Raw genomic sequence first — 288,358 nt, 5'->3', positions numbered from 1 at the left:
TACCCCATAACCTGGGCAACACAGACAATTCCAGAAGAATTTTACCTGACCACATTGTGCTAACAGTAAAGTATAGTAGATGAAGGATAATGTTATGAGGAAAGTTTCCGGATTTAGCATAGTCCTCTCTATTAAAGTGCATGGAACTTAATACTTTAGCATACAAGACATTTTAGAAAGTTATGTAAAAGTGTAACTTTTTTAGAACGGTTTGGGGAAGGGCCATTTTTTTTCCCCATGACTGTGCCCCAATGCAGAAAGCAAAGTCTATCAAGGCATGACTGCGGGGGGAGAGTTTGGTGTTGAAGATCATGACCGGCCACGTAATTGACCTCAACCCCATCCGACACCTTTGGGATGAATTGAACTGGAGATTATGAGCCCAACCCTCTTGTCCTAAATCAATTTCTGACCTCACAAATGCTCTTTTGGATGAGTGGACAAACATTGCCACAAAGATACTCCAAAATCTTGTAGAAAATCTTCCCAAGAATATGGAAGTTGTTGTAGCTTCAAAGTGGAAATGAGCATATTAATGTCTATAGATATAGTGCAAATCAGAAATATTGCTGTCACGGGGTATGACATAACAGAACAGGGGCTCCTAGGCTGGCCCTCAGACTTGAGACCCTGCGCTGTCCCTTATCACAGAGGTAGGCTCAATGGTAGCCAGGTCTGAGACCTGATCTTACTTACCCTCTTCCCCTTCCTTGGGGCGACCTGGAAACACACTAACAAAACCCAACAGAAACAATATGGACAAGGGAGAACGAAAACTCGTATACACAGCACTCACACACAAAAGAGAGACTATACGTGTGCAGGGGAAAAAAGAAAAAGGAAAGAAGTAAACACACAAGAGGGGAACCTCCACACCATTCAAAATTGCAACTACAGATCACCATGAACTGGATGACCACAAAGACTGTAATTGCTGGAGATAAGCTGAAGCTATAATCGGCGCTGTGTAGCAAGGTCCAGAATCTTATATAGGGAGGTCCGGCTGTGATTGGTAACTAGCAACATGAGCTCCTAGCAGAGTTCCCCAGGTCTGCAGGAATTAACTCCTGCAGGACTAAGGAACAGGGCACATAAAACAGCCGACATCCAGCTCTGGCTGAACAACTAGGAGACATCAGGTTGCCTGTCAGGCTCTGTAGTGTGAACAGAGCCTGATGGGGCCGTGACACCTAATACAGTAAGTCTGGACCTGAACACCATTGGCAATTGCTATGGTGGCAGGTAGAGACCACAATAAGTGAAAAGTAGCTTCATAATAGAATTACATTACATCAATAGGGTCATAATAACAGTGAAGGCCTAAATTAATGTTTTTGTCGTGTGTGAAATATTGTGGTCGCCATTTGGATATGAGGACCTCATGGAGGCTAAAGTAGAGCTGCCACAGATATAAGTAATGAAATATACCAATGTAAAGAGTGCATAAAGATAATTCTTACCATTATTCCATGTGGTATGAAACTAGGACATATATTAATGATAAATCCGTATAAATATGGGGTTTATTATCATGCACGGCTCTGAGATGTGTTGACACAGCTGGAAGGATCATGCCATATTTGCTACATAAAATACATTACTAATGGGGTCATTAATATTGTTAGATCAGATTCTCTAATGTATTTTTTCCAAGTTGTATATTACAAGCAGACTAATGGGTGACTCCAGGGTGATTACATGCAAATAGATGAACCGGGGTCTCAAGATCTGGAAAATAAACTTGGTTTAATAATAAGTAACACAGAATATACGGCGCAGGATCATGCGGCAGCAAAAGGATGAAGTCATAATAGAAGACAAATAGTCCTGCCTCATGTTAGAATATTCGGTAGGGTCTAAGCTTTGTTCAGGTGTTGTATATTTATCTCCACCTTTCATCAGATTAGTCCATCAATGTTTAATTGAAAGAGGTTAAATATAACATTCAATATAACAAAATAATATTTGACATTTACAAAAATGAACCAGTGAAGTATTGTGATATTTATGTACAAAAGGTGAAATAAGTATTGAACACGTCAATTTTCGAAGTAAATATTTGTGTAAATTTGCTATTGACATGAATATCTCACCAGATGTCAGTAACAACCCATCCAATCCACACGGGAAGAAATCAAACCATAACCGCCCGTAGAAAATTGGTGAGGTGTTCAATACTTATTTCATCTGCTGTATACAGTTTGGTGCCACCTGGTGTTCAGCATCGTGTATATGCTAATAGACACACATGCTCAGTCAGTGTTAACATTGTCAACTGATTCACTGTACACTCCAGAGAAACAAATAAGGCTGGTTTCACACTACGTTTATTTAACATGCGTCAGGAACGTTTTTTTGCTGCAAAAGCGGATCCTGCTTTTACAGCAAAAAACGCATGCAAACGCATCTGTTATTTTGCAGGATCCTGTCACTGGATGTTTAGGGGCGGGCATTGGAGTCATGTGACCGGGAGTGAGGGGAACTAGACTGGGAGCCGGCTTCTGACAGCTGCAGACGCTGGTAACCAAGGTAAACATCGGGCTTGGATACCCGATATTTATCTTGGTTACGAGTGTCTGCAGCTGCTAGGAGCAGGGCTGTCTGCACACGTAACCAACGTAAACATCGGGTAACTAAGAGAAGTGGTTACCCGATATTTACCTTGGTTACGAGTGTCCGCAGCTCTCAGGTGGGAGAGAGAGGGAGGGGAGGAAGGGGGAAAGACAGAGATAGAGAGGGTGAGGGAGGGAGGAGGAGAGAGAGACAGATCACGCGAGACTGGTTCTGTGCATGCTCAGTAGAGCAAGCAGGATCCTGTCTATCAGCATGCCAGCGTTCACCTGCGTTTGCGTGCTGTTTAGTCAGGATCCGGTGACATGCAGTATTTGGACGCAGCTCAAAAACGCTACAAGTAGCGTTTTTGAAAGATGTTAAAAAACTGCAAGTCGCTGGATCCTCACTATAACGCACGCAAACGCAGGTGAACGCATGTTAACGCGAGTCCATTGCAAATGCATTGAAGTGAAAACGCATTTGCACTGGATCCGTTTTTCCGCTAAAAAAACGTTATGGACGGATGTTAAATAAACGTAGTGTGAAACCAGCCTAAAAAGGGTTTCTGTAGTACACGGCAGTATAGCTGCAAAGACTCTAACGTCTCATCCAGTGAGGGTTCTTATAGCTCTATAGTCTGAATGAGCACCTGTTGTGTAGCACATATAGATGACGCTGGTGCATTCAGTTATATAGGTGAAAGAAAGGGAGGCTGTAATGGCTGGACGGTGCCTAGCAAAAGGGAGGAATATAAAACTACAATGCCTAGGCAGGTTAAGGGAAATCCATGAAGCAGGGTCAGCACCATAGTTGAGAGGACCCGACGACATGTCAAGGCAGAGTGTGTCACTGAGGTAGCACTGGTCAGCAGCGTGCTAACATGCTATTAAATGCCCAGTGTCATCGGTGGTGACGGATGTACCTGTCTGTTATCACCGTCGGATTTAGGGTCAGCTCGCATGATCAGATGTCCCGACACTTCTGGTCATGCGCAGTAGACCACTCTGAAGCCAAGACACGTACAACCCAGCTTTATAGTGCGCAGGACCGGAAATGTCGGGACTTTAGATCATGCGCACTGAGCCTAAACAAGGCGCTTGAGGTGGTGACAACTGACAGGTATACGCATCATCGCTGATGATGCTGGACATTGAATAGCATATTAGTGACATGCCCGCACCAGGACCTGGGGGTTACTCGTTACCAGCTCTGTTTCTGCTCGGAGGATGTCACGGCGACAGGGCCCGACTGTGACCCCAGCAATGTTGTTAATAAAGATGACGTGGAGGGAATATTTATAAGGGGAGATAGTTTGTGACGCCACCTGTGGTATGTGGCAACATGGATGCTGCCGCTGCTATTCAGTTTCCCCTGGGGGCCGATGTTGGCTTGCAGCTGAGTTGGTATGGCTCTCCACAGGTAGAGCTAAGCCCCAGGGTTGAAGATGGAGTTGTGGGGTAATGGCAGGGTGCCAGACCGGAATGACTGGGCAACGCAGGAATGCAATCTGAAGATTTTACTCACTGTTGAAAGTTCCTGGTTTACATGATTGGTCAAATGTCGCCCCCGGAGTGCTGAGTTCTGCTGCGATGGGCTCCAGCCGATCTCTGGATAGTTTGAAGGCATAACCCGATGCACCCTTTTATGTTCCTTCCCTGACCGTCTTCCTGCGCTGACCTGCCTGTCCCGCGCCTACGCACACAGTGCCCTGAGCCGGTGTCCGCAGACCCTATAGGGTGGCTTGAAGCTCTGTCCATTGGCTCTATGTGGTCACCTTCCAGCGGATTTGTGTGCGGATGTGACTTTGTCACTTGCAGTAACCTTAGCCTCCGGTTTGCTAGCTGAGCCCTCTAGTTCTCCACTAGTTGAGGGGCCGGTCTCCTACTGCAGCCAAGTCTTTCCACTCCGGTATGTTGTTTGTGGAATGAGACCATGGATGTATGGCACACTTTCTGTGGACTCTAGGATTCCTTCTCTCCAATGCCTGGGCCGAGCTGCTCCAGCTCCAGACCACAGGTCTCCACTGCTCCGCGTCCACTTCCTGACTATCTCTCATTCTACAGTGTACTCCCACTAGCTAGACCCCACCTCCCAGCCGGCCGCTATTACTCTGGTTTGATGGAGTGTGCTAAATTAAAGTGTAGCTGTGTTTGTGTGCACCGATTTGTGACCTCCTCCTTACCCGGGAATGGGATACTACACCTCTGGATGAGGTGCACTACCTCTGTGTCGACTGAAGCCTCAGGAGCGTCACACTAGCACGCTCCTGTGGGCGTGCTAACAGGGCAGACTAGTCGGGGGAAATAACACCCTTGTGACTACTCCTTGTGCTCATTAGCATATCATAAAGGATCTTTAGAAATACTTTTTCTAAAGATCTTTTTATCTATGCGTGATGCCCTGGCCTAGCCAGGTGATCACAGTGTAATACTACTGTATGTTCTGAGGATTTCGATTGCGTTAGGGCAATGACAACAGAGACGAGTTCTTGGTACAAGATGTTATATAATATGTCACCACGGTAGATACACAACGGGAATAAACACAGTAAAACAACACACAAAACGGAGCGAAGGGGATTCCCGGGGCCACGCACCGGACTCCCCCAGGGAGACCACCAGAGCGAACCCCTGTACAGGGACTGTCCGGCAATCAACCCTGGAAGGCCTAAATGTGCGGCAGCCGGTACACAAGGGGCAAGTGGTATAGTCCAGGAGTGTCCGTACGGGATGATTGTCCAGAGTGGTTACGAACCGGGCAGAGTGCTGATCAAAGACGGCAGACGGAGTCCGGGCACAGCTTGAAGAAAACCGGGTATGGTCCAGAGTCGGTCGGTAGAGTTTCAGGAGAATCCAAGGCAATCAGGAAGTAGAAACAGCAAAGCAGGAGCACACAGCAAGCAGTATACTCAGGCACTGGACTGGGCTGAGAGGCGGCCTTTTAAGCAGCTGGACAGGAAGTAGGGCAACAGAACCTTAAACTCCATGTTAACTGAGGGCAAGCTCATTCAAAAGAGAACTGGAAAACCTGGAAACCTGACATTACTCCCCCCCCCCCAGAGACGGCCTCAGGACGGATCAGGGCCCGGCTTGTCCGGGAACCGTCGATGAAACTGAGCGATCTTCCGGGGTGCCCGAATGTTACCCACCGGTTCCCAGGAATCGTCCTCGGGGGCGTACCCCTGCCAACGTACCAGATATTGAAGCCGACGACGATGGAGCCGGGAGTCAATAATGTCCTCAACCACGAACTGCTCCTCGCCGTCGACCATCACAGGCGGAGGAGGAGGCACAACACGACCACGAAACGTATTAGGGGAGACAGGTTTGAGGAGAGACACATGAAAGACCGGGTGTACCTTTAGATGGTGCGGCAACCGTAGCCGACAGGCCACAGGGCTCACGATCCCGGTGATCTTAAACGGACCGATGAATTTTTGTCCCAGCTTCTGCGAAGGAACACCCAATCTCAGGTTTTTGGTGGATAACCATACAGAGTCCCCTACCTTATACATGGGTGCCGGTTTCCGGTGAGTGTCTGCCGACCTCTTGTAACGCTCCTGGGCCGTAGCCACAGTGTCCTTTAGAACCTCCAGATTCTGTCGAAGCTCTGTCAATCTGTCCTCCACCGCCGGCACCGAAACCGCAACCGGTGACCTAGGCAAAACATTCGGATGATAACCCAAGTTAGCAAAAAAGGGCGTTACCTTAGTGGAGCTGCTCTGAGTGTTGTTATAGGAGAACTCCGCCAACGGAAGCATCTTCAACCAATCGTCTTGGAGATGGCTGACATAACATCGAAGGTATTGTTCCAGGGTTTGATTCGTCCGTTCGGTTTGCCCATTTGTCTGAGGATGGTATGCAGAAGACAAACAGACATCAATCTGGAGTGCCGTACAAAAGCCCTTCCAGAACCTAGACGTGAACTGCACGCCCCGGTCAGAGATGATCTCGTCTGGTACCCCATGCAATCGGAATACGTTCTGGATAACCAAATCCACTGTCTCTGCGGCTGAGGGAAGACCGGTACACGGAATGAAGTGAGCAGCTTTAGTCAATCGATCCACCACCACTAAGATGGTATTGTGCCCGCCTGAGACTGGCAACTCCACAATAAAATCCATGGAGATAGACCCCCAAGGGCGAGATGGCACGGGTAACGGTTGGAGGAGTCCCGTAGGAGCCACACGAGGGACCTTGCACCGGGCACAAACCATGCATGAGTGGACATAGTCCTTTACATCCTTTAGACAGGTAGGCCACCAGAAAAAACGGCTCAGAAATTCCTGCGTCTTCTGTACCCCCCTATGACCAGCCAACACGGAGTCATGGACCAACTTGAGAACCCGAAGTCTTACGGCCTCCGGGACATAAATGCGTCGCTCTCTCAACCACACACCATTCCGAAGAACAAGAGTTACATCATTCGGGGGGGCAGCAAGAAATACGTCACCATCATAGGCCAGCTTGATGTCCTTCCACAAGTCCTGGTCCTGGATTACTCCAACGAAATTGGCATCCGATAACACGGTCTGAGACGGGGTTCCAGGCACGGAGTCCACGGCGTGGATTCGGGACAAGGCATCGGCTTTCCCATTACGTGAACCTGGACGGTATGTAACGACAAAATTGAATTGGTTAAGAAATAGGCTCCAACGGGCTTGCCGTGGAGACAGGCACCTGGCAGACTTAAGAAATTCCAGATTACGATGATCTGTGAGTACTATCACTTGCTGCGCGGCTCCCTGTAAGTGGTGTCTCCATTCCTTGAAAGCGGAAATAATCGCTAACAATTCCTTGTCCGCAATGTCATAGTTCCTTTCTGCAGGGGACAACCGGCGGGAAAAGAAAGCACACGGATGTAAGAGACTCTTGTCCCCAGTCCTTTGAGAAAGGATGGCCCCTAATGCGTAGTCGGAAGCGTCGACTTCCACGATAAAGGGAAGTGCGGGATTCGGATGTACCAATATAGGCGCTGAGGTAAAACAAACCTTGAGACGATGGAAGGCTTCCTGGGCCTGGGCGGACCACACAAACTTCTGTCCTTTCTTGGTTAACAGAGTGATGGGACGAACGATCTCTGAAAAATTACGGATAAAACGTCGGTAAAAGTTGGCAAAACCGACAAAGCGTTGTACCTCTTTGACGTTACCCGGTTCCGGCCAGTCCAGAATTGCTTGTATCTTGCCAGACTCCATGTTCAGTCCCTGAGGAGAGATGACATACCCTAAGAATTGTATCTGTGAGCAATGGAATTCGCATTTCTCCAGTTTAATGTACAGGTGATTTTCCCTCAGCCGGGTAAGTACGGTCTTGACGTGCTCCTGGTGTTCCTGTAAGGAATCAGAAAAGATTAGGATATCGTCCAGATAAATCACCATGAATTGGTCCATGATATCCCTAAAAATATCGTTAACTAGATGTTGGAAAGCCGCGGGAGCGTTACAAAGTCCAAAAGGCATCACTAGGTACTCAAAATGTCCATACCGACATCGGAACGCGGTCTTCCACTCGTCTCCGGGACGTATGCGAAGTAGATTATATGCCCCACGGAGATCCAATTTGGTGAATATTTTTGCCTGTTGGACCCTCTCCAATAGCTCAGGAATCAACGGTAACGGATACCGGTTCCGGATGGTTATTTTATTCAGTTCCCGGTAGTCAATACAGGGTCTCAGAGTCCCCTCTTTCTTTTTCACGAAAAAGATGGGTGCCCCTGCTGGTGAGGTAGACGGGCGAATAAATCCCTTGGCTAGGCTCTCATCAATGTATTCTTTTAGTGCTTCTAGCTCAGGTGCCGCCAACGGGTAGACATGGCCAAACGGAATCTCCGCCCCTGGAAGTAAGTCTATGGGGCAATCATACGGTCTATGCGGGGGAAGCCGATCGGCTTTTCTTTTGTCGCATATGTCAGCAAAGTCATCATAAACCGGGGGTAGAACAGGTACCTGTACAGTGCCCTCCGCATTCGGTGTTACTGGAACCGGAACAGTTGGACTAATGGTCGGACCACTCTGCGGTGGGAAGGTTATTTCCTTAGTTTCCCAATCGATGACCGGATTCGTAGACCGTAGCCACGGAATACCTAAAATAATCGGAAAATGAGGAGAAGAAATTATCATGAAAACAAGGGTCTCCTGCTGACCTGGCTTCATCACGCATTCTAGCGGTACTGTTTCCTGATCCACTGGTCCAGAGCTTAACGGAGATCCGTCTACCGTCTCCATGGTAACCGGTGAGGATCTTTGCTGAGTCCGGATACCGTGTTTCCTGGCAAAAGAGGAGTCCATGAAATTTCCCCCTGCCCCAGAATCTATCATTGCAGAGGTAGGTATTAGATGCCCCTCCCACCGGATCTGAATGGGGAGCGAGCAATGGGTATATTTCCCTTCTGAGTCCTTCGGTGAGGTTGACATTACAGTCAAGGGAAATACCGCATCCAAGTGCCCACTTGCCTCAGAGATATCGGACTCTGCGTCCGTGTTGTCACACTCTGCCATGGCTGCCAATACCTTATTTGGGCGATTCGGACGTTTCGGGCAGTCGATCAAGAAATGATCCGATTGACCGCAATAGAAACACAAACGCTCACGGAGCCGGTGTTCGCGACGTTCGTTGGTCTCTCGCTTTTGCAGAGAGTCCACTTGCATAGGAACGTCCTCGGCCTCCCGTGGTGTCCTGAGAGCGGGTTCTCTAGAAGGAAACGCAAAGTTGTTTACACGGTTTACAGCTGCCCATTTTTCCTGTCTACGCTCCGTCAAGCGGGTATCAATACGCACACAGTGCTGGAGAAACAGTTCAAAATCCCCTGGAGATTCGGAACGAGCTAACTCGTCCTTGATGGTACTGGACAAACCTTTTCTGAATACAGACAATAATGCATTGTTTCCCCAGTCGGTGTCTACCACTAACCTCTTGAACTCAGTGGCGTATTCAACGACAGAACGCTTTCCCTGACGTAAGGAAAGGAGAGCCGATTCAGCGGTAGCACGGCGATTCGGATCATCAAACATTTGCGCCATTGCGTTCAGAAAGTCATCCAGGTGATTTAAACGGATGTCCCGATTCTCTATCATAGGATTAGCCCAAGCCAGTGCTCGTGAGGTTAATAACATGATTATACATAACACTTTGGACCGGTCAGAACGGTAATAATCAGCATGTACATCAAAAAACAGTATACATTGGTTCACAAATCCACGAAACTGACTACGATCACCATTGAAACGGAATGGGGGTAACCTAGGCATACCGGCAGCTGATACGGACGTAGTGGGGACGGCTTCCTGAGCCTCCACTCTGACTTGCAAATCCTGAATAGCCGGACCCAGTACCTGGTGATCATGGCCCAGCTGTGCCTCCACATCTCTGAGTTTAGTTTGCACCGCCTCCATCTCCTGCTGCAAAGAGTTGATCATGGAAAAGAGCTGATCTACTCGTGTCTCAGTCATTGCCCCAGCGAAATCCTCTTATGGCCTGAGTATAATGTAATACTACTGTATGTTCTGAGGATTTCGATTGCGTTAGGGCAATGACAACAGAGACGAGTTCTTGGTACAAGATGTTATATAATATGTCACCACGGTAGATACACAACGGGAATAAACACAGTAAAACAACACACAAAACGGAGCGAAGGGGATTCCCGGGGCCACGCACCGGACTCCCCCAGGGAGACCACCAGAGCGAACCCCTGTACAGGGACTGTCCGGCAATCAACCCTGGAAGGCCTAAATGTGCGGCAGCCGGTACACAAGGGGCAAGTGGTATAGTCCAGGAGTGTCCGTACGGGATGATTGTCCAGAGTGGTTACGAACCGGGCAGAGTGCTGATCAAAGACGGCAGACGGAGTCCGGGCACAGCTTGAAGAAAACCGGGTATGGTCCAGAGTCGGTCGGTAGAGTTTCAGGAGAATCCAAGGCAATCAGGAAGTAGAAACAGCAAAGCAGGAGCACACAGCAAGCAGTATACTCAGGCACTGGACTGGGCTGAGAGGCGGCCTTTTAAGCAGCTGGACAGGAAGTAGGGCAACAGAACCTTAAACTCCATGTTAACTGAGGGCAAGCTCATTCAAAAGAGAACTGGAAAACCTGGAAACCTGACACACAGACACAACATCACACACACCCCCTTCCCTGGACGGGTCACACCAGTCACACATTAAACCTTTGTTGCCACCCTCCAGGGTTGATGTCCCCACCAGGTGGGGCGGAGCCAGGCAGTTTACCCCGCCCACCGAGGAGTAAACAGACCTAGAGGCGGGAAAACACAACAGTCTAGAGAGTAGACAGTAGTCAGTCAGAGAGTCCAGTTGTGGGCAGTGGAGTGTGAGGAGCGGAACTGTTGGTGTCTGGGTTGGAGCCCAGGCACTTCCAGCAAGGTCGGCAGATGGTGATGGCCGTCTGCAGGAGTTGGTGAAGGTCAGCGAAACCGTAGGACCGGGGTCGGGCGGTGGTCCGCCGGTACCGAACCGGGGAGCCGATTGGAGCCAAGCACCAGGCAGGGTACTCAGACCGCGACTAGGCTTGAAGCCAACCTTTAGTCAAATTTTCTGATTGCAGTCTGGACCTCAGGGGTTCATTCCCACCCAAGTCCTGATTGAAAGCAACAGCCCAACCATTCCGGATAAGTGCCACCGCCAAGGGCCAGAGATCCAAAGGGCCAGCGTCTGCGGGCAAACGGGCTCCTCCGGCACGTATACGTCGGGGAGCGGACTACCGGTGCCCAGGCATTGGAGTCAAGATACAAAACAAAGGTGCAGGGAAACGACAGCCACCATCAACCCGTCCAGGGAGAACACCGCAGCCGGCTGCGGGCCCCATCCATCCAGCCATTTGGTTTACCAGAGACTCTGTCCATCTGTGTCTGAGTGAGTACACCTGTGCCATCCGGCACCGCGCTGCGCTGCACCGCACCCCTGTACCCTGCCAAAACCCATCCTGCGGAACCCTCCCTCCTACCGGGCCCCGGGACCAACAGTCCCTACTCACCTAACACCTAGCTGCTTCCCACCATCGCTCCCGGGAACCCCGTCACCAGCAGCGGTGGTGCCCACCATCACCACAACCCGTGGGTGGCGTCACGAACTCTGTACATCCCAAAAGAAATCCAATTCCCCTTTTCACTCGAGGGTGAGGAGCTCTACTCGAGCCCCGGGTCCGGCCCACTCGAGCCACCGAGGAGAAGGCACCAGATCCGAGCGCGATCTCCCCGAGCAGCCACCGCGACGGGAAAAGACTGGCCCCCGCCCCCGACATATGCTACTAGACACAGGGACTGTTAGGGATTAGAAATATGCACCCAGAACTTCTCGTGGTTCTGGGTGCATATTGCACTGACAGGTTCACTTGAAAGGAGGTGCACTTTTTATTATATACAAACCAATTGTACCGCCCTGAGAGGGCTCGGCCGCTCCCTTCGCCGGGCCGAGCCGTTTGAGGTCCGGGGTCGGGTTGTCGGTTGCTCGAGCACCTCCGGACCGGGGGCCATGTAGCTCTGTTAAGGGGAGGCAGTGGGGTGGTGATGTGGGACGAGTTGCGCAGCCGGGGGCCGCATTGTCGTTGGACGGGTCGTGACGCCACCCATGGGTCGTGGTGACGGGATGCACCACCGCTGCTGCAGGAGTGAAGGGGGCTCCCGGGATCGGTGTTGAGAGCGCAGCCTGGATGTTAGCCCCTCCGTGCGTAGGGTCGGTGTGTCCCGGGGCCCGGTGGGACAGGAGATGGTGACGGGGTGCAAGGTGCCATGCCTGGATGGCACTGGTGTACTCACTATTAATTCACACTCAGAGTCACTGGAAACCAAAGTTCGGGTATGGTCGGGTCCCGCAGCCGACTGCTTGTGTCCCTTGTGAGGCTGATGGTGGCCCCTTTCCCTTGCACCTTTTGTTTTTACTGTTGGCTCCCCTGCCTGGGCAGTGGTAGCCCGCTCCCCGGCGTTTAGCTGCCGGAAGAGCCCTCGGTTGCCCGCAGGCGTTGGCCCGTCGGATGTTTGGCCCTTGGCGGTGGCTCTCACCCGGTATCGGTGGGCTGTTGCCTTCTTTCGGGACTTTGGGTGAGGATGAACCCGTGAGGTCCAGACTGCAATCAGTGAATTTGCCTAAACTCAGTGGCTTCTAAGCTAGGACGGGGTCTGAGTATCCGGTTACTGGTGCTCCGATTAGCTGTTGGTGGCTATACCAGCACTCTTGCAGGCGGCCACCACCGTCTGCCTGCCTGACATTTTCGGGGATCCCAGGCTCCAACCCGGGTCCCTGACAGCTTCTCTCCTTCCTCCTCCTGTCACTCTCCTCACTCACTGACTACTCAACTCAAACTCCAACCTAAAACAACTGTTTGTATTTCCTGCCTCAGGACAGTAGTCTCCTCGGTGGGCATGCCTTTCCGCCTGACTCCGCCCACCTGGTGTGCCCTACTGGCTCTGAGGGAGGCATCAGGTCTCCCTCTCGGGTGACGGGTGTGTCCTCACAAGGGATGGGGGTGTGTGTGTGGTCTGGTGGGTGTTGTTACCTGTGACCCCTGGGGTCCAGGGCGTCACACAATGTTCCTTAAAGTTATGAACTAGCGCATTATAAGATCTTCGGTCTTACAGTGCCTGAAGTCATGTATATTCTCAATACTAAAAAAAAAAAAGTAAAAGCAGAATCAAATCCTAGTAAGCCTCTCAGCATACATTTTTTAGAACCCAAAGAGATAACCAGAAATATATTCATAAAAATACTCCTATTTTATATTGGTTCTGGCATGGCGGGCTAACCTGATCCAGTTCTAATCATAAAAATGGATTTTTTGTCGTTTCTGTATACTCCGCTCCAGGATTTTCTGCACTTCATATATGAGATTAATACATAAGATGAATGCACTAGGTTTAGAGGGAAATGTATGTCAGATTAAAAATGGCTGAGATGTATGGAAAGCATAGGCTTGTTATTATGGGATGGATTAACTTTATCTGTGAAATGGTCAAAGGATCAGTACTGGTCAGTAATCTCTGTCTTTCACAGTCTTCGTGTATTTGTTCCATCATCTTGTGAATACAGTTGGGTCCTGACATATTCAGCAGAATATTCTCCTGCCATAAAATGTCATCCGATGTAGACTGGAATCAGAAAAATAAGCAAAGAGTTAAAAGTCTTCTCCTATCCCTCGGCTACAGTTTGTTTGAAAAAGAACACAAAACAGAAACATAAGTTTTGCTCACCCTCCCCGGGTCCAGCATTGAGTCTCCTCCACTGCTCCCCATGTCTGTTATAGTCTGCAGCTTTACTCACCTTCCCCAGGTCCAGCACTGTCTCTACCACTGCTTCCCATGTCTGTTATATTCTGCAGCTTTACTCACCCTCCCCAGGTCCAGCACTGTCTCCACCACTGCTCCCCATGTCTGTTAATAGTCTGCAGCTTTACTCACCCTCCCCAGGTCCAGCACTGTCTTCACCACTGCTCCCCATGTCTGTTATAGTCTGCAGCTTTACTCACCCTCCCCAGGTCCAGCACTGTCTCCACCACTGCTCCCCATGTCTGTTATAGTCTGCAGTGTTGACAATACTGCAGACAATCAGTGAGCTCAATGGCTCGTGCCATGAACTCTGGCAGAACCGTGGAGCTCATTTATTGGCTGTGTTAACATGTCATCTACGCTGCAAATAAAAACACACTGGGAAAGACCCAGCGCTGGACCCCGGGAGGGTGAAGAAAGAACATAAACACAAGCTGCTGCTGGGGGACTGGGGTTTTTCCATCCAAAACCGGGCAACCCCTCTAACTGCTTTCCGGCAAAAATAATGGACTGGACAAAATATGTGAAAATGGCAAAAAAAATAAAATGTATTTTAGCAAAATATGGCACTTTCTGGGCACTGTTTGGCATTATAGGTACACAGAACAGCACTATGTAGACACTGTATGGTATTTGTGATGCTTGACACCACGGAGTAGTAATACTAGTCACTAGGTGGCGCTGGATGGAACACTGGACCTTATGTGGTGTAGTATGAGGTTAGTCACTAGATGGCGCTGGAATTACTAGCGTAAAGAGTGAGCAGAGAGCAAGTCAGACAAGCCGGGATCAGAAATCAGGAGGACATGACAACACACAGGGAGCAGGCAGAAACAAGGTCAAGATAGAGGCCGAGGGTCAGAATCCCAGGAGAGTACGTATAGGATACAGGGAGCAGGCAGAGACGAGGTCAGGAGGAGGTCCGAGGTCAGAAGACAGGAGGTTAAAGGGGGTGGGCAAAGCAGAGTCAGTAACATTCCATGGTTGAGTAGCCAAGATCAGAAGCAAAGCTGAAAGCACTTACTGTAGAACCAGGCAATACGACTGGTGTCATTCCGGACAAGCATACTCCCTGATAAAGCAGAGCAATTACCCAGAACGAGGAGCATGTGAGCAAGTCCCTCTGGGCACCAGCGATGGACCCGGTTGTAACGCCTTGTCCCACCAGACCCCGGGGGGCCACGCCCCCTTTCTTAAAGTGGTATGCCCCATTTTCTGGAAGTGACCTCAGAGGTCACCTGTTGCCTAATAGGTATTTAGGTTCAACCCCCCCGGCAGCAGGCGCCCGAGCAACACTACTATTAGTGCATTGCCAGTGTCCAGACCCGTTTGTGCTATTCTTTTGATATCCATGCATTTGATACCTGGTACTAATCCTTGTCTCACCGTAGTGCCATCTATACCATTCCGGCAGTGGACGTCACCGCTTATACCTACCGTGGACGTCACCGTGCCATACCCGCAGTGGACAGAAATAGATAACCCCGGCACACAATGATGAAAAACTTTTAACTTGAAATTTTTATTTTATTTAATTTTTGACGTTTCGGCGAATGCCTTTTTCAAAACTAAATAAAGAGAAAATAAAGACATACACAATTGTCAGTACCATAAATACATGAGATATTATAAGTCATATCCATATAAGTATCATGGTAACATCATATATACCTAATTCAGCCTGAAAATTTGTTTTATCTTGTGAAGTATATCATTGGACTTCATAAAGAGTTTATCTAGAAAAAAGGCCCATATATTAGATACAAAAGATTACATAAATCCGCCAAAACGGAACATACACTTGAAACATACCTAATCAAAGTCTCCCCAAGGAAATATTTTGTATAACAGGGTATAATGTGATTTGTCTATGGGACAGAGATATAACTTTTGAGTCATATGTATATAAAAATGTAACAAAGGAATGCATCTGCATATAACAATGAACTTATTATATTACCTCAAATGGCAAAAAGTGGAAAATCCTAGTGAGGATATGTAGTACAATTATCGCTAATAAGATAGCTGAAAAGTAAAATAAAACAGCGGTCAAAAAGTGAATAGAAGGAAAAAAAGTCCCATAGAGAAACATAACCATAGCCTCTAAGAGCGCCATGACATTACCTGTGCCTTAGGAGATCAGTGGTGGAGTGGAATGAAACAGAGCCGCGGTGAGCTTTAAATACCTAATAGGGGCGGGCCAACTAATTGGATTTCCTGTAAGGAGGAACGCATAGTGGAACGCAAACGTGCGCGTGCGCAGTGAAATACGGAAGTGCACGCATGCGCAGTAGCAGAAAGAAGCGGTGAAACAGTGTAACCCAAATAAGGAGCTCCATGGAATCCGGGTAACCATCAACGTGTCTATGAAAGGAAGGAAAACAGGGAGATATGAGTAAAACTGGCAATATTAAGCTATAACCATATATAATGGATAGTATACACCATCCATATGTATATACCTATATAAATAAATATAAATATAAACGGATTGAATATCAACCAGCAGGATTACAATGACGTTTACAAAGCATTATATAGAATATGTGTGTACACATATATGCACACAATATATGCATATGTGGATATATATATATACATCCATACCCAAAAAAACCACAAAATAGGACGGACCCCATATCTCCGATTCAATAATAAGCGTTTTATAAACGATATATTGATGACATCTTTATTGTTTTCACCGGTTCTCAGTCGCTCTTTGACGAGTTTTTCCAGTATTTAAACACGAGGGTAGTTGGCCTCTCTTTCACTCAACATGTTGATGCATCTTGTATAAATTTTCTTGATACTCTCATTTATTTGGATCAGGGAGGCTGCATCCTTTCTGACATGTATGTGAAACCCACTGATCGTAATAGTCTTTTGCATTATACCAGCAACCACCCACGTCATTTGAAAAACTCTTTGCCAATCTCACAGCATAAAAGAGTATCACGTAATGTCACAATGTTGGATCAGCGTTCCCGTAGGCATGAGGAGATGTCACAAAAATTCTTACAGCGCGGTTATCCCGCATCAGTAGTTAAGTCTGCTTTTCAGGATAGTTTGAATCCCACTCGTAAACCTAGGAGAGAGGGTCCCCTTATTTCCTTTGTTAACACGTTTCACCCATTTCATCCGATTATTAAGAAAATTATTCTCAGACACTGGCAGGTTTTACAGAGATCCTATCCATATATCACTGAATTCTCCACTCCCCCTTTGTTTAGTTATAAATGCTCCCCAAATCTCCGTGACCTTTTGGTTAAGGCAGACATTGGATCATCAATTCTTCGGTCTCGACAGACTTTTCTCTCTACTCCTAAAAAGGGTAATTTTCCGTGTCTCCATTGTCCCCATTGTTCGAATATGATTAAGGGCAACCAATTTACACATCCCCGTACTGGGAAGGTCTTTCAAATAAAAGAATTTTTTACTTGCGACACATCATATGTCATTTACTTAATAAAGTGTCCGTGCGGTCTCGGATATGTTGGGGAGACTACCCAGCATGTCCGAGACCGCATAGGGAAACACAAATCCACCATTAGATGTAGGATGACCATGTTGCCAATACCTCACCACTTTATACAATGTGGACATACTGTGTCCCAACTTCGTTTTCAAGTTTTGGAGCACGTTCCCCCGCTGAGACGTGGAGGTGACAGGGTTCGAAAATTAAAAAACAGAGAATCCTATTGGATTCATATGCTTAATACCCTTTCCCCCAATGGTCTCAATAGGGAATATGATTATTATTGAATCGGAGATATGGGGTCCGTCCTATTTTGTGGTTTTTTTGGGTATGGATGTATATATATATATATCCACATATGCATATATTGTGTGCATATATGTGTACACACATATTCTATATAATGCTTTGTAAACGTCATTGTAATCCTGCTGGTTGATATTCACTCCGTTTATATTTATATTTATTTATATAGGTATACACATATGGATGGTGTATACTATCCATTATATATGGTTATAGCTTAATATTGCTAGTTTTACTCATATCTCCCTGTTTTCCTTCCTTTCATAGACACATTGATGGTTACCCCGGTTTCCATGGAGCTCCTTATCCGGGTTACACTGTTTCACCGCTTCTTTCTGCTACTGCGCATGCGCGCACTTCCGTATTTCACTGCGCACGTTTGCGTTCCACTATGCGTTCCTCCTTACAGGAAATCCAATTAGTTGGCCCGCCCCTATTAGGTATTTAAAGCTCACCGCGCTCTGTTTCATTCCACTCCACCACTGATCTCCTAAGGCACAGGTAATGTCATGGCGCTCTTAGAGGCTATTGTTATGTTTCTCTATGGGACTTTTTTCCCTTCTATTCACTTTTTGACCGCTGTTTTATTTTACTTTTCAGCTATCTTATTAGCGATAATTGTACTACATATCCTCACTAGGATTTTCCACTTTTTGCCATTTGAGGTAATATAATAAGTTCATTGTTATATGCAGATGCATTCCTTTGTTACATTTTTATATACATATGACTCAAAAGTTATATCTCTGTCCCATAGACAAATCACATTATACCCTGTTATACAAAATATTTCCTTGGGGAGACTTTGATTAGGTATGTTTCAAGTGTATGTTCCGTTTTGGCGGATTTATGTAATCTTTTGTATCTAATATATGGGCCTTTTTTCTAGGTAAACTCTTTATGAAGTCCAATGATATACTTCACAAGATAAAACAAATTTTCAGGCTGAATTAGGTATATATGATGTTACCATGATACTTATATGGATATGACTTATAATATCTCATGTATTTATGGTACTGACAATTGTGTATGTCTTTATTTTCTCTTTATTTAGTTTTGAAAAAGGCATTCGCCGAAACGTCAAATAAAAATTAAATAAAATAAAAATTTCAAGTTAAAAGTTTTTCATCATTGTGTGCCGGGGTTATCTATTTCTATGCAATTATTTTTCCCCTGAGCACCTTACTCAGTGAGCCGGGCTTTCACTCAGTTTTTTATACCCGCAGTGGACGTCACCGCTTATACCTACCGTGGACGTCACAGTACCATACCTGCAGTGGATGTCACCGTGCCATACCCGCAGTGGACGTCACCGCTTATACCTACCGTGGATGTCACCGTCCCATACCCGTGTCCTGCCTGCTGCGGACGTTGTACCCGAGCTACGCCTGGCAGTGCAGAGACTCCTACCACCTGTTCCTGGCTGCCGTGCATTTAGGCCTTCTGGGGAGGCGCCGCACAGTCCCTGTATAGGGGTTCGCTGCTGGTCGCCTTCTCAGGGGAGTCCGGTGCACGGTCCAGTGGGTCCACCTCCGGACTCTCGCCGCTCCTCGGTGAGCGTAACACCGGTGCAGAGAAGCAACCTGTCCACAGGAGTGTAAAATAGCTGAACATCTCAAGGCAAAAGGCTCTGCGCGGAGAAGCATAACAGCACGTCACAGTACACAAGATGCAGCGTAAATCGGAACCGTGACAGTAGTATATTGGTAAAATGCGGTATTTTTTATCAGTTTCACACCAGTATGGCACTACTTGGCTATGTATGAGCAAAGTATGTAATTCTCTGCACTAGTAATAAATACAGGGCTGTACTTGTATGGGTGAAACCCCTGCTCCACGACCCAATCCGGCATACCCTTTTGCCCATAGGAATACTAAAATAATAGGTTACTGTAGGAAAAATCAGCAGGAAGATAAGGAGACTACTATTCCCGAAAAAGTAAACTACTCCCAGAACGGGGGATCACGTCGCCAGACAGTACAATCCATCACAATATTATAGTATTATTAGACTATTTCTTTTAGACTGTCCTTGCGTGAGTGCCAGACACATTATCTACAAGGGTTAACAACGTGCTTCTGTAATTCGGGGGTAACACTAGGTTAAAGAGATTCTGTGAGAAAAAAAACTGCACAACAAATGAAAAATAGGAGAAGAAAACAAGAACTGTGGTTGAAAGGGGAACAAAGCACGTGGGAGACGGCTTACTCAGCGAGAATACGCGCCTCCTCCGTGAAATTGCAGCCTCAGAGAAATAGCATCACTTAGATTTGTAGGAACTAATATCTTGGGTGATGAATAAATGAAATGGCGCCAGTATTTTTACGTAAAACTCAAATTATCTGGAGGTAAAAAGTAAAATGAAGTAGCACTTTAATCTGAAGGAAAATCTGAAGTTCCAAGTGCAAATTCTGTATAAAATTACCATTTGCCACCTATAATACTAATGTCTTCTCTTGTGTCAATTGGGCTTTGGGCACCCAGTCACCTAGGCCCAAAAGTGATGCACCTAAGGTAGGTCTGCTGCCCCCTGCAGTTCTTAGGATATTATTACACATTACGGTTTAGTAACTGTATATGGATCACTGCTAATTGACTGACCTGACGTGTGCAACTTATAGAGATACAAATCCCTTCACTGTGGTCCGGAATGGTTTATTTTCACTTCATAAACCATTCAGGATACAAAACCAAAAACAGCTTTTTCTGGCACAAAGTGAAAATATGAAGCAAATAGTCCATACAATAGTGCTGGTTCACCTGCTCAGGTTAATGTTCAGCTCTTAGTCCTTAGCAAGGAAAAACCACACTGGAGATCTGCACACCTCCACACACAGACAGACTAATGAACCCACCTAGACTTTCTTATGTCCATCGTACCATGCCCCGGGGTGGGGATTTGTGATCAGCATGTCCATATCCTTCTCTCTGACTGCTTGTAAACAGTAACGCCGGCTTCCCTGCACTGTCCCACTTCCTTCACCCGGCATGGACCCTGACATACTCACCACCATGGCCGCCCTGCTCATTCCCTGGTTCTGGTATTGATGCTCCAGGGTCTGCACATATTGCAGAGGTCTCCTGGCAACGTCCATAGAGCACGCGCGCTCTCCACTTCTTAAAGCACCAATGCAGTCACTCTGCAAATGTTCACCAGGCTATGGCTTGCAGGCACTGGGTATTTAAGGCACCTTCACATGTAGGGAAGTGCCTGAGCAATGTAGTTCCTGGTTTGCCTGATCCTGTCAGAACACAAGTCTGTTTCCTGCCAGTTTTCAATACCAGAACCAATCCTGCCTTTATCCTGTGCCAAGCTTTCCTTCCTGAACCCATCTTGTCTGAACCAATACCTGAACCTGTACCCGTACTGAACCAGTACCTGAACCTGAACCCATCCTGTCAGAACCTGTACCTGAACCTAATCCAGTCCTAAACTTGTTCCTAAATCCATCCTATACCAGTACCTGAACCCATCCTGAACCTGAAACCATCCTACCTGTCTTTTTGCTCAAACTCGACTAACCTTTCTTCTATACATACTTCATCCTGTCATTCCCCCTTACCCGCCCCATCCTCCTTGCCCTCCATACCTGCATTCCTAACCTTTGAGGTCAGCTTCTTCAGTTCGGGGGACTGCTGTGGAGCGGTACCTGGTGCCTACCGGCAGCCCAGTCCATCCTCATCATCAGAGGTTCTGGTGAAAACCCGGCATACACTTTGTCATGCCCTCCAGGGTAAGTCCGATCCGTGGCTCAGTGGGTCCACACCCACTGGCATAGCACAAACCTGGCCCTTATCAGTCCTATTAACCCTCTCAGTACTAGCTTCCAGGCTTACATCACAGAGGATAACCACCTCTGTGTTACATATCTCCCTCCATGACTTGTTCGGCAACCATTTTACAAGCTGAAAACTAGGGAAAGTACCAGTAAAACAGCACAGTCAGCAGTAATCTACATGCATGAGGCTAACACTTCTCGGTGGCAATATGTAAGAGCAATCATCCTGCAATATTCTGCACACCACAGTAGTAATTGGGAACCAGAAAGAGTTCATGAACCGAGAAGATTTGGGAGGTTTGGGGTGCTGGACTGGGATGTCACTGGGATGTCACTGTGTGACAGAACATTTGCTGAATTGGAATGGTGGTCCAGAGGTTGAACGTGGTGATTTGTGACCTTTGGGACAACTTAGTCTGTTGGACACAGTTCTGACTTACATGGAAGATTATAAAGCCTAGTGTATGAATCAGAGTGTGGACGGTGAGCTTGCAAGTTGGCCATTTGTGGTTTTAGGGTGATTAATATGTGTGAACTAGGAGGTGGGCCTGGGTTACTTGTGGGCTGCCATCTGACTGCAGGTACTGAACCTGGACTAGTTTCAATAAACACCTTACTGGATTAGTCCAGCTTTATATGCAAGTGTGACGCCCTGGCCAGGCCAGGTAGTCACAAATAGGGCCCCGCATTACACCTGTCCCTCATAGGTAACATACAGCCAAACATTAAAACCCTAGTCATCCCCTCAGGGCTTGATGGATACGGGGACGGAACCAGGCGGTTGGAAGACGCCCACCAAGGAGTCTCAGACAACCTGGGGCGGGAAAGTAGGGAGTCTTGTCGAGAGCTCAAGTTGGAGAGGTGTGTGGGCTGGAGCTGGGTGCAGCTCCAGCAGAGGAGAGAAACCAATTTGAGCAGGTGTCGGGGTAGGAGCCCTGGTACCTTTGGCAAGGAGGCAGACGGCGGTCTCCGTCTGCAGGAGCTGGGAAGACGGCTCGGTGGAACCGAGGTAGACCAGGACAGGGTTGTAGCACGCTGGTACCGACCCGGGAACCGACTCGGAAACCGGAGCACAAAGGAGGGTACTCAGACCCTGAAGCTAGGTCCAGAAGCGACTGGGAGCTAGCTAATTAACTGATTGCGTTCAGAACTAGAGGTCCTATTCCACCCAAAGTCCCGACTGAAGGCAACAGCCCAACGAAGGGGATAAAAGGCCACCGCCACGGCTCAGAGATCCCATGGGCCACTGTCTGCGGGCAAAGGGCTCCCTAGGCGACAACAAGCCGGGAGCGGACTCCTGAAGCTGCAAGCACAGGCAGTCAACCATCCAAAACAGGTGCGGGAGAAAGACAGAGACCACCAGCCGGGTGGGGGACCAGACCACAGCCGGCTGCGGGCACCGACCACCATCACCTTGGTTTACCAGATACTCGTGTGTTTACTAATAGTGAGTACATCAGCACCCTCCGGTCGCCCATCTCCCTGCACCGCCAAACACCCGCAAGGGGTCCCGGGGCCACCATCCCTGCCCACGGAGGAGTTAACTTGCTGCATAACATCTCCCCTGGGTGCCCCGTAACTGCAGCGGTGGTGTCCACCTTCACCACATCCCGTGGGTGGCGTCACGAACTTAACACGGCTCCGGCTATACATCTACGTCCCCAAACCACAACCCCCCTTTTAGTTGAAGTGACCGTGAGACCCCCAGGTCCGGAGACCCTCGAGCCACCCACTGAAGGTCCGGATCCAAGCAGCTCAGCTGCCAAGCATGGGGCGATACACCTCAATTTCTGGCGTCAAGAACAGGATACTTACCCATCCACTTACCTTGTGGAAATGCGCCTTGTAGTGAAGTCAGCGGTGATCCGTTGCAAAATTTTCAGAATCCGCCATCTTGCCGCCATAATTTGGCGCGAAGCTTCCCACCAGAGTCTTCTTCCCAGCAAAAAAGAGCGCGAAAACTGAAGCCCCGCCCCCTGGGAACATGGCCGGAAAGCAAGGCCGGAAGTTGCAAAACGAAACTTACCGGCCGGCTAGAGGAGTTCCAGGAAAAGACCAAGGGGAAGAAGCGGGAAGAGCTGATGTAACCGCGGCTGATAAGTGCAGGGATGCCAGGACTCTGCAGACACACGTTCCTGGACCCAGCGGCAAGATGTGCAAGAAGTTCCAGGCCAAGGTCCGCTCCGTGTTTGCGGAGTGGACATCGGAGATGAAGGGCCTGGTCGCAACCATTCGGGTATGCGAAGTGGAGGTGGTCTCAGAGGAGCAGGTAAGCAGTGACCCACGCTCCTGTGTTCCCCAGAAACCGGCCTACCAGGCTGAGGGGCCCAGCCAGCTGCCATCCACCATGCCACCTCCCTCACTGCCCATGCCCGCGACCAACGCCCCGACCAACCCGTTACCCCTGTCACCAGTAGCGGAGCCCGCAGCGTCTGTGGGAGAGGGCCCAGATCTGGGGTCCCCGGGCCTTACCTTTGTCACCACCCTGGCACCGGTCTCGGCTTCCATCCCGGCCGCAACGCTGATGACATCTCACCCGGCCCCGAGCATGGCCGCGACGGAGATGACGACGGCTCCGGCAGTCCGCCCGGCCGCAACGGAGGCGATCCTCGCCCAGAAGTCGACCGCAGCAGTGACGCTAGTCGCTCCCAAGTACCCAGTCCCGGTTGTGGAGCAGCCGGAGTGCCCCTGCAGAGAGGAGGAGCAGGCCACTGAGCAGTGGGGCCCACGGCAGAATGTGAGTCCGGTCGTAGCCGGCGCTGGGGGCATCCGAGTGAGCCTGGCTCCTGGGCAGGAAGGGGAGCACGGAGCCCGTGCCCCATACTGGGAGCGGTAGCAACGGCAGCTGAGCCAAGAAATTGCTGTTTAAAGAAGAAAGTTAGGTAGCGGTTCCCGGCTACCTTTCTGCAAGTCCCCGTTGGGACCCTGTTCACATTCCTGTTTTAGAAGTTAAACAATGACATGGCTGAGAACTTGCAGGCCAACCCAAAAACTATTGGGCCTTGTAAATAGTCCCTGACCACCCTTTTCATAGTCCTGCAGTCTCCGGAGAGGCTGGTTGGAGGAAGGGCCTGTGGCAGAGTAGGCCGAGGTCCCGTCAGCATGGAAACCGGTGACCAACCTCCGGGTCAGGGGTCCCCTGGACGTGGGGCCTCTGAGAGAGACTGCCGGGTATGGAACTTATTACCCGGCCCGTGTGGGCAACACCTGGACCCGAACCTGTTTCCTGGACTGGGGAAAAGGGGTGCGCACCAGTGCTTAGCGGTGGCACCAGGGTTAGGTTTGCTTGGGTGGGAAAAGGTGAAAAGGACCCGTCCCATCTCATTCCCGGTTAATAAAAATGTTTTATTATGCAACGTTTAAGTAATATGCCTCCCAATATAGGGATGAAACAAAGCCTTCATGCATGTAAATATGTTAGTAAAACTGTAAACATGTTTTATCTCTTTTCAGTTAAAAAAGCAAATAAACCGGTGGTGGTCGGACAGCCAACGGACGGTCTGTGGTTAACCAAGGGGGAGTGTAACGCCTTGGCCGGGCCAGGTAGTCACAAATAGGGCCCCGCATTACACCTGTCCCTCATAGGTAACATACAGCCAAACATTAAAACCCTAGTCACCCCCTCAGGGCTTGATGGACACACCAGGGGGCGGAACCAGGCGGTTGGAGGACGCTCACCAAGGAGTCTCAGACAGCCTGGGGTGGGAAAGTAGGGAGTCTTGTCGAGATCTCAAGTTGGAGAGGTGTGTGGGCTGGAGCTGGGTGCAGCTCTAGCAGAAGAGAGAAACCAATTTGAGCAGGTGACGGGTTAGGAGCCCTGGTACCTTTGGCTACGAGGCAGACGGCGGTCTCCGTCTGCAGGAGCCGAGAAGATGGCTCGGTGGAACCGAGGTGGACCGGGACAGGGTTGTAGCCCGCCGGTACCGACCCGGGGAACCGACTCAGAAACCAGAGCACAAAGGGGGGTACTCAGACCCTGAAGCTAGGTCCAGAAGCGACTGGGAGCTAGCTAATTAACTGATTGTGGCCAGGACTAGAGGGTCCTGTCCCACCCAAAGTCCCGACTGAAGGCAACAGCCCAACGAGGGGGATAAAAGGCCACCGCCACGGCTCAGAGATCCCATGGGCCAGCGTCTGCGGGCAAAAGGCTCCTTAGGCGACAACAAGCCGGGAGTGGACTCCTGAAGTTGCAAGCACAGGCAGTCCACCATCCAAAACAGGTGCGGGAGAAAGACAGAGACCACCAGCCGTGTGGGGGACCAGACCACAGCCAGCTGCGGGCACCGACCACCATCACCTTGGTTTACCAGAGACTCGTGTGTTTACTAATAGTGAGTACATCAGCACCCTCCGGTCGCCCATATCCCTGCACCCTCAACGGGTCCCGGGGCCACCATCCCTGCCCACGGAGGGGTTAACAACTTGCTGCACAACATCTCCCCCGGGTGCCCGTAACTGCAGCGGTGGTGTCCACCTTCACCACATCCTGTGGGTGGCGTCACGAACTTAACACGGCTCCGGCCGTACATCTACATCCCCAATCCACAATCCCCCTTTTAGTTGACGTGACTGCGAGACCCCCAGGTCTGGAGACCCTCGAGCCACCCACTGAAGGTCCGGATCCAAGCGGCTCGGCTGCCGAGCACGAGGAGGTACACATATGGTTACCGGCAGTTTATAACTTCATTTTACACAAATATGTGCACATGTATATAACCTTGGGAGATATTTTTTGGTGATGACTCAGGTGTATCTTCAGGTAATATGGTTCTGTTCGGTTGTGGTAGCGATCAACTTTTTAGGTGGTAATTAGGCTCTTATAGCCCAAAAGTAGCCTGTTTTAGTTTAATCATGAAAAATAATAGTGTAGCACCCATGCGATACCAGGTACCACAAATGTAACTCGTGGAAAACCCAAACCCCGGAATATCCGTGCCAGTCAACACACCAGCACCTTCAGGCCACACACAACCCCAACATTAAACTGGGAGACTGCCTAGCAACAGGTAAAAGGGATGGGCACTGACTGGACAGTGGCCACCCAATCGGTAGGGAGAGACCCAGCAAGGGGAGGGGCCAGTGGTCAGTTGGGAGGTTGGTGGGAGGAAGTGTTTAGTTAGTCAATGAATGGAGTCAGAGGAGAGAGAAGGAAGTGAAGGAGAGAAGTAGTCGCAGGAGTGAAAGTACAGAAAGAAAGGAAAAGACCTGAAGTAACAACGGAGTGCTGTTGTGCCGCCCCCGTGGCAGCAGCCGAACTGCTCGGAACCGTGTTCTCAGTGGCTCGAGGATCTCCGGACCCGGGGGACGTGCGGCCACGCAAATGAAGGGGTATTTACAGGGGATTATAGAGTTTGTGATGCCACCTGTGGGGCGCGGTAACTGGAGTGAATACCGCCGTTGCCGTTGTGGAGTACCCGGGGTGATGACGGGGGGCTGCCAGGTGTTGTGACCCTCCACGGGTAGGGAGAATGCCCCGTGACTCGATGTGGGGATAAGGCCAGGGGATGCAGGGATCACTCTTGTACTCACTCAGTCCATTACGCAGACACCGACAACCGGGTAAACCAAGTCTCTGGACACCGCTGCCGCTGAGGGGAGCTAGTTCGGGTCTCGTCCCCAATGGTGCTTCCTGGTGATCCGTGACCTACCTCCTGGCACTAAGTATACTTCTCTGGTGGTCCCGGTAGTGTGAAACTTGCCGGGTCCCGCTCCCCACTGTGGCTAAATGTGGGAGCTTGCTCTCAGGGCTCACGGTTGAGATTTTTTTGGACCGCTTTGGATGGAAAGTCCTATCCCCCTCGTTGCGCTAGTGCCCCGATTTTGGAGTGATTGGGAATGAATTTTGAAGGCTCCGTTCTCCACGGGTAAATTATCGGGCTGCCTGCAGCTACTCTTCGACCTGTACCCAGTCGTGCCTCGGTCCCAGCCCGGTGATGGTGCAAGGACGCCGGCTGTCCTGCTCGACAGATCCGAGCCCCTTGCCATGATCCTCTGCAACCGGGGGTCCGACTCTTCTAGGCCCAGACCACCGTCTGCAACCTAGACAGTTTCCTTATGGGAGTCACCGCTCCTGACCTCCTCAGAGCTCCTCACAGTTTGAGGGCTACTCTCTCACCACCACTGACTAACTCACACTGACTACACTCCTCACCTCCCCTCCCTGACCCCCCAGGTGGGCGACTCTATTCCACTCAAACCGTCCACTTGTGTGCCTGGTGGGTTTGGTGCAGGGTGTATCTAGGATTTGATTTGCTGATGTAGGCAACACCATTTGGTTAGGGACCCATAACCAAGAGGGAGGTGGATACTGCACGAGAGGGTAGATTGTGCAATACCCTGTGACGACCTGATAGTCCAGGGGCGTCACACTGTGACAGGAGTGAGGGACTGTGGAGTAAGGAACCAGGACTCCAGAGACCGTGGGTTACCTGTGGAAGTGGAAAACTCCAGGGACCGCGGGACGCCAGTGGAAGTCTGGAACCTAGGCTCACAGGACTCAGCACGAGGCAGGGTGCAGACCCTAGGACAGCGGGACACTTTATATTCAATTGCTAAATATGCCAGGCGAGAAGATCTCTAGGGTCCATCGCTAACCAATGAGTCTTAAGCATTAGCAGCGAAGAGGGGACCAGTGATTGAACCCCTCAACTAGTCCAGGCTGCCTGCAATAGGACCAAGACAAAAAAGAGGGGTTCCCAAGCAGCTCTAGGCTACGGGAGCCCACTAACAACAAGAGGGCACGGAGGACAGCCAACCCAGGTCACAGCTGGCACAGAGAACAAGGGGAGCGGGAACACCTGGAACCGGCACCAGCGGGTCCAAACACTCAAGAAAAAACAAGGCAAGTTAAAACTGCAATACTGGTGTGGACTGTTTCCTTATTGCCTCCGTACACACACACTGACTTTCCTACTACAATCCCCATCATCCACTGCTGGGGTCCGGCCCTGCTTGCGGAGGGTCCAAAACACCTAAGCTGCCCTACTCTATCAGCCCCAGCAAGACCCTGCGGCGGCTTCAAATAACCTGGCTGCACACCGCAAGTGGCGTAGTCAACAACTCTTATTTTCTTTTGTTTTTACCCCCTTTTTATTCGGACCAACCCCCAGGGTCACGGAACCGGCCATCGGCCGTGACCGCGACTCCCCTGAGTGTCACACGTGCCCGGGAACGAGTACTCCACAGAACTGGGGCGTCACAATAGAGAGAATCCCTCTAAGCCAATTCGGACTATAGCAAATGTCTGGTTTTCTTGTAGGCTAGAAATTTAGCATGGAATCATAGACAGTGTGAGAATAACAGTGGAAGTGTGGCCTATTTAAAATATTTTTTAAAATCTCTGTGACGCATGTCACTACATGGGCAAGTCAAACTTTCTGGGGTCAGGTACCAGGAGATCACATCAAGATTAAGGGGATAGGCAAAAGTGTGGCGCCCTGGACTAGCCAGGTCGTCACAGGTACTACAACACACACCCCCACCCCGAGACAGGCACATCAGCCAGACACAAAATCCTTGTTGCCTCCATCCAGGGGCTGATGTCCACACCAGGTGGGGTGGAGCCAGGCGGTTGGCCCCACCCTCTGAGGAGTTCACAGTCCTGGAGGCGGGAAAAGGAAGTCAGTCGAGTTGAGTGAGGGAAGTGCAAGAGAGAGGAGTGAAGTGGTAGTGGAGGAGTAAACTGACCGTGTCCGGGTGTGTGGCCCGGGCACTAAGAGCAAGGTTGGCAGACGGTGGTGGCCGTCTGCAGGAGAGGCAGATCAACGCAGAATCGTAGGACCGGGGTTGGGAGGTGGCCCGCCGGTACCGAACCGGGGAGCGAAGTGAAGCCAGCACACACCGGCAGTGCCTGCGGACCCCGACCAGGCTTGGAGTCGCCGTTAAGAGGTCAAATCCGTTAGTGACCGGAACCCCAGGGGTTTCCTAACATCCAAGACCCGATAGAAGGCAACCGTCCGACCAGTAGGAGGAAATACAGCTACCGCCACAGCTAGAGTTCCAAGGGCCAGAGCCTGCGGGCAAAAGGGCTCCTCCGGCACATATACAGGCAGGGGAGCGGGTTATCGTTGGGAAGCCATCGGGACCGAACATACACAAAGGTGCAGGGAAAGGCAGCCACCACCAACTGTCCGGGAGAAACCACAGCAGCCGGCTGCGGGACCCGTCCATCCAGCCGTTTGGTTTACCAGAGACTTTGCGTACATTTGTGGCTGAGTGAGTACAATCGTGCCATCCGGCACCGCGCTGCGCAGTCCAGGCAACCCTGCACCTTGCCAGCCCTGCCTCCCCGTCACCTCACCGGGCCCCGGGACCACCAACCCCTACCCACGGAGGGGGAAAACAACATCCCAGCTGCTCCCTACCATCGCTCCCGGGATCCCCGTCACCAGCAGTGGTGGTGCCCAACCTCACCACAACCCGTGGGTGGCGTCACAGACTAAAATCCACCAAACCAACCACCCCTTTCACTCACGGGCGAGGAGCGCCGCTCGAGTCCACGGATCCGGCCCACCGCTCGAGCCACCGAGCAGCCACCGCAGCAGCGCCGGACCCGAGCGTTAGCGAGCGCAGCGCAGTGGCGTCCTCCCCGCCCGCGACAAAAGCATATTCAGGTCATGGTCCAGAGTCCAAATACCTGGAGGGTAGCAGATCAGAGCAGAGCAACAAGGCAAAAGGATAGTCAAGCTAAAGGCCGCTTTACACGCTGTGACATTGCTAGCCGATGCTAACGATGGCGAGCGTGATAGCACCCGCCCCCATCGTACGGCCGATATGTGGTGATCGCTGCCGTAGCGAACATTATCGCTACGGCAGCGTTACATGCACATACCTGCTCTGCGACGTCACTGTGACCGTCAAACCACCTCCTTTCTAAGGGGGCAGTTCGTTCAGCGTCACAGCGATGTCACTAAGCGTCCGCCCAATCAAAGCAGAGGGGCGGAGATGAGCAGGTCGAACATCCCGCCCACCTCCTTCCTTCCTCATTGCTGGCGGGACGCAGGTAAGGTGAGGTTCCTCGTTCCTGCGGTGTCACACGGAGTGATATGTGCTGCCGCAAAAACGAGGAACAACATCGTTACTGCAGCAGCAATGATATTTGGGAAGAGGGGGGCATGTCACCGATTAGCGATTTTAAACGTTTTTGCGACGATTAAAAATAGCTAAAAGGTGTCACACACAACGACATCGCTAAAGCGGCTGGATGTGCGTCACAAATTCCGTGACCCCAAAGAGATCGCTTTAGCAATCTCATAGCGTGCAAAGCCACCTTAAGTCACTGGTCAGGCAGCAAAAGATAATTTTCCAGATCCCAGATACAAGAGGCCAACTAACACAGATGAGCAGAAGACTAAAGGGGGCTTTACACGCTACGATATCGTTAATGTTTGGTCGTCGGGGTCAAGTTGTTAGTGACGCACATCCGGCGTCATTAACAATATCGCAGCGTGTGACACTGACCAGCGACCTTAAGCGACCTCAAAAATGGTGAAAATCGTTCACCATGGAGAGGTCGTCCCAAACTCAAAAATCGGTAAGGGTTGTTTATCCAGGTGGTTCATCGCTCATGAGGCAGCACACATCGCTATGTGTGACACCGCAGGAGTGAGGAACGTCTCCTTACCTGCCACCGGCCGCAATGCGGAAGGAAGGAGGTGGGCAGGATGTTACGTCCTGCTCATCTTCGCCCCTCCGCTTTGATTGGGCGGCCGCTTAGTGACGTTGCGGTGACGTCGCTGTGATGCCGAAGTCCCTCCCCCTTGAAGGAGGGATTGTTCGGCAGTCACAGCGACGACGCCGACCAGGTAAGTATGTGTGACGCTGCCGTAGCGATAATGTTCGCTACGGCAGCGATCACAAACAATCGCATGCGCGACGGGGCGGGTACTTACACGCTCGCTATCGCTACAAATTGCTAGCGATATCGCTACCGTGTAAAGCCCCCTTTAGACTGGCAGTGTTCTGGGACTGACTTCTCGGCTAAATAGCTGGGTAATCAAACCAAACAGGGCCTAGAACCTCCCAGTCTCCCAGATTGAACAGCTGAGCTGTCACTGAAGACATCATCAGCGCAGTATGTCCCTGTGCTAAATTGGGACAACTGAGCTGTCAATCAGCATACCAGTAGCTTAGCACACCCAGAAGCTATAGTACAGCCAACAGTCACCTATAGCATCCAAGATGCACAGGAATAATCATGAGAGTCTATTTTGTAATTTTGTTGTGCACATGTAAAGGTGTCTGAGTCCTTACGCTATTTTATGCGATATATTTCCTTAAGAAGAAAGATGGGGGTTTCCGACTTTGTTTAGATTTTTCAGTATTGAATCAGATTACCATCCGAGACCCATATCTTATTCCTCTGATTCTGGATTTATTCACGATAGTGGGGGACAGGTCAAGAAAGAGTACCCCAGAAATAGTAGAACCAGAATTGTAAGGAGTGAGGCCATGCCTGTCATAACGGTGTGAATAATAAACTGAACAAGTTTGGTTGCAGAGTGAACTCTGTCGTTGCATGGGTTACTTTTTCGTCTACAATGAGGACACAGAAGGGGGGTGATGGACACCAGCCTGAAGAAACCAGTAAGTGTTGCGTACTCTGCCTGAAGTCACAGCTGTGCACGTAGTCTCCTTGGCAAAGGAGAGTGGTGCCCGTACGGCCTGGTGTCAATGACTTCCTTCACAGACTTTAAATGTATAATGCCATAAATGACGATGACTTTGGGTTGTCCATGGATTTTTGGTGTGCTTATCTATCAAGATAGACAGTACATTTTCACATTTGAGCACCATATTTGAGGGTTGACTTCTGCTCTGGATCCACCACTTTAGGCCAGAAGGAAGAACAACATCAAAAAGAAGCTCTTGTTCGGATGGATATTTTTCATCCATGTATTACATTTTTCCTGTAGCTCTTACCAAGAGTTACTATAGTCAAGGAGATAGGCCCTTTAAGAGAATATATCAAAGGGGTAAAAAAATACCTTAAAAGCTTTAGTGGCAAAAGGTATTGTACAAAGCAAATAATTAGTAAGAGATATGAGAACATTGTTATGAGGACGAAGTGCTGAAACTTTTCCTCAGCACAAATCATCTAACCTGCTCTCGATCAAGCACATTGCTTCCATGACCTATGTAAAGACAATGACAAGCAGGAGCTTAGTGGGGGTGTGTGAATTATAATGAAATTGTCTCTCCAGTAAAGGAGACAAACTCTAGCACAGCGCCACCTATTGGAAGTAGCGATCCTAAAAGTCACAAGTGGATTTTTGACAATCCTTTGCAATATGACTCAGGATATATAAGCCAGATCGGAATCCCAATTTGCAGACACGGTGTTTCGGGGTGCTTGCCCCTCGTCAGTGCAAAGTATGGGGGTGTCTGATCTGGCTCATGAGAAAGCTATGTGGGGACCACGGGGGAACACTATTCTCCTTAAGGAGACTTTGCAAGCCAGTCTGGCTGCCAGGTAAGGGGACTTATAGCTGCAATGCCCCTAAAATTCCACGGGGGAACACTATTCTCCTTAAGGAGACTTTGCAAGCCAGTCTGGCTGCCAGGTAAGGGGACTTATAGCTGCAATGCCCCTCTGGGAAATATTCAAATTGTCTCTCCAGTAAAGGAGACAAACTCTAGCACAGCGCCACCTATTGGAAGTAGCGATCCTAAAAGTCACAAGTGGATTTTTGACAATCCTTTGCAATATGACTCAGGATATATAAGCCAGATCAGAATCCCAATTTGCAGACACGGTGTTTCGGGGTGCTTGCCCCTCGTCAGTGCAAAGTATGGGGGTGTCTGATCTGGCTCATGAGAAAGCTATGTGGGGACCACATATAATATCATATAATGATCATTTTCTAATCTCTTCTGACATCCATCATAATCATAGAATAGTGTTGGGTTGCAGAGTCTCTTAAGCTATATCAACGGGAGTTTGTCACCAGATCAGCAGGTAAATCATGTCTTATTTATCGGATGACTGTCAAACAAGGGGCATTGAAGTAAATCCTTCCCATTTATAAAGTATATGGGGCCAGGAGAAAAACCAGGAGACTCAAAGGGCAGAGGTTAGATGAAACGCTAGGAAACGTCTGTTGCCTGCTGAGTTGTGTTATTAACTACACTGAACAAAAATCTAAACACAACACTTTTTGTTTTTGCTCCATATTTCATGAGTTAAACTCTACGATCTAAGACTGAAGATGGGAAAACCCACAAATGTTCGGGTTCTGTGGGTCCGGCTGGACTTTAAAAAAATTCAGAACCGGAATAGACCCCGAACTTGACCCGGGACGCCAAACCCCATATACCGTAAGTCTATGGGACCCAAACTTGTGTTCTACAAAATGGTGTTAGTAAGGGCTAGAGTGCTGTAAAGGAAAGAAAATATGGAATAAGGCAGGACAGTAAGGGGTACTTTGCACGTTGCGACATCGCTACTGCGATCTCGTCGGGGTCAAATCGAAAGTGACGCACATCCGGCGCCGGTAACGACGTCGCAACGTGTAAAGCCTGGAAGCACCGATAAACGATCGCAAAAGCGTTAAAATTCGGTGATCTGTGTAGTGTCGGTCATTTCCATAATTTAGCTGCAGTGACAGGTACGATATTGTTCCTCGTTCCTGCGGCAGCACACATCGCTGTGTATGAAGCCGCAGGAGCGAGGAACATCTCCTTACCTGCGTCTCGCCTGCAATGAGGAAGGAAGGAGGTGGGCGGGATGTTTACATCCTGCTCATCTCCGCCCCTCCGCTTCTATTGGCCGTCTGCCGTGTGACGTCGCTGTGACGCCGCACGACCCGCCCCGTTAGGAAGGAGGTGGGTTGCCGGCCAGAGCGACGTCGCAGAGCAGGTAAGTGCGTGTGAAGCTGCTGTAGCGATAATGTTCGCTACAGCAGCTATCACAAGATATCGCATCCGCGACGGGGGCAGGGACTATCGCGCTCAGCATCGCTACAATCGGCTAGCGATGTCACAGCGTGTAAAGTACCCCTTATACTTGCCGACCTTCCCCATGGCTGTAACATTACCTCCATGTCTGATCATTAGCTCTCATACATATTCACTTCTTCCCCCTCCCACTACCAGTTCTGGTGTCTCTGATTGGTTGCAGTCAGACCACATCTGTGATTGGTCGGAATCACACAAGCTGCCTGTGTCCCTATACTGGTGTAAAAATAAAAAAAATTATAAAAATGATGTAGGGTCCCCCGTATATTGATACCCAGCACAGATAAAGCAGATTGCTAGCGGCTGCAGCTCCCAGCTGTGTGCGATATCTTGGCTGTGTATAAAATTAGGAGGGACACCATGAGGCTTTTAAAAAAAAATGTAAACAGCTTGCAGACCCTCCCAATTTTCATACATGGATCTATGCGTTTGGTTTTGTTAACCAGAAAATGCAGATTTGGTGCAGGTATTTGTTGTATAAATTACATCACCAAATCTGCATCTCTTGGCAATAAAAATCCCACACTTTTCTGCCAGGAGATGCAGGTCTCATTGAACTCAATGAGTTCACCTGAGATGAGGTCACTGAATTCTATGAGTTCACCTGAGGTGAGTTTACCTGCAGTCACAGCTGGGGTACCGTGGGAACCTCGAGCTGTGACCGGAGGTAAACTCAGTGATGTCACCGCTCACAGCTGTGGTTCATTCAGTGTCTGGTGGGCAGCGGTCAGTCATGTTCTCTAATGCACCCACGCACTGCGACTTCAGGTATCATCACGGGACCTTGTGTGGATTATGTCAGATCTTGGTGCATTGAGGGTTAATAAACTAATTATAGAGGGTGCTTTTTTGTATTTTATTTCAAATAAAGGATTTTTTTCAGTGCTTGGGTTTATTTCTTTTCAATTACAGTATTAATAATAGAGTGGTCTCATACATGAATGTGATTACTAATCTAGGGCTTAGTGGCAGCTGTGGGCTGTGATTAACCCCTTATTACCCCGATTGCCACTGCACCAAGCAATCGAGAAGAGCTTGGTAAAGTGCTGGGGTTGTCACATTAAATGGATGCGGCAATCCTGGGTGGCTGCAGGCTATTTTTAGGCTGGGGGGCTCCCAATAACCATGGGTCTCCCCAGTCTGAGAATACAAGCCCCACTGTTGGACCTTATCATGGCTGGGTATCAAAATTGGGGGGACCGCATGTTGTTTATTTAAAAAATATTTATTGAAATAATTAAAAAGAAAAAAGACGCATGCGGTTCCTCTAATTTTGATACCCAGTCAAGATAAGTGCGCGGCTGGGGGCTGCAGCCTGTAGCTGTATGCTTTATCTGTTCTAGGTATCATAATATGGGGGGACCCTATGCCAATTTATTTATGTCTACTGTACGATATAGACCTTCAACCGGGTCTGTGATTGGAACCGTTAGATACGCTGTCCCTCAGGGTGGGGCATATCTGATTGCAACCAATCACAGACGCTGATAGGTGGGGAAAGCAGTACACTTGCATGAGCCTAATTTTAAGCCAGAGAAACAAATGGTATAACTCCAATGTGATAAAAAATTAAATATACGTCCCCTGAGGAAGAGGGTGAAACGCGCGTTGGGACAGGCAGGTGTGACGGTGTCCTTCATACTGGTCAGTATATAGTTGGTTTCTCCATTCATTAGGACCATTGCATCCGTGAAGGTGATTTTTGTGGTTTAAACTCCAGCCAATGTGTGAGAGTACCCTAGCTTAATCAAAAGCAGGATTTAAATATTATCACCAACTACTGACCTATATAAGAATTGAAACACTTTACATTTATTTCATATGATGTTAGCATTCCGAGGGCTGTACCACCTCTGAGGGTGATTGACTGTTCTAACCCCAGAAGTGATTTGTGTACATTCTCCCCTAGGGAACTGTGTTGCTATATCAGTGTTTTATATATGCTAACGTATAATATGATTGTTTCATGTATTATATTTTTTCATGTATGATACCGGTCCACCTTCTATTGAGGATTTACTGCTGAGAATTTTGTTTGTTTTATTATGTCTTGATTTTATGATTTTTCAATAAAATTTAATTTTTTATCACATTGGAGTTATACCATTTGTTTCTCTGGCTTAAAATTGATATAATGGTTATCCAACCTATGTTGTCTTGCTTGATCTTGCATGAGCCTAATGCGCAGCCCCAGAAGTGATTTGGCTGCCTTGGGAGCAGTTACAGCCAAGCCAGAGGCTCGGTAAGCATAGTGCCGCTTGCTTTATTTTTTTTTCTTTATTTTTCCTTTTTTTATTATTACCCGGCTCATTAGTTGGAGTTCCCTGGGAACTCCGGGCCCAGGTCCGGCACCCGGATACTTTTGAAACCGCTCGGATCTGGACTTTTACAGTCGGGGTCTGCCCATCACTACTCCTGAATTTTGATAGATACCAATTATGACGGATACAATCAAAGAAATCAACAGACATTTTTTTGATAAACTTTGATACATAGAAATGTTATTTCATTGTACAGATTTTCCAGATAAAATATATGCTCTAATGTAGTTATAGCGCACTTGAACGAAAATTGTGGATTCACCTAGATTCACCTTTCCTTCAGCAAACATCTTCGTCTCTGCAAATCCCGTCTTCTTCGCCAGAAAATTGATACATTTTGTCCGAGCAATGCTTTCCTACATCTAGGTCTGTGAAATTACAAAAGAGGTTTTTAACAGCATTTTTACGCTTCTTGTTATCGAAAATGACTTTAAGCGCAAAGTACATTCTTGGTAGATGAAGGAAATTTTCAATTTTGGGCTTTGTTGGCCCCTTTTAAGAAGTAGAGAATTGCACAAGTCAAGAAGTGCACTAGAAAGCATCGAAGCATGAATGGTTATCAGGAGTGGTTATACTTATGACCCATAAAGAATTTTCTGCCTAGTCTCCAAAAACAGAAAAACTCTCATGGAAGAATTAGATGTTGTGAAGTATATCTCATATCATAAATGAAATTTGCACAGCCAGCTGTCTTCCTTCGGTTTACTATGACCTCTTATGCAAATAAACTATAATCTGTTATTTTTATCTTCATCATCAGATTTGCTGCTCAAAGTTCACAAATTCCTTAAACAAACTGTATTTTAGAGCTATGAATCAAAATGCTGTTATATAACATGTATCATCTGTCTCATGGGCGGTACTGAAGTTTTATTACTGAGGACCTCCGGTCTCCCAATCTGCATTATGTTCTGCATTCGTGGTGTCCTACATATGGTACTACAATCTCAAAAATCTCTGAAAATAAGTACCGTATATTTTCATCTAGAAAAACACAAGATGGGAATTTATCAAGGGTTTTGTAAAAAAAAAAAAATTCTTCATCAAAATGTCACTTGTTTGCGCAACAATTTGCTACTTTTTTCCATTTCAAATCACTTTTGCAACTTGTAAAAGTGTAAAAAGTGTCTGGGTGCGGTCAGCTATGCTTTGTAAAAAACATATAAAATGAAATATATCTAAAAAGTGCAAAATTGCACTCATTAAAAATAGTCTCTTCAGGAGCAGGTCAAGGATGGACATACAGTACCACTGATGCAAACTATGCAGCCACATAGGGGCTCAAGTGTTATGGGGGCCCATTTCCACTCCAAAGCCCATAAACTGTTTGTAATGCCCATAACGGCGTCCCAGCGCTGTAATGCCCCCCTCCCCCAGTAAGGACGTTTGTTTTCACACCTGCCTGACCATTCTCCAGTGGCGGTCCCATGCTTGGTTCATGCTGGTGTCTCACAGGGCCTGCACACACCACACAGGGAATGCCCGTAGGCTGTGCATGCTGGCACGCCCCTTTTATTAAAGGGCCAGTGCGCCCAGACCCGGAAGTGCCTCTCGGGTTAGCTGAGGGGTTTTCAGGTATTTAAGGCACCTTCTCCTTAGGGGAGGTGTCTGGGCAATGAGTTTCTACATTGCTAGTTCTCAGGTCCCATTGTGCTGCTGCTGTCATTGTGCTCTGTTCTGCTGCTGACTTGTATCTGTGTTTCATTGCGCTACCAGTTTGCTGACCTGCTGCTACTACGATACTCGCTGCTGCAAGAATCCACTCCGGTCACTGCTACCGCATCCTTTCATCTATCCATCCATACTGGACGAATCCACGACACAGGCTACCACTGTTGCTATTACAAGAGACTGTTTTGTATCCGCGGTGCCAGCTGCCGAGGTACCGCAGATCCCCGGTTGCTTACCAACGTGTGTACCTGTTGCCACCTTCGGTGGTAGTAATGAAGACTTGGCAGGCAATATAGTTTGCTCCTCCAGGCAACTGAACGGTACTTTCGGTCCAGTGGACCCACTAATACCATGCTCGCCTCACAAGCATAACACTGTTCATGCACAAGGGCCATCTACTGTCTGTTTCCATCCCTGGAGCAGGTACGCAACTACAAGGCTAAAAGGATTCAGTATCTTCTATAACCAGAGTATGTTGTTCTGTTAGTCCGTTCAGGGATCTCATACTATAGATGTCTCCATTGAAACCACCATATACTCTTGATAAAGCTGGAGGAGAGTAATGTTGAATTGGGTAAGATACAGCGGGTGAAATAAGTATTGAACACGTCACCAATTTTCTAAGTAAATAGGTGCTATTAACATTAATTTCTTACCAGATGTCAGTGTTGCGGGCAGGGGACAGACCACATCAAGGGAGGAGGGCTGCTCGGGACGCTCGGATCCGGGGTCGTTACGGTGGCTAGAGAGGGGAACCGGATCCGGGGCCTGATCACCCGTCTGTTGCCCGCAAGTGAAAAGGGAGAGATATATACAGGGGAGGTTGTGTCAGTGACGCCACCCGTGGGTTGCTGTGATTGTTGGTGACACCGTCGCTGCCTTGGTATGGGGTGCCTGGGGCTGATGGGGCGGGGCAGCAGGATGGTATCCCCTCCACAGGTAGGGGATGTGTAGTCCCGGGGCCCAGGTGTGGATGGAGTAGGGTGCTGGGACGCAGTCTGCAGGGCTCGACGATACCGGTGTACTAACTGTTTTTGAATAAATCACACAGAGTCCAGATAGTAAACCAATGGCCGGATACCGGTAGCCTCAGGAGGGGTGTGCTCGGGTTCCGCACACTGGTGGACAGAACAGGGGCCCTTCCTCCTGCACTTCAGTTTGGTGTCTTGTGTGTTGACTAGTCTGCATAAAACGGGAAAAGTCCACTCCCGGTGTCTTTGCTGTGGGAGCTGTGGCCCGCGAGATCTGACCCTTGGGATTTAAGCAGGCACTTGCAGATGCCCTATCCCCTGCATTGGGCTTTCGTCTCGCTCTATCTGGGCTGCTAGTGGGACCAGACTTGGAATCTTGTCCCCTGCTGGTCAATTGGAAAGGTACTTGAAGCGGTCCTCGCCCTAGGGTCCAGGTACCCCGACTGTGCACGGCCTCTGGACTGGATTCCCACTGTCGGCACCGGCGGGCTACAACCCTGCCCCGGTCCACATAAGTTCTCCCGCAACCGGATCTCCGTCGCCTGTCGCCCTGCTCTGCCATCTGCCACCTAGTCAGCTCAACTAGACCGGTAGTCCGGGAGCTACAACCCCCACCTACAGACTCCTACTGTCCTCTCTCTTCACTCCTCCAAACTGAACTCTGTCTCTGTTCACTCTGAACTCCTCCACCGACTGTCTTGCTCTGTCTGCACTCTGACTCAGACTGTCTTGTTCCCTCCCCTGACACCTCAGAACCCCTAGGTGGGCGTCACCATCTGCCTGGCCCCGTCCACTGGTGTGTCCTTGTTGTCCTTGAGGGGGGTGACTAGGCTTTGTAGCTGGGGTTGTGTACCTGTGTGAGGTTGTGATGGAGGGCCAAAGGGGAGAGAATCCTGCATCTGGAAGATGGATGCAGTCTTCTGTGACAACCTGATTTTGTCAGGGCGTCACATCGGTAACAGGGAAACAGTATTGAACACCTGAAGAAAGAAAGGTGCAACAAGCAATGGAAAGTCATGACACCAGCTGAAATCTATCAATAATTAGAAAGTAATTCTGACAGTTAGTGAAAACTAATATGAATTGGTTCAAATGATGGTCTATAAAAAGGTGTCTCATTACCAAGGTGACATACAAGAAACATCTCATTATGGGTAAAACCAGTGAGCTGTCTTAAGACTTTCGCAACCTTATTGTTGCAAAACCTTTAGTTATAGAATAATTTCTAAACTACTGAAAATTCCAGTATGCACAGTTGGGGAACTATTGGGGCTATAATCTGGAAGCTGAAATAACATAATTTCACCATAAACCAGCCACAACCTGGTTCTCCCCACCAGATTTCAGACAGAGGATTGAAAAGAATTATCAGAAGAGTTTTCCAAGAGACAATGACCACCTGTGGAGATCTACAGAAAGACCTAGAATCAGCAAATACAATTATGTAAAAAAAACAAACAAAAAAACAATAAGTAATGCACTCAACCTCCATGGCCTGTATGCATGCTCACCACGAAAGACTCCATTACTGAATAAAAAGCATGTTCAAGAGCATTTAAATGTTTGCTAAACAACATTTGGACAAGCCTGTGAAATACTGGGAGAATATAGTCTGGTCAGATGGGAGCAAAATTGAACTCTATGGATGCCATAATACACACCATGATTAAAGGCCAAAAGGCACTGCATATCACCCCACACTATACCAACAGTGAAGTTTGGAGGTGGGGACATCATGGTGTGGGGCTGTTTTTCAGCATACAGCACTGGTAAGCTTCATACAAGGGCACCTTATAGGACAGACACCTCAATGTAGCTACCAACAACTAAAGAGCATGGCTGCACCCTGTATATAATGAAAAATCTGCTTAAAATAAAATTAAAAAAAAAATTATATATATTATATATATATATATATATATATATATATATATATATATATATACGAGGTATTGGCCGATATCTTGGCAAAATACGCAAACTCGCAACCCACTTCAAGGGTTCCCACTGTTTTGCGAGTCCTTACGCTAAATTCAAGAGCACTTCAAGGGAGAGGACAAAAATGCAAAAAACATTGCAGAAAAAAGGCAGCATTCATTACCAATGCCAGATCACAATAGCAAAGAATTACAAGATGCAAAAGACCGCCATGATAAAGATGGGGGCAGCACTGGTGCAAAATACCGATGAGACATCCACTCACATCCTACCTTTCATGAAGGAGGTGCTTGCTTAGTATTATAGGGTTGCATTGGCAGCCCACCTAATCTAATAGTATGAGCATCACCAGTAGGCTGTATGCCAGACACTGTGCATCACACATATCTGTGTGACTGGTGCCCTGTGCAAACCTTATTTGTTGGTATTTCCGTGATTTTTTATTTATTTTTTGTGTGAATATTTCTGTGAATTGTTTCTAAAAAGTGAAAAATTAGTTTTAGACAATAGTGTCTAAAATCTGAAGATGCACCAAATATTTTAAACACTGTAGCTACATTTATAAGCGACAGATTCTGGTCCCCATAGACTTATATGGGGACCAGCATCCGGCCAGATATCCAGGATCAATTCCGGGCCCGAACCAATTTTTTTTTTTTTTTAAATTCCGGTTAGTCTCGCCGATCCCGGATATCTACACGTTCACCCATCACTATAGCAGAGACATATCTCTGTATAACCTTATCTTCCAATCATACATTCTCAGCTATACCGGAGACTCTTCACACCCATTGTTTTACCATGGGAATGGTTGATTGTTGACTCAGCTGGCTGACGCTGACTTTGAACTCCCCTACTTGGCCCCTCTAGCAAAATATTCTTTATCCTAGTGTGTGCTTTGAGGGTTTTTTTCTGCTGCTGCTAAGAAACTAGTAGCGACCGTGTTCATGTAGGGAACAGACAAATCCGCTGTCTTATCGGGCATAAACAAGTCACGATGTACAGTACAGTAAGTAACCACAACAAGTGAATAACCTTCCTATGTTTATGATGAAGAGTAAAAAAAATAAAATGGATGTGATAAGATTGGGGTTTTTTTTCATAAAAAATTGAAAATATAGATAGATGTGAAAAAGTGTAAATAATTAAAAAGAAAAAAAAAAGAATTTTTTAAATAAAAATTCAGCCAAAATATCGGAATGTATAATATTATACAGAGCAAAGGTCGGATCATGGAGTTCCTGAAATGTTTCCAACATTAGTTCAGCCAGAGATGTTTCATTCCTTCAGTTCCCCTTTGTAGGGTTCATTGATCTTGTATATGCTCGCGTAGTTTTAAGTTACGATCACATGTAGCAGTGGAGCAGCACTGAGCGTCACCTTTGCAGCACTGAGCGTCTGCATGTTAATATTTATGGCTTTGCTGTATTTTATTGCCTGTCATGTTTTTTAAAGAAACCTTTGAAACATTCTCCAAGAAGTGCCTGGAATGGAAAACCATATTACAGTTCTGAATCCTAATGAGCCATCTGTTTTACCGAAATGATAGAGAGGATGTAGGAAACCCCAGAGAATATATAGATTGGGAATGGATGAAGATGTAGAAGAACTCTGTATTGGCCCGCTCTTGTCCAACAGCTCAACATAAACTAGTTATTTTTTTCCTATACAGTGGAACCTTACTTAGGCTACTTTCACACATCAGTTTTCTGCATTCAGGCACAATCCTTTTTTTTTCCTGATCCAACGGATCCGGCAAAAAATGTAAAAACCGTATCCACACTTTTTGCATCCGTTTTGTCCGTTTTTTTTGCTAGATCCGTTTTTTTCAAAACATTGGAGCATGCGCAGTTTACAAAAACGAATCCGGCAGCCGCATCCGTTTTTTGCCGCATTGCGCCAGATACGGCGTCCATAGGCTTCCATTGTAAAACACGCCGTATCGCGCCGGATCAGGCGCAATGCGTTTTTTTTTGCCGGACAAAAAAAGTTGCAAGATACGTTGCCTCCGGCAGCTGCTTTAATTAATTTTGCCGCATCCGGAAAAAAACGGATGCAACGCAAAGCCATCAGGCACAATCCGGTAACAATGCAAATCTATGGGGATAAAACGGATGCGGTACCGGATCCGTTTTACCCGATTTTTCCGGATTGTGCCTGATCGAAAAAACCTGATGTGTGAAAGTAGCCTTAACGAGAACAATCCGTTCTGGGACTGTGCTTGTTAACCAAGTTACTCGTTCAGCAGAGCAAGATTTCCCATAGGAAATCATTGCAATGCAGACAATTTGTTCCACAACTAGTTAAATGTCCCATCCTGGTCCCCTATTCTGTCGTTCCACACATGCACAAACGCACACAAACACATACAAACACATACAAACACATACAAACTCACACAAACTCACACAAACTCACACAAACTCACACAAACTCACACAAACTCACACAAACACACAAGCACGCACGCAAACGCACATATTATATGCTCACCTTACCTTCCGTTCCATCGCCAGTCTTCTGGGACTTGTTGTTCTCCGATGCGGGCCGTGTATCGGGTTACCATAACGACAAGGGAGGAACTTCCTGCCAGAGCGCTGACGTCAAAGGCAGAGCTGCTTGCCTCTGATTGGCCAGTGCGCTGCCTTTGAGTAGCGGTGACAGGAACCAGGAAGTTCCTGCTTCGTCGCTATGGATGCCGATGCATAGCCTGGAGTGGAGAGGAGCGGCGAACTACAGGACCCAGGAGGCCGGCGTTGAAACGGAAGGTACACATATTATATGCTCACCTTATCTTCCGTTCCACCGCCGGACTCATGGTACTTGTAGTTCGCCGCAAGCACGTCGCGATGTACCTGGGAACTACAAGAACCATGAGACCAGCGGTGGAACGGAAAGTAAGGTGAGCATAATACTGTATGTGTGTGTGTGTGTGTGTGTGTGCGTGTGTGTTTGTGCGTACATGTGTGTGTTTGTGTGTACTGCAAGTGCGGGTCAGAGTACGGTGGATGGACGAAACCGGAAGAGTCTGAGATGAGGATTTTGCTCGCACAGCAAAGCTTTCTCGTAAACCGGGTTACAAATTTACAGAAAGCTTTACTTGTTAAGCTAAATTCTCGTTAAGTGGGTTACTCGTTAAGCGAGGTACCACTGTATAACAAATTATTATTATTTAGAATTATAGTGCCATTTATTCCATGGTGCTTTACATGTGAAAAAGGGGCATACGCAAGTACAATAATCATGAACATGTCAAGGCACAGACTGGTACAGGACCCTGCCCATGAGGGATCACAGTCTACAAGGGATGGTTGAGCATACAGTAGGTGAGGGTAGAGATGGTCTTGCATCAGTAATGAAGTTTATTAGCTCATCACCATAGGTACAATCTAATTGACAGTAGGAAATATTTTTAGGCTAAGTTCACACTTCCGTTGTTTTGCATCAGTCACAATCCGTCGCCTTGAGGAATTACGGTATCCTGCAAAATATTTTGCAGAAATCCGTTTTTTCCCCATAGGCTTCTATTAGCAACGGATTGTGACTGATGGCCTTGCATTGCATCCGCCGCGTGACTGATCAGTCGTTTACTGACTGACCGTCAGGCGGGAGATATGCTGAATGTAAAGTTTTTTGGAGTGTCAAAAAAACGCACTCCACAGGTGTTCGTCGCAATCCGTCAAGAAGTATAATGGATATCTATGATGCTGGATTCCGCCGTAATCCGTCACACGACAGAATCCAGTGCTGCATTCCATCATGCTCTACTGAGCGTGCCCAGCATGTTTGGCACAGCTATTGGCATACCTCCCAACCGTCCCGGATACAGCGGGACTGTACCGGATTTCAGCGGGTGTCCCGGTGTCACGATCATGAGGCTTTTGTCCCGTGGCTCCGCCCACCTGCTCTCTCCCCGTCTGACTTTCTCCCCCTCCTAATGCACATGAGCAGAGCCGAGCGCTGCTTCACTGCTCTGGCTCTGTGCTGCCGCTCTTATTAGTGGGCGGCAGCAGCATTTTCCTGGCTGCCGGCACTTTAATCGGCACCTGCAGCTCAGCGTGCACTCACTGCTCTCAGCTGGGCTGCTTGTGTACAGAAGGAAGTGCATCTGTGGGTGGAGCTACCGAGCAACATGCTGAGCTCTGTCCACAGATGAAGAGACTGGAGGAAGAGGAGCTGCAACACCAAGAAACCCTGTATGTTACCCCCCCACCTACCCAGAGCTGTATGCCCCAGCCCCCCCTCACCAGATCTGTATGCCCCAGCAGCCCTCTCCTCACCAGAGCTATATGCCTCCAGCCACCCCCCCCCCCTCACCAGATCTGTATGCCCCCCAGCCCCCACACCAGATTTGTATGCCCCATAGCCCCCACACCAGATTTGTATGCCCCCCAGCCCCCCCACCAGATCTATATGCCCCCCAGCACCACCCAGCTCTGTATGCCTCCAGCCCCCTCCCACCAGATATGTATCCCAGCCCCACCTCACCAGATCTGTATGCCCCAGCAGCCCTCTCCTCACCAGAGCTATATGCCTCCAGCCACCCCCTCCTCACCAGATCTGTATGCCCCCCAGCCTCCACACCAGATTTGTATACCCCCCAGCCCCCACACCAGATTTGTATGCCCCTTAGCCCCCACACCAGATTTGTATGCCCCCCAGACCCCTCACCAGATCTATATGCCCCCCCAGCGCCCCCCAGCTCTGTATGCCTCCAGCCCCCTCCCACCAGATATGTATCCCAGCCCCCCTCACCAGATCTGTATGCCCCAGCAGCCCTCTCCTCACCAGAGCTATATGCCTCCAGCCACCCCCCCTCACCAGATCTGTATGCCCCCCAGCCCCCACACCAGATTTTGCAGCTTAGGTATCCACGGTTATGTGACGCCCTGGCCTATCAGGTCATCATAGGGTATGGTGCAATCTGCCCTTCTACACAGTATCCACTCCTCCTTGGTTACGGATCCTGGTCATTTGGTGTTGCTAACAGCTTACCCAGTCAAAATCCTAGGAACACTTTACACTGAACCCACCAGACACACCATTGGGGGGCCTGAAGAGAATAGGGCCGCCCACATGGGGGGTTGGTAGGGGAAAGTGAGAAAGTGACAGAGAAGTGAAACAGGAGTGAAAGGAGTAGGAGGTAGAGAGTGACTCTCTAGGAGAGAGAGGTCACCGGTCCGGAGCAGGGCTCCTGGAGTCTACTAGGTGGCAGACGTTGGTCTGGGCCTGGTAGGAGCTGGAACCCCAGTTGCAGGGGATCGTGTCAAGGGGCACGGACTGCCGAGGAGGGCAGACGGCGGCCTTGAGCCATCACCGGGCAGGGGCCAGGTCATGACGGGGTACGTGGACCCAAGGCCGGGAAGTAGCTTCACGCGTCCCGGTAATTTACCCGACGGGGGTGAAGACTTCAAGATTCATCCCCAACCCGCTCCAAAATCGGGGTATTAGTGCACCGATGAGATAGGACTTTCCCAAATACAGTCCAAAGAAATCCTACACGTGAACCCTGAGAGCCAGCTCACTCCGTTAGCCATAAGAGTGAGCGGGACCCGAAATGTTTCATGCTTAAGGGTCCAACTAGTAAGAAGGTGCCACGGAAAAGGCCACAGGCTAACAGCAACGCCAAGGGCACGGATCCCAGCGTGCTCCCTCCAAGCTGCAGTGGTGCTTAGAATTCTGGTTTACAAGCTGTCGGTTCTGAATTCCTGGACTGAGTGAGTACGCTGAAAAGCCCCTTTTCCTCTACCCAACGGCACCCCAAACACCAATACCCAACAGGCCCCGGGGCACAACCCCACGGAGGGGTTAAACATCCTGATGCTACACCATCGCCACCGGGCTCCCCCAACAGCAGCGGTGGTATCCCACATTACCACACACTGTGGGTGGCGTCATGAACTTTCTAATCCCCTGTACATACTCCCCCTCTTCTTTTAATTCAAGTGTCCGCGTGGACCCCCCCCCGGGTCCGGAGACCCCTCGAGCCACCGCGGCTCCGGATCTGAGCGGCGCGGCCACTGGCACGGGGGCAGTACAGTTACATCTACTCATATAGTGATAATTAGTTAATTAGTTGCTTGTGATCGATACCTAAGCTGCAATGCCCTGCACATGAGGTAAGAGACATGGCTATATCAGGAGAACTATACTACATTTCTAATTGGAGGTATTTGCAAATATTATTATTATTATTATTATTATTATCATCACATCTACTACATATTGGGATAGGATCTTGGAAATGGGAATAACCCTTTAAATCCAGATTACTATACAACAGTTAAAAAGTGAAGGCCTTGCCTGAGATTTAGATGTAGTGGCTAGCGCAAAGTCTACCACTTAACAAAAAAATGGCCAAAGTATGTAATCTCCAAAAAACTAGATAAATACCCAAACCAAAAAACGGAGATTTGTTTTTAAATATATTTTATTTGTCAAAATTTTATAAAAACATATAAAAAAAGGTATATTGCAGATCAGGATAAATACATTAGATGCAGGGCTTATAAATGATATGCTAATTAATAGTATACATACAAAAATTAATCCAGCAGAGAGAAAAATATTTTACATAAAAACGCGTAAATGCCCAATTAATATATGAGTCCAAAAGCTATCCTAAGGATATACCGATTAGAAAATAATGATAAAGTGTCAAGTGCACATGTAATCAAACCAGTATATAATGAGTGAATGAATTCATATATATGGAAAGTCTCCTCTCATAGCAATAATGTGGGCATATATAATTCATATAAGACATGTAGAGTAGAAATATAGCTGCAAATATATTATAGATAAATTAGTTCATATACAAAATGTCTCCTCTCATAAGGGCTGAATGAGCAATATACATAACCAATTAATTAAAGGCATATAAAGTAGAAACATAATTACCAGTGTGAACACCGCCACTGCAAACACAGAGATCCCCTGACGTATGTTTCGCTATGGCTTCATCATGAGGAGCGCAAAGTCTTCCACAGACAGTGTTCCTTGACATTTGCCAAGTCAGTGCCCCCCTGAGAGCTGAGTACCACCCTGTAGGAAAGTGAAGATATCCAGGTCTGTGACTTTTCCTGCAGCCTAACCCTCAGTTGCAGGATAATGCCACCTAAGAAGACATTAGTACAATAAGTGCTACGCAGTAAGATGGAGCCCAGAATTGACAAATTTTGCACTGGAAGCCAGAATCTTCAAATTGCATTTCCTGCTAAAAAAAAGAAAAAGAAAAAGGATTGTTTGGTTTTTATAAGTATGGAACATTACAGAACAAATATCATCCAAATATCAGAATAAAATGTGGTGTTGTGTGAAATAACATGGGCCATAGTTAGAGAGAAGGTGCGGAGCTGACAGAGTGCAGCCGTGTACAGGAAGCACAGCAGATGTTGCTGCATAGACTGGAGATGTTTTATGTTCTGCTCCTTGGTCGCCTGCAGCTCTGTCTCTCAATGTGTCATTGGCGGGAACATAAGGATTGACAGTCTGTTACTATTTTACAAAATTAATCTTTATTATTCTTACTTTGTCAGGAGTATTTATGTTCACATACATTAAGTGTGACTGATCGGATCTGAGCTGTATGTGGCGAGTGACTATACATGTAAAGATACAAACACTCATTTTATATGTGATTATATCAATGTGCAGTTCTGCAAACAAGGGAAAAACTGACTGGTAGGTTACTTGGTTTTTTATTAAAGGGAACTTGTCAGGTGCAATATGCACCCAGAAAGACGAGCAGTTCTGGGTGTATATTGCTAATCCCTGCCTAACCGTCCTTTATCTAGTAGAATAGATAAAGGGATCTTTAGAAAAAGTATTTCTAAAGATCCTTTATGATATGCTAATGAGCGCGTAATTTCACGTGTATGAGGAAGTCAGAAGAGATAATTGTTAGCCGAACAAGAATTCGTCTGAGAATTAAAAGGAATCTGTCAGTAGGATCAACCCCTCCTAAGTCGTCTATTTGAGCATGTAGGTCATAGGAAGCAGAATAAATTATATACCTTCTCGACTCCTCTCTTATCTCCTCTTCCCACAATCGCGTACAAGATTTCTCCTGTGCCTCCCCCATACTCTCGAACGCTCTACCTCAGCATATCAGACTCTCCCCTACCGTGGAAAGCTTCAAGAGGAACCTCAAGACCCACCTCTTCCAACAAGCCTACAACCTACAATAGCCCTCAGTCCAGTAGACCACTGCGCAACCAGCTCTGTCCTCACCTATTGTACCATCACCCATTCCCTGTAGACTGTGAGCTCTCGCAGGCAGGGTCCTCTCTCCTCCTATACCAGTCTGTTTTGTACTGTTAATGATTGTTGTACGTATACCCTCTTTCACTTGTAAAGCGCCATGGAATAAATGGCTCTATAATAAAAATAATAATACCTTAAAGGGAACCTGTCACCATATTTGGCGGCTATAAGCTGCGGCCACCACCAGTGAGTTCTTATATACACCATTCCAGAATACTGTATATAGGAGCCCAGGTCGCGCTGTATAATGTAAAAACACTTATATAATACTCACCTAAGGGGGCGTCGCTGCTCTCGCAATCCTCCTCCTTCTGAGGCCTGTGTGCATGACGCATCCTACGTCATCCACACTAGCCAACATTGAGGTCCTGTGCAGGCGATTTTTGATGCATTTTTTGCCGTGGCTTTTTGACGCAATTTTTGCCGTGGTTTTCTGTCAGGAGGTGCGCATTTGGTTTTGAAATAATCTGCACCAAATTACAGCACCAAATTTGCACCACCTGGCAGAATAAAATATTTTTTTTGCAGTTTTCGGCCAAGATATGCAAATATGGTGCTGAAATTTTTACACCATATTCCTGCACCCAATCTACACCTCCTGGCAAAAAACCCCGGATCACTACTGCATTTGGTATGATGTCTGGGCAAGTCCACGATACAACCGCTGGTCCCGTTTTTTTGCGAGTTCACCCAGCTCTATGGGCCGGACATAGATCTCACTGAGAATCCACTGCCAGAGCTTATATTAAAAAAGGGGGCATCACCAGTATGAGACATGTAGCTCAGGAGAGCAGATTAGCAGCCTCTTGTATACACTGTAAATTGTGAGCAAGCTACCAGTAAGTGATGGGGCGGGGTTACACAGATTAGCTGGACTACCTGGCATGTGGCACCTAGTCCTGCAGTGATAATCTCCTGCAGATAATACAATGATTATATTAAAACTACATCAAGCTAATGAGCAAGGGACACATCACTGGAATCAGAGTCTCTGCCCCTACATTATGCTGCTCTCAGAGTCAATAACAGATTTCTTTTAACCTCTACCCTCACATTAAAGAGTCTCGGAAAAACATGGACTATAAGATAGATTTTTACAAAATTTGTTTCAGTGTTTTTAAAATAGTCGTACAGAACTGCCATGTTTTCTAGGTTTTGGTCTTTTCTTTTTTTTGTCTATGTCTGTGTTTAGTGTCCCTTTAACGTTACAGATGGCGGCTTAAACTTGACTTTGAAAGTTGTCCATTAGTTTATCTTTTTTTTTTTGTTCTTTAATAAAAGTTGCTCTACTATTCTTTCACAACCATTTATATTCAGGACAGTGATTTGTTAACCTATTTTCCCAGGTGGCGGTGATATTCCTTTTATTAGTTTGCTAAGAATCAAACATGTTTTCTGCTGCTCTGCAAATCTCTGACAGCTCCCAGAAAAATACAAAACACAAGATGCTTCCTAACTGAATAAAAAGGTGATGAAAGTCTAGAGATCCCCGGGGGTGAATCTACTTTATTTATTTCCCGGTATTTATATCGATAGCAAAGAACACAGCGCAATGCACAGAAAGCCCACACTAGACCCCGCATGAACCGGGCAAGAGAGCGACATACCAGACAGGGACACGGTTTACAGTCAACCAGACAAGGATGTCTGTAAACTTGAGGACACTCAACTTTTTTCTTCAGTGCAATAAATAATTCATTAGGTTGGTGATGTCTTCTGATGAGTCCTTTGTATGTGTCAACAAAATTCTATGCATTAGGCTGGGGCCACACGTGGCACTAGTGCGATCCTCGTATGACACTTGTCTCACGCTGGCAACACAGCGGGAGCCGAGTGTCATGCGAGTGTCACTGCGACTGAGATACGATCATGCGATCGGACCTTAGCTGCAGGGGGCGAGCCGGCACTGAGGAGCGGCGGGCCAGTGCTGAGAAGGAGAGGGAGGGATTTATCTCCCTCTCTCCTCCGTAGCCGGCTATTGCCATTCTCGCACAGGAACTCACGGTACACCAGTGTTCTGCGAGTGCAGTGCGATTTTTCTCTCGCCCCATAGACTTGAAAGGGTGCGAGAGAAAACAGGAACGCATTGCACCCGCAGCATGCTTCGATTGTTTTCTACGTCCGATTAGGGCTGAGAAAATAATAGCTCATGTGTGCTGACACAGGCTAATATTGGTCCGAGTGGAATGCGATGTTTTATCGCATTCCACTCAAGCCGATTTTCATGCCGTGTGTCTTAGGCCTTTATTGTGAAACTCTCAGTGTTCTGCAATTACCATTTAAATTAATGGGCGACCACATATACAGTCATGGACGAAAATGTTTGCACCCTTGAAATTGTTCAAGAAAATGAAGTATTTCTCCCAGAAAATGATAGCAGTTACACATATTTTGTTATACACATGTTTATTATTTCCTTGGTGTGTGTTGGAACAACACACAAAAAATAAAAACCTGAGAGAAAAGGCAACTTGGACGTAATTTCACACAAAACTCCAAGAATGGACCAGACAAAATTGTTGGCACCCTCAACTTAATATTTGGTTGCACACCCTTTGGAATAAAAAGCTGCAATCCTATAACCAGCCACAAGCTTCTTCCATCTCTCACCTGGAATTTTGGACTCTTCTTTTGCAAACTGCTCCAGGTTTCTCATATTTGAAGGCGTATTCTCTTCTCCCAACAGCAATTTTAACATCTCCCCACAGGTCTTCAATGGGATTTAAATCTGGACTCATTGCTGCCACTTTAGAATTCTCCAGCTCTTTGTTTCCATGCTTTACTGGGGGCTTCTTGAAGTATGTTTGAGGTCATTGTCCTGTTGGAAGACCCGTGATCTAGGAGGCAAACCCAGCTTTCTGACACTGAGCACTACATTGTTACCAAAATCCTTTGGTAATTTGGTAATTTTCCGAATTCATGATGTCTTGCAGACAGTCAAGTGCCAGAGGCAGCAAAACAACCCCAAAACATCTTTGAACCTCTACCATATTAACCTGTACGTACTGTGTTATTTACTTTGTAAGCCTTTTTGATAAACAGTAGAATCATGTGCTTTACCAAAAAGCTCTATCTTTGTTTCATCTGTCCACAAGACACTTTCCCAGAAGGATTTTGGCTCACGTACATTTTGGCGAATTCTAGTCTACCTTTTCTCTTCTCTCTGTGTCAGCAGTGGGGTCCTCTTGGGTCTCCTGTTATAGCGTTAATGGAGAGTTTGCACTGACACTGATGCACTCTGAATTTCTTTAAAACTTGATTGGGGCTGCTTATCCACAATCCGGACTATCCTGAATTCAAACCTTTCATCCAGTTTTCTCTGCCATCCACGTCCAGGGAGATTAGCTACAGTGCCATAGGTTGTAAACGTCTTGATAACATACTGTGGACAAAGGAACATCAAGATCTCTGGAAATAGACTGGTACCCTTCAGATTGTTGACATTTTTAAATAAGTTTGATTCTCAGGTCCTCAGACAGTTCTCTTCTCTTCTTTCTGTTCTCCATTCTAAGTGTGGCACACATAGACACACAATGCAAAGATTGGGTCAACTTCTCCCCCTTTTTTGGATCCAGGTGTAGTTTTCATATTGCCCACATCTGTTACTTGCCATAGGTGAATTTGAACGAACATCACATGCTTGAAATCAAGTTGTTTACCCACAGTTTTGGAAAGGTGTCAACAATTTTGTTTGGCCCATTTTTGGTGTGTTGTGTGAAATTATGTCCAATTTGCTTTTTTTCCCCTTTTTTTGTGTTGTTTCAAATACACACAAAGGAAATAATCTTAACAAAACGTGTAATTGCAATAATTTTCTGGGAGAACTACTTCCTTTTCTGGAACAATTTAATGAGTTCCAACAATTTGGGCTATGACTGTAGACACATATAGCATAAACAACTCTTGAAAAGTATCACAAAATTGTAATTCTGCCACCAGGGGGAGCAAGAGCTCTGCAGCAGACGACACTACACAGAGCAATGAGAACCAGGAAGGAAATGCACAGCGTTCTCATGCACTGCCTAATCAGCACAGCTGAGAGGCAGAACTGCAGGGTACAGTTAGGTCCAGAAATATTTGGACAGTGACACAAGTTTTGTTATTTTAGCTGTTTACAAAAACATGTTCAGAAATACAATTATATATATAATATGGGCTGAAAGTGCACACTCCCAGCTGCAATATGAGAGTTTTCACATCCAAATCGGAGAAAGGGTTTAGGAATCATAGGTCTGTAATGCATAGCCTCCTCTTTTTCAAGGGACCAAAAGTAATTGGACAAGTGATTCTAAGGGCTGCAATTAACTCTGAAGGCATCTCCCTCGTTAACCTGTAATCAATGAAGTAGTTAAAAGGTCTGGGGTTGATTACAGGTGTGTGGTATTGCATTTGGAAGCTGTTGCTGTGACCAGACAACATGCGGTCTAAGGAACTCTCAATTGAGGTGAAGCAGAACATCCTAAGGCTGAAAAACAAGAAAAAATCCATGAGAGAGATAGCAGACATGCTTGGAGTAGCAAAATCAACAGTCGGGTACATTCTGAGAAAGAAGGAATTGACTGGTGAGCTTGGGAACTCAAAAAGGCCTGGGCGTCCACGGATGACAACAGTGGTGGATGATCGCCGCATACTTTCTTTGGTGAAGAAGAACCCGTTCACAACATCAACTGAAGTCCAGAACACTCTCAGTGAAGTAGGTGTATCTGTCTCTAAGTCAACAGTAAAGAGAAGACTCCATGAAAGTAAATACAAAGGGTTCACATCTAGATGCAAACCATTCATCAATTCCAAAAATAGACAGGCCAGAGTTAAATTTGCTGAAAAACACCTCATGAAGCCAGCTCAGTTCTGGAAAAGTATTCTATGGACAGATGTGACAAAGATGAACCTGTACCAGAATGATGGGAAGAAAAAAGTTTGGAGAAGAAAGGGAACGGCACATGATCCAAGGCACACCACATCCTCTGTAAAACATGGTGGAGGCAACGTGATGCATGGGCATGCATGGCTTTCAATGGCACTGGGCCACTTGTGTTTATTGATGACATAACAGCAGACAAGAGTAGCCGGATGAATTCTGAAGTGTACCGGGATATACTTTCAGCCCAGATTCAGCCAAATGCCGCAAAGTTGATCGGACGGTGCTTCATAGTACAGATGGACAATGACCCCAAGCATACAGCCAAAGCTACCCAGGAGTTCATGAGTGCAAAAAAGTGGAACATTCTGCAATGGCCAAGTCAATCACCAGATCTTAACCCAATTGAGCATGCATTTCACTTGCTCAAATCCAGACTTAAGACGGAAAGACCCACAAACAAGCAAGACCTGAAGGCTGCGGCTGTAAAGGCCTGGCAAAGCATTAAGAAGGAGGAAACCCAGCGTTTGGTGATGTCCATGGGTTCCAGACTTAAGGCAGTGATTGCCTCCAAAGGATTCGCAACAAAATATTGAAAATAAAAATATTTTGTTTGGGTTTGGTTTATTTGTCCAATTACTTTTGACTTCAAATCCAATGTGGTGGCATGCAGAGCCCAACTCGCGAAAATTGTGTCACTGTCCAAATATTTCTTGACCTAACTGTATGTGAGGAATAGTCAGACAGGCTGGGTCAAACACCGTACGGGCAGAAGCAGGACCGGAGGAGCGAGCAGAAACGAAGTCAAAGTCAGGCTAAGGTCAGTACCGGAGGAAGCAACCGAGTGGGGAATAGGAGGGGGGACACAGGACAGGAGGGACGACCAGGGGACAGAACACAGACAAGGGCACGGGGGCACAGGAACAGACAGATCAGGATATCACTCACAGGACCAGCAATCACAGGCAAAGCAGAGCTAAGCTTATAGCCGGCACTGGTTCACTGAAAGTGTCAGCTTTTAAGGCATCCAGGGGCCGGAAGTGAGGCCCGAGAGAAGGCTCCGCCCCCTAGCCATGTGGATAGGGAGGCGAATCATGACAGTACCCCCTCCTCAAGGGGGGCCACTGGACCCCCAGGCTTCCCAGGATACTTACGGTGGAAAGCCGCAATTAACTGATCGGCCCGCACGGAGCGAGCCGGCACCCAGGACCGGTCTTCTGGACCATAACCCTTCCAATGAATCAGATACTGGAGGGAACTACGAACCCAACGAGATTCGATAATACACTGAATTTCGTACTCCCCCTCACCGTCAACCAGTATCGGAGCCGGAGGGGTTTGAGAATCCACCACCGAAGGGACAAATGGCTTATGCAAGGAGGTATGAAATACATTGGGAATACGCAAGGTCTGGGGCAGTTGCAACCGAACGGCCACCGGGTTGATCACTTCGATGATCTCATAGGGCCCTATAAACTTAGGACCCAACTTAGCAGACGAAATCCTGAGCCTGATATTCCGAGTGGACAGCCACACTTTGTTCCCCACCTGAAAGGGGGGTCCCAGAGAACGGCGTTTGTCCGCTTGGCGTTTCTGGGACTGTTGAGCCGTCACGATGCACCGCCGTACCTCCTTCCACACCTCCCCCAGATGCTGAACGATTGAGTCGGCCCCTGGACACCCCGAATCCACTCTAAAGAAGGTCCCGAAGTGAGGGTGAAACCCGTAATTACAGAAGAAGGGAGAAGTTCCCGTAGACTGATGAACTCTGCTATTGAATGCAAACTCCGCAAGGGGCAAAAACGTACACCAATCCTCCTGCTGAGCAGAAACCAAGCACCGCAGGATTTGCTCAAGGGTCTGATTCGTCCTTTCCGTCTGCCCATTACACTCGGGATGATAGGCGGACGAGAAGGACAACTCAATTCCCAATCGCCTGCACAAGGCCCTCCAAAACCGAGAAATGAATTGTACCCCCCTGTCAGACACAATATTCAGGGGCAACCCATGTAACCGAACCACCTGGTCAATAAAGTGGTTGGCAAGGGCCGCAGAAGAAGGTAGACCGGAGAGGGGAACAAAATGTGCCTGTTTACTAAAACGATCCACCACCACCCAGATCACAGTCATACCATTTGAGATAGGGAGGTCCGTAATGAAATCCATGGACAAGTGGGTCCATGGTCTTTCAGGAACAGGTAATGGAACCAGTTCCCCGGCCGGCCGGTTACGACATACCTTAGCACGGGCACATGTAGCACAGTCAGACACAAACCGAGCAACATCTGAGTGAAGAGACGGCCACCAAAACAGTCGAGCAACAGCCCTGTGAGTGGCTGTAACTCCAGGATGGCCACTAAGTACGGACTCATGGAACTCTTGAAGTACTTGTAACCGGAGGTGCAAAGGGACAAACAGTTTAGTGTCTGGAGCGGAAGATGGCGCTGAGGACTGGGCCTCCCTGACCTCAGCCTCTAACTCGGACGACAAGGCAGCGACCACCACCCCTCGCGGAAGAATGGAGGAAGGAGGCTCTGGAGGTGACACCGGGTCCAAACTACGAGACAGTGCATCTGCCCTCACGTTTTTAGACCCCGGCCGAAAAGTAATACAAAAATGAAATCTAGAAAAGAAAAGAGCCCACCTCGCTTGTTGAGGCGTCAATCTCTTGGCGGACTCGATATACGCGAGGTTTTTATGATCAGTGATGACAGTAATACGGTGAACAGCACCCTCCAAAAAATGCCTCCATTCTTCAAATGCCAACTTTACTGCCAATAATTCACGGTTACCCACATCATAGTTCCTCTCAGCTGGAGTGAATTTCTTGGAGAAGAACGCACATGGTTGCAGATTAGTCAGAGTAGCAGGGCCCTGAGAGAGAACAGCTCCCACCCCCACCTCTGAGGTGTCCACCTCAACAACAAACGGCGCCTCGAGGTCAGGCTGTACCAGGACTGGGGCGGACATGAACCGGTCCTTTAACTCAAGAAAGGCCTGGACAGCCATTTGCGACCAGTTCTGCAGATCCGCCCCTTTCCGTGTAAGGTCAGTCAATGGCTTGGCAATTTGAGAAAACCCCTTAATGAACCTTCGATAATAATTAGCGAAACCCAAAAAGCATTGTAGCGCCTTGATATCCCTGGGTTGCACCCACTCCACGATAGCCTGCACCTTTCCTGGGTCCATTTTAAACCCATCACGATAAAGGAGTAACCCAAGAAAGGCTATTTCCTGAACAGAGAAAACACATTTTTCAAGCTTGGCAAACAGATGGTTATCACGTAATCTCTGTAATACTGAGCGAACATGCATAATACGTGTATCTCTATCGGCAGAATAAATCAAAATGTCATCGAGATAGATGACCACAAAACGACCATGAAAATCAGAGAAGATATCGTTGATGAAATTTTGAAACACCGCAGGGGCATTTGTTAGACCAAAAGGCATCACCAAATTCTCGAATAACCCCTCTGACGTCAGAAAGGCCGTTTTCCACTCATCCCCTTCTCTAATACGGATAAGATTATAGGCCCCCCTGAGATCTAGTTTGGTAAACCACCGGGCTTCAGAGAGTTGGTTGTAGATGTGGCGCCCCTGACCTGGTCAGGCACCACAGAGTATCGCACCCATGCGGGAACAATGCTTCCAGGTAATCTCCAAAGGCCAGGATGAGGTGCACACACAAACATATAGTGACCAGGCCTCCCACATTACCAGAAGGGACCCTTGAGTAGCCAGAAGGAGTTAACGTTCAATTCCCAGCTGGGGGTGTGTTCAGGGGCCAGTTGCTAGGAAGCAGGGCAGAGAGAGAGAGGAAGGAGGAAAGTCTGGAGGAAGAAGTTGAAGTGTGTGGAAGGGAGCAGAGGAGCTCTAGTGTGTGAGACAGGTCCTGAGGAGTGCAGTAGCTGAAAGCGGGGGAGAAAGGAGTACCGTGGGTCGGCCTGAAAATCATCCAGAGAGAAGGGTGGCTGAGTACTGAGATCCCGGTATCCGAGCACACAAGGGGAACTAGGTCCCCAGTACAGGCAGCAGATCATCCAGAGCTGCTTAACCTACAGGTGGGGGGGGGTACTTCATGCCCTCACCACGACTACACAGAGCTTGAGCCAAGCAGCAATCACCAGGCCCATAAGGGGACAGGGCCAGAAGCCATCCCACCAAGGCCACGCTGCCGGCAGACGAGCCAGAGAGAGGGGAGCAGGGTGGTAACAGCTTCCCTGGAGGGGTCCTACCACGCTTCAAGCAAAGGATCCTCCTAAAACAGAAAGAGTGCAAGGAAGGCGAGTGGACAGCTACCCTCAGAACGGCCTCCTGGAATTCCTGGTTCCACCTGGTTATCACAGTGTCGCCCGGGCATCTCACCGTGACCTCCAAACAGTGAGTAAACACGTTGAAAGACTTCTTGGACTGTGTTTGAGTCATTCTGCGACCTGTGGTCCCACACACATACACCGGGGCCTGGGGCTTGCCTCACTCTCAGGGGGCTAATATACTGACTGCACCCACCATCAGCCCCAGGCATCCCTTAATCTGCAGTGGCGGTCCCCGCTGACCGCAATACTGAGAGTGGCGTCACGACAATCCTAAAAGAAGGTTCCCTACCTGTGACCAGACTGTTCCATCCACGTGGAGTCCCTGAAGGTACTGCACCGACACATACTAGCGGGGCTTCACATAGAGATCAGGGATGAGTGGAAGCGGATACGTGTTTTTCACAGTAATTTTGTTTAATTCTCAGAAATCGAGACATGGCCTTAATCCTCCGTCCTTCTTCTTTACAAAAAAGAACCCAGCAGCCACAGGGGAAGAAGAAGGACGGATATGCCCTTTATGTATACTCTCAGATATGTATGATTTCATAGCAGCCCTTTGTGGACCTGAGAGGTGATATAAACGGGCCTTGGGCAATTTGGTATTGGGAAGTAAATCAATGGCACAGTCATATGGGCGATGAGGCGGCAAAACCTCGGCCTCTGTTTCCGAGAATACGTCTCCGTAGTCCCTCAGGTATTCCGGAAGACCCTCAGGACTTACGGAGAACACAGGTACAGATTGTAAACACTTTTTATGACAAGCAGGACTCCATTTGACTATGGTACGACACTCCCAATCAATAACGGGATTATGTAACCTTAACCATGGATACCCCAACACTAATCCAGCAGGGAGATTGACCATTACAAAACAAGAAATAGTTTCAGAATGCAGAGACCCGATCACCAGAGTAAATTTTTCTGTAGCAAACCGAATGAGGTTTTGAGGCAGCGGTGTTTTATCAATTGCCAGGAGTTGAATGGGTCCTTCTAACCTCACAGTCCCTAACTCTAATCTTTGGACCAACTCAGAGTCAATGAAGTTCATAGCAGACCCACAGTCAACAAAGGCAGTAGCAGACCAGACCGACTCCTTGACCCGGAGGTCGACATTCAGAAGTATCTTTTTGGAGGAGAGGAAAGGTACCTGATAGTCTGGGCAACCTCCTTGACCGTTACACAGACTTAGAAGTTTCCCGACAACTGTTTAGCGTAGGGGCAAGCCGGGCAGTCTTTCCTCCAGTGTCCATGGTGTCCACAATAGAAGCACAGCTTGAGATCCCGGCGTCTTCTCCTCTCCTTCTCATCTGGACTGATGGCTCCAACTTCCATCTGTTCCATAGCCGGCAAAGAAGGTCCCTAGGTAGAGGGGGCAGAATCTCACGCATGGTTCCCCTTCTTTCCCGTAATCTGCGGTCCATACGAACTGCCTCCGTCATCGCATCATCCAAGGTGCTGGGAGAAGGGTGCAGAGCCAAAGCGTATTTCAGGGAGTCCGAAAGACCTCTCCGGAATTGGCACCTGAGTGCAGAATCATTCTACCGTACCTCAGTGGACCACTGCCAAAACTCAGAACAATATAGCTCAGCAGTGTGGTTTCCCTGAGTGAGACACATGATCCTGTCCTCAGCCACCCGTACACGGTCTGGTTCGTCATATATCACCCCGAGGGAGTCAAAGAAGAGGTCAACCGAATGCCGTTCCGGGGCCGAAGGGGGTAGGGAAAACGCCCAGGTCTGGGGACCCCCTCTAAGTAACGACATGATGATCCCCACCCGCTGGGTCTCATTCCCCGAGGACCGAGGCCGGAGAGTGAAAAGAAGCCTGCAACTCTCCCTAAATGTCCGAAATAGGATTTTCTCCCCCGAGAATTTATCGGGGAGCATCACCGTGGGTTCGGGGGAGGTCAGTTGGACATCAGTGGGACTATGCTGTCCTACGGTTTGTGAGGTAACTGCCACTGAGGTGGCCCTCGCAGAAGCAGAAACCTCACTCTGCAGAATGTTGTGTGAAGCTACCAGGGTGCGATGCTCTGCAGCCAAATCCTGCACCAGTTGCGTAAGGTTGGCTACTTGCTCGCACAAAGTACTGAGTGGATCCATTACAGTCTGTTATCCTGCAAAGTTGGATCCCACTACCAAGAATTAAATGGCTTTTTTTTTCTCCCCTATGGGAGATAAAGCCTATTGGGGCCGGCTATACTGTAATGCTGCCACCAGGGGGAGCCAGAGCTCTGCAGCAGATGACACTACACAGAGCAATGAGAACCAGGAAGGAAATGCACAGCGTTCTCATGCACTGCCTAATTAGCACAGCTGAGAGGCAGAACTGCAGGGTATGTGAGGAATAGTCAGACAGGCTGGGTCAAACACCGTACGTGCAGAAGCAGGACCGGAGGAGCAAGCAGAAGCAAAGTCAAAGTCAGGCTAAGGTCAGTACCGGAGGAAGCAACCGAGTGGGGAATAGGAGGGGGGACACAGGACAGGAGGGACGACCAGGGGACAGAACACAGACAAGGGCACGGGGGCACAGGAACAGACAGATCAGGATATCACTCACAGGACCAGCAATCACAGGCAAAGCAGAGCTAAGCTTATAGCCGGCACTGGTTCACTGAAAGTGTCAGCTTTTAAGGCATCCAGGGGCCGGAAGTGAGGCCCGAGAGAAGGCTCCGCCCCCTAGCCATGTGGCTAGGGAGGCGAATCATGACAAAAATCATGTTTTTTTACAAAGCTGCTCTGGCTTTTCACTTACCTTGGAATATTTCAACAATGAGCAAGACTCATCAGTATAGTGGGCTACATTAGAATGAGTCCACTAATTTACAGTCATCAGTCAGAAGGTCTAAGGGGGTGAGAAAATACCCTAAATTATGACTCATATCAGTGTTTTCTCAGCTCCAGTGGGCTCACTGATAGGTGCTAAAACCTGAAATAGCTCACTTCCCTTTAATGGACACTTTCAAAGACCATATAATGGATGAAATCATGTAGATTAGTGCTACTGTAAGGCTGGGGCCACACAGGGACTAATGCAATCCTCGTATGACACTCGGCTCACGCTGGCAGCACAGCGGGAGCCAAGTGTCATGCAAGTGTCACTGCGACTGAGGTCCGATCATGCGATCAGACCTCAGCTGCGGGGGGGGGGGGGGTGCGGGCCGTCACTCAGGAGGGGAGAGCTGGCTCTGAGGAGGGGAGGGAGGGGTTTATCTCCCTCTCTCCTCCGCAGCCGGCTATTGCCATTCTTGCTCTGCACTCGTGTTACACCGGTGTACTGCGAGTGCAGTGCGATCTTTCTCTCGCCCCATAGACTTGAATGGGTGCGAGAGAAAGAGACTCGCATTACAATCGCAGCATGCTGCGATTGTTTTCTCAGTCCGATTGGGGCAGAGAAAATAATCGCTCAAGGTGCGCTGGCACATAGTCTAATATTGGTCCGAGTGGAATGCAATGTTTTATCGCATTCCACTCAGTCCGACTTTCATGCTGTGTGTCTTAGGCCTTAATGTCCTACTTTGAAGATATATGTTGTTTTTTTTATCTTAATATTTTCATAATTGTCTGTTATTGGTCTCTAATTTTCAGTTGTCTCTCAGCTGGTGGGTTGAGACTAGTTGTTGTGATGTCTCCTATTCATAATACACACAGAGATTTCTGCTCTCTCTGCTCCATGCAACCCATGTTCAGAGGCAGCATTGGTATCAACAACATTAAACAGCTGTACTGAGCAGTGTATCTGTGAAACCAGCTCTGAGGTGAGATAAAACAATTACTAGAAAGCATCCACACAGTCTTTCTGTTTTTCTCTGTCACTCTGCTCCTTTCTCCTCAGGATACCTACAACCACTACTAATGGGAGCGAAATACTTTACAATATACTGTGTAATTTTTCAGCTCGATGTATAAATTGGATACAGAAAGCAAGAAAACTCCTACTAGTGGTTGCTCCAGGCAGTGCTATAATAAGGCAGAAGATAGGTGGAAAGAACACCTATCTCTGGAATGGGGCTTGCTTGATTATCCTTCCACCTGATGAACGGAAATGGTGTGGATCCCCAATCTATTTACGTCTTTCAGTCATTACTGACCTAACCTGTGGATATGTAAAGTGCCGGAGAGGGGCAGTCGTGGGCGAGGGTTGTGGACTCCAACCCACCCCGGCTCAGTACAGACATGGGGGGCAGAGTGGTGTGGGGGGTAGGTGTTGTGGAGGGGTACCTGCTGACTGCTCCTCTGCTTCATGTTCACTTCCATAGGCCTCTTGTCCCATGTGCTCAGTAAGGAGATGACCACAGAGTAAAGCTTTCAACACTTTACTACAAAACGTTCGACAGTTGTTTTCCACTTTATTAGCACAGAGATGTCATCATGATCATTCTTCATACACATTTACTTCTGTAACCGGCTCGGCTCTACAGGGATGGCCATACTGGGGTGACTTATCCTTCCGTTTTGGAACCACTCCCTCAACATGGTGGTGGATCGTGCGGCCTGGCACGTTGGACGGATGGACTCTCTTGATACCCTCTCGCTGCGACTGCGTTCCCTGAAGTACTAGTAGGTGCCAGGCAAAAGTAGGGGTGCCCAATTTCTCCTTTACGACTCCATGGCTTCACTGGACTTACACTCCACTGCAGAGCACCCTTGGAGTATCTATGCTTCTCTCTTCTTTCTTTCCTTTTCTGTCTTGTCTCTCCCTCCCCTCTCTACTCTACTCCACTCTGCTTCTTCTGAAACCTCCTGGTCCTCTCTTTGTTCTTCTCACTATCACAGCATTTCCTTATCTAATCTAATGTCTTATATCCCCTCCTGTCTTGGGAAACATCCCTCCCTGATTAACCCCTGCTGTGCTGTCACTCCCTATAGATCCCTTCCTTCTAAGGGACCCGGGAACCCATGACACCTAGTGGCAGCCGGCTGTATTACACAGAAGAGTTATCGTACATTAATACATTTCAATACAATTCACAAGTATCAACAATACAGAACTAATAGTTACCATAAGGAAGTGTGGGCGGTAGAACACTGGCCACCATATTACAGATATGCCATATAAAATGAGAATATAGGAAATTTATCAGATAAATATTCCGAACTCAAAAAGTTAAAATTTATATCTATGTATAAATGTGTACATCATTGGCCCCAGGAGCCCATTTCACCTCCCTGGCAGGTCAAGCTTTAATCACAGTAGATGCACTAATTATCATAACTGTAAAGTTAGCTGAGAAAAATAGCATTTTCTACCCTGTGACTGGAAGTTTCTCAAAACTCGAGGGAGCAGAAAAAGTTCTCTGAAGATATATTGACTTTGGGTGAATACCAAGTTGTGAATATATTAAGTAATCCAAGTTATCGTCTAGTAACAATTAACATTCTGCATTACAATTTGTGCATTTGTTACTTTATGGCCTGACATGTGCTGGATACTGATCACTACGCTCCGCAGATGTGGCACTGATCCACTATGATGCTTTGCTTTTGTAGAAGTCGCAATCAGCATTTTGTAGGGGTAGAGGTCTTGGAAAGAGTAAATGTGCAAATGTTCATAGCATCAAATATCTACGGTAGTATGGTACCATTAAAATTTAGGAGCATGGTGAAAATAATGAATATTCTATAGACTCTGTAATGCAGTCCAGAGATCATCTGCAGTAAAGTGATTGTCTATCTGAGAAAACTCATTATCATACAGTGGCATTTAAAAGTTTGGGCACCCCTGGTCAAAATTACTGTTATTGTGAACAGTTAAGCAAGTTCAAGATACAATGATCTCTAAAAAGCATAAAGTTATAGGTGACACATTTCCTTTTAGGCAAAAAATAAAAATTATTCATCTTTTACATTTTAAAAATTAAGAAAAAGCAAAATGGGATGATGCAAAAGTTTGGGCACCCTTGGAGGTTTGTGTGGTCAGATAACTTTGACCAAGGTTTCAGACCTTAAATTAGCATGTTAGGGTTATGAATTGTTCACTATAATCATCAGGAAAGGAGAGGTGATGCAAATTTCACAGCTTTATAAAAACCCAACCTCCTCTAACCTTGTGCCAAAATGCAGCAGCCATGAGTTCTTCTAAGCAGCTGCCTAGCACTCTGAAAATGAAAATGGCAGAGGCCCACAAAGCAGGAGAAGTCTATAAGAAAATAGCAAAGTGTTTTCAAGTTGCCCTTTCCTCAGTTCTAAATGTAATTAAGAAATGACAGTTATCGGCAACAGTTTGAGACCTGCTCTTAGGATTGCTAGAGAGGCAAATCAAAGACACCGCATGACTGCAAAAGACCTTCATGAAGATTGAGCAGACTCCAAAATTGTGTTACATTGTTTTACTGTTCAGAGACACCTGCACAAATATGGCCTTCATGGAAGAGTCATTAGAAGAAAACCTTTCCTGCGTCCTCACCATAAAATTCAGAAGTATGCATGGGGATATCTAAACAAGCTGATACCTTTTAGAAACATGTTCTGTGGACCGATTAGATTAAAATAGAACTCTTTGGCCACAATGATCAAAGCTATGTGTGGAGAAAAAAGGGCACAGAATTTTAGGAAAAGAATATCTCGCCAACCATTAAGCATGGGAGTGCAACAATCATGCTTTGGGGTAGTGTTGCAGCCAATGGCCCGTGGAATATTTCACGGGTAGAGGGAAGAATGGATTCTATGAAATTTTAACAAATTCTTGATGCAAACATAACACCATCTGTAAAAAAGCTGAAGTTGAAAAGAGAAAGTCTTCTACAAATGGATAATGATTCTAAACACACATCAAAATCCACAATAGATGACCTCAAAACATGCACGCTGAAGGTTTTACAGTGGCCCTCACAGTCACCTGATCTGAACTTCATTGAAAATCTGTGACTAGACCTCAAAAGAGCAGTGCATGCAAGACGAGCCAGGAATCTCACAGAACTGGAGGACTTTTCCCAGGAGGAATGGATGAAAATCCCTCAAATGAGAGTTGAAAGACTCTATTGCTAAGTACTAACCATGCAGGGTGTCATTGCATCAGCCCATTCTCATTTTTTTGTTAATTTTAAAATGTAACATGAGAAAAAAAAATTCTGCATAAGATCCCAAGGATATTTGTCATCTTTAACTTTATGGCTTTTAGAGATAATTTCATCCTCATCTTGCTTAACTACTCACAATAAGGGTAACATTGACCAGGGGCGCCTAAACTTCTATATGCCACTGTATGTCGTGTTAGGAAATTTTGAAGTTTTTGAGGGTTATTCTCAAACCTTGAGCAGAGTGGAAAGTGAATCCAAGAGCACCTCTTTCTCTGGAAGGCAACCCATTAATTTGAATGGGTACTTGCAATGCTTAATGACTGCATTTCAACTTCAAACCAGGAGCTAAAGGCCTAAAACTCATTTGCTTAACCTTCCTCTTCCTGAGGCCCCCTTCACACATCAGTGAAAAACACTGACGTTCTTCACCGACGTGTAAAACACACACATGTCCCTCCGTGATTCACGGCACATGTGGGTTGTCCATGTGCAATCCGTGATCCGTTATTGCAAATGGACATTACTCACCTGCCTTCGTTCCTGCTGTCCATGGTGCTGAACTCCTTGGCTCTGCAGCGTCCGCCCACCGCTCTCTGCAGCTACTTCCGGGTCGGCGGTTCCTGCTTTCATGAATATTTATGAGCCGGGCAGGAGCTGCAGAGAGAGGAGGCTGCACAGCGCGTCGCTGGAAAGGCGAGTTGAAAATGTTTATTATTTTATCTGTCCGTGTTTTTCTGGTACGTGTTTCACGGATCACACCATAGTGTGGTCCGTGGGTCATCAGTGATGCCAGAAAAAAAACGGACTTGTCTCCGTGCAGAATCACGGACACGCGTGTACGCTGCACTGAGACACGTTCAGTGAAAAATCACTGATGTGTGAGCAGACCCATTGATTATGATGTGTCTGCGTATGTCAGTGATTCTGGTACGTATGGAAAAAAAAAGCACAAACGTACCAGAATCACTGACGTGTGAAGGGGGCCTGAGAGTGAGGCCTTGAAAGAGTGTATCCAAAAGAGTCCGGCTCAGGCTATGATTCCACTTGCGCACAAATAATCACTCAGATTCTCGTTCCAAAAAGTGGGATCAGTGTCATATGTATGGTCTTGTGTATGTCATATAATGCCGTGCGATATTTTTCTCACACTTAAGACTAGACTTAAATTAGCAAGTCAGGTGCGATCTACGCAGAAAAAATAGCAGAAGGACACTGTCTGATTGATTAACACTGGTGCGAGAGCAATCCAATGTTTTATTGGATTGCACACATCTGTGAAAATTGCAAATGGAACCGTACTCTAAGGGTACGTCTCCACTTGCGTATAGCCTCCAATGTGAGAGCATCGGAAGCGATATGCTAATGACCTCTACTTCGAGCGTCAGCCGAGGGTCATGCAACTGTGATCCGATCCGATTACAGCTGCGGAGAAGAGGGAGGGAGCACTTTCTCCCCATCTCCTCTGCTGCCTGTCGCTGCGTATTTCGCACTGCACTCGGATGACATGCGAGTGCAGTGCGATGTTTTACATACTCCCATAGACTTGTATGGGGGGTGCATGAGCTGAGACTTGCTGCCAAACGCAGCATGCTGCGATTCATTCTGCATGCCGCGATTCATTCTGCATGCCGCTATGGCATGAGAAATCAATTGCAGATGGACACTGCCCCATAGTTTTGCACTAGAGTGAGAGAAATCCGATGTTTTATCAGATTGCATTCGCCCGTGCAAATCGCAAGTGGAACCGAGCCCTAAGAGTCATGTACAGCCACCCAACTCTCCAGTTGCTGTGGTTTTGTTTTGTTTTTTTTAAAAGATGGAGGGTTGCATTTGTGTTTGGATTTTAGAGATCAATAAAATCACAGATCGCAATCCTTACTCTTTGACCCTTATACCTGAAGACCCACCTCTTCCGACAAGCCTACAACATGCACTAACACCTCTCCGCCTGTACCACTGACTTGTATTGTTCATGAGTATTGTACTTGTTTTTTTTATTATGTACACTTTTTTTATATGTAAAGCACCATGGAATAATAGTGATTAATAATAATAATAATAATAATAATAATAATAATATTAATAATAATCTTCTTAACCAATTATCTGGAGCTAAATGGTTTTCCAACCTTGACTTCAAAAGGGCATATAAACTTATACGTGTTGATCAGGATGATAAATGGAAGACCGCATTCAATACAACTGAAGGTCATTTTGAAAATTTGGTGATGCCATTCGGGTTAACCAATGCTCCGGTAGTCTTTCAAAATTTCATAAATTACATTTTCCATTCTTTGGTGGGTAGATTAGTGGTAATTTACCTGGATGACATATTGATTTACCCACACAGTCAGGAGGAACATCGTAACCATGTCAGTCAGGTTCTATAGGTTCAACATGAAATTAATTATTCGATAAACTAGAGAAATGTCAATTTGAGGACAACAGGTCCAATTATTAGGATACTTTGTTTCTGCATCAGGGTTTCGGATGGACCCCGTTAAGGTGCAAACAGTTCTTGATTGGGTGCAACCAAGTAACCTGAATGCATTGCAGAGATTTTTTGGCTTTGAAAATTTCTCTTGGAAGTTCATTCAAGAACTTTTCTGTGATAGACAAACCTTTAACTGACATGACTAAGAAGGAAACAAACTATTTCGTCTTGATCATCCTAGCCGGTAAATGCTTTTTCAGGTCTTAAGACTGCCTTCTCTTATGCTCCAGTTCTCAGTCAACCAGAGGTCGATTTGCCTTTCTTTGTCAAGGTAGACGCTTCCTCTCTTGGGATGAAAGCTGTTCTTTCACAAAAAAAGTGGGCATCTACAGTCTTGTGCTTTTTACTCCCAGAAGTTTCATTAAATGGACTCTACTTACGATATAGGTGACTTGAGAACTTCTGGTACTTCAGAGCGTTTGAGGAATGGAGACATTGATTGGAGGGGTCAAGACATAATGTGACAGTCTTAACTGATTGTCACAAACCACCGGGGGGGTCACTCAGAAATCCCCCGCGCTGGCTACCAGTACGTCACAATCGGGGGGTAACAAGTGGGGGTCACCCCTACTTTATACCTCCCGACCGACAGACAGAGCACGTGACGCGCTCTCTAGCGCCCCTCTTATAGTCAGGCCAATTATGGAATTGCCCGACAATAAGCAAGGAGGCCGCTATACTACTTATGCCGATTATTGAAGGGTCCCCGGTGAGAGTAGGGTATATATTCCCCCGACCTCCGCGGGCGGAATATATAATATCTTCCCGAATCTCACTGGCCTCCCCACAATAATCCTGGGCACAACTCGCTGCCACCAACCGCTTCACGGTAACTATTAGCCGAACACACAGACGTGGGATTCAAGATCGAGATAACAGAACAGCCCAAGATTAATTATATAATTTAATCGCCTAAAGCACACTAGAAACTACAATATATACAACAGGGAATCTACAGAATATACAGTTATGTCAGAGTACAGTTACAATCAAAGCATGGGTTACAAACAGGCATACACAGTTCCAGCAGTTACCTTGTTGTGTCTGGCCACAGGGGGGCGCTGTACCCAGGTTTCTAGGATCCTTCCCACAGATGTTTCCTACACGTGCCCCCAGCGAAAAGAACCCTGGAAAATGGCCGAAGTAGGGTTATCAACCTGGGCAAATCCAGGTCCCCTCCTACCTTAGTGACCTCACGGGGAAGCACTGCCACTCCCCCTGCATGGATCAGAATTATCCAGAAAAGGGGATTTTGGCCATAACTTTGCCTGGGAGCGTCGTAGACGGACGTCAACGCTCTCACTGTGATAGTTATGAATTTAGCTACAGAACGAGGGGACTCATGACCTGTCTGCCAGTTCCCCATTGGCTGATATCACGCCTGGGGCATTTCCCAATGTCCTGCTCCCATAAAAAGGGGGTGCTAGCATCGTCTGCATGCGGGGACACCATTTTTATGGTTGCCATATTTATCGGAAATATGGCTTGCGAGATATGAACCATTTTTTACTGGAGTCGTTCTGTCTGGCTACTTCCATAGCCTTGCTAACTAGCTAGCAGCCCCCACTACAGGGTCACGGCAGGGAGTCATCCTGTGTCCATTGTCCTCACATCACCTAATTTCCATATCACAGGACATGGCCCTGGGGCCTTCACAGATGCTGGACATCTGAGGACAAGAAGGGGGGGGGGGGGCACTGCCAGGGAGTGATGAGAGCGATTATGACTCCCAGTCATAATTCCTCTTCATATCCCAGGATTTGCCTCACACCTCCCCCCTTTTGAGGGCGCTAGGGGGCAGCACACTCCGGTGTTCCCCCGTGCGCCCGTCCGCGACCTCTCCTTGTCGGGACAGCCCGTCTGCGTTACCGTGGTCACGGCCCCTTTTGTGGCGAATGGTGAAGTTGTATTGCTGGAGCGCAAGGCTCCATCGCAACAATCGCCCATTCGTCCCAGAGACGGTGTGCAACCAGCTGAGGGGATTGTGGTCCGTCTCCACGATGAAGTGGCGCCCGTATAGATAGGGTTGCAGACGCTGCAGGGCCCACACTATGGCCAGGCACTCCTTCTCCATCGTGGAATAGGCAACTTCCCTTGGTAACAGCTTCCTGCTCAGGTACAAGACTGGGTGCTCTTGGCTCGCAGAGTCCACCTGGCTGAGCACCGCACCGAGGCCGAAGTCACTGGCGTCGGTCTGTACTACAAACGGCCGCGTGAAGTCGGCTGCCTGTAGCACGGGCGGGCTGGACAGGGCGTCCTTTAGGGCCCGGAAGGCTGTCTCGCAGTCCATTGTCCAATCGACTGCAGAGGGCAGCTTCTTCTTGGTGAGGTCCGTCAAGGGCTTTGCCAGGCTACTATAGCATGGAACAAACCTCCTATAGTACCCAGCGGTCCCCAAGAAGGACATCACCTGCTTCTTGGTCCTGGGGGTGGGCCAGGATGCGATGGCCTCCACTTTCTCAGGCTCGGGCTTCAGTGTTCTCCCGCCTACCCGGTGACCGAGGTACTGGACCTCGCTCATGGCCAGCTGACACTTTCCCGGCTTGATGGTCAAACCTGCCCGGTGGATCCGCCTGAGCACCTGTGCTAGATGCTCTAGGTGGTCCTCCCAGGTGGGACTGAAGACGGCAATGTCATCTAGGTACGCGGCCGCGTACCCTTCAAGTCCCTTGAGCAGGGTGTTGACCATCCGCTGGAAAGTGGCAGGGGCATTCCTCATCCCGAATGGCATCACCGTGGACTCGTATAGTCCAAATGGGGTAATAAAGGCAGAGCGTTCCCTGGCCTTGCGAGTCAGGGGGATCTGCCAATATCCCCGGCTCAGATCCATGATGGTCAGGTACTGAGCCCCGGCCAACTGATCGAGCAGGTCATCGATGCGTGGCATTGGGTACGCATCGGCGACCGTGACCGCATTGAGCCCCCTGTAGTCCACGCAGAACCGAGTGGTTCGGTCCTTCTTAGGGACGAGGACTACAGGCGAGGCCCAAGCGCTGTTGGATGCCTGGATCACCCCCAGGTTCAGCATCTCGTCAATCTCCTGGCGCATGTGTTGCTGCACCTCCAGGGAGACCCGATATGCTGAACGCCGGATCGGGGGATGATCCCCAGTGTCCACGTGATGGACAGCCAAGTCAGTCCTTCCGGGCTGGTTGGTAAACAACCCCCGGAAGGGGTGTAGGGTGGCCCACAGCTGGGACCGTTGGTCCTCCAAGAGCTGGTGGCCAACCTCCACATCCTCAATGGATCCGCCTGCCCTAACCTGGGCTAGCATATCCAAGAGGGTTTCCGCTTCTCCCTCCTCGGGCAGGTTGCACACGGGGAGCGCACATGCCTCCCGCTCATGATGTGCCTTCATCATGTTCACATGGAAGGGCTTCCGCCTTCCACGGGCAGGGTCCAGGGTGACCAGGTACGTTACAGGGTTGAGCTGCTGGTACACGAGGTATGGGCCTTCCCAGGCTGCCTGACGCTTGTCCTGTGGTACGGGGACCAGTACCCACACCTCTTGACCCACTTGGTAGGTCCTCTCACAAGCGTTCTGGTCGTACCAACGCTTCTGATCGGCCTGGGCTTGAGCCATATTGTCGTGTACCAGTTGCGTCAAGGCCTGCATTTTGTCCCGGAAGCGCATGACATACTCGATAACCGACACTCCAGGGGTGGCCAAATCCCCTTCCCAAGCCTCTTTCACCAGAGCCAGGGGGCCCCGCACACGTCGCCCGTACAGGAGCTCAAACGGTGAGAATCCTGTTGAGGCCTGTGGAACCTCCCGGTAAGCAAATAACAGGTGGGGGAGATACCGCTCCCAGTCACGCCCATGGGAGTCGACCAACATCTTAAGCATCTGCTTTAAGGTGCCATTGAACCGCTCGCACAGGCCATTAGTCTGTGGATGGTACGGGCTGGCCACCAGATGTCGCACCTGGACTTGCTTACAGAGGGCCTCCATCAGCTGGGACATGAATTGGGTCCCCCGGTCAGTGAGCATTTCCTGGGGAAAACCCACTCGGGAGAAAATCTCCAGCAATGCGGTGGCCACCTTGTCAGCCCGAATGGACGACAAGGCCACTGCTTCTGGGTACCGGGTGGCATAGTCCACTACCGTCAGTATGAAGCGTTTCCCGGAGCTGCTGGGGATGGCCAGCGGGCCGACCAGATCCACAGCCACCCTCCTGAAAGGCTCATCGATGATTGGCAGAGATACCAGTGGGGCTTTGGGGCGTGGCCCCGCCTTCCCCACTCTCTGACAGGTTTCACACGAACGGCAGTAGGCAGCCACATCGGCCCCCATTTTTGGCCAGTAGAAATGCTGGTTTAACCTGGCCTTGGTCTTAGCGATCCCTAGGTGTCCGGCCATCGGAATCTCATGTGCGATCCGCAACAACTCCGTCCGGAACGGATAGGGTACCACCAACTGTCGGTCCCTGGGCCACGCCTCCGGTGAACCCTGCTGGACCGTGGCCCGGTACAGCCGTCCTTGGTCCCAGACCACTCGCTCCGGGTCCGAGTCCGAGGGAGGCTGTGCCGCCTGCTCCTTTAGAGCCTTCAGGCTGTCGTCAGCTTCTAACGCTGCCTGAAACTCCTGACTAGATGTGGCCAGAATCGACGAGACTGTCACATCTTCAGTCAGTACCCCGGGACCTGTGTCCTGGCCTCCACCTGACTCGGCTGCCACTTGGTCAGAAGGGGAAGAGCTATCGGACCTCCGGGAGGCCCCTTGGCTTCCAGCACTCCCACTGCGGGTGACAGCGGCCACAGCCGCTGCGACCGTGGGTCGTGCCTGCTCCTCCTCCGTTCCTGACCAAGTCGCCGGTTCAGGCAGACCTACCTGGCTTCCTGACACCCCGGTTGTGGGGGAACCATGCACCGAGATCTTACCTGGGAGCACTTCCGCTCCTGGACTGGCCCCAATCTCACCTGCCTGTTCCCCTCCTGCAGCAACAGAACCCCGCTGTGAAATCTCTGGGGACCCCACATTTGCTGTGGTAGCCCCCACCCCACACACTGGTCCTCCCCCTGCAGCACCCTGCTCTCTGCTTATCCCTGCAGAGGGCAGCAGATCCCAGCTCACAGGCTGATTACTTGTAGAGGCATTGTCACACCTTTCTCTGACCCCCTCCCCTGTCACAGCTGCAGCTGTGTGTGTGTCTATGGTGTCTGTGCAAGCAGAAATATCAGAGTTCACTCCCTCCTCCCTTACATCATTCATAGATAACACATTAACATTGTCAGGAGTCATGTCCGTACTGGCTGAAGGTTCAGCCCTTGGTGGGGGCCCAAACTGGGAGGTTATCTGCCCCAAATCTGTCCCAAGTAGCACGTTTGCGGGGATCCGATCAGTTACCCCCACCTCCCTCACCCCTCGCCCTGCGCCCCAGTCCACATAAATGTCAGCAACAGGCAGCGCCGGGTCAATGCCTCCAATCCCGGAGACAGCGAGGGTTTTTCCAGGGATCAAGTCTTGGGGGGACACCATCTCAGGCCGCACCAGAGTCACCTCCGAGGCGCTGTCTCGCAGTCCTATGGTCACAGACCGGCCGACGGTGACAGGTTGGAAGCTGTCCAGGGACCTACCACCACCCCCACCCACACAATACACTTTGGGCGGCCCTTGGGACGGGGACGGAGCCGGGGCCTTGGGACGCTGAGGGCACATGGCCTTGAAGTGTCCAGGTAGGTTGCACTGGTGGCACCGTCTTGGTTCTGCCACGGGCCTGGAGAGGGGAGTTGAGGGGGACACCCCCTGCAGTCTAGGGGCAGGTGGGGCAGTCGCAGAGTTCATCTTACCCCCTCTCCAGGTGCTGCTGGTGGCTGCTCTCCTGGCTTCAGGAGCCCGATTGTTGGTGTAGTCATCGGCCAGGGCAGCTGTAGCCGTGGACCCCTTTGGCTTCTGGTCTCGGATGAACTGGCGGAGATCCTCAGGGCAGTTCCACAAGAGTTGCTCCGTGATGAACAAGTCCAGGATCTCCGGTCCGGTGGAAAGCTGCAGGCCTTGGGTCCAGTGGTCGGCAGCTCGGGCAAGTGCCCGCCGGTGGTCAGCCCAGGAGTCCTTTGGTCCCTTCTGTAGGCTCCGGAACTTCTTGCGGTAGGACTCTGGAGTGAGGTTGTACTGTTGGATCAGGGCCCGCTTGATGGTGTCGTAGCCCTGATCTGCCTCAGCAGGCACGTCCCCAAGGATATCCAGGGCCTTACCCCTTAGACGGGGGGTCAGGTATTTGGCCCACTGGTCCTTGTTCAGATGGTGCTGCAAGCAAGTCCGCTCAAAAGCAGTCAAGAAAGAGTCCAAGTCTCCATCCTTCTCCAGCACTGGGAAGTCCTCAACACGGACCTTTGGAAGTTTGGTGTCTTGAAGGTCACGTGTGGCTGATGAGGGCCGGAGCTGAGCTAGCTGCAGCTGGTAGTCACGCTCTGCCTGGCGCTCTTCACGCGCTGCCTGCCGCTCTGCCCTGCGCTCTGCCATGAGTATCTCGTAGGTATCCCGGTCTCCAGCCTGGAGAAGGGCCATAGCCATTTGAAGAAGGCTATCCGAGCCTCCCAGGCTCGGTGGAATGGCACGTGGTGATCTGCGGCCCGCTGCGGAGCCTGGTGCTTCACTGTCCATTGCAGAGCGGAGGGCTGGCATCTGGCTCGTTGAGGAACCTTGGGTGAGCTGCTCCTCATCTTGTCCATAATTGCCAGCTTGTGCGCTGTCCTCTGCAGAACGGTTTTCTGGCGTCGAGCTCCTGGAGGGCTCGTGGACAACCTCCTCATCGTCTCTGGCCTGAGCATCGGCCATTCCTTTGGCTTTGCTCCTGGTGCTATCAGCCATTGTTGCAGACTTTGGTCACTGACACAGAACTGACACTTGATGCCTCCACACACCTTACAGTATCTGCACTCTGACACTCTAGTGTTGAGCTGGTCTGAAGACCCCAGCAGCCACAGCTGCTGCAGGCAGTCTTTAGTGTCTGGGAGTATGGGTCTCACACTCACACACACTATTATCTCGATCCCACTGCTGCCACCAATATGTCACAAACCACCGGGGGGGTCACTCAGAAATCCCCCGCGCTGGCTACCAGTACGTCACAATCGGGGGGTAACAAGTGGGGGTCACCCCTACTTTATACCTCCCGACCGACAGACAGAGCACGTGACGCGCTCTCTAGCGCCCCTCTTATAGTCAGGCCAATTATGGAATTGCCCGACAATAAGCAAGGAGGCCGCTATACTACTTATGCCGATTATTGAAGGGTCCCCGGTGAGAGTAGGGTATATATTCCCCCGACCTCCGCGGGCGGAATATATAATATCTTCCCGAATCTCACTGGCCTCCCCACAATAATCCTGGGCACAACTCGCTGCCACCAACCGCTTCACGGTAACTATTAGCCGAACACACAGACGTGGGATTCAAGATCGAGATAACAGAACAGCCCAAGATTAATTATATAATTTAATCGCCTAAAGCACACTAGAAACTACAATATATACAACAGGGAATCTACAGAATATACAGTTATGTCAGAGTACAGTTACAATCAAAGCATGGGTTACAAACAGGCATACACAGTTCCAGCAGTTACCTTGTTGTGTCTGGCCACAGGGGGGCGCTGTACCCAGGTTTCTAGGATCCTTCCCACAGATGTTTCCTACACGTGCCCCCAGCGAAAAGAACCCTGGAAAATGGCCGAAGTAGGGTTATCAACCTGGGCAAATCCAGGTCCCCTCCTACCTTAGTGACCTCACGGGGAAGCACTGCCACTCCCCCTGCATGGATCAGAATTATCCAGAAAAGGGGATTTTGGCCATAACTTTGCCTGGGAGCGTCGTAGACGGACGTCAACGCTCTCACTGTGATAGTTATGAATTTAGCTACAGAACGAGGGGACTCATGACCTGTCTGCCAGTTCCCCATTGGCTGATATCACGCCTGGGGCATTTCCCAATGTCCTGCTCCCATAAAAAGGGGGTGCTAGCATCGTCTGCATGCGGGGACACCATTTTTATGGTTGCCATATTTATCGGAAATATGGCTTGCGAGATATGAACCATTTTTTACTGGAGTCGTTCTGTCTGGCTACTTCCATAGCCTTGCTAACTAGCTAGCAGCCCCCACTACAGGGTCACGGCAGGGAGTCATCCTGTGTCCATTGTCCTCACATCACCTAATTTCCATATCACAGGACATGGCCCTGGGGCCTTCACAGATGCTGGACATCTGAGGACAAGAAGGGGGGGGGGGGCACTGCCAGGGAGTGATGAGAGCGATTATGACTCCCAGTCATAATTCCTCTTCATATCCCAGGATTTGCCTCACACTGATCATAAGAGCCTGTTGTATTGACACTGCTAAGTGTTTTAAACACAAAACAGGCTCTGTGGTCCTTTTTTTTGGGGCGTTTGGTTTTGTCATTACTCATCTCTTTGGATCTTAAAATGTAACAGTTGACGCCTTGTCCTGTACCTTTTTCCCGGACTTGAGAGATGAAAATCCAGTCAAGATTCTCAGTGACGGGGTGGTGGTTGGTGTTCAGTGGTAGAACATTCAGGATGCTCAGGACAGCGTTCTGGAAAGTTTACCTATAAACAAAATTTATATACTGCCCTCTTTATGAGTAGATTTGCTTAATGAAATCCATGATTCCATTTTAGCTGGGCATCCGGGTTCTTCTGCCAGTTGGCAATCTCTTTCTAGATCCCTTTGGTGGCAAAATGCTCGGAGGAACATTGAGGAGTATGTCCATAAATTCAGAGTTTGTGACAAGGCTAAAGTCTCTCTTGCCTAACGGTTTTCATGGCCTTTATCACCGACTTCTCTAGCCCTGACAGTAATACCGTAGTATGTGTGGTAGTGGACAGTTTTAGAAAAATGGTTAATTTGGTCTCACTTCAAAATTTGCCTACTGCTAAAAGCTTAATACGTTTGTTCATATCTCATATCGTTAAATTGTATGGTGTTCCCAAAAACATTATTTCTGAAACAGGGGCTCCATTTCTGGCTAGCTTTTACAATATCAAGATTGGATATCAAACTGTCTTTTACCCCAAGTTATCATTCCAAAACTAAAGGCAAGCAAAGAGGATGAACCAAGAGGTAGGACATTATTTAAGATGTTTTGCTTCCTGTAATAGGGAGAAATAGGAATTTCTGTAGAATTTGTGCTATGGGGGGTTTTTATCCAGTTTTTGGGAACTTTTCAGGATTACAGTCCTCTGTGCCAGAAGAGGAGATAATTTCTTCCTGATTAATTAGGGTCTGGAGGGAGGTCAAAAAGGATCTTTTGTTAGCTTGTGAATAGGCCAAAAGAGGTGCTAACCGCAGAAGTAGGAAAGCTCCTGTCTTTAAGGTGGGGGATTTTGTGTGGTTGTCCTAGAAGAATCTACTCTAAAGGTCACGTCTGGGAAGTTTGTATCTAAATTTCTTGGTCCTTACAAAATTATTCAAACTCATAATCCTATGACAATTAATTTGCAACTATCCATACTCTGCTGAACACGAATAGTTACGATTTGCCCATCACTATTCCTGTTATCTTTGTTCTCCCTCCTTGGTTCACTCCTTCCCAGGTGTCACTCTTTTCCCCATTGTGGTTTGCCCCATCATATCCTGGGAAGGTTACCTTTTGGCAAACACTGCTTGAGTGCCTGTTCTGAGTCGGCTTATTTCCCTTCACAGCTCTGATCCCTTTCACTTTTTATGAATGTTTTTAGCTCTCTCACTCTGGGTTTTTGTATCCTCCTGTGCACCTCCCTTCCCCATGTAGGCAGTGTGTGGTGGCGCTCCCCTCTGGTCCTTCAGGAGGTACAAGAAACACTTTAATGGCCTTTTAGGGAGGCAGGTCCATGGTGGCATTATTAGTTGTGAGGCTAGGATGTTACTAGTCTGTACAGGGATCAGTTGGGTGCGATTTTGTTTTCTCCCTGTAGAAGTTCTTTCAATTTTTCCACTTCCCATGTATGTGTGTTCATAACAGTAAGACAATGGGCTGTCACTCTAAATATTGATTTGATTTAGATTTATCTGTTCATTCATTTTGCATTTTGTTAATTGGTAAAAAATAAACTATTAACACTTCACTTTTGAAATCATTGTTATTCTACAACATTTTTTTCCTCAAACTTTAGCACAGTTCTGTACTTGTGAAAAATGAAAGTATAAACTGAAGTTCACCATATGCAAACAAAGACAGACTCCTGCAGTATGTTTACTTACCAAACACTATTCTGACCTTAGTAGCTGCAGTCTCGCCCCCTGGGAGTGAATGACATTCTTCCGTATATTCTCCTTAGTACTGGTGGGCACAGACAGAAGAGGCCCCTTGTGCAAAAACACTACATGGGCCCTTTGCAGTCCAATAACTCATCATAATGCACAATTACATCTGCTTTGGAGGTGGTAGTGGCCCTGTTACTTCTTAAGTCCATGTTATCACATCCCCACCGAAGTTCGCTCCTGCGACTTCTGCTATGATCACAAGGTGCCTCCGTATTTTCTCCATGGGTGGTGCTGGTGATAGGGGAGGAGTCAGCCCCAGTGACTCTGGTGGGCGCAGGCTCTGCCCATCCACTAAGCTGGGTTTCCCTGAGGCCTGCAGTACAACTGGCTGACGGTGGTGGCATGTGTCTTCCAGCTGAAGTTACCAACTTTCAGCTACAGCCAATGGGAAGACGCCACACCCTTCTTATTCCCCCTCCTGTCTGCTGGTGGCTGCCAGATATACTTTTGTATTCCTGCTTGTTACTGGTTCTCGATCTGTTCTGAATATTGATCCCTGTGTTTTGACCTCTGCCTGTTCTCTGACGACTCTCTTGCCTGCCATTTTTGTACCTCGCTGCCATCTTAGTTTGATCCTAGCCTGACTTCCTGACTACACTCTTCCTTGCCGTTTTTTTTTACCCTTTTTGTACCTCCTGGTTTGACCCTGCCTGACAACTACTCTTCTTGGAATTGCTGCCTTCCACAAGCAGCGATCTCCGAGGACCTGTAGTAATTCCAAATCCCTGTATAGGGGTTAAAGGGTTTTCTAGATCCTGCTTAGTGAGCGGCTTGCCTCTTGCCTGTTCGTGACAGCCACCTGAGACTGTGGTTCCAGACAGACATCACACATGGGTTGCACTAATGGTATATCCATCCCTGCTCCTCAGTACTAGGCGATGTGACTATATATGAGAAGACACGGACAGTCCGGGGACTTCCAATTACTCCCTCAGGGCCATAACTGTAGCTACTGAACCCAGAATAGTCTTGGTTAGTTAGCACCTCCCTGAGCAATGGTTATTAACTTCATTTTTCAAGTATTTAATAAAAAAAAAACAACAACACATTCTTGCAATGTCAACTAAAGGCTGTAATATGTAGTGGGGCCAGTTTAAAATTATTATGGGGCCCGATAAGTTCCCTTTAATTGTCATTTTCCATGAATTCTAAATATTTTTTCGTTTTCAATTTTTGAAATCAGAAGTAAAAGCTTATTTGGATAAAATATGTATATTTGCATCTCTGGCACTTTAGGGCATTCTGTGGAAATAAGTAAAACCTCTGCCATTACATGGGGTTGTAGCGCATGCACTTGTTCGGTGACAAGCGCCTACATGCTCAATTGTTTTCAGAAGAACATTTTAAGTCTGATGCTTGTCGTCCGCCCTTGTACCTGGGTTATAATGACCTGACAGAATCAGCAGCACTAGTATTTAATGTAAATATAGCAAAATAGCCTACCGCTCCGATAAAGCCGCCGAGGTCCGGGCTATCGTGTCCTAAAATTGCTTTTTGATTATTCCTTGCTTTTCTTTTATGTGACTGAGGCTGCGACTGTAAAAATAACCTTAGCAAAGAAAGAAGAAAAACAATTCTTCCTAAATCTTAATAATACTTTGTAATCTAACCATGAGAGCAGATCTGCAGTGCAGAGGGTTCACTTCTTACCAAGTAGAAGTATAACATATACTCAATGAACTATGGCTAAAAAAGGGATTGTCCCTATAGACAAGATAACTATGTAAGAGACATAAAAATATCTAATAAATGTCAGAAGAAGCAGCAAACAGCTCTGTATTATCAATATCTTATGCAGAGAGTGCATACGGGCAGAGCGCGCTCAGTATTATGTGCAGAGGGGATGTATGGGGGCAGGAAACTAATAGCTGCAGAACTAAAAGGCATGGCAGAATGGGGGTTAATTTGATCAATTTCCATTGTACAGGGCAAAGTTTAAAGTGTAGTCATCATGTACATTTTTATTTCACAAATGAATAGTAGACGTAAAAATGAGCAACTTTGTAATATATGTTATCAGAGAAATTTACGAGAATGATGTAACATAAGGGGGGTTACATATATTGCAAAGTTGCTTATTTTCATGTTATCAGATAAATCTACTTCTTCCTCCTCCAGGACTGATCATTCTCGATTCAAAGATAAAATCTATATTCTGTACAAACAGATGGTCACATTCCTAATATAGGAGATGACAATTGGTGCTTCAGTTTCTATGAAGATGGGAGGTGGGGAGGAGATGGGAGGAGCTAGAGGCAGACACAGACGTTCTGCTGCAAGTTCTCCTAAAATGACTTACATTTTTCAAGTTCCACTATCATTTCAGGAAAACTTGCAGCAGAATGTCTGGTGCATCTAGCTCCTCCATCGGCCCCTAGATCTTCTCTGCCTCTAGCTCTTCCCTCTACCTTTAGTGTCTCCCTCTGCCTCTAGCTCTTCCCTCTGCCTTTAGTGTCTCTCTCTGCCTCTAGCCCCTCCCTCTGCCTCTAGCTCCTCTGCCTCTAGATCTTCTCTCTGCCTCTAGCTCTTCCCTCTACCTTTAGTATCGCTCTCTGCCTCTAGCTCCTCCCTCTGCCTCTAGCTCCTCCCTCTGCCTCTAGCTCTTCCCTCTGCCTTTAGTGTCTCCCTCTGCCTCTAGCTCCTCCCTCTGCCTCTAGCTCTTCCCTCTGCCTTTAGTGTCTCTCTCTGCCTCTAGCCCCTCCCTCTAGCTCCTCTTTCTGCCTCTAGCTCCTCTCTGCCTCTAGCTCTTCCCTCTACCTTTAGTGTCTCTCTGCCTCTAGCCCCTCCCTCTGCCTCTAGCTCCTCTGCCTCTAGATCTTCTCTCTGCCTCTAGCTCTTCCCTCTACCTTTAGTGTCTCTCTCTGCCTCTAGCTCCTCTTTATGCCTCTAGCTCCTCTGCCTCTAGATCTTCCCTCTACCTTTAGTGTCTCTCTCTGCCTCTAACTCCTCTCTGCCTATAGTGCCTCTCTCTGCCCTTTGCTCCTCCCTCTGCCTCTAGCGCCTCCCTCCCTTTGGATTTACCAAATGGCTGGAATGAAACAAAGTGAAAAAATTGAAAGGGGTGTGAATACTTTCTGTACCCACTGTATATCTGCCCCTGGCTCAGCTGATGCTTCACCTATCACATAAAGAAGTGTATTCAGGTCGAATTACAGTACTGTAAACTCTAGTTACATAGATCCTTTCAAGTTGTGATCAGAAGAGCCATATTTAGCAGGAAAGGGCACAGGAGAGGCGGCAGACTAGGCCTGCGCAGCAGCATGCATGTCACATGCAATGTGCAAACACCAAGCTTTTGCAGGCATACAGAGCTTAGCAGACTTCCACTTGTAATTTACTATATTTCTATATTGTTACTATGTACATCCCAGGAGCAATTTGTCTAATATTTTATTATTTAGAAATGCTATCAGACATTGGGACTGGCGAGAATCCCCATCCCCCCGGTAGACTTTTTTTTTAGCAGAGTAGCCCTTTAATTTTGTAAATTTTGTTTCACTTGGTAAAGTTAAGCTTTAAATTGTATCGGGGTTATAAGGCAAAATTGTAAGGGCTGGGGTGTGTATGTGATGAGCTCTAAACTGCAGCTCCAGCAGATTAAGTTGCAAAACCTTCCCAGATTCATTAATTTTCCAATTTTGTACATTTCAAAGCAATGTTTTTCTATCCTCCCGCTTAACAAACAATTCCGTTTGGAGAATGACTCCCTTTAAATGAACTGCACACCAATTATATAAATGATTTATGAGCAAGAACTGGGAGCAGATAAGACTTTTTAATGGAAACATTGTAGCCTCCTGCTTCACAGAAATAGAACCATTGTCACCGTTGCATTGTCTCGCTGTGCCACCTTCTGGACATTTAAAGAGCCAAAGACATCATTAGAATCACTATGGCCAATCCCTTTGTAAGAAAGAAAAAAGAAAAAAAAAAGACTAAGACCGAAAATTGTTATAATGCTCCTTAGAAAGTGGCTTTGAAAAAAAAAGGAAAAAAAAAGGAAAAAAAAGAAAAGTTAATCTTTTTTTCTCTATTGATATCACTGATATTCAAGATCATAAAATGCAAAGGCTCCGAATAAGAAAGTGAAGAATAAAAGACATCTGGGGTCAGTTTGCAGTGTTTTGCAGCTTATTTTGATGCATATGCAAGTAATATGTAACCTCTGCCTCATCCGTACATTCCTTTCCCAAGAAGCTGCAAAAACCCTAGTACATGCCCTTATTATCTCCCGCCTGGTTTATTGCAACCTCCTGCTCTGTGGCCTTCCTACTAACAGTCTCGCACCCCTACAATCTATTCTAAACTATGCTGCCCGACTAATCCACCTGTCCCCCCGCTACTCCCCGACCTCTCCTCTCTGCCAATCCCTTCACTGGCTTCCCATTGCCCGACTCCAGTTCAAAACACTAACCATGACCTACAAAGACATCCACAACCTGTCTCCTCCCTACATCTGTGACCTAATCTCCCGTTACCTGCACGTAACCTCAGATCCTCACAAGATCTCCTTCTCTGCTCCCCTCTCATCTCCTCCTCCCACCATCGCATCCAAGATTTCTCCCGTGCCTCCCCCATACTCTGGAATGCTCTGCCACAACACATCAGACTCTCGCCTACCTTGGCAAGCTTCAAAAGGAACCTGAAGACCCACCTACAACCTGCCGTAACCCTCAGTCTGATACAGCGACGCACAATCGGCTCTACTGTATCCTCACCTATCCCTTGTAGACTGTGAGCCCTCGCGGGCAGGGACCTCTATCCTCCTGTAGCAGTCTGTGCCTTGTATTGTTTGATTATTGTACTTGTCCCTATTATGTACACCCCTTTCACATGTAAAGCGCCATGGAATTGATGGCGCTATAATAATAAATAATAATAATCTAGCTGTTAAACTACAACTCCCAGCATGCCACGATTGTAGTCAGTGCATGCTGGGAGTTCTAGTTATGTAACTGAGCCTCAGGTTACATGCATTACATTTAAAGGGGTTGTCCACTACGTTGACATTGATGGATAGGTCATCAATGTCTGATCGGCCAGGGTCCAATACACTGCACCCTCGCCGGTCAGCTGATCTCAGTCCCTGCAGCGGCCGGAAATGCTCGGTACCGGCACTGCTACATCTCCTGATAGCGGCCGCTGCCGGGTACTGCATATTTGTCTCCCATTTTAATCAATAGGAGGTGAATGTGCAGTATGGCCGCCAGGACCAAGAACAGCTGATCAGCGAGGGTGCGGCGTGTCAGACTCCGGCCAGACATTGATGACCTATCCTAAGCATAGGCAATCATTGTCAAAGTAGTGGACAACCCATTTCAGCCCCGATTTATCAAGATCTGCGATTTTCACACCAGTTTTCAAGATGGAAGGCAAATATAGGGTTTCAGCTCACCCACCGCAAAGTAGATCCCAGTTTCTCCTGCTGCTCGGACATTCAGGCGTAGCTACCTGGATCATAGCAGAAAAAAAAAAGAGGCTTGTCCAGCGCTTTGGAGAAAGATTGTTCAAAAACCGAATAGGATATCAAGGTAATTATATTAATCCATAAACCAAAAAGACTGAATTACCTAAAAAAACATTTTTATTCACATATATGCCACAAACAAGGTACACATATTAAAATAAGTGATGAGAAGAAAGGTGGGAATCAATACACTCTACTCCTCACCCTTCCTGTCATACAGGGGTCGGCGTCCTAAAGTTTACTGACGCCCCCGTTCCTCATTCGCATGTGTGATAGTAAATATGTCCACAGGAGACTATCCCTCAAATAAATCCTGATCCTGGAAGAAGCACAACACCTCCGTAATGCCTGGTCAGTTAGTATCACCTGGGTAGCGATGTGTATCCAGTGCGGGTGGCTGCTAGCAGACACCCGCACTGGATACACATCGCTACCCAGGATTTATTTGAGGGATACTGTCTCCTGTGGACATATTTACTATCACACATGCGAATGCGCCTGCACTGCGGGATGTGTCCTCAGATGTGCTGACATCTACCTTTACTTAGACCAGACTTCAGCTGCACATATGGCTGTGCTTGGACCTCGGGATAGCTCTCAGATATGTTGAGGGATATATATATACCCTTGGTCTTCTCTATCAGATGCATTGTCCTGGTCTAATCCCTGGAGGAGGAATTTATTAACAGTAAAATTCCTTGGTATTTATCCATTATTACTGGTTGTAGCTGTGATATAAATGTCAAGGATCTATGCTGCCATACCCCTGATGAGCCCTATTGACTTGATAAGAGGGCGAAACGCGTAGGGTACATCCTGGACAAATGCAACAACAGTTTTTATGATCCTTATTTCCTCTTGACTGATAGTCGACTGAGAACCTCCCCCATATAGAATTTATGACATCTATTGACAGAAATTTATTATCTTGACTAAACTAATGTCACACACTATCTTTATGGGTCTGATTTTGGGTGTTTCACCTTACCCACTTCTAAATTAGGACGCACGGTATTCTCCTAGTGTGAGTGGAGGGCTGTTATAGGACTCAAGCCGACGAGGAACGGGGGCGTCAGTAAACTTTAGGACGCCGACCCCTGTATGACAGGAAGGGTGAGGAGTAGAGTGTATTGATTCCCACCTTTCTTCTCATCACTTATTTTAATATGTGTACCTCGTTTGTGGCATATATGTGAATAAAATGTTTTTTTAGGTAATTCAGTCTTTTGGGTTTATGGAGAAAGATTGTTCAGGCAGGTAAAGTTTCCAATTTTTATTGCCGCATGGTATTCATTAAAAAAGCATTACAGCAAAGTCAGGCAAAACTCCACGGGTGGAGAAATAGGACAATGATGTGAAAGATATGACAATCTTTCTCCAGAGCGCTGGACAAGCCTCTTTTTTAGTCTTAAAGATGTGCACGTGCCGGAGTCAGATGTACGCCTCTTAAAGGGAACCTGTCACCACTTTTTTTGGCATATAAGCTGCAGCCACCACCACCGGGCTCTTATATATGGCATTCTAACATGCTAAAAACCTTTGAAAAATCGCAACATTTTTGTGCAACATGAGGCTTTGCTAAAATTCTGATTCTTGGTGTTTTTACACCTTTTTTGCCCAGCTCTGGGAATGTGCGTAGAGCTACGGTGAGAAGGGAGTATGCCACCCTCGCCCATCATGAGCGGGACACCCCACTTTTAACTTTTCAGACACTCCTGATTCATTAAAGGGAACCTGTCGACACTTTTTTGGCGTATAAGCTGCGGCCACCACCACCGGGCTTTTATATACAGCATTCTAACATGCTGTATATAAGAGCCCAGGCCAGAGGTATAACATAAAAAACACTTTATAATACTTACCTAACGGTCATGCGGTGGGCCATATGGACGTCTCTGTTCTCCGGTGCCGGCGCCGCCTCTTTCGGCCATCTTCGTCCTCTTTCTCAAGCTTGGGTGCATGATGCGGCTACGTCATACACACTCGCCGGTCCTGCGCAGGCGCACTACAATACTTTGATCTGCCCTGCTCACGACCTGAATGCCGGCGAGTGTGTATGACGTCGGACGCGTCATACACCGCGGCTAGAGAAGAAGGACGAATATGGCCGAAAGAGGCGGCGCCGGCACCGGAGAACGAAGACGCCCATATGGCCCACCGCATGACCGTTAGGGAAGTATTATAAAGTGTGTTTTATGTTATACCCCCGGCCTGGGCTCTTATATACAGCATGTTAGAATGCTGTATATAAAAGCCCGGTGGTGGTGGCTGCAGCTTATACGCCAAAAAAGTGGCGACAGGTTCCCTTTAATGAATCAGGAGTGTCTTAAAAGTTAAAAGTTGGGTGTCCCGTTCATGATGGGCGAGGGTGGCCATACTCCCTTCTCAACCTAGCTCTACGCACATTCCTAGAGCTGGGCAAAAAAGGTGTAAAAATACCAAGAATCAGAATTTTAGCAAAGCCTCATGTTGCACAAAAATGTTGCGATTTTTCAAAGGTTTTTACGACATAAATCTGGCATAGGAGCTTTGATGAATTGGGGCCATAATTGTATGGATGTTATTATGGATGGATGAATTTCTATCACTAGGTACCAGCACCAACTCATGCACATTTGCACATTATCCATCATTAGGCACCAGCACCACCTCATGCACATTATTCCTTTTCTAGACCTCCCCGAAGTTCCAATCCTCATGAATATTAGAATATGAATATTGAATGCTGGCTTCTGCTGACAGGTACAAGACGTACCCAGGTAAAGGTAATGGCCTAAATTTCATGTGAAATTTAGCAAGGTTGTTGGAGTTTTTTCCCATTCGCAATGAGATTTATATAAAAATGCTTATTTATTCCATTCTTTATCAAAATTTTTTTTAACTTCTTCATATTCTAAAATAATTTTTATCCTTTCATATGAAAAGCAAAATTCTGCATTTGAAAGATATTTTGGGGTGAATCCCTTTCAACCATTTTATTTTAATGACTTTATGTAATTAATACAGATCTCCATTGACACACACAGCATTTTTTATGCATGCTGAGGATTTGCAAACAAGCACCATGAGCATAATAATGTCAGGCCTCATTCACATGTCTGTGTGGTATCCATTTTTTTCATTATAATCTATGGTGCTATTCACGTCTGTATTTTTGCACAGACCATGAGTCTAGGCAAAACTAACGGAGACAGGTCATTTTTTTCTGACATACAAATCTATGGGTCCATCAAAAACACATACAGCACATGATGACATGGCACTAGACAGTGAGAGCAGTGATTAGAACTGTTCTGGAATCTGTGGATGATGGGGGCTGCTGATTTGTCAAAATTTGTAACAGTAACTTGTCAGGAGCAAAGAGGGAGGTAAAGCTGCTAGCTGCTGTATAGAAATCAATGGTCTGGAGTAATCTGTGTAACCCCAGCCAACCACTGACTGGCTGACCATGTAGAGTGTACTCAGGAAGCTGCCAATCAGTGATGTGGGTGAAGTAATACACAGCTCAGCATTCTGAGCACTGCTACATCTATGGCCCCCTTCACGCATCCGTGCAAAACACTGACTTTTGCACGACCGTATTGAAGGTGCATCTGGCCCTCCGTGTGCCGTGATTTTGGCACACGTGTGTTCTCTGTGTGCTATCCATGATAGCACTTGGAAATCAGGAACTTTTTTCTTGCTTGTCCCCAGCGCTGCGCTTTCGGGTGCACGGTGCAGTGAATATGCATGAGCATAATGAGCGGGCCCAGAAGCAAGTGACAGCGGCACTGGAGACAGGCGAGTCTAGATAACCATTTTATTTCAAAGACACTTGTTTTCTTCGGTACATGTCACACAGATCACATCAGTGTGCGGTCCTTGTTACATCAGTATTGCTGGAGAAAAACGGATGTCGCAGTGTGCAGCACACGGACACACGGTCCTTCATGCTGCTCCCCGGCACCTCACAGGGCAGGAAACTGCAGCCCATCGCATATTTTGTTCATTTTCCCAGTGATATGACAGTAATAGATGGAAATATCCCTTTAATTGAAACAATACAGAGTCAATGTGATTTTGTAAGAATTTATTGATAAACGTAGTAATTCCTTTCTCTTTGTTTCTTTTTTTGCTCAATGTACAGACATTAAGGTTTCATAACTGGAGGCAAATACTAATTATTTGTTTACAAGTAAACAGACCTTGAATGGAACAAAATTCTCCCTTTACGTCTCTGTTGTAGGTCACAGAGCAGAAAACAACGTAGTAATACAAGTCTCTTACAAAACAGAACGTACAATTACAGACAATTCATGTGTTTTGGAAATAAAGCCTGAAAAAAGTACAAAAGAAAAAACATATTAAAGCTGTAAAGTAGTAACGAAATAATATCAGATTTAAAAAATAAAAAAAGGAAAAATCAAAAAAAAGTGCAATTGTAAAAACTTTCAAAAAGGAGGTAAAACGATGAATTGGAAGTATTCTTTCTGTACGGTTGTTCCAAACTTTGCAGTCAGGTCACAGGTGTTGTCAGGACGTGGGGAAGGTTGACACATTTCATGTTTGGCGAGATCCTTTCGCAGACAGAAGGGATTCGGATTCACATATATCACAGGGATAAGGTGACGGCAGGACTCTGCAAAGACCGTTCTGCAGGGTGGATATAGCAGCAGCGTTATCTGCCCTCATCTGCGGCAACTATCGATTTTTGTTCTTCTTGGAATTTCCCTGCGGTCACAAAGAAAACAAAAAACGAAGAAACAAATTAAAAATGTACATTACACAGACATCCGCTACATTTATTAAGACGGTATTATTTCATTACACTTAGGAAAAGGAAGAAGTGAAGTTAGGCCGGTGTCGGAAGGTTTCTTCCATATTACCGTATTTTTCGCTTTATAAGACGCACCTGATTATAAGACGCACCCCCAAATTTGGTGAAGGAATAGAGAATTTTTTAATAAATTGGGTCCGTCTTATAATGCCAGTGTCCGTCTAACAAATCATATAGGGTATATGTCCCTCATAGCCCCCCATCCTAAAATTAGCCCCTTTAATCTGTATATGGCCACCTTATATTGAATATAGCCCCCTTGTGCTGGCACACGTCCCCCAGTGGTGCCACATGTCCCCTATGGCTGGCACACGGCCCACTGTGGCGGCACACATGGCCCACTGTCGCTGCACACACGGCCCCCCTGTGGCTGCACACACGGCCCCCCCCTGTGGCTGCACACACGGCCCCCCTGTGGCTGCACACACGGCCCCCCCCTGTGGCTGCACACACGGCCCCCCCCTGTGGCTGCACACACGGCCCCCCCCCTGTGGCTGCACACACGGCCCCCCCCTGTGGCTGCACACACGGCCCCCCCCCTGTGGCTGCACACACGGGCCTCCCCTGTGGCTGCACACACGGCCCCCCCCTGTGACTGCACACACTGCCCCCCCTGTGACTGCACACACGGCCCCCCCCTGTGGCTGCACACACGGCCCCCCCCTGTGGCTGCACACACGGCCCCCCCTGTGACTGCACACACGGCCCCCCCCTGTGACTGCACACACGGCCCCCCCCTGTGACTGCACACACGGCCCCCCCCTGTGACTGCACACACGGCCCCCCCCCTGTGACTGCACACACGGCCCCCCCCCCCCCCCTGTGGCTGCACACACGGCCCCCCCTGTGGCTGCACACACGCCCCCCCCCCGTGACTGCACACACGGCCCCCCCCTGTGACTGCACACACGGCCCCCCCCTGTGACTGCACACACGGCCCCCCCCCTGTGACTGCACACACGGCCCCCCCTGTGACTGCACACACGGCCCCCCCCCCCCCCTGTGGCTGCACACACGGCCCCCCCCTGTGACTGCACACACGGCCCCCCCCCTGTGACTGCACACACGGCCCCCCCCTGTGGCTGCACACACGGCCCCCCCTGTGGCTGCACACACGGCCCCCCCTGTGACTGCACACACGGCCCCCCCCCTGTGGCTGCACACACGGCCCCCCCCTGTGGCTGCACACACGGCCCCCCCCCTGTGGCTGCACACACGGCCCCCCCTGTGACTGCACACACGGCCCCCCCCCTGTGACTGCACACACGGCCCCCCCCTGTGACTGCACACACGGCCCCCCCCTGTGACTGCACACACGGCCCCCCCCTGTGACTGCACACACGGCCCCCCCCCTGTGGCTGCACACACGGCCCCCCCCTGTGGCTGCACACACGGCCCCCCCCCTGTGACTGCACACACGGCCCCCCCCTGTGGCTGCACACACGGCCCCCCCTGTGGCTGCACACACGGCCCCCCCCCCTGTGGCTGCACACACGGCCCCCCCTGTGGCTGCACACACGGCCCCCCCCCTGTGGCTGCACACACGGCCCCCCCCCTGTGGCTGCACACATGCTGCTGCTTTTAGTAAAATAAACTGTTTCCTTACCCTCTCCAGCACTGTGGTCTATCGTGTCCCCCTCCTCGGGGTTGAACTCCGGCCTCCTGCATTTCCTGGTTCTCGGCCGGTCATGTGATCGGCACGGCAGAGTGAAATCATCTCTGCTTGCCTTATCACAGACAGCAGCAGCAGGAGACCGGAGATCAGCGCTGGAGGAGGTGAGTAAAGAGTTTTTTATTTTACTATGGGTAGCAGCACGGGGGCCATAGCTAACACAGGGGGAGGGGGCATGTGCGATCACAGGGGGGCAGGCAGATATAATATGCACCGCTGCTCCAGCCCCTCAGCGTGATGCGGTTTCAGCACCACACTGCTGATGGACAGCGGCTGTGCATATTATATGAGCGGGAGCAGGAGAAGCTGTCACCTGCCCCACGGCACCGCTCAAGAGCTGCCACCACCTCCCCTGGACTCTGTAGTGTGTGTGTGTATATATATATGTACACCCCCCCCCCCCGTATATTCGGATTATAAGACGCACCCCCTACTTTCCCCCAAAATTTGGGGGAACAAAAGTGCGTCTTATAAAGCGAAAAATACGGTATTCTAATTTAATTAGCTCTTTTTATAATTCATTGCATTTAATTATTTATTTTACTCTAATATAGCACTATTAATTCCGCAGCGCTTTACAGACATCACTGTCCCCATTGGGGCTCACTATCTACATTCTCTATCAGTAGGTCTTTGGAGTGTGCAAGGAAACCGGAGAAAAAGTAACAAAAATCCACGACGGTCACTGAAATACACCGATTAAATGGAATCAAATTTGGCCCCTAAAGCTGTGGCCACTAACAGTGGGCTCTTATATACAGTATTCTGGAATACTGTATATAAGAGCCCAGGCAGCTCTGCAGAACGTAAAAAAAAAAATATCACTAATACTCATCTGCGGGGGCAGTTCGGTCCAATAGGTGTCGCTGATCTCCGGTCAGGCGCCTCCTCTCTCCGGCCTTCAACTGAGGGCAGATCAAAGTACAGTAATGCGGCGGGCGCAGGGACGAGGAAAGATGAAAGACAACCTGCGCAGGCGCAAGGAAAGGTGAAATACCGCCTCCACATGCGCACTACAATACGTTGATGTGCCCTAACCAGGGCAGATCAAAGCGGCCTGCGCAGGACCGCAATGCTGGCTTGTGTGGATGACGTAGGACACATCATCCATGCTGGGCTGGGTCGAGGGAGGATGGCAATCACAGCAAAGAAGAGGCGCCGGACCGGAAAGAAGTGATCACATTCGGACCGGAACGCCCCCGTAGGTGAGTATTATAAAAAAAATTTACGATCTACAGAGCGATTTGGGATCTTATATACAGTATTCTGGAATACTGTATATAAGAGACTAGTGGTGGTGGCCACAGCTTATAGTTGCCAAATCTGGTGACAAGTTCCCTTTAAAGTAATTTTCTACTTAAAATGTACTGTATGTCAAATAATGAAAATCTGACACTGCTTGTGAATTATGGTTCAACAGAAGAAAAAAAAAAAAAAACTAGACAACTAATCAAACCGGCCTGGACAAAAATAATGGTGTCCTTGACTTCATATTTTGTTGCTCAACCTTTTGAGGCAATCACTGCAAACGATTTCTGTAACTCTCAGTGAGACTTCTGCACATGTCCACAGCTATTTTGGCATACTCCTCATGAGCATAAGTCTCCGGCTGTCTCAGGTGTGAAGGCGCCTTCCCCAAACAGCAGCTTTCAGCTCCTTCCATAGATATGCAATAAGATTTAGATCAGGGCTCATAGAAGCCATTTCAGAATAGTCCAATGCTTTGCTCTTTGCCATTCTTGGATGTTTTTAGCTGTGTTTTGGGTCATCAGAATATTGGAAGACCCATGACCTTCGACTCAGACCAAGCTTTCTGACACAGGGCAGCACATTTTCACAACAGAATGCCTTGATAGTCTTGAGATTTCATTGCACCCTGCACAGATTCAAGACCCCCAGTGCCAGATGCAACAAACATCTGAAAATGGAGCGGATGCGACCTGCAAAAAAGCTCAAGTTTTGTCTTATCTGTCCAAAGGACATTCTCCCAGCACCTTTATGGCTTGACAATATACACTTTGGCGAATTCCATTCTTACCCTTATGATTTGCCTTCAACACTAGTTTCCTCATCGGTTGTTTTCCATGGAGTCCACTTGACCAAGACAACGATGGATGGTGCAATCTGACACTGATGTACCCTAACCTTGGAGTTCACCTCTAATCTCTTAAAATTGTCCTTGGCTGTTTGGTTACCAGTCTTATCAATCTCTGCAATTTGTTATCCTTTTTCCTCTTGCAGCCACATCCATGGAGGATGGCTATAGTAGCATAAACCTTAAACTTCTAAACATTATGTACAGCTGTAGTTATGGGAACTTGTTCGGAGATGGTCTTAAAGCCTTTACCTTTAACATGTTTATCTAAAAAGGACTTCCTAATCTCCAGAGACAAGTATCGCCTCAGTTTTGTTTGCTTCATGTTCAGTGTGGTACAAACTATGATACCAAACAGCACAGTGACTACTTTTCACCCTTCAAGGGGGATATCTGGAACTTTTTCTTTTCTTTACAATGAGCTTAAGCACTAACAAGAAATAGTTGATGAATATCTGCCTGTTGTGCTCAGCGCTGATCTCTGCCGGCACATAGAAGTCACAGACCGCTCCTGCAGGCGATTCAGTGGCTTCCGCTGATGTCACAACCACATACAAGTGGCTTTTTTTTTTGTTATGCTTTGTTGACGGCGTGACTGCAAACATCATGCTAATCGTCAGCCGGCCATTCGCTGCCTAACTGTTGAAAAGCAGCCGTCAATCAGTATGACATCAGCAGTCATGCACAGTCGACAGAGCAGCCCAGAAGAAGTAGAGCCGGTTCGTTAACAGAGCTCCACCCAGTGCCCTATACAACAGGCAGATAATTGCCCTCAGTTAGCAACTATCTGGTTGTTAGCAGCAATCTCGTTATGTGAGAAGTATCCCTGAGTCACAGGTTTTGTGACATACCAGTGACCTCATCAGCGATCTCGTTATGTGTGATACTAAGCAGCGACCTGGCCCCTGCTGTGAAATCGCTGATCGTTACACACTGCTCTGGTTCATTTTTTGCTCGTTGGTCTCCCGCTGTGCCACACGCATCGACGAGTTTGACTGCGGGAGACCAACGAGCACAGACTATGTAAGCAGCGTACGCTGGTAACCAGGGAAAATATTGGGTAACTAAGCAAAGCGCTTTGCTTGGTTACCAAATATTTACCCTGGTTACCAGTGTACACCGCTTACAAGCTGCCAGCGCTGGCTCCCTGCACACGTAGCCAGGGTAAATATCGGGTAACTAAGCAAAGCGCTTTGCTTAGTTACCCGATATTTACCCTGGTTACTAAGCGCAGCATCGTTACACGAGTCGCTGGTGGCTGATGATATCTGACTGATTGACAGTGTGACGCCCCTGATTAGGGTATGGACACAAACACGTAGTAACCAGGACACACGCACAGCTTAGAGGGGACCCCTGGGCAGACCCAGGGAGGGGGGTAGCCCTCGCATCCCAGCTAGTGGTGGGTAATGGAACTGGAAGCTAGAGAGTGTGCAGTGGCAGTCAGAGGAGAAGGTGGTGAGCAGCCGCGTCTGAGGTGTAGAGCAGAAGAGCAGGACACCGTCAGACCCTGCACCTGTAGTGGCTGCTAGCGGGGGAGAGCGACTACCCAGTGGGGCTGCCTGAAAACCACCTAGTGAAGACTTGGCCGAGTAAGGAGACTACCGGTACACCAGGCCCGCACGGGGAAACAGGTCCCTAGAGCAGGAACCCATTTACTCGGCCTGCTAAACCTGCTGGTGAGGGTGCTGGATGTACCTCACCGAACCACACAGAGCCCGCAGCATCAACAACAACGAGGGGGCCCATAAGTAAAAGAAGGCAAGCAGCCAGCATTACTTGGTCCACGCTGTCAGCAAACGGGCCAGAGAGGGGAGAACGGCCATTGCGACTTCCCTGGGTGATTCCCGCATTACTACAAATAAGGAGTCACCCCAAACAAGAAGGGCTAGGAAGGAGAGTCAGCAGTCACCCCTGGATCAGCCTGAAGGATACCTGGTTCCACCTGGTCCGTCATAGCATCGCCTGGGTTGTCTCACGTTACCATCAGAAAAGGGAGTAAAAACCCTGAAAGACATTGCTGCCTGTGTGTGAGTTCTTCTGCGACTTGTGGTACTACACACTACACCTGAGCCCCTGGGGCCAGCCTCACTCTCGGGAGGCCATAACACCAGACTGCATTTACCATCAGCCCCAGACGCTCTCTAAACTGCAGTGGCGGTCACCCCTGACCGCAATTACCGAGAGTGGCGTCACGATTCCCATTGAAGTTAACCTGACTAACCTGTGGCCAGAAGATTCCCAACACGTGAAGACCCTGAGGCGACCTGAAGGTGAGACGGGGCTTCACAACAGCTCACCAGCGACCATGTAGCGATGCACCAACGATCCCTGCCAGGTCGGATCGCTGGTGTGATCGATGGTGCGCTACGTGAGACGGTACCCTTAGCGTTTAGGCACTTAAAAATAAATAAATAATCCTGGCTAACTTTTAATAGGTGGACTGATTACAACTTTGTAGATACCAGTGATGCTAATTACAGGACACACCTTAGTTTCACATGTCCCTATGGTCACATTATTTTCAATCATTTTTGTCCAAGCCATTTCAATTAGTTTATTTTTTTGTTATTTTTTTTTATTGAACACTTCACAATCAATGTCTGATTCTCATTAGTTGAAATTCAGTAAATTTAAATTGGTAATTACTTTTGTCACTTTCAAGCTATTTCAGTGACCACTCTGGGTTTTTCTTACTTTAACGGAAGAGTGCCAACTATTTTGTCCACGTGAACACTTCATAGTTAGACATGGAACTTGAAATTGTTCCAAATTCTGGATATGAAGTAACTGTCCACCTTTCCACAATGTGTTAATTTTGCTTCCTAATATGCAGTGTCTTTGTTGTGGTCAGAGTTTTACTTTTATGATGCAGATCCTCAAATCTTCTGCAAAAATCATACTTAAAATCTGCAAATCACTTTAATTATGTTATTAGGACTATGCTGTTCTACAGGCGATCTGTGAAAAGACAGGTAAGCTTTAACGGATAAAATTCTGTGTGCAGCCACACGTTCCAGTTCCAAACCTGATGTATTCGTACAGGACATGTCCGACTCCTGTGCACAGAGTGGGCTCAGCAGCAAAGCCGGCTCCATACTTGCTGCATTATACCCCCGTGCCCGCTAATATCCACAGCAAATCAGAACCACCTCTTCTGGAGCATTATATGGTAAATTAAATAGTGGGCATTCAATCATACCACTTGTCTTGCACAAAAAAAAAAATAAAAAAAAGTGGAGGTGGAAAAACGACATTGATGTACTAGTGTGTACAGTGTTGGAGGTGCATCAATTCCAGCAGATGACGACTGTGTGACACAGCCGACATCTGCCTTTATCAGCAGCGAGCGGAATTAACCCTCTAAATGCCTCAGTTTAAAATGTGAGCACCAGTTTTACAAGGCCATTGCTGCCTACATGAGCGCAGGCTGCCAATGAGATACCAGAGGAGCCAGTGAGCATGCCATCATGGTGCTCCTGTGAAGACCAGCCTGTGGCTTGTGTTTATAGGAACCCACCATTGTTAACTATATAGGGCAACATATTGCTTCTACTAAATAAAACTATGGCCATCACAATTACAGGTGCAAGATGCCATAAGGGACTAACAAAATATAGCAAAATATTAAAAAATATAAAAAAAAACAAAAACAAACTTATGAAGACTCAAATCTCCCCCTTTTGCACAATTAAAAATAAAAAAAAATTAAAGGGTTATTCCCATCTCAAAGATCCTATCCCAATATGCTGTAGGTGTATATTATGTTAGCAAATACCTCCAACTAGAAATGTAATATAGTTCTCCTGATTAGCTATGTCTCTTACCTCATGTGCAGGGCATTGCAGCAGCTTATATATTCATGAATTTGATCACTCATAGTGAGTTGATTAGTTGCTTGTGGTCGCAGCCATGGCTAACTAAGCTGCTGCAATGCCCTGCACATGAGGTAAGCGACATAGCTAAATCAGGAGAATTATACTACATTTCTAATTGGAGGTATTTGCTAAAATTATTACACCTACTACATAAACAAGCAATATAACTGCATTTGTAAAGCTGGGGCCACACGGGGACTAATGCGATCCTCGCATGACACTCTGCTCACGCTGGCAGCACAGTGGGAGACGAGTGTCATGTGAGTGTAACTGCAACTGAGGTCCGGTCATGCGCTTGGACCTCAGCTGCGGGGGACAGGCCGGCACTGAGGAGGGGCGGGCCAGCACTGAGGAGGAGAGGGAGGGATTTATCTCCCTCTCTCCTCTGTTGCCAGCTATTGCCATTCTCGCCCTGCACTCGCGGGACACCGGTGTACTGCGAGTGTAGGCAATCTTTCTCTCGCCCCATTCACTTGAATGGGTGCGAGAGAAACAGACTTGCATTTCAATCGCAACATGCTGCGATTGTTTTCTCAGTCCGATTGGGGCAGAGAATATAATCGCTCATGGGTGCTGACACATAGGCTAATATTGGTCCGAGTGGAATGCGATGTTTTATCGCACTGCACTTGGTCCGATTTTCATGCCGTGTGTCTTAGGCCTTAAAATGTCATCTATTAAAATATAAACCTAATTAATCCAATTTATAACATGACAGAAAAAGTTGTTAATCAGCGAAGGGGGGTGGGGGTGCATTAAAATGAATAGCCCTAAGCTCCTGTGTTTGGTTTGAACAGTCATTCTGTGCTGACAGAGCCCCTTTAAATAAGAAAAAGACTACATAAGTTTAGTATTGCTGTAATCGTACTGACCTGAAGAATAATGATACCACATTATTTTTACAGAACAAATACTGTAAGAACAAAAAACAATTGCAAAGTTGCATATTTTTTTACAATTTTTCAGCATATTAAATGGTAAAATGAATGGGGTCATTCAAAGCTACAATCCATATGCAGCATGTTCTTCTCAGTTGTGGCTGCGGTTAGCCCTATTTGTTTTTCCGTTCTGTCTATACAGGGAATATAAAATTCACACAACCTAAAAAATGGTGGCAGCAAGCCAATGTGCAAATGTGAATTAATAAAAAGAATTGCAGTCAGCACCCAGCAAACAATTACAAAAACCAACACAAGTGACTATAACTACATTTAGAATAACTATATTGTTCAAAAATGCATAATAAAAAGGACAATATAAAAAAGAGAATTTTGTCTACTTACCGTAAATTCTTTTTCTTATAGTTCTGTATTGGGAGACCCAGACCTTGGGTGTTTAGCTTCTGCCTCCGGAGGACACACAAAGTACTACACTTAAAAGTGTAGCTCCTCCCTCTGAGCTTATACACCCCCTGGTGAGCCAGTCCCAGCGAGTTTAGTGCAAAAGCTGAAGGAGAATAGCCACCCACGAGTAGAACAGAGCAAGAGGCGGAACAACCGGAGACTCTGTCCACGACAACAGCCGGTGAAAACACGCGGAACAAGAAATTGGCAACAGCGAGGGTGCTGGGTCTCCCAATACGGAACTATAAGAAAAAGAATTTACGGTAAGTAAACAAAATTCTCTTTTTCTTTATCGTTCCTATGGGAGACCCAGACCATGGGACGTTCCAAAGCAGTCCATGGGTGGGAATAAACAGAAAAACTAAGAAGTAGGCAGAACCTAACTTCACAAATGGGCGACCGCCGCCTGAAGGATGCGTCTGCCCCAGCTCGCATCTGCCGAAGCATGAGCATGCACTTGGTAGTGCTTCGAGAAGGTATGCAGGCTAGTCCAAGTGGCAGCCTGACAGACTTGTTGAGCCGTAGCCTGGTGCCTAAAAGCCCAAGAGGCACCGACAGCTCTGGTCGAGTGTGCCTTTATCCCCGGCGGGGGAGGCACCCGAGTACTCTGGTAGGCGTCCGAAATGGTCGATCTAATCCAACGGGCTAAGGTCGGCTTAGAAGCAGGGAGGCCCTTGCGCCGACCTGTGGTTAGCACAAAAAGAGAGTTGCACCGCCTAAGCGCAGCGGTGCGAGACACATAGATCCGGAGAGCACGCACCAGATCTAGAGTATGCAGCGCTTTTTCAAAGCGATGAACAGGAGCCGGACAGAAGGAAGGAAGGGTAATGTCCTGGTTAAGGTGGAAAGGAGAGACCACCTTAGGAAGAAAGTCCGGAGTCGGACGGAGAACCACCTTGTCTTGATGAAAAACTAAAAAAGGTGACTCCGAAGAGAGCGCAGCCAAATCAGAGACTCTCCTGAGAGAAGTTATGGCAACCAGAAAGGCCACTTTCTGAGAAAGACGATACAAAGAAACCTCCCTAAGAGGCTCAAAAGGGGGTTTCTGCAATACCGTGAGGACCAAGTTAAGGTCCCAGGGATCCAAGGGCCGCCGATACGGCGGAATGATGTGAGACGCGAATTGCATGAAGGTGCTGACCTGAGCCAGCCGAGGGAGACGCCGCTGGAACAGCACTGATACAGCTGAGACTTGTCCCTTGAGAGAGTTGAGGGACAGTCCTAGCTGCAGACCGGACTGTAGAAAAGACAGAAGGGTCGGCAAAGAGAATGGCCAAGGAGGATGGCCGGTAGAGCGACACCAGGACAGGAAAATTTTCCAAGTCCTGTGATAGATCTTAGCGGAGGAAGACTTACGGGCCCGAGTCATAATGGAGATGACTTCAGGAGAAATACCAGAAGCCGTCAAAATCCAGGACTCAAGAGCCACACCGTCAATTTGAGAGCCGCAGAATTCGGGCGGAAAAACGGACCTTGCGAGAGTAGGTCTGGACGGTCCGGGAGATGCCACGGCATCTCTACGGACAGGTGGAGCAGGTCCGGATAACAAGCTCGCCTGGGCCAGTCCGGTGCAATGAGGATGACTCGACGGCCCTCCATTCTGATCTTGCGCAGGACTCTGGGCAAGAGAGCTAGAGGGGGAAACACATAAGACAGACGAAACTGGGACCAGTCTTGAACCAGAGCGTCCGCGGCGAAGGCCTGAGGATCGTGGGAGCGAGCCACGTAAACAAAAACTTTGTTGTTGTGACGGGATGCCATTAGGTCCACGTCCGGAGTGCCCCATTTGCGTCAGATTGACTGAAACACTGCCGGGTGCAGGGACCACTCGCCACCGTCCACGCTTTGACGGCTGAGATAATCTGCCTCCCAGTTTTCCACGCCTGGGATGTGGACTGCGGATATGGTGGACCTGGAGTCTTCCGCCCATTGAAGAATGCGTTGTACCTCCATCATTACCAGGCGACTGCGTGTCCCGCCTTGGTGACTGATGTAGGCAACCGCTGTCGCGTTGTCTGACTGGACTCGAATGTGCCTGCCCGCCAACAGGTGGTGAAAAGCTAGGAGAGCTAGAAGCACGGCTCTGGTTTCCAGCACATTGATTGAAAGGGCTGACTCGGACGGAGTCCAAGTGCCCTGCGCTCTGGTGGAGACATACCGCTCGCCAGCCGGATAGACTGGCATCCGTGGTGAGAATCACCCAGGACGGGGCCAGGAAGGAGCGCCCTTGGGACAGGGAGAGGGGCCGAAGCCACCACTGAAGGGAGCTCCTGGTCTGTGGCGACAGAGCCACCAACTTGTGTAAGGAGGAAGGACGCTTGTCCCAACAGCGGAGAATGTCCAGCTGCAGGGGGCGCAGATTGAACTGGGCAAAGGGAACAGCCCCCATGGACGCCACCATTTGACCCAGCACCTGCATCAGACGCCTGAGAGTATAACGGTGGGACCTCAGAAGAGAGCGCACCGCCAACTGGAGTGACAGCTGTTTGTTTAAGGGCAACTTCACTAGAGCCGACGAAGTCTCGAACTGCATCCCTAGGTACGTGAGACTCTGGGTCGGAGTCAGAGTGGATTTGGGAAGATTGACAAGCCACCCGAATTGGGCTAGAGTGGCGAGAGTGAGCGAGACACTCCGCTGACAGTATGCGCTGGATGAAGCCTTGACTAGAAGGTCGTCCAGGTAAGGAATCACTGCCAACCCCTGGAGGTGCAGAACCGCAATCACTGCTGCCATGACCTTGGTGAATACCCGAGGGGCCGTGGCTAACCCGAAGGGGAGAGCCACGAATTGGAAATGATCTTCTCCTATTGCAAAACGAAGCCAACGCTGGTGTGAAACTGCAATTGGCACATGCAGATAGGCATCTCTGATGTCGATGGACGCCAGGAAATCCCCTTGGGTCATTGAGGCAATGACTGATCGCAGAGACTCCATGCGAAAGTGCCGCACCTGAACATGCTTGTTAAGAAGCTTGAGATCCAGGATGGGCCGGAAGGTACCGTCCTTTTTGGGAACTAGGAAGAGATTTGAGTAGAAACCTCTGAACCGTTCCTGGGCGGGAACTGGTACAATTACTCCGTTGGCCTGCAAGGCTGCCACGGCCTGTGAGAAGGCGGCGGCCTTGGAGCAGGGGGGAGTTGAGAGAAAAAAATCTGTTTGGCGGGCTGGAAGAGAATTCTATCCTGTAGCCGTGGGAGATGATATCTCTCACCCACTGATCGGAGACGTGTTGAAACCAAGCGTTGCCAAAGTGGGAGAGCCTGCCACCGACTAAGGACGTTGCCGGAGCGGGCAGAGAGTCACGAGGAGGCTGCCTTAGTGGCAGAACCTCCTGCGGTCTTCTGTGGACACGCTTTTGGGCGCCAGTTGGATTTCTGGTCCTTAGCTGAGTTAGCGGACAAGGCGGAGGGCTTAGAGGACGACCAGTTGGAGGAACGAAAGGAGCGAAACCTCGACTGATTCCTATCCTGGGCAGGTTTCCTGGTTTTGGTTTGTGGCATGGAAGTACTCTTCCCGCCAGTAGCTTCTTTAATAATTTCATCCAGCTGTTCTCCGAACAGCCGGGACCCAGCAAAAGGGAGCCCAGCAAGGTATTTCTTAGAAGAAGCATCTGCCTTCCACTCTCGAAGCCACAAGATCCTGCAGATAACGAGGGAATTAGCCGAAGCCACCGCAGTGCGGTGAGAAGCCTCCAGCATGGCAGACATGGCATAAGATTTAAAAGCTGAAGCTTGAGAAGTTAAGGCAACCATCTCGGGCATAGATTCCCTGGTGAGGGAATGAATCTCCTCTAGAGAAGCAGAGATGGCTTTGAGAGCCCACACTGCTGCAAAAGTTGGGGAAAACGCGGCCCCCGCCGCTTCATACACGGATTTGGCCAGAAGGTCAATCTGACGGTCAGTGGAATCCTTAAGGGAGGTGCCATCAGCCACCGACACAACGGTCCGGGCTGAGAGCCTAGACACCGGAGGGTCTACCTTTGGGGAATGAGCCCACTCCTTGACCACCTCAGGTGAAAAGGGAAAACGGTCATCAGAACCACGCTTTGGGAAGCGCTTGTCAGGACAGGCCCTGGGTTTGGTCACAGCGGCCTGAAAACTGGAGTGGTTAAAGAACACACTCTTTACTCGCTTAGGCGAGGTAAACTGGTGCTTTTCTGCCAGAGAGGGTTGCTCCTCTGATACTGGCGGATTGAGATCCAGTACAGAATTAATGGAAGCAATCAAGTCACTAAGATCTGAGTCACCCTCGGAAAGATCAATGGGGTACATGGAGTTAGCCTCCGAGCCCCCTGTAAAGGCATCCTCCTCATCCTGCGAGTCAGCTCTTGAATCAGAGTCACGGGATGAGGAGGGAGAGGAAACCCTGCGTCTCCTCTTAGGAGGACGGGGTCTGGGCCCTGATGATGAATCCTCTGTGAGCTCCGGTGGACGGAGGTCAGATGATAGAGATCCTAAGGGACCCTTAGCAGTAGAGGCACCCTGTGAAGGGGGCTGATGCATATTCAACAAAGTCCTGGACAGAAGTCCCATGGACTCAGCAAAAGACTGGGAGATAGACCTAGAAAAGGATTCTACCCAAGCCGGGGGTTCAGCCACAGGTGCAGGAGCAGCCTGAGAGACCACTGGGGGCGAGACTCCAGGCTGTGGCACCGCCAAGTTAGAGCAGACATCACAATGTGGATAGGTGCTCGGTTCAGGCAGCAGGAGCTTACATGCAGCGCATACAGTATAAAGCTTTGGAGCCTTGCTCCTCGTGTGAGACATGCTGCTGGAGTGGGGACTGCTTCTACAAAGAGAATGAACCCCAGAGAGTATATACAGAGGTCCACAACCAGAGACCGGTTGTGGCTTACCAGACCGCTGGCAGCGGTGTTGTGTGCCCTCCAGATCCCGAAGCCCGGACCTCCACTGCACAGCACCTCAGCAGGGATGCAGAGTGCAGGCCAGTGCAGAGTGAACCCTGTCTGAGAAAATGGCCGCCGGAGCGAAGAGAGGGGGCGGGACTTGGGGCGTTCCTGTAGGAGAGCGGGATCTGGAGGGCCATAGAGACCTACAGGGGAGGAGACACGCACAGCAGTGGGGAGTGTCCCTCCCCTGTGCAGGACGGCCGCCGGGAGGAGCCGAGCCTGTCCCTCTGCATGAGTGACATGCGAGGGCAGTGAACAGAAACGAGGCCGGGGCCTAAATTTGAGTGGCGAGGCCGACGCGCAGGCACCATCGGCGCGGTTCTCGGGTGACAGCTAGAGAACCCGCCGGAAATGCCAAGATAAATACAGTAAGCACACTCTCCCCATACAATAAAGCACAGGGACCCCCAACATATAAACGTCTCAGGTACTTAGCTGCTGAGACGCAGGGCCAGGTCCCTGGGGATGAGTGCTCCGGTCCAGCAGGGTCCTAAAGGGCTGCGGATGGAGACCGGTCTCCTGCCAGGCATGGAGACCGCGCTGGCTCCCACTTCAAGCCAGAGCCCAGGAGGGATGGTGAAGGAGCACGGCATGTAAGGCTCCAGCCTTGGAATCAACCTTACAACACCACCGACACAGTGGGGTGAGAAGGGACATGCCGTGGGTCCAGACGTGGACCTGCACTTCTTCAATCTCATTCCAAAAAGGAAAAAATCATATGAGAATGCATGTGTGGATGTATGCCTCCTGAACACAAAGTGATAAAACTGGCTGGGACTGGCTCACCAGGGGGTGTATAGGCTCAGAGGGAGGAGCTACACTTTTAAGTGTGGTACTTTGTGTGTCCTCCGGAGGCAGAAGCTAAACACCCAAGGTCTGGGTCTCCCAAAGGAACGATAAAGAAATTCTCTCTTTATCGTTCCTTTGGGAGACCCAGACCTTGGGACGTTCCAAAGCAGTCCTTGAGTGGGAAATAAACAGAAAAACTAAGAAGTAGGCAGAACCTAACTTCACAAATGGGCGACCGCCGCCTGAAGGATGCGTCTGCCCAAGCTCGCATCTGCCGAAGCATGAGCATGCACTTGGCAGTGCTTCGAGAAGGTATGCAGGCTAGCCCAAGTGGCAGCCTGACAGACTTGTTGAGCCGTAGCCTGGTGCCTAAAAGCCCAAGAGGCACCGACAGCTCTGGTCGAGTGTGCTTGGCGCCTGTGTACTCTGGTAGGCGTCCGAAATGGTCGACCTAATCCAACGGGCTAAGGTCGGCTTAGAAGCAGGGAGGCCCTTGCGCCGACCTGTGGTTAGCACAAAAAGAGAGGTGCACCGCCTAAGCGCAGCGGTGCGAGACACATAGATCCGGAGAGCACGCACCAGATCTAGAGTATGTAGAGCTTTTTCAAAGCGATGAACAGGCGCCGGACATAAGGAAGGTAAGGTAATGTCCTGGTTAAGGTGGAAGGGAGAGACCACCTTAGGAAGAAAGTCCGGAGTCGGACGGAGAACCACCTTGTCTTGATGAAAAACTAAAAAAGGTGACTCCGAGGAGAGCGCAGCCAAATCAGAGACTCTCCTGAGAGAAGTTATGGCAACCAGAAAGGCCACTTTCTGTGAAAGACGATACAAAGAAACCTCCCCAAGAGGCTCAAAGGGGGGTTTCTGCAAGACTGTGAGAACCAAGTTAAGGTCCCAGGGGTCCAAGGGCCGCCGGTAAGGCAGAATGATATGAGACGCGCCCTGCATGAAGGTGCGGACCTGAGCCAGCCGAGCGAGACGCCGCTGGAACAGAACTGACAGAGCCGAAACTTGTCCCTTGAGAGAGTTGAGGGACAGTCCTAGCTGCAGACCGGACTGTAGAAAAGACAGAAGAGTCGGCAAGGAGAATGGCCAAGGAGGATGGCCGGTAGAGCGACACCAGGACAGGAAAATTTTCCAAGTCCTGTGATAGATCTTGGCGGAGGAAGACTTGCGCGCCCGAGTCATAGTGGAGATGACTTCAGGGGGGATACCAGAAGCCGTCAAAATCCAGGACTCAAGAGCCACGCTGTCAATTTGAGGGCCGCAGAATTTGAGTGGAAAAACGGACCTTGCGAGAGTAGATCTGGACGGTCCGGGAGATGCCACGGCATCTCTACGGACAGTTGGAGGAGATCCGGATACCAAGCTCGCCTGGGCCAGTCCGGTGCAATGAGGATGACTCGACGACCCTTCATTCTGATCTTGCGCAGGACTCTGGGCAAGAGAGCTAGAGGGGGAAACACGTAGGACAGACGAAACTGGGACCAGTCCTGAACCAGAGCGTCCGCGGCGAAAACCTGAGGATCGTGGGAGCGAGCCACGTAAACAGGAACTTTGTTGTTGTGACGGGATGCCATTAGGTCCACGTCCGGAGTGCCCCATTTGTGTCAGATTGACTGAAACACTGCCGGGTGCAGGGACCACTCGCCACCGTCCACGCTTTGACGGCTGAGATAATCTGCCTCCCAGTTGTCCACGCCTGGGATGTGGACTGCGGATATGGTGGACCTGGAGTCTTCCGCCCATTGAAGAATGCGTTGTACCTCCATCATTACCAGGCGACTGCGTGTCCCGCCTTGGTGACTGATGTAGGCAACCGCTGTCGCGTTGTCTGACTGGACTCGAATGTGCCTGCCCGCCAGCAGGAGAGCTAGAAACACGGCTCTGGTTTCCAGCACATTGATTGAAAGGGCTGACTCGGATGGAGTCCAAGTGCCCTGTGCTCTGTGGTGGAGACATACCGCTCCCCAGCTGGATAGACTGGCATCCGTGGTGAGAATCACCCAGGACGGGGCCAGGAAGGAGCGCCCTTGGGACAGGGAGAGGGGCCGAAGCCACCACTGAAGGGAGCTCCTGGTCCGTGGCGACAGAGCCACCAACTTGTGTAAGGAGGAAGGACGCTTGTCCCAACAGCGGAGAATGTCCAGCTGCAGGGGGCGCAGATTGAACTGGGCAAAGGGAACAGCCCCCATGGACGCCACCATTTGACCCAGCACCTGCATCAGACGCCTGAGAGTATAACGGTGGGATCTCAGAAGAGAGCGCACCGCCAACTGGAGTGACAGCTGTTTGTTTAAGGGCAACTTCACTAGAGCCGACGAAGTCTCGAACTGCATCCCTAGGTACGTGAGACTCTGGGTCGGAGTCAGAGTGGATTTGGGAAGATTGACAAGCCACCCGAATTGGGCTAGAGTGGCGAGAGTGAGCGAGACACTCCGCTGACAGTATGCGCTGGATGAAGCCTTGACTAGAAGGTCGTCCAGGTAAGGGAGCACTGCCAACCCCTGGAGGTGCAGAACCGCAATCACTGCTGCCATGACCTTGGTGAATACCCGAGGGGCCGTGGCTAACCTGAAAGGGAGAGCCACGAATTGGAAATGATCTTCTCCTATTGCAAAACGTAGCCAACGCTGGTGTGAAACTGCAATTGGCACATGCAGATAGGCATCTCTGATGTCGATGGACGCCAGGAAATCCCCTTGGGTCATTGAGGCAATGACTGATCGCAGAGACTCCATGCGAAAGTGCCGCACCTGAACATGCTTGTTGAGAAGCTTGAGATCCAGGATGGGCCGGAAGGTACCGTCCTTTTTGGGAACTAGGAAGAGATTTGAGTAGAAACCTCTGAACCGTTCCCGGGCGGGAACTGGTACAATTACTCCGTTGGCCTGCAAGGCTGCCATGGCCTGTGAGAAGGCGGCGGCCTTGGAGCAGGGGGGAGTTGAGAGAAAAAATCTGTTTGGCGGGCTGGAAGAGAATTCTATCCTGTAGCCGTGGGAGATGATATCTCTCACCCACTGATCGGAGACTTGTTGAAACCAAGCATCGCCAAAGTGGGAGAGCCTGCCACCGACTAAGGACGTTGCCAAAGCGGGCAGAGAGTCACGAGGAGGCTGCCTTAGTGGCAGAACCTCCTGCGGTCTTCTGTGGACGCGCTTTTGGGCGCCAGTTGGATTTCTGGTCCTTAGCTGAGTTAGCGGACAAGGCGGAGGGCTTAGAGGACGACCAGTTGGAGGAACGAAAGGAGCGAAACATCGACTGATTCCTACCCTGGGTAGGTTTCCTTGTTTTGGTTTGTGGCATGGAAGTACTCTTCCCGCCAGTAGCTTCTTTAAGGGACCCAGCAAAAGGGAGCCCAGCAAGGTATTTCTTAGAAGAAGCATCTGCCTTCCACTCTCGAAGCCACAAGATCCTGCAGATAACGAGGGAATTAGCCGAAGCCACCGCAGTGCGGTGAGAAGCCTCCAGCATGGCAGACATGGCATAAGATGAAAAAGCTGAAGCTTGAGAAGTTAAGGCAACCATCTCGGGCATAGATTCCCTGGTGAGGGAATGCATCTCCTCTAGAGAAGCAGAGATGGCTTTAAGAGCCCACACTGCTGCAAAAGTTGGGGAAAACGCGGCCCCCGCCGCTTCATACACGGATTTGGCCAGAAGGTCAATCTGACGGTCAGTGGAATCCTTAAGGGAAGTGCCATCAGCCACCGACACAACGGTCCGGGCTGAGAGCCTAGACACCGGAGGGTCTACCTTTGGGGAGTGAGCCCACTCCTTGACCACCTCAGGTGGAAAGGGAAAACGGTCATCAGAACCACGCTTTGGGAAGCATTTGTCAGGACAGGCCCTGGGTTTGGTCACAGCGGTCTGAAAACTGGAGTGGTTAAAGAGAACACTCTTTACTCTCTTAGGCGAGGTAAACTGGTGCTTTTCTGCCGGAGAGGGTTGCTCCTCTACTACTGGCGGATTGAGATCCAGTACAGAATTAATGGAAGCAATCAAGTCACTAAGATCTGAGTCACCCTCGGAAAGATCAATGGGGCACATGGAGTTAGCCTCCGAGCCCCCTGTAAAGGCATCCTCCTCATCTTGCGAGTCAGCTCTTGAATCAGAGCCGCGGGATGAGGAGAGAGAGGAAACCCTGTGGCTCCTCTTAGGAGGACGGGGTCTGTGCCCTGATGATGAATCCTCTGTGAGCTCCGGTGGACGGAGGTCAGATGATAGGGATCCTAAAGGACCCTTAGCAAGAGCATTAGAGCCACCCTGTTGATGCATATTCATCAAAGTCCTGGACAGAAGTCCCATGGACTCAGCAAAAGACTGGGAGATAGACCTAGAGAAGGACTCTACCCAGGCCGGGGGTTCAGCCACAGGTGCAGAAGCAGCCTGAGAGACCACTGGGGGTGAGGCTCCAGGCTGTGGCACCTCCAAGTTAGAGCAGACATCAAAATGTGGATAGGTGCTCGGTTCAGGCAGCAGGAGCTTACATGCAGCGCATGCAGTATAAAGCTTTGGAGCCTAGCTCCTAGTGTGAGACATGCTGCTGGAGTGGGGACAGCTTCTACAAAGAGAATGAACCCCAGGGAGTATATACAGAGGTCCACAACCAGAGACCGGCTGTGGCTTACCAGACCGCTGGAAGCGGTGTTGTGTGCCCTCCAGATCCCGAACCCCGGACCTCCAATGCACAGCACCTCAGCAGGGATGCAGAGTGCAGGATGGCCCAGCGCAGAGTGAACCCTGTCCAAGAAAATGGCCGTCGGAGCGAAGAGAGGGGGCGGGATGGGGGCGTCCATGTAGGAAAGCAGGATCTGGAGGGCCATAGAGACCTGCAGGGGAGGAGTCACGCACAAGCAGTGGGGAGTGTCCCTCCCCTGTGCAGGACGGTCGCCGAGAGGAGCCGTGCCTGTCCCTCTGCATGAGTGACATGCGAAAGAATGGCCGCCGGTAACAGAAACTAGGCCTCCGGCGAAGCCGGGGCCTAAATTTGAGCAGCGAGGCCGACGCGCAGGCACCATCGGCGCGGTTCTCGGGCGAAAGCCAGAGAACCCGCCGGAAATGCCAAAATAAATACAGCAAACACACTCTCCCCATACAATAAAGGACAGGGACCTCCAACATATGAACGTCTCAGGTACTTAGCTGCTGAGATGCAGGGCCAGGTCCCTGGGGATGAGTGCTCCGGTCCAGCAGAGTCCTAAAGGGCTGTGGACGGAGACCGGTGTCCAGCCAGGCATGGAGACCGCGCTGGCTCCCACTTCAAGCCAGAGCCCAGGAGGGATGGTGAAGGAGCACGGCATGTAAGGCTCCAGCCTTGGAAATCAACCTTACAACACCACCGACACAGTGGGGTGAGAAGGGACATGCCGGGAGTCCAGACGTGGACCCGCACTTCTTCAATCTCTTTCCAAAAAGCAAAAAATCATATGAGAATGCATGTGTGGATGTATGCCTCCTGAACACAAAGCGATAAACTGGCTGGGACTGGCTCACCAGGGGGTGTATAAGCTCAGAGGGAGGAGCTACACTTTTAGTTGTAGTACTTTGTGACCTCCGGAGGCAGAAGCTAAACACCCAAGGTCTGGGTCTCCCAAAGGAACGATAAAGAAATACAAAATATACCAGTAGTTACATTGTATATCTCAAAAGGGAGTACACCCCCCAAATTTTAAAATAATTTTATTATATCTTTATAATAATTTTTAAATATTTTATTATATCTTTTCATGGGTCCACACTGAAGATCTGATCCTGTGATACAATGTGCAGTGTCAGTGTGCAGTTTGTATAACGGTGTAAATTTGGTGTTCCCTCTAAATGACTCAACACACAGCCATTAATGTCTAAACTGCTGGTAACAAAAGTGAGTACACCCTAAGTGAAAATGGTCTAATTGTGCCAAATTAGTCATGTTCCCTCCCCGGTATCATGTGACTCATTAGTGTTACAAGGTGTCAGGTGTGAATGGGGGGGGCAGGGGTGTTAGATTTTGTGTTATCTCACACACACACTCTCATACTGGTCACTGGAAGTTCAGCATGGCTCCTCATGGCAAAGAATTCTCTGAGGATCTGAAAAAAAGAATTGTTGCTCTACATAAATATGACTGAGGCTATAAGAAGATTGCCAGCACCCTGACACTGAGTTGCAGCACGGTGGCCAAGACCATACAGCAGGTTAACAAGACAGGATCCACTCAGAATACTATGGTTGACTAAAGTGTACGTGCCCTCTAAATAACTCAACACACAGCCATTAATGTCTAAACCACTGGCAATAAAAGTGAGTACACCTTACGTTATATGGCCAAATTGTGCCCAAAGTGTCCATATTTTGTGTGGCTATAATTATTTTGAAGCACGGCTGTAACTCTATTGGGCATTGAGGTTACTAGAGCTTCACAAAAGCCGCTGGATCGTCGTCCATCCTCCATGACGACAACACGGAGCCGGTAGATGTTAGAGACCTTGTGTTCCTCCACATTCTGCTTGAGGAGGCTCCACAGATGCTCAATAGGGTTTAGGTATGGAGACGCTTGGCCAGTCCAGCACCTCTACCCTGTTTCTTTAGCAAGGCAATGTTCCTCCTGGAGGAGTGTTTGGGGTCATTAGGTTTCCAAAGGGAGGGGATCCTGCTCTGCTCTTCAGTATGTCCCAGTACATGTTGGCATTAATGGTTCCCTCAATGACTCCCCCCCCCCCACTCCTGTAACCTCTGCAGCAATGTCAGCAGCACTCAAACATCTATTTTGAAAAGACAACCTCTGGATATGACGCTGAGCATGTGCACTCAACTTCTTTGGTCGACCATAGCGTGGCCTGTTCTGAGTGGAACCTGTCTTGTTAAACCGCTGTATGGTCTTGGCCACTGTGCTGCAGCTCAATGTCAGCGTGCTGGCAATCTTCTTATAGCCTCAGTCATATTTATGTAGAGCAACAAATCTTTGTTTCATATTCTCAGAATTCTTTGCCATGAGGAGCCAAGCTGAACTTCCAGTGACCAGTATGAGAGAGTGTGTGAGCGATAACACCATATGTAACACCCCTGCTCCACATTCACACCTGAGACCTTGTAACACTAATGAGTCACATTACACTGTGGAAGAAATATGGCTAATTGGGCACAATTTGGCAATTTTCACTTAGGGGTGTACTCACTTTTATTGCCAGTGGTTTAGACATTAATGGCTGTGTGTTGAGTTATTTAGGGGGCACCAAATTACAGTGTTACACACACTGACACTGTACATTGTATCAAAGGGTCAGATCCTCAGTGTTGTAGCATGAAAAGATATAAGAAAATATTTACAAAAATGTGAGGGGTGTACTCACTTTTGTGATATACAAATAGATAAAGTGCACACTAAAATTAAATGGTAACCCACCACAACATATAATGAACTCAGGTATGTAATGGGCATAGACTATGGCAGATAAAATATAGGGCGGCATGATGACTCGGTGGTTAGCACTGCAGTCTTGCAGCGCTGGTGTCCTGGGTTCAAATTCCACTAAGAACAACCTGCAAGGAGTTTGTATTTTCTCCATGTGTTTGTGTGGGCTTCCTCCGGGTTGCTCAAACACTCCAAAGACATAGTGATAGGGAATATGGATTGTGAGTCCCAATGGGGACAGTGATAATCACATATATAAAGATATATAAGTGAGTAAAATAAATAAATACCGTAGTAAAGAAATGGATGACATAAATATGACTAGAAATTGTAAATTAATTTGAGCGTTAGTTCATGAAAACTATGAAAAATACTTCCCAAAACAGATGCCATGATGGATAAAGATATATGGACTCCTAAATCTATATCACGTACATACACAATGACCAGAAAATATCAGAATACGAGATTGTCATAAGATCAAAATAAATGCATAATGAGCGTTTACCTAAAATACCGACCCGATGTAGCTGAAGATCACACAATATGACAGACATTTCTTTTGTATGTACGAGACCTTGTTTTGGGTAGAAGTTGACATTTCCATTGGAACCATTTTGAAGGACTTAATACTTTGTGGTCACATTTTACTCCTCTATTTGGGTGGCAGGGTAAAGTTTTGCATTTCTTAGGCCTCTGGCTGCCAGAGCAACCCATCGGCACACCGCCATTGTGTCACCAGGGAAAAAAAAAAAAAAGATGGGGTGATGCCTTAGATGAAGCAGTTGCCACTAAAAGTTGTGATCAAAGGTAAACCGTCCCGGATCAGAGTGATCTCCGATGCTGCAGGTGCACACGCCATTTTATGGTGCTGATCTTGCAGGTGCACGAATAGCAATAAAAAATATACATCAGTGTAGAGCCGGACTAGTCATATTTCTATAGTTCCTGTTCAGCTATTTCCCATTTCTATAGTTCCTGTTCAGCTATTTCCAGCACCGCTCCAAGTGATTGACATCTGTCAATCAACTAGCGCAATAGAGGAAAAAGCCAGCCAGGGGGCCACACTGGACTACTCTCGTCTCCCCATTTAGTCCATGGCCAGCTGGACTGGACTACTCTATTCTACCCCTTTTGTCCCTGACCGTCCGCACTGAATTAGTCTGGTCTCCCCCTTTAGTCCGAGACCGGCCACACTGGATTAGTCTTGTCTACCCCTTTAGTCCCAGACCGGCCACACTGGATTAGCCTAGTCTACCCCTTTAGTCCGAGACCGGCCACACTGAATTAGTCTTGTCTCCCCCTTTAGTCCGAGACCGGCCGCACTGGATTAGTCTTGTCTACCCCTTTAGTCCGAGACCGGCCGCACTGGACTAGTCTCGTCTGCCCCTTTAGTCCCCGATCGGCCGCATTGGACTAGTCTCGTCTGCCCCTTTAGTCCCCGATCGGCCGCATTGGACTAGTCTCGTCTGCCCCTTTAGTCCCCGATCGGCCGCATTGGACTAGTCTCGTCTCCCCCTTTAGTCCCTGACCGGCCGCTAGTCTCCCCATTTAGTCCAGGCCGGCCGCACTAGGCTAGGCTAGTCTCCCCCTTAAGTCTCAGAGCGGCTCTTCAAACTATACAGTGGCATAGCCAGGCTCTAATTCAGGTTGACTCTGGTTGGACTGACTGAATGAATCGAGTGACCGGTTCCTTAAACTTTCCAAACTGAATCACTGCATGGCGAGGACGCCTCTCCCCCTTTATTTCAGGGACCTCTCATTCATCCCCGATGCTGCAGTCTCCTCTCTCGCTTACCTTACTGGCCATCTTTAATGTATCTATCTCCTCCCGTTGCTTTGTTAACGTCTCGTTCATGACGCAGAGGTGATCGCTCATCATACTCAGCTGATCCTCGTAACTTCTCTTTGTCGTAATTAATTCATCCTAAAAAAAGAAAATAAATCTGTGTTTTTATAGCAGGTCCATAGTGGTCTCACTGACAGGTCTTGTTAAGGCACATTTAGATCATGGGGAAACATCTCTGCTCCATCAGGCCAGAGCCTCCAAGTATCAGCACCTCCTGCCCTGCAGGACCCCACGCCCTCGTACTACAGACTGGCTGCCATGTAAGACTACATTTCCCTGCAGGCCTGAGGATCACTGGTCTAGATTTATTTAAAAAAAGGGGTGCACTTTATGAGAAACCCCTGCAATTTGGAATTCATGTCAAAACACCTGTATACTTAGCCAGGGATGTATGAAATTTGGTTGAAAGAGCAAATTAAAGTTACTACAATAAAAGGACACCTTCTATACGATAAATAAAAAAATATAACAAAAAAAAATAAATGAAAAAAATACTATTGAAGAACCAACCTGAGGCCTTGTGCCCACATGGCGTTATTTTCTAGCATTTTTTGCTTGCTTTTTATTAACCAATAAAAAGCAAGGAAAAATCATCCCAGCAAAGTCTATGAGAATCATGATGTGCTGTGCACACGCTGCTTTTTTTTTCCTCGCTTTTTTTGTTGCTGAAAAAATGAAGCAACAAGTCAATTGTTTCTCCGTTGTTTTCATGGTTTTTTCCCCATTTGACTTCAATGGAGTCAGGAAAAACGAATGTGTAATGCCCACCTTGCTTTTTTGTGTGCTTACGTGTTTTTTTTTTTGTCTTTACACGTCACAGGGGTTCCCTGCAGCCTCATCTCGCGATCTTTACCACGGGACCTCCTGCAGGGAACTCTGGTGATGTCATAAGGTTAATTCAGTTCATGGCGGTGAATCACCGTGGTTTCCTGTAAATGCACCGGCATGAACTCCGTTCACTTCTCCTTGGCTCCAGGGCACCAGCGTCTCTGGAATTTCCTCCAGCAAGGTCCCACGGTACAGAGCGCGAGGCCTAGGTGCAAGAAACCCCCAGTGATACATTGGCAAGAACTCGATTCACCTTGTGACGTCACTGGGGTTCCCTGCACCAAAGCCTCGTGGTCTTTACTGTGGGACCTTGCTGGAGGGAACTCTGGCGACATAGGTGCCATGGTCTGTGAGGCGATCCATACCTCAGTAACCCGGGGTAGTCATGGTAATGACCCAAGGTTACCATGGCAGCGATTGGGTCCCCGTCATCACATCACAGGGACCCCATCGCCAGGAAGAGGTAAGAGATTGCTCCCCCTGCCTTCTGAATGCTGCAATCGTAGTGGATTGCAGCATTCAAGTGGTCACACTGCCGGGAGCGGCGCAAGCACCTCTCCGGGCAGTGAGTCGGGTCCCGGCTATAACAGCAGCCGAAGACCCAACAGCAATCGCGGGGGTACAGCGCCTGAATCACTGCGATTGCCATGACAAAAAAAAAAAAAAAGCATAAAATAAAGCATGTGAAAAAATACGAAAAAAAGCATGAAATAACGCAAAAACGCACAAATAGCACATGCTTTTTTTTTTTTGTTTTTTGAGCACATAAAAACGCTACATGGGCACAAAGCCTGAATACTGATTGGTGCAGCAGCTTTGATTTTGGATGTCTTTTTTTCTGCCATACCGACTATTCTTTCATAGTCACAAGAGACAAAATCTATTCTAAAATGTGTACTGCCCCCTACTGGTCATAAAACAAATCTAACAAGCAAATTCTTACAGACTAGTTCTAGTGCAGGGAACTGAATCAGAGGTGATGATGGCACCGGAGCACAGATGCCACCAGACCTAGCAGCCGACATTTACTGAGCTTACACAGAAGAGAAAATGCAGCCATCACCTGCTCCAGTAACGTCGTCTGCTAATAAGTATCAGCAAACAAAGGGATTGAAGTTAATATTCACCTTAAATACCATTTTATTTTTTCTTTTATACTAAATGAGGCTACAAAATCCTAATAAACACTCAACAATGAAAACACAACAAAAAGAAGAAAAAGTCATAAAACTATGGAAAATATAGGCTGGATAGATGTTCTTTATAAAAAGGAAAAATTGAGACACTATTTTAAAAACATCTCAATTTATTTAGTATTGAGTATGAGCTCCACGGGCAGGACTCTCCGCACTTACAGCCCTGGCTGCTAATAATGAGGATATTGATGGTTATCTGAGAAATGTTGTGCCTCACTGAATGCACATCAGGAAATCATCAAGATCCACTGCTGGCAGATGCTTTGCAGTTGCCGATCAATGGGAGACAAGTCCGGAGATGCTGTAGGCCATGTCAGCAAGTTTAGGCCACGCAGGATTACAACAGTAGAACCAGCAACATGAGACCTGGTGTTGTTCTTTGAACTCTTTGGAGAAATGGCTGTACTACATTTTGTGCTGCAAGTAAAATTGGACATCATATACCAAACCTAAGGTGTCACACAGGGTCTACACAAATCACAAGGCATTTGAATGACAATAGGCTACAAAGCCAGACGTCCAGCTACAGGTGTTTCACTGACCTCACGCTACAAGTTTCAAAGGCTATCACCGTGCAAAGCAAGATGGCAATTGAGCCTGGAATAGAGGTCTATGGTTGCACTTGGGTGAGGGAATGCATGGCATACAGCACAACAGGAGGGTACATGAGGGAAGATGTAAAGGAAGGCCCCTGCGATAGGGAGACGGGTCACCACCTCATCTGTGTTTGATTCCTGAGCAACCCAACATCCCTAGATGAGTCCTTCTCCACCGTGCGCGATTACGTTCCTATTCCCTGGTTGACCCTTGACTAGTGAGCAGGCAGGCAAGACATTAGTCTTACTACTAATGTAAAGTACAAGAAAGTGTGGAGACAGACAGATACAAGAGAAGAACTCCAAATCTTCTCCAGAGAGGGATCCCCAACACCTCTACTGGAAAGAAACCAGCTTTATCTAGAGACAACTTCTTCACAGGTAAGCATAGAATGAACTATCACTGGCATATGGGAGAGCCATATGTGAGAATTTAAATAAAGGTGCAGCAGCTGAGATTATAGCTAACTGCATTCTCAGCAGAATCAATAAGGAACACTTGACACCTCCAGCACCAAATTAAAAGAAACCCACTCATGTTAAAGAGATCCTGCGATCTGCAAACGCAACATTGTCATGACATCTATCCTTTTCAGCAACTAGTACCAATTCTGTCTTCGATGCAATGATATTTGAAGACTGGTCTACAGACCATATGGTCAACAGTATTAAAATGCATTTAGAAGGGGACACTGGTCATACTCGTGGTATTATGGAGTGGGGTGGCATAATGTATGATACCCAGACTCCTCTAGGACAACTAACATCTCGGGAATACACTGATTTACCGGTGGAACCAGTGATATGGGCCATTTCTCCAAAGTCTCCTAAGAGCAGTTTTTCAAAATGACAACGCCAGATCACTTTTTGCTGATGCTTAAAAACAGATTTTAAAGGTAATTTTTGGAAATGGGCTAAATATTCAGGAGCTTACTACATATGGATATACACTGAACTCAATAAAAATATATACCATTTGCTCTAAGGAATACCAGTCACTTGCCGTAATTATGTAATTTTTACCCGATGTAAATGTCGCTGTTATAATGAATATGGCAAAAAAATTAAAATGATATATTGATGACAAGTGACAAGTCCACTTTAAGCTGCTTTTAGTGAGGAGCGCGCAGGCAAGAGAGGAGCGCGCAGGCAAGAGAGGAGCGCGCAGGCAAGAGAGGAGCGCGCAGGCAAGAGAGGAGCGCGCAGGCAAGAGAGGAGCGCGCAGGCAAGAGAGGAGCGCAGGCAAGAGAGGAGCGCGCAGGCAAGAGAGGAGCGCGCAGGCAAGAGAGGAGCGCGCAGGCAAGAGAGGAGCGCAGGCAAGAGAGGAGCGCGCAGGCAAGAGAGGAGTTGCAACTGCTCAAAAAAATATCAACAATTCATAAATTTGCACAGAATTTCCCAACATAGTATAAGAAAAACCCTGAAAAACAAAAAAACATTTACTTTAAATCAAAATTGCAAACAAAATAATCCAATTAATATAAACCAAAATGGATAAAAGCTAAACAGAAAAGGCTTTCTACTCTTCTTTACACTCCGCTGTTATTAAAATGTCCATGCATCTTCCTGACAGTGCACAAATGGCAGACTACATTATTCATGTCCAAAACACGAGACTGGAGCAGCGCTGATGGCAATCTGTATTCTTCAACATAAAGGTCATCAAGGAATAGAGCCGCGCAGGGAACGAGAGCAGATAAGAAGCGAGGAGAATAGGATGAAAGGCAAGAATACACAGAGGAAAAATGAAATGCTATTTAGAAGACATTTCTATAAAGCGATCGGGTCTGATGTAAGAACCAAAGAGGAAATCAGCGGAGACTTCTAATATTCTTCTCTACATGGTGACGGAATTAGCATGAGATCAAAACTGTCTGGCTACAAAGAGCCGCTACTTATCGGGCATGGTGTCAACACAGCGAGCAAGGAGAAGCGGGCCAGTTTCCAGCCGAAAATAGACGGATAACTTTAAAGTGCAATTACATAACTGCTGTTGAGAGAGGAGTTGTCCATGATTGCAAAAAATGGATCTGCTTGTTTCTCATTAACAGCGCCACCCTTATCCATAGGATGTGTCTGGTACTGCAGCTCCGTTCTCTTGAATGTGGAAGTCCAGTGTGCACGTAATCTTTCCATCCACGCACCCAGATATGCCGCCTCGTGCTACTCACCTCATATTCCTTGTATCACTGCAATTGGATACAGTCCCTGCCAAAAGAGTTTGGCCTTTTTCAAGGGAGAACCCATCCAATTTTTGTGCTACGGTCTCTCGTTTTGACTCCTGATTGATGCTCTTCCGACCTCGCCCCTCAGGCTGACTGGTACCTGCTCTTTTCCTTCTGGCCGTGACCCTTTGTTGCGTTTTGCTTCCATCACATCCTCACCGGTCTCATAGGTCCTGACTACATTTCTATGGCCAGATCACTAATGTCCTCAATCCATCATTCTGGGGGCAACTGCAGCAAGGTCCGTATTTCCTTGAGAAAGTTACACAAAAAGCACCCGATTTTCCATCACACCCTGTAGTTCAGCCTCAGCATTGCTTTTCTTCAGACTCCATCTCCCACTCCAGGACTGTCCCGGGGGCACCCCATTTTGGGCACCTATTGTATCCCCCCAGGATAGATATTTGGGCCTATTAGTTATGTACTCCAATACAGTTCTATTGCAGCACATATAACAGACAATCGCACCTTCAAGTTCCTTAAAGGTTTTTGTTCTATAATCTCTCGTAGAGGCTGAGACTCTGACTCCAGCAATGTGTCACTTCCTAGGCTGTGAGTTGCTGTTTCAATACAAATCAGTGTTTTATTAGCAGGAGATAATCAGTACAGGACAAGCTGTCCCATGCCTCCTAGTCCAACCACAGGTCCGGCAATGTTTGGCAGTGTGACGGGGGTCCTTCTACCATCACACATTCAACAGAGCGAGAGATGGCTGAAGAATCTAATAAACATTTATTCCAAGCAAATCAAACGGTCCATAACATAGTCCACCACACAGAGGGTAAAACTAGTCAAGAAATACGAATATAATCCAGTAAGTGATAAATGTCCAGGTATCTTTGGGGAGCCACAGCTTTTCCCTCAGAGGTTCACTCTTGAAGTTCTCAAACAGACTGACTCATTCCCCCAGGTAATCAAAGAGGTTAGGTGGATTCCAGGCCCCCTCCCCCACACCTAGGGACAGAAGTGCTTCAAGGAGTTATAACCCTGCAGACAATACAATGTACACTAGCAATACAAATAATGAATAGTGACCTTAGCGTAAAATACGAACCTACACAACATGATACACCATATCCCACCATCATAACCTCTCCTTCCTTCTGAATAAGTGAGTATGCCATGAGGTCTACACAGACCTCTGGCCATCTCACTTAAGTCCATGCTACTCAGCTGTGGATAGTCTATGGTTCTTCTTGTCGGGACAGTCCATCAGCATTCTGGTGTTGGCTTCCACACTTGTATTGGATGGAGAAGCTGTAAATAGTCTCCTGTACAGCGGTAGGGTTGGAAGGACAAGCTTCCCTTTGTGTCCTCCTTCACTCAAACTGTGTTTCCTGCACCCACAAAAAGTCATTTTAGATCTCCCACATAATTTCCTAGGAGAATATCTGCAGGCAGGCCGCTCATCACCCCAACCACACATTGCTTGACCCCAAAGCCAAAGTCCAGATCTACAGTCACCTTTGGGATATTCCTCCTTTGTCCTCCAGCCAATTCAATAACAATCCCTGGTCCATGATGCATCGCCTCTGGCCGAACCACTCGGGGATCAGCTATTGTGAGAAATGCCCCAGAGTCACAAAATCCAATAACTCTCTGTCCATCCAGCACGACCTCCTGTAAGTGCTTACTTTGATGGTAATTGGAACTCGGGGCTGTGTCTCGCACCCCATAAACCTCTAGTGGTCTACCGCGAGAGTCATTAGGCAAGTCAACTTGAAGGGGTGAGAACTCTTCCCCCTTTGTGTTTGGCTGTAGAGAATGAACAGGTCGATTTGGTGCAAGGTCATTCCTAAATCGACCTGCAGGGCAAGTGTTTTGCAAAAGCCCAGGCTGCCCACATCGATAACAACTGCGCTGTGTCGGACTCCATTGCTTCTGGTCTCCTCTGTGCTCGGCGAGCAGCCTCCTCCTTATACTGCTGAGATACATCGGGCCAAGAACTGCCATCTCTTCTTCAAACCACACCACCCACTGGCTTTTTGGGGCAAGGATCCCCGTCCCCAGTGCTTGTGCGTCAGACATTTGGGAGGAGGTGGACTGGCTTGCATCCACCAGTAGATCAATTAAGTCTTCTTTACTCAGTCCCTGGTTGCTCAGGCCCAGATCTCTGGCTCTCTCCTGCAGACTAGATGTGGTCCAGTCTCTGTACTCACTCTGTGGGTGGATCTCCATTGGGCTGTGCCCTGTTGATCCCACCGCTGCCACCAGTTGTGACGGGGTCTTTCTCCCATATCACACAATCAACAAAGCAAAAGATGGCTGAAGAATCCAATAAACATTTATTCCAAGCAAATCAAACGGTCCATAACATAATCCACCACACAGAGGGTAAAATTAGTTAAGAAATACGAATATAATCCAGTAAGCGATAAATGTCCAGGTTTCTTTGGGGAGCCGCAGCTTTTCCCTCAGAGGATCAATCTTCCTGCTTCACTCTTGAAGTTCTCAAACAGACTGACTTTTGAGGTAAGCAAAGAGGTTAGGGGGATTCCAGGCCCCCTCCCCCACACCTAGGGACAGAAGTGCTTTAAGGAGTTATAACCCTGCAGACAATACAATGTACACAAAAGCAATACAAATAATGGACAGTGAACCAAGCGCAAAATACGAAACTACACAACATGATACACCATATCCCACCATCACAGGCAGTTTTCTGCGTACACTGTATATTAGCAGAAAGTTGCTAGTCAGTTGTGTGGGCGAGGTTATACAGGGCTCAGTATTTCGAGCTCTGCTAGATATCCAGCAGAGAAATCCGTGACTCGGTCACAACTGATCCACCCAGTAAACTAAGTTCCATAACCTGAATCAGGGTCTCTGTCCCTACATCATGTTGCAGTCAGATAACATAGCAAAACTCTGCTGACAGATTCCCTTTGCAGCAGTGGTGTTTTGGGTTCAAATCCCAGCAAGGACATCATCTGCAAGGAGTTTGGATGTTCTCCCCGTGTTTGCATGGGTTTCTTCCAGCTTCTCCGGTTTCAACCCACACTCCAGAGACATACTGATAGGGACTCTGGATTATGAGCCCCAATGGGGACAGTGTTTCTGATGTATGTACAGTGCTGCAGAATATGTTAGTGCTATATAACAATAAAAATTATTATGTTCAAGTTTTTTAAGTGAATGGTGTCATTCACAACTACATCTCACCCGGCAATGTACATATGGCTGTGCGGATGGAAAAAAATAAAATACATAACGAAAAGTTACGGCTCTTGATGAAGGGGAGGGAAAAAAAATAAATTAAAAATTGACTGCAGCAGGAAGGGGTTAAAAATCTGGAATCAAACAACATGGAAGTTTGGAGCTAATTTGTGATGCACACTTGTGTCCTTTAGAGGCAGTTTAGGCACGAAGGTAAATAAAAAGAGCGCCACACACAGGCTACAGGATACATTTATACAAAAAGGTGTATAGGATTTATATTGTACAGATATTCACAGAACTCACTAGCATTTTCCATAGGTTGCCTACATTTCTCTGGCGAGGAAAGTGATCAGCAGCAGCGAGTGTCATGGGGGAGAGCGGTTCAATCATAACTCACTTATGCGAGATCGGAGCTGCGTTCAATGTCTCTCTTCCAGCTCAGCAATAATGCTGTGAATAGACGGCTTCATCTGTGTTAATGATCAGATAAATAATCAATGACGCTCTCGTCTCCAAACGATGACACTTCGCTGGCAGCAGATCCACAATGGCTGTGATTAGTGATGGTGACACCATCCACGGCACATTCACATGGGAAGGGGAAAAAATACCACTCAAATACCATAATCACTCTCACTATGTGAGCAAATATTGAAAACCGTGGTGAAATGGTATTAGTCAGGCATCCGATACTACAAAGTCTGGAAACTCTGCCATCAAATCCAAACTTACTCATTAAACCTGAACCCACCGATCTCTAAGATACATCGGACATCTCTGCAAAAACCAGAAGCAACACTGGAATTTAAGGAGTTCACAAATAACGAGTGATGAGTGAGCACTACCATGCTCTGTACTCGTAACTAGTGATGAGCGGGCACAACCATGTGTGGGTCCTTGGTACTTGTAACTAGTGATGAGCGAGCACTACCATGCTCGGGTGCTCAGTCTCGTAACTAGTGATGAGCGAGCACTACCATGCTCGGGTGCTAAGTCTCGTAACTAGTGATGAGTAGGCACTACCATGCTTGGGTGCTTGATACTCGTAACGAGTGGGCACTACCATGCTCGGGTGCTCAGTACCCATAACTAGTGATGAGTAGGCACTACCATGCTCGGGTGCTCAGTACCCATAACTAGTGATGAGTAGGCACTACCATGCTTGGGTGCTTGATACTCGTAACGAGTGGGCACTACCATGCTCGGGTGCTCAGTACCCATAACTAGTGATGAGCGAGCACTACCATGCTCGGGTGCTCAGTACCCATAACTAGTGATGAGCGAGCACTACCATGCTCGGGTGCTCAGTACCCATAACTAGTGATGAGCAGGCACTACCATGCTCGGGTGCTCAGTACCTGTAACTAGTGATGAGCGAGCACTACCATGCTCAGGTGCTCAGTACTCATAATGAGCAATTGGAAGGTCGGATGTACCGAGTATAATGGAAGTCAATGGGGAACTCGAGCATTTTTTGGAAGAGTTCCAGGAAAAATGCTCAAGCCCCCCACTGACTTCCCTCGGGTACTCAAGTCGCGCACATCTGAGCATCCAACTGCTCCTTACAAGTACCAAGCACTTGAGTATGGCAGTGCTCATTCATCACTACACGTAAAAAGTTACTCTCAGCTCAACGGCACGGTGATGCATTTGCTGAGTATAGGTTTATATGGCAGCCAGGGGGCATGACTTTAAAAAGACAATGGTAATTTTTCCCTAAATGTTGAAGTATAACCCATCCCTCTCTGGGTTTGGTGTCCCACTGCTGACCAGTCTCGGCACAGGCTACAACAGGGTGACATCACTGCTGTAGCGGTTTGTGCTGTCGATCTTGGCATAGTGTGAGGCTGGGCTGAGGCCGCGATGCAGACTGCCGATGTGAAATTACCACTGAGACCAGAGAATCAGGAGGCTTAAAAAAAAGTAAGTATATTATATAGAAAAAATTAAAACCAAAAACTTGGTCAGTCCTTACTGGGTTAAGTGTGGTGCATCGGCACTGTATGTGTGCAGTTTACCAGTAGCCATTTGTCTTTTTTCCCTGACATTACTGGCACCTTGCTCATACAATGGGGGGCACTGGGGGCGCGGGTGCCCTTTGTATTTAGCGATAGTCTTCCGTCCGGATGGTCATTGTGAGAGATAAATGGCCGAGTGTGGCACGATCTTGCCAGCTGGCCGCCCTTACCTGCAATCTGCTGATGCTCAGACTGGCCGATTTGGTTTCTTCTGTTAGGGTCTGATTGGATTTTTCTGCCAATGTTAATCTCTTAGCGAGCGCCCGGCACTGGAAATCAAACACATGGAGGATAACAAGGTAATACTCACAAAGCTGCAATTACGCTCGTCCAGGATGAGCCGACATGGGATTTTTAAGCAGGAGGTGATATAACTGGACACAGATTGGCTTTGGCCAACGAAAATGAAAACTACGGTATCAATAAATGCAATTACTACTCCAAAATCCCTGACCTGCTTTCTGATGTGGGCCGTGCTAACTGTGAGGCTACAGCAATCCAACAGCTGCTTTACTACATATTTGTATTTCCTATAAACAATTCTGCAGCAGTTTTTGAGAGTTCTGCATTGTCCTTGTGTTATTCCTCCTGGAAATGTATGAGAAAATTGGCCACTGGGCGACATTCTGCTTGTCAATAAGGCACGTCCCTGCTCAGTCTGATATTGCCAGCACTGAAAACACGGTGTGTAGGAGCACACATCACGCATGAGGTGAAGGGTGTGACAATGTCCTTCTATACTTACTGTATTTTCCAGCGTATAAGACCCCCAACTTTTCCAGTTAAAATATACAGTTTGGGATATACCTTATATAATTGAGTGTAAGCTGACCTGAGTAATGTACCTATTGTTTAGTAATGTCCCCTGCAGTAATGTGCCCATTGTTTAGTAAGGTCTCCTGCAGTAATGTGCCCATTGTTTAGTAATGTCTCCTGCAGTAATGTGTCCATTGTTTAGTAATGTCTCCTGTAGTAACATGCCCATTGTTTAGTAATGTCTCCTGCAGTAACATTGTTCAGTAATGTCCCCTGCAGTAATGTGCCCATTGTTTAGTAATGTCTCCTGCAGTAATGGGCCCATTGTTTAGTAATGTCTCCAGCAGTAATGTGCCCATTGTTTAGTAATGTTCCCTGCAGTAATGAGCCCATTGTTTAGTAATGTTCCCTGCAGTAATGAGCCCATTGTTTAGTAATGTTCCCTGCAGTAATGAGCCCATTGTTTAGTAATGTTCCCTGCAGTAATGAGCCCATTGTTTAGTAATCTGCCCATCTTTGTAGTAATGAGCCCATTGTTTAGTAATGTCTCCTGCAGTAATGTGCCCATTGTTTAAAAATGTTCCCTGCAGTAATAAGCCCATTGTTTAGTAATGTTCCCTGCAGTAATGAGCCCATTGTTTAGTAATCTGCCCATCTTTGTAGTAATGTTCTCCTACTGGTCCCCTATTCTGCCGGTGTTTACACACAATAAACATTATTCTCACCTTTCCTCTGTTCCCAGGGGGTCCTCAGCTGCTTCTTGTAGACCACAGGCACATAGACCCCATGTGATAGCGTCTGATGCACGGGCTGCTGTCTGCAGTCATGGCTTTACTGCAGTTAAATGCTTTGCGGTGCCATAAAGCATTCAACTGCAGTAAAGCTCTGACAGTAGCAGCACAGTTTATGGGATGCGATCATGGAGGAGTGCTTCTTGCGGACCGCAGGCACATAGACTCCTCTATGATCGCATCCTGTACACGGGGCTGCCGCCGCGGTCAGCGCTTTACTGCAGTTGAAAGCTTTATGGCACTGCAAAGCATTCAACTGCAGTAAAGCAATATCGGCAGTGGTCCTGTGTACAGGACGCTATCGGGGAGGGGTCTATGAGCCTGCGGTCTGCCAGAAGAAGCTGAAGGCATCGCGGGAACGGAGGACAGGTGAGAATAATGTTCACTGTGTGTAAGAAGGGGACCGGTAGGAGGGCATTACTAAACAATGGGCTCATGCAGCACCATGCACCACCGTATAAGACGACACCTGACTTTTGAGAAGATTTTTAGGGGTTACAAAGTCGTCTTATATGCCGGAAAAAGAGAATTTTGCTTACTTTCCGTAAATTCTTTTTCTTATAGTTCCGTCTTGGGAGACCCAGACCATGGGTGTTTAGCTTCTGCCTCCGGAGGACACACAAAGTACTACACTTAAAAGTGTAGCTCCTCCCTCTGAGCTTATACATCCCCTGGTGAGCCAGTCCCAGCCAGTTTAGTGCAAAAGCTGAAGGAGAATAGCCACCCACAAGTAGAACAGAGCAAGAGGCGGAACAACCGGAGACAACAGCCGGTGAAAACACGCGGAACAAGGAAATTGTCAACAGGCAACAGGGAGGGTGCTGGGTCTCCCAAGACGGAACTATAAGAAAAAGAATTTACGGTAAGTAAACAAAATTCTTTTTCTTTATCGTTCCTTTGGGAGACCCAGACCTTGGGACGTTCCAAAGCAGTCCCTGGGTGGGAAATAAACAGAAAAACTAAGAAGTAGGCAAAACATAACTTCACAAATGGGCGACCGCCGCCTGAAGGATGAAGGATGCGTCTGCCCAAGCTCGTATCTGCCGAAGCATGAGCATGCACTTGGTAGTGCTTCGAGAAGGTATGCAGGCTAGCCCAAGTGGCAGCCCGACAGACTTGTTGAGCCGTAGCCTGGTGCCTAAAAGCCCAAGAGGCACCGACAGCTCTGGTCGAGTGTGCTTTGATCCCCGGCGGGGGAGGCGCCTGTGTACTCTGGTAGGCGTCTGAAATGGTCGACCTAATCCAACGGGCTAAGGTCGGCTTAGAAGCAGGGAGGCCCTTGCGCCGACCTGTGGTTAGCACAAAAAGAGAGGTGCACCGCCTAAGCGCAGCGGTGCGAGACACATAGATCCGGAGAGCACGCACCAGATCTAGAGTATGTAGAGCTTTTTCAAAGCGATGAACAGGGGCCGGACAGAAGGAAGTTAAAGTAATGTCCTGGTTAAGGTGGAAAGGAGAGACCACCTTAGGAAGAAAGTCCGGAGTCGGACGGAGAACCACCTTGTCTTGATATATATATACAAAGAAGGGAAAACGGGTTTTAGCCGCGCTAAAAAACCACTGGTGCAGGATTAATGAAGAAGTTTCTTTTTTATTTCAGCATTTCCAACGCGTTTCAGAGACAAGGACCGTCTCCTTCCTCAGGGAAAAAAGAAAGAAAAGTTGGATTTCTTTTTTCCCTGAGGAAGGAGACGGTCCTTGTCTCTGAAACGCGTTGGAAATGCTGAAATAAAAAAGAAACTTCTTCATTAATCCTGCACCAGTGGTTTTTTAGCGCGGCTAAAACCAGTTTTCCCTTCTTTGTATATATATATATATTTGCTATTCACGGGGCCGCTGCTTTAAACCACGCTGACACTCACATGCGATCTAAGGAGTTGTGACTGGCACAACCATATCAGGTGAGTGTATTTTTTCCCTTTTCATCATTCAAAGTTATATCGGGTAAGACCCTATTTGCGCCTTTTGTCTCCCCACCTCTAGTACCTTGTCTTGATGAAAGACTAAAAAAGGAGACTCTGAGGAGAGCGCAGCCAAATCGGAGACTCTCCTGAGAGAGGTTATGGCAACCAGAAAGGCCACTTTCTGTGAAAGACGATACAAAGAAACCTCCCTAAGAGGCTCAAAGGGGGGTTTCTGTAAGACCGTGAGCACCAAGTTAAGGTCCCAGGGATCCAAGGGCCGCCGGTAAGGCGGAATGATGTGAGACGCGCCCTGCATGAAGGTGCGGACCTGAGCTAGCCGAGCGAGACGCCGCTGGAACAGAACTGACAGAGCCGAAACTTGTCCCTTGAGGGAGTTGAGGGACAGTCCTAGCTGCAGACCAGACTGTAGAAAAGACAGAAGAGTCGGCAAGGAGAATGGCCAAGGAGGATGGCCGGTAGACCTACACCAGGACAGGAAAATTTTCCAAGTCCTGTGATAGATCTTAGCGGAGGAAGACTTGCGAGCCCGAGTCATAGTGGAGATGACTTCAGGGGGGAATACCAGAAGCCGTCAAAATCCAGGACTCAAGAGCCACGCCGTCAATTTGAGGACCGCAGAATTCGGGTGGAAAAACGGACCTTGCGAGAGTAGGTCTGGACGGTCCGGGAGATGCCACGGCATCTCTACGGACAGATGGAGCAGGTCCGGATACCAAGCTCGCCTGGGCCAGTCCGGTGCAATGAGGATGACTCGACGACCCTCCAATTCTGATCTTGCGCAGGACTCTGGGCAAGAGAGCTAGAGGGGGAAACACGTAGGACAGACGAAACTGGGACCAGTCCTGAACCAGAGCTTCCGCGGCGAAGGCCTGAGGATCGTGGGAGCGAGCCACGTAAACAGGAACTTTGTTGTTGTGATGGGATGCCATTAGGTCCACGTCCGGATTGCCCCATTTGCGGCAGATCGACTGAAATACTGCCGGGTGCAGGGACCACTCGCCACCATCCACGCTTTGACGGCTGAGGTAATCTGCCTCCCAGTTGTCCACGCCTGGGATGTGGACTGCGGATATGGTGGACCTGGAGTCTTCCGCCCATTGAAGGATGCGTTGTACCTCAGTCATTGCCAGGCGGCTGCGTGTCCCGCCTTGATGATTGATGTAGGCAACCGCTGTCGCGTTGTCTGACTGGACTCGAATGTGCCTGCCCGCGAGCAGGTGGTGAAATGCTAGGAGAGCTAGAAGCACAGCTCTGGTTTCCAGCACATTGATTGAAAGGGCTGACTCGGACGGAGTCCAAGTGCCCTGTGCTCTGTGGTGGAGATATACCGCTCCCCAGCCGGAGAGACTGGCATCCGTGGTGAGAATCACCCAGGACGGGGCCAGAAAGGAGCGCCATTGGGACAGGGAGAGGGGCCGAAGCCACCACTGAAGAGAGCTCCTGGTCCGTGGCGACAGAGCCACTAACTTGTGTAAGGAGGAAGGCCGCTTGTCCCAACAGCGGAGAATGTCCAGCTGCAGGGGGCGCAGATGGAACTGGGCAAAGGGAACAGCCTCCATGGACGCCACCATTTGACCCAGCACCTGCATCAGACGCCTGAGGGTATAACGGCGGGGCCTCAGGAGAGAGCGCACCGCCAACTGGAGTGACAGCTGTTTGTTTAAGGGCAACTTCACAAGTGCCGGCAAAGTCTCGAACTGCATCCCTAGGTACGTTAGACTCTGGGTCGGAGTCAGAGTGGATTTGGGAAGATTGACAAGCCACCCTATGAGAATGCATGTGTGGATGTATGCCTCCTGAACACAAAGCGATAAACTGGCTGGGACTGGCTCACCAGGGGGTGTATAAGCTCAGAGGGAGGAGCTACACTTTTAAGTGTAGTACTTTGTGTGTCCTCTGGAGGCAGAAGCTAAACACCCAAGGTCTGGGTCTCCCAAAGGAACGATAAAGAAAATACAGTATACAATTCCAGGAGAAATAACAGAAGAGATGCACATCGCAGAGTTCTAAGATGAAAAAAAAAGCTCCAAAGTTGGTGAAATTATAGAAAATGTAAGTATTTACTAATACGGACATGCAAAGAGAATTGGTGTGTTCTCTTGACGCCATGACCAAAACACAGGATTAGGGGTCATGTAAACTATTTATTTTTTTAACTACTTTCCATTGTGACCAATTACCACTTTTGCACTTTAATTTTTTCCTCCACTTCTTTTAAGAACCATAACTTGAGGGTTTTGGTTTTTTTGCAGAACAGTTTTTAATTTTGCAAAACAGAATTCATTATACCATGAAATGCGCTCAAAAACGGGAAAAAAAAATGCAAGTTGGGTAAAATGGTAGAAAAGAAAAAACGGATTTTTGTGTACTCACCGTAAAATCGTTTTCTCTTAGCCATCATTGGGGGACACAGGACCATGGGTGTTATGCTGCCTATCCATAGGAGGACACTAAGTAGATGCAAAAGAATAGCTCCTCCTCTGCAGTATACACCCCCTGGCCGGGCCAGGCAGCCTCAGTTTTAGTACACAAGCAGTAGGAGAAAAAGCCAGTAAAAGCTTACCTCAACAGAGGAACATGAGAAAAAAAAAGAGTCATAACCAAATAAGGTACTGAGAGAACCAGGGCCCAACAGGGCAACAGGGTGGGTGCTGTGTCCCCCAATGATGGCTAAGAGAAAATGATTTTACGGTGAGTACACAAAAATCCGTTTTTCTCTGATGCCTCATTGGGGGACACAGGACCATGGGACGTCCTAAAGCAGTCCATGGGTGGGAAAAATAAAAACAATACAACGCAACCCAAGTACTAGGAACCAGTCCCAGACAGCCTGGAGCACCTACTGAGAGAAGGTGCTCTACTGCCGTTTGCAGAATTGTCCTACCCAGATTTGCCTCAGCTAAAAACCTGGGTATGGACTCTAATGCTTTGAAAACGTATGTAGGCTAGACCAGGTCGCAGCCTTACACACCTGTTCCACTGAAGCCTGATGCCGAATGGCCCACGAAGCGCCAACTGCTCGCGTGGAATGAGAACGCAGCCCACTAGGAATGGGCTTGAGTTGCAAGTGGAAGACTTCCTGGATCGCAGAGCGAATCCAGCGAGCCAAAGTCGCCTTTGAAGCGGCCTGTCCCTTCTTAGGCCCCTCAGGAATGACGAACAAAGAGTCCGTTTTCCTAAAGGGGGCTGTCCTGGATATCTAATATCTGAGAGCTCTGACGAGGTCTAACGAATGCAGAGACCTTTCCACCCTATGAACCGGGTGTGGACAAAAGGAAGGCAGAACAATGTCCTCGTTCAAATGAAACGGGGTAGGAACCTTTGGAAGAAAATCCGGAAGGGGGCGGCGAACCACCTTGTCCTGGTGAAAAATCAGAAAAAAACTTGCGGCAAGAGAGTGCTGCTAGCTCCGAAAACCCGTCTGATGGACGTAATTGCCATCAGGAACGTTACCTTCCAGGACAGAAGAGCAAGGGAGGATTCCTTGAGAGGCTCAAAGGGGGACCTCTGGAGACAGTCCAGAACGAGATTGAGGTCCCATGGGTCCAGTGGCCGTTTGTACGGGGGAACTAGATGGGAAACGCCCTGGAGGAAGGTCTTGACCTGCGGTTTTTGAGCCAGGCGGCATTGCTAGAAGATTGAGAGCGCTGAGACCTGCCCTTTAAGGGAACTGAGAGCCGACCTGCAGAAAAATCGAGAATTCTGGGGATGGCCTGGCCAGAGGCAGAGGCTGGACGTTACCTCTGTGAAGGTATGAGGGAACTGGGATTCCTCAAGCGAAGTGTTAAGGGATTCTGCCCAGACCGAGATCGCCTTTGCGACCCACACAGAGGAAAAGGAGGGCGAGAGGGAGGAACCCGCAGCTTCAAAAACAGAGCGGGCGAGGTGCTCCACCTGTCTGTCTGTCGGGTCCTTGATGGAGGAACCATCGGGTAAAGACAGGAGCGTCTTTGTGGCAAGGCGGGAGACCGGGGGGGGGTGGGGAACTCGATCGAGGGCGGATCGGCCCAGCTCTTAGGGGCAGGTGAGGCAAAAGGGTACCGGGACTCCATGAGTTTTCGGTTACCGAAACGCCTGTCAGGCTTCTCCCTTTGCTTTTTGAGGATAACCTGTAACTCTGGGTTATCAGCAAAAACCTTTCGGGGTTTGCTTGCCCTCTTAAAGGAGACCGCATGGTCAGTGGTAGTGGATGGGGGATCCTCCACATGCAGAGTTTGGTTGACTGCTGCTGTGAGGGAGTCTATTGCAGTTTGATCATCTGGAGAGGATGAAACCAAGGAATCCTCCTGGTACAAACAGCATTCTCCCTCCTCCAGCTCTTCAGAAGTCGTGGAGCGTGTGGGAGAGCCTGCCCTGTGTGCTCCCGAGGGAGAGCCATGGGGGCCATGAGAGAGTGCCGGAGACACCCGGCCGTGTGCTCTTTTCCTGATCCCTGCAACCGGTGAAGCATGTGCCCGGATTACCTCAGAAGGATCCTCCATAGGGGTATCCTCAGGCTGCGTTCCGTCCAGGGACCCAGAAGGGTGTGGAGGACGACATTGTATAGCCAGAACCAGGTTCTGTGACAGTTTTTCCATAGATTGGGACAGAAACTGTGCCCATTCCGGTGGGCCGGGAGCCCTAGGCTCTGGGCTGACTGTTGCGGCGGTGGTGGCGGGGGGGTCTTGGGGGGCTATAGGGGCACAGGACTCACAGAGAGGTGTGTTTACGTGGTAGCTGAGCGTGGCAGGCAGTGCAGGCTGAATAATCTCTTAGTACCCTTAGAATTCTGCATATTCCTAATAGGAGTATGCCAGGAGGGGGAGCAATGCTCAGCAGAGCTACAAGTGAAGCAAGCACCTCACCAGAATCAGCCGATGGCCCTGCGTCCTCAGGAAGGCGTAAGCTCTGTGGAGAACTTCGCACGCTTCCCTGGGGGGGGGCTTATCGTGGCCCGTGGGGGGCGGGGCTTAGCGCTAAAAGAGCGCCAAGAAGAAGTCAGTGTGCCCCCTGCTGTCGGTAGCAAAAAACGGCGGGAAGGGAGCTTCTGTGACAGTTTTTCTCCCCCTCCCTCCAGTCAGCACACAGCTTGGTGGATTATCTCTGCCGGCTTTCCTGCAATCAGAGCACGCAGCTAGAGCAAATAAGCAGAGCAAATAAACAGTGTGAGTTCCTGAGCTCTGGGTCCTCCCCCCGCCACCGGTAAATCATCTGTGCAGGATTTTCTGCAAACAGCGAGGGACTTCTTCCCTTCCCATCCCCCCCCCTCCCTCCTCCAGCCAGCACGCAGCTAGAGAAAAAATTAACACTGTGTGTTCAGGATCACTGGGGCTCTCCTCCTTGCAATCAGCAAGGGACTTTCTCATAATAAATACTGTGAATTCAGTAGTCTTTTCTCCCTTTGTCTGGGAAACCAGTCAGGGGGGATCTCACCTTAACGCTGCCTCAGTCCAGGCAGTGGAAATAGCAGAGTCAGCTTGCTGTGTCCGGCCACACAGGTGCCATGTTCAACTCAGAGCCTGCAAAGAGGGGCTGAGGAATTGTGCCTCTGCCATGGGCTCTGGAAAATCGGTGTCTGTGGGACCCGTCGTCCAGTAAAAGACAGCCCAGGATCCAGCGTCGCAGGAGGGGGTACGTGGAGACGACACACCGCGTTCCCGCCCGTTGATGGTATTGGGAGATCGGTCCCAAAGAGAAACCGTCGCCCTCAAAAAATAAAACCTTGAAAGGATGTGCCTCCTACAGACACTAAGCTAAAACTGAGGCTGCCTGGCCCGGCCAGAGGGTGTATACTGCAGAGGAGGAGCTATGCTTTTGCATCTACTTAGTGTCCTCCTATGGATAGGCAGCATAACACCCATGGTCCTGTGTCCCCCAACGAGGCGTCAGAGAAAACGCGATTCCAACATAGTTTTATTATTTTTTTTTTGTGTTCTTTTTATGGTGTTAAATGGACCTGGAATTGTGATTATTCAGATCAGCACAAATAAGGCAATAGCAAACTTACAGGGAACCTGTCACCAGATTTGGGGACTATAAGCTGCAGCCACCACCAGTGGGCTCTTATATATACAGCATGTTAGAATGCTGTATAAGAGCCCAGGCCACTGTATAAAATGTAAAAATCACTTTATAATACTCACCTAAGGAATGGTGCGGTGCAGCCTGGTCATATGAGTGTCTCCGTTCTCCGGTACTGGAGTCTCCTCTCTCGGCCATCTTTGTCCTCCTTCTTCTGAAGCCTGGGTGCATGATGCATCCTGCGTCATCTACACTAGCCGGCACTGAGGTCCTGCACAGGCGCACTTTGATCTGCCCTGAGCAGGACAAATCAAAGTATTGTAGTGCGCCTGCGCAGGACCTCAATGTCGGCCTGTGTTGATGATGCGTCATGCACCCAGGCTTCAGAAGGAGGACAAAGATAGCCAAAAGAGGCGGCGCCGCTACCAGAGAATGGAGACACCCATCTGACCAGTCTGCACCCATCTGACCAGTCTGTATCTAAGAGCCCACTGGTGGTGGACGCAGCTTATAGTCGCCAAATCTGTTGATAGGTTCCCATTAAAAAAGAAAATATGTATGTAAGTGATGCAAAAAATTTAGAAAGTTGTATTTAGAAAATAAAAATTTGGTTTGGGTCAAACCTTTTTAACGTTAATGAAGTTGTATGAGGACTTGTTATTTGTGTGATGAGGTAACATGTTTATTGATACCATTTCGGGGTCCATACAACCTTTTTTGTTTTTATATAGTTTATTTTTATTTTTTTTAAAGGGAGGTGGGGTGACCGAAGACCTGCAAGTCTGAAGTTTTGATTCTTTTTCTCGTTTATTGTACGAGTTAATTTGATATTTTGGACTTTTCTGGGAGTGGCGAAACCTTACATACAATCTTGCAGCGCTAGGGTCCAGGGGTCAAATCCCACCAAGGACAAGATCTGCAAGGAGTTTGTATGTTCTCCCCGTGTTTGCGTGGGTTTCCTCTGGATTATCCGCTCTTCTCCCACACTCCAAAGACCATACTGATGGAGAATTTAGATTGTGAGCCCCAATGGGGATAGTGATGATGTATGTAAAGCGCTGCGCAATATGTCAGCGCTATATAAAGATTATTATATACATTTTTTTTTTCCCCTCTTTTTTCTTAAAAACTGAAAAAGGGAGTAAATGTTTTTCTTGTTTTTTTTTATTTCTAAAAATGGTTTTAATAATTCCCATATTTCTAAATTCCATAAAGGATCTGAATCTGTTGATCACCTGTTTGATATACTGCACTACTAACGTCATGGCATGACAAGTTGTCGGCACCTAGGGATCGCATTGTTGTGGGTACAATGGGAACAGGATCATGTGCACAACGGCAATCGTGCCATTTACGTGTCACTGTTAGTCATTTAAATGGTTAAACAGCAGTGACTGAAGCAAGCTCTGGTTGCTGCTGTCTAGAGGCAGATGCCAGCTGTTTTAGCACAGTCGGCGTATGGTGCAGAGTATCTCCTGAGCTCACTGCGTGCATGGAGACCTGACGTAGGGCATATTATTTCATCAAATGTCAGGAAGGGGTTAAGTCAATGCCATTATCGATCCAGTCGGATTTATTTTTGCTCGTTGCATTTGACTATCAATATGCAATATGCCATCCTTCACATCAGCAGCAATGGCGTCAGTGAGACATAGAATAGGATCTTGAGTCTGGCTTAGAAAATGCTGATTTCCTCGGAAAATAATGAGATTTTCTTCCCAATCTGCTCCCAGCCACCTACTGAATGCCATCTCCCTATACACCAGAGAACATCACTTGTACATCCACATCTGACAATTAGGAGCACCCAGACATACCTCCGCATGGAAATGGACGGACTTGCTGTCTGCCAGCTGTAGCTGTGTTGTGAGCTCGGCTATTCTTGTCATGTAATGACTTTTTATCAGTCCTTCCCTTGAGTCGTGATCTGGAACCTGTTCATGACAATAAAAGGGATTATTTTTAGAATGATCGGTCCGTCTCCACGAGCTGATCAACATCTCAGCTGTCAGTCAAACTTCCTGCTGGCATTATCTACATCAAACCCTGACCTGTGCAGCCAGCGCGGCGATAATGACTGCGGAGAGGCACCGTGTGCCCACGGATCTGGGAGAGAAGCGTGTCCTCACTGTAAAAGACTCACATTAATCTCCCCGAGCGCAGACATGGGGCTGCAGCCAGCAAAACTTCTACAGGAAGCAAAGAAACCAGATTTCTTGTACGGGTCAAATCCTGAAGTTTCCAGATGAGTCAATGACACTAGTAAACCAGAAGATCGCTATTTAATCTCCAAATGGTGACCGGGGAGTAGTATCTATGGATTATGTATGAATTGCCCCCTACTAGAGGATTGTCACAATCTGCCTGTCTCTTATATACAGTGTATATATTTCCGTGGCCAGCGTCAGCACCCAGCGCACCTGGACAAGTGCCAGGGCCCACTCGCAGACGGCATGGTGGCGTACCGCCAATGGCGGCAGGCCACACGGCCGCTTTGGAGCCCGTGAGTCAGAGAGGCCTGGTACCAGCGCTGCACCGCGCCTCCCCCCTCCCACGGCCCCCCAATGAGGATCGCACTTATAATTGTATCGGCATCACAGATGCCAATACAATTTAAAGAAATGATAACAGAGAGCGGTGCGCTGCCTGTCTCATCATTCTCCTGCTGTGTCTGTCTTCCCTCTCTGCCTCTGACAGCTCAGTACAAAGGAGTGCGATGATGCCATTACTGTGCACGCCTGTGTACTGAGCTGTCAGAGCAGTGGACGTGCTGAGGAACGAGGAGGAAGTGACTATTTATTCAAGGTGACCAGACAACTATGGGGCTGCATTAAACGATATGGGGGCTGCATAATACTATAATGGAGGAATAGGAGGGTGCATTATATGGAGGAATATTTGGTGCATTATTCTATATGGAGGACTATGGGGGCTGCATAACAATTTTTGGAGGAATATGTGGGTGCATTAAATTATGTGGAGCAATATGGGTGCATTACATTAGATTGGGGAATGTGGGAACTGCATACTTCTATAACCCCCAGAGCTGTATATCCCCTCCACCTCAGTGCTGTAGTATACCACGCAGAGCTCTATGTCCCTTCTACTCCAGTGCTATATACCCCCCCAGAACTCTATGTCCCCCTCCACCCCAGTGCTGTATACCCCTCAGAGCTGTATCCCCCCCCCTCTGGAGCGCTATGATCTTCCATTGCTGTATACCCCTTTCCTCCATAATGTGTATGCCCCACAGTAAGGTGTATGTCCCCAGCCTCTCCTGTGATGTATATACAGCAGCGTTAGTGTGCTCTGTGTGTGGCCATGTCTGTTAGTGACAGCCACCAATCAGTACAGCACAGCCACATGCCCTGGAGGAGCTGGATGGAGACAAGCGGGGGAGGTGAGGAGGTATGGATTTGGCTTTTTTTGTGCGTTTTTCTGAATTTCTCTTTAAATATATGTATGTGTACGTATGCCTGTATGTGTCTGTATTTGTGTATATGCGTGTCTGTGTGTGGATGGGGCCCACTGATACTCTTTCGCCTGGGGCCCACAAAAACCTGGAGTCGACCCTGTGTATTTCTATGCAGTTCAGTCTCCATCTAGATACCCGGCATTCTTCCTCACGCACTGCTATCAATCCCATGTTACATCAGCACATCATCACATAACCAGCTATAGATGGAATTACAAAGAGATTATCCTTTCCATATATGCGCCTAAATAAAGTAATAATTACTATAATTACACAGTCAGGGAGGCTGTACTGTCATCACCTACATTATAACTACAGACACTGTGCAATCATCATCATTATCTTTGACATCAGCCTCTCCCCACTGTGTGGAGGATTTTAGTGTTAACATCCGTTCAATTGCATTGTATAATAACTTCTGGTAACTGAGATGGTGACCCCCATCCAAAAACATAAAGCCATTCAATTCTCAGGAAGGGGTCACCATCAGATCACATGACTTAACTATAGAGAAGTATACCATGAATTTCCAGATAGAAAGGAACAACTAAATAAAGTAATAGTAGCTGATTTATAATATATATATAATATAGAATAGAGAGAGAGAGAGAGAGAGAGAGAGAGAGAGAGAGATATAGAGAGAGAGAGAGAGATATAGAGAGAGAGAGAGAGAGAGAGAGAGATAGAGAGATATATAGAGAGAGAGAGAGATATAGAGAGAGAGAGAGAGAGAGAGAGAGAGAGAGAGAGAGAGAGAGAGAGAGAAAATAGTGACCGGATGAAATAAAAATAAATAAATAAATTAAAAATTGAAGGGCTACTTTAAAGGCAACCCTTGATAACAATACCACCAGGCTGTATGGCTTTAAACATTATTTTATAAAATATATCTATTACAGCTTGGCATGCTGTGGATGCTGTATAACTCCCATGTCATATATTAATAAGTTCACTGTAGGTCTGGACTAGGCAGGCTGCCTTTTCAATCTGCGCTATGCCAGTTCCATGATATCCTTTGTATCATCTACATGCCTCTTACACAATTCAGCATAGGTCTGGCATATGCGCGGTCTGCTGCACTATTTGGCTCATGCGCAGGTCCCAATGTCACTTCTAGGTCACCCTAGCATTTCCAGAAAAACGTTTGACTTCCATTATACTCTGTACACTAGTCGAGCATGTCCAAGCATCCGACAGCTCTTTACGAGTACCGAGCATGGTAGTGTTCGCTCATCACTAGTGACGAGTACTAAGCACCCGAGCATGGTAGTGCCTGCTCATGACTAGTTACGAGTATTGAGCATGGTAGTGCCCGTTCATCACTAGTTATGAGTACCGGGCACCCGAGCATGGTAGTGCTCGCTCATCACTAGTTAGGAGTACCGAGCATGGTAGTGCCCGCTCATCCCTAAAGGTGACCTCTCTTTTGCACAGAGGATGCAGCGGTGAGTTATGAAGCCAATGATCTGGATGTGACATTGCTACCAGAGCAGGAGAAGAAGACAGAGGATTCCTCTGCCAATATCAAGTTAAAGCAAACTTTGAATACCCCAATCCTATATTCTATACGAAGCAATCGGAACATTTTGAGTGGCACATATGGGTATGTATGGCATAGAAAAAAAAAATAGAAAAAGAACGGTGACTTAAAAGCAAATAAACAGGTGGCTTGTATGGTCTGGATGCACCAAGCCAAAAACCAGGAGCAGTTCTACTACTATTTTTCTATTTCATGCTGGCTGTAAGGCACCAATGGTCATATGTTTGGAAAGAGATTGGATTGGCTGATTGGATTTTTTTTTTCATTGATTGACAGTCAATTATTTGTGTTTAGACAGATGTGAAGTCATCTACCATACCTGCAGATTATCGCTACTCGTGGTTAACATGCCAATCTATAAAGAAAGAAATAAACAGGTAACTTAGATAATAAAACTAGGAAATGAAATACAAGCCAAGTATGCCATGTGCCGAAATATCAGAGAGATGTGAAGACACAATCTAGACCTCGGAGAGCTCTGGATCCTACCTATTCCACCTTAGTAATAAGTACAGATTAACCATATATAAGCTACCAAAATCTGTAATCTCTGAGGGTGGTATGATGTCCCTAAAGGCACTGAAGGCATAAAAAATAAAAAAAAAACAAATAAAAAAAAAACAAACAAGTACCAGAACTCAAATCCGAAATATAAATTTAAAATATTAGGCCTTTATTGAAAACAAATACAAACAAAACATCCCAAAAACTGGTGGGTGAGCACTCCCAATAAAAAAAGAAACCACAGTCAAGTAAAAAAAAAAAAAAAAACGGAAAAAAAATATACATTATAGAAATACCTGTGTTTATATATCATATGACTAGGGGATCCAGTGAATAACAAGCCCACAGTACATGTTCAAGGTAATAAGAGGTAGGAACAAAATGTACTTGGTAATAAAAAGCTCACCCACAAAACCCGACGCGCGTTTCACAAATGCTTCCTCAGGGGTGCAGCACTCTTCTGTCACCATAAAGCTTTGTTAGCAGGTGTGAACAAGGACATAAGTTAATTTTGATTGACTTGTATGTAATCAATCTCTGCTCCTATGTAAATGGGTTTTTGGAGTAAATGGACTGAGATGCAAAAACATGTGGGAGGGGCAGGGGGGAGGGGGGAGTCTGTTGTTTTCTTTATTTCTGGATTGCCACATTACACCATTGTAGTGGGATATATAAAAATCTACTGTCAATAGTGAGGGGACCTGCATTGAAACCCCTCTCTTCTAGAATTATAATGAAACAAAATCAATGGGCCATTACAGTGGCCGTGCCAAGTCCTCCAGAGCGAGAGACATTTTTTCACTAATACTGATCAAAGCAATCCAAAAATAACTAGAGAAGACTGTGTTTATTTTTTAGTCTTATCTATTTTATTTTGCAAATAAATCAATGATATCTGATGATCTCTTACCAAACTTGTAGTTTTTGTTTCCATGGCATTGTCGGTCACATGTAACAAGGCATTTTCCTGTGCGGGGTCAGCCGGCCGTCCTTTGTCCACATTTTTCATTATATCCGATATCCGCTGCGTCTCCTTCTCTAACTTGATCTTGGACAGCTGCGCCTCCAGCAGCCAGTGCTCCTTCTCTTGCTCCAGTTTACTGATCTTCTCAAGACTATGCTGCACCTGAGGAGACATCACAGAGGTGAGGAGGCAGCAGGAGAGAGGACATTGCACAAATGACCAGATTTACAGGCGCCTGCAGCTGGCAGCTCTCCGACCAGTGTGACCATAAACTATAGATTGGCAATGCGGACTGGATACCCGTTGGATGAGCATTCATCTTATCTGAACTCCCCCAAAGTGAGTGCGCATGTGTCCTGCGAGTGGAGTACACTGCATAAGTTTCTGCCCACTGTTGTGAAGCCATGTATCCCGCCGTACCTGCTGTGCGAGGCCTTCCCTGCTTTCTGTAGAGCTCAGGAGCACTCTGCGATTCACCAACGCCTCCTCGTAAGGCACAGAGTCTGGACAAGGCTGGAACAGAAGAAGGACATCATCTCATTAGCCGAAACCACACACTGCACAGAGCAGCTCCTGCAATGTAACCACGCCAATTCCCAAAAGGAGCCACATCTGGACAGGGACCATCTCCTTTTCATCCGCTGTAATTGATAATGTGATGTAAACAAGCACGAACTGACCATTTTATGCAGATAACGGCCGCGATTTAGATTACATGTTAGTCTTCCACTGTGGGGGACAGGCATTTTGTACTCCACTGGGGTAATGGTGTACAATTGAAGAAACATTTGATGGCGGCATCTCAAAAAGTCGCAAAGGATGAATTAAAACTAAAATATCTGAATTAACTCAAAACCACAGCCTCAGATTAAAGAGGCAAAATGAAAGCAAGTAGAGAACTAGCAAGGGCAAAAGGGGAAGGGAAGGGGGGGGGAATAGGGCAAAAAGGCGGAGGGGGGTGAGAAGGGTAAAAGGGGGCAAGAGGGCAAAAGGGGGCAAGAGGGCAAAAGGGGGCAAGAGGGCAAAAGGGGGCAAGAGGGCGCAAGAAGGCAAAAGGGCAAGGGAAGAGGAAAAGAAAGGGAAAAGGGGAAGGAAAGGGGAAAAGGAGAAGAAAAGAAGCAACTAAAGCCAATATTTCTCTGAAAAAAAAAGACGAAAAATGAAATGCTATTCTTCTTTTACAAAACCAGGTATGTAAAATCATCCCATCAAGAACAGACCTTTAGCCTCACGGGATGACAATCCGGAGAGCGCTTTCTGCCCAACACTCAGGATATGGTTGGCAGAGATGCATCTTGGCATGAAAAATATGGTTAGGGGTCATCAGAGTAGAGAACAAGGCCCAAACAGCGCAGGGCTCCTCCCCTCCGCAACAACTGGTGCAGGCTCCCCCCTTTCCTAATACCCCCGACAAGCCCAGAACCTCGCCACCCCCCCCCCCCAAAAAAAACGACAGGCCAATATCCCACCAGTATCCCATGGCGATTATGTTTTCTGAAGGATATTGTCACCCATACGTTTACTGATGTTACTGGTGCTGCAGTACTGAAAAACTGCTGTCTTAATTCATATGCAAATGAGGCTTAAGTGCTCTGGGAGTGTGAAAGCACTTCCCAATCATCGGCTTCCCTGACTTGTATTCCCTACTCATCCCCCATATTCCTCTGCTTGACAGACAGGTTATCTGTGTAGTCCGGGCCAGTGAGCTGTCACTCAAACAAAAGGAGTGTGGGGTGGTGCTGGAAATAGAGCCAGGGACACAAAGGCTTGGGAAGTGCTTTGACAGGCTCAGAGCACTTAATCCTCATTTGCATGAGTTAAAACAGTAATTTATCAATAAGGGAACAGCAGATTGCATAAAGCACATGGGTGGATGACATTATCTTTCAAAAATCAACATGACCATGGTGGGGGTTGATCGTCCTTAAGGTGGTGTCACACACAGCGACAACGACGTCGCTGCTACGTCACCATTTTCTGTGACGTTGCAGCGATGTCCCGTCGCTGTCGCTGTGTGTGACATCCAGCAACGAGCTGGCCCCTGCTGTGAGGTCGTCGCTCGTTGCTGAATGTCCAGCTTCATTTTTTGGTAGTCGCTCTCCCGCTTTGACGCACACATCGTTGTGTGCGACAGCGAGAGAGCGACGAAATGAAGCGAGCAGGCAGCAGGAGCCGGCATCTGGCAGCTGCGGTAAGCTGTAACCAAGGTGGTTACCCGATATTTACCTTCGTTACCAGCCTCCGCCGCTCTCACGCTGCCTGTGCTGCCGGCTCCTGCTCTCTGCACATGTAGCTGCAGTACACATCATGTAATTAACCCGATGTGTACTGTAACTAGGAGAGCAGGGAGCCAGCGCTAAGCAGTGTGCACTGCTCCCTGCTCTCTGCAGATGTAGCTGCAGGACACATCGTGTAATTAACCCGATGTGTACTGTAGCTAGGAGAGCAGGGAGCCAGCGCTAAGCAGTGTGCACTGCTCCCTGCTCTCTGCAGATGTAGCTGCAGGACACATCGTGTAATTAACCAGATGTGTACTGTAGCTAGGAGAGCAGGAAGCCAGCGCTCCGTGTGCGCGGCTCCCTGCAGTCTGCACATGTTGCAGCACAGCGACGCGTGTCGTTATGATCGCTGCTTCGGCTGCTGTGTTTGACAGCTAAGCAGCGATCATAACAGCGACTTACAAGGTCGCTGCTACGTCACAGAAAATGGTGACGTAACAGCGACGTCGTTGTCGCTGTCGTTTAGTGTGACCCCAGCTTTACAGATTCCTTTTAAGTACCTTAAAAAAAAAAAGAAATTAAGCCACAATGATTTTCTGCCTATTACTTCAAACCATCTGGCAGAGATGCTGCAGAGAACACAGAGTTAATCTACTACTGATGAAACAGGCTGAGATGTGGAGCTTAGTGAGAAAGGGCAGAGGGGGGAGGCTCCTGCTGCAGGCAGTTGTCTAAGGGGTGCTTCTCACATAGCGAGATCGCTGCTGAGTCGCGGTTTTTGTGACGCACCAGTGACCTCATTAGCGATCTCGCTGTGTGTGACACTGAGCAGCGATCTGGCCCCTGCTGTGAAATCGCTGATTGTTATACACAGTGCTGGTTCATTTTTTTGACGTTGCTCTCCCGCTGTGAAGCATACATCGCTGTGTGTGACAGCGAGAGAGCAACGATCTGAATGTGCAGGGAGCCAGCGTCTGGCAGCCTGCGGTAAGCTGTAACCAAGGTAAATATCGGGTAACCAAGCAAAGTGCTTAGCTTGGTTACCCGATATTTACCTTGGTTACTAGTGTCCACCGCTCTCAGGCTGCCAGTGCCAGCTTCCTGCTCCCTGCACATGTAGCTGAAGTACACATCAGGTAAATAAGCAAAGCGGTTTGCTTATTAACCCGATGTGTACTCTGGCTACGAGTGCAGGGAGCCAGCACTAAGCGGTGTGCACTGGTAACCAAGGTAAATATCGGGTAACCAAGCGCTGGCTGGTCACCGGTCGCTGGTGAGATCTGCCTGATTGACAGCTCACCAGCGACCATGTAGCGACGCACCAGCGATCCTGACCAGGTCAGATCGCTGGTGGGATCGCTAGAGCGTCGCTAAAGTGTGACAGTACCCTTATAGTCACACACGAGATATTGAGGAGGGGGATGCCATGGCTGAACACAGATTTCTTGATCTATTTCTCAGTGTTAATTCTAATATTAGACAACAGATTAAGTTACAAACTTTCTGCCGTGAAGCAGTAATGTGCAATACATGCGGCGTCCGTACATTTCTATAGGACAGCAGCACATGCAAGAAAAGATCTCAGAAGACAAATTCTCATACTTAGAAGCCATAAGTGTCATCAGTGCAAGAAAGCTATAAAAGGGATAGAATATATCTTAGAATATACAAGAAAATGACCAGAAGTGAAACTGCCCAAACTTTCACCATAAGGGGAGCCCATAGATGACTAAGGCGGTGCAGCGTCTCGGAGGCGGAGGGCAGGCTGCACGCAGCATCTGGAAGCGCCAGGACTTCAAGTCAGTGGATTTATTGTCACGTTAATTGGAAATCCAGAGGTAATGAGCCCCCCTCGTACCCTTCCTTTACATAATAATACAGACTAAAGCATAAACTATACAGGAGGGAAACAAAGAGCAGTAAAACCATGAAAAGTAAATTAGGTAAGGGATCAGGTACGACGCTAAAGGTACGAGGAGAGGAAGGATGGACAAAGGACAGATAAGCACGCGGAATCATTTATCTGTACACCGGCTACACCCGGTCCGTTCATCTATAGTCTCATTTGTACAGTTAGTGACCGCTTTATTAGATACGCTGGACATCTGCTAACTACTGCAAATATCCAGCCCGACAATCAGGGGCCGAAAATAAATGCAAAACAGCCAGAAAACACCAGAACCCGAGGACAGATCGCAGAAAGTAACTCCATCAAAAGTTAGAAAGGGGGATGGGACTGCGGGAACTGTTATCTCAGTGATCTGAAGGTTTAATTTTTTTGCATATCAAGCTGATGATTTCATTGAAGGCGTGTCTGGGTAGATAAAACATTTTGATCGCTTTTTATTACAAATTTTTAAGATCAGTGCAGCGACTGCAAAAAAAAAAAAACAACAAATAATAGATTTTTTGGTAGAAAACCTGTTTCGTTCATCTGAACGGGGTCATTAAAATTTTCAATGCAGTTTAAAGGGAATCTGTCACCAAGTTATTGCCACCAAATCTCAGCGCAGCCTCTCGTTAAGTGACACATCACTGGAATCAGGATCTCTGCCCCTACGTTATGTTGCTATTATTTTGATAAATTCAATGTTTTTGCTGCAGATTTTTTTATAGCGAGCTCATGAATATGCTGGACTACCTGCAACACACAAAGTAGTCCTCTAATGATAAAATCACTATTTAGTCTGCAGGAGATTATCAAAAGTACACTAAGCAGCCCAATAAGTGACACAGCGCTGGAATAAGGATCTCTGCCCCTACGTTATGCTGCTCTCAGATTAAGTGGCAAAGACCTGTTAACAGACTCGATTTAAAGTGAATCGGTCACCAGGTTTTTGGCAACTAATCAGTGCAGAATAACATAGGGGCAGAGATAATAATTCCAGAGATGTGTCACTTATTGGCCTGTTTAGTGTACTTTTGATAAAATCACTGTTTAATCCACAGGAGATGATCATTAAAGAACTACTTGGTGTGCTGCCAGGTAGTCCAGCATATTTATGAGCTCGGTATAACTGCTAGGTCTGCAGCAGAAAAAACATTGAATTTATCAAAATAACAGCTCAGTAAGTGACATCGCTGGAATCAGGATCTCTGCACCTATGTTATACTGCTCTCAGATGAGGGAGCCCCCTCCATTCCATGGAAGTGTGTGTTATTTGCTCATCCTGCACTTGTGATGCTCCACTTAGTGGGGGTTTAGCTGTATCCTGGTAAAGTACTAGTTTTTGGCCTGGGTGATTACACACTGCAGCCCATCTTTGCTGTAAGTAATAATTTTTGGAGGATATTTATTCCGCTTTTTGTTGCTATTATTACACCTAATCTGGAAGCAGCACAATGTAGGAGCAGAGATCATGATTCCAGCGATGTGTCACTTATTGGGCTGCTTAGTGTACTTTTGATAATCTCCTGTGGATTAAACAGTGATTTTATCAAAAGTACACTAAGCAGCCCAATAAGTGACACATTGCTGGAATCAGGATCTCTGCTCCTACATTGTGCTGCTCCCAGATTAGGTGAAATAATAGCAACAAAAAGCGGAATAAATATCCTCCAAAAATTATTACTTACAGCAAAGATGGGCTGCAGTGTGTAATCGCCCAGGCTAAAAACTAGTACTTTACCACGATACAGCTAAACCCCCATTAAGTGGAGGCATCACAGGTGCAGGAGAAGCAAATCACACACACACACTTCCATGGAATGGAGGGGGCTCCCTCATCTGAGAGCAGTATAACATAGGTGCAGAGATCCGGATTCCAGCGATGTGTCACTTACTGAGCTGTTAGCTGTCATTTTGATAAATTCAATATTTCCTCTGTTGCAGATCTGTTATAGAGAGCTTTATAGAATAGAACATAGAATATGCTGGACTACCTGCAGCACACCAAGTAGTCCTTTAATGATAATCTGCTGCGGATTAAACAGTGATTTTATCATTAAAGGACTACTTATTGTGCTGTAGGTAGTCCAGCATATTCCATGTTCTATTCTATATGAGCTCTCTATAACAGATCTGCAACAGAGGAAATATTGAATTTATCAAAATGACAGCTAACAGCTCAGTAAGTGACACATCGCTGGAATCAGGGTCTCTGCCCCTATGTTATACTGCTCTCAGATGGGGGAGCAAAAACCTGGTGACAGATTACCCTTTAAAGTGAATCTGTCAACAGGTCTTTGTCGTTTAATCTGAAAGCAGGAATAATGTTGGGGCTGAGACCCTGATTCCAGTGATGTGGTGACAGATTCCCTTTAAATCAATGGGACAGTCACTGAAATTTCTGCAAAAAATAGGTGAAAAAGAGGAGCAACCGCTAAAAATTAGTCAAAAACCTAGCAATCAGATCCACACGAAGCAAGGATCATAATCCGATTAACTGGTAAGAAATTCTAAGGATAGGCTTTTAAATCTCCTTTTCCATACGACACATGGTAATGAGAAGGTAATATCCAGAGCAGATCTTATTGCGGTGCCTTGCATCATGGCCGATACTAAGAAAAATGTATTTAATAATGACGGCCCTCCTAATGCTGGACATATACAGGGACGTTAATTGCAGGCACATAAATATTCCATGGATGAAAGTGCTCGCTTCCTCCATTCGGAAAATGAATACTGACTACATAACTTATGCTCTGATGCAAAAAAAACACTTAAAAAATTGGATATGACCTTAAACTAAGGGCTGAGTATGAGCTCCTCCTCCCAGTGCAATTATCCATTCATTATTATCATCATCAGCTATAAAATAGGTTCATTCTCCACCGAAAAAAAATGTATGTTACAAATGAGCTCAAAAGAAGAAGAAGACTCATTATAGAGAAGGAACAAGAAAAAGAAAAAAAAAAAAAAAGACAAGGATCCTAAAAATAAAAATCAATTCATTCCGACAATTAATGGCTGTACGGATCTGCAGGTAAGAGCCGCTCCTGGGGCAGACACTACCCAATTATAATGAAAACCTTAAATATCACAGGGCTCAGAAGAGTCCTACAGACGACATTTTGCTGGCATGAAAATAAATTAATGCTGCGGACCAGACTTGTTCAGCACAAATTGTCAGCAGTATCCGCTTTGCTTGGGATCTAAATATTTAATGACCTGTGGTGGGGATCTCACTGGCAGCCTGAAACGCGAGGACGGCGGCGGAGGAGACAATATTTGTTCTCTAATCAGGACGTAATGCAGGTTAAATACTGGGAGGGGAGAGACTGCGCCTCCTGTACTAACCGTCTTTAAAGCTTTCATGTACCGGGCGGCTTTCTGCTTGTACTGGAGCATCATTTCGGCTGACAGGGGGTTGGTGAAGCCGGGCCTCCCTTTTGGTCCGTAACTTAAGGATGTCATGAAGTAGTCCAGGTTGTTGGAGAAAAAGGTTGCGATCTGTTAGAAGAGAAAGGGAAATGTAAGAATAAAGACAAAAAATGCTCATTATATTGCAATTATCTGTATCTGCAGGAACCTGGACTAGTGGCCACGTCCTTATTCCGTGGCTGCCAAACAAGAGCCCCGTGAACCTTCTCCAACCTGCGGCATCCACGGTGCCTCTTCTGAAGCCCGGGACGACGTCATCGGGGTGGTAGAATGCGAGTCATGCCTACAAACAAGAGGCGCCAAGGATGCCGCTAGCTGAAATAGGTTTGCAGGGATCAAGTCTTGCAACCATAGTGTATAGGCGTGGCTGTTGGATAGGGGTCCTTTTGAGTCAACTTGAGTAACCTATTGTTGCAAGTTAGGCCTAGGACACACGGCATGAAAATCGAACTGAGTGGAATGAGATAAAACACCGCATTCCACTCAGACCAATATTACCCTATGTGCCAGCACCCATGAGCGATCATTTTCTCAGCCCTAATCGGACCGAGAAAACAGTCATAGCATGCTGCGGGTGTAATGCGATCCTCTTTCTCTCACACCCATTCAAGTCTATGGGACGAGAGAAACATCGCACTGCACTCGCAGAACACCGGTGTACCACGAGTGCAGAGCGAGAATGGCAATAGCCGGCTACGGAGGAAAGAGAGAGAAAAATCCCGCCCGCCCCTCCTCAGAACCGGCCCGCCCCTCCTCAGCGCTTCTGACGTTCCTGTGAGAAGTGTGCGCGGCTGTGCCGGTGATGCGTTTTTTTTTTTTTATTTTAATAATTAAAAAAAAAACTCTGTGCGGTCCCCTGCAATTTTGATACCTAGCCATGATAATGCCAGCTGCGGACTGGTATTCCAGCCACAGCCACTCGGTATTGCCGCATCTATTAGATGTGACAATCCCAGCGCTTTAGCGGCTCTTCTTGATTGCCCTGGTGCGGTGGCAATCGGGGTAATAGCAGGGGTTAATAACAGTGCACAGCTGCTACTAAACCCTAGGTTAGTAATGGCACAGACGTCTATCGGATATCTGCATCACACTAACCTATAAATGAAAGTAAATTAACACAGAGAAAAATCCTTTATTTGGAATAAAATTCAAAACACACACCCTCCACCACTTTATTAACCCCGAGCACCCTGCAGGTGCGGCGTAATCCACACAAGGTCCCACACCACTTCAGCTCTGCTACATAGCCAGTGGCCATAGAGAACAACCGCTGAAGGTGCAGACAATGACCGCTGCGATGACTGCACAGCAGGCAGACCCTGTCACAGGCTGGGGGCGCGGTCTGCCTGAAACCAATCACAGATTGAGGACGGCCGGTGGACGAAGAAAACACGGAAAGCTGTGTGTATACTGTAGATGCACAGTACAGAAAGTGAAAGCGAAACCTGGAAGCAGTGTTCCGCCATGACACAGAGTCTCGGTAAGTTTGAAACACTGTTTTATTTCTGTTTTTCTTTATATTCTTTTCACTGGGGCTGGATCCGGATCGTGAACCCGGAATTCCGGATTCGGCACCCAGAAATCTTTGAAACCGCGCGGATCCGGAGTTTTACAATCCGGATCCGCTCAGCCCTACTCACAAGTAAAGATGAGCAGACCCGTGTAAGTTCAGTTCAGAAGGTTCAGCTGGACTTCAGATAAGGTTTGGTTTTGGACCTTGACTGGACCTGAACCCCAATGGAGGTCACAAATTGGGCAGTTTGGGTCTGCGCCCACATGCAGCCAGCCGTAAGCAGATCACTGACAGGGTCTTTACTGTTGACTTTTTGGTGCACACTACATCCGATCATGCTGTTGTCACCCCCAGCGCAATCAAATACTGTAAGTGGCTTGCACTGGGCCGAGCACAGAGCGTACCCAAGCACAGAGCGTACCCAGGCACAGAGCGTACCCAGGCACAGAGCGTACCCAGGCACAGAGCGTACCTGCGCGAGTGATTTGCATATGTAAAGCATCCAATCTCTCTTTTTTTTCTGTAAAGACCCTGTTCAGTACAAAAACTATACCTTGAGTTCGCTCATCTCTACTCACGATGATCATGGCTTGGCCAAATGTGCATAGTTTTGTCAATGCGAGAGTGAATAAACTGACAGCATAGCAGGTCGACAGATTGTGCATGCTGAAATCCAACATGCCTGATCCTTCTTTCTCCTGACACCTCTATAGTCTGAAGATACTGGGCCATTCATCTGTTCTTCATCTAATATGTATAGACACCTCACATACCTATATCAGCGGCTTATCTAAGCCACACATGAAGCTGCAATTCTGGAAAAACGTCCATAAATCTGAAGGTTTTTTGTTCCCACCAATAATGATTTTTGGTACGATGATATATAACATAAATGATTGATCAGAAGGGAGTAAAGATTCTATGAAAAGTATCAAGCCTGGATCCAACAGTTACATTACAGGCTATGGAGGCAAGCATGCCCTGTGCTGCGACTGATGCTCGTCTATAGCAGCTGCATGGCTGTGTACTTCTGTCAGTAATGATCATATCCAATGGTTAGACCAGGGGGTCACATACTTTACTCCATGTAGTGTAGCGCTCCATGCCCTTTAAATATAGTTCTAAAAGCGCGACACTAGCAAAATATAACATTAACGACGCGTTTCCACCCAGTGATAACATGGAGACAGTGGTACTGACGGCAGCTAGATCACTACCTTGCTGGCTGCATTGGTCAGAGCGACGAGTGAAGACAAGATGCAATCATTTGTGGTTTTCAGTTTATCGGTGGCTCCCGGCAGCTCCTGCTCGAGCGCAGCTTTATGACTGTAGTGCCTGGAAAGCTCTACAATGACAAAAACAAGGAAAAAGAGACATAAACAAGCGAGTCCTCCAGAGGAAGGCACTACTATAGGAAGAGACATATCATACCGTTATCATTTACAGATCCGGTGTCTAACGATACAGCCTCACTTATCTGTGCTCCCGGACACCGCGTCAGACAACAACCACATACTATAATTTTATATTTAAAGGAAATCTGTCACCAGATTTGTGCTCCTCCATCTGAGAGCAGAAAAATGTAGAGACCGAGATCCTGATTGCAGCGATGTGTCACTTACTGCGCTGCTTAGTGTAGTTTTGATAAAATCACTGTTCAATTAGCAGTAGATCATTATTACAGGACTACTTGGCGTGCTGCCAGGTAGTCCAGCATATTAATGAGCTCTGTATAACTGCTAGATCTGCAGCAGAGAAAACATTGACAGCAAACAGCTTAGTAAGTGACACATCGCTGGAATCAGGGTCTCTGTCTCTACATTATTATGCTCTCAGATGGGGGAGAAAAATCCTGGTGACAGCTTCCCTTTAAGAGGCCCCTATCTTTACAAACAAATGAGAGAAAAAAAAATGACAGAGGAAAGCAAACTTGTAAATATATGAGAAACCAGATAGTATTATCTCCTGTTCCCTCATCTTTTTCAGCAGGACATTTATAATGGTAGTTGGCTAAATATCTAGTAAATTCCTTTTGACTGGGGATGTGGTGCAATTACTAACAGCGTTGCGATGGAAATGTTGCGGTTTTGCAAATAAAAAAAAACCCTGACACTTCATATTCTGCAGAGATCCCTTCTCAGCAGTCTCATTATCATCACAGACAGGATAACAGTGGAAAGACATTGGAATGTGTAGAAGAGAACGCAAAATCCACCATTCACAATAGGTGAAATTATAGTTCACCAATTCGCTCTCTCTGCACAATGACCTCTGCATAGTTTGCCTCTTATAGCTTCTGTATTACATGGTCTATTGCTGAATGGAGAATTAGGTAATGCGGTTGGCCACGTTTGATGTGTTGCAGAGGTGATATTGTGGCACACACTATTGTTTTGCCATGATAGTGCCTTCCCCGGCACTTGTTAGTGCAGCTTTCCTCACAGAATGCACAGATCTCCATTCTATAAAATTGCTTCTGGTGGCGGATCCCAATTGCAAAAATCATTTTTAGACCAAACTGCATTAACTTAAAAAAAAAAAAAAAAAAAACCTTTAAAAAGGGGATATTCGATCTAAAATGACAAGTCTGCAGTTACTCAATGTACCTGCAGACTTGTGAATCCTCACATTGTATGCAGTGTGCGCTGTGATGATTCTCCCATGTGGCCGCGAGTATGGGAAATGTATACTACTGGATAGAAACCGAACTTTGTGAAGGTCTTGAGACAGCTCACTGGTTTTACCCATCATGAGAGGTTTCTTGTGTGGCACCTTGGTAATGAGACACCTCTTATAGGAATCAGTTGAACCAGTTATTTATCACTATGTGGTAGGATTGCTTTCTAATTACTGATAGATTTCAGCTGGTGTCATGACTTTCCATGCCTTTTTGCACATCTCTTTCTTTGGGTGTTCAATACTTTTTCCTTATGCCATTTCTCATTATTACGCATCATTAAATTTATGGTTTGATTTATTTGCCTATGTGGATTGGACGGGCTGTTACAAACATGTGGCGAGAAATTCATGTCAATAGCTTGTTTAGAAATATATTTACTTATAGGAGAGGTGAAATAAGTATTGAACACTATCAATTTTCTGAATTGCTGCCTTAAACCTAATATCTTGCATGGACTATACCTGTATATATATTGGCGTGCATTTATGGGAGGAAGACTGTACTGTCAAGCGGTCTCATTTTTGTTATTTAATAAGTGACACGGAACTGGAGCCCCTGCCGCGCCAGTGCCTATACTGACGTGGTTGCAGCAATGACCTGTGATCTACAGCATGTGACCTCTGCAGTCAATCACTGAGCGCTGGGTTTATGCTGAGGCTCAGTGAGCAGTTTGCTGTATTTTTCATTAAAATCACTGTTTCATCAGCAGGAGATTATCACTAGAGTACTAGTAAACCTGCTACCATGTAATCTTCCATAGTCACAAGATTTATAAAACCCCGCCCCACTACCGACTGTCTCCTGTGCATAGGCAGAAAACTGCCAATCGGTGTGGGTGAGGTTATACAGTGTTCAGTATCCAGAAATACTTGTAGATCTGCAGCAGAGAAAACAGTGTTCATTTTTTTTTATCCAGACAGCATACAGGTTAGTAAATGACACAATGAAGGAATCAGGGTCTCCGCTCATGAATCGTGCTGCTCACAGATGGGGGGGGGCTGAAGACAGATTTCCTTCAAAAGTTTAGAATCAGAAATCCCAATAATGTCTGCACAAGCAAATAATTAAAATAGATCTCATAGGGATTGAATCCAGTAGATCTAAGTTTACGCTGTCCTGAGTAATCCCATTATTAGTGGAACAGATTTATATGGAGCATTTCTTTCCCGATTCCCCCCGGGCTAGAGATCATGGATTGTAAATAAAGAGCTCGGGCCTAGGCCAGGAAATCTGTGGCAGGAGCCAAAACTGCAGTGTGTGAACTGAGCCCGACCAACTAAGGCCGCTTTCACATCTGCGTTTTTTCTTTTTTGAAGGACGTTAAAAAACACGCAAACCGCATCCGAGTGGATCCATGACAAATGCGTTGTCATTGCAATGTATTTTCAATGGAATTGCGTTCAGATGCGTTCACATGCGCGTGCATGCGTTCTATAAACGGATCCGTTTGTTTGGTTTTTTACCTAATTTCAAAAACATGTAGTGTTTTATCTGCGTCCAAATACTGTATCTCACTGGATCCTGACTGTACCGCACGCGAGCGCATGTGAACGGTGGTATGCAGATAAAAAGGATCCCGTTCTCTCTCTCCCGCACCCCTCCCCCCGACCCGCAACCCGCCCCCTCCCCCACCGACCCGCAGCCCACACCCTCCCCCACCGACCCGCAGCCCGCACCCTCCCCCACCGACCCGCAGCCCGCACCCTCCCCCACCGACCCGCAGCCCGCACCCTCCCCCTCCCCCACCGACCCACAGCCCGCACCCCCCGACCCACATGACTCCAATGCCCGCCCATAAACTGCTAGTGAAAGGATCCTGTAAAATAACACTTGCGTTTCCATGTGTTCAACACTAAATCAACAGGATACAGTCACATGCCGTTTGCGGGTTTTTTTACGTCCATCAAAAAAAACAAACAAAAAAAAAAAACGCTGGTGTGAAAGCAGCCTAATATGGACCGGCCATTCATCCAGATCCCACCCGGGCAGAAGCCATTACGAGAATCAGGTACAGATATGGCACAGAGTATATTTTGCATTAGAACCTTTTGCAATGTGAAGGCAATATGGCGCCGTGGGACAGTGATGTACTCCAGGATTACAAGCTCTTAATTGGTTTCTTAAAAAGAGAAAAAATAAAAAGGTCTGTTTGGAAATGCAGCCCTGCAGACGATGAGTGGATGAATGACTTGTGCGGCGTTACCTTTCACAATGTCGTGCAGTCCGCGGAGAGCGTCCGAGATCTGGGTCAGTATGGCGCCATAGTTGGCTTTCAGCAAACCCTCTGGTTTTGTGCCTGGAATAATTAGTAAAAATAAAAAAATAAAAATAGATTATTAAAATGTGAACCAGGTCATTAATATTGCAGAGAGACCCCCGGAGAAAATCTCATCCTGAACGATCGGAGACACTATCTCCCAAATTAGGCACGCGGAGTGAGGAAGCAATAGTGGCAGATACAGACTCCTGGGAACAAACAGAATTCATTTCTTATGGTTGGAGGGAAGTGTCAAAAAATTGTATTTATATATTAACTGCACAGGAAAAAAAATGAAAATATTAAACTGAGCTGCTAAAAATATACAATAATTGGGGATCTACCGACTAAGTGGAAATCATCACTGAGATCTAGTGGGGTATGGCAATGCCAGCCGCCATCTGCACCCTGTGGATAGCCATGGAGGGAGTTAAAGGGGTTGTCCAGGATTATGATGAATTACCTATTCTTAGGATAGTTCATTCGTATGATTTGTGGAGGTCCGACACACGGCATTTGCATCTATATGTCATAGCTGCATGCAGTACACGAGAGCGGCCACTACACAGTGTGCGGCGCTGTGCTGCTCCGCTTCTGTACATGATTTACATCTTGCAGCCATAGGACCAGATAGCAGCTGATCGGTGGGTGTGCCGGGTGTCAGAGGCCCACCAATCTGATATTGATGACTTATCCTAAGGATTTTGATTCCGAAAGACAGGTAGTCCAGTTCGAAATCATTGATTATCTGCTTAATATGCTATACTATGGTGACCCATGCAATAGTAAAGGAACAGGACTGTGGATCACAGTAGGGCCTTGTTCACACAATGCAAAATTGTTGAAGGTTTTCAGTCCATGTTTTAAAGCAGAAAATCTATATCAGATTTCGACATCTGCAGCATGTTGAGCCGAGTTGAACCGAGTAAGCTAAAATCCTCAACAAACTCCAATCATGGATGTTAATACAAATTATCAACATTTATATACACTATATGTTAAGAAAAAAAAAACCTTCTACAGAGTAGAATAATGATAGTAGTAATAATAGTAGTAGTAAAAAATAATAGTGATATAATGATAGTAGTGAAAAAAATAGTGGGGAAAAAAAAAAAAAAAAGTGGAAAAAAATAGTAATGAAAAAAAAATAGTGACAAAATAGTGAAAAAAGAAGGGAATTTTGTTTACTTACCGTAAATTCCTTTTCTTCTAGCTCCAATTGGGAGACCCAGACAATTGGGTGTATAGCTACTGCCTCCGGAGGCCACACAAAGTACTACACTTAAAAGTGTAAGGCCCCTCCCCTTCTGGCTATACACCCCCCCGTGGGATCACGGGCTCCTCAGTTTTAGTGCAAAAGCAAGAAGGAGGAAAGCCAATAACTGTTTTAAATACAAATTCAACCCGAGAAACAACCTCGGAGAACTGAACTGTTCAACATGAACAACATGTGCACCCGAAAAAAAACAAACTTCCTAAGAAAACAGGGCGGGTGCTGGGTCTCCCAATTGGAGCTAGAAGAAAAGGAATTTACGGTAAGTAAACAAAATTCCCTTCTTCTTTGTCGCTCCTAATTGGGAGACCCAGACAATTGGGACGTCCAAAAGCAGTCCCTGGGTGGGTAAAAGAATACCTCGTGATAGGGCCGTCAAACAGCCCTTTCCTACAGGTGAGCCACCGCCGCCTGAAGGACTTGTCTACCTAGGCCGGCATCCGCCGAAGCGTAGGTATGCACCTGATAATGCTTGGTAAAAGTGTGCAGACTCGACCAGGTAGCCGCCTGGCACACCTGCTGAGCCGTAGCCTGGTGCCGTAATGCCCAGGACGCACCCACGGCTCTGGTAGAATGGGCCTTCAGTCCTGATGGAATCGGAAGCCCAGCAGAACGGTAGGTGTGAAGAATTGGTTCCTTGATCCAACGCGCAAGGGTGGATTTGGAAGCTTGCGACCCTTTACGCTGACCAGCGACAAGGACAAAGAGTGCATCCGAGCGGCGCAGAGGCGCCGTGCGGGAAATGTAGATCCTGAGTGCTCTCACCAGATCCAATAAATGCAAACCTTTTTCAAATTGGTGAACTGGATGCGGACACAAAGACGGTAAAGTGATATCTTGATTGAGATGAAAGGAAGATACCACCTTGGGAAGAAATTCTGGAATTGGACGCAGAACTACCTTGTCCTGGTGAAACACCAGGAATGGAGATCTGCATGATAACGCCGCCAGCTCGGACACTCTCCGAAGAGACGTGACCGCCACTAGAAAGGCCACTTTCTGTGAAAGACGAGAAAGGGAAACCTCCTTCATAGGCTCGAAAGGCGGCTTTTGGAGAGCAATTAGAACCTTGTTCAGGTCCCAGGGCTCCAACGGCCGCTTGTAAGGGGGGACGATATGACAAACCCCTTGCAGGAACGTGCGTACCTGAGGAAGTCGCGCCAGGCGTTTCTGAAAAAATACGGATAGCGCGGAGACTTGACCCTTAAGGGAGCCAAGCGACAAACCTTTTTCCAACCCAGACTGCAGGAAGGAAAGAAAAGTAGGCAATGCAAAAGGCCAGGGAGAAACTCCCTGAGCAGAGCACCAAGATAGGAATATCCTCCACGTCCTGTGGTAGATCTTGGCGGAGGATGGCTTCCTAGCCTGTCTCATGGTGGCAACCACTTCATGAGATAAACCTGAGGCCGCTAGGATCCAGGACTCAATGGCCACACAGTCAGGTTCAGGGCCGCAGAATTCAGATGGAAAAATGGCCCTTGAGACAGCAAGTCTGGACGGTCTGGTAGTGCCCACGGATGGCCTACCGTGAGGTGCCACAGATCCGGGTACCACAACCTCCTTGGCCAGTCTGGAGCGACGAGAATGGCGCGGCGGCAGTCGGACCTGATTTTGCGGAGCACTCTGGGCAACAATGCCAGAGGTGGGAACACATACGGTAGCCGGAACTGCGACCAATCTTGAACTAAGGCGTCTGCCGCCAGAGCTCGGTGATCGTGAGACCGTGCCATGAAAACCGGGACCTTGTTGTTGTGCCGTGACGCCATCAGGTCGACGTCCGGCATCCCCCAGCGGCGACAGATCTCCTGAAACACGTCCGGGTGAAGAGACCATTCCCCTGCGTCCATGCCCTGGCGACTGAGAAAGTCTGCTTCCCAGTTTTCTACGCCTGGGATGTGAACTGCGGATATGGTGGATGCCGTGTCTTCCACCCACGTCAGAATCCGCCGGACTTCCTGGAAGGCTTTCCGACTGCGTGTTCCCCCTTGGTGGTTGATGTATGCCACCGCTGTGGAGTTGTCCGACTGAATTCGGATCTGCTTGCCTTCCAGCCACTGTTGGAAGGCTTGTAGGGCAAGATAGACTGCTCTGATCTCCAGAACATTGATCTGAAGGGTGGACTCTTTCCGAGTCCACGTACCTTGAGCCCTGTGGTGGAGAAACACTGCTCCCCACCCTGATAGGCTCGCATCTGTCGTGACCACCGCCCAGGATGGGGGTAGGAACGACTTTCCTTTTGACAATGAGGTGGGAAGAAGCCACCACCGGAGAGATTCCTTGGCTGCCTGAGAGAGGGAGACCTCCCTGTCGAGGGACGTCGACTTCCCGTCCCATTGGCGGAGAATGTCCCATTGTAGTGGACGCAGATGAAACTGCGCAAAAGGAACTGCTTCCATTGCTGCTACCATCTTCCCTAGGAAGTGCATGAGGCGCCTCAAGGGGTGCGACTGGCCCTGAAGGAGAGATTGCACCCCTATCTGTAGCGAGCACTGTTTGTCCAGTGGAAGTTTCACTATCGCTGAGAGAGTATGAAACTCCATGCCAAGATATGTTAGTGATTGGGTCGGGGTTAGATTTGACTTTGAAAAGTTGATAATCCACCCGAAACTCTGGAGAGTCTTCAGTGCCACGTTCAGGCTGTGTTGGCATGCCTCTTGAGAGGGTGCCTTGATAAGTAGATCGTCCAAATACGGGATCACGGAGTGACCTTGCGAGTGCAGGACTGCTACTACTGCTGCCATGACCTTGGTGAAGACCCGAGGGGCTGTCGCCAGCCCGAAAGGTAGAGCTACGAACTGCAGGTGTTCGCTTCCTATAACGAAGCGTAGAAAACGCTGATGCTCTGGCGCAATTGGCACGTGGAGATAAGCATCCTTGATGTCTATTGATGCTAGGAAATCTCCTTGAGACATTGAGGCGATAACGGAGCGGAGAGATTCCATCCGGAACCTCCTGGTTTTTACGTGTTTGATGAGCAGCTTTAGATCCAGGACGGGACGGAACGACCCGTCTTTCTTTGGCACCACAAACAAATTGGAGTAAAAACCGTGACCTTGTTCCTGAAGAGGAACAGAAGTCACCACTCCTTCCGCCTTTAGAGCGGACACCGCTTGTAGCAGAGCATCGGCTCGGTCGGGCGGTGGGGAAGTTCTGAAGAAGCGAGTTGGAGGACGAGAGCTGAACTCTATCCTGTACCCGTGAGACAGAATGTCTCTCACCCAACGGTCTTTGACCTGTGACAGCCAAATGTCGCCAAAGCGGGAGAGCCTGCCACCGACCAAGGATGCGGAGAGAGGAGGCTGAGAGTCATGAGGAAGCCGTCTTGGTAACGGTTCTTCCGGCTGGCTTTTTTGGGCGTGATTGAGTCCGCCAAGAATCTGAGCCCCTCTGATCCTTTTGAGTCCTTTTGGACGAGTAGAATTGGGACCTGCCTGAGCCTCGAAAGGACCGAAAACCAGACTGTCCCCTCCTCTGTTGGGGTTTGTTTTGTCTGGGCTGAGGTAAGGATGAATCCTTACCCTTGGAGTGTTTAATGATTTCATCCAAACGCTCACCAAACAATCGGTCACGAGAAAAAGGCAAACTGGTTAAGCACTTCTTGGAAGAAGAATCTGCCTTCCATTCTCTCAACCACAGGGCTCTGCGTAAAACCACAGAGTTGGCTGACGCCACCGCCGTACGGCTCGTAGAGTCTAGGACAGCATTAATCGCGTAAGACGCGAATGCAGACATTTGAGAGGTCAAGGGTGCCACCTGCGGAGCAGATGTACGTGTGACCGTGTCGACCTGTGTAAGGCCAGCTGAAATAGCTTGGAGTGCCCATACGGCTGCGAATGCTGGCGCCAACGACGCTCCAATCGCTTCATAGATGGATTTTAACCAGAGCTCCATCTGCCTGTCAGTGGCATCTTTAAGTGCCGCCCCATCTTCCACTGCAACTAGAGATCTGGCTGCAAGCCTGGAGATTGGAGGGTCCACCTTGGGACACTGTGTCCAGGCCCTTGACCACGTCAGGGGGAAAAGGATAGCGTGTATCTTTAAGCCGTTTGGAAAAACGCTTATCTGGATAAGCGTGGTGTTTCTGGATTGCGTCTCTAAAGTCAGAGTGGTCCAGAAAAGTGCTTAATTTACGCTTGGGATACCTGAAATGGAATTTCTCCTGCTGTGAAGCTGCCTCCTCCGCAAGAGGAGCTGGTGGAGAAATATCTAACATCTTATTGATGGACGCTATAAGATCATTCACTATGGCGTCACCATCCGGGGTATCTAGATTGAGAGCGGCCCCAGCATCAGACTCCTGATCAGTTACATCCGCCTCATCACACAGAGAGTCGTCCCGCTGGGACCCTGACCAGTGTGATGAAGTTGAGGGTCGCTCATAGCGAGCCCGCTTAGGTTGTCTGGGACTGTCGTCCGAGTCAGAGCCGTCACCCTGGGGTGCATGTGACACCCCCGGAGCTAGGAAGTGGTCCAGCTGAGGGGGACAAGGTGGCAATGAATCAACAGTGCCCATGGTCTGAGTTACTGGTCTAGACTGCAATGTTTCAAGAATTTTAGACATAGTCATAGACAATCTGTCAGCAAAAGCTGCAAACTCCGTCCCTGTCACCTGGACAGCATTCACAGGTGGTTCTCCCTGGGTCACCTCTAGCAGCGGCCCCGGCTGAGCAATTGCCACAGGGGCCGAGCACTGCACACAATGGGGGTCAGTGGAACCTGCCGGTAGAGTAGCCCCACATGCGGTACAAGCAGCATATAAAGTCCGTGCCTTGGCACTTTTGCTTTTTGCGGACGACATGCTGTTGTCTCCTTGAGAAATCTAAGGAGGGTATATAGCAGAAAATCACCAGCGACTGTACAGTGCAAAGTATTGCCAGCACAAAATACAAAGTACACTATGGCACAAGTGGGGGAGAGCCCTTGAGGGCTGCTTACCGCCCGCTGAAAAGCGGGTGTGAGGTCGTAGAATCCCTTGTCTGAGTCTCCCCGTCTCCCCTCTGCAGCTCAGCGTGCAGGCAGGAATGGCTGCCGGCGTCCTGTGAAGAGGGGCGGACCGTGGGCGTCACAAACAAAAGTGCGGGAAACTGCGTCCCACTGTGCCTAGTGTGAGGGCTGGAGTATGTAAAACAGACTCCAGCTCTTAGCGCTGCTGGTCTGTACAGCGTCCCGCCCTCCTCCTGACTGGCAGGTCTGGGGGCGGGAACGAAACGAACTAGGCCGCAAAAGCCGGGGACTGTAGTAATCTAGCGCGGCCGTCATATATGCACGGCCAGCGCGGAAGTCCCCGGCGCACCACAAATCCCAGCCGCGACGCAGTAAAAACTGACCCCCGCGGCCGGATCGGCCGATCGTACTAAGTCACCTCACTCAGCAGAGCTGTAGTGAGTAACGGCACAAGCGCAGCAGCGCTGTTTACCCCGGCGCACTAACACACCCAGCAATGCTGCAGTGTGCGTGCGATAAGCACGGGGACACGGAGTACCTTGATGGAGCAGGGTCCTGTCCCTGAGGAAACTCCGCTCCGTATCCAGCAGATCCTCCAGGGGCTGTGGATGGAGCACGGCCTCAGTGCCCGGAGACCGGTAAAGTCCCACTTCACCCAGAGCCCTAATGGGGATGGGGAAGGAATCAGCATGTGGGCTCCAGCCTCCGTACCCGCAATGGGTACCTCAACCTTAACAAACACCGCCGACAGAAAGTGGGGTGAGAAGGGAGCATGCTGGGGGCCCTCGTATGGGCCCTCTTTTCTTCCATCCGACATAGTCAGCAGCTGCTGCTGACTAAACAGTGGAGCTATGCGTGGATGTCTGGCCTCCTTCGCACAAAGCATAAAACTGAGGAGCCCGTGATCCCACGGGGGGGAGTATAGCCAGAAGGGGAGGGGCCTTACACTTTTAAGTGTAGTACTTTGTGTGGCCTCCGGAGGCAGTAGCTATACACCCAATTGTCTGGGTCTCCCAATTAGGAACGAGAAAGAAAAAAAGAATTTTGTTTACTTACCGTAAATTCTTTTTCTTATAGTTCCGTATTGGGAGACCCAGACCATGGGTGTTTAGCTTCTGCCTCCGGAGGACACACAAAGTACTACACTTAAAAGTGTAGCTCCTCCCTCTGAGCTTATACACCCCCTGGTAGCCAGTCCTAGCCAGTTTAGTGCAAAAGCTGAAGGAGAATAGCCACCTACAAGTAGAACAGAGCAAGAGCCGGAACAACCGGAGACTCTGTCCACGACAACAGCCGGTGATAACACGCGGAACAAGAAATTGCCAACAGGCAACAGGGAGGGTGCTGGGTCTCCCAATACGGAACTATAAGAAAAAGAATTTACGGGAAGTAAACAAAATTCTCTTTTTCTTTATCGTTCCTTTGGGAGACCCAGACCATGGGACGTTCCAAAGCAGTCCCTGGGTGGGAAATAAACAGAAAAACTAAGAAGTAGGCAGAACCTAACTTCACAAATGGGCGACAGCTGCCTGAAGGATGCGTCTGCCCAAGCTCGCATCTGCCAAAGCATGAGCATGCACTTGGTAGTGCTTCGAAAAGGTGTGCAGGCTAGTCCAAGTGGCAGCCTGACAGACTTGTTGAGCCGTAGCCTGGTGCCTGAAAGCCCAAGAGGCACCGACAGCTCTGGTCGAATGTGCCTTGATCCCCGGCGGGGGAGGCACCTGAGTACTCTGGTAGGCGTCCGAAATGGTCGATCTAATCCAACGGGCTAAGGTTGGCTTAGAAGCAGAAAGGCCCTTGCGCCGACCTGTGGTTAGCACAAAAAGAGAAGTGCACCGCCTAAGTGCAGGGGTGCGAGACACATAGATCCGGAGAGCACGCACCAGATCCAGAGTATGCAGCGCTTTTTCAAAGCGATGAACAGGAGCTGGACAAAAGGAAGGTAGTGTAATGTCCTGGTTAAGGTGGAAAGGAGAGACCACCTTAGGAAGAAAGTCCGGAGTCGGACGGAGAACCACCTTGTCTTGATGGAAAACTAAAAAAGGTGACTCCGAAGAGAGCGCAGCCAAATCAGAGCCTCTCCTGAGGGAAGTTATGGCCACCAGAAAGGTCACTTTCTGTAAAAGACGATACAAAGAAACGTCCCTAAGAAGCTCAAAGGGGGGTTTCTGCAAAACCGTGAGAACCAAGTTAAGGTCCCAGGGATCCAAGGGCCGCCGGTAAGGCGGAATGATGTGAGACGCGCCTTGCATGAAGGTGCGGACCTGAGCCAGCCGAGCGAGATGCCGCTGGAACAGCACTGATAAAGCTGAGACTTGTCCCTTGAGAGAGTTGAGGGACAGTCCTAGCTGCAGACCGGACTGTAGAAAAGACAGAAGGGTCGGCAAGGAGAATGGCCAAGGAGGATGGTCGGTAGAGCGACACCAGGACAGGAAAATTTTCCAAGTCCTGTGATAGATCTTAGCGGAGAAAGACATACGGGCCCGAGTCATAGTGGAGATGACTTCAGGAGGAATACCAGAAGCCGTCAAAATCCAGGACTCAAGAGCCACGCCGTCAATTTGAGGACCGCAGAATTCGGGCGGAAAAATGGACCTTGCGAGAGTAGGTCTGGACAGTCCGGGAGATGCCACGGCATCTCTACGGACAGATGGAGCAGGTTTGGATACCAAGCTCGCCTGGGCCAGTCCGGTGCAATGAGGATGACTCGACGGCCCTCCATTCTGATCTTGCGCAGGACTCTGGGCAAGAGAGCTAGAGGGGGAAACACGTAAGACAGACGAAACTGGGACCAGTCTTGAACCAGAGCGTCCGTGGCGAATGCCTGAGGATCGTGTGAGCGAGCCACGTAAACAGGAACTTTGTTGTTGTGACGGGATGCCATTAGGTCCACGACCGGAGTGCCCCATTTGCGGCAGATTGACTGAAACACTGCCGGGTGCAGGGACCACTCGCCACTGTCCACGGTTTGACGGCTGAGATAATCTGCCTCCCAGTTTTCCACGCCTGGGATGTGGACTGCGGATATGGTGGACCTGGAGTCTTCCGCCCATTGAAGAATGCGTTGTACCTCCAACATTGCCAGGCGGCTGCGTGTCCCGCCTTGGTGATTGATGTAGGCAACCGCTGTCGCGTTGTCTGACTGGACTCGAATGTGCCTGCCCGCCAACAGGTGGTGAAAAGCTAGGAGAGCTAGAAGCACGGCTCTGGTTTCCAGCACATTGATTGAAAGGGCTGACTCGTACGGAGTCCAAGTGCCCTGCGCTCTGTGGTGGAGACATACCGCTCCCCAGCCGGATAGACTGGCATCCGTGGTGAGAATCACTCAGGACGAGGCCAGGAAGGAGCGCCCCTGGGACAGGGAGAGGGGCCGAAGCCACCACTGAAGAGAGCTCCTGGTCTGTGGCGACAGAGCCACTAACCTGTGTAAGGAGGAAGGCCGCTTGGCCCAACAGCGGAGAATGTCCAGCTGCAGGGGGCGCAGATGGAACTGGGCAAAGGGAACAGCCTCCATGGACGCCACCATTTGACCCAGCACCTGCATCAGACGCCTGAGGGTATAACGGCGGGGCCTCAGCAGAGAGCGCACTGCTAGCTGGAGGGACTGCTGTTTGACTAAGGGCAACTTCACAAGTGCCGACAAAGTCTCGAACTGCATCCCTAGGTACGTGAGACTCTGGGTCGCAGTCAGAGTGGATTTGGGCAGATTGACCAGCCACCCGAATTGGGCTAGAGTGGCGAGAGTGAGCGAGACACTCCGCTGATAGTCTGCGCTGGATGAAGCCTTAACTAGAAGGTCGTCCAGGTAAGGAATCACTGCCAACCCCTGGAGGTGCAGAACCGCAATCACTGCTGCCATGACCTTGGTGAATACCTGAGGGGCCGTGGCTAACCCGAAGGGGAGAGCCACGAATTGGAAATGATCTTCTCCTATTGCAAAACGTAGCCAACGCTGGTGTGAAACTGCAATTGGCACATGCAGATAGGCATCTCTGATGTCGATGGATGCCAGGAAATCCCCTTGGGTCATTGAGGCAATGACTGATCGCAGAGACTCCATGCGAAAGTGCCGCACCTGAACATGCTTGTTGAGAAGCTTGAGATCCAGGATGGGCCGGAAGGTACCGTCCTTTTTGGGAACTAGGAAGAGATTTGAGTAGAAACCTCTGAACCGTTCCCGGGCGGGAACCGGTACAATCACTCCGTTGGCCTGCAAGGCTGCCACGGCCTGCGAGAAGGCGGCGGCCTGGAGCAAGGGGGAGTTGAGAGAAAAATCTGTTTGGCGGGCTGGAAGAGAATTCTATCCTGTAGCCGTGGGAGATGATATCCCGCACCCACTGATCGGAGACGTGTTGAAACCAAGCGTCGCCAAAGTGGGAGAGCCTGCCACCGACTAAGGACGTCGCCGGAGCGGGCAGAGAGTCATGAGGAGGCTGCCTTAGTGGCAGCACCTCCTGCGGTCTTCTGTGGACACGCTTTTGGGCGCCAGTCGGATTTCTGGTCCTTGGCTGAGTTAGCGGACGAGGCCGAGGGCTTAGAGGACGACCAGTTGGAGGACCGAAAGGAGCGAAACCTCGACTGATTCCTACCCTGGGCAGGTTTCCTGGTTTTGGTTTGTGGCATGGAAGTACTCTTCCCGCTAGTAGCTTCCTTAATAATTTCATCCAGCTGTTCTCCGAACAGCCGGGACCCAGCAAAAGGGAGCCCAGCAAGGTACTTCTTAGAAGAAGCATCTGCCTTCCACTCTCGAAGCCACAAGACCCTGCGGATAACGAGGGAACTAGCCGAAGCCACCGCAGTGCAGTGAGAAGCCTCCAGCATGGCAGACATTGCATAAGATGAAAAAGCTGAAGCTTGAGAAGTTAAGGCAACCATTTCGGGCATAGAGTCCCTGGTGAGGGAATGCATCTCCTCTAGAGAAGCAGAGATGGCTTTGAGAGCCCACACTGCTGCAAAAGTCGGGGAAAACGCGGCCCCCGCCGCTTCATACACGGATTTGGCCAGAAGGTCAATCTGATGGTCAGTGGAATCCTTAAGGGAGGTGCCATCAGCCACCGACACAACGGTCCGGGCTGAGAGCCTAGACACCGGAGGGTCTACCTTTGGGGACTGAGCCCACTCCTTGACCACCTCAGGTGGGAAGGGAAAACGGTCATCAGAACCACGATTTGGGAAGCGTTTGTCAGGACAGGCCCTGGGCTTGGTCACAGCGGCCTGAAAACTGGAGTGGTTAAAGAACACACTCTTTGCTCTCCTAGGCGAGGTAAACTGGTGCTTTTCTGCCAGAGAAGGTTGCTCCTCTGATACTGGCGGATTGAGATCCAGTACAGAATTAATGGAAGCAATCAAGTCACTAAGATCTGAGTCACCCTCGGACAGATCAATGGGGTACATGGAGTTAGCCTCCGAGCCCCCTGTAAAGGCATCCTCCTCATCCTGCGAGTCAGCTCTTGAATCAGAGCCACGGGAGGAGGAGGGAGGGGGAACCCTGCGTCTCTTCTTAGGAGGACGGGGTCTGGGCCCTGATGATGAATCCTCTGTGAGCTCCGAACCTAAGGGACCCATAGCAGTAGGGGCACCCTGTGAAGGGGGCTGATGCATATTCATCAACGTCCTGGACAGACGTTCTATGGACTCAGCAAAAGACTGGGAGATAGACCTAGAAAAGGATTCTACCCAAGCCGGGGGTTCAGCCACAGGAGCAGGAGCAGCTTGAGAGACCACTGGGGGTGAGACTCCAGGCTGTGGCACCGCCAAGTTAGAGCAGACATCACAATGTGGATAGGTGCTCGGTTCAGGCAGCAGGAGCTTACATGCAGCGCATACAGAATAAAGCTTTGGAGCCTTGCTCCTCGTGAGAGACATGCTGTTGGAGTGGGGGCTCTGCAAGAGAATGAACCCCAGAGAGTATATACAGAGGTCCACAACCAGAGACCGGTTGTGGCTTACCAGACCGCTGGAGTGGTGTTGTGTGCCCTCCAGATCCCGAAGCCCGGACCCCCAAGAACAGCACTTCAGCAGGGATGCAAAGTGCAGACCAGCGCCGAGTGAACTCTGTTTGAGAAAATGGCCGCCGGAGCGAAGAGAGGGGGCGGGACTTGGCTGTGAGAGCGGGATCTGGAGGGCCATAGAGACCTACAGGGGAGGAGACACGCACAGCAGTGGGGAGTGTCCCTCCCCTGTGCAGAACGGCCGCCGGGAGGAGCAGAGCCTGTCCCTCTGCATGAATGACATGCGGGGGCAGAGAACAGAAATTAGGCCTCCGGCAAAGCCGGGGCCTAAATTTGAGCGGCGAGGCCGACGCGCAGGCACCATCGGCGCGGTTCTCGGGCGACAGCTAGAGAACCCGCCGGAAATGCCAATAAATACAGTAAGCACACTCTCCCAAAACAATAAAGTACAGGGACCCCCAAAATATAAACGTCTCAGGTACTTAGCTGCTGAGACGCAGGGCCAGGTCCCTGGGGATGAGTGCTCCGGTCCAGCAGGGTCCTGAAGGGCTGCGGATGGAGACCGGTCTCCTGCCAGGCAGGGAAACCGTGCTGGCTCCCACTTCAAGCCAGAGCCCAGAAGGGATGGTGAAGGAGCATGGCATGTAAGGCTCCAGCCTTGGAAATCAACCTTACAACACCGCCGACACAGTGGGGTGAGAAGGGACATGCCGGGGGTCCAGACGTGGACCCGCACTTCTTCAATCTCATTCCAAAAGGAAAAAATCATATGAGAATGCATGTGTGGATGTATGCCTCCTGAACACAAAGCGATAAACTGGCTGGGTCTGCTCACCAGGGGGTGTATAAGCTCAGAGGGAGGAGCTACACTTTTAAGTGTAGTACTTTGTGTGTCCTCCGGAGGCAGAAGCTAAACACCCATGGTCTGGGTCTCCCAAAGGAACGATAAAGAAATAGAAATAATAATAATAATAATAATAAATACATTTCTATAAATTATCTACCAAGGCTCTACCTCTTATTTCCCTTGCCTGTCTCTGTATAACTTAGACTCCTGTGATGACGTCTCATCCTATATGAAAGCCAGACAAATGTCATGGCAGGTTATAGGCAGGTTTTTATAGACAGGCAGGGGTTTAATAAGGAAACCTTTGAACCGTATTTACCCTGTAACCCAAGCTGATCTATATATGCCTCAGTTACAGGGGAAATTCAGCCTCTTTGTTGCATAGCAGAGCTGTCTGGGACTCAAAGGGCTCAGCAGCTCCTGGGCCCTCCTACAGCCAGCAACCACATGTTCACTGTGTCTGGAGGAGCAAATGCCATCAGTGCCTTCTACAGATTCAGCACTTGATCAGTGCAGAGTATACAGTGATCATGAAAATAGAAATTTAAAAATTGGACCAACCAACAGGATTGTCAAAACTAAAGCCAGTGCTATACTGGGGCTATCATGCTGATTCTATACATACTGTAGTTGTGAGATCAGATGTATACATTCTGAAATATAGGCAAGGAAAGTTTGTGAAATGCACTGTTATTTGATGAGAGTTTTACTAGTTATTCCCACCCTTGTCCGCTGCCTGTCCTTCCTCCCTCTGTAATGACAGACAGGAGGAGGAAGGACAGACCGGCAGACAGGGGCGGTAATAACTAGTAAAACCCAACCCACCTATTCGATATTCTGTGGCACCTCTCAAGTAACAGTGCATTTCACAAACTTTACTTGCCTATATTTCAGAAAGTATACATTCGATCTCACAACTAAAAGGTATGTATTTCCCTCCACTATGGGAAGTCTGGCTGTGTCTGACATTTGGCTCTCTGCTTCAGCAGCTGCATGATCTTGTACAAGCCTCTTACTCTGCACTGACATTTTAGAATGTCAGTGAGGAGTAAAGTGAGGACCATGTGGGGGTTTAAAGTAGTTAAACCCTATAGGGTACGCAGAGGTAGCTTGAATTCTGGAGACAGCCGAGTAGACTGTGCAATGCTTTCCCTTGTTTGGGATAAATTGTGTGTAGAGCAAGGAGCTCAGCATTGTCCACAATTCCAAATGCTAAAGTTCACCAAAAAGATTCACAGGTCCCTAGTCCAGTGGCAACTGAACATAAGCAGCTAATGATCACTGGACCAGAGCCCTGCGAACATACTGCTACTCAAGGCATCCCAGTCACCTCTCCTTATCAGTAGGCCACAGCAATGTCATGCGTACGCTGCAACATAACGTCACGGGATGGGACCCACTAATCAAAAGTGGTGCCCCAGAGCCGCAGATAGGGAGAGGTATTGTTTGCACTGGATTACCAATGTGACCACTGAACCAAGGTCCTGCAAACTGCACCAACCTGTGACTGCGGCTTCTAAATAAATGATATTTTAGCCTTGAAAGGAAATTGTTGGTTAAATCATAGTAAATCTGTCAGTCAACTGTGTAAACAACAATTGTGAGAATGGCAGAAAATTGCAGATCTTCTAGTATGGGTTACTCACTGGGTAAGGCAAGGAGGGCAATGTAAGTGTTCAGCTTCTCAAACAGCGCCGTCATTCTTCTCACATCCCGCTGTAGTTCCACGTTACGTTCTCGTAGAGCTGCTGTGCAAAGGGAAAACGCCGATTCCTCCTCCAAACTTAGGGGGTGGACGGAAGCAAACATTGAAATAGGAAAAAGGTGAAACAAAAGTTTCCATCAAAATCTGCTGTATCAAAACCTTTCTGCTACATGTTTTAGGCAGCTGGGTCTAGGCGGGAGATCCATCAGGTCAACGATTGAAATCTCAGCAGCATCCATGCCATCATTTACAATGTGCATTAATAAAGTACCACGTGAGTGGGAAGCACTCCATATGTTATGTGATAGTCATCTATCAGAGGTCACTATTGGGGAGCAACATCACGCCTCTTACCCCTTTTGATTGAACACTTAAAGGGAACCTGTCAGGGGCAATGAAGGGAATTTTGTTACTTACCGTAAATTACTTTTCTTCTAGCTCCAATTGGGAGACCCAGACGATTGGGTGTATAGCTACTGCCTCCGGAGGCCACACAAAGCACTACACTAAAAAGTGTAAGGCCCCTCCCCTTCTGGCTATACACCCCCCGTGGGATCACGGGCTGCTCAGTTTTAGTGCTAAAGCAAGAAGGAGGAAAGCCAATAACTGGTTTAAACAAATTCAATCCGAAGTAACATCGGAGAACTGAAACCGTTCAACATGAACAACATGTGTACCCGAAAAAACCAAAAATCCCGAAGGAAACAGGGCGGGTGCTGGGTCTCCCAATTGGAGCTAGAAGAAAAGGAATTTACGGTAAGTAACAAAATTCCCTTCTTCTTCGGCGCTCCATTGGGAGACCCAGACGATTGGGACGTCCAAAAGCAGTCCCTGGGTGGGTAAAGTAATACCTCAAGTTTGAGCTGCAAAACAGCCCTCTCCTACGAGGAGGCAACCGCCGCCTGCAGGACTCTTCTACCTAGGCTGGCGTCCGCCGAAGCGTAGGTATGCACCTGATAATGCTTGGTGAAAGTGTGCAGACTCGACCAGGTAGCTGCCTGGCACACCTGTTGAGCCGTAGCCTGGTGTCGTAATGCCCAGGACGCACCCACGGCTCTGGTAGAATGGGCCTTCAGCCCTGATGGAACCGGCAGCCCAGCAGAACGGTAGGCTTCAAGAATTGGTTCCTTGATCCATCGAGCCAGGGTGGATTTGGAAGCCTGCGATCCTTTGCGCTTACCAGCGACAAGGACAAAGAGTGCATCCGAGCGGCGCAGGGGCGCCGTGCGGGAAATGTAGATTCTGAGTGCTCTCACGAGATCCAACAAATGTAAATCCTTTTCAAACCGATGAACTGGATGAGGACAAAGAAGGGAATTTTGTTTACTTACCGTAAATTCCTTTTCTTCTAGCTCCAATTGGGAGACCCAGACAATTGGGTGTATAGCTATTGCCTCCGGAGGCCACACAAAGTATTACACTCAAAAGTGTAAGGCCCCTCCCCTTCTGGCTATACACCCCCAGTGGGATCACTGGCTCATCAGTTTTAGTGCCAAAGCAAGAAGGAGGAAAGCCAATAACAGGTTTAAGGACCAATTCAATCCGAGGAACATCGGAGAACTGAAACCATTCCACATGAACAACATGTGTACCCGAAAAACCGAAAAAACCCCGAGAAAACAGGGCGGGTGCTGGGTCTCCCAATTGGAGCTAGAAGAAAAGGAATTTACGGTAAGTAAACAAAATTCCCTTCTTTGTCGCTCCATTGGGAGACCCAGACAATTGGGATGTCCAAAAGCAATCCCTGGGTGGGTAAAAGAATACCTCATGATAGGGCCGTCAAACGGCCTTCTCCTACAGGTGGCCAACCGCCGCCTGAATGACTTATCTACCTAGGCTGGCGTCTGCCGAAGCGTAGGTATGCATCTGATAATGCCTGGTAAAAGTAAGTAGACTCGACCAGGTGGGTGCCTGACACACCTGCTGAGCCGTAGCCTGGTGCCGTAATGCCCAGGACGCACCCACGGCTCTGGTAGAATGGGCCTTCAGCCCTGAAGGAACCGGAAGCCCAGTAGAACTGTAGGTTTCAAGAATTGGTTCCTCGATCCTCCGAGCCAGGGTGGATCTGGAAGCTTGCGACTCTTTACGCCGACCAGCGACAAGGACAAAGAGTGCATCCGTGTACAACCTGAGTGCTCTCACCAGATCCAACAGCTGCAAATCTTTCTGAAGTTGGTGGACTGGATGAGGACACAAAGAAGGTGAGGTGATATCTTGATTGAGATGAGAGTGGGATACCACCTTAGGGAGAAATCCCGGAATCGGGCGCAGAACTACCTTGTCCTGGTAAAGGACCAGGAAGTAAGATTTGTATGAGAGCGTTACTAGCTCGAAAACTTCTCCTAAGAGCCGTGACCGTACTAGAGAGGCCACTTCCCGTGAAGGGTGGGAAAGGGAAACATCTTTCCTAGGCTCGAAAGGCGGCTTCTGAAGAGCAATTAGAACCTTGTTCAGATCCCAGGGCTCTAACGGCCGCTTGTACGGAGTGCTGAGAAGACAAACTCCCTGCAGGAACGTGCGTACCTGCGGAAGTCGTGCTAGGCGTTTCTGAAAAACTACAGATAGCGCTGAGACTTGTCCCGAGAGGGAGCTGAGCGACAACCCATTTTCCAACCTAGATTGCAGGAAGGAAGGAAACATAGACGATGGAACCGGCTAGGGAGAAATCCCTTGAGCCGAGTACCCAGATAAGAATATCTTCCACATCCTGTGGTCAATCTTGGCGGACGTTGGTATCCTAGTCTGTCCCATGGTGGCAACCACGTCCTGAGATAATCCTGAAGACGCAAGGCTCCAGGACTCAATGCCACACCGTCAGGTTGAGGGTCGCAGAATTCAAATGGAAAAATGGCCCTTGAGACAGCAAGTCTGATCGGTCTGGTAGTGCCTCCGGTTGGCCCACCGTGAGGTACCACCGATTCGAGTACCACGTCATCCTCGGCCAATGGAGCGACGAGGATGGCGCGGCGGCAGTCGGCCCTGAACTTGCGCAGCACTCTGGGCAACAATGCCAGCGGCGTGACCCATAAGGTAGCTAGAACTGCGACCAATGCTGAACTAAGGCGTTCGCCGCCAGAGATCGAAGATTGTGAGACCGTGCCATGAAGCCGGGACGATGTTGTTGTGCCGTGACGCCATTAGGTCGACGTCCGGCATCTGTCAGCGGCGACAGATCTTGAGGAGACCATACCCCTGCGTCCATACCCTGGCGACTGAGGAAGTCTGCTTCCCAGTCTTCCCTTGGGATGTGAACTGAGGATATGGTGAATGCCGTGCCTTCCACCCACGTCAGAATCTGCCGGATTTCCTGGAAGGCTTGCCGGCTGCGTGTTCTTCCTTGGTGGTAAATGTATGCCACCGCTGTGGAGTTGTCCGACTGAATTCGGATTTGCTTGCTTTCCAGCCACTGCTGGAAGGCTAGTAGAGCAAGATACACTGCTCTGTTTTCCAGAACATTGATCTGAAGGTTGGATTATTTCTGAGTCCAAGTACCTTGAGCCCTGTGGTGGAGAAAAACTGCTCCCCACCCTGATAGACTCACGTCTGTCGTAACTACCACCCAGGATGGGAGTAGGAAGGACCTTCCTTTTGATCATGAGGTGGGAAGAAGTCACCACCGGAGAGATTCTTTGGCCGCCTGAGAAAGGGAGACGTCTCTGTCGAGGGACGTCGACTCCCCCTCCCATTGGCGGAGAATGTCCCATTGTAGTGGACGCAGAAGAAACTGCGCGAAAGGGACTGCCTCCATTGCTATCATCTTACATGGGAAGTGCATGAGGCGTCTCAATGTGTGCGACTGGTCCTTAAAGGAGAGATTGCAGCCTTGTCTGTAGTGAACGCTGTTGATTTAGCGTAAGCTTCACTATCGCTGAGAGAGTATGAAACTCCATGCCTAGATATGGTCGCGATTGGGTCAGGGTCGGATCTGACATTGAAAAGTTGATGATCCACCCAAAACTCTGGAGAGTCTCCAGCGCAACATACGGGCAGTGTTCCCTAAGAGGTTGCCTTGACCAGGAAATCGTCCAAATACGGGATCACAGAGTGACCTTGAGAGTGCAGAACTGTCACTACTGCTGCCATGAACTTGGCGAAGACCCGTGGGGCTGTCGCCAGCAGGAAGGAAGAGTTACGAACAGAAGGTGTTCGTCTCCTATAACGAAGCGCAGAAACGCTGGTGCTCTGGATCAATCGGCACGTGGAGATAAGCATCCTGTCTATTGATGCTAGGAAACCTCCTTGGGACATTGAGGCGATGACGGAGCGGAGTATTCCATCCAGAACCGCCTGGTGCTCACGAGCTTGTTGAGCAGTTTTAGATCCAGAACGGGACGGAACGACCCGTCCTTTTTTGGCACCCGAAATAATTTGGGGCAAAAACCGTGACCTTGGTCCTGAAGAGAAACGGAGTCACCACTCCTTCTGCCTATAAAGTGCACATCGTTTGCAGAAGCGCAACGGCTCGGCCGGGAGGTGGAGAAGTTCTGAAGAATCGAGTTGGAGGACGAACTAAACTCTATCCTGTACCCGTGAGACAGAATGTCTCTCCCCCAACGGCCATTGACCTATGGCAGTTAAATATCGCCAAGGCGGGAGAGCCTGCTACCGAGCGCGGATGCGAAGAGAGGAGGCTGCAAGTCCTGAGGAAGCCGCATTGGAAGCGGGTTGTCAGACTGTCTGTTTTGGGCGTGACTGAGCCCGCCACGAATCTGAGCTCCTCTGATCTTTTTGAGTCCTTTTTGGACGAGGAGACCCCTGCTCTGTTGGGGTTTGTTTGTCTGGGTTTGTAAGGATGAATCTTTACCCTTGGAGTGTTTAATGATTTCATCCAAACGCCCACCAAACAGTCGGTCCGCAGAAAAAAAACAAACTGGTTAAGCACTTTTTTGGAAGCAGAATCTGCCTTCCATTCACTTAACGACCAGGGTCTGCGTAAAAACACGGAGTGAGCGGACGCCACTGTCGTACGGCTCGTAGAGTGTAGGACAGCCGTAATCGCGTAAGACGCAAATGCAAACATTTGAGAGGTTAAGGATGCCACCTGCGGTACAGATGTACGTGTGACCGTGTCCATCTGTGTAAGAAAAGCTGAAATAGCTTGGAGTGCCTCTATGGCTGCGAATGCTGGAGCCAACGGCGCGCCTACAGCCTCATAGGTGGATTTCGACCAGAGATCCATCTGTCTGTCAGCGGCATCTGTAAGTGGAGCCCCATCTTCCACTGCAACTATGGATCTAGCCACAAGCCTGGAGATTGGAGGATGTCCCTTGGGACACCGGGTCCAGCCCTTGACCACGTCAGGGGCAGGGATAACGTGTATCTTAAGCCGCTTGGAGAAGCGCTTATCTGGATAAGCGTGGTGTTTTTGGACTATCTCTCTGAAGGCAGAGTGGTCCAGAAAAATACCTAATTTACGCTTGGGATACCTGAAATAGAATTTCTCCTGCCGTACAGCTGGCTCCTTCACAGGAGGAGCTGAGGGAGAAATGACCAACATTCTATTGATGGACGCTATAAGATAATACACTATGGCGTCACCATCAGGTGTACCGAGATTGAGAGCGGTCTCAGGATAAGACTCCTGAGCAGCTATCTCCGCCTCAGCACCCAGAGAGTCCACCTGCGGGACCCTGACCAGTGCGATGAAACTGAGGGCCGCTCAGCGAGCCCGCTTAGGCTGTCTGGGACTGTCGTCCGTGTCAGAGCCGTGACTCTGGGATGCACGTGACACCCCCGGAGCTGTAATTGTTCACACTGAGGGGGACCATGGATCAATGATTCAACAGTGCTCATGGTGTGAGAGACTTGTCTGGACTGCAAGGCTTCCAGTATCACAGCCATAGTCTCAGAAAATCTGTCAGTAAACACTGCAGACTTCATCCCCATCCTCTGGATCATTAGCAGAGACTCCGGCTGAGTTGCATACAATGGGGGTGTATGTAACCTGCCGGCCATATAGCCGTACCTGCTGTACCGGCTGCATGGAAAACATGTGCTTCTGCACCTCTGTTTTCCACAGACAGTATGCTGTAATCTCCTCCGCACAATAAGGAGGATATATACAAAAGTACGACCAAAACAGTGCAATGCATAGCGTAGAAGCCTATATCTCAATGCACTTCGGCACTAGTGGGGTTAGCACCACAAGTGCTGTTTAACGCCTGCTCACAGCGATTGTGTGAACCTCAGAATCCCTGTCAGGGTCTTCCCACACTTGTCTGTTTTATCGCTATAGAAAGAACTGACAATAATGGCTGCCGGCGTCCTGTGTTAGAGAAGGAAGCCGTGGGCGTGCTTGAGAAAGTGCGGGAATCCGGTTTCACAGTGCACACAGTGAGAGGGGTGGAGTATGCAAAACATACTCCAGCTCTCCGGGCTGCCGTGATGTGCAGCGTCACGCCCCTACCCTGACTGGCAGGCCTGTGGGCGTTAACGAACGAACTAGGCCGCAAAAGCCGGGGACTCGATTTATAAGCGCGGCCGCCGTAAAAGCGCAGCCAGCGCGGAAGTCCCCGGCGCACCACAAGTCCCAGCCGCGTCGCAGTCCCAGCGGCCGGCGCGACCGTTCTACATAAGTCTGCCCACTCAGCTAAGCTGAAGTGAGACAATGGCACAAGCGCAGCAGCGCTGATGTCCCCGGCGCACTAACACACCCAGCAATGCTGCGGTGTGCGTGCGAAATGCACGGGGACACAGAGTACCTTGAGGAAGCAGGGCCTGTCCCTGATGATACTCCGCTCCATATCCAGCGTCTTCTCCAGGGGCTGCAGATGGAGCACGGTCTCAGTGCCTGGAGACCGTTAAAATCCCACTTCGCCCAGAGCCCTGTAACAGGGATGGGGAAGGAATCAGCATGTGGGCTCCAGCCTCCGTACCCGCAATGGGTACCTCAACCTTAACAAACACCTCCGACAAAGTGGGGTGAGAAGGGAGCATGCTGGGGGCCCTGTATGGGCTCTCTTGTCTTCCATCCGAAATAGTCAGCAGCTACTGCTGACTAAATAGTGGAGCTATGCGTGGATGTCTGACCTCCTTGCACAAAGCATGAAAACTGATGAGCCAGTGATCCCACTGGGGGTGTATAGCCAGAAGGGGAGGGGCCTTACACTTTTGAGTGTAATACTTTGTGTGGCCTCCGGAGGCAATAGCTATACACCCAATTGTCTGGGTCTCCCAATGGAGCGACAAAGAAAGGAAGGTAAGGAGATATCCTGATTGAGATGAAAGGAGGAGACCACCTTAGGGAGAAACTCCTGAATCGGGCGCAGCACTACCTTGTCCTGGTGAAAAACCAGGAAGGGAGCTTTGGATGACAACGCTGCCAGCTCGGATACCCTCCGAAGAGACGTGACCGCTACCAGAAAGGCCACTTTCTGTGAAAGTCGAGAAAGTGAAACATCCTTCAGAGGCTCGAAGGGCGGCTTCTGGAGAGTAACTAGTACCCTGTTCAGATCCCATGGATCTAACGGCCGTTTGTACGGAGGGACGATGTGACAAACCCCCTGCAGGAACGTGCGTACCTGAGGAAGTCGTGCCAGACGCTTTTGAAAAAATACCGATAGCGCTGAGACTTGCCCTTTAAGGGAGCCGAGCGATAAGCCTTTTTCCAAACCAGATTGCAGGAAGGAAAGAAAAGTAGGCAATGCAAATGGCCAGGGGGACACTCTCTGTACCGAGCACCAGGATAAGAAAATCTTCCACGTTCTGTGGTAGATCTTAGCAGACGTGGGCTTCCTAGCCTGTCTCATAGTGGCCACGACCCCTTGAGATAATCCTGAAGATGCTAGTATCCAGGACTCAATGGCCACACAGTCAGGTTCAGGGCCGCAGAATTCAGATGGAAAAACGGCCCTTGTGACAGTAAGTCTGGCCGGTCTGGTAGCGCCCACGGTTGGCCGACCGTGAGATGCCACAGATCCGGATACCACGACCTTCTCGGCCAGTCTGGGGCGACGAGCAGGACGCGGCGGCACTCGGACCTGATCTTGCGTAGCACTCTGGGCAAGAGTGCCAGAGGGGGAAACACATAGGGCAGTTGGAACTGCGACCAATCTTGCACTAAGGCGTCTGCCGCCAGAGCTCTGTGATCGCGAGACCGTGCCATGAAAGTTGGGACCTTGTTGTTGTGCCGGGACGCCATTAGGTCGACGTCCGGCCTTCCCCAGCGGCGACAGATTTCCTGAAACACGTCCGGGTGAAGGGACCATTCCCCTGCGTCCATACCCTGGCGACTGAGGAAGTCCGCTTCCCAGTTTTCTACGCCGGGGATGTGAACTGCGGAGATGGTGGAGGCCGTGGCCTCCACCCACATCAGAATCCGCCGGACTTCCTGGAAGGCTTGCCGACTGCGTGTCCCGCCTTGGTGGTTGATGTATGCCACCGCTGTGGAGTTGTCCGACTGAATTCGGATCTGTTTTCCCTCCAGCCACTGCTGGAAGGCTTGTAGGGCAAGATACACTGCCCTGATTTCCAGAACATTGATCTGAAGGGTGGACTCCTGCTGAGTCCACGTACCCTGAGCCCTGTGGTGGAGAAAAACTGCTCCCCACCCCGACAGACTCGCGTCTGTCGTGACCACCGCCCAGGATGGGGGTAGGAAGGACCTTCCTTGTGATAATGAGGTGGGAAGAAGCCACCATTGAAGAGAGTCCTTGGTCGTCTGGGAAAGGGAGACTTTCCTGTCTAAGGACGTCGACTTCCCGTCCCATTGGCGGAGAATGTCCCATTGAAGTGGGCGCAGATGAAACTGCGCAAACGGGACTGCCTCCATTGCTGCCACCATCTTCCCCAGGAAGTGCATGAGGCGTCTTAAGGGGTGCGACTGGCCTTGAAGGAGCGAGTGCACCCCTGTCTGTAGTGAACGCTGCTTGTCCATCGGAAGCTTCACTGTCGCTGAGAGAGTATGAAACTCCATGCCAAGATATGTTAGCGATTGGGTCGGTGACAGATTTGACTTTGAAAAGTTGATGATCCACCCGAAAGTCTGGAGAGTCTCCAGCGCAACGTTCAGGCTGTGTTGGCATGCCTCTTGAGAGGGTGCCTTGACCAGCAGATCGTCCAAGTAAGGGATCACCGAGTGTCCCTGAGAGTGCAAGACTGCTACCACTGCTGCCATGACCTTGGTGAAAACCCGTGGGGCTGTCGCCAGACCAAATGGCAGGGCTACGAACTGAAGGTGTTCGTCTCCTATAACGAAGCGTAGAAAACGCTGGTGCTCTGGAGCAATCGGCACGTGGAGATAAGCATCTTTGATGTCTATTGATGCTAGGAAATCTCCTTGAGACATCGAGGCAATGACGGAGCGGAGGGATTCCATCCGGAACCGCCTGGTTTTCACGTGCTTGTTGAGCAGTTTTAGGTCCAGAACAGGACGGAAAGAGCCGTCCTTTTTTGGCACCACAAACAGATTGGAGTAAAAACCTTGACCTCGTTCCTGAAGAGGAACAGGGATCACCACTCCTTCTGCCCTTAGAGAGCACACCGCCTGCAGAAGAGCATCGGCTCGGTCGGGATGTGGGGAGGTTCTGAAGAACCGAGGCGGAGGACGAGAACTGAACTCTATCCGGTACCCGTGAGACAAAATGTCTGTTACCCACCGGTCTTTGACCTGTGGCAGCCAAATGCCGCAAAAGCGGGAGAGCCTGCCACCGACCGAGGATGCGGAGAGAGGAGGCCGAAAGTCATGAGGCAGCCGGTTTGGAAGCGGTTCCTCCGGCTGCTTTCTTTGGGCGGGAGTGAGTCCGCCAGGAATCTGAGCTCCTCTGCTCCTTCTGAGTCCTTTTGGACGAGGAGAATTGGGTCCTGCCCGAACCTCGAAAGGACCGAAACCTCGACTGTCCCTTCCACTGTTGAGGTTTGTTTGATCTGGGCTGGGGTAAGGAAGAGTCCTTACCCTTGGACTGTTTAATGATTTCCGCCAATTGCTCACCAAACAGCCTGTCTTGAGATAATGGCAAACTGGTTAAGCATTTTTTGGAAGCAGAATCTGCTTTCCATTCCTTTAACCATAAGGCTCTGCGTAAAACCACCGAGTTGGCGGACGCCATTGACGTACGGCTGGTAGAGTCCAAGACCGCATTGATAGCGTAAGTCGCAAACGCAGACATTTGCGAAGTCAAGGACGCCACCTGCGGCACTGATGGACGTATGATAGAGTCCACCTGCGCCAGACCAGCTGAAATAGCTTGGAGTGCCCACACGGCTGCGAATGCTGGAGCAAACGACGCGCCGATAGCTTCATAGACAGATTTCAACCAAAGGTCCATCTGTCTGTCATTGGCATCTTTAAGTGAAGCCCCATCTTCCACTGCAACTATGGATCTAGCCGCAAGCCTGGAGATTGGGGGGTCCACCTTTGGACACTGGGTCCAGCGTTTGACCACGTCAGGGGGAAAGGGATAACGTGTATCCTTAAGACGTTTGGAGAAACGCTTATCTGGATAAGCATGGTGTTTCTGGACTGCTTCTCTGAAGTCCGCGTGGTCCAGAAAAGAGCTCAATTTACGTTTGGGATACCTAAAATGGAATTTCTCCTGCTGTGCTGCTGCCTCCTCCGCTGGAGGAGAAATATCCAGCAGTCTATTGATGGCCGCTATAAGATCATTCACCATGGCGTCACCATCAGGGGTATCCAGGTTGAGAGCAGTCTCAGGATTGGACTCCTGATCACCTAGTTCTGTCTCATCATACAGAGAATCCTCTCGCTGAGACCCTGACCAGCGTGATGACGCCGAGGGTCTCTCCCAGCGAGCTCGCTTAGGCTGCCTGGGACTGTCGTCCGAGTCAGAGCCTTCAGCTTGTGATGTCTGGGACCCCCTTGGAGCACGGATTAGTTCCAACTGAGGGGGACCGTGGAACATTGAATCAGCAGTGCCCATGGTCTGAGTGACCGGCCTGGACTGCAAGGTTTCTAGAATTTTTGTCATAGTCACAGACATCTTATCAGCAAAAACTGCAAACTCTGTCCCCGTCACCGGGGCAGGGTTCACAGGAGTCTCTGCCTGGGCCACTACTAGCATAGGCTCCGGCTGACGAAGTGGCACAGGGACCGAACATTGCACACAATGGGGGTCAGGGGAACCTGCCGGTAGATCAGCCCCACATGCGGTACAGGCAGCATATGAAGCCCGTGCCTTGGCACCCTTGCTTTTTGCGGATGACATGCTGTTGTCTCCTCAGAGCAATATAGGGGTATAAGCCAAGAAGCGACCGTACAGTGCAATATATAGGTACAGACAAAAGTACACAAAAACTACACTGTGGCACTAGTGGGGTCAGCACCTAGGTGCTGCTTACCGCCCGCTTAACAGCGGGTGTGTGGTCGCCAGAATCCCTTGTCTGGGTCTCCCAGGGCTATGTCCGTTCTCCAGCTCAGACTGCGTGCAGGAATGGCTGCCGGCGTCCAGTGAAGAGGGGCGGGCCGTGGGCGTGCTGCAGACAAAGAGCGGGAACTGGCGTCCCACTGTGCCCAGTGAGAGGGCTGGAGTATGTAAATAAGACTCCAGCCCTCGGCGCTGACTATTGTACAGCGTCTCTCCCCTTCCCTGACTGACAGGGCTGGGGGCGGGAACGAAGCGTAACTAGGCCGCAGAAGCCGGGGACTAGATTTACAAGCGCTGCTGTCGTAAAAGCACGGTCGGCGCGAAGTCCCCGGCGCACCACAAGTCTCAGCCGCGCCGCAGTCACCATGGCGGCCGGCGCGGTAGTTCCCCACACATAAACTCAAAGCTGCAGTGAGTATAACCCCAAGCGCGCAGCGCTACTGTCCCCGGCGCACTAGAACACCCAGCAACGCTGGAGTGTGTCTGTGCCTGTCTGCACGGGGACACAGAGTACCTGAATGTTGCAGGGCCTTGTCCCTGACGGTACCCTAGCTCCGTATCCAGCAGGATCTCCGGGTCTGTGGATGGAGCCCGGCCTCAGAGTCTGGAGGCCGGTAAGATCCCACTTCACCAGAGCCCTTCAGGGGGATGGGGAAGGAAAAACAGCATGTGGGCTCCAGCCTCCGTACCCGCAATGGGTACCTCAACCTTAAACACCGCCGACAAAAGTGGGGTGAGAAGGGAGCATGCTGGGGGCCCTAGTATGGGCCCTCTTTTCTTCCATCCGACATAGTCAGCAGCTACTGCTGACTAAACAGTGGAGCTATGCGTGGATGTCTGACCTCCTTCGCACAAAGCATAAAACTGAGCAGCCCGTGATCCCACGGGGGGTGTATAGCCAGAAGGGGAGGGGCCTTACACTTTTTAGTGTAGTGCTTTGTGTGGCCTCCGGAGGCAGTAGCTATACACCCAATCGTCTGGGTCTCCCAATGGAGCGCCGAAGAAATATAACCACGAGCAGTTCTGGGTGCATATTGCTAATCCCTGCCTAACCGTCCCTGTATACACTAGCATAGATAAAGGGATCTTTAGAAAAAAGTATTTCTAAAGATCCTTTATGATATGCTAATGAGTGCAGGGACTAGTCACAAGGGTGTTCATTTTGGCGCTCATTCCGCCCTCCTAGCATAGTAGCACACCAACAGGGGCATGCTAACATGCTATTCAATGCCCAGCGTCATCAACGGTGACGCTCATACCTGTGTCCGTTGTCATTGTTTCAGAACCTCGGGTGTAGGGTCAAAAGTCCGGGCATTTCCGGTCATGGGCACTAGACCTCTCAGAAGCCGGGACGTGTACACCTGGCTTCATAGTGCGCATAACCAGAAGTGCTGGGACCTCTGATCATGTGCAGTGACCCTAAACACTGTAGTTCTGAAGCTGTGAAAACGGACACAGGTACAATGGGCAATGGACATTGAATAGCATGTTTGCACACCCCTGTAGCGGAATGAGAGCAGGAACTAACGCCAGTGCGACTAGTCCCCTCACTCATTAGCATCTCATAAAGGAACATTAGAAGTACTTTTTCTAAAGATCTCTTTATGCTACTAGATACAGGGAGGGTTAGACCGGGATTAGCAATATGCACCCAGAACTGCTCATGGTTCTGGATGCATATTGCACCTGACAGGTTCCCTTTAATGACTTAAAATGGCACCACCTAAACAGAGAATTCATAGTGGTATTCCCTGCTAGTCAAGGATATAGACTGTGGCAGAATACACTAATTTTGCTTTAGTTCATGCACAGAGGGATTGGGTTTGCAAACATGTGGCTTCTTGGGACTGTGGGGGTGGATTTCCTTGGTCTAGCAATGTGCTGACAACTCTAAAGCTTTCCTTGAAAGGAATCAATTGACATATGTAGAGAGATATTTTTAATTATTAATATCCCTTTAACCAGGCCTTGTGAGACTCAACAGGAGCCGAATTATCAGGTAGCCTCAGAAGGCCATTTTACGCCATTTTTGGGAACAGATGGATCTTGTGGTTCATTATCTTTGCACAAACAAAATTTGATTTTGTGCATTTCTGAATTATCAGAAGCTTAAAAGGGAAGGTGTCGTCCAAAAAAAAAAAAAATTCAATAACTGAAAAAATGTAAAGTATTAATGTTTTGTTTAGATTATTATTAGTTTTAATTGAGCAAAATGTAAAAAAAAAATTCACTCTTAAACACTAGGGGGAGCAGCTGCCTAAATCCTACTGTAGAACTAGCTCACATTACAACTACAGTAAAAGTGGGTGTAATCTGCTCTCCTGTGCGTGATGTCACCTCCCCTTCCCAGTTTCCAAAAAGATAAGGGAAGCTGAAGTTTTGGATCACAGTGCTGAGCCATGTTGTTGGTAACCGCAAAGAGATCCTAATGTCTAAAATGTCACCAAGTAAAGCTGCACAGTACTCCCTGCATAATACTCCCCACATGACGCTCTGCATGCCCCGTACCAGCAATGCTCTGCCGACCACCTGCCCGCGCTTTGCCGACCACCCATTATTTGCAGTCCACCCATGCTCTGCCGCCCGCCAGCCCGTGCTCTGCTACCCGCCTTCTGCTGCCCGCACCGCTTGCCACCCAATACTCTGCCGCCCGCACGCTCACCACCCAATGCTCTGCCGCACACAGGCCACCCAGTGGTCTGCCGCACACATGCCCGCCACTCAATGCTCTGCCGAACGCACGCCACCCAGTGCTCTGCCGCACGCACGCTCGCCACCAAATTCTCTGCCGCTTGCACGCCCACAACCAAATGCTCTGCCGAACGCACGTCCGCCACCAAATGCTCTGCCGCACGTGATCTCCTCCCTCTGCTGTGATCTGGACAGCCCAGGGGGGCTTGTCCTGCTCACAGCAGGGAGCTCTCAGTTTTACAGAATAGGGTCGGAGAGCGACAACTGTTCTATACCCAGGTCGCTGCAATATTTGAGGCGAGTAGCTGTCACAACACACAGCAAATCCAAGATGGCAGCCCCTTGTGCTTCAGTAAAACTAGAATTAAATAAAAACTAAATAAAAACAGTTAATTTAATTTTGTATTAAAAATACTTGATTTCATAAATCACTATTATGAACACAAAGAAAAAAAGGAAAAAAAAAAAAAAAGGAAAAAGAAAGGGACACCTTCCCTTTAATGAAAAGGATTTTTCAGGCAAAAAAAAAAAAAAAAAAAATAATAAATAGTTATATATTTTACTATTTGCGAAATATAGTTTTATGATCTCTGGCGTCCCAATCCATTGCCATTGCAGTCACATGCTGAAATGTTGGGCACCTTTTCCGGCGTTGGCCTTTGCACACAGCATTGCATGAAGGGGGGCAGCTACTTGCTGCTGTCTAATGTCAAAGCATGGCTCAAAAGGCAGCACGAGAGACTTAAGACTGGGGCGTCTAAGGGAGGATCACGACAACGGAGGTAATAACTTAATACGCAACATATTTTACCATTTACAGACAATTGATCTGCGCTGCCCTAGTCCTAATCACCAGCCCTCATGCGGCAGCTTTAAAGTAGTTTTCCCACAAAGTAAATTTTTATTAATAGATCTTGGAATAATAATAATTTCCACAATTGGATGAGTTTAAAAAAAACCCCATTCCTGTGCTGAGATAATCTTATATATGCGTCCGTGCTCTGTACTGTGTAATGGCCGTGTCTGACCGTACACAGACATGGCCTGATGGTACCACATCTCCTGGGCAGGGGAGGACACAGAGCATACAAACATTACAGCTTCGGATTGCAAATTACCCTTTGAGGTAAAACATTTTTTAAAAACAGACAGGGAAATGTTTTACCTCACAAAATGAATCAGGTCTTTTATATAACAAAAACAAAAAAAACAAACAAAAAAAAAAAAAGGTATAAAGACATAAGAGAATGGTATCATAATTGAAATTTTTTGTGAGGTAACAAAAAACATTTTAAAAAATGTTTTCCCTCAAAGAAAGTATAATTTGCTATACCATGCTGTAATGTCTGTATGCTCTTTTGCATCCTCCCCTGCCCAGGAGATGTGGTATGATCAGACCCTGTCCCTGTATGGTCAGACACGGCCATTACACAGTACACAGCAAGGACACATATATTAGAATATCTCCGCACAGGAAGCTTTATTTAAAATACATCCAATTGTGTAACTTATTATTCCAAGATCTATTGATTAAAATCAACATTAAATATAACTTTCTTTGTCAGAAAACCCCTTTAGGTGCATTGCACCAAGACATAACGGCGTTTAGTAAGCATCAGAGGCACTCAAGATGCAAGGTGTACAAGTGAAGACCACTGTCAAGGAGGTGTGGACACCGGACCATGGCAGCATGAACGAAGAAGAAAAAAATTGCTCATCTTTCGTATCTATGACCTCGGTGTTTATTTTCTTGATTTAAAGGATCATTCTTAACTGTAGACTGAACCATCGCGGGCAGGGTCCTCTCGCCTCCTGTATCCTCACCCATTCCCTGTAGACTGTGAGCCCTCGCAGGCAGAGCCCTCTCCTCTTGTATCCTCACCCATCCCCTGTAGACTGTGAGCCCTCGCAGGCAGGGTCCTCTCTCCTCCTGTATCCTCACCCATCCCCTGTAGACTGAGCCCTCGCGGGCAGGGTCCTCACCCATCTCCTGTAGACTGAGCCCTCGCGGGCAGGGTCCCCTCACCTCCTGTATCCTCACCCATCCCCTGTAGACTGAGCCCTCGCGGGCAAGGTCCCCTCACCTCCTGTATCCTCACCCATCCCCTGTAGACTGAGCCCTCGCGGGCAAGGTCCCCTCACCTCCTGTATCCTCACCCATCCCCTGTAGACTGAGCCCTCGCAGGCAGGGTCCTCTCTCCTCATATATCCTCACCCATCCCCTGTAGACTGTGAGCCCTTGCGGGCAGGGTCCTCTCTCCTCCTGTATCCTCACCCATCTCCTGTAGACTAAGCCCTCATAGGCAGGGTCCTCTCCTCCTGTACCAGTCCGTTTATGATTATTGTACTTGTTTTTATTATGTATACCTCTTTTCAGTGGTAAAGCTCCATGGAATAAGTGGCGCTATAATAAATAATAATCTTGTTAAATGAATCAAATTGCAAAGTGCTTGTAAAAACATGCAAATTTGCAATTTACCTCCGATTAAAAATCCTCTGTCTATAAGAACGAAGGGATTTTTTTTAATTCTATAGTTTACTGTGAATTACAGAGGCGGTCGGTAGTCTAGGTAGCCTATCAGTGGTGGCAATGAGCATAGTGCTTACAAGCTCTTTGCTATAGAGTTTGCAACTGCTGTTCTCAATATGGCTGGATGTGTCTGGCTTCAGTCTCCCTGCGCTCGTCTGATGCTGCAAAGGTAACGGTGCCTTATACAGCAGCGCCGCAGAACACTCCATCCGTGCGAGCGACGCACTGTCAATCATCAGGAGCACATTACACCCCCAAAGCCAGAAGCTAGGAGGCACGGGAGGGGTGCGCTCCTGAAGATCGATCACTGCAGCTCTTCTGATCCTTTCTTATAAATCCCATTTACCATCTTTCCTTGCATCTCTTGCCCCCATCCTGCCGGTGGTTCTGTACAGTCTGGAAAATGCTCAGCATTTCCCTGATCTTATAGAAAGCATCTTGTCAGAGAATAGATACCAATGTCTAAATCTTTAAGGGCAGACCAGAAAAAAAAAATGCAGCCTCTTTTGCAGTTGCAGCAGCATTACAGCATTATTTGGCGAGGATAGCCGCCGGGAATAACTTTAATTACGCGCTCTGCTGTGGGCAAAACATTCGAGCGAGACAGGTTCACAGTCACAATGGCTGCAAATCAAGCCGTCCGCTGCGCTAAAGGGCAGAAAGAACTTCCAAAATTAGCAAAGCAAATGCCATCCTCATTCTAAGGACTGGGGATTGCACGGCGTACCTCTGCAACTGGTAGGGAAGGATCTTCTGCAGGTACGAGACGTACGATGTAAAGTGCTCAGAGAAAAACTTCAGCTTCACCGCGGTTTCCTGGAAATTAAATTGGAATCTGACATGTAAATTGGATAGTGATTTATAGTCAGGCTGGGCGGGAGGTGAAATAACGAGGGTAGAAACATTACCAGGACTGTGACTGTGCCTTCGGTGATGCTCTCATACAACCAGAGCATGCCTTCCTCCAGAGGACGCACGTATGATGCATTTTCATGAAGGTAGTGAGAAAACTGCAGAAAGGGAAAGAAAAAAAAAACCCAAAACATATCATTAACGGATCCAACGGAGATTATACCTTCAATCGTGCATGGTGGATGCATCACTGTCCATTAAAGGAAAGCAGGAATTAAATGGCGCCGCTCCGTCATTACAACTTAAAAGAAAGGTGGTTTTATCTCAAAACTGTTCTGCCCTGTGTAATAATTGTCTTCTATAGTAAACCGGCCCCATAATATGTAACGGGATTGATGGCCAAAACTATAAAATCTGATGGAGATTCAACTGTAAGCAGATGCTGCCACCTAGTGGTTAGTACACCGCAGTGCAGGCACACATTCACAATTCAAAATTACAAGTGAGAATTACATTAAAAAAAAAAAAAAATGGCAGAAAGGATAAGTGATTGAGTCGTCCGCTTCTGTCAAACAGTAAGAAATTTAATTCTGATGGTTTCTTAGCTTGGGGTGACAACCAATATGCCTGCCGCACCACTCCCAGAGGGGCCGTCACACAGCTGTCCCAGACTCCGAAATGTCAAATCTGTCTATTTATGCTGCAATCCATTCCCTAATGCCACATTACTGCATACCCAGGAAGAAACGGCTGACATTATTTACAAGTGATTTTACAAGAAAAACCTGGTGTAACTGGAACGTTTCAAAGAAAATGACCAAACCAAGTGGGGACAAGAGGCAGCGGTCCGGTTAGCGAGGAGACTGGTCGTTTGTACATAAGATACACAGATGCATATACTGTATATGTATTATAATCATGCAGGTGTATATGTTATGTACAAATGAATCCTCTCCTCACCAACCGAGAAAGAAAGTGAAAGAAAAAAATGCAATAAAAAAAAAAAAACAAAAAACAAGGAAAGGCAAGAAGGAAGGCAAGAAGAAAAGGGACAGCAAAAAGGGACAGCAAAAAGGGACAGCAAAAAGGGACAGCAAAAAGGGACAGCAAAAAGGGACAGCAAAAAGGGACAGCAAAAAGGGACAGCAAAAAGGGACAGCAAAAAGGGACAGCAAAAAGGGACAGCAAAAGCAATGGTGAGAAAAAATAGGGCAAAAGGGAAGAAAAAAAAAAAAAGAGAGAAAGCTAGTGAAAGCGTGAGAAAGAATGATGAAAGGAGGAAAAGAGAATATCATTTGTTTATTCATTTGTTTAATAATACTTAAGATTAAAAGACTGCTACGCTACATATATTTCATAAAACAATAATATAGATAAAGATGAGCAAATTTGTAATGTGTTTTATTAGAGAAATGTGTCTTTTTTTCCTGGATTGATCTTTTAATAAATGTGGAAAATCTGTTTTTTTTTTTTTTGGGGAAGATAAATTTCCCCATTATGGAGACTGGAGATCTAGAAACAGAGACTGACATTTAGCTGTAAATTCTCCTGAAATAACAGTAACAATTCTCCGTAGAACTTTATCACCACCAACAGTCATCTCCTATCTCAGGAAAATCTATATTCACTGAAGACAGATCTTACATGTGACCTGAGACTATTGAGAATAAGTGATCAGGCCAGGGGGAGGAAAAAAAAGAAAAATGTGTCTAAAGGCCGCTTTACACGCAACGACATAGCTAACGAGATGTCGTTGGGGGTCACGGAATTCGTGACGCACATCCGGCCTCGTTAGCGACGTCGTTGCGTGTGAAACGCACGAACAACCGTTAACGATCAAAACTACGATATCGTTGCTCGTTGACACGTCGTTCTAAATCGCAAATATTGTTGCTGCCACAGGTACGATGTAGTTCGTCGTTCCTGCGGCACCACACATCACTACGTGTGACACCGCAGGAACGAAGAACATCACCGTCCCTGCGACCACCCGCTATGAGGAAGGAAGGAGGTGGGCGGGATATTCGTCCGGCTCATCTCCGCCCCTCCGCTTCTATTGGGCGGCCGCTTAGTGACGCCACAGTGACGCCGAACGAACCGCTCCCTTACAAAGGAGGTTGTTCGCCGGCATCAGCGACGTCGCTAGGCAGGTAAGTATGAGTGACGGGTGTAAGCGATGTTGTTCGCCACGGGCAGCGATTTACCCATGACGCACAACCGACGGGGGCGGGTGCTTTCACCAGCAACATCGCTAGCAATCGCTAGCGATGTCGCAGCACGTAAAGCATCCTTAATAAGATAAATTACACAGTTTCTTTTCACATATACAAGTGCATCTCAATAAATTAGAATATCAAAAAGTTAATTTCAGTAATTCAATACAAAAAGGAAACAAATATATAGAGTCATTACACACAGAGGGATCTATTCCTATATATTATATAGAGTCATTACACACAGAGGGATCTATTTCACGTGTTTATTTCTGTTAATGTTGATGATTATGGCTTACAGCCAATGAAAACCCAGAAGTCAGACAAAAGAAACTGAAAAAAATTATTTTTAACTCAAATGTTGGCCCCTACTGAAAAGTCTGTACAGTAAATGCCTCAATACTTGGTTGGAGCTCCTTTTGCATGAATTACTGCATCAATGCGGCGTGGCATGGAGGCGATCAGCCTGTGGCACTGCTGAGGTGTTGTGGAAGCCCAGGGTGCTTTGATAGCAGCCTTCAGCTCGTCTGCATTGTTGGGTCTGGTGTGTCTCATAGATTCTCTATGGGGTTTAGGTCAGGTGAGTTTGCTGGCCAATCAAGCACAATGATACTGTGGTTAGTAAACCAGGTATTGGTACTTTTGGCAGTGTGGACAGGGGCCAAGTCCTAATGGAAAATGAAATTTCCATCTCCAAAAAGCTTTTCGGCAGAGGGAAGCGTGAAGGGCTCTAAAATTTCCTGGTAGACGGCTGCGCTGACTTTGGTCTTGATAAAACACAGTGGAGCTACACCAGCAGATGACATGGCTCCCCAAACCATCACTAATTGTGGAATACTTCACACTAGACCTCAGCAGCTTGGATTGTGGTCTCTCTGTCTCTCTCAACACCTTGGACCACAGAGACCAATCCAGTGCTTTTTCTCCTTCGCCCAAGGAAGACTCTTCTGGTGTCTATTGGTCATGAGTGTCTTGACTCAAGGAATACGACACTTGTACTCCATGTCCTGGAAACGTCTGTGTGTGGTGGCTCTTGAAGCACTAACTTCAGCAGAAGTCCACTCCTTGTGAATCTCCACCAAATATTTGAATGGCCTTTTCTTAACAATCCTAGCAGGGCTGCGGTTATCCCGGTTGCTTGTGCACCTTTTTCTACCACACTTTTTCCTTCCACTCAATTTTCCATTAATATTTGTCTGGATACAGCACTGTGAACATCCAGCTTTTTTAGAAATGGCCTTTTGTGGCTTACCTTCCTTGTGGAGTGTGTCAATGACTGCCTTCTGGACATCTGTCAAGTCAGCAGTCTTCCCATGATTGTGTAGCCTACAGAACCAGACTAAGGGACCATTTTAAATGCTTCGGAAGCCTCTGCAGGTCTTTTGTGGTAATTATTCTAATTTTCTGAATAATGACTTTTGGGTTTTCATTGACTGTAAACCATAATCATCAACATTAACATAAAACACTTGAAATAGATCCCTCTGTGTGTAATGACTATAATATATGGGTTTCCCTTTTTGTATTGAATTACTGAAATATACTTTTTCTTACTACTATATACATTTTTCTATGCTTGGGGAGCTGCTATGATGAACCATTGGTCTTTGAGCATTGCTGTAAATATTTTGGACCTTTACCCGGGTACAGGGTATGTTCATAGTGACATAACGACCCCGGTGATCACGACTACATGGGAGTTCCTGCCCGTGTACGGTGCCCAGAGTGTATTGATCTGAGCCCGGGCAGGGTTACTAGCCAGGATCAAAGACTTCTCCCATCCCAGCAGGAGTGCTTTTCATTATGCCCGGTGACTATATTGGCACTACCACTGTGCCAGGCGTAGTCCTCTGCTCTCACACCGGTGATAACGAGGGTGAAGGGGATGTTAGCACACAGTCACCGTGACACAATGGGAAGTTTGGTGCACTAATCACTTTTCTGAATGGCCTGTGCACACCAGATGCCGGACTATCAGAAGTAATGGGTGCTGACGCCATCCTATACTGTAGGATTTCCGGCTCTGCATGTCACACATACCTTTTGATTTAATGGTGAGATGACATCGATGGCAGAGTCTATGGGAAAGATCTGGACTCTCTGTTCTGTGTATGTATGGAAGTTCAGCAGGGCAGTGACCAGATCCTGGACAAAGGCCAGAGACTGGCCGGCTAATTCCCGAGCTTTCAGCTGCAAAGAAAAACACAGAGGCGTCATCAATTCATTCTGTTTATCAGCAGAAGAACAGTGGAGGCGATTCTAGTTATTTATGTTGTGGACAGCAGACATTGTCCGAGCAGGGGACGCTAGAGAACTGCAGCTCTGAGGCCTACACAATCGTGACTGCAGCCAGGACTAGAACACAAGCGGTCACTCAGCATCTGTACAAGACATACCAAGTCCCTTTGTGAATTACTTACATATCTGCCCAGTCTTTTATACACCTTAAAGGGGTTATTCCTATCTCCAAGATTCTATCCCAATATGTAGTAAGTATAATATTATTAATAATAATAAATAATAATAATTGCAAATACCTCCAATTAGAAATGTAGAATAGTTCACCTGATATAGCCATGTCTGTTACTTCATGTGCAGGGAATTGCAGCTAGCTTAGGTATCCATGGTTATAACCATAAGCAACAAACTGTCCCTATATGAGTGGTCGTAACCATAGATACCTAAGCTGCAATGCCCTGCACATTAGGTTAGAGACATGGTTATATCAGGAGAACTATACTACGTTTCTAATAGGAGGTATTTGCCATTATTATTATTATTATTATTATTCCTGCTACATGTTAGGATAGGATCTTGGGGGATGGGGAAAAACTCTCTAAATTCTTAATCATATTCATCAAACCATTCCTTAAAGGGAATCTGTCACCAGGTTTTTGCTCCCTCATCTGAGAGCAACATAGTGTAGAGACAGAGACCCTGATTCCAGCGATGTGTCACTTACTGAGCTGTTTGCTGTCATTTTGATAAAAAAGAGAATTTTGTTTACTTACCGTAAATTCTTTTTCTTATAGTTCCGTATTGGGAGACCCAGACCATGGGTGTTTAGCTTCTGCCTCCGGAGGACACACAAAGTACTACACTTAAAAGTGTAGCTCCTCCCTCTGAGCTTATACACCCCCTGGAGAACCAGATCTAGCCAGTTTAGTGCAAAAGCTGAAGGAGAATAGCCAGCCACAAGTAAAACAGAGCAAGAACCGGAACAACCGGAGACTCTGTCCACGACAACAGCCGGTGATAACACGCGGAACAAGAAATTGCCAACAGGCAACAGGGAGGGTGCTGGGTCTCCCAATACGGAACTATAAGAAAAAGAATTTACGGTAAGTAACAAAATTCTCTTTTTCTTTATCGTTCCTATGGGAGACCCAGACCATGGGACGTCTCAAAGCAGTCCATGGGTGGGAATAAACAGAAAAACTAAGAAGTAGGCGGAGCCTAACTTCACAAATGGGCGACAGCCGCCTGAAGGATGCGTCTGCCCAAGCTCGCATCTGCCGAAGCATGAGCATGCACTTGGTAGTGCTTTGAAAAGGTATGCAGGCTAGTCCAAGTGGCAGCCTGGCAGACTTGTTGAGCCGTAGCCTGGTGCCTGAAAGCCCAAGAGGCACCGACAGCTCTGGTCGAGTGTGCTTTGATCCCCGACGGGGGAGGAACCTGAGTACTCTGGTAGGCGTCCGAAATGGTCGATCTAATCCAACGGGCTAAGGTCGGCTTAGAAGCAGAGAGGCCCTTGCGCCGACCTGTGGTTAGCACAAAAATAGAAGTGCACCGCCTAAGAGCAGCGGTGCGAGACAAATAGATCCGGAGAGCATGCACCAGATCTAGAGTATGCAGCGCTTTTTCAAAGCGATGAACAGGAGCCGGACAAAAAGGAAGGTAGGGTAATGTCCTAGTTAAGGTGGAAAGGAGAGACCACCTTAGGGAGAAAATCCGGAGTCGGACGGAGAACCACCTTATCTTGATGAAAAACCAAAAAAAGGTGACTCCGAAGAGAGCGCAGCCAAATCTGAGACTCTCCTGAGGGAAGTTATGGCCACTAGAAAGACCACTTTCTGTGAAAGACGAAACAAAGAAACCTCCCTAAGAGGCTCAAAGGGGAGTTTCTGCAAAACCGTGAGAACCAAATTGAGGTCCCAGGGATCCAAGGGCCGCCGGTAAGGTGGAATGATGTGAGACGCGCCCTGCATGAAGGTGCGGACCTGAGCCAGCCGGGCGATACGCCGCTGGAACAGCACTGACAGAGTCGAGACTTGTCTCTTGAGAGAGTTGAGGGACAGTCCCAGCTGCAGACCGGACTGTGGGAGCGGGATCTGGAGGGCCATAGAGACCTACAGGGGAGGGGACATACACTGCAGTGAGGAGTGTCCCTCCCCTGTGCAGAACGGCCGCCGGGCGGAGCCGAGCCTGTCCCTCTGCATTAGTGACATGCGAGGGCAGAGAAACCGAAACTAGGCCTCCGGCGAAGCCGGGGCCTAAATTTGAGCGGTGCGGCCGGCGCACAGGCACCATCGGCGCGGTTCTCAGGCGACAGCCAGAGAACCTGCCGGAAATGTCATAAAACACAATCAGCACACTCTCCCACAACAATAAAGTACAGGGACCCCCAATATATAAACGTCTCAGGTACTTAGCTTGCTGAGACGCAGGGTTCCAAGTCCCTGGGGGCGAGTGCTCCGGTCCAGCAGGATCCTGAAGGGCTGCGGATGGAGACCGGTCTCCTGCCAAGCATGGAGAACCGTGCTGGCTCCCACTTCAAGCCAGAGCCCAGGAGGGATAGTGAAGGAGCGCGGCATGTAAGGCTCCAGCCTTGGAATCAACCTTAACAACACCGCCGACAGTGGGGTGAGAAGGGACATGCCGGGGGTCTAGACTTGGACCCGTTTTTTTCAAACTCTTTCCAAAAATCAAAAAATCAGATGAGAATGCATGTGTGGATGTATGCCTCCTGAACACAAAGCGATAAACTGGCTAGATCTGGTTCTCCAGGGGGTGTATAAGCTCAGAGGGAGGAGCTACACTTTTAAGTGTAGTACTTTGTGTGTCCTCCGGAGGCAGAAGCTAAACACCCATTGTCTGGGTCTCCCATAGGAACGATAAAGAAATCAATGTTTTCTCTGCTGCAGATCTAGCAGTTACACAGAGCTGATGAATGTGCTGGACTACCTGCAGCACGCCATGTAGTCCTGTAATGATAATCTACTGTTTCATTGCAACTTTTGCCCTATTCATGGTTTAGTAAATTCGCAATGAAATCCACAAGTAACACATGCCGATTCGATGTCTGGATTCGTAACCAAATCTGCAGGGGACAATTTTCTGCAAAATGTGAACATAGCCTTATAATAATGAAGACTACAGTATGGATACACGAGGAGATAGGATAACCTTCTAATACACTTCTGTCTAAGAGGACAACCATGTCCATACAAGTATAGAGTTAACACACATCATGGAGGCAGTGTTCCAGCTCGAGACCGCCCCCAACTGGCCAAAATTGAGCGTTGCAAACAAGCAATGGAGGTCGTTCATCTTAAAACCATATCCCCAATAACAACTGCTGTCATGGCCTCCAAGACAAAGACAAATCTGAGGAGCCCACAGCTGCCATACAGTCTATGAAAACCTTTAACGCGATGCATGTGTCACATGTGACAGACAGTCATGTATCTTTGGGGAATAGAAGGTCACAGCGTTTGGCTGCGCAGAATGCTCCCTGACCTTCCATCGTTCCTGCTGTCAGTATTCATTGGTATAGGTAGCTTTCCTGCTGGATTCATCCTTTTGGACCCAGCAGGAGCTTGTTTTCCACCCAGCTGTTGATCATCAGTATTCTCTTGGTGTTTAAATACCCCTTCCCTCCTTGGACTCGTGCAGGTGATTTTTTCAGTCCATTCAAACTCTGATTGCAAGCAGGTGGCTTGTACTCCTCTGTGGTATCATTGCTGAAAATTTTGCTGAACCTCTACGGGTGTCATCGCTAGATAAGTAATTCATACATTTTCCTCGTGTCCTTGTGTCTTCTCTAGTGTTTAGTGGTGTTGACAAAGAGCTCATCCCATCCGTTCCCTATTTAGGGCCCAGCACTAGGGATTCCTAGGGTCAGGTATCCGGCTTGGCACATAGGTGAAGAACCTATCTTGGCTGGGAAGGGACCAGCGGTAGGTTTGGTCAAGGGGTCTCCATCTTCCCCTTCCCTAGATACAGAGTTTCTCTTCCCTTTCGCCGTGCCAATATTAATACAGTGTAGACCTACCTGTTGAAAACTTTGCTGATTTTTTGGCACATTCTTTTAAAGAGAAGAAGGAAAATGTGATAGATCTAAGGTTGCTATTGAGCAAATGGTTAAAAGGTTATGTACACTTTTGCACATATTTTTTAAATACTAAAGTTAAGAAACTTTCTAAATAAGTCTTCATTGAGAATGTTCTACCGTTTCTCAGAGTCTGTAAGCGATTTATCTGGAAGAGTGATCTACAGAAATGGTAAAGGAAATAATTGCAGGATAGAAGCTGTGCTAATGAAAACAGCAGCACAGTATATACCCACAGAGCTCACATCCAGCCTGTATTACTGGGGGAAGGAAGGAAGGAAGGAAGGAAGGAAGGAAGGAAGGAAGGAAAAAAGGAAGGAAGAAAGTAAAAAAGGAAGAAGGAAAAAAAAGGAAGGAAGGAAGGAAGGAAGGAAGGAAGGAAGGAAGGAAGGAAGGAAAAAAAGGAAGGAACAAAAGGAAGGAACAAAAGGAAGGAAAAAAAGGAAAAAAGAAAGAAAGAAAGAAAGAAAGAAAGAAAGAAAGGAAGTGCAATTTTACTAACCAAAAATAACCACTTACACAAATAAAACATTTTGTTTATCTCAATAATGTATTCATAGCCTTTAAAAACTTTATCCAACTAGTACAAGGAAGACAAGAACCATTAAATTAGCAGCCGTAATATAATGCAGAGGTGGTAATAATACACAAGATGGCTAAGTGGAAAAGAAAAGGAACAAACCTGATGTTTTCTGCTGTGTAAAGGTACATTCAGGGCATTGAAATAGCTAATTCCTAGAAAAAAAACCAAACAATTGATATAGGCTTGTGAAAGGAAGAAATACATTAGCAATCAGAAACAATGTGCAGAGACGCAAGGTCAATTACTACACTACAGACAAGATGGCAATGGAAGAAAATGTGAACGGATAACAATAAAAGCGAGCGCTGCGTCGGTGAGGAGCTCGTAACAGGCGGTGACCTTGAGAGCCGCCTCGGTAATAGAGCTATGAATACATCCGCCATATAAAATGTGACGCTGGTTATTATCCTGAAGTTCCATCTAATAAACCTTGTATATGGCTGGGAAGGACGCTTTCATTCTCCAGATATCAACAATAGCATGCACAATTTAGTCAGACGGGACGTAGAAGAGCCTTGGCGGAAAAGGGACTTCGTAAACGAGGATGGCATAATATTAATGGAGTGTTGCAGCCACAAAGTCTGCGTAAAGTTCACATCGTTTTATCCACTGGGTCACAGACTTTCTGTTGTCTGACGACATCTGGTTGGGCCAAAAGTCATTTAAGAATTCAGAATTCCGTACATGACCGACAGAGTACAGACCGTAAGTTAGGACCGTGACCCTGGTCTTCTGACAGATCTCAAAAACCTTGCGTTTGGATTAGGAGAAGGCAGTCTGTCTGTAAATCACGAAGTTGAATAGTGAAATATAGAAAAAACGCACTTGGACCGCGATATACGGACATCTAAATGAGTCCTTAGGAAGGCCAAACCCAAACTGCAGCATAAGACCATGACCAAGATTGTTGGTTGGACCTCCTTCCTGTAGCAGATTCCTCAACCCGATTCATTGCCAGTCATCTGCCCAAAAGGAGGGTCTTTGGGTCAACCATTGACCCCTCCCCCCCGCAGCAACTCAACCCACCCTGAAGAACCGGTCATTAAGACTTATTCCCGCCCCCAATTGGAAGACATCCAAATATGCTTAGGGGCTACCAGACACCATTAGAGGCAACAATGTAGGCTAGGTCCACATGTCTGCATTTAATGCGCCAAGTATAAACCACAATATCTGGATGGGTCATGGGGCTCTGGACCTGAACTAAGATCTCCATATATTCCTATGAGGCTAGTAATTCAAATCTGGGGAACTTGATCAATTGAAATTCATCCCTACATGGGTGCAATTTCAATTATGTTATACGCAAAAATGTGAAAAGCTCTTTGTTTTGCACCAACCTAATATCCAGGGTGTGGTCGGGTGCTCCTTCAGGTCTTGGCTATTGTACAGCTGACCGACAGCTTTCCTTTCCGATATCTATTCCCTCAGTCCTGCACCCCCCATCTTGCTTTGGCTAAGTTCACATTTCCGTTGTTTTGCATCAGTCACATGCGTTGCTTGACGCATGTGACTGATGCGTTGTACAACGGATGACAAAGAAAAGAATTTCATTGTTGGACTCAGTTGTGTGCAGGGGGCGGAGTTCGGGGGGCGGAGCTGAGGACGTCAGTGCCGCGGTCTGCATGGCTGGGGACAGGTGAGTGTGTGTGTCTACATGCGTGTGTACATGCGGAGTGCGGGAGGGGACGGAGCGCGAGGAGGCGGAGCCGAGCTGGGCCGTGGAGCTGAGGACGTCAGTGCCGCGGGGACTGCAGGGCTGGGGACAAGTGAGTGTGTGTGTACACATGCGGAGTGCGGGAGGGGGCGGAGCCGAGTGAAGTGTCGGCCTCCTTGCACACTGTATCCAGGGTAAATATCGGGTAACTAAAAGCAAAGCACTTTTTGCTTGGTTACCCGATATTTATCTTGGTTACCAGCATACACCGCTTAGCGCGGGCTCCCTGTACACGTAACCACTGTAAATATCGGGTAACTAACCAAAGCGCATTGCTTGGTTACCTGATGTTTATCCTGGTTACGGGGGCAGGGAGCCAGAGAGAGCATGCGCAGCAAAATGCTACGGATCGCGCTGCTCAAAAAACGTTACAGGCTGCGTTGCTCCCGCCCGGCGGTCAGTTAAAAAACGACTGACCGCGACGCAGCTGATGCAACGCAGCATCATCAGTCGCAATCCGTCACTAATAGAAGTCTATGGGGAAAAACAGGATTCCTGCAAAATATTTTGCAGGATACCGTAATTCCTCTAGGCGACGGATTGTGACTGATGCAAAACAACGGAAGTGTGAACTTAGCCTTAGAGTCCTAAAGCCTCATGAACCCTCAGCCTCGCACGCCGCTGTAGCAATAGTGGCACATTGCAATGGTTCCTCTTATGTCTACCTGACCAGAGTGCCGAGAACTCAATGATTTTTCAAGTCAAGATGCTTATGTTAAAGTCAGAATATATATTACATGTGCCCTAGGCAATCTTATATGTAACATTTCACCAATATCAAATGCAAATTTGATCTCTCTAGCTGCGATAAAAGAAAGCCGACTGAACTGCACCACACACACACACACAGTCGGCTAAAATAGTGGATTTTGCAACACCAAGGATCGCTACTTCCAATAGGTGGCGCTGCGCTAGAGTTTGTCTCCTTTCCTGGAGAGACAATTTGAATATTTTTCAGAGGGGCGTGGCAGCTATAAGTCCCCTTACTGGCAGCCAGACTGGCTTGCAAAGTCTCCTTAAGGAGAATAGTGTTCCCCCGTCGTCCCCACAAAGCTTCTCATGAGCCAGATCAGACACCCCCATACTTTGCACTGACGAGGGGCAAGCACCCCGAAACACAGTGTCTGCAAATTGGGATTCTGATCTGGCATATATATCCTAAGTCAGAGGCAAAGGATTGTTAAAAATCCACATTTGACTTTTAGGATCGCTACTTCCAATAGGTGGCGCTGTGCTAGAGTTTGTCTCCATTCCTGGAGAGACAATTTCAAGACAGATGTTCAGTTATATTGTACACTAGCTGTAATAAATCGGCATTGCCTGGGATAGTAACTAAGTGTCTGGGTCTCTGACTGTGCGTGTGTCTCTCTGTCACACTGTGTCGCTCTCTATGTTGCTCTCTGTCACGCTCTCTGTGTCGCTCTCTCTGTTTGTTTCTATTGATACCATATTACCTCACACAGAAGCTTCTTATGCTAATAAGGTCCTTTGTTGCCTATAGCAATCACAGCTCCTATTAATGACCTGTGGCTCCCAGCTCCACTGGCTTTAATGTAAGCAGATTTTTTGGCAAATGACTAAAGCGCAGGGTTAAATTTCCCCCTCCAAACAGTCAATGATGTTCCCTGAGTGACATGGGGCATTTGTGCAAAATTTGGTGATTGTAAGTCACTTTTTTTTATTTTAGATTTGATCTTCTTTCAATTTATACAATAAAGCTGAATATTTTTATTGGATCGGTCTGAGTGATATAAATCTTCACTATTTCTACCATTTGCTAAGCCGCCCCGTTTTTGGATTCCATCACTGACTGATCGGGCGGAGGGTATTTGCCAGAGCTGGTCTTTTATATTTCTTGTGCATGATCGGTTAAAGCAACACGTCAAGAAATACAGTGGTACCTCGGTTTTCGTTGGTGTTTGTTATTGTTTATTTCGGTTTTCTTTGTTTTGTTCACTAAAAATTTGCCTCGGTTTTCATCAATTGCCTCAGTTTTCATTTTTGTCGGCATGCCCACGTGACTACGCTGCTAATTTTGTGACAGAAAAGGGTGATCCGTGCATTCTCCGGCTCTGTGTGGTGTGAGAGTGTCACCTTTGTTTCAACACGTACCGTATGTAACAAGTGTAAGATAAAATGTATTTATTCTTTATATTCGAATTTTATAGTCATTTAATATCCATTTCTTATTGTTTTTAGTATTAATCACTATCTATATTCTCTATAAAATGTGTTTTTGGTCTGTATTTTAGAGTGTCTAAAACAAATTTACATTGATTCCTATAGAAATAATTGCCTCGGTTTTCATTGGTTTCGGTTTTCATTTATCGTTTTCAGACGGATCATAAACGAAAACCGAGGTATCACTATATAGCAATATAGTTCGCTACTCCTTGTGCCAAGTCTGATGTGTTGGCGCATGACACAGATCCTCTTCTTGGGGTTGGCATTATCGGCCCTACACCAAGGTAATATAGATGCATCAGTTAACCCAGCGTGTTCCTTTAAGCAGATCATGTACCATATTTTTCGGACAATAAGAAGCTTCTTACCATAAGATGGACGCTAGATTTAAAAATAGCGGAAAAAAGGAAAAATATTTATTTATTTATTTATTTTTTTTTTAACTTCCCCGGTGCTGTACAGTTGAAGGGTTGTTAGCACTACTTTTAACGTAATGGGGCAGAAAAGAAAAGTAATCAATCATTAGTGTTTCTCTGCAGTGTGTGTTATATACACAGCTCTAAGTGCAAAGTTTCAAACACAAATCGCTCTGCTACATGCACATTTACAAACACACATACACCTCTGCTACATGCACATTTACATGCACAGCTCTGCTACATGCACATTTACATATACAGCTCTGCTATATGCACATTTACAAACACTACAGCTCTGCTACATGAACATTTACATGCACAGCTCTGCTACATGAACATTTACACACACACACACCTCTGCTATATGAACATTTACATATGCAGCTCTGCTACATGCACATTTACAAACACCACAGGTCTGCTACAAGTACATTTACAAACACACACACACACACACACACACACACACACACACACACACACACACACACACCCCCCTTGTGGTTTCCGATGTGGATCTGAACAGAGGCAGCAGTAGTTGAGCAGCTGACGGACCTTTCAGATTATGTGATCAGTCATATGACCTGAAATGTCCTGGAATTTCTTCTGTGACAGGTCCTCCAGCTGCTAAGCTCCTGCAGCGTTGGTCCTTCAGGTCCCAGTAGTTTGCTCTCTTGCTCCACACCGATCACATAGATCGGTCCAGAGCCGGAGGAGAGAGCACAGCTCTCTGTGATCAGGAAAAACACTGTCAGTGCTCTCCTCCATCCCAGGAAGCTGCCTCCGGGCTATAAGACGCACACCCTTTTTAGCAGGAGTTTTTCTTTTTAAAAAGTGTGTCTTATAGCCACAGAAAAAATACGCTATATAGGGAGATAGTGGGGCGACCATATCCAAATATTGCCATTTGCCTGCCATGAAAATAAAGGATAAAAGGTCTTTACATCCAACTCTGTTAGACCCTTACTTCCCCTCACAGAAGACAATAGGGGGGAGATCGGAGCTGTGTCCATACACATAAAGCTCTGTCCACTTCCGGTTATATGAACAGGTTTTGAATAAACTCCAGGAATGCTTAAAGGGGTCATCAGGGACTTAAATATCACCGACTCATCCATAGGATAAAAGATCAATATAAGATCAGTGGGGTTGTTGGGGTCTGACGCCCTCAGGTTGCTAGATAAAAGCAAGGTTCGGTGTGGAAAGTAGTTGTCCTGAAAGAGGTTTAGTAGTGCTGCATGGCATTTACAACCTAAAAAGGAAAATTCAGTATTAAAAATAAAGGGGTTCCTGAAGGCGGGAGGCGAGTTAGGGGGTTCTGCTCACTGGGATGAGACAGGTTTGGTATGAGAGAAAAGGAGGAAGGAGGTTGACCGGTCTGGGGGAGACAGACCTCATTCCCTATAAGGGAGTTAAAGATGTAAAATCGGAGGTGGAGGAGTTTTGTTGGGGTGGTTCTAAGGGGCGGGTTAGGGAAGGGAAAGACTCGGCCAGCGTACAGAGGGACAGGATGTTTGTTTAAAGATAACCAGTAATTTCCAACATGGGAGAGGAGATTAAAAAAGAGAATTTTGTTACCGTAAATTCTTTTTCTTATAGTTCCGTCATGGGAGACCCAGACCATGGGTGTATAGCTTCTGCCTCCGGAGGACACACAAAGTACTACACTCAAAACGTGTAGCTCCTCCCTCCTAGCATATACACCCCCTGCTAGCCAGTCCTAGCCAGTTTAGTGCAAAAGCTGAAGGAGGACATCCACCCACAAGTAGAGAGAGTAAAACCCGGAACAACCGGAACCTCTGTCTACAACAACAACAGCCGGTGAAGACACACGGAACAAGAAACCTGCCAACAGGCAATAGGGAGGGTGCTGGGTCTCCCATGACAGAACTATAAGAAAAAGAATTTACAATAAGTAACAAAATTCTCTTTTTCTTCATCGTTCCTATGGGAGACCCAGACCATGGGACGTTCTAAAGCAGTCCATGGGTGGGAATAAACAGACAAACTGAGAAGCAGGCGAAACCTAACTTCACAAATGGGCGACAGACGCCTGAAAGATGCGTCTGCCGAAGCCCGCGTCTGCCAAAGCATGAGCATGCCTTGGGTAGTGCTTCGAAAAAGTATGCAGACTAATCCGAGTGGCAGTCTGACAGACCTGCTGAGCCGTAGCCTGGTGCCTGAAATCCCAAAAGGCACCGACAGCTCTGATCAAGTGTGCCCTGATCCCCGGCGGGGAAGGCACTTGAGTACACTTGTAGGCATCGGAAATGGCCGACCTAAGCCAACGAACCAGGGTCGGCTTAGATGCCGAGAGACCGCTACGCTGACTAGTGGTCAGCACCAGAGAGAGGTGCACCGCCTAATAACGGCGGTGCGAGACACATAGATCCGGAGCGCCCGCACCAGATCCAGGATATGCAACGCTTTTTCAAAGCGATGAACAGGAGCCGGACAAAAGGAAGGCAGGAAAAATGCCCCGGTTAAGGTGGAAGCAGCAACCACCTTAGGGAGAAAGTCCGGAGTCGGACGGAGACCACCTTGTCGATGAAAAAAAACAAAAAAGGGGGTGACTCCGAAGAGAGTGCAGCCAAAACAGAGACTCTCTGGCGGGAAATTATGGCCACTAGAAAGACTACTTTCTGTGAAAGATGAAACAAAGAAACCTCCCTAAGAGGCTCAAAGGGGGGTTTCCGGAAACCGTGAGGACCGGATTAAGGTCCCAGGGCTCCATAGGCCGCCGGTAAGGCGGAATGATGTGAGATGCGCCCTTGAAGGAGCGCACCGGAGCCAGCCGGACGATACGCCGCTGGCACACACTGACAGAGCCGAGACCTGTCCCTTAATGAGGGATAGTCCTAGCTGTAGACCGGACTGTGGAAGGGACAGGAGGGTCGGCAAGGCCAAAAGGCCAAAGGACACTTTGGAGCTCGAGTCATAGTGGAGATGACTTCAGGAGGGATACCAGAAGTCGTCAAGATCCAGGACTCAAGAGCCACGCCGTCAATCTGAGAGTCCAGAATTCTGGCGGAAAAAACGGACCTTTTGAGAGAAGGTCTGGACGGTCCGGAAGATGCCATGGCAACACTACGGACAGATGGAGCAGGTCAGGGTACCAAGCTTGCCTGGGTCAGTCTGGAGTATGAGAATGACCCGACGGCCCTCTTTACTGATCTTGCGCAGGACTCTGGACAAGAGCTAGAGGGTGAAACACGTAAGAGAGACGAAGCTGGGACCAAACATGAACCAGTGCGTCTGCCGCAAAACCTGAGGATCGTGGACCACGGTTGGACAGCTGAAATAGTCTGCCTCGCAGTTTTCACGTCTAGGATGTGGGCTGCGGATACGGTGGACTAGGAGTCCCTCATCCACTGAAGAATGCGTTGAGCCGCCAACATTGCCAGGCGGCTGAGTGTCCCGCCCTGGAAGTTGATGTAGGTAAACGCTGTCACGTTGTCCGACTGGACTCGAATGTGCCTAGCCGCCAACAGATGGTGAAAGGCTTAGAGAGCTAGAAATACAGCTCTGATTTCCAGCACATTGATCCAGAGGGCTGATTCGGACAGAGTCCAAGCGCCCTGCGCTCCACGGTGGAGATATACTGCTCCCAAGGCGGATAGACTAGCATCCTGGTGAGGATCACCCGGGACGGGGCCAGGAAGGAGCGTCCCTGAGACAGAGTGGCCGAAGCCACCACTGAAACGAGCCCCTGGTCTGTGGCGAAGCCACCACCCCGTGGAAGGAGGAAGTTCGCTTGTACAGCGGAAAATATCCAGCCTCAGAGGACGCAGGAGAAACTGGGCAAGGGAATCGCTTCCATTGACGCCACCATCTGACCAGTACCTGTATTCGGTGCCTGATAGAACGACGTCGACCACCAGCGGAGGGACTACTGTTTGACTAAGGGCAGCTTCACAAGTGCCGACAGAGTCTCGAATTGCGTCCCTGGGAACGGGAACTTCTGGTTCGAAGTCAGAGTGGACTTGGACAGAATGACAAGCCACCCGAATTGGTTAGAGTGGCGAGAGTGAGCGAAGCACTCTGCTAAGAGTCTGCACTGGATGAAGCCCCGACAAGAAGACCATCCAGGGCAAAAGATCACTGCCAAACCCTAGAGGTGCAGGACCCTAATCACAGCTGCCCCAACCTTGAGAATACTCGAGGGGCCGTGGCTAACCCCAAGGGAAGAGCCACGAATTGGACCACTCCGATAGCAAAACGTAGCCAACGCTGGTGTGAAACTGCGATTGGCACCTGCAGATAGGCATCTCTGATGCCGATGGATGCTAGGGAATCTCCTTGGGTTATTGATTGATCCGGTGAAAAACACACGGAACAAGACCGAGACTCCATGTGAAAACGCCACACCTAAACATGCTTGAAAAGCTTAAGATCCAGGTCAGAAGGCACCGCCCTCTTCGGGGACTAGGAATAGATTTAAGCAGAAATCTCAGAACCGTTCCCAGTCGGGAACCGGTACAATTACTCCATTGGCCTGCAAGAATGCCACGGCCTGTGAGAAGGCGGCGGCCTTGGAGCCGGGGGGAGTTGACAGAAAAAATCTGTTTGGCGGGTGGATAGAATTCTATCCTGTAGCCATGGGAGATATAATCCCGCACCCACTGAACGGAGACGTGTTAAAACCATACGTCGCCAAGTGGGAGAGCCTGCCACCGACCAAGGACGTTGTTGGCGTGGCTAGATAGCTCGGAGGAAGCTGACTCAGTGGCAGCATCTCCTGCGGTCTTCTGAAGACGCAGCTTCGAGCGCCATTTGGGTTTATGAACCTTGGCCGAGCTAGTGGACGAGGCCGAGGGCTTAGAGAACGATCAGATGGAGGAACGAAAAAAAACGAAACCTCAACTGATTCCTGCCCTGGACAGGTTTCCTGGTTTAGGTTTGTGGCATGGAAGAACTCTTCCCGCCAAGAGCTTCCTTAATTTCATCCAGTTGGTTCCGAAGAGACTGGTCCCAACAAAAGGGAGCCCAGCAAGGAACTTTTATAGAAGCATCCGCCTTCCATTTCCGAAGCCACAGGAGCCTGCGGATAGCGAGGAAATTAGCAGAGGCCACCGCAGTGCGGTGTCCAGCATGGCAGACATGGCATAGGATGAAAAGACTGAAGTCTGGAAGTTCAGGCAACCATTTCGGGCATAGAGTCCCTGTGAGGGAATGCATCTCCTCTAGAGAAGCAGAGAAGGCTACAAAAAAACCCGCACTGCTGTAAAGCTGAGGAGAACGAAGCTCCTGTCGCCCCCATACAGATTTGGCCAGAAGGACAACCTGGCGGGCCGCAAAACCTTAAGTGAGGAGCCATCAGCCACTGACATAACGGTCCGGGCTGAGCCACCTTTGGTGAATGAGCCCACTCCTTGACCACCACTGGTGGAAAGGGAAAAACAGTCCTCAGAACCACGCTTCATGGGAAGCGACTGTCAGAGCGGACCCTGGGCTTGGTCACAGTGGCCTGAAAACTGGAGTGGTTAAGGAACACACTTTGTGTTCTCATAGGCAAGGTAACTCCGGTGGATTGAGGTCCAGTACAAAATTAATGTACAGTGGGATCCTTATAGAGGTGCCGTCAGCCACTGATACAACTATCCGGGCTGAAAGTCTAGACACCGGAGGGACCACCCTTGGCGAATGAGCTCACTCCTTGACCACCTCTGATGGGAGGGGGAAACAGTCATCAGAACCCCGCTTTGGGGTCTGACAGGACAGGCTGTGGGCTTGGACACAGTGGGCTGAAAACTGGAGTGGTTAAGGAACACACTCCTTGTCCTGTTTAAGGTATACTGATGCCTTTCTGCCAGCGGGGAATACTCCCCTGATACAGGCGGATGGAGGTCCAGTACAAGTATAATGGACGCAATCCAATCATTAGCATCTGCGTCACCTACGGACAGATCAATGGTACATAAAGTAGCGTCCGAGCCCCTGGTAGAGACATCCTCCTCGTCCAGTGAGTCAGTTTGTGAATCAGAGCTGCGGGACGGGGAAGGACAGGGGACCCTGCGTCTCCATGTCAGGAGGACGGGGTCTGAGACCAGAAGGAGAGTCCTGTGTGAGCTTTGCTGAGCGAGCTGTAGCAGAAAACGCCCTGAGAAGGGGGCTAATGCATGCTCAGCAGATTCCGGGACAGCCGACCCCTGGAAAGAGCGGATTCTAGCCAAACCGGGGGTCAGCCACCGAAGCCGGAGCAGCTGGAGGGACCACTGATGAGCCTCCAGGCTGAGGGGCCACTGTGTTTATGAGCTCGGTACAGCCGTACGAGACTACATGCAGTGCATAATAAAAACAGCCTTGCAGCCTTGCTCTGATGTGAGACATGCTGCAGAGGTGGGGGCTCTGTCCTAGAATGGCCCCCAGCATATATAAACAGATAAAATAAGCAGCTGCACAAACCGGAGGTTGTGGCTGCCAGATCGTTTAAACAGACATTTCTGTGCCCTCCAGTCCCTCAGCCCAGGCCCCCACTTGTCACAATGTGGAATCTCTGTGCCTATGCAGGCACAGAGAACGCTGAGAAAATGGCGACCGGAGCGAGGAGAGGGGGCGGGGCCTACTCTGAGAGCGGCAAATGAGGTAGCCAGGGGAGGGAATCCTTCCTCAGTGAGGAGTGTCCCTTCCCTGTGCTGCACAGCCGCTGGGCGGAGCCACACTGTCCCTCTGCATGACTGACATGCAGAGGCAGTGGAAACCGAAACTAGGCCTCAGGCGAAGCCGGGGCCTAGATTTAAACATGCGGCCGGCGTGCAGGCACCATCGGCGCGGTTCTCCAGTGAAAACTGGAGAACCGGCCGGAAATGTTAACACAAACATAAAACACACTCTCCCCAATAAATAAAGTATAAAGGACCCCTGGAAAGACCACTTTCTGTGGTAATAACGTCTCATATACTTAGCTTGTGAGACGCAGGTTGCCAGGTCCCTGGGGGGTGATCGCTCCGTCCAGCAGGATCCTGAAAAAGGGCTGCGGATGGAGACCGGTCTCCTGCAAAGCAGTGAGAACCGTGTTAGCTCCCACTTCAAGCCAGAGCCCCAGGGGATGGTGAAGGAGCGCGGCATGAGAAGGCTCCAGCCTTGGAAAATCAACCTTAACAGCACCGCCGACACAGTGGGGTGAGAAGGGACATGCCGGGAGTCCAGCTGGACCCGCTTTTCTTCCAAATCTTTGATCCAAAAGGAAAAATCAAAAATCAGAGAATGCATGTGTGTGTGACCTCCTGAAACACAAAGCATTGAACTGGCTAGGACTGGCTAGCAGGGGGTGTATATGCTAGGAGGGAGGAGCTACACGTTTTGAGTGTAGTACTTTGTGTGTCCTCCGGAGGCAGAAGCTATACACCCATGGTCTGGGTCTCCCATAGGAACGATAAAGAAATATTATGTTGGAATGTAAGGGGACTGTCAGATAGAGGTAGAGACGAAAAGATAAAATATATGCTAGACCAGAGACCATCAATAATGTGTTTATTGGAGACACATTTGACGAGCGAAACGACAAATGTACTGTACAAGCGATGGGTGCAATAGGCGTATCACTCTTCTTTTTCTAGTTATGCTAGAGGGGTCTCTGTGTTAGTCCATAGATCCGCCCTATATGAAGAAGTGGAGACATGGATAGATACAGAGGGACAATATGTAATGGTAATCTGTAAGTTGTATGGACAATTATTATGCATTGCTGCTATATATGTTCCACCACCTTACTCTAGTGTCAAAATTAGAGATGTGAGAGAGCGTTCGGCTAAATGGGGGAATTTGCCATTCTTGTTGCTCGGTGACTTTAATAATGTCATAAATGCATATTGGGACAGGAGCAGAAACTCACGGGAGGTGAGGAGGGACGGAGCGACAGCATTCAAGAATTGGGGTTGGTAGACGTTTGGAGGATAAGAAATTTAGGGGTGACCTGTTTTTCCTGTCACTCAGCGACCCATGGTACACTTTCCCGTATAGACCTGGCCTTGGGAAATGAAATGATGGATTCTGGAATTTCAAATGTTGAATATTTGGCTAGAGTAATATCGATCTTAGTCCAATACTGGTATCTATTAAAAAAACGGGGAGTAGGGGACAGGCTAACGAGAATGGAAGCTACATCCGGTTGGGGTAAAAAGTATTGACATGGATAGTATAGCCAGTGAGATTCTGGAATATTTTGCCCTTAATAGGATGTAGTGCGGATCCATTGGTAGTTTGGGACGCCATGAAGGCATACCTGAGAGGCCTTTTATTTAGAGACGTTTTCCGGTGTAATTCTCGTAGTAGAGTAGACAGGGGGAAATTGATTGCTTAGAGGTCTTGAAGGGAGCAGAAGCAGAGCTGGTAACACAGCCCACACCAGAGAATAGGCAGAAGCTAAAAGCAGCTCAGGAAGAAGTTAATAAGGTGCTATTGGAGAAAGTAGCTAGAAAGCGACCTAGAGGCTTTCTTAGGTACAATGACATTACCCAAAATTACAGAGAAACACAGTCTAGAGGGCCCTATCACACTTGGAGATAGAGAGAGCTTTGCATGGCATGGCAAATGAAAAAGTCCCGGGGGTAGATGGTCTACCGGTGGAGGTATACAAATCTTTGGAAGAATTACCCAATTTGCTGAGTGTCTTGGAGGAGGCAAGGGAGAGGGGGATACTGCCAGAGTCTATGAGGGAGGCGATAATAACAGTAATACCTAAAGAGGACAAGGATCCAAAACTCCCCGAATCATTCAGGCCCATCTCACTGTTAACGACGGATGTAAAAATTTTGGCTAAAGTACTCTCTAATCGATTAACAGAAGTGATATCTACCCTAATCCACCAGGATCGGTCGGGTTTTATGCCTAATAGATCCACGGCAAAAAATATACGAAGATTATACCTTAACATGCAACTGCTGGTGGTCAATCCGGGACAGAGTAATAGCTTCATTAGATGCTCATAAAGCATTTGACAGTGTGGAATGGGGATACCTGTGGGGAGTGCTAAAATATATGGGATTTGGCCCTAATTTTATATCCTGGATACAGCTGTTATATACTAGACCAGTAGCTAAAGTGAGGATTAATGGAATGTTGTCACACACGGTGGATTTACAAAGGGGTACTCGCCAAGGATGTCCGCTCTCGCCTCTCCTTTTTGCTCTGGCAGTGGAGCCACTGGCGGCTGCTATACGGCAGAACAGAGATATAAAGGGATTTGTATATGGCCATCTAGAAGAGAAGATGTCCCTCTATGCAGACGACATTCTATTGCTTCTGGGAGACCCAGGGGCATCGTTGAGCTGTGCCATGCAGGTGATCGAGCGGTACGGGGGGGGGGGGGAGGGATTCTCTGGACTGACTATCAATTGGACCAAATCGAATCTGTTTAAGGTGGACGCGGGAGTGGATAGGTCGATCCTGGGTGATGAGGTCAACAGACTGTGGGTTGTGAACCAGTTTAGATATCTGGGCATTCAGGTATCCATGCCAATTGGGAATTACATTACTATTAATCTAGTCCTTTTGCTGAAGCAACTGCGAAGTAAGATAACTGCTTGGAATAAGCTTTATTTATCAGTAATAGGACGGATTAATCTTATTAAAATGGTGCTTATGCCCAAGATACTCATGTGTTGCACAATTCTCCTGTTTGGATCCCTCAGAGTCACTTTAAGGAGATTGATTCCATGTTCCGTGCTCTAATATGGAAGAACAAACAAGCCAGACTTAAACTCGAGACGCTACAGAGACTGGAGGATGAGAGGGGGGCTAGCACTACCAAATCCAGGAATATATTATCTGGCAGCTCAGAGGCAACATTTCAGGGGATGGGCAGATTTAGGGGTGGTGCACCCAGCATCCAGACTGTTAGAGCATGTTCTGCATCAGAAACCATTAGTGTTCGGACTGGAGGACGGATCATTTGGGAGAATAGGAAAAACGAGCCCCACACTTAGCCTGATGAATAGAATCTGGAGGAAGATCAAGCAAATAAGAGGGATTACAGCAATAACTGAATTCTCTCCGTTGTGGGATAATGAAAACTGTTCCGAGATATACAAGATAGGCAAAATTAAGGAATGGGCACGTAAAGGTATATGGGGCAAATTCTTAGCCAGGGACGTCTGAAATCGTTTACACAAATACAGGATGAGTTTGGGATATCCCCACTTGGGTGGTACCAGTACAAATGGTTGGCGCATGCAATGGTGGCTCAGGGGGTTAAGCAAGCATTGCTGGTACAGGCAGACCTAGTACTGAAATGTGTGTGTAGTAGTGGACCCACAAGAGGAATCATATCTACTATATATAGGGACCTACTGCATACATATTTGCTTGATCACCCTGTAAATACTAGGACTAAATGGGAGGCAGAGATAGACGGGATCACTGATGAGGTATGGGGATAGTGTTTTGGAATACATACCAAAATTATCAATGAGTGAACCAGCAAGATTATCCCACCTCTACAAGGTGCATAGGGCAATATAGATCCCCGCTAATTATGTGTAAAATGGGATTGAGGAGTAACTCCGACTGTCCTAGATGTAATGGAGAAGGTGCCGGCATTTTCCACATGATGTGGACGTGCCCCAGGTTGGCACCCTTTTGGATAACTGTTCTTAATAAAATAGAAGGAGCTTATAGATGTAAACTTCCCAGACAACCCCTGGTATGTCTTCTAGGTTACGTGGAGGAAATTAGAGTAGACAACAATTTTAAAATGGTGCTAGCCAGACTGCTGTATGCGGCAAGGAAGGTAATTGCCAAACACTGGAGGCAGGGGACCCACCGACTAGAGGGGAATTTGTCGCATATGTTAATCATATTGTTCGAATGGAGAGAAGCATACCGTATATGGGAAAAGGAAACAACTCGCACTTTTTGATAGATTGTGGAATCCGTGGTTGCAATATGGATAAATATTAGAGTTGGGAGATGTTGGACTAGGGGCAGAGATAGTTAGTTCTATACATTCCAATATATGCTATTGAAGGGTTAAAATGTAAGATCTTTGATATTGATATGGGTAATGTGTACGCTGAGGGGGGAGGGGGAAGGGATGTTGGGGAGGGAAAGTTTATAGTTCTGCTTGTTATTGCTGAAAATATAAACACATGTTTTGTATACTTGGTGAAAAATAAAAATTTATCTGGTTAAAAAAAATAAAAAAAAAATAAAAGGGGTTCCTCCCCCCCCCTTCAAAATCTACCCCATCTACAGATTGTGTCGCGTATTGCATCTCAGTCCAATTCAAATAACTGGAGTTAACCTGTAATACCAGGCACAGCCATTTATATGGGGGGGGGCGCTGTCCAAAACCAGATCCTTTATTACTACTCCTGGAGTGACTGCAAATCACTCAACTGTGGAGTAACATCCACTGCAACTACTTTGAATAAGATTTAAGAAGCTTCTACCTCAATTTGTAAACAAGTACGTGGATCAAAAAGTTATTCTTACAGATTGAGGGAGAAGCTAAGTGGAGAGTGAGTGGAGATGCTCAATAGGAATTACCTTTTATTTTCCTCACAAGAGAAAATAACTATCAGCATAACAGAACATGAAAATCCCAACTTGCATTTCACCAAACAGCTTCTTCTGGGGCATAGTCAAGAAGACGTCAGCATGCTGTATCTCAGCTTGGGCTTTTCATGTTATAGGTTATGTGGATTGTTCTTTTAATGTGGAAAGCCCAACTTGAGTTTCACCAGGTTTGCTTCTTCATGACCACACCCCAGGAGAAGCGGATATGGTGAAACTCGGAGTTGAGATTTTCAGGTTATAGGTTATGCTGATAGTTATTCTATTGCATGCGAGTTGAATAAAAGAACTTGTGCTTTATAATTCAGATCTAGCGATGTTTCACTACTGTGAGCGCCTCAGCTCGAAACTTACAAATGTATCTCAATATATTAGAATATGATCAAAAAGTTAATTTCAGTAATGCAATACAAAAAAGGGAAATGCATATATTATATAGCGTCATTACACACAGAGGGATCTATTCCTATATATCATAGCGTCAGTACACACAGAGGGATCTATTCCTATATATCATATAGAGTCATTACACACAGAGGGATCTATTCCTATATATCATATAGAGTCATTACACACAGAGGGATCTATTCCTATATATTATATAGGGTCATTACACACAGAGGGATCTATTCCTATATATTATATAGGGTCATTACACACAGAGGGATCTATTCCTATATATTATATAGTCATTACACACAGAGGGATCTATTCCTATATATTATAAAGAGTCACTACACACACAGAGGGATCTATTTCTAGTGTTTATTTCTGTTAATGTTGATTATAGTTTACAGCCAATGAAAACCCAAAAGTCATCTCAGAAAATAATATATAAGACCAACTGAAAACATGATTTTAAACTCAGAAATGTTGGGACCTACTGAAAAGTCTGTACAGTAAATGCTTCAATACTTGTTCGTGCTCCTTTTGCATGAATTACTGCATCAATGCGGCGTGGCATGGAGGCGATCAGCCTGTGGCACCGCTGAGGTGTTATGCAAGCCCAGGTTGCTTTGATAGCAGCCTTCAGCTCGTCTGCATTGTTGGGTCCAGTGTCGCTCATAGATTTTCTATGGGGTTTAGGTCAGGCGAGTTTGCTGGCCAAATCAAGGTCAGTGATAGGCTATGTGCGCACTTTGCATAGTGTCCATGCTGAAAAATCTGCAGCGATTTGGCAGTGCATGTGTGCTTCAAATCGCTGCAGAAACACTACGTAATGGATGCAGTGTGTCTGCAGAATAGATGTTGATTTCATGCGCTCTGGATGCTGCCTCTCCCATAGACAGAGTGGGAGCAGCATTCCAAGCGCACAAAAGAAGTGACATGTTATTTTTTTGAGCGCAGCGATTTGGATGAAAATTTCAGAATGCAAATCGCTGCGCTCTCAAATGCAACATGCAGATGGATTATGCACAATCTTCATAGATTGTGCTGGGGACACAGGAGTTTACGTTGCAGTGCAATATGCAGCGTAAACGCATGAAATTACGCAACGTGCGCACATACCCATACTGTGGTTAGGAAACCAGGTATTAGTACTTTTGGCAGTGTGGACAGGTGCCAAGTTCTGCTGGAAAATGAAATTTCCATCTCCAAAAAGCTTGTCGGCAGAGGGAAGCATGAAGTGCTCTAAAATTTCCTGGTAAATGGCTGCGCTGACTTTGGTCTTGATAAAACACAGTGGACCTACATCAGCAGATGACATGGCTCCCCAAACCATCACTGATTGTGGAGACTTCACACTAGACCTCAAACAGCTTGGATTGTGGCCTCTCCACTCTTCCTCCAGACTCTGGGACCGCGATTTCCAAATGAAATGTAAAATTTACTTTCATCTCAAAACACCACCTTGGACTATTGAGCTTTGTCATGTCCTGAGTCCAGTTCTTTTTCTCCTTGGCCCAAGTAAGACGCTTCTGGCGTTGTCTATTGGTCATGAGTAGCTCAATACAAGGAATGTGACAGTTGTAGCCCATGACCTGGATACGTCTGTGTGCGGTGGCTCTTGAAGCACTGACTCCAGCAGCAGTCCACTCCTTGTGAATCTCCCCAAATTTTTGAATTACGTTTTCTTAACAATCCTATCAAGGCTGTGGTTATCCCGGTTGCTTGTGCACCTTTTTCTACCACACTTTTTCCTTCCACTCAACTTACCATTAATATGCTTGGATTCAGCACTCTGTGATCAGCCAACTTCTTTAGCAATCCCCTTTTGTGACTTACCCTCCTTGTGGAATGTGTCAATGACTGCCTTCTGGACATCTGTCAAGTCAGCAGTCTTCCCCATGATTATGTAGCCTACTGAACCAGACTAAGGGGCCATTTTAAACGCTTAGGAAGCCTTTGCAGGTGTTTTTTGGTAATTATTCTAATTTTTTGAGATAATGACTTGGGTTTTCATTGGCTGTAAGCCATAATCATTAACATTAACAGGAATAAACACTTCAAATAGATCCCTCTGTGTGTAATGACTCTATATGATATATAGGAATAGATCCCTCTGTGTGTAATGACTATATAATATATAGGAATAGATCCCTCTGTGTGTAATGGCTCTATATAATATATAGGAATAGATCCCTCTGTGTGTAATGACTATATAATATATAGGAATAGATCCCTCTGTGTGTAATGGCTCTATATAATATATAGGAATAGCTCCCTCTGTGTGTAATGACTCTAATATATGCGTTTCACTTTTTGCATTGAATTACTGAAATAAATTAACTGTTTAATGATATTCTAATTTATTGAGATGCACTTGTATATTTACTTTTACAGAATGAGGGAGAGGCTTGCAGAATATTACTGTCACTTATGAATGATATCACCGCATTGAATAAATGATCAGAAGAGAATGAGAATCGCTAAGGGATCCCATTTGATCGGGATTGTCCAACCCAAGTCTCATAGGTACTACTGGTTTTATGTACCCTGTTGAATTGTACCAGAACTTCAGAATAAATGAGAAAATCAGCTCACCGAGTTGCTGTAATCCGCTGTATATGTGGATCTGCGCACAAAAGGCTAGGCTGCCAGTCTCATATTCAGGATGAAAAAAAGTCCAGCAAGTCCTGAAGTTGCAATTAAAAATTTTTTTTCTTTTATTTGATAAATCCATTAAAAATAAGTGGTGTACAGAGCGGTCAGCTAGAAGAGTATAGGGGACATAGAGAGGAACCCCACAGAACTACGCGTTTCGACACATAATCATGATTAAGACTAAGACTGTGTCGAAACGCGTAGTTCTGTGGGGTTCCTCTCTATGTCCCCTATACTCTTCTAGCTGACCGCTCTGTACACCACTTATTTTTAACGGATTTATCAAATAAAAGAAAAAAAAAAATTTTAATTGCAACTTGGACTGCGCTGGACTTTTTTTTCATCCAGAACTTCAGAATGGTGCCTATAGAGGTGTGGGGTGCGTTGTATATAACAATCTGCATTAATATACAGGGTGGTCCAAAAGTAGGTGGACAGTATGTGTAATAGGGTTATTAAACATGGTATGAAAGTGAAATTGACTTAGTTGCCCTTAGCAACCAACCAGATTCCACCTTTCATTTTCCAAAGAGTCTGAAGAAGGGAAAGTGGAATCTGATTGGTTGCCAAGGGCAACTGAGTCAGTTTCCCTTTACACCATGTTTGATAACCCTATTACACACACTGTCCCCCTACTTTTGGACCACCCTGTGTATTCCATTGCATGATTAATCGGAGTGTTAGATAAATCTACTTCGCTCAATGCTGCTTTGTGGTTTATGGTGTATTTTTGTTACTTTTCATGTTTTGCTACTTTCTCTGTTGAAGTCAGTGACAAACATGGATGTGCTTGTCTTCGTGTATTATGTATGACTGCCATGCTGCTCAGGTCCTATGTGCCGTCACCTCCGCAGACTTACTGCTGTCTTGATAAATACGAAAAGTGATAAAAAAAAAAAAAAAATATTCTGAATTCTAGATTTCCTGAAATATGAATGGCGGGAGGGGCGAGACAGAGAAATAGCGATTCCGCGGCTTCCTGAATAATTGATCTGCCATATCATCGGCTGCGAGCGCTTCCATCCATCTCGGAGCAGCAGGCACGTCTTGTTCGGATACATGCCTGCCTAGTGTTAAGGGGTTAACCATATAATGAGAAAGGAAAATGCAGCATGTAAGCCCTGAGTCATGCCCAACTTATATACAGGAGATGTGCTGGAGAGACAAGAGCATCAATTATTCAACACTTTTTTTTTTCTCCTTTTCTTAAGGAAGCGGAGCCTTCCAGCCAAAAGCGGGATTAATGGGATGTTATTCTCCAACTTTACCACATTTGGTGTCCTCATAGGCCTTATCCGCCTTAGTTTATAAATTGTTAAATATACTTTACGTGCAGATATAGGATAGAAATGACATTATAGATGGAGATATGTTCATCTGATCCGTCCATTGCATTGATATATGTTCTCCGTCCATTGCAGGGGTTTCCATGACTTAGATATTGACAACTTCTCCTGTAGGACAGGTCATCAATATCAAATCAGCAGCAGTCTGATAGGACGTCAATGAGAGCTGAGCTGCAGTACCAGAGAACGGCCACTATACAGTGAGTGGCGCTGTGCTGCTCTGACCCCAAAATGCTGCAGGAATTGCAAGAAGCTGATATTGGTGGTGACAGGCGATGGGTGTCACGTGTCAGATCCCCCCCAAGCGGATACTGACCACCTACTGGATAAATCGTCCATGTCCAAGTCCTGGACAACCACTTTAAAATTTCATTTAATCTTTATTTCACAATTCCCCATGGAACCCCATGATTTTCTAGTTTGAGATAGATGATAAATATGAAGGAGAGAAGGTGCACTTAAAAGATTGGCCTTCGAAAAAGGAGGGATGAGTGTGTGCGCTTGGGATTAAGGCTATGTGCCCACGGGAGCTCGCACCTGTGGAGTTTGCCACGGAAAACCTGTGGATTTATCTGAATTTTCTAGATAAATCCACAGGCTTTAGCAAGTACAGACACTCCCTATGTTATCCTATGGGACATGGGGAGTGCTGTGTCCATGCTGCGGATACGTGCGGCTGTGGACGTCCCGCAGCTGCACATAACTGCATGTCAATTATTCCTGCGGAAATACCTGCGGAATTCCCACCTGTCCACTATGGAGATAGAGGCTGGGACTTCCACTAAGTCGCATGAATGTCCGCAGGTTTACCGCAGCTGTTTTGCTGGAATCCCGCAGCAATGTATAGCTGCGGATTCCGGGGAGCTGCTGCGGGAAACCTGCGGAAATACCCACAGATATATCCGCAGCTGCGAGCTCCTACAACAACTTAAAACTGACCTGAGATAAGTACAGTAACTAGCTTTCCCCTGATTGGTGAAAATGCCGCCGCTGTCGGCTGTACAGCACAGCTAACACCCTGTGGCATCAGTGACAATTGGTGCTGGCACAGACCATGGGCGTTTAACTCCTTAGATGGTGACTACAGCATCTAAATGGTTAACAGAGTGTGGGGTCTCCCTCTTTAACCCCATCGGCATCCTGACGTCATAAACGTGGGGTCCTGATGGAAATTCGCAGCCTAATAGTCTGACGGCTATAGTGACCTGTTCAGAAGCTAGCAACATTTAGGTGGTAAACATAACTTTTTTTTCTTGCCTACAATACCACTTTGAATTAAAGGGTTATTCCCATCCCAATAAATAATAAATAATAATAATAATAATAATAATAATAATAATAATAATAATATAATAATAAATATTATTATTATTTAATAATAATAAATATTATTATTTAATAATAATAATAATAATAATAATAATAATAATAATAATAATAATTATAAATAGCAAATACCTCCAATTAGAAATGTAGTCTCGTTCTCCCGATATAGCCATGTCTTTACCTCATGTGCAGGACATTGCAGTTTAGGTATCCATGGTTACAACCACTAGCAACTAACTGTCACTATATTAGAGGATGTAACCATGGATACCTAATCTGCAATGCCCTGCACATTAGGTAAGAGACATGGCTATATCAGGAGAACAATACTACATTTCTAATTGGAGATACCTGCTAATATTATTACACCTACTACATATTGGGATAGGATCTTGGAGATGGGAATAGCCCTTTTAATTCCTGAAAAGCAGCGGAAGAGTTAAAAAGCGATCTGACAGCAGTTAAATATGTTGAGGGGTGCGGCTTTTAAAATGGTGTCACTTTGGGGAACCTTTATAATGGAAAACCTCCAAAGTCAAGTGAGTAACTGAATGGGTCCCTAAAAAATAAGTTTTGTAAGTTTCTTAGAGAAAAAAGAAAAAAAAAAAAAAAGAAGAAAAGAAAAAAAGGAAAATTACTGCTACAATTTCAAAGTTTTGACCATCCTAACAAAATAAAATAACATTTTACAGATGGAGCTGTAATATGTATTAACATTTTGGTGTGGGAGGGAGGACTATCTGGATTAAAGGGATCATTCAAAGTTTGAAAATTGCTAATTTTTAGATAATTGCCAACATTTCTGATATTTTTATAAATAAAAAGGCAAAAACATATCGCCCTAAATTCACCAGTATCATAAAATATAATGCATTACTGAGATATGTCGGAATATTGCAGTTATTACCCCAAATTATCAATATGCATTTATGGACATGGGCAAGTGCAGGCAAAACTCAGCAATGACATTATATGACTCCTCCTGGAAATCGTGTCTTCTTTAACCACTGGGCCTTGCAATCCTCCAAACAGAAGGAGCGCGTCTCTGCAGTGTGTCAGGGGATGTATTGGCACGAAGAGAATGGTAACGTCATAAAATTAGTGTACCCCTAGATTTCCAGGATGAACAACCGAGGTGGGGGGCAGACCATAAATGTTCCAAAACTGATACTTCACGGGAAATACGAGGAAGTAGTAATCCAGAGCTGTCAGGAGAGCGGACAGGTCTGACCATTTTTATATCATGGCCTCTTGTGTCAAGATGTGATACTGTATAGGAGAGCTCTAAAACAAGTCTGTGTGGCACAGAGAGGCAGCCTGTTGTACAGCAAGCAAAACTTTCTGTTGTCACTCTGCACATGTTACTATATACACAATCATTTATTCAGAAGAATATAATATGTGTGTACATAGTAACACGTGCAAAAGGACCACAAAAAGCTCTGCCTGCTGTACAACAGGCTGCCTCTCTGCCACACAGACTTGTTTTACAGCTCTGCTAACCACACACACACACACACACACACAATTATATATATATACATCGTATTTTTAGTTTTATAAGACGCACCCCAAAATTTAGAGATAAAAAAAAATAAAAATGGGGTCTGTCTTATACTCTGGTGTTGTCTTACCACAGGAAGGCGTAAGCAGTGGTGGAGCGGGGGTCACAGGAGGCGGAGGCTGTGCTAGCAACGGTGGTGGTTCTGTATTGGCGGTGGGTCAGTGACAGCGGTGGGTCAGTGGTGGAGCAGGCCGGTGCGGTGAGTGTCCTAGTCTGTCTGCAGTCCTAGTTCAAATGATGGCGTCTAGAGCGGAGCTTGCGCAGATTGAGCTCTCATCCAAGAGCTCCATCTGCGCACGTGCTTACTCCTGGCGTCATCATTTGAAACTGGGACTGCGGACAGACTGAGACACTCGCTGCACAGCCACCGCAGTCCGCACAGCCACCCGCACAGAGTGGCAGCCAGCAGGCTGTTCACCTGCACAGAGGCAGGCAGCTGCCAGCACAGACAGGCACCCGGCTGCCCGCACGCAGCAACACGCACTTGGCTCCCCGCACACACAGCTGCACAGACAGCCCCCCCCCCCCCCGGTAAGCTATATTCAGATTTTAAGATGCACCCCTCATTTTCCTCCGAAATTTTTGGGAGGAAATGTGCATCTTATAATCCGAAAAATATGGTATTCTTCTGAATAAATGAATATATGTGTATGTAACCACAGAAAGTTCTGCTTGCTGTACAACAGGATGCTTCTCTGTGCCACACAGACTTGTTTTAGAGCTCTCCTAACCACTTACAGATATCTATCTATATCTTTATATACAAGATTATGAAAGATTCTGGACACACTCAGCCACGCCAATGGTTTATAGAGCCCCTTAATTACAGTAACTCTAAAACAAGTCTGTGTGGCACAGCGAGGCAGCCTGTTGTATAGCAGACATAGCCTTTTGTGGTCATTCTGCACGTGTTTTTATATACTGTATACTAGAATTGCTCAGCGACCCTAATGGGTCACGGAGCCCTCTAATTACGGTAGTATATGGGAATAATGAGCGTTTTCTGCAGACTCGTACACCAACAGATGATTTTACTAGGTACTACAAACTCCTTTAGGCCTCTTTTACACATCTGTTAAAGAAGGGAATTTTGTTTACTTACCGTAAATTCCTTTTCTTCTAGCTCCAATTGGGAGACCCAGACAATTGGGTGTATAGCTATTGCCTCCGGAGGCCACACAAAGTATTACACTTAAAAGTGTAAGGCCCCTCCCCTTCTGGCTATACACCCCCAGTGGGATCACTGGCTCACCAGTTTTAGTGCCAAAGCAAGAAGGAGGAAAGCCAATAACTGGTTTAAAGACCAATTCAATCCGAGGAAACATCGGAGAACTGAACCATACCACATGAACAACATGTGTACCCGAAAAAACAGAAAAACCCCGAGAAAACAGGGCGGGTGCTGGGTCTCCCAATTGGAGCTAGAAGAAAAGGAATTTACGGTAAGTAAACAAAATTCCCTTCTTCTTTTTCGCTCCTAATTGGGAGACCCAGACAATTGGGACGTCCAAAAGCAGTCCCTGGGTGGGTAAAAGAATACCTCGTGATAGGGCCGTCAAACAGCCCTTTCCTACAGGTGGGCAATCGCCGCCTGAAGGACTTATCTACCTAGGCTGGCGTCTGCCGAAGCGTAGGTATGCACCTGAAAATGCTTGGTAAAAGTATGCAGACTCAATCAGGTAGGTGCCTGACACACCTGCTGAGCCGTAGCCTGGTGCCGTAATGCCCAGGATGCACCCACGGCTCTGGTAGAATGGGCCTTCAGCCTTGAGAGAACCAGAAGCCCAGTATAACTGTAGGTTTCAAGAATTGGTTCCTCGATCCCCCGAGCCAGGGTGGATTCAGAAGCTTGCGACTGTTTACGCCGACCAGCGACAAGGACAAAGAGTGCATCCGGGTGGCGCAGGAGCGCCATGCGGGAAGTAGAACCTGAGTGCTCTCACCAGAACCAACAGATGCAAATCCTTCTGAAAATGATGGACTGGACGAGGACACAAAGAAGGTGAGGTGATATCCTGATTGATATGAAAGTGGGATACCACCTTAGGGAGAAATTCCGGAATCGGACGCAGAACTACCCTGTCCTGGTGAAGGACCAGGAAGGGAGATTTGTATGAGAGCGTTGCTAGCTCGGAAACTCTCCTAAGAGACGAGACCGTTACTAGAAGGCCACTTCCCGAGAAAAGCGGGAAGGGAGACCTCTTCCAAAGGCTCGAAAGGCGGCATCTGGAGAGCAATTAGAACCTTGTTCAGATCCCAGGGCTCTAACGGCCGCTTGTACGGAGTGCTGAGACGACAAACTCCCCGTAGGAACGTGCGTACCTGAGGAAGTCGTTTCTGAAAAAATACAGATAGCGCTGAGACTTGTCCCTAAAGGGAACTGAGCGACAACCCTTTTTCCAACCTAGATTGCAGGAAGGAAGGAAACATAGACGATGCAACCGGCCAGGGAGAAACACCCTGCGCCGAGCACCGAGATAAGAATATCTTCCACGTCCTGTGGTCAATCTTGGCGGACGTTGGTATGCTAGCCTGTCTCATGGTGGCAACCACGTCCTGAGGTAATCCTGACGACACTAGGTTCCAGGACTCAATGCCACACCATCAGGTTGAGGGCCGTAGAATTCAAATGGAAGAATGGCCCTTGAGACAGCCAGTCTGATTGGTCTGGTAGTGCCCCCGGTTAGCCTACCGTGAGGCACCACAGAACCGGGAACCACAACATCCTCGGCCAATCTGTAGCGACGAGGAAGGCGCGGCCGCAGTCGGTCCTGATCTAGCGCAGCACTCTGGGCAACAATGCCAGAGGTGGCACATAAGGTAGCTGGAACTGCGACCAATGCTGAACTAAGGCGTCTGTCGCCAGAGCTCGATGATTGTGAAACCGTGCCATGAAGCTGGCACATTGTTGTTGTGCCGTGACGCCATTAGATCGACGTCCGGCCTCTGTCAGCGGCGCCAGATCTCCTGAAACCCGTCCGGGTGAAGAGACCATACCCTTTCGGCCACACCCCGGCGACTTAGGAAGTCAGCTTCCTAGTTTTCCACGCCTGGGATGTGAACTGTGGATATGGTGGATGCCGTGTCTTCCACCCACATCAGAACCTGCCGGACTTCCTGGAAGGCTTGCCGGTTGCGCGTTCTTCCTTGGTGGTTGATGTATGCCACCGCTGTGGAGTTGTCCGACTGAAGTCGGATTTGCTTGCTGTCCAGCTGCTGTTGGAAGGTTTGTAGGGCAAGATACACTGCTCTGTGTTCAAGAACATTGATCTGAAGGGTGGACTCTTGCTGAGTCCACGTACCCTGAGCGCTGTGGTGGAGAAAGACTGCTCCCCACCCTGATAGACTCGCGTCTGTCGTAACTATCGCCCAGGATGGGGATAGGAAGGACCTTCTTTTTGACCATGAGGTGGGAAGAAGCCACCACCGTAGAGATTCCTTGGCCGCCTGAGAAAGAAAGACGACTCTGTTGAGGGAGGTCGACTCCCCGTCCCATTGGCGGAGAATGTCACATTGTAGTGGACGCAGATGAAACTGCGCGAAAAGAACTGCCTCCATTGCTACCATCTTACGTAGGAAGTGCATGAGGCGTCTCAATGTGTGCGACTGGTTCTTAAAGAAGAGATTGCAGCCCGTAGTGAATGCTGTTTGTCTAGCGGAAGCTTCACTATCGCTGAGAGAGTATGAAACTCCATGCCTAGATATGTTAGCGATAGGGTCGGGGTCGGATCTGACTTCAAAAAGTTGATGATCCACCCAAAACTCTAGAGAGTCTCCAGCGCAACGTTCGGGCAGTGTCGGCATGTTTCCTAAGAGAGTGCCTTGACAAGTAGATCGTCTAAATATGGGATCACAGAGTGACCCTGAGAGTGCAGGACTGTGACTACTGCTGCCCTGACCTTGGCGAAGACCAGTGGGACTGTCGCTAGCCGGAAGGTAGAGCTACGAACAGAAGGTGTTCGTCTCCTATAACGAAGCGTAGAAACGCTAGTGCTCTGGATCAATCGGCACGTGTGGATAAGCATCCTTGATGCCTAATGATGCTAGGAAATCTCCTTGGGACATTGAGGCGATGACATGGCGGAGGGATTCCATCCGGAACCGCCTGGTGTCCACGAGCTTGCTGAGCAGTTTTAGATCCAGAACGGGACGGAACGGCCCGTTCTTATAGGCACCGCAAATAATTTGGGGTAAAAACCGTGACCTTGTTCCTGAAGAGGAACGGGGGTCATCACTCTTTCTGCCTATAGAGTGCACCCTGTTTGCAGAAGAGCAGCGGCTCGGCCGGGAGGTGGAGAAGTTCTGAAGAATCGAGTTGGAGGACGAGAAGTGAGCTCTATCCTGTACCCGTGAGACAGAATGTCTCACACCCAACGGTCATTGACCTATGGCAGCTAAATATCGCCAAGGCGGGTGAGCCTGCTACCGACCGAGGATGCGGAGAGAGGAGGCCGCAAGTCATGAGGAAGCCGCCTTGGAAGCGGGTTTTCAGACTGTCTCTTTTTTGGGCGTGACTGAGCCCGCCAAGAATCTGAGCTCCTCTGATCCTTTTGAGTCCACATTGGACGAGGAAAAATGGGACCTGCCCGAGCCTCGAAAAGACCGAAACCACGACTGCCTCCTGCTCTGTTGGGGTTTGTTGTGTCCGGGCTGAGGAAAGGATGAATCCATACCCCTGGACTGTTTAATGGTTACATCCAAACGCTCACCAAACAGTCGGTCAGCAGAAAAAGGCAACTGGTTAAGCAACCTTTTTTGGAAGCAGAATCTGCCTTCCATTCACTTAACGAGCAGACCAGGCTCTGCTTAAAAACACGGAGCAGCGGAGGCTACTGCCGTACGGTTCGCAGAGTCTAGGGCAACCTGAATCGCGTAAGAAACAAATGCAGACATTTGAGAGGTTAAGGATGCCACCTGCGGCACAGATGTACGTGTAACCGTGTCAATCTGTGTAAGACAAGCTGAAATAGCTTGGAGTGCCCCAAGGGTGAGAATGCTGGAGCCAACGGTGCGCCGACAGCCTCATAGATGGATTTAGACCAGAGATCCATCTGTCTGTCAGTGGCATCTTTAAGTGCAGCTCCATCTCCCACTGCAACTATGGATCTAGCTACAAGCCTGGAGATTGGAGGATGCCGCTTGGGACACTGGGTCCAGTCCTTGACCACGTCAGGGGGCAGGGATAACGTGTATCCTAAGCCGTTTGGAGAAGCGCATATCTGGATAAGTGTGGTGTTCCTGGACTGCCTCTCTGAAGGCAGAGTGGTCCAGAAAAATACGTGAAGCTGACTCCTCCACTGGAGGAGCTGGGTGAGAAATAACCAACATTCTATTGATGGACGCTATAAGATTATTCACTATGGCGTCACCATTAGGTGTATCCAGATTGAGAGCGGTCTCAGGATCAGAATCCTGAGCCGCTACTTCCGCCTCATTACACAGAGAGTCCTTCTGCTAGGACCCTGATGAAACCGAGGGCCGCTCATAGTGAGCTCGCTTAGGCTGTCTGGGACTGACGTCTGTGCAGAGCCGTGACTCTGGGATGCGTGTGACATTCCCGGAGCTGTTAGTTGTTCACACTGAGGGGGGCCATGGATCAATGATTCAACAGTGCCCAAGTTGTGAGAGACATGTCCGGACTGCTAGGCTTCTAGTATCATAGCCATAGTCTCAGAAAATCTGTCAGTAAATACTGCAGACACCGTCCTCATCCTCTGGCCATTAGCAGAGACTCCGGCTGAGTTGGATATAATGGGGGTCTATGTAACCTGCCGGCCGTATAGCCGTACATGCTGTACCGGCTGCATAGAAAAACATGTGGTTCTGCACCTTTGTTTTACACAGAGAATATGCTGATAACTCCTCCGCACAATCCAGGAGGGTATATACAACGTGCGACCAAACAGTGCAATGTATATAGTACAAGCATATCTATAAGTGCACTTCTGCACTAGTGGGGTTAGCACCACAGGTGCTGCTTAACGCCTGTTGCAGCGATTGTGTGACTATCAGAATGCCAGGGTCTTCCACACTTGTCTCTGTATCGTACAGAAACTGACACTAATGGCTGCCGGCGTCCTTGTAGAGAAGGAAGCCGTGGGCGTGCCTGAGAAAGTGCGGGAATCCGGTTTCACAGTGCACACAGTGAGAGGGGTGGAGTATGCAAAACATACTCCAGCTCTCAGCGCTGCTGTGCTATGCAGCGTCACGCCCCTACCCTGACTGTCAGGCCTGTGGGCGGTAACGAAGGGAGACTAGGCCCAGAAGCCGGGGACTCGAGTTAATAAGCGCGGCCGGCATATCAGTGCTGGCCGGCGCGGAAGTCCCCGGCGCACCACAAATCCCAGCGGCGCCTTAAATAAAAATGGCAGCGGCGGTTAGCGCAGTAGTCACCCAATACACTAACACACCCAGCAACGCTGTGGTGTGCGATGGCACTAGTGCGGACAGCGCCGCTGTCCCTGGCGCACTAACACACCCAGCAGTGCTGCCGTGTGTCTGCGCGGTCCCCACAGGGACACAGAGTACCTCCATGTAGCAGGGCCATGTCCCTGAAGATACTCCGCTCCATGTCCAGCAGATACCAGGGGCTGTAGATGGAGCACGGTCTCAGTGCCTGGAGACCGATAGAATCCCACTTCACCCAGAGCCCTGTAAAAAGGGATGGGGAAGGAAGCAGCATGTGGGCTCCAGCCTCCGTACCCGCAATGGGTACCTCAACCTTAACAAACACCTCCGACATGAAGTGGGGTGAGAAGGGAGCATGCTGGGAGCCCTGTATGGGCCCTCTTTTCTTCCATCCGACATAGTCAGCAGCTGCTGCTGACTAAACAGTGGAGCTATGCGTGGATGTGTTGCCTCCTTCGCACAAAGCACAAAACTGGTGAGCCAGTGATCCCACTGGGGGTGTATAGCCAGAAGGGGAGGGGCCTTACACTTTTAAGTGTAATACTTTGTGTGGCCTCCGGAGGCAATAGCTATACACCCAATTGTCTGGGTCTCCCAATTAGGAGCGAAAAAGAAATCACGCACGTGTTTTACGGACGTGTCAAAGGTGCATATTGCCCTCGGTGTGTCGTGTGTATGGCACACGTGTGTTCTCCGTGTGTTATCCGTGATAACACACAGAGAACGGGAACTTTCTACTCACCTGTCTCTGGTGTCGCTGTCTGTGGTGCTGATCTTCGGTGTTCGGTCCTGCCGACTCCCCACTGCTGCTGCTGCTTCCGGCCGCAGTGAAGTGAATATTCAATTAGCATAATGAGCGGCGGTCAGCAGCAAGTGACAGCAGCGGCAGAGACAGGAGGGCTGGATAAGGTGAGTAATGTTTTGGGTTTCTCCGGTGGGTGTCACACGGAACACATCCGTGTGGTCCGTGTGGGGACATGTCGGCGTGAGAAACAAACGGACACACGTATGTACGGAACGGACACACGTTCCGTGCGAAAATACATACGTGTGTCCGACACCATAGGAAGATATAGGTCTACGTGTGTACGTGTCTCTGGTACGTGGGGAAACGGACCATACATGTACCGGAGGCATGTATGTGTGAAAGAGGCCTTAAGCAATCTATGTCTAAAGGCCGCTTTACACGCTGCGACATCGCTCAAGCGAACTCGTTGGGGGTCACGGAATTTGTGACGCACATCCGGACGCTTTAGCGATGCCGTTGCGAGTGACACCTTTGAGCGATTTTGCATCGTTGCAAAAACGTGCAAAAATCGCTCATCGGTGACATGGGGGTCCATTCTCAAATATCGTTGCTGCAGCAGTAACTATGTAGCTAGTCGTTCCTGCGGCAGCACACATCGCTCCGTGTGACACCGCAGGAACGAGGAACATCTCCTTACCTGCATCCCGCCCACAGTGCGGAAGGAAGGAGGTGGGCGGGATGTTCGTCCCGCTCATCTCCGCCCCTCCACTTCTATTGGGCGGCGGTTCAGTGACGCTGCAGTGATGTCGCTGAACGAACTGCTCCCTTAGAAAGGAGGCGTTTCGCCGGTCACGACGACGTCGCAGGGCAGGTAAGTAATGTGACGGGTCTGGGCGATGTTGTGCACCACTGGCAGCGATTTGCCCATGTCGCACAACCGATGGGGGCGGGTACCCACGCTAGCGATATCGGTCACGATATCACAGCGTGTAAAGCGGCCTTAAGAAATGACTGTAGCAGATTTAGTGTCTTGTATCTCTGCCTATGTCTATTACTGAAAGCCTCTGCGCTCTCTCCTGTGTCAGTCCTCACTGTTCCTTGCATTCTGCTCATGAAGCGGTGATATCGGGCTCTGCAGGTTCCCCACATACAGGGCAGAGCTCTAGAATAATCCAGAAGAGGAGTACTCCACATCCACACTTTCCTCTCTTTTTCGCTGTGTGCGTATATTACCCCATACACTGATAAATGAAGCTTAATAGTCAAACAACTCAGAGTTAAGAAATCCGCGGCGAGGCGTACTGGAAGTCGCCCAGCGTGACTCTGACAGCTCCTTTTATTCACGGCTTACTTACGCTATTTTTTTCCAAAGTTATACATCACTGGAAAAGCAGCATTTATAGCAGCTGGAGATCAATGAAGTGCCGCTCCGAAGGAGGAAAGTGCTCCATCACCGGCGCTGAATACTACAGGAGCACTTACTTGTATCATTGAACGGTACTTTCTCATTGACGATTCCCAGAGACTCCTCCAGTCTACAGCTCAGGTCGGAATGAAGAGTCTTCAGCTGACTCTGGCTGAGGAGAAGAAAAAAATATACAATATATGTATCGGACATGGAAAACCAAAAATGTTTATTTTAGTTTAAAAAGGGATTTTTCAGGTCAATGACATTGATGACCTATATAAATATCAGATCGATGCAGAGTCAAACCCCAGCTGCCATATCTGCCCAATATACACAGTGTAAGGCCTCTTTCACACGTCCGTGGAAAATACTGACGTTTTTCACGGTCCGTGTTGATGGTGCGTATGGCCCTCCGTGTGCCATGACTTTGGCACACGTGTTTTCTCCATGTGCTATCTATGATAGCGGAGACCAGGAACTTTTTACGCAACTCTCCCCAGCGCTGCTACTTCCGGGTCCGCAGTGCAGTGAATATTCATGAGCATAATGAGCGGGCCCAAAAGCAAAGGACAGCAGCACCTAAGAAAGCAATGCTGGGGACAGAAGAGTATAGAGATTAATTTTATTTGAAAGACACCATGTTTTCTCTGGCACATGTCACACGTAGTCCGTGTGACATCAGTGCTGCGGGAGAAAAACAGACTTCTCTCCGTGCGACACACATTGACACGTCTGTTAAAAAACATGGATGTATGCGCAGACCCATTGATTTTAATAGGTCTGCGTATGTCCGTGGCTCTGGTAAGCATGAAAACGGGAGTTATACGTACCAGAATCACTGAAATGTGAAGGGGGCCTAAGGAGTAGAAACAGCACAGCGCCACACACTGTCGTGGCCATTCTCAGGTACTGCAGGTAACAGGAAAGGTCATCAATACTTAATGCTGGTGGCAACATAAGACTGCACAGAAATGTTACACACCTTTACATCACTCCTTTCTTTACTATAGAAGTACAGTGGACCCTTGGTTAATGACAACAATCCGTTCTGGGACTGTGCTTGTTAAACAAGTTACTCGTTCAGCAAAGCAAGATTTCCCATAGGAAATCAATGCAATGCAGACAATTGATTCCACAACTTGTTAAATGTCCCATCCTGGTGCCCTATTGTGCCATTACACACACACACACACACACACACACACACACACACACACACACACACACAAACACAAACTCATACATTAAATGCTCACCTTACCTTCCGTTCCATCGCCGGCCTCCTGGGTCTTGTAGTTCGCCGCGAGGATTCCTCAATCGTCGCAATGCACCGGCGAACTACAAGACCCAGGAGGCCGGCGATGGAACGGAAGGTAAGGTGAGCATAATACTGTATGTGCGTGCGTGTTTGTGAGTGTTTTGTGCGTGTATGTGTGTGTTTGTGTGGACTGCAAGTGCGGGTTAGAGCGCGGTGGATGTACGGAACCGGAAGTGTGTGCGGTGAGGACTTTGCTCGTACAGCAAAGCTTTCTCATAAACAGAGTTACAAATTTACAGAAGGCTTTGCTCGTTGAGTGAAATTCTCGTTAACTGGGTTACTCGTTAAGCGAGGTTCCACTGTATATGCAAGAATATGCATAACTTAAAAGGAGATGCATCATTTTTGTTAATTTTTTACAAAATTTAGCATAAATATTTTATCTCATTCTGTTTTTTTTATTTTCTGATAGTAGGTTTTTGTTTGTTATCTATTTTCTGTACTGCCAACACCAACTTAGGCTTCTGTTACCAGCAACACAGATACTTCACAGAAGTCACGTGGACACAGAGAATAGATAGATGTTCAATGACTTCTGTAGGAGTGTGTTGTGGACATGCTCCATGATCTGTGCAGAGATCATTATGCAGGGAGGGGGAGGAGGCGAACTGTCACATAGCCTATTATGCATGGTAGATCCTTTGTTACCATGTTTCCCCGAAAACAAGCTTTATCCTGAAAAGACTTGGAGCAGGTCTTTTCGGAACAAGACTTAAATATAAGCCCTACCCTGAAAATAAGCCCTAGTCGCAGTTCAATAATGAAGTGTCCATGCAGCTGAAAAGTTAAAGAATGCTGCAGGACACCTCATTATTTAAAGCAAAGACCCCCAAAAGAGAGAATTAAAAAAAAAAAAAAAAAAAAAAAAAAAAAACACAGAAAACTCCCAATCATATTCACCAGACGCCGAACGGGAGGACCTACAGTGGATTACTCATCCACACACATCGATGCGTGCCGGCAAAAAGCAGGGGCGGGCGGCGTGCAGCATACCTACTGAGAGCGCCTGCCAAACATCTCAGGAGGACCTTTGAGCGACACTGATGTTCGGGGTCTGGTAAGTATGAGTCTCCTGGGAAGGGAGGGGGGTATGTGGGAGTAAACTTGCCTCCAAACATGTTTCCCTGTAATTAAGCCCGACCCCAAAAATAAGCCCTAGCGCATTTTTAGGGACAAAAATAATATAAGGCAGGGTCTTATTTTTGGGGGAAAAACGGAATCTATATGTAGGCGTTACCAGTCATTGTAATCCTGTCTGATGATAATGAGATGACTGCTGAAAAGCGATTTTTACAAAACCAAAAGGAGCCCTCGCGGGCAGGGTCCTCTCCTTCTGTATCAGTCTGTGCCTTGAATTTTTCACGATTATTGTATTTGTTTAAAAATGTTCCCTTTTTCACATGTAAAGTGCCATGGAATAAATAGAGCTACAATAATAAATAATAAACTCAGTGGTCAGAATGAAAACTGCAAAATTTTAGGGATTTTTTTTTTTTTTTTAAAGGGATTCTGTAAGCAGGTTTATATTATGTAATCAGAGAGTAGCATGAAGTAGGCACAGAGACCCTGATTCTATTGATGTAGCACTTACTGGGCTGAATGCTGCAGTTTTGATAGAATCCCTGTTTTCTCTACTGCAGATTTAGCAGTGCTCAAAATGCTGAGTCCTGTGTAACCCCACCCACACCACTGATTGGCAGATTCCTGTGTGCACAGTACATGGTCAGCAAACTTCTAATCCGTGGTGGGAGCGGAGATAAACAAACTAGCCTGTTTGGCACCTGGAACCTAGTCCTGTAGTGATAATCTCCTGCGTCCATTTCCCAAATATCGTTGCTATTGCAGGATGTTCGTCATTCCTGAGGCAGCACACATCGCTACGTGTGACACCCCAGGAACGACGAAAAACACCTTACCTGCGTCCTCCGGCAACGAGGTGGGCGTGACTTTCCTGCGGCTGGTCTCCGCCCTTCCGATTGGACGCCTGCCGTGTGACGTCGCTGTGACGCCGCACGAACCTCCCCCTTAGAAAAGGGGCGGTTGCCGGCCACAGCGACGTCGCTAGGCAGGTAAGTCCGTGCGACGGGGCCTAGCGATATTGTGCGCCACGGGCAGCGATTTGCCTGTGATGCACAAACGACGGGAGCGGGTGCTTTCACGAGCGATGTCACTGCGTTTAGGAGGAGACAATATTTTTTTTTTCCTACGTGCCCAAGTTGGTATAACAAGTAGAAGCAACAGTAAAAGATTAAATTATAAGAAAACAAACTCTGTAAACACTGGGATAAAATCACAAATGCAAAACTTTATGGTGGCTGCATGAAAGAGTACTAATAATCCTATTTTATCGGACACTTAATTGGAGGACAATAGAATCCTCAGACATCCCAAAAGTAGTTCCTTTGGGTGAAGAGGGGGGGGGGGGGGGGGGAAAGATGGAAGACAATGAGCAGGCCACGAGAAGGTTAAGGCTATATGCCCATGGGACATTGTACCTGCAGATACATCCGCAGGTTTCCATGCGACTTACCTGCAGAAGTCCGGGCCTCTATCTCCACAGAGGAGGAGCGGGATTTCCGGAGGGATTAATGGGCATGCAGTTATGTGTGGCTGTGGGACATACGCAGCGGCACATATCCGCAGCATGGACACAGCACTCCCCATGTCCCACAGGATAACATGGGGAGTGTCTGTACTTGCTAAAACCTGCGGATTTACCTAAAAAAAAAATTCCAGGTAAATCCACAGGTTTTCCGCGGCAAAATCCGTAGGTAAAATGTCCCGTGGGCACATAGCCTTAAGGTGCTGCAATCAGCACATTAGTGTCAAGACCTGTACCTGCAGATGCAAAAGTGTGCACCCTATGGAACGTCAAGAATGTGTGGAATGAAGACCAGGCAACCCTGCGCAGAGGTCTGATGACGCACCGCCGAAGATGCCCCTACCACCAGCGCAAGACTGTGCCATCATCATGAAAAGGAGGGTTCATGTGACCTTAGAATATATAATAATCCAGAATGAAAACGTCACCTTTGAAGTGGACAGATTCTTTCACACTGCATCCAGAAGGATAAATAAGGAGCGCCTGAAGGGAGAAGTGATGGACAAGTAGAGACGAACAGCACGGACAACATCCAGCTTGTGACAAGATGGCAAGGAGAGGTGTAACTCCGAGACCCTTCACCGAAGCAAGGAAGGCCACTTTTTGGTCAAAGAGAGGGCGCAGGTGGGTGTGCAAAACAAGAGGATCCGGTCCTGGAGAAATCATTTTCTTGCAGCACACAGACACTGGAGGAAGGATCCCAGGCAGGTAGGTATGTGACACTGATCTTTGAAACGCAGCAGTATTTCAACCTTTAAAAGTCGCCAAAGATGGATCTGCACAGGACTAGTCAGACAGGCGGCCTCCCCCTGCCTGCTCCCGTTGAGCAGGGTTTCTCCCTGCGTGCGTGTATAGACAGACACCTGTCAGTCACTGGCAGTGGATGGGGACAAGCCACTGGGGACCCGCCTGTCAGACTAGTCTTCAGTGCGGCTCCATCCCAGCTGTCCGGTTCCTTTTAAGAAACAGATCTGGAGAACCCGGATCTGCGTCTGCCTCCTACAAGGCATGAAGCGGACCTGGTTTAGTCTGGTGCCTGCAGCAGGGGGTGACCTGCATAGCAAGAGAGCACTTTCTTCTAATATTAGGGTCAGCCTCCTGCTTCTGACGTGCACCAATAAAGAAAGCAACCTACAAAAACACCCAATTCAGTCATAGCTTTTTGGTTAAAGTGATTATGCATGTTCGTACTAGGATTTCAATACCAAATTTAATTTTTATTGTTTAAAGGGAACCTGTCACCACTTTTTTGCCCTATAAGCTGTGGCCACCACCACCGGGCTCTTATATACAGCATTCTAACATGCTGTATATAAGAGCCCAGGCCTGGGGTAGAACATAAAAAATACTTTATAATACTTACCTAACGGTCGTGCAGTTGGCCTTATGGGCGTCTCCGTTGTCCGGTGCCGCCTCTTATGGCCCTCTTTGGGCTCCTTCTCTAGCCACGGTGCATGACGGGTCCGACGTCATCCACACTCACCGGCATTCAGGTCCTGAGCAGGGCAGATCAAAGTATTGTAGTGCGCCTGCACGGGACCGGCAAGTGTGTATGACGTAGCCGCGTCATGCACCCAGGCTTCAGAAAGACGAAGAAGATGGCCGAAAGAGGAGGCACCGGACAACGGAGACGCCCATAAGGCCCACCGCACGACCGTTTGGTAAGTATTATAAAGTGTTTTTTATATATTACACCACCGGCCTGGGCTCATATATGGCATGTTAGAATGCTGTATATAAGAGCCCGGTGGTGGTGGCTGCAGCTTACAGGTCAAAAAAAGTGGTGACAGGTTCCCTTTAACACATACAGCTGTTGTGTATGGCGCAGGCTCAGCTCCTGGACCCACTCCATACATCTGCATCTAACATCTGCCATGCACGCACGTCAGATTTCCGATGACCCATTGCATTCTTAAAAGGAATATTCACAACTTGTAAAAGGATATATCATGACCTACATCTAATCTAAAAGTACAGCCTCTAGGAGCGCAACAATCTGGAGACTAAATCTGGGGTCACACTAAACGACAGCGACAACGACGTCGCTGTTACATCACCATTTTCTGTGACGTAGCAGCGACCTTGTAAGTCGCTATTATGATCGCTGCTTAGCTGTCAAACAGCAGCCGAAGCAGCGATCATAAGGACAGTGCTGCAACATGTGCAGGGAGCCGCGCACACTGCTTAGCGCTGGCTCCTTGCTCTCCTAGCTACAGTACACATCGGGTTAATTACACGATGTGTTCTGCAGCTACATGTGCAGAGAGCAGGAGCCGGCAGCACTGGCAGCGAGAGCGGCGGAGGCTGGTAACGAAGGTAAATATTGGGTAACCACCTTGGTTACCCGATGTTTACCTTGGTTACAGCTTACCGCAGCTGCCAGATGCCAGCTCCTGCTCCCTGCTCGCTTCATTTCGTCGCTCTCTCGCTGTCACACACAGCGATGTGTGTGTCACAGCGGGAGAGCGACAACCAAAAAATGAAGCTGGACATTCAGCAACGAGCGGCGACCTCACAGCAGGGACCAGCTCGTTGCTGGATGTCACACACAGCGACAGCGACGTCGCTGCAACGTCACAGAAAATGGTGACGTAGCAGCGACGTCGTTGTCGTTGTCGCTGTGTGTGACACCACCTTAAGATCTGCAGAGCTGAATAAGTGCAGTGTTAAAGAGATATGCCAACAAGTTAACAGAATTCCCTTTTACACGACATCTGAACTTTTGCCAACCAAAAGGAGGCAGGACTAGTCCAGCATGGTGTCTACACCACAGGACTAGTCCAGCATGGTGTCTACACCACAGGACTAGTCCAGCATGGTGTCTACACCACAGGACTAGTCCAGCATGGTGTCTACACCACAGGACTAGTCCAGCATGGTGTCTACACCACAGGACTAGTCCAGCATGGTGTCTACACCACAGGACTAGTCCAGCATGGTGTCTACACCACAGGACTAGTCCAGCATGGTGTCTACACCACAGGACTAGTCCAGCATTGTGTCTACACCACACGACTAGTCCATCCTTGGACCATCTAATCATACTTCACGAGTTTGTATTCACTCCCCAGCATGGTAGGTGTGCTAGAGATCCCTTTTTGTGTGCGGACATTTAAAAATATATTTTTAGAATGTTTTTATTTTGTTTCTTGAAATTTGAATTAATCTTTGCCTATACTATACTGTAGCATTGCAAAACTGATGATCTCCGCTGAATTGCAACAACAGACTTGACAGGAGTAATAACATGAGGGTTGATGGCAGTCAGGACTGATGGTTTCCATGTTGAAGCCTTTGAAATATCACTGTCAAGATTGTCAGCATCACTTAAGAGGTTACACTGTTTGATCGGAGCTAGGGCAGATTGTATGAGTAAGGCCAGAGTCACACTTGTGAGAGACTCGTGCAAGTCTTGCATCACATCACCCGACATGGCCTGCAGCTCTCTTGACAGGAGCATCTCAGCTGCATAGAAATACATGCAGCTGACCCGCTCCTGTCAGGAGTGTGTGTGGCCGTGCCGGGTGATGCGATGTGAGACTCACGCGAGGCTCTCGCAAGTGTGACTCAAGCCTTACACTGGGTAAAGCCAGCACCGGTGCTTTATGGAGCGGGCTCAGCTCCGTGCAATCAGTGCACACATCCGCTGTACATGTATGATGGAAGTCCCTAAAGGGGTAATATCAATACATTAGACCTTAATAGATCGCTGCAGAATAAGGCAGATTCCATCAAAGCTATTAAATGTTGCAGAAGAGGCATCTGAAAACTCCGGCTGCATCATTAAGTGCTCGGGGTATCCCTGGACATATTAATGGAGCAGCTGGAATGTAAAAATCCATAGTCGCGACTCGCTAGTGGATAACACGGATATAATGGTGGAGAGTAGATTCACAAACAAGCAGAGGACTCAGGCCATCCACGTAATACGTAAATAGACACCAAATTACATATTAAAAGGGGGTGTCTGTGATACAAGATTTATTTCCAAGATTTTAATATTGATGACCTATTTCTAGGACAGGTCATCAATATACGATTGGGGGGAGTTTGCATCCCGCAGCCCACCGATCAGCTGAGTGAAGGTGCAGTGTACACTGTGTAGTGACCGTGAGAATGCAAGCGCTGTCTGCAATGGCCGCAGCGCACGCCTGTAGCTTCCAGGGAATGCTGAAAGTTGTAGTTTTATAATAGCTGGAGTGACAAAAGCAGCAAATACTAGCAAACCCCTTCACAACTGATATAATGTAACTTTACACGCTATGGCTGCAGCACGTATACGAAGCGGGCTCAGGAGCTGAACCTGCACCGTACCTGGCAGATGCAAGAATATGCTGGAAAACAAGCAGCCGTAGCCATCTCCAATCGTTGCAGTGTATAACCATTTAAATGCCAATGTCAATCACTGATGGAGGATTTAAAGGGAACCTGTCAGGTGCAATATGCACCCAGAACCACGAGCAGTTCTGGGTGCATATTAGTAATCCCTGCCTAAATGTCCATGTATCTAGTAGCATAAAGAGATTTTTAGAAAAAGTATTTCTAAAGATCTTTTATGAGATGCTAATGAGGACAAGGACTAGTCACAAGAGTATTAGTTCCTTTGCTCATACCGCCCTCTTAGCATGGCAGCACGCTCACAGGGGTGTGCCAACATGCTATTCAATGCAGCATCACCAGCGGTGAGGAACGTACCTGTGTCCACTGATCTGAAGTCCCGGCACTTAGGCTGTGTGCACACGATGCGTTTTTTACCGCGGAAACGCTGCGTTTTGAACCGCAGCGTTTCAGTGGCAAATTGCATGCGTTCAGCTTTCCCAGCAAAGTGTATGGGAAAGCTGAAAAATCAGTGCACATGCTGCGTTTCTTTCCGCAGCGTTTTGGATGCCAAAAATCGGTGCGGAAAGAAAAGCAGCATGTCACTTCTTTTGTGCGTTGTGGCTGCGTTCTCTCCCCCATTGAATCAATGATGTGGGGTCAGAACGCAGCCACAACGCATGGACCTGCTTTTTTGTTGCGGTCCGCGGCCTTTGTCGGCACGCCAGAACGCAGGCATTTACCTGGAAGTGAGGTCAAGAGGCTTCCTGTTGACCTCACTTCCTGGCAAAGCCCCCGGTGTCGCCAAAGTGCCCGCCCCGACCCCCGACCCCCCTCCCGAAAATCCAACATGGCCGCGCGCACAGTAGCGCACCGGCCGCCCTGCTCCTATGATTTCTGTCGCATGTGCAATAACACATGCGACAGAAAACTGTTCCCCAGGCCCTGCCCGTTCACCCCAATTCCCCCCCCGGTGTCATACATACCTGTCCGGTCGCAGCGCTGATCCCCCGCGGCCCCCTCCTCCTCCTCCTTCACAGCAGACGCCGGCCGGTCACATGTGCAGAGCAGCTGACAGCCAGCACAGTGTTCAGAGAGCTGTGCTGGATGCTCGCACTCTGCAGCTGTGACCCGGGGAGAGTGGGTGCAGATTTTTGCACCCACTCTCCTCAAATGGAGGGTCTGCCCTCCTAGAAAATGGGGGATACGTTTCCTGAACGTGCCCCCATATTCTAGAAGGTCCAGAGGCGACGTGGGACATCCATATGGATTTCTGCGGACCCATTTTTTTTAATTAAATTGGAGAACAAGGGAATGATTTGGGGAGTGTTTTTTCTAATAAAACATTTTTTGTTGTCTTTTTTTGCTTTTGTTTACTGTCAATTAGTTATGTCGGGTGTCTGATAGACGCCGTGACATCACTAATTGCTGGGCTTGATGCCAGGTGACATTACACATCTGGTATCAACCCCATTTATTACCCCGTTAGCCAACGCACCAGGGCGCGGGATGAGTTGGGGCGAAGCGCCAGGATTGGCGCATCTAATGGATGCGCCACTTCTGGGGCGGCTGCGGCCTGCTATTTTTAGGCTGGGAAGAGTCCAATAACCATGGCTCTTCCCACCCTGAGAATACCAGACCCCAGCTGTCAGCTTCACCTTGGCTGGTGATCTAATTTGGGGGGACCCCACGTTATTTTTTTTTTTTATTCTTTATTTATAAATAAAAAAAAAAAACATGGGGAGCCCTCCAAATTGATCACCAGCCAAGATGAAGCTGCCAGCTGTGGTTTGCAGGCTACAGCTGTCTGCTTTACCCTGACTGGCTATCAAAAATAGGGGGGACCCCACGCCATTTTTTTCATTTTTTTTTTTTTTTTTTTTATTGGATAAATACTAAGCTAGGCACCCTTTAGTGCCACATGAAAGGTACTAAAGGTGCCAGCTTAGAATATGCAGGCGGGGGTAGGACGTTCTATATATTTGACATCCCTTCATCCATTGACGCTTTTTAGGCTGTGTCTCCACAATCAGGGTTTGCAGCGTTATGGGCGCTGAGTGTTTTCCCTGCGTCCATAACGCTGCGTTGTGCAGTAGAAGCACAGTGGAAGGATTTTTGGAGATCCCATGCCCACTGTGCTTCTTTTCTCCGCAGCATAAACTGACCGGTAGCGTGGCTTCCCGAGCCTCAGCATGTCAATTTATGCTGCAGAGACGAGAGTGTTCTCTGCAGGTAGCATAGAGCTCCACAGCAGCCTGAACCCAAATCGTGGGCATGGGCAGCTGCAGGAAGGCTGACACTGTACTAGACGCCGCATCGCTGGATCATGGCCACATAGCCTTAGGCCCCTTTCACACGTCAGTGATTCTGGGACGTTTGTGCTTTTTTTTAAACGTACCAGAATCACTGACATACGCGGACACATTATAATGAATGGGTCTGCTCACACGTCAGTGATTTTTCACTGCACGTGTCTCCAGGCGGCGTACCCGCGTGTGCGTGATTGCCGCACGGAGACATGTCCATTTTTTTCTGGCATCACTGATGTCCCACGGACCACGCAGTGGTGTGATCCGTGAAACACGTGCCAGAAAAAAACGTGCTTTTAAAATAAAAAACATTTTAACTCACCCGGCGTCCAGCGATGTCCTCTGCAGCCCGTCCTCCCTGTTCCTTCTGTGCCGGCTCATTATTGTCGCGCATATTCATGATGCACGACACAGCCAACCCGGAAGCAGCTGCTGCGGGGGTCAGCGCCGGCCGGATGCTGCACCGCGTGAGCGATCAGCACCATGGAGAGCGGGAGCGGGTGCAGGTGAGTTAATCTCTAAGTGCAATCACGGGCCACGGAGAACGGAGCCCGGATTGCACTTAGACAACCCACGTGTGCCGTGATTCACGGCACACGGAGGGACATGTGCGTGTTTTACACGCCAGTGAAAAACGTCAGTGTTTTTCACTGACATGTGAAGCGGGCCTAAAAGTGAGAATATTGTTGCTACAGCAACATTTTGGGGGAAGTAGCTGTGGATTCAAAATGCTTAATATACTCCTGAATAAAATCCTTGATGGGTGCAGATTCCAAAATGGGGTCACTTGTGGGGGTTTTCTGACGTATAGGTACCTAAGGGGCTTGGTGCGCGAAGTTTATTTCAACTTTTCCAAAATTCAAATGGTGCTCCTTCCATTCCAAGCGCTCCCATTTATCCAAACAGAATGTGGAGAAGGAAATGACATCACAGGTTTTTTTTTCCAAAGGTCTGTGTTCAACCAACTTTATTATCACTGACAAGTCTTAAAAAACGCACCATGAAAAACGCATGAAAAACGCATGAAAAACGCATGAAAAACGCATGAAAAACGCATGAAAAACGCATGAAAAACGCATGAAAAACGCATGAAAAACGCATGAAAAACGCATGAAAAACGCATGAAAAACGCATGCTTTTTCGATGCGTTGTTTCTCAAAAAGCATTGTTTACAATTCTCCCCTCTGCCAGAGGGTGCGTTTTTTTCCGCGCGGAAAAAAAAGCAACGTGTGCACATACCCTTACGGTCATGTGCACTAGACCTCTCTGAAGCCAGGATGCGTACACCCAGCCTCATACTGCGCATGACCGAAAGTGCCCGGCATTCAGAAGTGCGGTAACCGCGAACACAGGTACAGGTGTGCTACCATGCTAGGAGGGTAGAATAAGAGAAGGAACCAACGCCCAGGGGACTAGTCCCCTCACTCATTAGCATATCATAAAGGATCTTTAGAAATACTTTTTCTAGAGATCTCTTTATCTATGCTAGTATATACAGGGACGGTTAAGCAGGGATTAGCAATATATACCTATAACTGCTCGTGGTTATGGGTGCATATTGTACCGGACAGTTTCCCGTTAAATAGCTGGATTATCTGGGCTTCATAGGGGAATGGCAATTTATCTATAAAAAGCAATACTGCATGTCATTAAACAATCGCAGGGGGGAAAATGCATTAAAATATTGTATGCACGCTGTAGTGGGACAAGAAATAAAAAAAATAAAAAATAAAGACACAAAAAGGTGTCCACCAGCTTCATTCTATAGGACTGTGCATCAGAGAGTCGTCCTGTATTTGCCCCTTTATAATCCAGAGCCAAAATTCCTTTGGGAAGTTCTGAATTGCAAATTGTTTTTTTATTTCTATTTGCAAATTTCTTCCTAAGGCCCTGTGGACGTGCTGCAGATTTACCGTGGATTTTGCAGTGGAATTGCTGCAGGAAATGTGTCTAACATTGCTGCAGTCATTCCCCAGCAAATCCTATGGGTTTTACAAAAATGGTGTGCGCAAAACGTGTTTTTTTATACCCGCGGATTTACCCGCTGCGGAATTAATGAGTGTCACAAACCACCGGGGGGGTCACTCAGAAATCCCCCGCGCTGGCTACCAGTACGTCACAATCGGGGGGTAACAAGTGGGGGTCACCCCTACTTTATACCTCCCGACCGACAGACAGAGCACGTGACGCGCTCTCTAGCGCCCCTCTTATAGTCAGGCCAATTATGGAATTGCCCGACAATAAGCAAGGAGGCCGCTATACTACTTATGCCGATTATTGAAGGGTCCCCGGTGAGAGTAAGGTATATATTCCCCCGACCTCCGCGGGCGGAATATATAATATCTTCCCGAATCTCACTGGCCTCCCCACAATAATCCTTGGCACAACTCGCTGCCACCAACCGCTTCACGGTAACTATTAGCCGAACACACAGACGTGGGATTCAAGATCGAGATAACAGAACAGCCCAAGATTAATTATATAATTTAATCGCCTAAAGCACACTAGAAACTACAATATATACAATAGGGAATCTACAGAATATACATATGTCAGAGTACAGTTACAGATAAAGCATGGTTTACAACAGGTATACAATTCAATCAGTTACCTTGTGCGTCTGGCCACAGGGGGGCGCTGTAGACCAGGTTTCCAGGAACCCCCTCACAGGTCTTTCCCAACCAGGCCCCCGAGCAGAAGAACGCTGGAAAATGGCCGAAGTAGGGTTATCAACCTGGGCAGATCCAGGTCCCCTCCTACCTTAGTGACCTCACAGGGAGCACTGCTACTCCCCCTGCATGGATCAGAATTATCCAGCAAAGGGGATATTGGCCATAACTTTGCCTGGGAGCGTCGTAGGCGGACGCCAATGCTCTCATTGTGACAGTTATGAATTTAGCTACAGAACGAGGGGACTCATGACCTGTCTGCCAGTTCCCCATTGGCTGATATCACGCCTGGGGCATTTCCCAATGTCCTGCTCCCATAAAAAGGGGGTGCCGGCATCGTCCACATGCGGAGACACCATTTTTATGGTTGCCATATTTATCGGAAATATGGCTTGCGAGATGTGAACCATTTTTTACTGGAGTCGTTCTGTCTGGCTATTTCCATAGCCTTGCTAATGAGATACAACTCTTGTTACAGGGTGACGGCAGGGAGTCATCCTGTGTCCTTTGTCCTAAAGCCACCTCATTTCCATATCACAGGACATGGCCATGGAGTTTGTTGCTAAACCAGTTGTGTGAAGGAAAGGGGGGTTGACACCAGGAGAGGGCTTCCTGACATACTTGAATATCATGATTTATCGTCATCTCTCCGGATTTACCTCACACCTCCCCCCTTTTGAGGGCGCTAGGGGGCAGCACACTCCGGTGTTCCCCCGTGCGCCCGTCCGCGACCTCTCCTTGTCGGGACAGCCCGTCTGCGTTACCGTGGTCACGGCCCCTTTTGTGGCGAATGGTGAAGTTGTATTGCTGGAGCGCAAGGCTCCATCGCAACAATCGCCCATTCGTCCCAGAGACGGTGTGCAACCAGCTGAGGGGATTGTGGTCCGTCTCCACGATGAAGTGGCGCCCGTATAGATAGGGTTGCAGACGCTGCAGGGCCCACACTATGGCCAGGCACTCCTTCTCCATCGTGGAATAGGCCACTTCCCTTGGTAACAGCTTCCTGCTCAGGTACAAGACTGGGTGCTCTTGGCTCGCAGAGTCCACCTGGCTGAGCACCGCACCGAGGCCGAAGTCACTGGCGTCGGTCTGTACTACAAACGGCCGCGTGAAGTCGGCTGCCTGTAGCACGGGCGGGCTGGACAGGGCGTCCTTTAGGGCCCGGAAGGCTGTCTCGCAGTCCATTGTCCAATCGACTGCAGAGGGCAGCTTCTTCTTGGTGAGGTCCGTCAAGGGCTTTGCCAGGCTACTATAGCATGGAACAAACCTCCTATAGTACCCAGCGGTCCCCAAGAAGGACATCACCTGCTTCTTGGTCCTGGGGGTGGGCCAGGATGCGATGGCTTCCACTTTCTCAGGCTCGGGCTTCAGTGTTCTCCCACCTACCCGGTGACCGAGGTACTGGACCTCGCTCATGGCCAGCTGACACTTTCCCGGCTTGATGGTCAAACCTGCCCGGTGGATCCGCCTGAGCACCTGTGCTAGATGCTCTAGGTGGTCCTCCCAGGTGGGACTGAAGACGGCAATGTCATCCAGGTACGCGGCCGCGTACCCTTCAAGTCCCTTGAGCAGGGTGTTGACCATCCGCTGGAAAGTGGCAGGGGCATTCCTCATCCCGAATGGCATCACCGTGGACTCGTACAGTCCAAATGGGGTAATAAAGGCAGAGCGTTCCCTGGCCTTGCGAGTCAGGGGGATCTGCCAATATCCCCGGCTCAGATCCATGATGGTCAGGTACTGAGCCCCGGCCAACTGATCGAGCAGGTCATCGATGCGTGGCATTGGGTACGCATCGGCGACCGTGACCGCATTGAGCCCCCTGTAGTCCACGCAGAACCGAGTGGTTCGGTCCTTCTTAGGGACGAGGACTACAGGCGAGGCCCAAGCGCTGTTGGATGCCTGGATCACCCCCAGCTTCAGCATCTCGTCAATCTCCTGGCGCATGTGTTGCTGCACCTCCAGGGAGACCCGATATGCTGAACGCCGGATCGGGGGATGATCCCCAGTGTCCACGTGATGGACAGCCAAGTCAGTCCTTCCGGGCTGGTTGGTAAACAACCCCCGGAAGGGGTGTAGGGTGGCCCACAGCTGGGACCGTTGGTCCTCCAAGAGCTGGTGGCCAACCTCCACATCCTCAATGGATCCGCCTGCCCTAACCTGGGCTAGCATATCCAAGAGGGTTTCCGCTTCTCCCTCCTCGGGCAGGTTGCACACGGGGAGCGCACATGCCTCCCGCTCATGATGTGCCTTCATCATGTTCACATGGAAGGGCTTCCGCCTTCCACGGGCAGGGTCCAGGGTGACCAGGTACGTCACAGGGTTGAGCTGCTGGTACACGAGGTATGGGCCTTCCCAGGCTGCCTGAAGCTTGTCCTGTGGTACGGGGACCAGTACCCACACCTCTTGACCCACTTGGTAGGTCCTCTCACAAGCGTTCTGGTCGTACCAACGCTTCTGATCGGCCTGGGCTTGAGCCATATTGTCGTGTACCAGTTGCGTCAAGGCCTGCATTTTGTCCCGGAAGCGCATGACATACTCGATAACCGACACTCCAGGGGTGGCCAAATCCCCTTCCCAAGCCTCTTTCACCAGAGCCAGGGGGCCCCGCACACGTCGCCCGTACAGGAGCTCAAACGGTGAGAATCCTGTTGAGGCCTGTGGAACCTCCCGGTAAGCAAATAACAGGTGTGGGAGATACCGCTCCCAGTCACGCCCATGGGAGTCGACCAACATCTTAAGCATCTGCTTTAAGGTGCCATTGAACCGCTCGCACAGGCCATTAGTCTGTGGATGGTACGGGCTGGCCACCAGATGTCGCACCTGGACTTGCTTACAGAGGGTCTCCATCAGCTGGGACATGAATTGGGTCCCCCGGTCGGTGAGCATTTCCTGGGGAAAACCCACTCGGGAGAAAATCTCCAGCAATGCGGTGGCCACCTTGTCAGCCCGAATGGACGACAAGGCCACTGCTTCTGGGTACCGGGTGGCATAGTCCACTACCGTCAGTATGAAGCGTTTCCCGGAGCTGCTGGGGATGGCCAGCGGGCCGACCAGATCCACAGCCACCCTCCTGAAAGGCTCATCGATGATTGGCAGAGATACCAGTGGGGCTTTGGGGCGTGGCCCCGCCTTCCCCACTCTCTGACAGGTTTCACACGAACGGCAGTAGGCAGCCACATCGGCCCCCATTTTTGGCCAGTAGAAATGCTGGTTTAACCTGGCCTTGGTCTTAGCGATCCCTAGGTGTCCGGCCATCGGAATCTCATGTGCGATCCGCAACAACTCCGTCCGGAACGGATAGGGTACCACCAACTGTCGGTCCCTGGGCCACGCCTCCGGTGAACCCTGCTGGACCGTGGCCCGGTACAGCCGTCCTTGGTCCCAGACCACTCGCTCCGGGTCCGAGTCCGAGGGAGGCTGTGCCGCCTGCTCCTTTAGAGCTTTCAGGCTGTCGTCAGCTTCTAACGCTGCCTGAAACTCCTGACTAGATGTGGCCAGAATCGACGAGACTGTCACATCTTCGGTCAGTACCCCGGGACCTGTGTCCTGGCCTCCACCTGACTCGGCTGCCACTTGGTCAGAAGGGGAAGAGCTATCGGACCTCCGGGAGGCCCCTTGGCTTCCAGCACTCCCACTGCGGGTGACAGCGGCCACAGCCGCTGCGACCGTGGGTCGTGCCTGCTCCTCCTCCGTTCCTGACCAAGTCGCCGGTTCAGGCAGACCTACCTGGCTTCCTGACACCCCGGTTGTGGGGGAACCCTGCACCGAGATCTTACCTGGAAGCACTTCCGCTCCTGGACCGGCCCCAATCTCACCTGCCTGTTCCCCCCCTGCAGCAACAGAACCCCGCTGTGAAATCTCTGGGGACCCCACATTTGCTGTGGTAGCCCCCACCCCACACACTGGTCCTCCCCCTGCAGCACCCTGCTCTCTGCTTATCCCTGCAGAGGGCAACAGATCCCAGCTCACAGGCTGGTTACTTGTAGAGGCATGGTCACACCTTTCTCTGACCCCCTCCCCTCCTGTCACAGCTGCAGCTGTGTGTGTGTCTATGGTGTCTGTGCAAGCAGAAATATCAGAATTCACTCCCTCCTCCCTTACATCATTCATAGATAACACATTAACATTGTTAGGAGTCATGTCAGTACGGGCTGACGGTTCAGCCCTTGGTTGGGGCCCAAACTGGGAGGTTATCTGCCCCAAATCTGTCCCAAGTAGCACGTTTGCAGGGATCCGATCAGTTACCCCCACCTCCCTCACCCCTCGCCCTGCGCCCCAGTCCACATAAATGTCAGCAACAGGCAGCGCCGGGTCAATGCCTCCAATCCCGGAGACAGCGAGGGTTTTTCCAGGGATCAAGTCTTGGGGGGACACCATCTCAGGCCGCACCAGAGTCACCTCCGAGGCGCTGTCTCGCAGTCCTATGGTCACAGACTGGCCGACGGTGACAGGTTGGAAGCTGTCCAGGGACCTACCACCACCCCCACCCACACAATACACCTTGGGCGGCCCTTGGGACGGGGACGGAGCCGGGGCCTTGGGACGCTGAGGGCACATGGCCTTGAAGTGTCCAGGTAGGTTGCACTGGTGGCACCGTCTTGGCTCTGCCACGGGCCTGGAGAGGGGAGTTGAGGGGGACACCCCCTGCAGTCTAGGGGCAGGTGGGGCAGTCGCAGAATTCATCTTACCCCCTCTCCAGGTGCTGCTGGTGGCCGCTCTCCTGGCCTCAGGGGCCCGGTTGTTGGTGTAGTCATCGGCAAGGGCAGCTGTAGCCGTGGACCCCTTTGGCTTCTGGTCTCGGATGAACTGGCGGAGATCCTCAGGGCAGTTCCACAAGAGTTGCTCCGTGATGAACAAGTCCAGGATCTCCGGTCCGGTGGAAAGCTGCAGGCCTTGGGTCCAGTGGTCGGCAGCTCGGGCAAGTGCCCGCCGGTGGTCAGCCCAGGAGTCCTTTGGTCCCTTCTGTAGGCTCCGGAACTTCTTGCGGTAGGACTCTGGAGTGAGGTTGTACTGTTGGATCAGGGCCCGCTTGATGGTGTCGTAGCCCTGATCTGCCTCAGCAGGCAAGTCCCCAAGGACATCCAGGGCCTTACCCCTTAAACGGGGGGTCAGGTATTTGGCCCACTGGTCCTTGTTCAGATGATGCTGCAAGCAAGTCCGTTCAAAAGCAGTCAAGAAAGAGTCCAAGTCTCCATCCTTCTCCAGCACTGGGAAGTCCTCAACACGGACCTTTGGAAGTTTGGTGTCTGGAAGGTCACGGGTGGCTGATGAGGGCCGGAGCTGAGCTAGCTGCAGCTGGTAGTTACGCTCTGCCTGGCGCTCTTCACGCGCTGCTTGCCGCTCACGCTCGGCCATGAGTTCCTTGTAGCCCTCCCGGTCTCCAGCCTGGCGTAGGGCCATAGCCATTTGAAGAAGGCTATCCGAGCCTCCCAGGCTCGGTGGAATGGCACGTGGTGATCTGCGGCCCGCTGCGGAGCCTGGTGCTTCACTGTCCATTGCAGAGCGGAGGGCTGGCGTCTGGCTCGTTGAGGACCCTTGGGCGAGCTGCTCCTCATCTTGTCCAGCAGTGCCCGGTTGTGCAATGTCCTCTGCAGAGCTGTTTTCTGGCGTCGAGCTCCTGGAGGACTCGTGGACAACCTCCTCATCGTCTCTGGCCTGAGCATCGGCCATTCCTTTGGCTTTGCTCCTGGTGCTCTCAGCCATTCTTGCAGACTTTTGGTCACTGACACAGAACTGACCCCTGATGCCTCCACACACCTTACAGTATCTGCACTCTGACACTCTAGTGTTGAGCTAGTCTGAAGACCCCAGCAGCCACAGCTGCTGCAGGCAGTCTTTAGTGTCTGGGAGTATGGGTCTCACACTCACACACACTATTATCTCGATCCCACCGCTTGCCACCAATATGTCACAAACCACCGGGGGGGGTCACTCAGAAATCCCCCGCGCTGGCTACCAGTACGTCACAATCGGGGGGTAACAAGTGGGGGTCACCCCTACTTTATACCTCCCGACCGACAGACAGAGCACGTGACGCGCTCTCTAGCGCCCCTCTTATAGTCAGGCCAATTATGGAATTGCCCGACAATAAGCAAGGAGGCCGCTATACTACTTATGCCGATTATTGAAGGGTCCCCGGTGAGAGTAAGGTATATATTCCCCCGACCTCCGCGGGCGGAATATATAATATCTTCCCGAATCTCACTGGCCTCCCCACAATAATCCTTGGCACAACTCGCTGCCACCAACCGCTTCACGGTAACTATTAGCCGAACACACAGACGTGGGATTCAAGATCGAGATAACAGAACAGCCCAAGATTAATTATATAATTTAATCGCCTAAAGCACACTAGAAACTACAATATATACAATAGGGAATCTACAGAATATACATATGTCAGAGTACAGTTACAGATAAAGCATGGTTTACAACAGGTATACAATTCAATCAGTTACCTTGTGCGTCTGGCCACAGGGGGGCGCTGTAGACCAGGTTTCCAGGAACCCCCTCACAGGTCTTTCCCAACCAGGCCCCCGAGCAGAAGAACGCTGGAAAATGGCCGAAGTAGGGTTATCAACCTGGGCAGATCCAGGTCCCCTCCTACCTTAGTGACCTCACAGGGAGCACTGCTACTCCCCCTGCATGGATCAGAATTATCCAGCAAAGGGGATATTGGCCATAACTTTGCCTGGGAGCGTCGTAGGCGGACGCCAATGCTCTCATTGTGACAGTTATGAATTTAGCTACAGAACGAGGGGACTCATGACCTGTCTGCCAGTTCCCCATTGGCTGATATCACGCCTGGGGCATTTCCCAATGTCCTGCTCCCATAAAAAGGGGGTGCCGGCATCGTCCACATGCGGAGACACCATTTTTATGGTTGCCATATTTATCGGAAATATGGCTTGCGAGATGTGAACCATTTTTTACTGGAGTCGTTCTGTCTGGCTATTTCCATAGCCTTGCTAATGAGATACAACTCTTGTTACAGGGTGACGGCAGGGAGTCATCCTGTGTCCTTTGTCCTAAAGCCACCTCATTTCCATATCACAGGACATGGCCATGGAGTTTGTTGCTAAACCAGTTGTGTGAAGGAAAGGGGGGTTGACACCAGGAGAGGGCTTCCTGACATACTTGAATATCATGATTTATCGTCATCTCTCCGGATTTACCTCACAATGAGTATGTCACTTCTTTTCCCCAGGTACCTGCAGTTTTTGCCATAGAGAATGGTAAAAATCCGCAGGGACCAACCTGCGGAAAATCCGCGATAAATCCATGGTAAAACCGCATGCGGATTTTGCTGCGTTTTTTCTACCGCGGGTGCGGGATTCTTTAAGAGGGTCCGTTTTTTCATTAAGAAAAATGCACTTTCTAGTGCGCACATGGCCTAAGACATTGCATCTGATTTGTGTCCTCCATGTGTGAGCACTTACCAGTCTTCTGACCGCACTCTGCACTCCTTCGCCTCCTTCTCCAGGCCCTGAGCTTTTACCTAAGCGAAGCAACAAAGGAAAGACATGAAAGTACAAGGCCGTGATGTATTCCACAGCCAACATCTAGGGAGTAAATAATGAATGCGAGCGGTGCACGTCTGGGATCAACCCTGATCTGGTCTCATAACAAGTAGCGATTCCTTTTAGTCTACAATATGTAATAATACAGAACATTATCGCCAAGGAACCACCTCTCCATTCTCCATCAGATCTTATATGGCCGGTCTCGGATTCAGTGCACAGGCCGAGGGAAAAATAAACCAACTCATGTAATAATATTTGCATAATTTAGTAATTATTGTGCAATTGATAAGTTTGGTTTTTTTTTTTACTTAAAACCACATTTCCGCACAATTATTGAGACTGCCATCTGCCTGTTTGCAGCAGTTAAGAGATTTACTTTACTGCAGTCACATGAACGACACAGCTGTCTGGAAATGGTTCCATTGACTTCTATGGGAGAGTGTTGTGGCACGATCTGGTACATCTGCAGTATTCCCTGCACAGGGAGGGGAGCTGTGGCATCACCTGGCTAGATCCTACGTACCTTGAAAAAGTAAACAAATCCCCTGAAGATTTTCTACAATTTTTTTTTTTTACATTCTAGCTACAAACCTCCATGTATTTTATTGGGATTTTATGTGATACACTAACACAAAGTAGCAAGTATTTATAAAGTATAAAAGGAAATTATACATGGTTTTCTACATATTTTAAAAACACAGTCTGAAAATTGTCACATGCATTTGTATTCAGTCCTCTGTAGTCTATCCTGAGTGACCAATTGCCTCTAGAAGTCGCCTAATTAATAAATTGAATCCACCTGTGTGCAATTTATTCTCTGTATAACTGCAGCTGCTATGTGAAGGCCTCAGAGGTTTGAGAACATTATGGATCAAACAGCATCATGGAAAGCAAGGAACACACCAGACAGGTCAGAGATAAAGTTGTGGAGAAGAGAAAAGCAGGGTTAGGTTATTAATACAACAACAACAACAGCAAAAAAAACAACAACAACAACAACAACAAGCTCTGAACATCTCAAGGAGTTCTTTTCAAACAAACAATCATCCAAAAATAGAAGGCGTATGTCACAACTGCAAACCTATCAGTACATGACCATCCACCTAAACTGACATCCCAAGAATGAGACATCCCACTAATTAGAGTAGCAGCAAAGAGGCCCATGGTCACACTGGAAGAGTGACAGAGATCCACAGCTCAGGTGGGACAATCTGTCCACAGGACAACTATTAGTGTACGCTCACACGAGCGTATGAATTGGACAAGTGCAATGCGAGAAAATCTCGCATTGAACTCAGACCAATGTTATTCAATGAGGAAGAGAAGATGGTCAGCTTTTTTCTCATACAGATTATGGGTAAGAGAAAAGGTGCAACATGCTGAGATTGTCAGCGAGAGCGGTATCACTCGCACCCATACAAGTCTATGGGTGCGAGCGAAACATCGAAAGGCACTCGGATGATATCCCAGTGCAGTGCGATAACCGCATCATCTGACAATGGAGGAGATTGGGGGATTAATCCCTCCCTCTCCTCCACAGCTGTGCTCCGATCGCAGTTGCATGACACTCGGCTCACGCTGGCAGCAGAGCCTGAGCCGAGGGACATAAGCATATCACATCCGATGCCATACCATCGTGTGAATCCAGCCTTAGTCGTATACTCCACAAATTTGGCCTTTATGGAAGAGGCGAGAAGGAAGGTATTTTTGAAAGCAAGAAGCCATAAGAAGTCCAGTTTGCAATAAGCCATGTAGGGGACACAGTGAGAATGTGGAAGAAAGTGCTCTAGTAAGAGGAGGCCAAAGTAGAACTTTTTGAGCTAAAGAAGGGAATTTTGTTACTTACCGTAAATTCCTTTTCTTCTAGCTCCTATTGGGAGACCCAGACGATTGGGTGTATAGCACTGCCTCCGGAGGCCACACAAAGCAATTACACTAAAAAGTGTAAGGCCCCTCCCCTTCTGGCTATACACCCCCAGTGGGATCACTGGCTCACCAGTTTTAGTGCAAAAGCAAGAAGGAGGAAAGCCAATAACTGGTTTAAACAAATTCACTCCGAAGTAACGTCGGAGAACTGAAAACCGTTCAACATGAACAACATGTGCACCCGAAAAACAACCAAAAATCCCGAAGGACAACAGGGCGGGTGCTGGGTCTCCCAATAGGAGCTAGAAGAAAAGGAATTTACGGTAAGTAACAAAATTCCCTTCTTCTTCGGCGCTCCATTGGGAGACCCAGACGATTGGGACGTCCAAAAGCTGTCCCTGGGTGGGTAAAGAATACCTCATGTTAGAGCTGCAAGACAGCCCTCCCCTATAGGGAGGCAACTGCCGCCTGCAGGACTCTTCTACCTAGGCTGGCGTCCGCCGAAGCATAGGTATGCACCTGATAATGTTTGGTGAAAGTGTGCAGACTCGACCAGGTAGCTGCCTGGCACACCTGTTGAGCCGTAGCCTGGTGTCGCAATGCCCAGGACGCACCCACGGCTCTGGTAGAATGGGCCTTCAGCCCTGATGGAACCGGAAGCCCAGCAGAACGGTAGGCTTCAAGAATTGGTTCTTTGATCCATCGAGCCAGGGTGGCCTTAGAAGCCTGCGACCCTTTGCGCTTACCAGCGACAAGGACAAAGAGTGCATCCGAACGGCGCAAGGGCGCCGTGCGGGAAATGTAGATTCTGAGTGCTCTCACCAGATCTAACAAATGTAAATCCTTCTCATACCGATGAACTGCATGAGGACAAAACGAAGGCAAAGAGATATCCTGATTAAGATGAAAAGAGGATACCACCTTCGGGAGAAACTCCTGAATGGGGCGCAGCACTACCTTGTCCTGGTGGAAGACCAGGAAGGGAGCCTTGGATGATAGCGCTGCCAGCTCAGACACTCTCCGAAGAGATGTGATCGCTACCAGAAAAGCCACTTTCTGGGATAGTCTAGAAAGTGAAACCTCCCTCAGAGGCTCGAAGGGCGGCTTCTGGAGGGCAACTAGTACCCTGTTCAGATCCCATGGATCTAACGGCCGCTTGTACGGGGGTACGATATGGCAAACCCCCTGTAGGAACGTGCGCACCTTAGGAAGGCGTGCCAAACGCCTCTGAAAAAAGACGGATAGCGCCGAGACCTGACCTTTAAGGGAGCCGAGCGACAAACCTTTTTCTAACCCAGATTGCAGGAAAGAAAGAAAGGTAGGCAATGCAAATGGCCAGGGAGACACTCCCTGAGCAGAGCACCAGGATAAGAATATCCTCCACGTTCTGTGGTAGATCTTAGCGGACGTGGGCTTCCTAGCCTGTCTCATGGTGGCAACGACCCCTTGGGATAATCCTGAAGACGCTAGGATCCAGGACTCAATGGCCACACAGTCAGGTTCAGGGCCGCAGAATTCCGATGGAAAAACGGCCCTTGGGACAGTAAGTCTGGCCGGTCTGGTAGTGCCCACGGTTGGCCGACCGTGAGCTGCCACAGATCCGGATACCACGCCCTCCTCGGCCAGTCTGGGGCGACGAGTATGACGCGGCTGCAATCGGATCTGATCTTGCGTAGCACTCTGGGCAAGAGTGCCAGAGATGGAAACACATAAGGGAGCCGGAACTGCGACCAATCTTGCACTAGGGCGTCTCCCGCCAGCGCTCTTTGATCGCGAGATCGTGCCATGAAGGTTGGGACCTTGTTGTTGTGCCGGGACGCCATTAGGTCGACGTCCGGCCTTCCCCATCGGCGACAGATTTCCTGAAACACGTCTGGGTGAAGGGACCATTCCCCTGCGTCCATGCCCTGGTGACTGAGGAAGTCTGCTTCCCAGTTTTCTACGCCGGGGATGTGAACTGCGGATATGGTGGAGGCCGTGGCTTCCACCCACATCAGAATCCGCCGGACTTCCTGGAAGGCTTGCCGACTGCGTGTCCCCCCTTGGTGGTTGACGTATGCCACCGCTGTGGAGTTGTCCGACTGAATTCGGATCTGCCTTCCTTCCAGCCACTGCTGGAAGGCTAGTAGGGCAAGATACACTGCTCTGATTTCCAGAACATTGATCTGAAGGGTGGACTCCTGCTGAGTCCACGTACCCTGAGCCCTGTGGTGGAGAAAAACTGCTCCCCACCCTGACAGACTCGCGTCTGTCGTGACCACCGCCCAAGACGGTGGTAGGAAGGATCTTCCCTGTGATAATGAGGTGGGAAGAAGCCACCACTGCAGAGAGTCCTTGGCCGTCTGGGAAAGGGAGACTTTCCTGTCCAGGGATTTTGACTTCCCGTCCCATTGGCGGAGAATGTCCCATTGAAGTGGGCGCAGATGAAACTGCGCAAACGGAACCACCTCCATTGCCGCCACCATCTTCCCGAGGAAGTGCATGAGGCGTCTTAAGGAGTGCGACTGACTTTGAAGGAGAGCCTGCACCCCAGTCTGTAGAGACCGCTGCTTGTCCAGCGGAAGCTTCATTATCGCTGAGATAGTATGAAACTCCATGCCAAGATACGTTCGTGATTGGGTCGGTGACAGATTTGACTTTGAGAAGTTGATGATCCACCCGAACGTCTGGAGAGTCTCCAGTGCAACAGTCAAGCTGAGTTGGCATGCCTCTTGAGAGGGTGCCTTGACCAGTAGATCGTCCAAGTAAGGGATCACAGAGTGTCCCTGAGAGTGCAAGACTGCTACCACTGCCGCCATGATCTTGGTGAACACCCGTGGGGCTGTCGCCAGACCAAATGGCAGAGCTACGAACTGAAGATGGTCGTCTCCTATCACGAAGCGTAGAAAGCGTTGGTGCTCTGTAGCAATCGGCACGTGGAGATAAGCATCCTTGATGTCTATTGATGCTAGGAAATCTCCTTGAGACATTGAGGCAATGACTGAGCGGAGGGATTCCATCCGGAACCGCCTGGCGTTCACATGCTTGTAGAGCAGTTTTAGGTCCAGAACAGGACGGAATGAGCCGTCCTTTTTTGGCACCACAAAGAGATTGGAGTAAAATCCTTGACCTCGTTCCTGAAGAGGAACAGGGACCACCACTCCTTCTGCTCTTAGAGAATTCACCGCCTGCAGAAGGGCATCTGCTCGGTCGGGATGTGGGGAAGTTCTGAAGAACCGAGGCGGAGGACGAGAACTGAACTCTATCCTGTACCCGTGAGACAAAATGTCTGTTACCCACCGGTCTTTGACCTGTGGCAGCCAAATGTCGCAAAAGCGGCAGAGCCTGCCACCGACCGAGGATGCGGAGGGAGGCGGCCGAAAGTCATGAGGCAGCCGCCTTGGAAGCGGTACCTCCGGTTGCTTTCTTGGGGCGTGAGTGAGCCCGCCAGGAATCAGAGCTCCTTTGCTCTTTCTGAGTCCCTTTGGACGAGGAGAATTGGGGCTTGCCCGAGCCTCGAAAGGACCGAAACTTTGACTGCCACTTCCTCTGTGGAGGTTTGCTTGATCTGGGCTGGGGTAAGGGGGAGTCCTTACCTTTGGACTGTTTAATGATTTCCGCCAATTGCTCACCAAACAGTCTGTCTCCAGATAATGGCAAGCTGGTTAAACATTTTTTAGAAGCAGAATCTGCTTTCCATTCCTTTAACCACAAAGCTCTGCGCAAAACTACAGAGTTGGCGGATGCCATTGAGGTACGGCTCGTAGAGTCCAGTACCGCATTGATAGCGTAGGTCGCAAACGCAGACATTTGCGTAGTTAGGGACGCCACTTGCGGCACTGCTGGACTTATGAAAGAGTCCACCTGTGCCAGACCAGCTGAAATAGCTTGGAGCGCCCACACGGCCGCGAATGCTGGAGCAAACGACGCGCCGATAGCTTCATAGACAGATTTCAACCAAAGGTCCATCTGTCTGTCATTGGCATCTTTAAGTGAAGCCCCATCCTCCACTGCAACTATGGATCTAGCTGCAAGCCTGGATATTGGAGGGTCCACTTTTGGACACTGGGTCCAGCGTTTGACCACGTCAGGGGGAAAAGGATAACGTGTATCCTTAAGGCGTTTAGAAAAACGCTTGTCCGGATAAGTATTGTGTTTCTGGATGGATTCTCTGAAGTCAGAGTGGTCCAGAAAAGTACTCAATTTACGCTTGGGATACAGGAAATGGAATTTCTCCTGCTGTGCAGCTGCCTCCTCTGCAGAAGGGGCTGGGGGAGAAATATCCAACAGCCTATTGATGGCCGCTATAAGGTCATTTACCATGGCGTCACCATCTGGCGTATCCAAATTGAGTGCGGCGTCAGGACAAGACTCCTGATCACCCACCTCTGAGCCATCATATAGAGACCCTTCTCGCTGAGACCCTGATCCGCGTGATGACGTGGAGGGTCTCTCCCAGCGAGCTCGCTTAGGCGGACTGGGACTGTCATCGGAGTCAGAGCCCTCAGCCTGTGATGCCTGGGACCCCCTTGAATTACGGATTAATTCCAGCTGAGGGGGGCCGGGGAACATAGACACAGCGGTGTCCATGGTCTGAGCAACTGGCCTGGACTGCAAGGTCTCCAGGATTTTTGTCATAGTCACAGACATTTTATCAGCAAAGACTGCAAATTCTGTCCCCGTCACCGGGGTAGGGTTCACAGGCGTCTCTGCCTGGGCTACCACCACAATAGGCTCTGGCTGACGCAGTGCCACTGGGACTGAACATTGCACACAATGAGAGTCGTTGGAGCCTGCTGGTAGATTAGCCCCACATGCTGTACAAGCAGTGTATACAGCCCGTGCCTTGGCACCCTTGCGTTTTGCGGATGACATGCTGTTGTCTCCTCAAAGCAATATAGGGTGTACAGCCAAGAAGCGACCTTACAGTGCAGTACACAAATATAACACTGTGGCACTAGTGGGGCCGCACGTATGTGCTGCTTACCGCCCGCTTAGCGCGGGTGTGTGGTCGCCAGAAACCCCTAGCCTGGGTCCCTCAGAGCCTGCGTCCGTTCTCCAGCCAGACTGCATGTGTATAATGGCTGCCGGCGTCCTGGGGAGCTGCAAGCCTGGGGGCGGGCCTAGGGCGTGCACAGAGAAAAAGCGCGAAGCCTGTGTCCTACTGTGCTCAGTGAGAGGGCTGGAGCATGTAAATCGTGCTCCAGCCCTCGGCGCTGCCGATTGAACAACGTCTCTCCCCTACCCTGATTGACAGGGTGGGGGGCGTTAATGAAGCGGAGCTAGGCCGCAGAAAACCGGGGACTAAAGTTAGAAGCGCCGCCGCCGTAAAAGTGCGGTCGGCGCGTCCCCGGCACACTACAAGTCGCAGCTGCGCCGCCGCTCCAGGGGCGGTCGGCGCGGCGATCCACACACATAAAGTCCCCCAGTAATCTGCGGAGACTATAAGCCCAGCGCACAGCGCTACAGTCCCCGGCGCACTAGCACACCCAGCAAGCCTGGGGTGTGCGTGGCCTGCCATACGGGGACACAGAGTACCTGAAAGTTGCAGGGCCTTGTCCCTGAACGGCACTCCCGCTCCACATCCAGCAGGTTCTATGGGTCTGTGGATGGAGCCCGGCCTCAGGGCTTGGTGGCCGGTAAGATCCCACTTCCTCAGAGCCCCTCAGGGGGATGGGGAAGGAAAACAGCATGTGGGCTCCAGCCTCCGTACCCGCAATGAGTACCTCAACCTTACAAACCACAAGTGGGGTAAGAAGGGAGCATGCTGGGGGCCCCATATGGGCCCTCTTTTCTTCCATCCGATATAGTCAGCAGCTACTGCTGACTAAACAGTGGAGCTATGCGTGGATGTCTGACCTCCTTCGCACAAAGCAGAAAACTGGTGAGCCAGTGATCCCACTGGGGGTGTATAGCCAGAAGGGGAGGGGCCTTACACTTTTTAGTGTAATTGCTTTGTGTGGCCTCCGGAGGCAGTACTATACACCCAATCGTCTGGGTCTCCCAATGGAGCGCCGAAGAAATGTAAATCACTATGGTTGGCAGAAAACTAACACTGTCAAAATCCATAATAATCATATCAATAGTGAAGGTCCCTGTAGTGATACCTCCTCTAATGGCTGCACAGCAAAGTGATAGTGAATATAGAGTAATACTGTAAGACTCGCTTACCCATACTCCGCGCTGGACACAGCCACAGGCCCCAACACTTAATTCTGAATATGGATATGGCCGCTTGTGTCTTTAGTGAGATAACTGCTCATTATGCTGCATTTTGCATCCTATTTGTATCATTCCTGCTCCTCCCTCTTTAAAACTGTTGCTGGGAACTTCCGGTTCCGGCGCTGTGATGTGAGGACGCGGGAGACAGAGCTCCGCACGTTCCTCAGCCCCACACACCGACTACAGGAGCCCCACGGCCGGGGGAGGAGGCGGAGAGGGGGAGGCGAGGAGCGGGAGGTGACCGTGCATGGAGCGGTACCTCCTCCGGAGCGGTGGCAGACAGCTGGAGCAGGGTGCTGCAGAGAAAGCAGGGCACATGGAGCGCAAAATGGCGGCCACGGGCCGCGGCGGTGTGCAGGGAGGTGAGCGGGGACGGATGGAGGAGGAGGAGGGGGGGGGGAGCAGCTGAGAGAGCAGCAAAGAGCTCGGCAACACGTGCAACAGGCAGCCGAGCAGCAGACAGCCCAGCAACTCCAGCAGCAGACAGCCCAGCAACTCCAGCAGCAGACAGCCCAGCAGCAGACAGCCCAGCAGCAGACAGCCCAGCAGCAGACAGCCCAGCAGCAGACAGCCCAGCAGCAGACAGCCCAGCAGCAGACAGCCCAGCAGCAGACAGCCCAGCAGCAGACAGCCCAGCAGCACGAGCAGTTCCCAGGCCTGCAAATTGATTATGACCGTCTGGCTGGAGCAGTGGCAGTGCACCTGGCAGACAAGATCAAAGACTCTCTAGAGGCCATGGTGGGGGCAGTGCTAGCACCCTTAAAGGAACAGATCGCACAGCAGGGAGCCAGGATGTCAGAGATGGAGCAAAGAATCTCTGACACAGAGGACGAGGTGGCAGCATTAAAGGGGCAGCTGCAGGAGATGGTGGAGGGATCCCAGGCCATGAGAGACAAACTAGAGGATCTGGAAAACTGCTCCAGAAGAAGCAATTTAAGGCTGGTGGGTTTGCCGGAATCTATAAGCATGCGGCAATTGGACAACATATGTGAAGCAGAGCTCCCCAAGGCGCTAGGTCTAACGCACAAATGCAGGGTGGAAAGAGCGCACAGAGTGGGCCCTGTAAGAGCGTCCAGGCACAGGAGGAACAAATGGGAAGGAAGACAGCACGGGAGTGACGGGACCAGCCAGGCCGCGCCAAGTGATAATAAAATACTTGGAATACAAAGACAAAGAAGAGATACTGCGAGCGTTTAGAGGAAGGAGGACCCCACTGTCTCTACAAGGGCATAAGGTGCTGATCTTCGGTGACTACTCGGCGGAGGTTACACGCAAAAGGAAAGCCTTTAGTAAGATTTGTACCGCGCTGTATCGTAAAGGCATAAAATTCCAACTGCTGTATCCTGCAATACTGAGAGTAACAAGACGTGATGGATCCCTTTTTGCGACGAAAGACTTGAGTGAGGCGGAGAGATGGATGGAGAAGATGGAGAACAGAAACCAGACGGAGGACTTCCTGGAGAGGCAACATACTCGGCAAGGAAGAAAGGAGGAGAGCCGGGCATCGGGCCGGAACGACTGGATGGAGGGGAAGGAGATACATGCAGGAAGTCCAAAAGCAAGGAGGTCGCCGTCGCGTTGGCCTGGAGGCCAGAAGAGGGGAGCGCCATGAGAGAGGCTGCAGGGAGAAGAATCGATATTTTTGAACTGAACTGAGGGGCCCAAGAGAGAGGGGACTGACGGAATGCAGGGGATGAGTAACATCTACTGTTTATTATTGCATCTTTACTTTCTGCTTCCGCTTCCTCTTCCGCCTCTCCTTCCACTACCTCTTTTGCTTCCTACTTCCTCTTCCACCTCATACTGCCTCTTCCACTTCTCTTGCACTTCCTTTACCATCCCATCTACCTCTTCCTACTTCTTTATCCACTTCCTCTTCTAATTCCTACTTCCTCTTCCACTTCCTCTTCCACCTCCTACTTACTTCCACTTCCTCTTCCACTTCCTACTTTCACCTCCTGTCCCACTTCCTCTTTCACATCTTACTTGCTTTTCCACCTCTACTTCCTCTTTTACTTCCTTTTCCACTTCCTACTTCCTCTTTCATTTCCTCTTCTACTTCCACTTCCTACTTCCTTTTCCACTTCCTACTTCTTCCTACTTCCTCTTCCACTTCCTTCCACTTCCTATTTCCTTTTCCACTTTCACTTCCTCTTCCTACTTCCTCTTCCACTTCCTACTTCCACTTCCTACTTCCACTTCCTTTTCTACTTCCTCTTCCTATTTCCTTTTCCACTTCCTACTTCCTCTTCCTTTTTTTCCCCCTCTTGTAGGCTTTTCCTTTCTTTTCTCTTCAGTTCCCCACGCCTCTTCAATCTATATGGACCAAGGTGCCCTGCCCCCTCGGGGGTGTAGGGGATCCTAACATCTATGGGGGACCAGGTTTCTCTCTCTTTAGTATCTACTGATAAATCGCTCTTCTGGTAGCCAGGCCACTTATGCTGATGGGAGGTGAAGTGAAATTGAGACCAGAGGTAACAAATAATAGGTATGGGCAATGAGGGAGGGGGTATTGTATGCTGGCACGGCTATTGACCAGGAAGGCCTTGCTCTGGTGTGTTAGATTACAGAACAATGGGGGACAGGCCATATGTAAATGTTAATTAGGGGGCTGAGAGGGGATTGCGGAGCCAGGAGCATCACAGAAAAAAAGGAAGTGACGAGACTATTGATTGTAAAGGGGGGGACAGTTGAGGGGTTGTTAGTTGACCATAGATTTAGGTTGAATAGTTGGGTTCAGGGAAAGCAACGCTATAAGAACACCGAAAGAAAACTGAGGGAAGTTGGGGGGGGGGTAGCCAACAGGTTTATAGTTAATGCCAAGAAGGGGACACAAGGTTGCGCCCAGGCAATACATAGTTGTCAGTACGCAGCGGAGTTAAGGCAGGGAAAAGACCAGGGAAAGGCGCCAAGACACACACAAGTGAGAACATATAGCGACATAAATGTCCCGAGATGTTGGGATAATGGTTAAATTAGTCACTTGGAACGTAAAAAGGTTTGAAGTCTACATAAGCGCATGATGATATTACGACACGTTAAAAGACTGAAGGTAGATATCGCACTACTGCAGGAGACCCACCTGCAAAAAGGGGATTTTTTTCGTATGCAAAAATTATGGGTGGGGGCGGTAGTCGGGTCAGGATCCCAGGGAAGGAAGGCAGGGGTAATGATCTTAATAAACAAAACACTTTACTCATGAAATAGTGTCCCAAGACAGTGATGATGGTGGGAGGTACATACATATCAAATTCACTAGCTCACAGGGAGAGTTTAGTATACACAATATATACGCCCCTAATAACGAACAAAAAGCCTTCTTCGACTTTATCACCAACAAATTGGGAGTGGATGTAGACCCAAATAAGATAGTGGGGGGAGATTTTAATGCAGTAGTTTCAAAAGAGGAGGATAGGAGGTATGGCAAGGAACAAGGTAGGCAGAGTAGGAATACAAAGGGTTTGATGGCCAAATTACTGGAAGACACAAATCTGCAGGACAGTTGGAGAACGCAACACCCATATGAACGTGAATTTACACACTACTCACACCCACACGAAGCATGGTCAAGGATTTAAGAAACTTTATGTTAGTAGACCAAAGACTCTGGCACAGGGTCAAGGATGTAGACATAGAGAACATGGTTATATCCGACCACAGCCCGGTGACCTTAGACTTAAATGACAGAATACATATATATGGAAATTTCCATCATTCTTACTCAAAGATAAAGATTTTATTAAAACATTAAAGGAGTGGTGGGAGGAATATTGCGGCACTAACAGCGGGCACGAGGAAGAGGCAATGCTATTCTGGAAAACAGCGAAAGTAGTATTAAGGGGGAGACTGATGGGGCATGTAGCCAAAATCAGGAAACAGACGCAAAAACATTACCAGGAGGAAAGCACTAGTTTGAGAGAGAAATACACAAGGTACCTAGAAAACAAATCCCAAAAAGCAAAAGAAGAGTGGAAGGAAGCAAAACAAGAGTTTGACATGTGGATAGGAAAACGAGAAGAACTAGTAAGGTCCCAGCAGGAGCTTGACTTGCACCGATTTGGCAATAAGGCAGGTAAACTGCTGGCTAACCTGGCAAAGGGAAGACGACCGTTGACGTTAATAGCTAGTATGACAAGACAGGATGGGACCAAATCGACGAATCCGCAGGAGATCAACCAGATCTTGGGGGAATACTATGCCAAACTATATAGTAAGGGGGATGAAAATGGAGAAGGAGGGAGGGAGTGGCTAAAGACATTAGGACTTACACAAATAACAGAGGACGAACTGACTAGACTGAACGCGGACATCACAATAGAGGGAGTGCAAACAACAATAGGAGAACTGAGTATACATAAAGCACCGGGGCCTGACGGGTTCAATGGGGATCTCTATAAAGTACTAAAGGAGGAAATATCACCAACGCTGACACGTATGTTTAATAAAATGTTAGGGGGTACGGGAATGTCTAGCCACCTTAACACTGCATATATAAAACTTTTACCCAACGGAGATAAAAATTTGGACAATTCAACGAATTATAGACCAATCTCACTAATCAACCAAGACCTTAAACTAGTGGCCAAATTGATGGCCAATCGATTGGCAGAGGTATTACCAAGGCTAATTTCTCCTGCCCAATCAGGGTTTGTAAAGGGGAGAGCAGCCGTGACGAACGTAAGAAAGGCCATGATAGTAATGGACGCCATCAGACACAGGGATCTACAAGGAGGGGAGTTGCCAGCCATGATCACGTTGGATGCTGAAAAAGCGTTTGATAATGTGCAGTGGCCATGGCTGGAAACAGTCCTAGATAATATGGGCTTCAGGGGAGCATTCAGAACATTTATAGGTATACTATATGCAAACCCTCAGGCAAGAGTGGCGACACCCGGATTTTTGTCACGACCCTTCTCTTTGACCAAGGGGACGAGACAGGGGTGCCCGCTGTCTCCTCTTGTTCAATCTAGCCATTGAGCCATTATCAAAACTGATCAATGGAGGAGACTGCTTTGAGGGCATTAACATCGGAACGGAAAAAGTACATTCAGCTCTATTCGCGGACGATATCATATTATTCATGAATAGACCACAGAATGACCTTTTACAAACAATACAACAGATAGAGAGATTTGGGTCTATGGCAGGTTTTAAATTGAACAAGACAAAATGTGAAATACTGTTTCTGAATGAGCGAACCATGTCATCCCTGAAAACCTATGGAATAGGGGATAACATATGTGGGATACCGATAGCAAAAACCCACCTTAAATACCTGGGGATCCAGATGGGACGCCAGCCTGCCTCCATTTATGAATTAAACTTCAAACCGCTGATACAGAAAATAGAACGAGAGCTAAAGATGTGGGGGGGGCTGTCGCTATCCCTGCTAGGTATAAGATGTGGGAGGGGCTGCCGCTATCCCTGCTAGGTATAAGATGTGGGGGGGGCTGCCGCTATCCCTGCTAGGTATAAGATGTGGGAGGGGCTGCCGCTATCCCTGCTAGGTATAAGATGTGGGGGGGGCTGCCGCTATCCCTGCTAGGTATAAGATGCGGGGGGGGCTGCCGCTATCCCTGCTAGGTATAAGATGTGGGAGGGGCTGCCTCTATCCCTGCTAGGTATAAGATGTGGGAGGGGCTGCCGCTATCCCTGCTAGGTATAAGATGTGGGAGGGGCTGCCGCTATCCCTGCTAGGTAGAAACCACCTCTTAAAAATGATGAGTTTCTCCAAGCTGCTATACCCGATGCAGACTATCCCTATATTATTAAAGCATGCGGATGTAAATAGACTGAATAAAGCATTTACAAGCTTCCTATGGAAGAGAAAAAGACCAAGAATTAGGGCGGAAAAACTAATGCTACCACTGGAAAAGGGAGGAATCAAGATGCCAAATGTGAGAGGCTACAACCTTGCATGCTTGATGAGGCACGTAATAGACTGGCTGAGGAAGACAAATAGATATTCTAACATAAAATTGGAAAGTGCATACTGTAGACCATGGGACTTGGGGGCAATATTACACACGTCATTGGCCAATATTCCGAGGAAAATTAAGCACTCCCTGGTATGTAGGGATACGATAATGGCGTGGAAAGCAGTGAGGAAAAAGTTTAACCTGTCCTGGTGAATCTCCAAATACCTAAATATCTGGAATTTTCCGGAATTCCCAGCAGGGAGGGAGAACAAACTATTTCTAGAATGGAGAAATAAGGGGATCGGTGGGGTGAAGGATCTGCTCCATGAAACGGAACATAGATGGTTGACCCTTGAGGAGATGGTGAACAGGTACGGGCTTTCCCCATTCCAAATCATACAATACAAACAGGTGGAAAAGGGAATAATGGGACTATTGAGGGATGTTAGAAAAGAACAGGTAATGAATGAAATGGACCAATTTATAATGAAGGATAAACAGGAGATTACTATCTCCTCCCTGTACAAAGATCTGAGAACAGCACTGGTACCACTGCACTCGGACCAGGTGTGGGGAGCGTGGGCACGACAACTAAAAGATACAGAGGCAGAGGAAAAGATACAGCAGGGATGGATGAGGAAGGAGGTGATTAATGAGGGCTGGAGGGACACACAGTTTAGATTAATGCACAGAGCAATTTATGGTTTTAACATCCCTACCAAGCAGACTATGAATAAAATAGAACATTGCCCCAAATGTAAGCAGCCGAAAACGGACTTATACCACGGGATTTGGCAGTGCCCAGAAAGTCAGAAATTTTGGGGAAAAATGAAGACACTTATAGAAAAAGTATGGGAAGTGGAAATGGAACTAGACCCATTGCTATGGATTTTCCACCACAGGACTAAAGAAAAGGAAGGAGGAGGAGATACACGGGGGACCACGATTCCAAGACTCTTCCATAATATTGCTATGATAGGGAAAAAGGCCCTACTATGCAGATGGCTTGAGGAATCTGTTCCATCAGAGGAGGAGGTGGTCAATCAGATTAAAAAGCTGCTCAATATTGAACAGTTGGAAGCCGAAAGAAATAAGGACGAACTAACGGGAAACTTTTTTAAAAAATGGAAGAGATTTATAGTACAACAGTATGGAGTTGCAGAAATACGGAAAGTGGTATCTCCTTTCACTAATACAGAATGGTATCAACTGGGAGACTTGCAAGGCACATTGGGAAAGCTGAAAATACACACGCAGTAGAGACACGACAGTAGGGCGAGACGAGGGTTTCAGAGAAATAGGGCTTCAAACGGGAATCAGAATATAGAGGAGCTGTGTGTTCTTTTGCGACTTATACCTGGTGCTCAGCGTATTAAAAATGTTGGGGGGGATAAAGTGGGAATAAAAGAGGGTGGGTTAAGACAAGGGTGGGTAAATTGGTAAGGTGAATTTATTCTTGTTCAAATGTTAGATATATTGTAATGATTCTGAAAAATGCAATAAAAATGTATGTTTAAAAAAAAAAAAACCTGTTGCTGGAAGGTTGGTCCACCCTCATGTGCTGTAGTGGAGCCAATGTTTACTGGTCCTTATATACCGTATATTCTGGATTGTAAGACACACTCTTTACCCCCACAACTGGTGGTGCATCTTACAATGCGGATATGGCTTACCGGGGGCGGTGGCAGCAGAGCGGGGGTCATAGGAGCTAGGGTCTGTGATACTGAGGGTGTCACTGCAGCGTCATGGTGAGCGCCTAATCTGACTGAAGGCTCTATTGAATTGCCTGCGGTTGAAGCGAAGAACTTCAAGGAAATGGCTGCAGAGGAATTTCTGCGCACGCGCTGCCTCGGCATCCATCTTCCTGAAGTCCATCGTATCAACCGTGGGTGATTCAATGGAGCCCGCACTTAGATCAGGCGCCTCTGCAGTGACACCCTGTCCTGTGACCCTCCTGAGTCGATCCATTGCAGTGACACCCCTCCAGCACACCAGCAGATCAATGACGCCTGCCACACGACACCCCCGAAGCCCGCAGTATTGCCGACACTCTGCACTGACCCTAAGCCCGGTTTCACAATTCCGGCATTTCGCCGCTTTGCCGGATCCGTCACACTCCAGTACAGTGCAATACAGTACAATGGCATCGCGGCAAGCTCCGGTCACATGACAGCATGTGACCGGAGCTTGCTGCGATGTTATTGTACTGTTTTGCACTGTACTGCAGAATGACAGATCCGGCAAAGTGGCGAAATGCCGAATGTGTGAAACTGGCCTAATGAGAAGCAAAAACGCCATCGCTGACTCTGCCTCCTGTTACCTTATTGAGCTGCTCCACCCTGGTAAGCATTAGGATTAAGACACTATATTATAAAGACGGACCCTCATTTTAACAATTTTTTCTTTCCTATTTTCCTCCTCTAAATTTGGGGTGTGTCCTAAAAACTGAAAAATATGTTATTTTTAATTGTATACTTCATAAAATGTCTTAGTTTTAACCAAACTTTAGGGACCAAACTTTAGGGTAATAACTCTTTGTTGGAACTATAAAAAGGAGAATGGAGAGCTAGGACCAAGTCATACAGGGATCACTCGTGTCACAGACGCGGCGTCGTCAGCAGTTTTCTTCTACCATGAAGCCCAGGAAGGAAGAGGAGCGATGATTGATGACTGAGCTTTCCTCAAAAACAGAATCATTAACTGCTCACCTCTAACTTCGCCTTGTCGCTCTGCAACTTCTCAATAGTCTCCATGTACTTCTGCTTCAGGCCCTCCACCACGGCATGGTGCTGGGCAGCGCCCGTCTCCAGGACTTGGAGCCGGTTCCTCAGCTCGTCCTCTATCTGCCGGTGCTTCTCGCTGGCCTCAAAGAACTGAAAACATAGAAAAAACAATCAATAAACATCCAGAAGAAAGGCACAAAGTCAGATAAGTGTACACAGCAAAAGTAATTAGGATAAATTCACCAAAAGGACCAGGAGGAAAAACCAGAAAAACAGGAGGGCAAGTGCTGAGAGGCAGCAATCAGATCTAAACCCTGGAGCCCGAATGGTCCCGAGAGCCTTTGTGCCAAATCAGGAGACATCGGTATCATAGATGACAAGTAATGGGTAGATGGGGGCCAACAGTGTGAAGGTCACATCTCTGTGAGAAGTAAATATTATATATATATATATATATATATATATATATATATATATATATATATATATATATATATATATATATATATATATATATATATACACATACATACATACACACACACACATATATAAATAATATACATATATAAATAATATACATATACACAATATATTATATATTATATATATATATATATATATATATATATATATATATATATATATATATATATAATGTGATATATATATATATATATATATATATATATATATATATATATATATATATAATGTGATATATATATATATATATAATTAGATATAATATAGATAGATAGATCTGAAAACTGAAGAGTGAGGGGCCCTGCAATGTGCTGCAGCAGTGACACAATGGTATAAGCGGCTGAAAAAACACTTTTTAGTCAAAAAAATAAATAAATACATGGAGCACTAAGGTTTTGATTAATAATTATTTTTTCCCCTTTTGTTTTTTTTAAGTATTTGTTTTATTCTGTCTTTAGGCATTTGCTGACATTTAGGCCCTGTGCGCACGCTGCAGTTTTTGCTGCGGATTTGCTGCAGAAAATGTTCATAACCTTTCTGCAGTCCTTCTCCAGCAAAACCTATGTAAAAAAAAAAAAAAGTGTGCGCACACTGCAGTTTTTTCACCTACAGGTTTAGCTGCAGAATTTCTGCAGCAAAAAGAATGAGAATATCACTTCTTGTCCGCAGGTACCTATGGTTTTTGCCATAGATCATGGTCAAAAACCGTAGGGACTAACCTGCAGAAAAATCACAGCAATACCGCGGTAAAAATCGCATGCGATTTTTGGGTGCAGTTTTTTGGTACCGCGGGTGCGGTAATCTTTCAGAGGATGCAGAATTTTCTTAAGAAAATTCCATTTTTTAGTGCGTACAGGGCCTTATTGTGCCAGATTCTTGAATTTAGTGCAAGGTTTATTTAAAAAACAAACAAGGAGATGTGGCTTCTTTCCTGTCATTAACCATTTTTGCACCTTTTGAGCAAAAAGTTGCATCTTTTTTAAAATGTTGTAAATGATGCGACCTTTAAAAACACCTGAAACACCTGCATAAATCTACATTGGGGGAGGAATGGAGTAAAGTGGAGCCAAATTGTTAAAGTCGCAATTAGTAAATCATCTGAAAACATTTGGAATCACCACGATGAGGGGGGAAAAAAAAAACCAAAAAAAAAAAACACACAAAACAAGCCAAAAGTAGTATAATGATGATGATAATAAGATTTATTCACTTACATAGCGCCATTAATTCCACAGCGCTTTAAATACATTGGCAACTCTGTCCCCATTGGGGCTCCCAATCTAAAGTCATTATCAGTATGTTTTTGGAGTGCGGGAGGAAACCCACGCAAACAATGATTGATCAGGGCCCATATGTCACTTAATTCATATCTTCCCAACACACAAAGGATCCTACTGCAAAAGTGATCTGACATTACTGCATAATCACAGTCCATAAAAAAAAAAAAAAAAAAAAAAAAAATATATGTTAGTGGTATGAATATTTAGTGGATTTACAGGCACAGGTAACCTCTATACATAGATAGTATATAATAGTGGTTACACACTTCCAGCATAAGAAACCTTCCAAAACTGGACATATTTTAGGTGGCAATCTACTCTCAGGCCATTCACCACTCCACATGCAATATGATGGTATATCGATTGCGTCACTATTCCACTGCTTGGTGATTAGTGGGGGGGGGGGGGGAGGCTATACAATTACAGATTATAGGGGTACTCCAGTCTACAGAAACTCAAGGAATAGGTGGCGATTTTATGTTCAGTTTGACCTTGTGTCCTCCAATTCTCTCCTGGGTACGTGGAGTAGAACGGGGAGGTCAGTCATGTGTATTGGCAAGAGCGACCGCTCCCGCCACCTTCTGTTTGCTGCGGTCCTGAATCAGGACAAGAAACTAAAGGCCCCGTCACACTAAGCAACATCGCTGCTAACGAACAACTTTTGTGACGTTGCTAGCGATGTTGCTGTGTGCGACATCCAGCAACAACCTGGCCCCTGCTGTGAGGTCGTTGGTTGTTGCTGAATGTCCTGGGCCATTTTTTAGTTGTTGCTCTCCCGCTGTGAAGCACAGATCGCTGTGTGTGACAGCGACAGAGCAACAACTAAATGTGCAGGCAGCAGGAGCCGGCTTCTGCGGACGCTGGTAACCACAGTAAACATCGGGTAACCAAGAAGCATTGTCCTTGGTTACCCGATATTTACCTTTGTTACCAGCCTCCGCCGCTCTCACTGTCAGTGCCGGCTCCTGCTCTGTGCACATGTAGCTGCAGCACACATCGGGTTAATTAACCCGATGTGTGCTGTAGCTAGGAGAGCAGGGAGCCAGCGCTAAGCATTGTGCGCTGCTCCCTGCTCTGTGCACATGTAGCTGCAGGACACATCGGGTAATTAACCCGATGTGTGCTGTAACTAGGAGAGCAAGGAGCCAGCGCTAAGCGGTGTGCGCTGCTCCCTGCTCTGTGCACGTGTAGCTTCATGCGCTGGTAACCAAGGTAAATATCGGGTTGGTTACCCGATATTTACCTTAGTTACCAAGCGCAGCATCTTCCACGCGGCGCTGGGGGCTGGTCACTGGTTGCTGGTGAGCTCACCAGCAACTCGTGTAGCGACGCTCCAGCGATCCCTGCCAGGTCAGGTTGCTGGTGGGATCGCTGGAGCGTCGCAGTGTGACATCTCACCAGCAACCTCCTAGCAACTTACCAGCGATTCCTATCGTTGTTGGGATCGCTGGTAAGTTGCTTAGTGTGACTGGACCTTAAGGAGGACAGGACACAAGTGGCCCACACTGGCACTCAGGGGATAGGTGGGTATTTATGGAGTCCATTTATAAAATGATGGGGCCGCTTCCAACATGATTTTGTGCAGAGAACGTGATGCTAATTGGTTGAAATACTTAATACAGTGCAAAGAAATGTTAAAAACATCTGTAAAGTTTTTGGTCTAAATCGATGGATCTTCACGAATTCGCAAATCATGTGCAGGGTTGCTAAAAGTTATAAAAGAATTGTTTTTTTTATTTTTTTTTTCTATTTTGTTTATACCAACCTGTATGTGCAGCCTCTCGTTCTCCTCAATCTTCTTCTGAAGATCCTCATCAAAGACACTTTTTTGCTCGTGACTCATTTGAGACAAATCGACGTGTTTCTAGAAGACAGGATAGTAAAAATTAAACTTTCACAAGTAAGGGGGCATATCCCATATCCTTCATGTCCTAGTTAGTGTATACTTTTGTGCTTCCAAAAAAATAAAACCTCTTATGCCTCTTTCTTTAACACTTATTATGCCATTCCTTGGTTAGTCCTCCTGGAAACGTGACAATAAATCACCATAAGCCACCATTATGTTTTTCACGAGGGTATTGCCCCGCACAGGCTGACAAAATGTAATACTTTCTGACAGTGTCAAACTGTGTAAAACACACCTTATTGCCCCCAAAAAAGCTCAGGAGCTGCGCTCACTCCATAGTGGTCAGGTGCCGGCTGTGTTATACAGTCAGTATCTGCCTGCAACATCAGCAAATGAAGTTAGCGCTATTCATTGCTGATTAACGTCTTTAAAGGGAATCTGTCTCCAGGTTTTTGCTACCTCATCTAAGAGCAACCTTAGGGTAAGTGATCAATGTCTGACACTCCGCACCGCCGATCAGTTGCTCTTGGTCCCGGCAGCGGTAGCAGGCAGCCGGAAATGCTCAGTTTCAATGCTGCTCTGTGTTCTGACTGCGGCCGCATACTGCACATACGCCTCCTGTTGATTAGAATAGGAGGCGTATGTGCAGAACAGCTGATCGGCGGGAGTGCGGAGGGTCAGACCCAGTCGATCAGACATTGATGACCTATCCTAAGATTCGGCCATCACTTTAAAAGTAGTGAACAACCCCTTTAAAACAGCCAAGTAAGTGACACATCGCTGGAATCAAGGTCTCTGGCTACATTATGCTGCTCTCATATTAGGTAGCAAATACCTGGTGACCGATTCCCTTTAAATGCTGCGACATTTAAGGTGTCGCAGCATTTAAACCCCACTAGCAGCATGACTATAGGGTGTCGATGTGTGGTGCCAAGGCAGCCACAGCCTGCTGGATGCACCAGTCTGTTGCATCTTGGTACTCCTGTTCATAAGAGTTCACCTGACATATCCATCAATATCAATGGCTGCTCACTTTCCCCAGTGTCAATGTGCAGGCCCGGGATTTCTAGCCACACACCTGATGTCACAGGCGCATACTAAAGAGAAAAGGAGGAGGACTAATTAAAGAAGGGAGGCCGGCTTATCTTCTCGGCAGAACTCGCCCCATAGCCTGGAAGATAGAAGGCATACGGTAAAAAAAAAAAAAAAAAAAAAAAAAAAAAAAAAAAAAAAAAGATTTTTCCGAAATGACCCTTCATCCAGGAGGTATACAGGTATGACTAATTTCATCTCTATGCCATCTGAATGCCCATATTAAGAACAGAACAAAAAAAAATATAAAAAACTATTGTAACTATTTCACCACACTTGGATTTTTTCCCAATCTTGCATTACATTATATGACAAAATGAATGGTGGCATTCAAAACTACAACCTGTCCCACGAAATACAAGCCGTACAACTGTGTCAATGGGAAAATGGAGCTAAAAGAAGGGGAGGATAAAATAATGACGCAGAAATAATAACTGCCTGCGTCCATAACTCTTTCACCACCCGGTATTTTTCCGTTTTTTTTTTTCATTTTCTCCTCTCCTGTCTCTAGGAGCCATAACTTTTTAAATTTTAACGTTAATATTGCCATATGAGGGCTTGTTTATTGTGGGACGAGTTGTACTTTTGAATGACACCATTCATTCTGCCCCATATTGTACTAGAAAACAGGAAAACAAAATTCCAAGTGTGGTGAAATTGCAAAAATAAGTGCGATTCCACAATATTTTTTTTGATTTACCACATTCACTATATGGTAAAACGGACCTGGTGGTATAATTACTCAGGCCAGTACGAGTTCCAAACATGTATGGTTGAAGTTTTATCTGAGTGGTGGAAAAAAAAAAAAAAAAAAAAAAAAAATGGTGCTTTTGTCACCTTTTTCCTAGGCCCATAATAGTGTTCTCATGGGGCTGAATGATGGCGTATTTTTTGGGTCTTGAGCACACATTGTTAATTATATTATTTTTGTGTAGATGTGATGCTTTGATCACCTCTTATTGCATTGGACTGCAATTTTGCAGCAACCAAATATACGTAATTCCCCCCCCCCCACCCAAACCTTTTATTGATTTCACTAGTCCCCTTAGGGGACTTGAAACTGATGCTTTATGATCGCTTCTACTCTTCAGAGGGGGGCAATCAGTATCCCTAAGAACGGCAGAGATGATGATCTCCTGTGAATGCTGGCTGAGCATTCGTCATGACAGTGACAGCAGTCATCAACTGACTACCGGCTGTCTTGACAACCCATCAGTACCCTGTGATCGTTCAAGGGGCCGCTGATTGCAGTGGTGAATGGCGCATTCTCCGTCAGAGAGCGTTAAATCACGCTGTCAGAGATTTATAGTGGCAGTTATGTAGTTACCAGACACAGGTGGATCGCCGTTCAGAGTAGCCGACAGATGCAGGGAAAAATGCGGGCTCACTAGAAAAAGGCGTACACCGAAACGTGCATGTAGGGATTGTGCTGGGCGCCTCCATCTATACGAGGTATATTCTGCCATGTTATCTTTGTCTGTCAATATGTTATATCTGTAAGATTTTCACGTTTTACACTCTGATGGTGACGGTAGTTTTGAACTATTCATACATATGCTGATACATTTGTGTGTTATATTCCTTACACAGTGTCACCATCGGAGAGTTTGATTAATGAAAATCTCTATTATATACCACTCACGTTGCAGCTCTTCCTCTGTAAAATACTGGCGCCACCTGCTGGCCACTATTTGTTTAGTTATTCAATCTGCTATAATAAAGATATATTTTTTTATTAATCTTTGCTGTGGTACAGAACTCTTCTTTCGTCTTCCCATTAAAGGGACAGTCACAGCCTTGGATGTACAGGTACGTCCAAGCTCACGAAGGAGTTAAAATGGAACCTGTCGACATGATGTTGCCATCCAATCTCCAGGCACCGCGTTATAGAGCAAGAGGAGCGGAGTGGATTGATGTATGGTTTGTAAGAAAAGCTAATCTGTGTTTTAACCATTTAATTCTCTGCTCGTTTTGGGATCTTTGTAAAAGCCTCACTGACAGCTCTCTGGTCCAGTGGGCGGTCCTATCAGTCACAGAAAGCACCGCCCACTGGACCAAAGATCTCAAAACAAGCAGAGACTTAAATGGTTAAATCACAGGTTATACTGAAGCTTTTATTACAAACCATAAATCGATCCACTCCTCTCCTTCTGCTCTATAGCATGCGCCCAGATTGAACGGCAACATCATGGTGATAGATTCCCTTTAAGAAATAAAATGGAAGACGTCTGGCAAAAAAAAAAAAAAACAGAAATCCTGCCTTGGACGTAAGAATTTCTGTATTTCCACAGACAATATAAACAGGATAGTATACAAAGACAGCAAACACACGACGGCAGGTCAGCACCTTGGCCTTCTTGCCTCTGGCTTCCATCACGGACAGCTCTTCTTGCAGCAGCTCCACCCTCTTGGCTAGCTGCTGGTTCCTGAAGATCAGGCTGTCCATCTCCTGCTGCTGCTTCCTGACGGACTGATCCTTCATCTTCAGCTGCTCCTGGTAGAAGACACAGCAGCGTTATTACATTGCCACTGATTTCCGGCCCGGACAGGACATTGTTACATGCAATGATACCTTTAAAGCTGCAGAATTGGCTTGCTCATCTACAACCGCCTTCTTCAGCACCTGGTTCTGGGCTCTCAGCTGAAAAGAATAATGCAGAGATGAAGAACACAGCAGAATCATGGATGCAGGGATATAAGATTTTGGCAGTGAAACATCCCAGCGAATGCTCGGCTCAGGGTCCAGGAGACCTCAGCACAGCTCCTAACAATCAAATAGGGGCCCAAAAAGAGCAAGAGCTGAAGCAGCACTCTGCCCCGTTCCATCATGAATCCGTAGGAGCCCTAGGTGTAGAAATGTGCACATCATAAGGACATCCCCAGAATGGGGCACCATTTTTTACACCTCCTGGGCCCATTAATATGGCGATGTCTGGTTCTACCACCTTTCCACAAGATAACTTCTAGATCAATGAGAATAAATCCGTTGGGACCCCCACCAATCACCAGAACGGGCACTTCTACCTCCATTATAATAGAGCAGCTTTGCTCAACCTCATCCATCGCTCCATTCATCCTCTATGGGGTTGCTGAGTGCTGCGTTTCTCCAGCAGCCCCATAGAGGATGAATGGAGCGATGAATGAGCACTGCTGCTTTATTCCAACAGAGATAAAAGCACCAGTTTCTGGAGATTGGTGGGGGTCCCAGTGAATGGACCCCCCCCAAATGATATGAAAGCTATCATTTATACTGCAGATAGGCCAAACAGGCTTATTCCAGTAGGCAGACGTTTTCTCCAGGAATGACAGTAATGGACATTTCTATACATAAATTACCCTATTCCAAACAAGTCAAAGATTCATTAACTTGCAGATTCTCTGCCCGACCAAAGTCCCTGCTCAGCCGGTGTGACGGAGGACGACCGCCGGTCACACGGGATAGAAAGCAGGCGACAATGTGCCAGACACGGAGTATGTCCAAAAAGCCCGTGCCCGATATTTTCTGAAAGAATTTACACAAATGCTCTCCAGTCACGGCCGTGCCCCCCCCTCCACTTACCACCAATAGTGACGGCCGTGCCCCCCCCCTCCACTTACCACCAATAGTGACGGCCGTGCCCCCCCCTCCACTTACCACCAATAGTGACGGCCGTGCCCCCCCCTCCACTTACCACCAATAGTGACGGCCGTGCCCCCCCCTCCACTTACCACCAATAGTGACGGCCGTGCCCCCCCCTCCACTTACCACCAATAGTGACGGCCGTGCCCCCCCCTCCACTTACCACCAATAGTGACGGCCGTGCCCCCCCCCCTCCACTTACCACCAATAGTGACGGCCGTGCCCCCCCCCTCCCTCCACTTACCACCAATAGTGACGGCCGTGCCCCCCCCCTCCCTCCACTTACCACCAATAGTGACGGCCGTGCCCCCCCCCCTCCCTCCACTTACCACCAATAGTGACGGCCGTGCCCCCCCCCCTCCACTTACCACCAATAGTGACGGCCGTGCCCCCCCCCTCCACTTACCACCAATAGTGACGGCCGTGCCCCCCCCCTCCACTTACCACCAATAGTGACGGCCGTGCCCCCCCCTCCACTTACCACCAATAGTGACGGCCGTGCCCCCCCCCTCCACTTACCACCAATAGTGACGGCCGTGCCCCCCCCCCCCTCCACTTACCACCAATAGTGACGGCCGTGCCCCCCCCCCCTCCACTTACCACCAATAGTGACGGCCGTGCCCCCCCCCCCCTCCACTTACCACCAATAGTGACGGCCGTGCCCCCCCCCCTCCACTTACCACCAATAGTGACGGCCGTGCCCCCCCCCCTCCACTTACCACCAATAGTGACGGCCGTGCCCCCCCCCCTCCACTTACCACCAATAGTGACGGCCGTGCCCCCCCCCTCCACTTACCACCAATAGTGACGGCCGTGCCCCCCCCTCCACTTACCACCAATAGTGACGGCCGTGCCCCCCCTCCACTTACCACCAATAGTGACGGCCGTGCCCCCCCTCCACTTACCACCAATAGTGACGGCCGTGCTCCCCCCCCCCACTTACCAGCAATAGTGACGGCCGTGCCCCCCCTCCACTTACCAGCAATAGTGACGGCCGTGCCCCCCCCTCCACTTACCAGCAATAGTCATTGCTGTGCCCAGTCCCCTTCGATTGCTCTGTATTGATCTGTCATGTACACAGCCCTGACACTCACTATTCACCACCTATACCTGCAGGGGGCAGTCTCTGATCATCATTCAGCAATAAGTTAAAGATAATAAATACACATGGATCTCAGTGGACAGTGATCACTGAGGAAATATTTTTTGTTTTCCTAATTACCATGGCGACTGTTTGATCCAGGTAATAATTTTATTTATATAGCGCCAACATATTCCGCAGCAGTTCACAATAAAGGATGTTACAATCTAATAAAATACATTACAAGAATTGCTTCAAAAGCAATCACCTATTAAAGGGAACCTGTCATGTGCAGTATTCACCTAGAACCACGAGCAGTTCTGGGTGCATATTGCTAATCCCTGCCTAACTGTCCCTGTATACACTAGCATAGATAGAGATCTTTAGAAAAAGTATTTATAAAGATCTTTTATCATATGCTAATGAGCAAGGGGACTAGTCCCCTGGGCGTTAGTTCTCCGGCCAGTCACCTCATTAGCATATAAGTACACCGCTGTGGGTGTGCCATCATGCTAATGAATGCGCAGTGTCACAGGAGGATATCTCACCTCTCTGGCGACCATCACATCCAACACTGGATTGCGGCTCAGTGCACATGACCCCGGAGTTTGGGTCATGCGCACTATGAAGCCAGGTGTACGCGTCCTAGCTTCAAAATGAAGTAGTACGCATGACGCAAACTCGGGGGTCATGCACACTGAACCGAAATCCCCCATCGGACGATGACGACAGCGGAGAGGTGAGTGAGATCATCCTCCGGCACTGCGTATTCATTAGTATGTTAGTACACCCACAAGTGTGTTCTAACATGGTAATGGGGGCGACTGGCAGGGGAACTAACGCCCAGAGGACTAGTCCCCTTGCTCATTAGCATACGATATAAGATCTTTAGAGATACTCTTTCTAAAGATCTCTTTATCTATGCTAGTGTATACAGGGACGGTTAGGCAGGGATTAGCAATATACACCCAGAACTGCTCGTGGCTATGGGTGCATATTACACCTGACAGGTTCCATTTAAGCCCAGAATCATCATTCAACAAGTGCGAAGAACACAGGACCCACCCATCCGGCATTCTTAAGGGGGCAGTGCCGCATCTGCTGCAGAAACCTGCGATCTAAACAAGGAGCAAGTGTCTCCTGCCTACACCTGTAACCTCTGCAGCACATCTCCCCTAGCTGAATCCCCTCGTTAAGGGGTAGCCAACTACTTAGACAACCCATGGAGTAGCTAACAGGTAGTGAGCGCTGCGGGGACCAATTACTTGCTGTGTTCGAAGGAGCGAGAAGCTGGCACTGATTGGTCACTGAGCTTGTGTGTCATAATGACCCATGGGCTCTGGGAACGCAAGTTCTGGAGCCGCGATGGCACCGGAGGGGAGAATAGGCTTTATTATTTCTATGGAGGCGAACATGGGGAATGAGCAGGAGTTGCTCTAGTAGTGAACAAGCCCTTTAAGTAGACCTGACACTCCCTATGTGTATTTGTAAATACTTGTATTCCCCATGAAATACACAGGCTACAGCACTCTTTCAGCCTGAGCTGTCACTCAGTTATTCCTCCTGGAAATGCATAAAGAAATGGAAAAGGGGACTTTACCACTTGCCAATAGGCTGTATCCTCTTTGACTATGTGCTGACAATGTAGGGACATCTCTAACACCTCATTCCGATGTGGGGGGGGGGGGGGGTTCAGCAGAATCTTATTTTTAGCCGCCTATGATCTATGTGTCCGTCTTTAACCATCAGTCTGGTGTCTGTCTTCTTTGTGAGCAAAATAAACAAAAAAAAAGTCAAGATTTTGCTTTTCCTACCTGTTTAAGAAAAAGTGCCGCTTTGCATAAAAACAATGAAGCAAAAAAAAAAAGCAACGTAAACACAGCCTTACTAATATGAAAAACAAGCGTGCAGCACAGTAAAAAAAATAAAATAAAAAAATAATACGAATCATGGATTTGTAAGAAGAGACGCTTGGATGAGGTCACTGACGTCACTTTAGGTTTGGGCTACACCCTATGTGTCCCAGCACAATGCACGGGAATGACGCAGCATCGCAACCCCCAGAGGAGCGCAACATGCCTGAAATACCACACCTGGGCCCAATTCTATGTCATCCATTCACGTGCATTTCAGTGCAAAGTCACTGCAGCCTTATTCATACATTTCCAGGAGTAATAAACAGAGGTACAGCACAGTGCAGCGCTCTAAGGAAAGATGCTGCAGTTATGGCAGTGGGAAAAGAAGGATTTACTACAAGAGACGAGTCAGGAGAGGTGATCCACTCAAAGGAAAAAGCAAATCACCCCCACCCACCCCCACTGTCTTTGGAGGGTAAAAGCCTAGCGGATTTAATGGCACCACTGGAGGTCACACAGTTTAAGCACAATCATACACGGATACCACTAGTAACTGTTAGGCTATGTGCCCACGGGACAATGTACCCGTAGATTTTGCTGCGGAAAACCTGCGGATTTATCTGGATTTTCTAGATAAATCTGCAGGTTTTCGCAAGTACAGACACTCCCCATGTTATCCTATGGGATGTGGGGAGTGCTGTGTCCATGCTGCGGTATGTGCGGCTGCGGAATATGCTGCGGATGTCCTGCAGCCGCACATAACTGCATATCAGTTATTCCTACGTCAATATCTGCGGAAATGGAGATAGAGGCCGGGACTTCCACAGGTAAGTTGCATGAATGTCCGCAGATATTTCACTGGAATCCCGCAGCAATGTATAGCTGCAGATTCCAGGGAGCTGCTGCAGGAAACCTGTGGACGTACTTGCAAATATATCCGCAGGTGCGAGCTCCCGTGCTCACATAGCCTTAAGAGCGTGAATGTGCATCGTGCAGGTAGCATTAAAAACCCTCCATTATTCCTCCTGGAAATATGGGGGGGGGGGTAACGCTCAGTTGGGGGGGGGGGGGGGAGCCTGCACGCTGTCCATTCAGAGATGTCAGTGTCACAACATTGAGAAGGAGAATGGTATCACCCTTTATACATAGATTTCCAGGAGGAATAACAGAGGGACAACACAATAAACAAGTCAGGTAGGGAAAGCGAGGTCGGCAGCTCCATGAGCCCAGCACACAGCCCAGCTCACCTTGGAGTACTCCTGTGCCAGCTTCTGGTACTTGCCCTGCAGCTCCCCAGTGGCCATTCTCTGCAGGAGTATTGAATGGATGGGAGGATGAAGGAGAGTCAGAGGGATGGAGCCCGGCACACAGCACGACGGTTCCCGGGTACGGTGCACTGGCGGTCCGGGCTCCGGTATTTACCATCCCTCCCCGCGGAGCCGGAGCAGGGCGGAGGGTGGCGCTGTGAGAGTGAGGGATGCAGTGTGTGCACCGGAAGTCACATCGCAAAACACTTCCCTGATGCCTGACAGGCGCCGCCCACAGCCGTCACTCGTAACCAATCGCTTACCTCGGCATGATTCACCAATGACAGTTCAGCTCTCATCTCCAGCCTAGCTAGCGAAGTATGTAAGAAGGCTTGTGATTGGCTAGGAGCGGTGACCGGCGGTGATTTGTTGCTCAGTGCAGTCTCACCCTCCTCCTTCGCTCGCACTTTGGTATGAGTGCAATGCATTGGAAGAAACGCAGCAACAAAAACGAGCAAAAAAAGCATGCATTTTTTGTATGCGTTTTTTTACCAACACTGCATCTTTGCAGCGTGCGCACATAGTTGGTTGAAACACAGAAAGCACAAACAGGAAGTTGCCCAAAACATAGAATTCAATGTCCCAATACATTAAAAACACACAAATATAAGGGTATGGTATAGCTAGATAGATAATAGAAATATATTAGATAGATAGATATCCTGCAGCCATATCATGTAACCTCTCCCTGCATATTACACATTTCCTTTAGTGCCTTTCATGGTGCAATAAGGGTGTTTTTAGGTCTAATAAATCTAATCTATAAATCTAATAAATAATTTACAAAACGGCGTGGGGTCCCCTTATTTTTAATAACCAGCCAAGGTAAAGCAGGCAGCTGGAGGCTGGCATTATTATGCTGGGAAGGTCCATGGTTAGTTGGCCCTTCTCAGACTAAAAATAGCAGTCTGCAGCTGCTCCAGAAGTGGTGCATCACTTTAGATGCACCAATTCTGGCACTGAACCTGGCTCTTACTGATTGCCCTAGTGCGGTGACCATCGGCGTAATGGTATTTTGGGTTGATACCAGCTGTGTAGTGTCAGCTAGTTTCTAGCCTTGGTGTTAGTAATGGAGAGGTGTCTAATTTAAAAAAAAGGCACGGTGTCCCCCCTATTTATGATATCTAACAATGATAAAGCTGATAGCTGTGGGCTGGTATAATAAGGCTGGGAACGTCCATAGTTATTGGGCCCTTCCCAGGCTAAAAATAGAAGCCTGCAGCCGCCCCAGGAGTGGCACATCACATAAGATGTGCCAATTCTGGAACTTCGACTCAGCTCGCCCAGTTGTCCTGGTGTGATGGCAATCGTTGTAATGGTAGTTGGGGTTAATGTCAGATGTGTAGTGTCAGCTGTCATTAAGCCCTGGTGTTAATAATGGATAGGTGTCTTAAAAAAACGGAGTGGAGTCCCCCCTATTTTAGATAACCACCAAAGGTAAAGCAGACAGCTGCGGGCGGATATTATCAGGCTGGGAAGGCCTATGGTTCTTGTGCACTTCCAGCTTAAAAATTCCAGCCCGCAGTCACCCCAGAAGTGGGTATCACATAAGATGCACCAATTCTGTCTCTCCGCCATCTCTCTTTAATGGTATTTGGGGTTTTCTTAGACCCATTGACTTGCATTGGCGAGTCCATCACCCTTGACTAATATTGGTTCAAATGCACTGCGATTTTTTTTACCATTTGAAGCCTTAGGTGTCCCCCTTCAGGAGCGGGAAGGTTTTATATTTTTTTTTACATGACGAGTTGTAGTTTTGAACAACACCATTCACTTCACTACATATATAATCTACAGAAAAACGGGAAAAAATCTTAAAGTGGAAAAAAAATACATTTTCTTTGCTATGTTTTGGTTTATGTTTTAGGGTACTTTCAGACTTGCTTTGTTTTCCTTCAGTTGCAATCCGCCGTTTTGGAAAACAGCGGAATCCGTTAACGGATTCCGCTGCTTCCCATAGACTTGTATGCATGACGGATTCTGAGTGATGGACCTGTGTTGCTTCCGCTGGGCGACGCTGCGTTGCTTCCGCCGGGCGGAAGAACGCAGCATGTAACGTTTTTTGAGCAGCGCAATCCGTAGGATTTCGCTGCACATGCTCTCTCTGGCTCCCTGCACACGTAACCAGGGTACACATTGGGTTACTAAGCAATGCGCTTTGCCTAGTTACCCGATATTTACCCTGGCTACGGGTGCAAGGAGCCAGCGCTAAGCGGTGTACGCTGGTAACAAAGGTAAATATCATGTAACCAAGCAAAGTGTTTTGCTTAGTTACCCGATATTTACCCTGGCTACGTGTGCAGGGAGCCCAACACTTCCCGCTCGGCTCCGCCCCCTCCCGCAGTCCGCATGTACACACATGCACACACACACACACACACACACACTCACCTGTCCCCAGCCATGCAGTCCCCGCGGCACTGACGTCCTCAGTGCCATGGCCCCGCTCGGCTCCACCCACCCCGCACTCCGCCCCCCGCACACATTTTCGGCGGCTGAACGATCAGCTGATCACCCGGCGGCCGGCTACTGTGAGCGATCAGCTGATCACCCGGCGACCGGCTGCTGTGAGCGATCAGCTGATCACCCGGCGACCGGCTGCTGTGAGCGATCAGCTGATGACCCGGCGAATGGCTGCTGTGAGCGATCAGCTGATCACCCAGCGACCGGCTGCTGTGAGCGATCAGCTGATGACCCGGCGAATGGCTGCTGTGAGCGATCAGCTGATCACCCGGCGACCGGCTGCTGTGAGCGATCAGCTGATCACCCGGCGACCGGCTGCTGTGAGCGATCAGCTGATCACCCGGCGACCGGCTGCTGTGAGCGATCAGCTGATGACCCGGCGAATGGCTGCCGGGTGATCAACTGATCGTTCACAATAGTCTGCCGCCGGTAAAACTGTAAAAAAAAAAAAAAAAAAAAAGATTCCGTTGTTTTGTACGATCCGTTGCATCCGTCACACAACGCAATGCAACAGATGCCGTTCAACGCAAGTGTGAAAGCAGCCTTAGCGGTATTCAGTGTGCTGTAACAGTGACTTTGTTAAGATTCTTCAGGTGAGTGCAGACTTGTATATATAGTGTTCTTTTTTTATATATATATATATATATATATATATAAAAAATATATATATATATATATAAACACACACACACATCACACATATATATATACAGTATTTACAATGTGTCCACCGCCATTAACTTGAGAACGGTGACAGCTATAGGCATAGAAGTGATGTCTAGGTAAAGTAGCCATGCGCTACACAATGAAACCACCTATAGCGCCACCTGGTGGAAAACAACGGAGTTAGCATTTTTATCTCGAAAACGGAACGAGAAAAAAGTGAATTACAAAGTTGTAGGGCATCATTTCATTGCGTAGCGCATGGCTACTTTATATACCTAGACACCACTTCTATGCCTATAGCTGCCGCCGTTATCAAGTTAATGGTGGTGGACAGGATATGGGTGTATGGGTGTACACACTATATTATATATATATATATATATATATATATATATATATATACTCGTGTATATATATATATATATATATATACTGTATATATATATATATATGTATATATGAAGAACACTATATATACATACATATATATATATTTTCTGGTTTCATGACACTGCTTGATCTCTTGATCTTGGCTTGGTGATCTGGAATGTTGATTGATACCAATTTGTGGTGCTTGTGATTCTTTTTCTTATTGCATCATTGAGGTCATGGCATGGATTTTTTTTTTTTGCCAGCATGTTTTAAATCACAGTAAAACTTCAGCAAGAAAAAAACAAACAAACAAAAAAACGTACTGCGGCGCAATATGTGAACGTGAGACAGCCAAGATGATTGTTTGTAAACTGAAGGTTGTAACCTCATTGAGCTTTGAATTTCATAGGCAGGTGTATCCAATCATGAGAAAAGGTATTTAAGGTGGCCACTTGCAAGTTGTTCTCCTATTTGAATCTCCTATGAAGAGTGGCATCATGGGCTCCTCAAAACAACTCTCAAATGATCTGAAAACAAAGATTATTCAGCATAGTTGTTCAGGGGAAGGATACAAAAAATTGTCTCAGAGATTTAAACCGTCAGTTTCCACTGTGAGGAACATAGTAAGGAAATGGAAGAACACAGGTACAGTTCTTGTTAAGCCCAGAAGTGGCAAGCCAAGACAAATATCAGAAAGGCAGAGAAGAAGAATGGTGAGAACAGTCAAGGACAATCCACAGACCACCTCCAAAGACCTGCAGCTTCATCTTGCTGCAGATGGTGTCAATGTGCATCGGTCAACAATACAGCGCACGTTGCAGAAGGAGACAGTGATGCAAAAGAAGCCATTTATGCAAGCACGCCACAAACAGAGTCGCCTGAGGTATGCAAAAGCGCATTTGGACAAGCCAGTTACATTTTGGAAAAAGGTCCTGTGGACTGATGAAACAAAGATTGAGTTGTTTGGTCATACAAAAAGGCGTTATGCATGGAGGCAAAAAACACGGCATTCCAAGAAAAGCACTTGCTACCCACAGTAAAATTTGGTGGAGGTTCCATCATGCTTTGGGGCTGTGTGGCCAATGCCAGCACCGGGAATCTTGTTAAAGTTGAGGGTCGCATGGATTCAACTCACTATCAGCAGATTCTTGACAATAATGTGCAAGAATCAGTGACGAAGTTGAAGTTACGCAGGGGATGGATATTTCAGCAAGACAATGATCCAAAACACCACTCCAAATCTACTCAGGCATCCATGCAGAGGAACAATTACAATGTTCTGGAATGGCCATCCCAGTCCCCAGACCTGAATATCATTGAAAATCTGTGGGATGATTTGAAGCGGCTGTCCATGATTGGCGACCATCAAACTTAACTCAACTGGAATTGTTTTGTAAACAGGAATGGTCAAATATACCTTCATCCAGGATCCAGGAACTCATTAAAAGCTACAGGAAGCGACTAGAGGCTGTGATTTTTGCAATAGGAGGATCTACAAAATATTAATGTCACTTTTATGTTGAGGTGCCCATACTTTTGCACCGGTCAAATTTTGTTTAAATGCGGATTGCACATTTTCTGTTAGTACAATAAACCTCATTTCAATCCAGAAATATTATTCAGTCCATCAGTTATTAGATATATGAAACGGAAATAGCAAAACCACAAATTGTTATAAAGAAAAAAGGTTAACATTAATAGGGGTGCCAAACTTTTTCATATGACTGTATATATATATATATATATATATATATATATATATATACATATATATACACACTCGTATAGAGGGTCAGTTCTGATATAGTTCTGGTATGTGTAGAGCTTGCTCCACATGCTGGGACCTGGGCTGGCCTCTATTCATAATTGCCTCTTTTGCAACATGGAAGCGGCTATATACAGGTTGCAGGTATGTGTGCTCCATTATGGTTCTGCTTTTAACTTGAGGAGGCCGCATGGCACATGAAATATATAATATAGGTTAGAACCCCCCTATTGAGATTTGCCGTGACGTTGGCAGGGGTGGCTCAAAGAATTGATCAATTATTTGCTAAAAATCTCATTTTTCATTATAATACAGTTGGAATAAATCTGTGAATTTGTACTTTTTATATGATGCATGCCAATTTCAGATCGTGCTGGCTCCTTTTTCTCTTTTATATATATATATATATATATATATATATATATATATATATATACAGTTAGGTCCAGAAATATTTGGACAGTGACACAAGTTTTGTTATTTTAGCTGTTTACAAAAACATGTTCAGAAATACAATTATATATATAATATGGGCTGAAAGTGCACACTCCCAGCTGCAATATGAGAGTTTTCACATCCAAATCGGAGAAAGGGTTTAGGAATCATAGCTCTGTAATGCATAGCCTCCTCTTTTTCAAGGGACCAAAAGTAATTGGACAAGGGACTCTAAGGGCTGCAATTAACTCTGAAGGCGTCTCCCTCGTTAACCTGTAATCAATGAAGTAGTTAAAAGGTCTGGGGTTGATTACAGGTGTGTGGTTTTTCATTTGGAAGTTGTTGCTGTGACCAGACAACATGCGGTCTAAGGAACTCTCAATTGAGGTGAAGCAGAACATCCTCAGGCTGAAAAAAAAGAAAAAATCCATCAGACAGATAGCAGACATGCTTGGAGTAGCAAAATCAACAGTCGGGTACATTCTGAGAAAAAAGGAATTGACTGGTGAGCTTGGGAACTCAAAAAGGCCTGGGCGTCCACGGAAGACAACAGTGGTGGATGATCGCCGCATACTTTCTTTGGTGAAGAAGAACCTGTTCACAACATCAACTGAAGTCCAGAACACTCTCAGTGAAGTAGGTGTATCTGTCTCTAAGTCAACAGTAAAGAGAAGACTCCATGAAAGTAAATACAAAGGGTTCACATCTAGATGCAAACCATTCATCAATTCCAAAAATAGACAGGCCAGAATTAAATTTGCTGAAAAACACCTCATGAAGCCAGCTCAGTTCTAGAAAAGTATTCTATGGACAGATGAGACAAAGATCAACCTGTACCAGAATGATGGGAAGAAAAAAGTTTGGAGAAGAAAGGGAACGGCACATGATCCAAGGCACACCACATCCTCTGTAAAACATGGTGGAGGCAACGTGATGGCATGGGCATGCATGGCTTTCAATGGCACTGGGTCACTTGTGTTTATTGATGACATAACAGCAGACAAGAGTAGCCGGATGAATTCTGAAGTGTACCGGGATATACTTTCAGCCCAGATTCAGCCAAATGCCGCAAAGTTGATCGGACGACGCTTCATAGTACAGATGGACAATGACCCCAAGCATACAGCCAAAGCTACCCAGGAGTTCATGAGTGCAAAAAAGTGGAACATTCTGCAATGGCCAAGTCAATCACCAGATCTTAACCCAATTGAGCATGCATTTCACTTGCTCAAATCCAGACTTAAGACGGAAAGACCCACAAACAAGCAAGACCTGAAGGCTGCGGCTGTAAAGGCCTGGCAAAGCATTAAGAAGGAGGAAACCCAGCGTTTGGTGATGTCCATGGGTTCCAGACTTAAGGCAGTGATTGCCTCCAAAGGATTTGCAACAAAATATTGAAAATAAAAATATTTTGTTTGGGTTTGGTTTATTTGTCCAATTACTTTTGACCTAATAAAATGTGGAGTGTTTGTAAAGAAATGTGTACAATTCCTACAATTTCTATCAGATATTTTTGTTCAAACCTTCAAATTAAACGTTACAATCTGCACTTGAATTCTGTTGTAGAGATTTCATTTCAAATCCAATGTGGTGGCATGCAGAGCCCAACTCGCGAAAATTGTGTCACTGTCCAAAGATTTCTGGACCTAACTGTACATACATATATATATATATATATATATATATATATATATATATATATATTTTCTGGTTTCATGACACTGCTTGATCTCTTGATCTTGGCTTGGTGATCTGGAATGTTGATTGATACCAATTTGTGGTGCTTGTGATTCTTTTTCTTATTGCATCATTGAGGTCATGAGATGATTGTTTGTATACTGAAGGTTGTCTCACGCTCAGAGCTGTAGTGGATGGTCAGATATGGAGACTGAAAGTTAAAAGTTCAGAACATTGTTACGCTTTTGCTTGTCACTGTATATCTATTCATTACACGTGCCGCGCTCCCCTAGTGGACTCTATATTGTTCAGCCCTATAATGAATCAACATGTTACTTACTGCATTCCATTATAAAATATTAATAAATTAAAGTATATATATATATATATATATATATATATATATATATATATATATATATATATATGTACAATGAATCATAGATAATCAATTTGAAATCATAACAAACATTATGATCCTTATTTTTTATATGTATATATATATATATATATATATGTATATATATATATATATATATATATATATATATATATATATATATATATATATATATATATATATATAGTATAGATATGCACTATTATTATTTAGTGGAATGCAGTAGGTAACATTGATTCATTATAAGGCTGAATAATATAGAGTCCACTAGGGGGAGCCCTACAAATGTAATGAGTAACAAATACCACTAGAGGGAGCATAAGACCATGTGAAATGCAAGGATCTGTTTCATGCTGGATATCATAAAGTTTTGACTAGTGGATCGGACCCACACAGAAGAAAATATAATTGAAAAAATAGTTTAACGTTGTTTTCTTCCATTCGAGGATTATTTTAAAATTATAAATTGTAACTATACTTTTAAAGGGACCCTATCATGTAAAAAACAAAAAAACCCGCATTTAACACTAGAAGTCCCAGACAGGGGTCATTTAACATTTCTACCATAGGAACCCTATGCAGCTCAAACCTCCTGGGACTTCTAGTGTTAACCTGCAGATAAGGGGTTAATCTGCAGGTTAATAGTATTCTGACACTATTTAGCCACTACACTAAGAGCCCTGGAGGAAATTATCTTTATTCCTCCCGGCAGCCTCTGGCTTTCAGTCATAGGAGTGCAGTCCACACAGCTGAAGTCACTGCTCTATGCATAATAAATGGAAGCTGTAATCAAGCACCCACCATTGACTGTCAGCATCTCTATACTAATACAATGTAGAGACAGCTGTCAGTCAGTGCTAGGGTTGATTACAGCCGCCGTTCACTATACACTGAGCGGTCTCTTATTCTTCTCGGTGAAGTGGTTCTTACACTGAGTTTTTAGATTTAGAAATGTATGAGATGAGAAAGCTAATTCCGCCCACACCAGGCTCTCTATGTTTAATGTCTATAGACCGTGAGCTGCTAATTTAAGCAATGGGTGTGCCGGACTAGCCGACCTTGATAATCTCCTGAAGGTAAAAAAACCCTTGCAGGCAAAACAACAGCTCACAGTGTGATAGGACACACATCACTGAAATCTGTTTGTTAACCCCTAGATCATGGTCTCTTCTGATTGTATAGCAAAAACCTGCTGACAAATTCCCTTTAATAGCGTTTTTTTTTACATGACAGTAGCCCTTTAAGTGTGTTTTCTTTATATTTTATTGTCATTTTTAAAACCTTTAGATTGGTGTAAGTCCTGATCACTGAAAAGATACCTTACAAGTGTGGCTGAGGAGTGCGCAGCTTGGGAGGTGGCAGCACACAGCACAGAGACCTTTTTCCAATAGAAAGCCTTTGGCCCTGATTCATTAAGACTGGCGCTTCATACGCCATACTTTATGAGGGGCGTGCAGAATTCATTAAAAAGCGTACAACACTTAATGAATTTGGCGCATGTTATCAAAGGCGTGTGCCCCGCAGAAATGCCACCACTTTCTCAGAACCACTTGAAACTGGCATAAAGGCCACTTACACGCAACGACATCGCTAACGAGATATTGTTGGGGTCACGGAATTCGTGATGCACATCCAGTCTCGTTAGCGACATCGTTGCGTGTGACACCTACGAGCGACCGCTAACGATCCGAAAAACGGCAAAAATCGTTGATTGTTGACACGTCTTTCCTTTCCCAAATATCCTTGCTCATTTTGGACGCAGGTTGTTTGTCGTTCCTGAGACAGCACACATCGCTACGTGTGACACCCTGGGAACGACGAACAACAGCGTACCTGCGTCCTCCGGCAACGAGGTGGGCGTGTCGTTAATGCGCCTGCTCTCCGCCCCTCCGCTTCTATTGGTGGCTCGCTGTGTAACGACGCTGTGACGCCGCACGAACCTCCCCCTTAAAAAAGAGTTTGTTCGCCGCCTACAACAACGTCGTTAGGAAGGTATGTGCGTGTGACACGTACTAGCGATAGTTTGCCACGGGCAGCGATTTGCCCGTGACGCACGCACGACGGTGGTGGGTGCGATCGCTAGCGATGTCGCTGCGTGTAAAGCGGCCTTAAAAGTGGGAAAAAGTCGCAAACTTTTTGCGCAACTTTGTTTAGTGCAAAAAGTTTGCAACTTTACAAAGTGGTTTATGTTAGTTTTCTGATGAATCAGGGTCTGACGTTTTCTGGAATCCATAAGCCCCTTAATTTAGCTAAAGGGCGCGGCGCAGAAATCTGCAACATCAAATACTCATGGTGGGAACTTAAGACTGTCCAGTTAGTTATTCTTCACGCTGTTTAAGGGGACTCTTGCGTATTGAACTACAGGCAGCTTTGCCTCTGCAACATCGGTGCAATCCCTTTAGTTTCTTACTGTATATTCCTGTGAGTGTGCTGTGTGACTGTTATCCCTGTTTGTCTGATCTGTGTTTCCATCACGCTCCTGCGCCTTCCTTTCCTAAGGGAGGGGATGAGCAGATCAGCGTTACACAGGAGTATGGTAAAGCACAGGACTCCAGCATCTCCACCATCAGTGGTAACCCTGAGGTTAGGGATAGTCTAGGGTCTGAGGGACAGTATAGGAGCCCAAGTCCCTCGCTATCCCACAGTCACATTGTGACAATCACATGTAACTCAGGTTGATGGCAAAATCTTCCCTCCAATTTCTGTCTTGTACATTGGTTATTTTGTTCTCTTCGCGAGTGTCATCTATTACTGGATAGTGATGGATTTCTTTTTTCCGGTGGCTGATTTAAGCGTCAGGATGATTTACCTGATGAAGTTACTGTGCAGAATGACGGATAAATATGAGGCGCAGCGCAATGTTCACAGCCCATATTTCTTCCTATTGTATCCATTCTCCACACGTGTGAATGGACAGGATAAAAGAATGATGTCCCCATTGTGCAGAAACCATGATACAATGTAACAGATACTTTATCAGACGAGCTCAGCGATTCTTCTATATACTCCTCTCGCCTCGGAAATTAACTGTCCTATCTGTGAGCAAATCAACAAGAAAAATGCAAAAATAATAAAAAAAAATCACCATTAGGCTTCATTAAGCCGCCGTTCTTTTCTTGTATGTGACCAATTTCCACCAGTGTTTGGTTCGTATGTACGTTTTCACCATGAGTGATTTTCTCCTATGCCAAAAATATTGGAAAACTTTCATCCATTACAATATTTAAAGCGGTTGTTTACTACTTTGACATTGATGGCCTCTCCTACAATACAACATTAAAGGGAACCTGTCAGCAGAAATTTCGGCTAAAACCTAACAGATTCCCCCTCTGCAGCTCCTGGGCTGCATTCTAGAAAGGTCCATGTTAGTATTGTGCCCCCTTTCTGACCAAAAAAAAGAGTTTATATAGAGGTACCTTTTTGGCTTCGGATTCTCTAAATGGGACACGGGGGCGGGCTGCCTGATGGCCGTTATTCTGCCCCCTGGTCCTGTATGCCGCCCCCATCGCTGATTTCCATACTTCTGGACGCCGCCCACTGCTCCAGCCATCCCCGCGCATGCCCAGTGCTCATCTCTCGTGGATGAGCACTGTGCCCAGTGTCACCGCTGGTGACGTGCACGCAGGGTTTAGATTATGGGCGGTGCTGTGATGTTTATTAACAAGCAACCGCCCATAATCGCGGGACCGCGCTTTCCCCCTCAGCCTGCTTCTTTCTGCGCAAGCGCGCTGCTGCTGACCTCACGTCACCTCCTTCCCATCTTGCCCTGAGGCAGGAAATAGATGGGAAGAGCGCGGAGCAGTAACAACACCGATCAGGAGGAGACGCGGAGAGATTACCGGCGAATACATTAAAAAAAAGGTGACGTGAGGTCAGCAGCAGCGCGCTTGCGCAGAAAGAAGCAGGCTGAGGGGGAAAGCGCGGTCCCGCGATTATGGGCGGTTGCTTGTTAATAAACATCACAGCACCGCCCATAATCTAAACCCTGCGTGCACGTCACCAGCGGTGACACTGGGCACAGTGCTCATCCACGAAAGATGAGCACTGGGCATGCGCGGGGATGGCTGGAGCAGTGGGCGGCGTCCAGAAGTATGGAAATCAGCGATGGGGGCGGCATACAGGACCAGGGGGCAGAATAACGGCCATCAGGCAGCCCGCCCCCGTGTCCCATTTAGAGAATCCGAAGCCAAAAAGGTACCTCTATATAAACTCTTTTTTTTGGTCAGAAAGGGGGCACAATACTAACAGGGACCTTTCTAGAATGCAGCCCAGGAGCTGCAGAGGGGGAATCTGTTAGGTTTTAGCCGAAATTTCTGCTGACAGGTTCCCTTTAATGTCTGATGGCCAGGGTCTGACACCCGCACCCCCGCCGATCAGCTGTTGTAGTTACCGGAGGCGGCAGCAGACAGCCGGAAATGCTCAGTTCCGGAGCTGCTCCGTCTTCTGATAGCGGCCACGGCCGGGTACTGTATATCCGCCTCCTATTGATTACAATGGGAGGCGGATGTGCAGTACCCGGCCGCTATCACAAGACTGAGCAGCCTCAGAACTGAGCATTTCCGGCTGCCTGCTGCCGCCGCCGGGGCCATAAACAGCTGAATGTGGAGTGGTGGACCCCGGCCAATCAGACATTGATGACCTATCCTAAGGAAAGGCCATCAATGTCAAAGTAGTGGACAACCTCTTTAAACCTTTAAAACAGACAGAACAAGAATGCCATCCATGTGCTGTCCATGATTTTCATTGCTTTACTGTATATGGGTGATTTGATCCATGACTTGGATTAGACACCTGGTTGTTGTTTTTTTTTTGCGGATACAAGGTTTGCAAAAAAATACAGATATGTGAACAGCTCCATGGACTATAAAAATGGGCACGTGTCCCATCCGTGAAGAGCATGGATAGAACATGTACCCAACTCATGGACGTCTGAATGAGGACTTAATTAGTACTTTCCATGATTTCTACTGATTACACATATATATATATATATATATATATATATA

General features: G+C 48.1%; 1 protein-coding gene across 2 annotated transcripts; it reads right to left on the bottom strand.

Moving 5' to 3' along the window:
- Positions 1-87,981: 87,981 nt before the first annotated feature.
- PPP1R21 (protein phosphatase 1 regulatory subunit 21) lies at positions 87,982-275,782 on the bottom strand. Of its 2 annotated transcripts, XM_075339212.1 has the most exons (22): positions 275,515-275,782; positions 270,284-270,352; positions 270,059-270,205; positions 266,539-266,637; positions 262,993-263,157; positions 246,216-246,274; positions 225,636-225,730; positions 193,982-194,034; positions 189,009-189,158; positions 184,812-184,913; positions 184,631-184,719; positions 167,303-167,439; positions 152,588-152,680; positions 148,922-149,049; positions 146,108-146,260; positions 139,070-139,162; positions 138,596-138,811; positions 137,501-137,536; positions 133,984-134,100; positions 122,865-122,963; positions 112,622-112,750; positions 87,982-88,637 (listed from the first exon to the last, which is right to left on the bottom strand). In XM_075339212.1, the coding sequence occupies exons 1-22, from the start codon at positions 275,569-275,571 to the stop codon at positions 88,608-88,610; spliced, it is 2,316 nt and encodes a 771-aa protein (XP_075195327.1). In that variant the 5' UTR covers positions 275,572-275,782; the 3' UTR covers positions 87,982-88,607. The 2 variants fall into 2 exon arrangements, with proteins under 2 accessions (XP_075195327.1, XP_075195328.1); XM_075339213.1 differs by lacking the exon at positions 137,501-137,536.
- Positions 275,783-288,358: the final 12,576 nt, after the last annotated feature.

The sequence above is a fragment of the Anomaloglossus baeobatrachus genome, chromosome 3 (genome assembly GCF_048569485.1).
Source record: "Anomaloglossus baeobatrachus isolate aAnoBae1 chromosome 3, aAnoBae1.hap1, whole genome shotgun sequence".
Classification (NCBI taxonomy): domain Eukaryota; kingdom Metazoa; phylum Chordata; class Amphibia; order Anura; family Aromobatidae; genus Anomaloglossus; species Anomaloglossus baeobatrachus.
Note: the sequence above shows the minus strand (reverse complement) of the source record. Positions and strands in the feature narration are given on the sequence as shown.

What these genes read in the sequence shown, in the direction of transcription:
- PPP1R21 (XM_075339212.1), bottom strand. Translation starts at nt 275,571, where the DNA reads ATGGCCACTGGGGAGCTGCAGGGCAAGTACCAGAAGCTGGCACAGGAG. An exon ending in GCGACAAGGCGAAGTTAGAG is followed by an intron (nt 246,275 to 262,992) that starts GTGAGCAGTTAA and finishes TGCTTCGCTTAG; the next exon opens with GTAAAAGCTCAGGGCCTGGA. An exon ending in TGACCAATGCAGCCAGCAAG is followed by an intron (nt 146,261 to 148,921) that starts GTAGTGATCTAG and finishes CTCTTCTAACAG; the next exon opens with ATCGCAACCTTTTTCTCCAA.